The sequence below is a fragment of the Ranitomeya variabilis genome, chromosome 8 (assembly GCF_051348905.1).
Source record: "Ranitomeya variabilis isolate aRanVar5 chromosome 8, aRanVar5.hap1, whole genome shotgun sequence".
Taxonomy (NCBI): domain Eukaryota; kingdom Metazoa; phylum Chordata; class Amphibia; order Anura; family Dendrobatidae; genus Ranitomeya; species Ranitomeya variabilis.
Genome location: NC_135239.1, coordinates 82,384,279 through 82,628,071, shown reverse-complemented (window position 1 = coordinate 82,628,071; position 243,793 = coordinate 82,384,279). Strand labels below are relative to the sequence as shown.

The window sequence follows — 243,793 nt, the reverse complement described above, 5'->3', positions numbered from 1 at the left end:
AAATATAGGTGATGGATCAGCCTGTATTTATTAGGTTCTTTCTTAGGGACCACGCCGAGAGGTGACACCCTCAGATTAGCAAAAGGGGGGTCAACATACGGGCCTGCCATCCTTCCCAGAGCCAATTCCTTCTTCAACTTATCTGAGACTACTTCCGGGAATTGTAACGCTGATTTCAAATTTTTTCTTTTCAAACAAACATCCTGCTCAACAAAAGGAATTTTGAAACCTTCCTTAAAACCGTTGCGCAATAAAGCCGCAGCTGACCTGTTGGGGTATCTACTTAGAAAGGCCTCCATCACGACCCATTACACCGGAGTCACCCCTTTTTTCAGCTGAATCTCCTCCTTTTTGCTTGTTACTTCTGAAACATTTTGCAGCGCTATGCACCCCCCCGCACGATGAGCACTCGTGCCTAAATTTACACTTACTACCGAATCTCCATACTCCATCATTGAAGGCAAAACACAGTCCTTTCTGCAAAGACGCCGAGTGTCCTGACTGTCCTGAACTCCCGGCGCCCCCATGAAAAGGCTGGCTGGTCTGACTTAAACGGGACGGGACCATAACTCTCATCCACAACGCTATGTCCTTGTGATCCCACCGGATATTCGGTCTTAAAGCCTTCAGCTAACGAAACTGTTCGTCATAGAGTAGCCATCCCTGTCCCCCGTAAATCCTGTAAGCCTCCCCTATGGCGTCTAAATAGCAGAATAGCGCCGAACAATTTTCCGGGGCCTTCTCCCCAATTACGCTAGCCAGAATAGCGAAAGCTTGCAGCCAATTTGAAAATGATCTGGGAATCAACCTATATCTCCGTTTCTCCTCATCCTCTATTTTAGAGTCCTCCCCTCTAGGTCTGTCCAAGTTAAATCTCTCCAGGGGTAAAAGAGAAAATATTTCCATGTACTCCCCCTTCCAGATTTTTTCCCTAACTTCTTGCTTTAAGTGCGCCCCTAGCGGGCCCTCAAAGCATACATAAACCTCCCCCCTGGCCGCATCGTCCAGCTGAGGCACATCCTCTTTTTCTTTTTCCCGCGAAGCTCCTTCAACTGACGCGTCTAACCCTGACCCGGACCATACGGACAAAGCTGTAGCAGCTCCGCCACTCTCCCTTGAGGAGCCCCCAGTGTTTGACGTGGGCCCTGCACTGCCGGACACACCCGTAATCTCCGCCAACACTCCAGACCCCTCAAACGACCCCGTATTCCCCAACCAAGCTGTTGACGGCAAAGGCCCCCTGCTAAGGCCGGACCCCCACAAGCCCGCTAGCTCACCTAAACCTCTAAGGATTAATCCTATACCCCCACTAGCGACTCCCAAAGTTACATCGGTACTCCTAGCATCAGGGGAAACTATGCCTGGCATATTAATAAAAGGAAAAACGTTCTCACCTAGCTGCCTGGGTGCTGTGAACCCAGCAGCCGAAGATCCTGCTCCCAGACGAAGGTGTCCTGGTTCAAGTCCGGTCTGATCTGTGATGTTGCCTGATGAACTCCTGGTGGCCGTATCTGGGGACTGCCCTCCTAGCGATGCCGCCGTCTGACCTGCCGTTGCTAGTGAAGAATAGCCCTGGCCAGCGTCCTGCTGCCCGCTGGAAGATGTGTGGCTCCTTGCCGCTGATACATCCCTGGCACTGCCGCCCGAAGCGACCGAATGTCGCCTGCCAGCCTCCGGTAACCCCTGCCCCCTACCAGCAGAGGGTGCTGCTGCACTGTGTCCGCTGGAACTGTGCACTGCTAAGGGCCGCACGTTGCTGACAGAGCCGGCCGACTGCCGCCCGCGTTGTCCCTGGCGCTGAGGGGCCGCGGTACATGACCCCGTCTCCTAGGCTCTCTCTGCCTCCCACGTTGAGCGGTGCCGACAGACGTGCTGGTGCCCGCTGTACCTGCTCCTGCTCCAGCCGCACCTATACCCGCGCTCGTAGATGGAGGGGAGGAAGGCTCCGCCCCCCGGTGTAGGCCCCGCCGCTCTGGAGGATTCCTCCCGGTGCAGCGCTGCAAAGCAGGGGGGCCAGCGCTGCTTACCGGAGGGTCCCCGGAGGGGCTCCTGTTTCGGTGCCGGGCCCTGGGGATCACGTCGGGGCTTAGGCGCGCCAGAGGCCTGGACCTCCGCGGCCGGCGCCTATCGTGCTGCGCCTGCGATGCTGTGTCCGCTATCCCCTGGAGGAGGCTCTTTACGGACGCTTGCAGCCAATCTGTCCCCTGGGAGCTGGCTGCCACCCGGAGACGCTGGAGAATCGCTTCAACCTCCATGTGAGCAGTGCCTGCAGACTCCACAGAGATTCCTGACTTGTCACGCAGGCACCTAAAATGGATGCCTGCGTGAGGAGCGTGCCCCCTTTTATGTTCCCCCTCCCCACAGTCTCTTAGCCCCACCTCCTCACAATTCAAAAAATGCCAATAACCTTCCCCTCACATCACATTTAACCCTCACCTCACTACCTCAACTAAAAATGCTCCAGCTCCCCAGGTCCCACGTAACCCCGTCATGGCGGCCTCCCCTTAAGTGCGTGGGCCCCCCAGTACGGCCTTTCTAGACCCCAATCTGAAAGTCAGAGGCAGCGGAATGAGAATGGAAGACATTCGGAATAGTATTATACACTATAGATGTAACCTCACATTTATTTCTGGGGTGGAGGATTACTTTAAGGGTTACTGAGTGCTCCATGCAAACCTCCATTTACCCTACAATATTAATGTAGTGCATTTTCATCCACTTTCGTATGTTTTGGCCATAAAAGTTGTTTTAATAAGATTAATTATTGCAATGAAATCTTATGAAAATGAGAGCTACTGAGTTTCCTTCAGTGTAACTAACAAATGCAATAACAGCACCACAGTCCGGACCCGCTTGTGCGTACAGGTCAGTGTCTGATTCCTGCAATAAAGGCACAAAATTATCACTTAGAAGGTGAGGCAGACAGTTTAATGTTGCTGCCTTTTAATTTAAGATTCTTTTTAACTGTAAGCAAATGCTATACTATCAACTACAGATCAACACCATGGTTCTTACCTAATGGGGCTGTAATGGCAAAAGGGATGGTCCAGAATAGACAGTAATTTTCATCCTAATTCCCAATCTATTTAAAGGGAACTTATCACCCCCCTAGGGCGTTTTTAAGTAAAAGAGCCACCTTCAGCAGCACTAAGGCTGCATTCTGTGAAGGTGGCTCTTATTTTTCTGATCCCTAGTACCACTGAAATATTGACTTTTATAAATTGTGCCCTATACCTGTATTGAGTCTCAGAGGTATGGTGTCTCCCCCTGTTTCATCCGCCTCCCAGCCGTCCATCATCCAGGTCTTGTGTCTGTGCACTGCCTCCTGTGTTGCTGTTACATGCCCGGCGCCTGCTCTATCTCGCTCCTCTTTCTCTTTCCTCCCTCGGCAGCGTCTGGAACTGCATGTGGGGAGCTCAGCTCATCAGCCCTCACTTGCGGGGGTGGCGCTGCTCTCTGTAAGCCAAACCAGGTATTCATTTTACAATACGCTCTGTTGCCGGCTTGTTACTACTGATCTGAGATGATGAGGAAGTGCGCTGTCATTGTGCACATCACACATTGCACAGCACGCAGGACATATCCCAGCCCCTGAAACAAAATTCTCCAATGATGCTTTGTTCCAGAGAAGGGGCAGAGGCTATGGCAATGACCACAGCCTCTGTCCCCTCATGACCCTTCATTTGACCATACCAGCATGCACTGGGATTCTCAAATGAATCATCATTAAAAAGAAAGTACGAAAAATAACCCAGTTAGAGAGTGTAGTTAGGGAAGGACAGGGAATTTTGAATCAAAGTATACTAGAAAATAGTTTATATTAAAGTATTATGTAGAAAGACATTTACGATGAAAATTAATTAGCATTTCAGACCACCTCTTTAAGGAATTTTTCATGTGATTAATGTACTGAAATGTAAATGATTCCTGAGATGTTCTGGCAGTCTTGAAGATAGAGAAGAATGTTACAATATTAAATGAGTCTCTCCAGTGGTGGTGGCTGAACAATGTTCCACATCTCTACCCGAGACCCTTCTTTCTCCTGTCTGCTTGGGCTGTAGGTTCCTTGACTCGACCTCATTCCAGCAACAGCAATGAAGATACAAAGCCCGGCACACACGGCAAAAAACAATGCCAGGACGGCAGAGGCCACAGCGGTGAATACTCCTGGAGGCAGAAAGTCGGAGAGCTGGAAACATGACAAATAATGTGACATATTAGTATTTATTATTCTGTGAATAAAGAGCAAATACATCAGGCAAACGTGCTAGAAAAAGAAAATAACTTAGGAAATAAAGAATCACAGGTAGTTTTATAACTCGCATATATATAAAAATAATCCGCGCTGGGTTCTACAGTTTTGTGACCCCTAGATACCTCCAAAAAACAATAAGTATTTGCACCTTTTATATGACTTTAAAAACTATTAAAAAATAGGTTTGTGCTGTGTTTTAGAATAGCTCCACCATGGAGCACGAAATTACCATAAGGAAATTTTAAGCGAGATAACAAATTATTTTTTTACCTGGTGCGGTCTAGTCGATAATGTCCACAGTTCCTTTTAGTCAGTCTTTGTAAAAGTCCAAATGTAGAAAAATGCGGCTTCGGTGGAGTTTTTTTCTCTTTTACTTTCACGTGAGCGGGCTCCAGGCAGTGCCCCGGCCTTCCCTGATGAAGGAATACGTCCTATTCCGAAACTAGTAGGAAATTGGTCCACCGTGCTATCTGTAGCAAGTCACGTGAGCAATCACATGACTGTGACATCACGCAAGGTCCTGCAGAGGCAGAGAACCGAGAGCTGCACAACAGCGCATAGTCGCTACTAGCAGTGAGCGAGCATAGGGCTGTTTGCCGCCGGCCGGGGCACTGCCTGGAGCCCGCTCACGTGAAAGTAAAAGAGAAAAAAACTCCACCAAAGCCGCATTTTTCCACATTTGGACTTTTACAAAGACTGACTAAAAGGAACTGTGGACATTATCGACTAGACCGCACCAGGTAAAAAATTAATTTGTTATCTCGCTTAGAATTTCCTTATGGTAATTTCGTGCTCCATGGTGGAGCTATTCTAAAACACAGCACAAACTTATTTTTTAATAGTTTTTTAAAGTCATATAAAAGGTGCAAATACTTATTGTTTTTTGGAGGTATCTAGGGGTCACAAAACTGGAGAACCCAGCGCGGATTATTTTTATATATATACCTGTTTATAGCTACTAATACAGAAGGGTGGCACTGTATTTGTATCCGCTGCAGGATTCACAGTTTCTGAAGCGCTACTGGTGTGCTTAATTTTATCCCTTTCTTTAAGTTTTATAACTCGACTTCTCTGTATGTCACCGATGCGTGAAGCCAGCTTTCCCAATTTGTGTTATTGGTTATTCTGGTTTTATCATCAAATTGATACCTGTTGGCAAGAATCTGGTAATACTCTGCGTGGTATATACTTCTTCCACATGCCTCATCCCTTTCTACTATGTTGCTCTTGACATTGCTTTGAGCTGTATAGCTATATGCATGTAATATATTTATAATTTATTACTTTGCTATCAAAGAAAAACATATTCATTTAAATCACACATGGATACAGCCTGTATTTATCACAAACTTTTAAGTAACATCACATCAATCACTGATGCATTATTGTCACCGTCATTGCATATAACTGGACTGGATGAAAAAAGAACCAACTCCAAGTTGCCTAAATAGTGTAAATCATTTCTGTCCAATTCATTAGAAAAATATTTAGAATTGAGAGCCCTCAGTGGTTGATACCTTTTAATGGCTAACTGAAAAGATGGTAACAAATTGCAAGCTTTCGAGACTACACAGGTCTCTTCATCAGGCAAAGACTAAAAGAAATTCTGAAGAATCACATATCTATTCACAACATAGCACAGAAAAAAAAAAAGGAAAAACCATGGATAAGACAGGTGACATGAAGCAGAATTACCATGAGTGATAAACAGTTATGTCCATAAATGTTGGGCCAATTCTTAGATAAGGAATGTTTTATTGTCCTCTGATTGGGGTCCGGTTCTGTTGTGATGACCCCACATAGTCTGAGGGGCAAGTTCCTTAGTTGATGTAAAAAGACAAATCCGTGTGACACATTCATTCCTGCAGTGAGACTGTCAAAGGTCGTCATCAGTTTATATTCCCATACTCTTCTGTCTCTCTTAGATTTGAAGTTACCTTTTAACACAAGTAATTTCATGTCCATAATGTTATGATTTGGGAGACAAAAATGTTTTGGCCACAGGTAGATCCATTCTTTTTTCTCTTATTGTATGGCGGTGAGAATTAATTCTTGTTCTAAGCTTTTGCCCTGTCTCCCCCACATACAGACCCCCAGTTGGACATTTAGTACAAATAATTAGGTACACCACATTAGAAGTGTCACAGCTGAAAGTACCTGGGATCTTGTAGTCCTGATGTGAGTTGGGGATCTTTATCTTGTCCGTGGTCATTATAAATGGACAGGTTTTACATTTTTTCTGATTGCAGGGAAAGGTACCTGCAGCTGTTGGAGAGGACAGGGAGCTCTTGACAATGATGCTTCTTAAATTTGGGGGCTGCCTAAAACACAGTAGTGGGAGGTCTGGAAAAATGGATTGTAATCGGGCATCTTTTTGTAGTAAAGGTTGTAATTTCCGTGCAGCTCCCCTTAGCGCCTCCAGATTTGGATTGTAGGTGACTACTAGAGGCACCCGGTTATTTTCTTCTTTGGCGTTGTAATGTAGCAGGTGATTCCTTGATATTCTGGTGGCTCTTGTAATCTGGTTTTCAATTGTTCTTGGATGGTAGCCCTGATTCAAAAAGGTCTTTCTGAGGCGACCAAGGTGTTCATCCCTATCCATTGGGTTGGAACATATACGATTGTATCTGATGGCTTGGCTGTAGACAATAGAGTTTTTTATGTGTTTTGGATGGAAACTGTCCCATTTAAAGTATGTTGGATGGTCGATTGGCTTCTGATACAGGGACGTCTCTATTTTATTGTTCTGCAGCTTAATGATGGTGTCCAAAAAGTTAATTTCAGTGCAGGAGTAGTTGAGTGTCAAGTTGATGGTAGGATGAAATTGATTAAACTGTTCATGGAACGTTTTTAGCTGTGGCTCAGACTCCTGTTATGATCCTTAGTGGCTGAGGATCACAGAATGAACTAGCTAAGTTACTGAACATAGAACGAGCTCTAGGGAGGTGGTAACTGGACTGACCGCAAAACCTGATCCTAACCAAACACACTGAAGGTAGCCGGTGAACGTGCCTGAATTCCTGGACGTCTCGACGCAGCCTGAGAAACTTGCTACCCCTATAGAGAAAGTAAGACCTTACTTGCCTCAGAGAAATGACCCCCAAAGATATAGGAAGCCCCCAACAAATAATAACGGTGAGGTAAGGGGAAAATACAAAACGTAGAAATGAAAACAGATTAAGCAAATGAGGCCCACTAATACTAGATAGCAGAAGACAGGCAGGGAACTGTGCGGTCAGTAAAAAACCCAATACAAAATATCCACGCTGAGAATACAAGAACCCCCACACCAACTAACGGTGTGAGGGGAGAAACTCAGCCCCCTAGAGCTACCAGCAAGCAAGGAAATCACATATTAGCAAGCTGGACAAGGACAAATAAATAACCAAGAAACATATTGAACACTGATGAGCAAAAAATAACCAAACAGAAACTTAGCTTCTCACGACGAGACAGATAACGAAGGGATTCAGGAGAGATCAAAATAGCACTGAATACATCGACAGCAGGCAACCACTGAAAGTCCAGGTGAGCTAAATAGGAAACCAGCTAACAGATAACGAGACAGCTGAACCAGCCTCAGACCTGCAGAATGACACAAAGAGCCACCGGAGGGAGCCCAAAGACAGCACTCACACAGTACCACTTGTGACCACAAGAGGGAGCCCAAAAACAGAGTTCACAACAGTACCCCCCCCTTGAGGAGGGGTCACCGAACCCTCATCAAAACCCCCAGGGCGATCAGGATGAGCCACATGGAAGGCACGAACCAAATCGGCCGCATGAACATCAGAGGCGACAACCCAGGAATTATCCTCCTGACCATAGCCCTTCCACTTAACCAAATGCTGAAGCCTCCGTCTAGAAACACGAGAATCCAAGATCTTCTCCACCACGTACTCCAATTCGCCCTCAACCAGCACCGGGGCAGGGGGCTCAACAGAAGGAACCACAGGCACCACATACCTCCGCAACAAAGACCTATGGAACACGTTATGAATGGCAAACGACGCTGGGAGGTCCAAACGAAATGACACCGGGTTAAGGATTTCCAAAATCTTATAAGGACCGATGAAGCGAGGCTTGAATTTAGGAGAGGAGACCTTCATAGGAACATACCGAGAAGACAGCCATACCAAATCCCCAACACGAAGTCGGGGACCCACACCGCGACGGCGGTTGGCAAAGCGCTGAGCCTTCTCCTGTGACAACTTCAAATTGTCCACCACATGGTTCCAAATCTGCTGCAACCTATCCACCACAGAATCCACCCCAGGACAGTCAGAAGGCTCGACCTGACCCGATGAGAAACGAGGATGAAAACCAGAATTGCAGAAAAAAGGCGAAACCAAAGTAGCAGAACTAGCCCGATTATTAAGGGCAAACTCGGCCAATGGCAAAAAAGTCACCCAATCATCCTGATCAGCAGAAACAAAACATCTTAAATAAGTTTCCAAGGTCTGATTAGTTCGCTCGGTTTGGCCATTCGTCTGAGGATGGAAGGCCGACGAAAAAGACAAATCAATGCCCATCTTAGCACAAAAGATCCGCCAAAATCTGGACACAAACTGGGATCCTCTGTCAGACACAATATTTTCAGGGATGCCATGCAAGCGAACCACATTCTGAAAAAATAGAGGAACCAAATCGGAGGAGGAAGGCAACTTAGGCAAGGGCACCAAATGGACCATTTTGGAAAAACGATCACACACCACCCAGATGACAGACATTCTCTGAGAGACTGGAAGATCTGAAATAAAATCCATGGAAATGTGCGTCCAAGGCCTCTTCGGGACAGGCAAAGGCAAAAGCAAACCGCTGGCACGAGAACAGCAAGGCTTAGCCTGAGCACAAATCCCACAGGACTGCACAAAGGAACGCACATCCCGCGACAAGGAAGGCCACCAGAAGGACCTAGCTACCAAATCTCTGATACCAAAAATCCCAGGATGGCCTGCCAACACCGAAGAATGAACCTCGGAAATAACTCTGCTGGTCCATCTATCTGGGACAAACAGTCTCTCTGGTGGGCAACGGTCAGGTCCATCCGCCTGAAATTTCTGCAGCACTCGTCGCAAATCTGGGGAAATGGCAGACAAAATCACTCCCTCTCCGAGGATACCAGTCGGCTCTGAAACTCCCGGAGAGTCAGGCACAAAACTCCTAGAAAGAGCATCAGCCTTCACGTTCTTCGAACCAGGTAGGTACGAGACCACGAAATCGAAACGGGAGAAAAACAACGACCAACGAGCCTGTCTAGGATTCAGCCGCTTGGCAGACTCGAGATAAATCAGATTTTTGTGATCAGTCAAGACCACCACACGATGCTTAGCTCCCTCGAGCCAATGTCGCCACTCCTCAAATGCCCACTTCATAGCCAACAACTCCCGATTACCAACATCATAATTCCGCTCGGCAGGCGAAAACTTTCTTGAAAAGAAAGCACAAGGTTTCATCACAGAGCAATCAGAGCTTCTCTGCGACAAAACAGCCCCTGCTCCAATCTCAGAAGCATCAACCTTGACCTAAAAAGGAAGAGAGACATCAGGCTGACACAAAACTGGAGCCGAAGAAAACCGGCGCTTCAGCTCCTGAAAGGCTTCCACGGCCGCAGGAGACCAATTAGTCACATCAGAACCCTTCTTGGTCAAATCCGTCAAGGGTTTAACCACGCCAGAAAAATTAGCAATGAAGCGACGGTAAAAATTAGCAAAACCCAAGAACTTCTGAAGACTCTTAACAGATGTAGGCTGAGTCCAGTCATGAATAGCCTGGACCTTGACTGGGTCCATCTCAATAGTAGAAGGAGAAAAAATAAAACCCAAAAAGGAAACCTTCTGTACTCCGAAGAGACATTTTGAGCCCTTCACAAATAAGGCATTAGCACGCAGGACCTGAAATACCATCCTGACCTGCTTCACATGGGACTCCCAGTCCTCAGAAAAGACCAAAATGTCATCCAGATACACAATCAGAAATTTATCCAGATATTCTCGGAAGATGTCATGCATGAAGGACTGGAACACAGAAGGAGCATTAGAGAGTCCAAAAGGCATCACCAAGTACTCAAAATGGCCTTCGGGCGTATTAAATGCTGTTTTCCATTCATCCCCCTGCTTAATACGCACAAGGTTATACGCACCGCGAAGATCTATCTTGGTGAACCAACTGGACCCCTTAATCCGAGCAAACAGATCAGATAATAATGGCAAAGGATACTGAAATTTGACCGTGATTTTATTTAGAAGACGATAATCTATACAAGGTCTCAGAGAACCATCCTTCTTGGCCACAAAAAAGAATCCTGCACCAAGAGGGGAGGAGGACGGGCGAATATGTCCCTTCTCTAAAGACTCCTTTATATAACTCCGCATCGTGGCATGTTCTGGTACAGACAAATTAAAAAGTCGTCCCTTAGGGAACTTACTACCAGGAATCAAATTTATAGCACAATCACAATCCCTGTGAGGAGGCAGGGCACAGGATCTGGGCTCATCAAATACATCCTGGTAGTCCGACAAAAACTCAGGGACCTCAGAAGGAGTGGAAGAAGCAATTGACACCAAAGGAGCATCGCCATGAATCCCCTGGCAACCCCAACTTGAAACAGACATAGCTTTCCAATCCAGAACTGGATTATGAGCCTGCAGCCATGGCAGACCCAAAACGACAACATCATGCAAATTATGCAGCACAAGAAAGCGAATCACCTCCTGATGTACAGGAGTCATGCACATGGTCACTTGAGTCCAATACTGAGGCTTATTCTCAGCCAATGGTGTAGCATCAATTCCCCTCAGTGGAATAGGGAATTCCAAAGGCTACAGGACCAAACCACAGCGCCTGGCAAACGACAAATCCATCAGGTTCAGGGCAGCACCTGAATCCACAAAACCCATAACCGAATAGGAAGACAAAGAACAAATTAAAGTAACAGACAAAATGAATTTAGGCTGTATAGTACCAACAGTGACAGATTTAGCAATTTTTTTACGCGCTTAGAGCATGCTGAGATAACATGAGTTGAATCACCACAGTAAAAGCACAACCCATTTTGACGTCTATGATTTTGCCGCTCAGTTCTGGTCAGAATTCGGTCACATTGCATAGACTCACGTCTCTGTTCAGAAAACACCGCCAGATGGTGCGCAGATTTGCGCTCCCGCAAACGCCAATCAATCTGAATGGCCAAAGCCATTGAGTCATTCAGACTTGCAGGCGTGGGGAACCCCACCATAACATTCTTAATGGCTTCAGAAAGACCTTCTCTGAAATTTGCAGCCAGGGCACACTCATTCCATTGAGTAAGCACCGACCATTTCCGAAATTTTTGACAATACACCTCAGCTTCATCCTGGCCCTGAGAGAGAGCCAGCAAGGCCTTTTCTGCCTGGTTCTCAAGATTAGGTTCCTCATAAAGCAATCCAAGCGCCAGAAAAAACGCATCCACATTCAGCAATGCAGGATCTCCTGGCGCCAGGGAGAAAGCCCAATCTTGAGGGTCGCCACGTAACAGGGAGATAACAATTCTAACTTGCTGAGCGGAATCACCAGAGGAACGAGGTCTCAAAGAAAGAAATAATTTACAATTATTCTTAAAATTCAGAAACCTAGATCTATCTCCAGAAAGCAACTCAGGAATAGGTACTTTTGGCTCAGACATAGGACTGTGAACAACAAAATCCTGAATGCTTTGCACCCTTGCAGCAAGACTATCCGCACTAGAAGTCAGACTCTGAATATCCATGTCTGCAGCTGAACTCAAAGCCACCCAGAGATTAAGGGGATGAGAGAAGCTGGACAGACTGCAGCAAAGAGAGAGGAAAAAAAAAAATTGTACTCAGGACTTCTCTTATCCCACTTCTGCGATGCATTAAACACTTTTCAGGCCTGCTGTACTGTTATGATCCTTAGTGGCTGAGGATCACAGAATGAACTAGCTAAGTTACTGAACATAGAACGAGCTCTAGGGAGGTGGTAACTGGATTGACCACAAAACCTGATCCTAACCACACACTGAAGGTAGCCGGTGAACGTGCCTGAATTCCTGGACGTCTCGACGCAGCCTGAGAAACTTGCTACCCCTATAGAGAAAGTAAGACCTCACTTGCCTCAGAGAAATGACCCCAAAGGTATAGGAAGCCCCCAACAAATAATAACGGTGAGGTAAGGGGAAAATACAAAACGTAGAAATGAAAACAGATTAAGCAAATGAGGCCCACTAATACTAGATAGCAGAAGACAGGTAGGGAACTGTGCGGTCAGTAAAAAACCCTATACAAAATATCCACGCTGAGAATACAAGAACCCCCACACCAACTAACGGTGTGAGGGGAGAAACTCAGCCCCCTAGAGCTACCAGCAAGCAAGGAAATCACATATTAGCAAGCTGGACAAGGACAAATAAATAACCAAGAAACATATTGAACACTGATGAGCAAAAAATAACCAAACAGAAACTTAGCTTCTCACGGCGAGACAGATAACGAAGGGATTCAGGAGAGATCAAAATAGCACTGAATACATCGACAGCAGGCAACCACTGAAAGTCCAGGTGAGCTAAATAGGAAACCAGCTAACAGATAACGAGACAGCTGAACCAGCCTCAGACCTGCAGAATGACACAAAGAGCCACCAGAGGGAGCCCAAAGACAGCACTCACACAGTACCACTTGTGACCACAAGAGGGAGCCCAAAAACAGAGTTCACAACAGACTCCGTCCAGATGATTAAAATGTCATCAATGTAGCAGTAGTACGCCAGAGGCCTGATAGGACATGAGGACAAAAAGTCGCTTTCAAGCTTGGCCATGAATAGATTTGCATACTGTGGGGCCATTTTACTTCCCATTGCTGTGCCAGTCTCCTATAGATAGATCTTCTTGTCAAATTCAAAGTAATTGTGGGTGAGGATGAATTTTATAAGTTTCACCACAGAATGTGCATCAGTCCCTGTGTTTTCCAGGAAGAATTTGCAGGCATTTAATCCATCCTGGTGTGGGATATTGGAGTACAAAGATTCCACATCCATGGTGGCCAGGATGTTTCCTTCTGTTAGAGGACCTATTGATGATAGTTTATTCAATAGGTCAGTTGTGTCCTGAATGAAGCTGGGTGTATCCTTTACCAGGGGTTTAAGAATACCCTCTACCCATCCAGATACCTGCTCAGTAAGGGTGCCCACACATGAAATAATTGGTCTTCCTGGGTTTCTAGATTTGTGGATTTTGGGAAGCATGTAGAATGTCCCTGTTCATGGACTTTCTACAGGGACATTCTACATGCTTCCCAAAGTCCACAAATCTGGAAATCCAGGAAGACCAATAATTTCATGTGTGGGCACCCTTACTGAGCAGGTATCTAGATGGGTAGAGGGTATTCTTAAACCCCTGGTAAAGGATACACCCAGCTTCATTCAGGACACAACTGACCTATTGAATAAACTATCAGCAATAGGTCCTCTACCAGAAGGAACCATCCTGGCCACCATGGATGTGGAATCTTTGTACTCCAATATCCCACACCAGGATGGATTAAATGCCTGCAAATTCTTGCTGAAAACACAGGGACTGATGCACATTCTGTGGTGAAACTTATAAAATTCATCCTCACCCGCAATTACTTTGAATTTAACAAGAAGATCTATCTATAGGAGACTGGCACAGCAATGGAAAGTAAAATGGCCCCACAGTATGCAAATCTATTCATGGCCAAGCTTGAAAGCGACTTTTTGTCCTCATGTCCCATCAGGCCTCTGGCGTACTACTGCTACATTGATGACATTTTAATCATCTGGACGGAGTCTGAGCCACAGCTAAAGACGTTCCATGAACAGTTTAATCAATTTCATCCAACCATCAACTTGACACTCAACTACTCCTGCACTGAAATTAACTTTTTGGACACCATCATTAAGCTGCAGAACAATAAAATAGAGACGTCCCTGTAGCAGAAGCCAATCGACCATCCAACATACCTTAAATGGGACAGTTTCCATCCAAAACACATAAAAAACTCCATTGTCAACAGCCAAGCCATCAGATACAATCGTATATGTTCCAACCCAATGGATAGGGATGAACACCTTGGTCGCCACAGAAAGACCTTTTTGAATCAGGGCTACCATCCAAGAACAATTGAAAACCAGATCACAAGAGCCACCAGAATATCAAGGAATCACCTGCTACATTACAAAGCTAAAGAAGAAAATAACCGGGTACCACTAGTAGTTACCTACAATCCATATCTGGAGGTGCTAAGGGGAGCTGCACGGAAATTACAACCTTTACTACAAAAAGATGCCCGCTTACAATCCATTTTTCCAGACCCCCCACTACTGTGTTTTAGGCAGCCCCCAAATCTAAGAAGCATTACTGTCAAGAGCTCCCTGTCCTCTCCAATAGCTGCAGGAACCTTTCCTTGCAATCAGAAAAAATGTAAAACCTGTCCATTTATAATGACCACGGACAAGATAAAGATCCCCAATTCACATCAGGACTACAAGATACCAGGTACTTTCAGCTGCATCACTTCTAATGTGGTGTACCTAATTATTTGTTCTAAATGTCCAACTGGGGGTCTGTATGTGGGGGAGACAGGGCAAAAGCTTAGAACAAGAATGAATTCTTACCGCCACACAATAAGAGAAAAAAGAATGGATATACCTGTGGCAATACATTTTTGTCTCCCAAATCATAACATTATGGACATGAAATTACTTGTGTTAAAAGGTAACTTCAAATCTAAGAGAGACCGAAGAGTCTGGGAATATAAACTGATGACGACCTTTGACTGTCTTAGTGGTGGAATGAATGTGTCGCATGGATTTATGTCTTTTTACATCAACTAAGGAACTTGCCCCTCAGACTATGAGGGGTCATCACAACAGAGACCCCAATCAGAGGACAATAAAACAATCCTTATCTAAGAACTGGCCCAACATTTATGGACATAACTGTTTATCACTCATGGAAATTCTGCTTCATGTCACCTGTCTTATCCATGGTTTTTTTCCTTTTTTTTTTCTGTGCTATATTGTGCATAAATATGTGATTCTTCAGAATTTCTTTTAGTCTTTGCCTGATGAAGAGACCTGTGTAGTCTCGAAAGCTTGCAATTTGTTACCATCTTTTCAGTTAGCCATTAAAAGATATCAACCACTGAGGACTCTCAATTCTAAATATTTTTCTATCTACTGGCTAACACGGTACCAAGATATATATCTTTCCTGTGTCCAATTCATTTTCATTCTGTTGTGCATCAGTTGTAATCTTCCTTTCTACCACTAGAGGTCAGTGAATGATCTCATAACTATTTTTCTCCTTAAATGTTACCATGAAGTAGTGCGGCCTGCAGGTTTGCCTCAGGTTTAGTGATATAATAATCTTCCATTACCAGAACACTGCTGCTATAAAGAAGGTGCAGCAAAAAAATTCTATTCTGCTCCCCTGTCATTTTCATTGATTGTTATCCCTGCAGTAACTGAGTTTGGAGTGTGCAGGGCAGTCTAAGGATATGTGCACACAGAGGCCCCTATTAATCTCAGCTTTTTGGCCAAAAAAGTGTCGTAAAATGTCACAAAATTTGTGCGCAATTCAAAGTTGCGCCAAAATTTTTGCAACAGTTCCTGCCACCTCTGTAAAAATGGGTGTAGCAGGGGTGGGACAGGGTGCAATGGAGGTGTGACACCACAGTTTGTCCAATTACTACCAGTAAAAAGTGCACGTCACTCGTCAGATGCTCCGGATTCATGAAGAGGTGTGCACCCCTTCATGATTCAGGTAAGTCTGACTCCACCACGCCCCTCATCAAGCCTGGTGAAAACACAGCTGGTCTTGATTAATCTGGGCCAAAGTCTTTTAGATAACGGCAAACCTACATTCTGAAGCAGAAGTCTTCTGTTCTTTGTCGTGTTCTTCAGGCTCTTTAGCAGCGGCTTTGCTGCAGACATCCTTTTTCACATTTTACATGCAAGATTGTGGAAGATAGGGGCAACTTGCAAACAGAAGCCAACAGAAGAATGGTCAGGTCAATTCTTTTAGCTGCTTTATGACTTTAGAATCCTGAAGCCGAGACGAAACAAAAGACAGAACATATACACAGCAAGTCGAGTTCACATTGCTGTGCATATGCTCATGACTGCGTATCGCCAAGATTGGTCCTTCTTTTTTAATGACATAATATTCCTACCCAATACCAAATTCCCCCATAAAACTCTGCTTAATACCCATCGAATTAAGACAGGACCATTATTTCTTTGGATAAATTGGCCACAGTGGCCATTTTTATTAACAAAACAAACATAAATAACACCAATTATACAATTGTGTAAAAAACTTGAGGGGAGGGTTCTTGGAGCTAAAAAATCTGGCACCCAATGGGCAAAAGCCCCCCACAAACTTTTAACGAAAACCTTCTTTACCCTCAGCCGTAACCACCAGCTCGAGGGCACCATGTAACCCGTTTTCGGGCAAACAAACCCCAAAGTTCCCGAGATAAACTCCCCGTCCAGAGCCCGTAAACCAAAGCCAGATCAACCCCATAAAACATCAACTCCAAGAACCCCACCCCCCGCCAACCACGAGCAGCCCTGACCTCCTCAAGCTTGCGAGTGCCCCACCAATGCCACTGCTCTCTCAACTCCTTCCTGTATACTTAGCGCCCACAAATCCAAACCGATATCATTTAAATGAACACCGTCGTTCCTCCAAAAATTTCCCACGCCAGCCTCCAATTCAAAATGCCGAACCGCCACGCCCCTGTTCCGGGAGACAAAACTTGCCACGGCCCTGTTCAACTTCACCCGGGCCCTGTTAATACCCTTATGAGAACATACCGCCCTCCACGTCTTCCTAGGCACAATGTCAGACCACACTGTCACCAGCCCTGGAAAGGATACCCACAGTCTCAAAAAGTCAAAACGGATATCGCGAATCAATTCCCTCACCGGCTTAGACCCCAAGTCGTTCCCACCCAAATACACCACAACAATGTCCAGGGACTGACCCAACCAAGCAGCGCGAGCAAATTCAGACAATATCCTGCACCACAACATGCCCCGAAATCCCAACCAACGAACAACCACTGTATCTCTCCTAAAACCCAGTTGCCTACCATCTTGCCTAGCATCGGCCCGAATTGCACCCCAATGAACGAAGGAGTGTCCAAATATCCAAGCCAACAGGGGGGTCCGACCTGCAAGATATAACAACAATTAATACCAACCAAACAAAGGCCCCACCCTCATATCATGGTACTCCCATCAACGCCGAACGTAAGACAAATATCGGTTAGACATCCATCTGCCTATACGCCTTATCACATCCGCCCACAAACCCAAACCATCAGCCTCCGACGCTGCCCCAATTCTAAAGGAGTGTGACCCGAAGGAAACTGGGTCAAGGCCTAGCACCACTGGATCTTTTTTCAACACCGCCGTAAACTGAAACCGTGACAAGAACTCACCTTGTCTGTGCCGTAACAGTGGGCCGGATCTATTAGACCACAATCCCCAATAATCCTCCAATCACCGATGTGGGCACATTAAACCACTGACAACCTTCCCTAACACGACCCGTTTTCCCTTGCCCAGCTGATCAGTCTTCGAACGCCTAATCCAAAAGGCCATACGTCCAGCCCAAAAATCCACATCCTCAGCTAACAAACCCCCGGCCTTATCCTTGTTAGGGGACACCAGCTCTCCAAGTCTCAACGCCCCGAAAAAGGCCAATGAAAAAGCCAACCGAAACAGGACGGCCTCAAAGTGAGAACTACAAATTTCCCCCAACGCCCCCCCCCCAAATGTTCTAACGTCCCAAAAGATATGGGCCTGCGCTTATCACAAGTCGAGGAGCCTTTTCAAAAACCTCTTAATGCCTGCCGTATCAAGAAATCTTTAGTAACATCCACAGAACCTTGAAGCTTGAAACCAAAAGCCAAACCAGCTATAAATTTGTTCAACTTCGACACCGACCAACCCCATTCCTCCGCCGACCCAATCAATAACAAAACCGCCATTGTCTTATCACTGTCAGATTCTACCGTACCCAACTGCTCTAACCACCGTTCCCACATATGCCACGACGATTCATAACCTGACCACGTCCGTCCCGACACCGATGCCTGTATCAACCGACCGCCTCGTCCGCAACAATCTGCCACAAATGTGAAGGGCATCCTGTTCCTGCATCCTCTGCGTCTGGTGCCAACTCCCGGAAACGCTCCCGCTGTAAACGAGACAAAGCATCCGCTATAGAGTTTTGAACGCCGTGTACATGTACAGCTGAAATCCATGCATTCAATTCCAGGCACCGCAACACCAACTCCCGAACCAGTCTGATCACCGGGGGAGAGGAAGAAGAAAGGCTATTAATCACAGCCACCACACTTGAGTTATCGCAATGGAAACGCACCCGCCTATCTTTGAACATGCTGCCCCAGATAAACACTGAGACCACAATTGGAAACAGTTCAAGCAATGCCAAATTTTTTGTAAATCCATTCTTGCACCACCAATCGGGCCACACGCCAACGCTCCATTTTCCTCCACAAAAAGCACCGTAACCAACACTACCCGCCGCATCAGTAAAAATCTCGCAGTCAAAATCATTCAATTCCTCCTGTTGAATCAAAGACCTCCCATTATAATTTTCCAAAAAACGCTGCCACACGATTAAATCCTCCCTATGCTCTTTATTCACCCAAATGCCCCTCCTGCACCCTGACCCGACGCAGGCAACCATGCTCCCACAGGGGATGCCCGTAAACTATCAGCGCCCTCCCATCCAGTCTCCTCAAAATCTGTGACATCCCCGACAAAAGCTCCCTCACACCGGGAACCCCCAAATTGCCAGCCCCTCCTCTCCCTGCCGTTGCTGTGCGACCCCCCCGCACTGGGCCAGGCTGAGGGCCTGGAATCTGCCTGCCCGCCGACCTGCTACTAAATTCACAAGACCTGCCAGGCACCCGCGGGATGTCCAGTCCCGGGTTACCCGCCGCCGTGCTGGCATCCTCGCGCCTCTGCTCCGCCGCCATCCCATCAAGGCTCCGCCTCCTCGCCATCGCCGGAGCCACCGTCCGTGCCACTCCCCGCTGAGTGCTGCCTCTCCTGACGGCCACCGAGGCTCCATCAGGCCCAGAATCCCTGGCCACTCCCGTTGCGGCCCTTGCTTCCGATCAGGCCTGCACTGCCACTGCCCTAGTCCGCTGACCCACGCCAGCAGCGCCGGCCGATGGATTCCTGCCGGAGGACGGGCCAGGCTGCATTGCTGCACTGCGGCCTGCACCCTCCGCAGGGTCCCCGGAGGGGCTCCGTGGCCGGCGTCTGCCGCGCGTACTTGCCTCAGGGGATAACCGCTCTGGGGGATGGGTCCTCCTTGTTCTGGTGCCCTGGCTTCCCTGACCGCCGAGCAGCGTTGCTAGCTGGTCCTCCAGCCAGCCGCCCCATCTGGACCGCGCCATCTCCCGCAGTTGTGCCATCATGGCATCCGCTGTGGCCATGGTATGTGCGTCTTCTCTCACCGCTGGTGTAACGTGTACTGTCCCTTCCCGCACTTTTTTCCCTCAAAACCCGCCCCCCACAACCTAAGCGCATGCCCCCTTTTTTCCCCCCTGAACCAATCCCACTGCCCCCTTTGTTATCTTTCAAATGTTCCCACTCCCCTTGGCAACACAGTCATGGGGGGCTTTCATTTAACTGTGCTTATTACAGCCCCCCCGCTTTAGTTTGAATATTTTAAAGTGCTTTTTTAGGTGGGTTCCTGGTGAAATGCACCTGAAAATGATGCTGTGTGAATATGCCCTCAGGTTATGTTCACAGAGTTTTATAAAGTGAATTTTTTTTCAGCCAGAAAAATCAACATGTAAATACCACTTCTAAAAAGCATGTGGTTTTTCGTGGGATTTTGTAAAGACACACTATTTTTACACATTTTTTATATACTATACATTTTCTTAGTGCTTCTTTTTATGAGTTTTACTTTTGATATGTGACATGGCAATGTAGAGCAGTCAGGGCCCCCATCAGAGCGTTACTACCCTTACTGGTATGAGGTCTGTTGTGTATCCGCTTTTTGGGCTCCCCTGGTGGTTGCTGGTGGTACTGGTGATTTGTTTGCACTTTGCTGCTTCTGTTCACCTGCTTCCATCAGTGTTTGGGAGTTTCCTATTTAGCCTTGCTCTCCAGTCATTTCCTTGCCGGTCATCATTGTAACCAGAGTCTTTTGGTTGCATGTTCCTGCTACTAGTCTGCTGATCAGCTAAGTGGACTCATTGTCCTTATCGTTTTTGTATTTTTGTCCAGTGTACAGTTTTGTCATTTTCTGTTGCTGGAAGCTCTTGTGGTCTGATATTGCCACTCCTGTGTGATGAGTTGACACAGGAGTTTTAAAGTAATTTCAGGATGGTTTTTGAAAGGGTTTTCAGTTGACCGTGAAGTCCTCTTTTGTATCCTTCTGCTATCTAGTAAGTGGACCTCTCTTTGCTAAATCTACTTTCATACTGTGTATGTCTTTTCCCCTGAAATCACCGTCAATATATGTTGGGGGCTGCTATCATCTTTGGGGAATTTCACTAGAGGTAAGCCAGGTCTGTTCCTTCCTCTACCAGGCGTAGTTAGTTCTCCGGCTGGCGCGTGGCATCCAGGAAGCCGTAGGTATGCTCCCTGGCTACTATTAGTTGTGTGGTAGATTTAGCTCACGGTCAACTCGAGTTTCCATCACCCGAGAGCTCGTTCGTTATTTATATGTTTCTTACGTTCCCTTGCCATTGGGAACCATGACAGTACATGATGTTTTGGTGCTTGGATTACCATGGTTACAGTCTCATAACCCAGTCCTTGACTGGAAAGCTATGTCTGTGTTAAGCTGGGGATGTCGGGGGGCTCATGGGGACACTCCTTTGGTGTCCATTTCGTCATCTATTCCATCTGAGATTCCAGCATTTTTGTCTGATTATCGTGATATTTTTGAAGAGCCTAAAATTGGTTCACTCCCTCCTCACAGGGATTGTGATTGCGCCATAGATCTGATTCCTGGCAGTAAATTTCCAAAGGGTCGTTTGTTTAACCTATCTGTACCTGAACATGCTGCTATGCGCGAGTATATTAAGGAGTCCCTGGAAAAGGGACATATTCGTCCTTCTTCATCACCTTTAGGAGCCGGTTTTTTCTTTGTCTCTAAAAAGGATGGCTCTCTGAGGCCTTGTATTGATTATCGACTCCTGAATAAAATTACAGTCAAATATCAGTATCCGTTGCCTTTGCTGACTGATTTGTTTGCTCGCATAAGGGGGGCTAAGTGGTTCTCTAAGATTGATCTTCGTGGGGCGTATAATTTGGTGCGAATTAAGCAGGGGGATGAGTGGAAAACCGCATTTAATATGCCTGAGGGCCATTTTGAGTATTTGGTAATGCCTTTCGGCCTTTCTAATGCACCTTCGGTCTTTCAGTCCTTAATGCATGATATTTTCCGTGAATATTTGGATAAATTTATGATTGTGTACTTGGATGATATTTTGATTTTTTTCTGATGACTGGGAGTCTCATGTTCAGCAGGTCAGGAGGGTTTTTCAGGTTTTGCGGGAGAATTCTTTGTGTGTAAAGGGTTCAAAGTGTGTTTTTGGGGTTCAAAAAATTTCCTTTTTGGGGTACATTTTTTCCCCTTCTTCTATTGAGATGGACCCTGTCAAGGTTCGGGCTATTTACGACTGGACGCAGCCTACTTCTCTGAAGAGTCTTCAGAAATTCTTGGGCTTTGCTAATTTTTATCGTCGATTTATAGCTGGTTTTTCTGGTGTTGCTAAACCTCTGACGGATTTGACTAAAAAGGGTGCTGATGTTGCCAATTGGTCCCCTGCTGCTGTGGAGGCCTTTCGGGAGCTTAAGCGCCGCTTTTTGTCTGCCCCTGTGTTGCGCCAGCCTGATGTTTCTCTTCCCTTTCAGGTTGAGGTCGATGCTTCCGAGATCGGAGCGGGGGCGGTTTTGTCGCAGAAAAGTTCCGACTGCTCAGTGATGAGACCTTGTGCGTTCTTTTCGTGAAAATTTTCGGCCGCCGAGCGAAACTATGATGTTGGTAATCGGGAGCTTTTGGCCATGAAGTGGGCATTTGAGGAGTGGCGTCATTGGCTTGAGGGTGCCAGACATCAGGTGGTAGTTTTGACTGATCACAAGAATTTAATTTATTTGGAGTCTGCCAGGCGCCTGAATCCTAGACAGGCACGTTGGTCGTTGTTCTTTTCCCGGTTTAATTTTGTGGTCTCGTACTTACCGGGTTCTAGGAATGTGAAGGCGGATGCTCTTTCTAGGAGTTTTGAGCCTGACTCTCCTGGGAATTCTGAACCTGCTGGTGTCCTTAAGGATGGGGTGGTTTTGTCTGCTGTCTCTCCAGATCTGCGACGTGCTTTGCAAGAATTTCAGGCGGATAGACCTGATCGTTGTCCGTCTGGTAGACTGTTTGTTCCTGACGATTGGACCACTAGAGTCATCTCGGAAGTTCATTCTTCTACTCTGGCAGGTCATCCGGGAATTTTTGGCACCAGAGATTTGGTGGCTAGATCCTTCTGGTGGCCTTCCCTGTCTCGAGATGTGCGTGTTTTTGTGCAGTCTTGCGATGTGTGTGCTCGGGCCAAGCCTTGTTGTTCTAGGGCTAGTGGGTTGTTGTTGCCCTTGCCTATTCCTAAGAGGCCTTGGACGCACATCTCTATGGACTTTATCTCGGATCTCCCTGTTTCTCAGAAGATGTCTGTCATCTGGGTGGTGTGTGACCGTTTTTCTAAAATGGTTCATTTGGTGCCATTGCCTAAGTTGCCTTCCTCATCTGAGTTGGTCCCTCTGTTTTTTCAAAATGTGTTCGCTTGCATGGTATTCCGGAAAACATCGTTTCTGATAGGGGTACCCAGTTCGTGTCTAGATTTTGGCGGGCAGTCTGTGCCAGGTTGGGCATTGATTTGTCCTTTTCGTCTGCATTCCATCCTCAGACCAATGGCCAGACGGAGCGAACTAATCAAACTTTGGAGACTTATTTGAGGTGTTTTGTGTCTGCGGATCAGGATGATTGGGTTGCCTTTCTGCCGTTGGCGGAGTTTGCTCTTAATAATCGGGCTAGTTCTGCCACTTTGGTTTCTCCTTTCTTTTGCAATTCAGGGTTTCATCCGCGTTTTTCATCTGGTCAGGTTGAATCTTTGGATTGTCCTGGAGTGGATGCGGTAGTGGATCGGTTGCATCGGATTTGGGGACAAGTGGTGGATAATTTGGAATTGTCCCAGGAGAGGACTCAGCAGTTTGCTAACCGTCGTCGTCGTGTTGGTCCCCACCTTCGCGTTGGGGACTTGGTGTGGTTGTCTTCCCGTTTTGTCCCTATGAGGATTTCTTCTCCCAAATTTAAGCCTCGGTTCATCGGTCCTTATAGGATTTTGGAGATTCTTAACCCTGTTTCCTTTCGTTTGGACCTCCCGGCATCTTTCGCTATCCATAATGTGTTCCATCGGTCGTTGTTGCGGAGATATGAGGTACCGGTGGTTCCTTCTACTGAACCTCCTGCTCCTGTGCTGGTGGAGGGTGAATTGGAGTACGTCGTAGAGAAGATCTTGGACTCCCGTATTTCCAGACGGAGACTTCAATCTTTGGTTAAATGGAAAGGCTATGGTCAGGAAGATAATTCTTGGGTAACTGCCTCTGATGTTCATGCCTCGGATTTGGTTCGTGCCTTTCATAGGGCTCATCCAGATCGCCCTGGCGGTTCTTGTGAGGGTTCGGTGCCCCCTCCTTAAGGGGAGGGTACTGTTGTGTATCCGCTTTTTGGGCTCCCCTGGTGGTTGCTGGTGGTACTGGTGACTTGTTTGCACTTTGCTGCTTCTGTTCACCTGCTTCCATCAGTGTTTGGGAGTTTCCTATTTAGCCTTGCTCTCCAGTCATTTCCTTGCCGGTCATCATTGTAACCAGAGTCTTTTGGTTGCATGTTCCTGCTACTAGTCTGCTGATCAGCTAAGTGGACTCATTGTCCTTATCGTTTTTGTATTTTTGTCCAGTGTACAGTTTTGTCATTTTCTGTTGCTGGAAGCTCTTGTGGTCTGATATTGCCACTCCTGTGTGATGAGTTGACACAGGAGTTTTAAAGTAATTTCAGGATGGTTTTTGAAAGGGTTTTCAGTTGACCGTGAAGTCCTCTTTTGTATCCTTCTGCTATCTAGTAAGTGGACCTCTCTTTGCTAAATCTACTTTCATACTGTGTATGTCTTTTCCCCTGAAATCACCGTCAATATATGTTGGGGGCTGCTATCATCTTTGGGGAATTTCACTAGAGGTAAGCCAGGTCTGTTCCTTCCTTTACCAGGCGTAGTTAGTTCTCCGGCTGGCGCGTGGCATCCAGGAAGCCGTAGGTATGCTCCCTGGCTACTATTAGTTGTGTGGTAGATTTAGCTCACGGTCAACTCGAGTTTCCATCACCCGAGAGCTCGTTCGTTATTTATATGTTTCTTACGTTCCCTTGCCATTGGGAACCATGACAGAGGTCCGGTGAGCAGTAGCAAAGAGGGCCCCTTCTCCTCTTTTGCTTCTGCTCACTGGGACCCAAGGTGGGTGGGTTGCTGCACACATCTTGTCAGCAAGGGGAGCTTTCCTGGAGCTCCATGGCCATCAACAGATCAGCAGAGTGCAGAACTTCTCCACCTGTTCTGTGACGTGCTGGTGGCGGCGCCTTACGAAATGATGTCTTCGCTCCGGCATGTAAAAGCATTGGACACCAGAAGTATAAGAGGTAAGCATGAAAAACTGGGACTGGAGGGTGGAGGACAGCAAATGATGAATTGAGACTGGGGGGTGGGGGCAGCAAATGATGATAAATAGAGACTGGGGTATGGGGAACAGCAAGTGATGAACTGAGACTGGGGGATGGGGAACAGCAAATTATGAACTGAGACTGAGGGTTGGGGGCAGCAAATGATTAGAAATTTACACTGGGCATGTGGGGTACCTCAAAGGAAGATGAAATGAGACTGGGGTGGAGGATGGAGTACAACAAAAGATGAACTGAGACTTGCGGTGGGGAGAGTAAATGATTAGGAATTGAGACTGGGTATGTGGGGTACAGCAAAGGATGAATTGAAACTGGGGGTACAGCAAATGATGATGAATTGAGGTGGGGTGGGGAGACTATATGATGAATTGAAATTGGAAGGTGTGGAGAGTAAATGATTATGAATTGAGACTGGGAGATGGGGTACAGCAAATGATGAATTGAGACTGGGGGTGGAGTATAGCAAATGACTATGAATTGAGACTGGGGGTGGCTAACACACAGTGGGTAACACACAGCAAATGATGATGACTTGAGGGAGAGCAAATGATGAGTTGAGAGGTGGTGCAGTTACTGTATAGGGTGGCACTATGTCACTTTTTCTTCATCTGACAGTGTAGAAGTTGGGGAAAAAGTGGAGAGTATGCTCAGAAAGTGGCGATCTAGATAACTGTTATTTTCTGCAAAGACATATCCTGGCTAGAAGAAGTGATGGCGGTCTATGCTGAATGAAGAAAAGTGAAGATGAAGGACTTCAACTAGAGATGTCACTGGTGAGTCAGTGTGTTACATGTACACTGACACTATGCACTATATACTATGTACAGAGCTCCTGTGTATAATGGCACTGGTGATCTCTGCATCTCCTGTATACTGACACTATATACAGAGCTTCTGTGTATGATGGCACTGGTGATCACTGTATTAGGCTGGTTTCACATTTGCGTCTGTGCGTGCAGCGTTTCATCTGCATAGATCCACATGCATCATGCGTACATATATTTAACATGGTGTACTGTTGTGGATTCTGTTTGTGGGCTCCCTCTGGTGGTTACTGCTGGTACTGGGTGACTTTGGTGGGTTGCGGCCTTTGGTTTCCACCTGTCCATCAGAGGCTGGGTGTTTCCTATTTTACCTGGCCTTTCTGTCATTCCCTTGCCGGCTATCAATGTATTCAGATGTGCTCTGTTTGGTTCCTGCCTACCTGCTCCCAGATCTTTCAGGATAAGCTAAGTGCTGATTTTCAGTTGTTTGGTTTTTTGTCCAGCTTGCTTATTATGTCTCTATGCTAGCTGGTAGCTCTAGTGGACTGAGGTTCTCCCCATGTGCCATGAGTTGGCACATGGGTTCTTGTAATCTCAGGATGGTTTTTTGATTAGGGTTTTTTGCTGACCGCTCAGACCCCTTTTGAATCGTTCTGCTTTCTAGTTTACAGCGGGCCTCAATTTGCTAAACCTATATATATCATCTCTATGTGTGTGCCTTCCTCTCATTTCACCGTCAATACATGTGGGGGGGCAACTATACCTTTTGGGGTTCATCCCTCTGGAGGCAAGTGAGGTCTTTATTTTCTCTGCAGTACTAGTTAGCTCTTAGGCTGGTGCGTGGCGTCTAGAACCAACGTAGGCACGCTCCCTGGCTATCTCTAGTTGCGTTTGTCAGGCGTAGGGCAGCGGTCAGCCCAGGTTCCATCACCCTAGAGCTCGTCCGTTATTTATTTGTACCTTGCTTGTCCTGTGCTATCCCTAGCCATTGGGGATTCATGACAGTATAGCCGGCCCACAAAGTGTTAATTGTTTGGGCTGAAGCAGGAGAAAAAGAAGTGTTTAAGGGAAATTTTTTTTTTTTTTTTCCCTTCAGAGTTTTGCTGCCTAGCCCTTAATTGCTGTCTAGCTGCTTCTTACCTCCTCTTAACCCTTGAATGGCTCTGATCTTAGCTGTTTAACATGGATGTCCAGAGTTTGGCTTCCAGCCTGAGTAATTTCGCGGCAAAAGTTCAAAACATACAGGATTTTGTTGTTCACACTCCCATGTCTGAACCTAGAATTCCTATTCCAGAGTTCTTCTCTGGAGATAGATCTACCTTCCTGAATTTCAGGAACAATTGTAAATTGTTTCTTTCTTTAAAATCTCGCTCCTCTGGAGACCCTGCTCAACAGGTCAGGATTGTAATATCTTTCCTGCGGGGCGACCCTCAGAATTGGGCATTTGCATTGGCACCAGGGGATCCTGCATTGCTCAGTGTGGATGCGTTTTTTCTGGCATTGGGATTGCTCTATGAGGAACCTAACCTAGAGATTCAGGCTGAAAAGGCTTTATTAGCCCTCTCTCAGGGGCATGATGAAGCGGAAATATATTGTCAAAAATTTCGGAAATGGTCGGTGCTTACTCAGTGGAATGAGTGCGCCCTGGCTGCAAACTTCAGAAATGGTCTTTCTGAGGCCATTAAGGATATTATGGTGGGGTTCCCTATGCCTACAGGTGTGAATGAGTCTATGGCTATGGCCATTCAGATTGATCGGCGTTTACGGGAGCGCAAACCCGTGCACCAGTTGGCGGTGTCTTCTGAACAGGCACCTGAGACTATGCAATGTGATAGAATTCAGTCCAGAAGTGAACGGCAAAATTATAGGCGGAAAAATGGATTGTGTTTTTATTGTGGTGATTCAGCTCATGTTATATCAGCATGCTCTAAACGCACAAAAAAGCTTGATAAATCTTTTGCCATTGGTACTCTGCAGCCTAAGTTCATTTTGTCTGTGACTCTGATTTTTTCACTGTCTTCCATTTCCGTTGATGCCTATGTGGATTCGGGCGCTGCCCTGAGTCTTATGGATTGGTCATTTGCTAAATGCTGCGGTTTTAGTCTGGAGCCTCTGGAAGTTCCTATTCCTCTGAAGGGAATTGACTCTACACCATTGGCTATGAATAAACCGCAGTATTGGACACAAGTGACCATGCTCATGACTCCCGTTCATCAGGAGGTGATTCGCTTCCTTGTACTGTATAATTTACATGATGTACTAGTGCTGGGTCTGCCATGGTTACAAACTCATAATCCTGTCCTGGACTGGAAAACAATGTCTGTGTTAAGCTGGGGATGTCAGGGGGTTCATGATGACGCACCTCCGATTTCAATCGCTTCATCTACTCCTTCTGAGATCCCTGAGTTTTTGTCTGACTATAGGGATGTTTTTGAGGAGCCTAAGCTCAATTCGCTCCCTCCTCATAGAGATTGTGACTGTGCTATAGAATTGATTCCTGGCAGTAAGTTCCCTAAGGGTCGTTTATTTAATCTGTCACTGCCAGAGCATACTGCTATGCGGAATTATATTAAGGAGTCCTTGGAAAAGGGACATATTCGTCCATCTTCGTCCCCTCTGGGAGCAGGTTTTTTTTTTTCGTGGCAAAAAAAGATGGTTCCCTGAGGCCTTGTATAGATTATCGCCTTCTGAATAAGATTACAGTCAAATATCAGTATCCATTGCCATTATTGACTGATTTGTTTGCTCGCATTAAGGGGGCTAGGTGGTTCACTAAGATAGATCTTCGCGGTGCGTATAATCTGGTGCGGATAAAACAGGGTGATGAGTGGAAAACCGCATTTAATACGCCTGAGGGCCATTTTGAGTATTTGGTAATGCCTTTTGGACTCTCCAATGCTCCGTCAGTCTTTCAGTCCTTTATGCACAATATTTTCCGTGAATATCTGGATAAGTTTATGATTGTGTATTTGGATGATATTTTGGTGTTTTCTGATGACTGGGAGTCTCATGTTCTACAGGTCAGGAAGGTGTTTCAGGTTCTGCGGGCCAATTCTCTGTTTGTGAAGGGCTCAAAGTGTCTCTTCGGAGTCCAGAAGATTTCTTTTTTGGGGTACATTTTTTCTCCTTCTACTATTGAGATGGATCCCGTCAAGGTTCAGGCAATTTGTGACTGGACACAACCTACATCTGTTAAGAGCCTACAGAAGTTCTTGGGGTTTGCTAATTTTTATCGTCGGTTCATTGCTAATTTTTCCAGTATTGTTAAACCTTTGACTGATTTGACTAAAAAGGGTGCTGATGTTGCTGATTGGTCTCCTGCGGCCGTGGGGGCCTTTCAGGAACTTAAGCGCCGGTTTTCTTCTGCTCCTGTGTTGTGTCAACCAGATGTTTCACTTCCTTTCCAGGTTGAGGTTGATGCTTCCGAGATTGGAGCGGGGGCTGTCATGATCTCAATGGCAAGAGAACATAGCATAAGCATATATAGGAACTAGCTCTTGGAAGATGGGAACTGAGCTGACCATGAACTAAACCTAACGCACAACTAGCAGTGGCCGGGTAGCATGCCTACGTTGATTCTAGATGCCCAGCCCAGCCGGAGGACTAAATAAAGCTAGCAGAGGAAAATATTAGTCCTAGCTCACCTCTAGAGAAATACCCCGAAAGGAGACAGAGGCCCCCCACATGTATTGGCGGTGAGTTGAGATGAAATAACAAACGTAGTATGAAAAAAGGTTTAGCAAATTTGAGGTCCACTTACTACATAGCAGAAGACAGAAAGGACACTTTCATGGTCAGCTGAAAACCCTATCAAAAAACACCATCCAGAAATTACTTTAAAACTCTGGCATTAACTCATAACACCAGAGTGGCAATTCCCGTTCACAAGAGCTTTCCAGACACAGTAACGAAACTACAGCTGTGAACTGGAACAAAATGCAAAAACAAACATGGACAAGAGTCCAACTTATCTAGTAGTTGTCTAGGAGCAGGAACAAGCACAGAGAGGCTTCTGATAACATTGTTGACCGGCAAGCAACTAACAGAGCAGCAAGGTTATATAGCGACTCCCACATCTTGATGGGAACAGGTGAACAGAGAAGATGAAGACACCAGTTCAATTCCACCAGTAGCCACCGGGGGAGCCCAGAATCCAAATTCACAACAGTACCCCCCCCTCAAGGAGGGGGCACCGAACCCTCACCAGAACCACCAGGGCGATCAAGATGGGCCCTATGAAAGGCACGAACCAGATCGGAGGCATGAACATCAGATGCATTCACCCAAGAATTATCCTCCTGGCCGTATCCCTTCCACTTGACCAGATACTGGAGTCTCCGTCTGGAAACACGAGAGTCCAAGATTTTCTCCACAACGTACTCCAACTCACCCTCAACCAACACCGGAGCAGGAGGCTCAACGGAAGGCACAACCGGTACCTCATACCTGCGCAATAATGACCGATGAAAAACGTTATGAATAGAAAAGGATGCAGGGAGGTCCAAACGGAAGGAAACAGGGTTAAGAATCTCCAATATCTTATACGGGCCGATAAACCGAGGCTTAAACTTAGGAGAAGAGACCCTCATAGGGACAAAACGAGAAGACAACCACACCAAATCCCCAACAGAAAGCCGAGGACCAACACGACGGTGGCGGTTGGCAAAAAGCTGAGTCTTCTCCTGGGACAACCTCAAATTGTCCACCACCTGCCCCCAGATCTGATGCAATCTCTCCACCACAGCATCCACTCCAGGACAATCCGAAGATTCCACCTGACCAGAGGAAAATCGAGGATGAAACCCCGAATTACAGAAAAACGGGGACACCAAAGTGGCAGAGCTGGCCCGATTATTGAGAGCGAACTCCGCCAATGGCAAAAAAGCAACCCAATCATCCTGGTCAGCAGACACAAAACACCTCAGATATGTCTCCAGGGTCTGATTAATCCGCTCGGTCTGGCCATTCGTCTGAGGATGGAAAGCGGACGAAAAAGATAAATCTATGCCCATCCTAGCACAGAATGCCCGCCAAAATCTAGACACGAATTGGGTCCCTCTGTCAGAAACGATATTCTCAGGAATACCATGCAAACGAACAACATTTTGAAAAAACAGAGGAACCAACTCGGAAGAAGAAGGTAACTTGGGCAGAGGAACCAAATGGACCATCTTAGAAAAACGGTCACACACCACCCAGATGACAGACATCTTCTGAGAAACAGGCAGATCTGAAATAAAATCCATCGAGATGTGCGTCCAAGGCCTCTTAGGAATAGGCAAGGGCAACAATAATCCACTAGCCCGAGAACAACAAGGCTTGGCCCGAGCACAAACGTCACAAGACTGCACAAAGCCTCGCACATCTCGTGACAGGGAAGGCCACCAGAAGGACCTTGCCACCAAATCCCTGGTACCAAAAATGCCAGGATGACCTGCCAACGCAGAAGAATGAACCTCAGAGATGACTCTACTGGTCCAATCATCAGGAACAAACAGTTTATCAGGTGGGCAACGATCAGGTCTCTCCGCCTGAAACTCCTGCAAGGCCCGCCGCAGGTCTGGAGAAACGGCTGACAATACCACTCCATCCTTAAGGATACCTGTGGGCTCAGAGTTACCAGGCGAGTCAGGCTCAAAACTCCTAGAAAGGGCATCCGCCTTAACATTCTTAGAACCCGGTAGGTATGACACCACAAAATTAAACCGAGAGAAAAATAATGACCAGCGCGCCTGTCTAGGATTCAGGCGCCTGGCGGTCTCAAGATACCGTATTTTCCGGCGTATAAGACGACTGGGCGTATAAGACGACCCCCCAACTTTACCAGTTAAAATATAAAATCTTCTTAAAAGTCGGGGGTCTTCTTATACACCCTATGTCGTCTTATAGGGCCGGTGAATATGTGCCTTTTGGGGGGGGGGGAGTGATCCTGATGCCGAGGGGGCGTCTCACAGGAAAGTGAGTATCCCCCATTACCTTATCGTAGCGGTGCAGCGTGGGGGTCTCAGTGCTGGGAGTGGCGGCGGCGGCTGCTGTGCTCTGGTGCGGCGGCTGCTGTGTTCTGGTGCGGCGGCTCCTCTTCTGTGTGGGGCCTCTGTGCTGTGAGGTGGCGGTGGCGGCGGCATATCTTTATCCAGTTGGGGCTCCTCCGGCATCTCCTTAGCCCTGGAGGCCCCGCCGCAACTCCATCGGTGCAATGCAGCGGCCATTTTCCCGGAGGCAGCTCAATAGGTGCGATGCGGTGGCCTCCGGGAAAATGGCCGCTGCTCAGATTCAGATCTCGTCCCGAAATCTCGGGACACGAGATCTGAATCTGAGCAGCGGCCATTTTCCCGGAGGCCACCACATTGCACCGATGGAGTTGCGGCGGGGCCTCCAGGGCTAAGGAGATGCCGGAGGAGCCCCAACTGGATAAAGATACGCCGCTGCCGCCGCCACCTCACAGCACAGAGGCCCCACACAGAAGAGGAGCCGCCGCACCAGAACACAGCAGCCGCCGCCGCTCCCAGCACTGACACCCCCACGCTGCACCGCTAGGATAAGGTAATGGGGATTACTCACTTTCCTGTGAGACGCCCCCTCGGCATCAGGATCACTCCCCCTCCCCACCCACCATATACACCGGCGTACACGACGATTCCCGGCGTATAAGACGACCCCCGACTTTTAAGAAGATTTTCGGGGGTTAAAAAGTCGTCTTATACGCCGGAAAATACGGTAAATCAAATTTTTGTGGTCAGTCAATACCACCACCTGATGTCTGGCCCCCTCAAGCCAATGGCGCCACTCCTCAAAAGCCCACTTCATGGCCAAAAGCTCCCGATTCCCAACATCATAATTCCGCTCAGCGGGCGAAAATTTACGGGAAAAGAAGGCACAAGGCCTCATCACGGAGCAGTCAGAACTTTTCTGCGACAACACTGCCCCAGCTCCGATCTCAGAAGCGTCGACCTCAACCTGAAAAGGTAGAGCAACATCAGGCTGACGCAACACAGGGGCAGAGGAAAAACGGCGCTTAAGCTCCCGAAAGGCCTCCACAGCATCAGGGGACCAATCAGCAACATCAGCACCCTTCTTAGTCAAATCGGTCAATGGCTTAGCAATATCCGAAAAACCAGCAATAAATCGACGATAAAAGTTAGCAAAGCCCAAAAATTTCTGAAGACTCTTAAGAGAAGAGGGCTGCGTCCAATCACAAATAGCTTGAACCTTGACAGGATCCATTTCAATGGAAGAGGGGGAAAAAATATATCCCAAAAAGGAAATCCTCTGTACCCCAAAAACACACTTAGAACCCTTCACACACAAAGAATTAGACCGCAAAACCTGAAAAACCCTCCTGACTTGCTGGACATGAGAGTCCCAGTCATCCGAAAAAATCAGAATATCATCCAGATACACAATCATAAATTTATCCAAATAATCGCGAAAAATATCATGCATAAAGGACTGGAAAACTGACGGAGCATTAGAAAGACCAAAAGGCATCACTAAATACTCAAAGTGGCCCTCGGGCGTATTAAATGCGGTTTTCCACTCATCCCCCTGCCTGATTCGCACCAAATTATACGCCCCACGAAGGTCAATCTTAGAGAACCACTTGGCCCCCTTTATGCGAGCAAACAAATCAGTCAGCAACGGCAATGGGTATTGATATTTAACAGTGATTTTATTCAAAAGCCGATAATCAATACATGGTCTCAAAGAGCCGTCTTTTTTTTGACACAAAGAAAAAACCGGCTCCTAAGGGAGATGACGATGGACGAATATGTCCCTTTTCCAAGGACTCCTTTATATATTCTCGCATAGCAGCATGTTCAGGCACAGACAGATTAAATAAACGACCCTTTGGGTATTTACTACCCGGGATTAAATCTATGGCACAATCGCACTCTCGGTGCGGAGGTAACGAACCAAGCTTGGATTCTTCAAAGACGTCACGATAGTCAGACAGGAACTCAGGAATTTCAGAGGGAATGGATGATGAAATGGAAACCACAGGTACATCCCCATGAGCCCCCTTACATCCCCAGCTCAACACAGACATAGCTCTCCAGTCGAGGACTGGGTTGTGAGATTGCAGCCAAGGCAATCCTAGCACCAAATCATCATGTAGATTATACAGCACCAGAAAGCGAATAATCTCCTGGTGATCCGGATTAATACGCATAGTTACTTGTGTCCAGTATTGTGGTTTATTATTAGCCAATGGGGTGGAGTCAATCCCCTTCAGAGGAATAGGAGTCTCCAAAGGCTCTAAATCATACCCACAGCGTTTGGCAAAGGACCAATCCATAAGACTCAAAGCGGCGCCAGAGTCGACATAGGCGTCCGTGGTAATAGATGACAAAGAACAAATCAGGGTCACAGATAGAATAAATTTAGACGGTAAGGTGCAAATGGAAACAGATTTACCAAGCTTTTTAGTGCGCTTAGAGCATGCTGATATAACATGAGTAGAATCACCACAATAGAAACACAACCCATTTTTCCGTCTAAAATTCTGCCGCTCGCTTCGGGACAGAATTCTATCACACTGCATACTCTCTGGCGACTTCTCAGTGGACACCGCCAGATGGTGCACTGGTTTGCGCTCCCGCAAACGCCTATCGATCTGAATAGCCATTGTCATGGACTCATTCAGACCCGCAGGCACAGGGAACCCCACCATTACATCCTTAATGGCATCAGAGAGACCCTCTCTGAAAGTCGCCGCCAGGGCGCACTCATTCCACTGAGTAAGCACAGACCATTTACGGAATCTTTGGCAGTAAATTTCCGCTTCATCTTGCCCCTGAGATAGGGACATCAAAGTTTTTTCTGCCTGAAGCTCCAAATGAGGTTCGTCATAAAGCAACCCCAAGGCCAGAAAAAACGCATCCACATTGAGCAACGCAGGATCTCCTGGTGTCAATGAAAAAGCCCAGTCTTGAGGGTCGCCCCGGAGCAAGGAAATCACAATCCTGACCTGCTGTGCAGGGTCTCCGGCAGAGCGAGATTTCAGAGACAAAAATAATTTGCAATTATTTTGAAAATTCTGAAACCCGGATCTATTCCCTGAGAAAAATTCCGGCAAAGGAATTCTCGGCTCAGATACAGGTGCATGACAAACAAAATCTTGCAAATTTTGTACCTTCGTGGCGAGATTATTCAAACCTGCAGTTACACTCTGAAGATCCATTACAAACAGGTGGACACAGAGCCATTCAAGGGTTAAGAGGAGGTAAGAAGCAGCTAGACAGCAATTAAGGGCTAGGCAGCAAAACTCTGAGGGGAAAAAAAAAAAAAATTTCCCTTCAACACTTCTTTTTCTCCTGCTTCAGCCCAAACAATTAACACTTTGTTGGCCGGTCAAACTGTCATGATCTCAATGGCAAGAGAACATAGCATAAGCATATATAGGAACTAGCTCTTGGAAGATGGGAACTGAGCTGACCATGAACTAAACCTAACGCACAACTAGCAGTGGCCGGGTAGCATGCCTACGTTGATTCTAGATGCCCAGCCCAGCCGGAGGACTAAATAAAGCTAGCAGAGGAAAATATTAGTCCTAGCTCACCTCTAGAGAAATACCCCGAAAGGAGACAGAGGCCCCCACATGTATTGGCGGTGAGTTGAGATGAAATAACAAACGTAGTATGAAAAAAGGTTTAGCAAATTTGAGGTCCACTTACTACATAGCAGAAGACAGAAAGGACACTTTCATGGTCAGCTGAAAACCCTATCAAAAAACACCATCCAGAAATTACTTTAAAACTCTGGCATTAACTCATAACACCAGAGTGGCAATTCCCGTTCACAAGAGCTTTCCAGACACAGTAACGAAACTACAGCTGTGAACTGGAACAAAATGCAAAAACAAACATGGACAAGAGTCCAACTTATCTAGTAGTTGTCTAGGAGCAGGAACAAGCACAGAGAGGCTTCTGATAACATTGTTGACCGGCAAGCAACTAACAGAGCAGCAAGGTTATATAGCGACTCCCACATCTTGATGGGAACAGGTGAACAGAGAAGATGAAGACACCAGTTCAATTCCACCAGTAGCCACCGGGGGAGCCCAGAATCCAAATTCACAACAGGGGGCGGTTTTGTCACAGAGAAGTTCTAATGGCTCGGTGATGAAGCCATGTGCATTCTTCTCTAGAAAATTCTCGCCCGCCGAGCGCAATTATGATGTGGGTAATCGGGAGCTTTTGGCCATGAAGTGGGCATTTGAGGAGTGGCGTCATTGGCTTGAGGGTGCTAAACATCGTGTGGTGGTCTTGACTGATCACAAGAATCTCATTTACCTTGAGTCTGCCAGGCGTTTGAATCCTAGACAGGCTCGTTGGTCGTTGTTTTTTTCTCGTTTCAATTTTGTGGTTTCATACCTGCCAGGTTCAAAGAATGTGAAGGCAGATGCTCTTTCCAGGAGTTTTGTGCCTGACTCTCCTGGAGACTCTGGGCCTACTGGTATCCTTAGGGATGGGGTAATATTGTCCGCCGTATCCCCAGACTTGCGACGTGCATTGCAGGAGTTTCAGGTGGATAAACCGGATCGTTGTCCACCAGAAAGACTGTTTGTTCCGGATGATTGGACCAGTAGAGTCATCTCCGAGGTCCATTCTTCTGTGTTGGCTGGTCATCCTGGAATATTTGGTACTAGAGACTTGGTGGCCAGGTCTTTTTGGTGGCCTTCCTTGTCTAGGGATGTGCGTACCTTTGTGCAGTCTTGTGAAGTATGTGCTCGAGCTAAGCCTTGCTGTTCTCGGGCCAGTGGGTTGTTGTTATCCTTGCCCATCCCGAAGAGGCCTTGGACGCACATTTCCATGGATTTTATTTCTGATCTCCCGGTTTCACAGAAAATGTCCGTTATCTGGGTTGTGTGTGACCGCTTTTCTAAGATGGTTCATTTGGTGCCCTTGCCTAAGTTGCCTTCCTCCTCTGAGTTGGTCCCTTTATTTTTTCAGAACGTGGTTCGTTTGCATGGGATTCCGGAGAATATCGTTTCTGACAGGGGATCCCAGTTTGTGTCTAGATTTTGGCGGACGTTTTGTGCCAAGATGGGCATTGATTTGTCTTTCTCATCTGCATTCCATCCTCAGACGAATGGCCAGACGGAGCGAACTAATCAGACCTTGGAAACTTATTTGAGGTGTTTTGTTTCTGCTGATCAAGATGACTGGGTTGCTTTTTTGCCACTGGCCGAATTTGCTCTTAATAATCGGGCTAGTTCTGCCACGTTGGTCTCTCCTTTTTTTTGTAATTCGGGGTTTCATCCTCGTTTTTCCTCTGGTCAGGTGGAGTCTTCGGATTGTCCTGGAGTGGACGTGGTGGTGGACAGGCTACATCAGATTTGGAATCAGGTGGTGGACAATTTGAAGTTATCTCAGGAGAAGACTCAGCAGTTTGCTAATCGCCGTCGCCGCGTGGGTCCCCGACTTCTTGTTGGGGATTTGGTGTGGTTGTCTTCTCGTTTTGTCCCTATGAAGGTCTCTTCTCCTAAGTTCAAGCCTCGGTTCATCGGTCCTTATAGGATCTCGGAGATTCTTAACCCTGTATCTTTTCGTTTGGATCTCCCAGCATCGTTTGCTATTCATAATGTGTTCCATCGGTCGTTGTTGCGGAGGTATGAGGTGCCCGTTGTTCCTTCGGTTGAGCCTCCTGCTCCGGTGCTGGTGGAGGGAGAATTGGAGTATGTTGTTGAGAAGATCTTGGATTCTCGTGTTTCCAGACGCAAACTCCAGTATTTGGTTAAGTGGAAGGGTTATGGTCAGGAGGATAATTCCTGGGTGGTCGCCTCCGATGTTCATGCGACTGATTTGGTCCGCGCCTTCCATAGAGCTCACCCTGATCGCCCTGGGGGTTCTCGTGAGGGTTCGGTGACCCGTCCTCAAGGGGGGGGTACTGTTGTGGATTCTGTTTGTGGGCTCCCTCTGGTGGTTACTGCTGGTACTGGGTGACTTTGGTGGGTTACGGCCTTTGGTTTCCACCTGTCCATCAGAGGCTGGGTGTTTCCTATTTTACCTGGCCTTTCTGTCATTCCCTTGCCGGCTATCAATGTATTCAGATGTGCTCTGTTTGGTTCCTGCCTACCTGCTCCCAGATCTTTCAGGATAAGCTAAGTGCTGATTTTCAGTTGTTTGGTTTTTTGTCCAGCTTGCTTATTATGTCTCTATGCTAGCTGGTAGCTCTAGTGGACTGAGGTTCTCCCCATGTGCCATGAGTTGGCACATGGGTTCTTGTAATCTCAGGATGGTTTTTTGATTAGGGTTTTTTGCTGACCGCTCAGACCCCTTTTGTATCGTTCTGCTTTCTAGTTTACAGCGGGCCTCAATTTGCTAAACCTATATATATCATCTCTATGTGTGTGCCTTCCTCTCATTTCACCGTCAATACATGTGGGGGGGCAACTATACCTTTTGGGGTTCATCCCTCTGGAGGCAAGTGAGGTCTTTATTTTCTCTGCAGTACTAGTTAGCTCTTAGGCTGGTGCGTGGCGTCTAGAACCAACGTAGGCACGCTCCCTGGCTATCTCTAGTTGCGTTTGTCAGGCGTAGGGCAGCGGTCAGCCCAGGTTCCATCACCCTAGAGCTCGTCCGTTATTTATTTGTACCTTGCTTGTCCTGTGCTATCCCTAGCCATTGGGGATTCATGACAGTGTACATAAGGACATGCGTTTGCATGCTTTTGCATATGCATGTGTCATTTCGCGGTGTGCGGCGGGCACGGTGAACGCAACATGTTGCATTTTTGGAGGCGTCAAATATTGCGCAAGCATCTGCATGCGGACGATTGCTGATGATTGCGTCAAAAAAGCATTACTGTCTATGGGAACGCATTGGTACGCAAGGACATGTGTACGCATGCGTACTTCACACTAATCAGGAAACTATGTTACCACCTGCAAAATCACTGATGTATAAAAGGTGGTGTGGGGACAGGTAGTCCATTACTCTCAAGACTCTGGATGGAAGCAGAAGACTCTCGACAGAAGCACAAGACTCTGCACGGAAGCACAAGACTCTGCACGGAAGCACAAGACTGCACGGAAGCACAAGACTCTGCATGGAAGCACAAGACTCTGCACGGAAGCACAAGACTGGTTGTCTCCTGGTGCTGCCATCTCTCCTGGTGCTGGTGTAACACCCCAGGTAACCGGTTGTTACAGTGATGTTGCCTTTCTTTTGGGGAGGGCGATATCATGCGTGGAGGCAAAGGGGATTCTCTTCACCAAGTAAGAACACACATGCAACACATTCTGAATCCAGACCAGGAGGGGGAGCTCAGGACCCGGATTCAGGGGAGATTCCCTCAAATATGGATATATGTCCTGGTCTGGAGGAGGAGTTAGCCAGTCTGGGAGAGACAGTGGACAGAGACAGTGAGTCTCCAGGAGGGAGAGATAGAGGAAGTACGTCTGGAACAGACAGAGAGGCCTAGCAGCCATGTGGGAGCTGCAGCCTCTGGAAAGAGAGATAACCTGAAAGGTTGTTGCATGCAGTAGAGCATTGAGGAAAGGAGCACAGGAGTGGAACAGGTCTCAGAGGGGAACTGTGACCGGGCACCCTCAGAGCCAGAGCGCAGAAACCGGGTACCGGGAGCCCGAGGCTTTTGTGGCAGTCTAAGACACGAAGCAGAACCGGAGGGCACTAGACTACACGTTAACCACCCGCACGAAGCCTGAGGTACAGCAGTACTCTAAGAGCCCGGGTCGTGGTAGAGACCCTATAAAAAAGCTCAAACTGCCTACCGTGCAGGCAACTGTCCCAGGACAGGAGAGAGAGGATTCCTGGCCAGCAAGTTACAAGTAGCAGGGACCTCGACATCTTAGCACAAGTAGGAAAGGCTTACGGACCTCAAATGGGAGAGGGATCACCTTTGCCTCCAAGCCAGCTGGACCACATTACCATCCGTGCCTGGTACCCTGGACTGTGGACTACTACCACCAGTAAACCAGGTAAAGACTTTACAACTTGTGTCCTCTACTTATTCGTCAGCATACAACATACTTGCCACACACCTTGGGAGCCCTGGGGACCCCGCTTCACCTGTGGGAAGCGTCACTATCTAGCCGCTATACCATCACCCCAGAGGACCCCTTTAAGTGGCGTCGGTCCCCACTGACCGAACACCACAGGTTGCGTCACGACAGAATTTATCACAATTCCCTTTAAAGACCGTTCCCCTTTAATTGGGCGCCCAGGGCTACGGACCGGGTCGCAGCCACCGTGACATCCCCTTTAAGACCAGACCCGATACCGAGTACCCCACGGCCCTGGAGGGCATCACACTGGCATCTCTCCTGGTGCTGCCATCTGTTTCTGGTGCTGGCATCTCTCCTGGTGCTGCTGTCCTGGTGAGGACAATACTGGCTATGTAAGTATAGAACCTTTGAAAATGTCTGTCTCTCTTAATTTTTCTTTCTGTTCCTTTAGACTGGTTGTCTACTGGTGCTGCCATCTCTCCTGGTGCTGCCATCTGTCTCTGGTGCTGGCGTCTCTCCTGGTGCTACTGTTCTGGTGAGGACAACACTGGCTATGTATGTATAGAACCTTTTAAAATGTCTTTCTCTCTTAATTTTTTTTTCTGTTCCTTTAGACTGGTTGTCTCCTGGTGCTGCCGTCTCTCCAGGTGCTGACGTCTCTACTGGTGCTGCTGTCTGTCTCTGGTGCTCCCATCTCTCCTGGTGCTGGCCTCTCTCCTGGTGCTGCCATCTGTTTCTGGTGCTGGCGTCTCTCCTGGTGCTGCTGTCCTGGTGAGGACAAAACTGGCTATGTAAGTATAGAACCTTTGAAAATGTCTCTCTCTCTTTTTTTTCTGTTCTTTTAGACTGGTTGTCTCCTGGTGCTGCCATCTCTCCTGGTGCTGGCTTCTCTCCTGGTGCTGCCATCTGTCCTGGTGCTGCTGTCTATCCCTATCCTGTGCTGACTGCTGTGCTGTTGGACTACTGCCTGTAATGTAAGTATTGGTGTCCATTTTTTGGGGGGGAGGGGCTACATTTTATTTGGCTCTTAACAAGGTTAAATTTTCTTTTCTTTTTTTTCTGTAGTGTTTAACTTGACTGCTGCCTGCTCTTCAACCATGTCCTCAGGTGAAGAAGTGACTGCTTCCCAGGGTGGACATGACACCGATTATGTAATCACATTTCCTAAACTTATTGGTATGTATTGACTGGCAATACTATACCTGTGTTAAATCATGTAATTTCTTTACAGGTACCTTCCACTGATGAAGAGCAGGAGCAGTCGAGTAGAAATTAATCTTCCCAGGGTCGTCGGGCTCATGTGTCTCAGGAGGAAAGACGTGGTGTAAGCATTCTTTTCATCAGAGTTGTAATTGATTTTTGTTTCATTTTTACTTAAAATTATTTTGTTTTATTGGATCTATAGGTTCCACAATGGGAAGAAGCCCAACAGGACATTGAAAACAAGCAACTAATTCACCTTGTGCAAGAGCGAGTACCGTTGTGGGACACACGTGATCATCAGCACTCCGACGGTGTCATTCGACGACTCTGGGAAGAAGTGGCCAGATCGCTGCTACATGATTGGGACTGTGCCACGCCACGTACCAGAAATGATTTTGGTAAGTATTGCAATGTGGTGTGATGCATCAGTGAAACTGTAAATGTAGGTGCATTGTTTTGCAATTAATTTTTCCCCCTTCACAGTGAAAAGAATAAGAGTGCATTGGCGCTCGATGAAGGATCGCTTCAATAAGGACATGAGACATGAGAACCAGGTTAAAAGTGGTGCTGCTCAAAAGGATACTCAGAAAATACAAATACCACCGGAACCTTGCTTTTCTGAGGCCTCTGCTTGCTACGCGAATGTGAGTATATTTTGTGTTGTCTTTCTATTATTTAACCTTTTTTTTGTGTTTCACTAATATGTTTCTTTTATTTTCACCACAGAACCTGGTGCAGCACCACACAACCTGGATCGTCCTCTGTTGGAGCGGACCCTCATCGACCAGCCAACGAACAGACGTAGTCCTAATCATCCACCAGCGAAGGAACAACCTGGCAAGCCTCACAGGCTGAGGTACAGTCAACCACCAGTCTATCAGGTTTTCCCCTCTCCCATCCCTCTGCCGCTGCTTCGATTGGATCTTCTCGTCAGCAGCAGAGGGCCTGGGAGAGTTTATGCACTTAAGCTTGGCCTTCCAGGATGGGATTAAGGTGCTTGGTGATAGACTGAAGAGTGGGTTCATCCATGTGAACACACTTCTACAAGATGTCAACAATCGCCTTGACAGCCTGGAAGCCGACCTTGAGAGATCGGCGCAACATTTTTATTTTCAATAGAGCGGGAAGTGTCGGAAAACCTTACTCCTCAATTCCAGATCAACATCATGCAGGCCTTCAAGGCTGCTTACAGCCACGCATTGCAGCAGCAGCAGTCCCAAAGCTACAATCCACAGGCCGGAGGATATTACCAGCAGCCAAACATCTACTTTCAAACTCCCACAGCAACGAACTATCCACCACCATGACCGCCTCCAGCTCACAGATACACCACGCTGCCGATTTCATCATCCCTGCAGCCAGCAGCATCTACGACGCTCCCAAGTTCAACACCCCTGCAGCCAACAGCATCCACCACTACTTTACCAAGGTCAGCACCCCTGCAGCCCGCAGCATCCACCACTACTTTCCCAAGTTCAGCACCCCTGCAACCAGCAGCATCCACCAGGCTGCCCAGTCCAGCATCACGCCAGAAGACTGCTACAGATGCCACCACTTCCACTCGCCCAAGAAAGCAAAGGTCCAAAACTAAAAACCTTCCCACCAGGACGCAGACCCGGAGTCAAAAAAACCCTGCTAAAATTGGACCCACCACCTTCACCCTCACCTACCAATGTGTCTCTGTTGTCAAATGTGTCACTAGCTTCCCTTGTGTCTGTCCCTTCCAGTTTGTCTATCTATTCCCATGATTCCACTGTGTTGTCTACTCCCAATGTGTCCAGTCCCGTCCATGATCCAATCCTTCAACTTGTTGCCACTTCCCCTGTAACCCCTTTATAAACTACCACTCAATCCTCACAGCTCCACACCCCCAATGTCCACCACATCTCACCCTCAGATAGACCCCGATCCTAAACCCTGTTATTTTTTTGTTAAAAAAATTTTGATTTTGTTTGCACAATATTTGTATTTTCTTTGTGTCTTTAAGCGTCGCCGCCGCAAACACACACGTGTATATTGTTGAGGGAACGGCCAGAGAGTGATAAAGGGATTACTATCGGCCATGTCTACAGCCCTGGCTCCCCCATACTACACAACCTTGCCACTGGTTTGAAATGTCAATCTTCAGGAGTACAACACCCCCTTCAAAGCAGAAAACCAGGAGCCTGGAAGTGGTGCTCTCCTAAAGCTACATCATGGGATAAATTTACATGGTACTATTGTCTGTCCATGCAGTGCTTTTCCCTGTTCTTATTGAAATGAGCACATTGTAGATTCAGACTGAAGGCATAAAAACCACAAAGTAAAGAACACATGAAAAAAAACAGAATATTTGTTAAATTTTACTTTTCCTTAGTAGTATCTCAAGCATCTTGATCAGGTTATCCACTTGAAAAGCTTTCTGAGAGTCTTGAAGGAGTTCCCTGAGGTGTGCAGCCCTTGTTAGATGTCTCACCTTCACTTTGTGGTAATACTTCTCCCAAACCATATTCGCTATGTGCCTGCTATTTGATGTCTGTTCATCATTTCTAAGGGATGTCAATATGTGATTCATGAGGCTGATAATTCTGATGAACTTATCCTCTGCAGTAAAGGTAATTCTTGGTCTTCCTTTTCTGGGGCAATCCTAATGAGAGTCAGTTTAATCATAATTATGTTTTTCATGACTGCTCTTAAAAGTACCTTCAATGTTCCAGTAAATGTCCTGATTTACAGACCTTCATGTCTTAAAGTTACAATGTGTCTTTACGTTGGTCGAATGAATCCTACAATATTCTGGCTTAGCACAGTTGTGGAATAAAGCTCAGGTCTGTATGGATCTGTGCACTGTACTGTACTGTACACTGCCTCTACAACAAACATTTTCTTAAGACTGATTCTATAAATGGACTCTTGACAAGGTACACCTGTTCATTGTAAGCCATTCCTAGTGACTACATGAAGCTGCTTGAGAGAATGCCAAGGGTGTGTAAAGATGTCATTAGAGCGAAAGGTAGTACTTTGAAGAATCTAAGGTTTAACACATATTCCGGTTTGTTTCCCACATTTCTTTACACCTTTTTTCTATATGTGTTCTTTCGTGGTTTTGCTTCTTTCAGACTGAATCTACAATCCTCACCTTAAAGGGTTTCGCACTAATACAAAAATGTTAATAACTAAAAGAAATGTCATTATTGCCATGTTAAAGAAAGGACTTCTGAGTTGACCCTGAGATATATATACAGTATATGCTATGTATTGTCCTTCAGACTGATACTGTGGACAGCAGTGTTAGCAGCCTCCTCTTACCTCAGCACTCCTGCTATCTCCAGTATTAGATTAGATAGACAGGGAGTGTTAGCAGCCTCATCTTACCTCAGTTCCCCTCCCTTGTATCTCCAGTATTATATCAGAAAGACATAGTGGACAAGAGTGTGAGCAGCCTTTTCTTACCTCAGCACCCCTGATATCTCCATTATTACATCAGGTAGATATGGTGACAACAGTGTGAGCGGCCTCTCCTTACCTGATCATTCTTGGTTTCTCCAGTATTAGATCAAATAGACAAGGTGAACAGCAATGTGAAAATCCTCTTCTTTCCTTAGATCAGGGAAATATGATGGACAGCAGTGTGAGCAGCTTCTTCTTACCTCTAAACTCCTGGTATCTCCAGTATTTGCTAAGAAAACAAGATGAACGGAAGTGCGAGCAGCCTCTTCTTACCTTCTCACTCCTAGTATCTCCAGTATTCAATCAGATAGACAGGGTGCACAGCAGTGTGGACAGTATCTTTTTACCTCAGCACTCCAGGTATCCTTAGTCTTAGGTCAGATATACACGTTGGACAACAGTGTGAGCAGCCTCTTCTTACCTCAGCACTCTAGGTGTCCTTAGTCTTAGGTCAGTTAGACAGGTTGGACAACAGTGTTAGCAGCCTCTTCTTACCTTCTCACTCCTGGTATCTCCTGTACTCGATCAGATAGATGGGATGGACAACAGTGTGAGTTGCCTCTTTTTTCCTCAGCATTCCAGGTATCTTCAGTATTAGGTCAGATAGACAGGATGGACAACAGTGTGAGCAGCCTCTTCTTACCTTATCACTCCTAGTATCTCCTGTACTCGATCAGATAGACAGGGTGGACAACAGTGTGAGCAGCCTCTTCTTACCTCAGCACTCCAGGTATCCTTAGTTTTAGGTCACATAGACAGGGCAAACAACAGTGCGAGTAGCCTCTTCTTACCTCAGCACTCCAGGTATCTTCAGAATTAGGTCAGATAGACAGGGTGGACAACAGTGTGAGCAGTCTCTTCTTATCTCAACACTCCAGGTATCTTCAGTATTAGATCAGACAGATAGTGTGGAGAGCAGTGTGAGCAGGCTCTTCTTACCTTGACACTACTAGTATCTCCAGTATTAGACAAGAATATCCACCGGAAGCACATATTACTACAAATGTTGGGGTAGAGCTTCTTACTGCACATGCTAACAGACAACTGTACTATTAACATGATAGGTTTCTGTCAATGTAACAAAATGTCAATTTTACTCCTATCGTGTTCTCCTCTCTAGACAAATCTATTGTGATTTGCTAATTAAAAATATTTAGAAATTTTATTTAAAATGACTTTTCATTTAGTTATTAATTTTCCACTCTGGAAGAACCCCTTTAATCATGTTGATCTGTATGTGAACAGTACAATATTCAACATATAGATTATAAGTCCTGTCAGGTTCAAACGTCAGACCCAGTGACCCATACTCCAAGCTATCTAACTCTGGGGACAGTTGACGATGATGTGGAGATACAGCACATATGCTAAAAAGGTAGACATTTAGAGATAATATACGATAGATAGATAGATAGCAAAAAATCGGAAGGTGGTTGCAAGATTTGTGGACTTATGTCATGCCAACAGACACTGCAAAGAGATACACACAGCCTCTATGGATAATCCTTTTGTATTTTCCACAATAGGCAATGCCTCTAGGGATGAATGCCTCTACAGGGTGGGCCATTTATATGGATACACCTAAATAAAATGGGAATCGTTGGTGATATGAACTTCCTGTTTGTGGCACATTAGTATATGGGAGGGGACTTTTCAAGATGGATGGTGACTATGGTGGCCATTTTGAAGTTGGCCATTTTGGATCCAACTTTATTTTTTTCAATAGGAAAAAGGGTCATGTGACACATCACACTTATTGTAACATATTTAAAAAAAATGATAGGTATAGTTTACTTTATTATATATTTTGGTGACTACAGAAAAATGAATCAAATTTGTTACTAATTTCCCACCAAAACACCCCTCTCCTTACTCCAGACTGTTTCTTTGGTCCTCTGCACAAATCTCAGGGTTGGTAGAATTGAAGTTCTCACAGAGGACCTGGGAAACTATGGTGGAAATGGCATAAGGGATCAGGTGAGAGCCTAACACAGGTGAGTAGATTGTGTTTTTTTAGCTAGTAACCTCTTCCCACTCCTCTATTTATTATGGTTTGGGTTCTGGAGAGACCTCTGAGCATCTTAAACATCTTTTCACAGTTATCTGGGCACTTTTGATTCAGAACAAATTAAATCTCCCAACCGATTCACGTAATCAGAATTAATTAATGTGTGTTTATTTTAAAACTTACTATGGGGTCAGTAGTCTCATCTCATAGACGCCTTTCCATTACTAACGCTGGTCTTGATGTCAGCTGCCAATTATTATTATTATTACTTATTATAGCGCCATTTATTCCATGGCGCTTTACATGTGAGGAGGGGTATACATAATAAAAACAAGTACAATAATCTTAAACAATACAAGTCACAACTGGTACAGGAGGAGAGACCCTGCCTGCGAGGGCTCACAATCTACAAGGGATGGGTGAGGATACAGTAGGTGAGGGTAGAGCTGGTCGTGCAGCGGTTTGGTCGATCAGCGATTACTGCAGGTTGTTGGGAGAGGTGGGTCTTCAGGTTCTTTTTGAAGGTTTCGATGGTAGGCGAGAGTCTAATATGTTGTGGTAGAGAGTTCCAGAGTATGGGTGATGCACGAGAGAAATCTTGTATGCGATTGTGGGAAGAGGAGATACAGTAAGAGTGGAGTAAAGAAAGAGATCTTGTGAGGATCGAAGGTTGCGTGCAGGAAAGTACCGGGAGACGAGGTCACAGATGTATGGAGGAGACAGGTTGTGGATGGCTTTGTATGTCATGGATAGGGTTTGTACTGGAGTCTCTGGGCAATGGGGAGCCAGTGAAGGGATTGACTGAGGGGACAGGCCGGGGAATAGTGGGGGCACAGGTGGATTAGTCGGGCAGCAGAGTTTAGAATAGATTGGAGGGGTGCGAGAGTGTTCAAGGGGAGGCCACAGAGCAGGAGGTTGCAGTAGTCAAGGCGAGAGATGATGAGGGGATGGACTAGGGTTTTTGCAGATTCTTGGTTTAGGAATGTACGGATCTGTGAAATATTTTTGAGTTGAAGGCGGCAGGAAGTGGAAAGGGCTTGGATATGTGGTTTGAAGGAGAGATCAGTGTCAAGGATTACCTCAAGGCTGCGAGCTTGTGGGACTGGGGAGAGTGGGCAGCCGTTTACTGTAATTGGTAGGTCCATTGGGCGGGTCGCGTGAGATGGGGGAAAGATGATGAATTCTGTTTTGTCCATGTTAGGTTTTAGAAGTCTAGCGGAGAAGAAGGATGAAATAGCGGATAGACATTGAGGGATTCTTGTTAGTAGGGAGGTGATACCTGGTCCAGAGATGTAGATCTGTGTGTCATCAGCATAGAGGTGGTACTGAAAACCGTGATATTCTATGAGCTGTCCCAGGCCAAAAGTGTAAATGGAGAAGAGCAGGGGCCCTAGGACTGAACCTTGCGGGACTCTGACAGATATGGGGCGAGGTGAGGAGGTGGTGTGTGAGTGGGAGAAGCTGAATGTCCGGTCTGTTATGTATGACAAGATCCAGGATAGGGCCAAGTCTGTGATGCCAAAGAATGAGAGGGTCTCTAGTAATAGGGAATGGTCCACTGTGTCAAAGGCAGAGGACAGGTCTAGGAGGAGGAGGAAAGAGTAGTGTTGCTTGCTCTTGGTGGTTAATAGGTCATTAGTGACCTTAGTTTGGGCAGTTTCAGTGGAGTGGTGTGACCGGAAGCCAGATTGTAAGCAGTCGAAGAGAGAGCAGGAAGAGAGATGGGAAGACAGTTCAAGATGGACGTGTTGTTCCAGTAGTTTTGAGGCATTGGGGAGAAGTGATATAGGACAATAGCTAGATACAGTGGATGGGTCAAGAGAGGGTTTTTTGAGGATAGGTGTGATTGAGGCATGTTTAAAGCTTGAGGGGAAAACACCAGTTGTTAGTGATAGGCTGAAGAGATGGGTTAGGGTTGGGATGAAGACTGTGGCGAGGTGTGGGATGAAGTGGGATGGGATTGGGTCAAGTGCACAGGTGGTGAGATGCCATCTTGAGAGTAGAGTGGAGAGTCGATCTTCTGTAATGGTGGAGAAGATGGTTTTGGAGGTGGAGGGCTGGGAAGTTGGGAGGAAAGGCTCTAGGGGTTGTTGACCAAAACCGTCTCTGATGTTATCAATCTTCTGCTTGAAAAATGAGGCAAAGTCTTCAGCTGAGATGAGTGGGGAGGGAGGAGGTGCTGGGGGGACGGAGGAGAGAATTGAAGGTGTTTAATAACTGTTTAGGGTTGTGAGACAGGGAGGATATGAGAGATGCGAAGTAGGTTTGTTTAGCTGTGGCGAGTGTGGTCTTGAAAGTAGTGAGGGACTGTTTGAATGCGATAAAGTGCTCGTTGGAGTGGGATCTTTTCCATCTCCGCTCAGCAGCCCTGGAAGCTCGCCTCAGTTCTTTGGTCAGGCTGGTGTACCAGGGTTGTGTGTTGATTTTGCGAGCTTTGGTATGTGTGAGAGGGGCACCAAATTCCAAAGCTACAGCTATTGTGGTGTTATATAGAGCGGCAGCGGTATCCGCATTTTGTAGGGAACTTATGTCTGTGAGAGGGAGGAGGGATTCAGAGAGTGAGTGTAGATCAAGGTGTTTAAGATTTCTGTGAGGGTATGCAAGTTTGTGGGGTGGGGATGGTAGACAAGGAGTGGAGAGGGAAGAGAATGTGAGTATGTTGTGGTCAGAAAGAACAAGAGGTGAGTTAGAGAGGTTAGATAGGGAGCAGAGGCGAGTGAAGATGAGGTCCAGTGTGTGACCAATACAAAGCTGACATCAACCCCAAACCTATTACCCCACTTCCCACCTCCAGAGTGGGAAAATCGAGGCTAAGCACCAGATTTGGCGCATCTTATGGATGTGCCATTTCTGGGGTGGCTAAGGGCTGATGTTGGTAGTCTGGGAGGGGGTATAATATTCCTGGCCCCTTCCCAGGCTAATAACCCACAGCTATCTGTTTAGTATTTGCTGGTTTGAATTTAAGAGAGGACCCTACGTCATTTTTTTTACTGGTGTCCACCGTAAAATCATCAGTAAAGGCTAAACAAACAACTGTGAGCTGTTATTAATAGTATGGGAACCTTTTGGGATATTGTCTCTTTTCCTCGATTGTTGACATCAGCCCCCCAGCCATGAACTTTCCCTCTGCTGGTTATGAAAATTATGTGAGAACCCATGCTATTTTTTTTTTATTTAATTCTTAATTTTACACAGAGGGTACACAGCAGGTGCTGAATACAACTCCCATCATTGTTGCCTGGTTGCATGCTAATCTCAGAGGGACCTAAAGACAACGATGAGAGGAGCCGTCTTCAGCAGCCGGCGCCTGGGATCAACGCGAACTGTCCCAGATGACATATCATCAGTGTGCTCATGTGTGGCATGCATTTTGTCCATGCTGCTGATAAAAAACTGACATGTCTGTGGATATTTTATGTGGACATACGGTCAGTGTGAAAAAACTGGCATGTGTGTACCAAAATTGAATACAATGGGTGTGCGTGTATCCAAATTTGCGGTTCTTAAAAACTTACATGTGAAGGGGGACAAACTCTGTATGTGTAGGTGAAGATCCCACTTGTGCAGCTAAATCTATTCTCACTCTTTAAGGGCATGGTCTTCAAAAGACGTCTGACGGTGTCTTGTGGCATTAAACAGGCTTGTTTTTCTATCTCATCCCACAAATGCTCAATCTAGTTGAGATTTGTGGAATTTGGAGACCACATCAACACCTTGAAATTCTTTGTCATGTTCCTAAAGCTTTTCCTGAACAATTCTTAAAGTGTGGCAGGATGAATAGGCCCTGGAAATATCATCATAATAAAGCATGTGTATTTGGTTTGTACAATGTATAGATAAGTGGTATTTGTCAAAGCAATATCTACATGAGTAGCGTGCCCCAAAGTTTCCAAGGAGAACATTACCCACAACATTCCACTACCTCTACTCGCTTCCTGTGTTCTCATAGTGCCGATTTGTCTTCTTCCTGGTATTAGTTCCTCCTCAGGTAAGTGAAATATATGCAGCCAGCCAGATAACATAAATCTAAGCATAGTGTATCAGACCAGGCCACCTTCTTCTACGGCTCCATTGTCTGGTTCTGCAGGGGTTAGCATTGGCCCTGCGAGTTATCTGCTTCTCTTTGTCTGTTTTCTAACACGTCTGTATCATTACCGTTTTGTGCAATGTGTGGGATTGGACCAGATGGGGTAACCTTTGTTCCTCAGGTGTATGATTGTGTTTTCAGTGGTTTCGTGCTCTAGCCCTCACCTTATGGTATACTGTGAGTCAAGATTGCACTATTTTTAGTTATTGTGTTGGTTAGAGAGTACTAATACTTCAACAAATAAAAGATATTCAAAACAAGTAGAATGAAACACACAACATACTGAATGTACAAGTATATACAATTTTCCAATATATGGTACTAATTCTTAAAGGGGTTGTCAGGGACTTTTATATTGATGCAGTATTAGGATAGGATAGGTCATCTGTATCTGAACAAAGGGACTGCAACACTCAGCACCCCCATAATTAATTGTTCCCGATCATTGTCCGACTGGGGTGACAAGGGCCCACCAATAACATTGACTTTGGGGGGGGCACTTTCCACCTGCATGCAAATATAACATTACTCTCATTCACAAATTTACCTAAATCTCTATATAATAATAAACTGGGTAGTTTGGTAAATTAATGATGAGATGCTGCTTTTTTCTGTACCTTGTAAATCAAGTGAATTATGCCAAGTACTGCCCATACAAGTCTGGACAGGGGCCCACCGGGGATTCTCCTGTTCCCCTATGGGCCAGTCCGAGCTTGTTCCCGGTGTCGGCGTTGGCTGGATGTGCTGAGTTGCGGAGCTGCAAAACACAGCGTTAGCAACTGAATAGTTGCAGTGGCTGGGGGTTGCACAACAGTCACCTATTGGAAGCCCAGGTGCTTGTTATAAGGTTCTGTTCACATTTTCTGTTTTCTGATGACAGCCTCCCCCAGCCCAATGGACTCTATTATAATTAATGGGGTCTGTTCAGTGTCGTTTGTGTTTGTCATGTAATAGACCCATCCCTGTCAATATTTTCTATTCTTTTAGAAAAGCCTGAGACATGGCTCTAATAACTGCACTGTACCAATATTGAGCAGTAAAACATTGTGATCATCACTTGGGCCAGGAAAGTAATTAAAGGTTCCTGTGTAATGACCAGAAGCAGTGACCTTCCCAATACATTAAAAAATGTTTATAAAACATAAACCTTTTTTTTGCTAAAACCAGTAATAAAAAAGAAATAAAGATACAGCTTAATCTGGAAGAATGATGATGATGACGATGATGTTGAATATATTGGCAACAGACAAATTAAAACAAAAATTAATAAACACATAATGGAAACAAAGTAGAGATTTTAATATGCAGAAAGAACAGAAACATCACAAAAACAACACATAGTACAAAAGGTGATGAGAACACAATGAGATGAGCACAGAAGATTTTGACAAGAAACATAATCAGTTAAGATATTCTTAAGCTCTATCGACACAGGTAGACTTCTGACAGGTGACATAGTAGCTAGCCATATCGCCTTGTTGAAGGGATTTTCAGTAAATGACAGCAAAACTATGGTGTTGTACAATGAGTCATTTGTAAAGCTGTTCAGGCAGCACTCTTATATGTCTGGGCGCACAAAAGAAGTGCCCGAGCCATGAGCTGAAAAACATCCAAATCAATAGAAAAGTTTCCAATGCTGCAGACTAAAAACTTCTTTCTGTGGTGCACAGGCACCGGGGAAGGTCAGACAGATCCAGCCCTGCGCACTGCAGTACTTTACTCTGCCCTCAACAGGACAGATAAGTACGCCTGTGGAGGAGCGCAATGTCGGGGAGCCATGAAGCAAGCAGGAGGGTGGCGGTCATAAGAAGATGGGAGGCGCTGGACCCGGACCTGCAACACCCATCAGACCAGACTGCTCCCCCCCGGTCCGACAGAGTATAGAGAAAAGTATGCCAATGTCGGAAGACACTATGTGGAAAACATAAGACGCGTAATCCACATGAAGCAAGAAGGGGGAGGCACCAGACCAAGACAGCGACGTCCCTAAGGTGAATATTATAAAAGGTCTATTTCTTGTCTTGCAGGCTGGATTGGGGCAGATATTTAGCATTATAGAATGCTGTATATCAGGCCTGAAAGGTGATGGCCGTAACTCATATGGGACAAACCTGGTGACAGGTTCCCATTAAAAAAGAACGTATAAACCAATTTCACTAGTGACATTTAACATTGCATTATACACACGTGATCAAAATTGTTGGTACCCCTTGTTTAATGACACAAAAACCCACAATGGTCACAGAAATAACTTGAATCTGACAAAAGTAATAATAACTAAAAAAAATCTATGATAATGAACAAATGAAAGTCAGACATTGCTTTTCAACCATGATTCCACAGAATTAACCCCTTCCCGACCCATGACGCCACGTAGGCGTCATGAAAGTCGGTGCCAATCCGACCCATGACGCCTATGTGGCGTCATGGAATGATCGCGTCCCTGCAGATCGGGTGAAAGGGTTAACTCCAGTTTCACCCGATCTGCAGGGACAGGGGGAGTGGTACTTCAGCCCGGGGGGGTGGCTTCACCCCCCCGTGGCTACGATCGCTCTGATTGGCTGTTGAAAGTGAAGCAGCCAATCAGAGCGATTTGTAATATTTCACTATGAAAACTGGTGAAATATTACAATCCAGCCATGGCCGATGCTGCAATATCATCGGCCATGGCTGGAAACACTGGTCTGCACCCCCCCACCGCCACCGATCGCCTCCCCAGTCCTCCGATCTGTCCTGTAGTCCCCTCTGTCGTCCTGTCCGCTCCCCCGCCCTCCTGCCCGCTCCCCCGTGCTTTGATCCCACCCCCGTGCTCCGATCACCCCCCCGTGCTCCGATCCCCCCCCCTCATACTTACCGAGCTTCCCGGTGTCCGTCCATCTTCTCCACGGACGCCGCCATCTTCCAAAATGGCGGGCGCATAAAACCTATCACAGTGATCAAAATAAAAAAATAGTAAATAAACCCCCCCCCCCTTTATCACCCCCATAGGTAGGGACAATAATAAAATAAAGAAAATATTTTTTTTTTCCACTAGGGTTAGAACTAGGGTTAGGGTTAGGGGTAGGGTTAGGGGTAGGGTTAGAACTAGCGATAGCGTTAGAATTAGGCTATGTGCACACGGTGCGGATTTGGCTGCGGATCCGCAGCGGATTGGCCGCTGCGGATTCGTAGCATTTTTCCATCAGGTTTACAGTACCATGTAGAGTAAAGAAACTTGGCACTCAACTTGGTTATATTGGTAGCATTGAATTCAATACTACCAATATAACCAAGTTGAGTGCCAAGTTTCTTTACTCTATTTATGTTCACTGGTTTGGGGAACCTATCTTGTGCACCAACACAGTAGTGCCACGATATACTTCACTATTTATCCTCCCTTACGTGAGCACACTGTCCTAGTATGTCATCTTTGACATTTTCGTATAATCTTGATGAAACTAATATTATTCTGTCCAAGTTAAATCTCTCCAGTGATTTCCTCAAAATTCCCCCGAGAGAATCAAGAGGGAGGGATCTGGAGCGCGAACAGCGACGCCAGATCAATTTGGAACTCCATTGTGCCACCCTTACGGAATACCTACGTGTGAAAAGAATACCAAGAGGACTGAGGGTCCCTCTTCGTCCTACTCTATTCAGTGACTGTCAAGAATTCTGTTCAAAATATGAGCAAATATTGAACAAATGCTCATTTGACTTAATGACTCTCACAGTTGAACACCTTCAAGGAGCTATTGCTTCCAGTAATGATACTATCAAAAATATTGAGACTCAATTGACCTCCTCCAGTACATCCGAGGAGTGGGATACTCTGAAAACTAGAATTAAAACAGTCACTGACCAACATAGACGGGACACGGAAAATAGAAAGAGGATCAAATTCCAGAGAGACCTAGATGATTACGACAACAATCGGGTCTACCACTGGCAAGATCGATCCTCTTTCCGTCCCAATACCATTCGGTCAGATTACCATTCCTCTAACGATCCCTCTACTTCAGGTTCCGAATCTGACAGACGCGACCACGCCAGCGGACCCGTCAATTTTTTAGGCCAGAGAAGACGTCGACAACAAAGAAGAAGAGGACCCGCAGGAGCCAACGGAAAAAGAGATACAGACTTTTACAGAGTGACTCGGTCCCAGGTAAATCACCATTAGTTATCAATATATCATCAAGGACTCTTAGTATTGCCGAGCACACTGTATTACAGAAGGGACTCTCCTTTTGTCCCTCATATAAATTGAACACTTTCGACATGGATATGGACTTACACCGGTTCTACCGCCGTTTAAGGCTGCTTGTACACTTTGAAGATTCCGATACATCGATTGTCCCTTCTTCTAGTCCTACAGACCCTATAATTTCCTCTCTGGGTTTGGGCCTACGTAATAAGAGTACATTTAGGCCCCCTAAGGGCTCCCATGCCGTAGAGGCATTTATCGGTTTTGTCGATCAGGCTTTTGCAAGACTTCGCCATGACATCGAGACGCATAAGCTACACACCTCACCTAATCTTAGTGCCCTAGACTTCCAAGCTTTACAGTCACTACATAGTGATAAGGACATTATAATCAAGCCAGCCGACAAAGGCGGGGCAATTGTAGTTATGAATAAAACTGACTACATTAAGGAAGTATATCGACAACTTAACGATAATACAGTTTACCAATTGCTGTCAGCTGACCCCTCTACCATGATTAGAGATCTGATTAGGGATACTCTCATCCCTTATGTAAACAGAGGCGTTATTGATGATAAAACACGGGAATATCTGACCAAAACTCACTCTATCACACCAGTATTTTATATACTGCCTAAAGTTCATAAAAATCTCGAACATCCTCCAGGCCGCCCTATTGTGGCCTCCACGGAATAAATCCTTTCTCCACTTGCTATCTTTCTTGAGAAGATACTTACCCCTTTGATACGCAAACTACCATCCTTTCTACTTGATACAGGCGACTTTTTACATCAACTGCGAGAACTAACCTCCCTTCCGGGGGAGTTGCTATTAGTCTCCCTTGATGTCAAAGATCTCTATACTTCAATCCCACACTCTCAGGGGATCCACAGCGTAAAACATCTACTTACCTCCTCACAACTGAATCCAGACGTTATCAATCTATGTCTGGACCTCCTGACATTGGTTCTAACTAAGAATTTTTTTTATGTTCGAGGACCATTTCTTTTTACAGACAAGGGGCACCGCGATGGGCTCAAATGTAGCCCCGCCATACGCTAATAGCTATATGGCCCTGTTTGAGGAAGAGATTGTATATCCTGACCCATTATTCCAGGCCTACTGCCCCTTCTGGAAACGCTACATCGATGATGTATTCTGTCTATGGACAGGCACACCACAATCCTTAGATCTGTTTTTCCATACCCACAATACAGCATGGCCTGGTTTATCTTTTACCATTACTAGCAGCACACAACAGGTCAACTTCTTAGACACGCTGGTCATGAGAGACGAAATGGGCATCCTCAAAACGGATTTATATACAAAACCAACGGATAAGAATAGCCTGTTACACTATCAGAGTTTACACCCCAGTGCCACCAAGAAGTCCATCCCCCGCTCTCAGTTTAAAAGAGTACAAAGAATAGTTACGGAACCCAACCTCCTAAAAATCAGAACGGATGAGATGTACTCTAAATTTAGAGAACGGGGCTACCCTCCTGACTTACTGACAGACGCCATTAACCCCCCCATGACGGTGCGCCCTCCTGCCAACAAAAGAATTCCTTTTGTCCATGTGTACCACCCGTATGTACACATTTTACATCATACCATAAGACGTCATTGGAGTATGTTACGCACAGCCCACCCGGGCATTCCTGAATTCCAGGAACATTTTCTTCCATGTTACAAACGCCCGGCTAACATTCGGGACTCTTTAGTCAGAGCAGATTTTGGGGGTAAAAGAGATGATTCCACACAACGTTTCCTAAGTAAACCCCATAGAGGCACCTTCCCGTGCTTACACTGTAACCAGTGTAACAACGTCGTTAGGGGAGACCATTTTTATCATCCTTACTCTGGTAAAAGATATGAGATCAAATGTTTCTCAACCTGTGACACTTCCTTTGTCATTTACGCTATCAAATGCCCCTGCGGCCTCCTTTACATCGGGGAAACCACACAGGCCATCAAATCCCGTAAAATTCAATACTACCAATATAACCAAGTTGAGTGCCAAGTTTCTTTACTCTATTTATGTTCACTGGTTTGGGGAACCTATCTTGTGCACCAACACAGTAGTGCCACGATATACTTCACTACAGTACCATGTAAACCTATGGAAAACCAAATCCGCTGTGCCCATGGTGCGGAAAATACAGCGCGGAAATGCTGCGTTGTATTTTCCGCAGCATGTCAATTCTTTGTGCGGATTTCGCAGCGTTTTACACCTGTTCCTCAATAGGAATCCGCAGGTGAAATCCGCATAAAAAACACTGGAAATCTGCGGTAAATCCGCAGGTAAAACGCAGTGCCTTTTACCTGCGGATTTTTCAAAAATGGTGCGGAAAAATCTCACACGAATCCGCAACGTGGGCACATAGCCTTAGGGTTGGAATTAGAGTTAGGGTTGGAATTAGGGCTAGGGTTGGAAATAGGGTTAAGAATAGGCTTGTGGTTAGGGTTATGGTTAGGGTTAGGGGTGTGTTGGGGTTAAAGTTGTGGTTGGGGTTAGGGTTAGGGTTGGGATTAGGGTTAGGGTTGGGATTAGGGTTAGGGTTGTGGTTAGGGGTGTGTTGGGATTAGGGTTGTGATTAGGGTTATGGCTAGAGTTGGGATTAGGGTTAGGGGTGTGTTGGGGTTAGGGTTGTGGTTAGGGTTGGGATTAGGGTTGGGATTAGGGTTAGGGGTGTGTTGGGGTTAGGGTTGTGGTTAGGGGTGTGTTGGGGTTAGGGTTATATCTAGAGTTAGGATGAGGGTTAGGGGTGTGTTTGGGTTAGTGTTGGAGTTAGAATTGAGGGGTTTCCACTGTTTAGGCACATCAGTGGTCTCCAAACGCAACATGGCGCCACCATTGATTCCAGCCAATCTTGCGTTCAAAAAGTCAAATGGTGCTCCCTCCCTTCCGAGCCCCGACGTGCACCCAAACAGTGGTTTACCCCCACATGTGGGGTACCAGCATACTCAAGACAAACTGGGCAACAATTATTGGGGTCCAATTTCTCCTGTTACCCTTGCGAAAATAAAAAATTGCTTGCTAAAACATAATTTTAGAGGAATGAAAAATTATTTTTTATTTTCACAGCTCTGCGTTATAAACTTCTGTGAAGCACTTGGGGGTTCAAAGTGCTCACCACACATCTAGATAAGTTCCTTGGGGGGTCTAGTTTCCAAAATGGGGTCACTTGTGGGGGGTTTCTACTGTTTAGGTACATCAGGGGCTCTGCAAATGGAATGTGACGCCCACAGACCACTCTATCAAAGTCTGCATTTCAAAACGTCACTACTTCCCTTCCGAGCCCCGACTTGTGCCCAAACAGGGGTTTACCCCCACATATGGGGTATCAGTGTACTCAGGACAAACTGAACAACAACTATTGGGGTCCAATTTCTCCTGTTACCCTTGTGAAAATAAAAAATTGCTTGCTAAAACATCATTTTTGAGGAAAGAAAAATGATTTTTTATTTTCACGGCTCTGCGTTGTAAACTTCTCTGAAGCACTTGGGGGTTCAAAGTGCTCACCACATATCTAGATAAGTTCCTTGGGGGGTCTAGTTTCCAAAATGGGGTCACTTGTGGGGGGTTTCTACTGTTTAGGCACATCAGGGGCTCTGCAAACATAACATGATGCCCGCAGACCATTCCATCAAAGTCTGCATTCCAAAACGTCACTACTTCCCTTCCGAGCCCTGGCATGTGCCAAAACAGTAGTTTTCCCCCACATATGGGGTATCAGCATACTCAGGAGAAACTGGACAACAACTCTTGGGGTCAAATTTCTCCTGTTACCCTTGGGAAAATTAAAAAATTCTGGGCTAAAAAAATATTTTTGAGGAAAGAAAACACATTTATTATTTTCACGGCTCTGCGTTATAAACTTCTGTGAAGCACCTGGGGGTTTAAAGTGCTCACTATGCATCTAGATAAGTTCCTTGGGGGGTCTAGTTTCCAAAATGGGGTCACTTGTGGGGAGTTTCTACTGTTTAGGCACATCAGGGGCTCTGCAAACGCAACGTGACGCCCGCAGAGCATTCCATCAAAGTCTGCATTTCAAAACGTCACTACTTCCCTTCCGAACCCCGACGTGTGCCCAAACAGTGGTTTACCCCCACATATGGGGTATCAGCGTACTCAGGAGAAACTGGACAACAACTTTTGGGGTCCAATTTCTCCAGTTACCCTTGGGAAAATAAAAAATTGTGTCACTTTGGGGTATTTTCAGCCATATAGAACCCTCAAACTGACTTCAAATGTGAGGTGGTCCCTAAAAAAAAATGGTTTTGTAAATTTGTTGTAAAAATGAGAAATCACTGGTCAAATTTTAACCCTTATAACTTCCTAGCAAAAAAAAATTTTGTTTCCAAAATTGTGCTGATGTAAAGTAGACATGTGGGAAATGTTATTTATTAACTATTTTGTGTCACATAACTCTCTGGTTTAACAGAATAAAAATTCAAAATGTGAAAATTGCAAAATTTTCAAAATTTTCGCCAAATTTCCATTTTTTTCACAAATAAACTCAGAAATTATCAACCTAAATTTACCACTAACATGAAGCCCAATATGTCTCGAAAAAACAGTCTCAGAACCGCTAGGATCCGTTGAAGCGTTCCTGAGTTATTACCTCATAAAGGGACACTGGTCAGAATTGCAAAAAACGGCCAGGTCATTAAGGTCAAAATAGGCTGGGTCATGAAGGGGTTAAAAAAAAAATTAAACTCATGAAAGAGGCCTGGACAGAAATGATGGTACCCCTGAAAATAATGTGACAAAAGGGACATGTTATATCAAGGTGTATCCACTAATTAACATCACAGGTGTCTATAATCTTGGAATCAGTGAGTGGACCTGTATATAGGGCTACAGATACTCACTGTGCTGTTTGGTGACATGGTGTGTATCACACTCAACATGCACCAGAGGAAGCGAAGGAAAGAGTTGTTTCAGGAGATTAGAAAGAAAATTATAGACAAACATGTGAAAGGTAAGAGTTATAAGACCATCTCCAAGCAGCTTGATGTTCCTATGACTACAGTTGCACATATTATTCAGAAATGTAAGATCCATGGGACTGTAGCCAAGCTCCCTGGACGTGGAGGAAAATTGATGACAAATCAAAGAGACAGATAATACGAATGATAACATAGCAGCCCAGAAAAACTTCTAAACAGACTAAAGGTGAACTTCAAGCTCAAGGAACATCAGTATCAGATCGCACCATCCGTCGTTGCTATGAGCCAAAGTGGACTTCATGGGAGACGACCAAGGAGGACACCATTGTTGAAAAAAAATCATAAAAAGCAAGACTGGAATTTGCCAAACTACATGTTGACAAGCCACAAAGTTTCTGGGAGAATGTCCCAAGGACAGATGAGACAAAAATGAAACTTTTTGGCAAAGGCACAACAGCTCTATGTTCACAGACAGAAAAATGAAGCATATCAAGGAAAGAACACTGTCCCTACTGTGAAACATGGAGGAGGCTCTGTTATGTTCTGGGGCTGCTTTGCTGCATCTGGCACAGGGTGTCTAGAATCTGTGCAGGGTACAATGAAATCTCAAGACTATCAAGGGATTCTAGAGAGAAATGTGCTGCCCAGTGTCAGAAAGCTTGGTCTCAGTCGCAGGTCATAGGTCTTGCAACAGGATAATGACCCAAACACACAGCTAAAAACACCCAAAAATGGCTAAGAAGAAAACGTTGGACTATTCTGAAGTGACCTTCTATGAGCCCTGACCTAAATATATTGAGCATCTTTGGAAAAAGCTGAAACATGCCGTCTGGAAAAGGCAGCCTTCAAACATGAGACAACTGGAGCAGTTTTCTCTTGAGGAGTGGGCCAAAATACCTGTCGAGAGGTGCAGAAGTCTCATTGACAGTTGCAGGAATAGTTTGATTGCAGTGATTGCCTCAAAAGGTTGTGCAACAAAATATTAAAGGGCCACTGTCACCCCCTCCAGCCGTTATAAACTAAAAGAGCCACCTTGTGCATCAGTAATGCTGCAGTCTAACAAGGTGGCTCTTTTAGTTTTTGTTTCTGTTATTCCCACAATAAATGTATTTATAATTTCGCTGAAATACCTCTCTTTGTACCTGGAGGCGGGTCTGAAGCCTCCTCTTAGAAGCGCCCAACTGCCGTCAGTCATCTCTTGTGTAGATTTTCGCCGCCCCCTCAGCGCTGTTATTGTGTGAATTCCGGCGCCTGCGCTCTGCTCTTCTGCCTTGCGCAGGCGCATAGAGCATTTGCCGTCCTAGCGCTGGTGCCGGGTTCCGTTCTGCGCCTGTGCGGGCAGTGCGGCCACACTGTTACTGAATCCCCGCCCCGCACTGTGTTATGCATTATGCACAGTGCGGGGCTGGGATTCCTGGGCATGCGCACTGCGCTTGTTAGATGCTCCACAGGTCCCCCGCCTTTCAGCGTTGCCGGAATATACAGGTATCCTTGCCGGCGTTTTGTTGTGAATTCCATTCTCGGACTCCCTCCTGTGGTCATGAATGGTACTTTGGTTAGTTCTGCTCTTGGACTCCCTCTGGTGGCTTTGAGCGGAACTGCTGGTCACTGAGGTTGGCTTTGTCAGCTGCTCTCGTTTATTGCTGCTGGCTTCCCTATTTAACTCCACTCAGATCGTTACTTCATGCCAGCTGTCAATGTTCAGTATTGGTTCAGATCTCTCTTGGACTTCTCTGAGGACCTGTCTACTCCAGCAGAAGCTAAGTCTTTGCTAGTTCATTTGTTGTTACTGCTTCCTGAATATATTTCTTAGTACTGCTAATTTCCAGTCCAGCTTGCTATCATGATAGTCCCTTGCTAGCTGGAAGCTCTGGGGTGCAGAGTGGCACCTCCACACCGTGAGTCGGTGTGGGGAGTCTTTTTGCTTACTCTGCGTGGTTTTTGTAGTCTTTTGTGCTGACCGCATAGATCCCTTTTCTATCCTCTGACTAAATTAGTGAAGTCTGGCCTCCTTTGCTAAAACCTGTTTCATTCCTGTGTTTGTGACTTTCCTCTTAACTCACAGTCAATACATGTGGGGGGCTGCCTTTACCTTTGGGGAATTTCTCTGAGGCAAGGTTAGGCTTCTATTTCTATCTTTAGGGGTAGTTAGCTCTTAGGCTGTGAAGAGGCGTCTAGGGAGAGTTAGGTACGCTCCACGGCTATTTCTAGTGTGTGTGATAGGAGTAGTGTTTGGGGTCAGCAGAGTTCCCACTTTCCCAGTGCTTGTTCCGATTTCTAGTTTACTCATCAGGTCATTCCGGGTGCCCCTAACCACCAGGTCCATAACAGCGTTTGGAACAGCCGCACAGAACAACGCTGGAAGGCGGGGGACCTGTGGAGCGTCTGACAAGCGCAGTGCGCATGCCCAGGAATCCCAGCCCCGCACTGTGCATAATGCATAACACAGTGCGGGGCGGGGATTCAGTAACAGGGTGGCCGCACTGCTCGCACAGGCGCAGAACGGAACCCGGCACCAGCGCTAGGACGGCAAATGCTCTATGCGCCTGCGCAAGGCAGAAGAGCAGAGCGCAGGCGCCGGAATTCACACAATAACAGCGCTGAGGGGGCGGCGAAAATCTACACAAGAGATGACTGACGGCAGTTGGGCGCTTCTAAGAGGAGGCTTCAGACCCGCCTCCAGGTACAAAGAGAGTTATTTTAGCGAAATTATAAATACATTTATTGTGGGAATAACAGAAACAAAAACTAAAAGAGCCACCTTGTTAGGCCGGCGTCACACTGGCGAGTTTTACGGATGTAAGAGCGCAGAAATTACGTCCGTAAAACTCGCAAAATAAACGGCACAATTATTCTCAATGGGGCTGCTCCTATCAGCCGTATATTACGGTTCAGTATTATACGGCTTTCTACGGCCGTACAAAATCGCAGCATGCTGCATTTGTCAGCGCATTGCGCAAAAAAATCGCCAATGAAAGTCTATGGGGGCGAGAAAAATACGGATTCCACACGGACCAGCAGTGTGACTTGCGAGAAATACGCAGCGGTGTTAGTGAAAAGTTGGTAATTTAATTGCCGGCTTTTCAATTCTCCTGCACAAACCCGACAGGATATGAGACATGGTTTACATATAGTAAACCATCTCATATCCCCTTTTTTTTTGCATATTCCACACTACTAATGTTAGTAGTCTGTATGTGCAAAATTTCAGCGCTGTAGCTGCTAAAATAAAGGGTTAAATGGTGGAAAAAATTGGCGTGGGCTCCCGCGCAATTTTCTCCACCAGAGTGGTAAAGCCAGTGACTGACGGCAGATATTAATAGCCTAGAGAGGGTCCATGGTTATTGGCCCCCCTGGCTAAAACATCTGCCCCCAGCCACCCCAGAAAAGGCACATCTGGAAGATGCGCCTATTCTGGCACTTGGCCACTCTCTTCCCACTCCCGAGTAGCGGTGGGATATGGGGTAATGAAGGGTTAATGTCACCTTGCTATTGTAAGGTGACATTAAGCCAGATTAATAATGGAGAGGATTCAATTATGACACCTATCCATTATTAATCCAATTGTTTGAAAGGGTTAAAAAACACACACACACATGATTTAAAAGTATTTTAATGAAATAAACACAGCGGTTGTTTTAATATTTTATTGCTTTCTCAATCCATTTGCAGGCCCTCGCTTGGCAAAATAATAAACGCACAAGATACATACCCTCAGCTGAACCGTCACGTCCCACGATGTAATCCATCTGAAGGGGTTAAAATAATTTACAGGTAGGAGCCCTGCTAATGCAGCTGTGTGCTCGTGCTTGTAATACCCCGGCGAATGAATGAAATGTAGGTCATTGACCTACATTTCCTTCAGTCGCGGTGATGCGCCCCCTGGTGGATGTCCTCATATGACCTGGAGCGTGGGAAAAAGTTCCCAGGCTGCAGTTCATGAGAACATCCAGCAGGGGCGCATCACCGCGACTCAATGTAAGTACAGATCCAGCTTTCCTTTCAGCACCCGGGGGATTACAGACACGAGCGAGTGGTTTATCGCAGCTCGTGCCTGTAACATTAGTTAACCCCTTCAGATGGATTACCTCGTGGGACGTGATCGGACATCAGAAGGTATGTATCTTGTGCATTTATTGTTTTGCCAAGCGAGGGTCTGCAAATGGATTGAGAGAGCAATAAATTATTAAAACAACCGCTGTGTTTATTGCATTAAAATACTTTTAAATCATGTGTGTGTGTGTTTTTTAACCCTTTCAAACAATTGGATTAATAATGGATAGGTGTCATAATTGACGCCTCTCCATTATTAATCTGGCTTAATGTCACCTTACAATAGCAAGGTGGCATTAACCCTTCATTACCCCATATCCCACCGCTACAGGGAGTGGGAAGAGAGTGGCCAAGTGCCAGAATAGGCGCATCTTCCAGATGTGCCTTTTCTGGGGTGGCTGGGGGCAGATGTTTTTAGCCACGGGGGGGGCCAATAACCATGGTGTTGTGAATTAGACTTTTTGGCTCCCTCTTGTGGTTACTAGTGATATGACTCTGGGATTGTCTTTCCTCAGTTTGGCACCCACCTGGGCCGTTAGTCCAGGGGTGTTGCTATATAAACTTCCTGGATCCTTAGTCCAGTGCCTGGCATCGTTGTTATCAGATCCTTTCTGTTTGCTCCTGTCTGCTGGTCCTGGTTCGTGCAAAATTAAGCTAAGTCCTGCTTCTTTGTTTTTTGGTTATTTGCTTGCTCTCATTTTTGTCCAGCTTGTACTAAATGTGATTCCTGACCTTGCTGGAAGCTCTAGGGGGCTGGTGTTCTCCCCCCGGGCCGTTAGACGGTTCGGGGGTTCTTGAATATCCAGCGTGGATATTTTGATAGGGTTTTTGCTGACCATATAAGTCATCTTACTATATTCTGCTATTAGCTAGTGGGCCTCTCTTTGCTAAATACCTAGCTCATTCTTACGTTTGTCTTTTCCTCTTACCTCACCGTTATTATTTGTTGGGGGCTTGTATCCAACTTTTGGGGTCTTTTCTCTGGAGGCAAGAAAGGTCTTTCTTTTCCCTTCTAGGGTTAGTTAGTTCTCCGGCTGGCGCGAGACGTCTAGAACCAACGTAGGCACGTTCCCCGGCTGCTGCTATTTGTGGTGCTAGGATTAGATATATGGTCAGCTCAGTTACCACTGCCCTATGAGCTGGTTTTTTGTGTTTGCAGACTTAGTAATTATTTCTGAGACCCTCTGCCATTGGGGTCATAACACCATGGACCCTCTCTAGGCAATTAATATCTGCCATCAGTCACTGGCTTTACCACTCTGGCGGAGAAAATTGCGCGGGAGCCCACGCCAATTTTTTCCGCCATTTAACCCTTTATTTTAGCAGCTACAGCGCTGAAATTTTGCACATACACACTACTAACATTAGTAGTGTGGAATATGCAAAAAAAAGGGGATATGAGATGGTTTACTGTATGTAAACCATGTCTCATATCCTGTCGGGTTTGGGAAGGAGAAATGAGAAGCCGGCAATTGAATTACCGGCTTTTCACAGATATCGCGCTGAATGAAATATAAATACAGAATATATATACAGTGGGGCAAAAAAGTATTTAGTCAGTCAGCAATAGTGCAAGTTCCACCACTTAAAAAGATGAGAGGCGTCTGTAATTTACATCATAGGTAGACCTCAACTATGGGAGACAAACTGAGAAAAAAAAATCCAGAAAATCACATTGTCTGTTTTTTTATCATTTTATTTGCATTTTATGGTGGAAAATAAGTATTTGGTCAGAAACAAAATTTCATCTCAATACTTTGTAATATAGCCTTTGTTGGCAATGGCAGAGGTCAAACGTTTTCTGTAAGTCTTCACAAGGTTGCCACACACTGTTGTTGGTATTTTGGCCCATTCCTCCATGCAGATCTCCTCTAGAGCAGTGATGTTTTTGGCTTTTCGCTTGGCAACAAGGACTTTCAACTCCCTCCAAAGGTTTTCTATAGGGTTGAGATCTGGAGACTGGCTAGGCCACTCCAGGACCTTGAAATGCTTCTTACGAAGCCACTCCTTCGTTGCCCTGGCGGTGTGCTTTGGATCATTGTCATGTTGAAAGACCCAGCCACGTTTCAACTTCAATGCCCTTGCTGATGGAAGGAGGTTTGCACTCAAAATCTCACGATACATGGCCCCATTCATTCTTTCATGTACCCGGATCAGTCGTCCTGGCCCCTTTGCAGAGAAACAGCCCCAAAGCATGATGTTTCCACCACCATGCTTTACAGTAGGTATGGTGTTTGATGGATGCAACTCAGTATTCTTTTTCCTCCAAACATGACAAGTTGTGTTTCTACCAAACAGTTCCAGTTTGGTTTCATCAGACCATAGAACATTCTCCCAAAACTCCTCTGGATCATCCAAATGCTCTCTAGCAAACTTCAGACGGGCCCGGACATGTACTGGCTTAAGCAGTGGGACACGTCTGGCACTGCAGGATCTGAGTCCATGGTGGCGTAGTGTGTTACTTATGGTAGGCCTTGTTACATTGGCCCCAGCTCTCTGCAGTTCATTCACTAGGTCCCCCCGCGTGGTTCTGGGATTTTTACTCACCGTTCTTGTGATCATTCTGACCCCACGGGGTGGGATTTTGCGTGGAGCCCCAGATCGAGTGAGATTATCAGTGGTCTTGTATGTCTTCCATTTTCTAATTATTGCTCCCACTGTTGATTTCTTCACTCCAAGCTGGTTGGCTATTGCAGATTCAGTCTTCCCAGCCTGGTGCAGGGCTACAATTTTGTTTCTGGTGTCCTTTGACAGCTCTTTGGTCTTCACCATAGTGGAGTTTGGAGTCAGACTGTTTGAGGGTGTGCACAGGTGTCTTTTTATACTGATAACAAGTTTAAACAGGTGCCATTACTACAGGTAATGAGTGGAGGAAAGAGGAGACTCTTAAAGAAGAAGTTACAGGTCTGTGAGAGCCAGAAATCTTGATTGTTTGTTTCTGACCAAATACTTATTTTCCACCATAAAATGCAAATAAAATGATAAAAAAACAGACAATGTGATTTTCTGGATTTTTTTTTCTCAGTTTGTCTCCGATAGTTGAGGTCTACCTATGATGTAAATTACAGACGCCTCTCATCTTTTTAAGTGGTGGAACTTGCACTATTGCTGACTGACTAAATACTTTTTTGCCCCACTGTATATGTGTCTCAATGACATATATATATATATATATATATATATATATACTGTATATATGTTTTCCCGAACATTTGAGCACATAAATCCATTAGATGTCGGTTTTGCAAGCCTGCGCGAAAATCTCGCAGTACGGATGCCATACGGATTACATACGGAGGATGCCATGCGCAAAATACGCTGACACACCCTGCCTACGGATCAATATTTTGGGAACATTTCTCCGTATTACGGCCGTAGTACGGACGTATAATACGTGGCGTATTGTCTTACGCCAAGTGTGACGCCGGCCTTAGACTGCAGCATTACTGATGCACAAGGTGGTTCTTTTAGTTTATAACGGCTGGAGGGGGTGACAGTGGCCCTTTAAGTTAAGGGTACCATCATTTCTGTCCAGGCCTACTTCATGAGTTCTATTTTTTTTTAAATTCCGTGGAAACATGGTTGAAAAGCAATGTCTGACTTTCATTTGTTCATTATCATAGATTTTTTAGTTATTTCTTTTGTCAGATTCAAGTTATTTCTGTGACCATTGTGTTTTTTTCTGTCATTAAACAAAGGGTACCAAAAATTTTGACCACGTGTGTATGCTTAAAAAGTACCATAACCATCTATTCAATTATATTCATAAATCAATAGTACATGTGAAAATAAGAAACTTTGTAATATATATTATTAAAGAAATCTGCTTCATTCTCCTCCTGGACAAATCTTTCATGCTCAAAATTCTCAGTTCACAGATAAAATTAGTCTTTAGTGAATGCAGATTTTACATATGAATGTAAAAGATCAGTCCATATTACAGTCACTCATTTTCATGTGTAGCAATGATTTATAAAATACATATTAAAACAGTGATTATTCTTTAAAGCTATAAGAAACATGCCCCTTAAAGCTTAATGCACCATATTAAAATACATTTTAGTATGGAAATGGTTTCCATAAAGGATATATCTATGTGCTGTGTTAAAACTAGTTCATTAGTTGTGATCCAACTGCTAGAACATTTATTGATTTGAAGACGTTGTGGCACCCAATCCCACTCGCTGCAATGGAAACTGGGTTGTGTGGCCACTCTCCACCACCACCTTCATGTATAAAGAAGATATGGAAAAGGTATATTTGTGTGCCAGAGACAAAGATTGCGTTGTGGCCCTGACGTCCGTTCTTCCATAGGTGCTGCTCTTTGGAGAGTAATGAATAGCATATTCCAGTTTAGGTCCTGACTGTACTGAAGGTCTTGGTAGACATCTAACTGTGCTTGAATAATAAAACTACTTGCTATTCCTCATAATCCTGCTCTCCCCACTCCACTGCTGGATCATCCTCCATGCGCAGGATCAAGTAGGACAATAATTGGAAAAGATTTTGCCACAACAGCATAGACACATAAAATGACAGGTCGCTTACATCAATCTCGCAGATCTCCCCAGCATAGTTCATATCACAAATGCAATGGAAGTGATTGGGCAGGTTCTGGCAGATGCCCCCATTCAGACAGGGGTTTGAAGCACATTCGTCAATGTCAATCTCACACCTGAAATGCCAATAAGATGTATTACAATTTCATCACATCATTATAAACCCAATGTTATTCATGGTATGAAGCTAAAAAGTATCATTAATCTTCATTGGTGGACACTGGAGCCTCTGTGCAAGAACAATATATGGGACCTTTGCTGCCCAAGAGCTCCTAAAAATTAAAAATTGCACCTGATTTGGAGGTAGAAATGGGCCCCCTTACCTCTTAGGCGCCTGTACGACTGCACCAATGATATGTCCGCCCCTGATTATCTTAGTCTGCATACATCCATAAGACCTCTACAAAGATAATGATACTTTATAGTTCTATTAATCCATTTAAGACCAGGAAATATTCAGTTTTTGAGCTTTAATTGTTTTTACTCCCCTTTTCCAAAAGCCTTAACTTTTTAATTTTTCCATCCACATAGCCATACGAGGGCTTGTTTTATGGCAGGGTAAGGGCACCATGTAAGGTGCTGTAAAACGGAAGGGTGGTAAAATGGTGAAAAAAAAATCACTATTATCTCTTGGGTTTTGCTTTTACAGCATTCATTATTTGGTAAAATGACCTGGCAGCATGATCCTAAAGGTCATTATAAGTACAGTGATATCAAACATACAAGTTGTTTTTTACATTTTAGTGGTCAAAAAACCTCTGAGCTTTGAGAAAAAAAAGTCGTCAGTGTGACGCCCCAGGGTCCTGGTCATCACAGTGGCATTGCTTTCCACTTGGGGAGAGTGATGTCACGCTTGGAGGCGATGAAGGGTATCTTTCACCAGGTAATCACATACACACAACACGTTCATACTCCAGGCCAGAAGGAGGAGCTCTAAACCTGGTTTAGGGTGAACTCCCCTATAAATACATTCTGGACTGGAGGGAAAGGGAGATTTGAGTCAGACTGGCCGAGGACCGAGAAGAGAGCAGACAGACATAGAGTGTCAGAAGGTCTGAAGGGGCCATCTAGTCTGAGGTACTAAAACTCCTGGAGAAAAGAAAACTTAGAAAGAACGAACAAGTTGTGGAAAGTGTGCAGCAGAGAAAAGGCACAGGAGAGTGATACCAGCGAAGCAGAGCAGTGAATTAGCTACCTCCCTGGCTGGCGCAGATACCGGTAGCCGGAAGACCGTGGCCGTGCTGAACTCTAAGTGGCATAGCTGAAACCGACAGGACAGCTGAACTTCAAGTTACCTGTCTGCCTTTACACCCAGGAGACACAGTGATACTTATAGGGCCCGGGTCGTGATAGAGACCCTATAAAAAGGCCTGCTTCACCTGTCATATGGGTTGCGTCCTAACCTTTATGGGGGACAGAGAGGAACTGTGAGAACCTTATCAGAAGCCATAGGCAGTAAGGGACTACAACACCACCGCGCTTTGAGGAAGGCTTTCATCTCCACCTGGTGAAGAGGACTCTGGATTTGCTTCCAGGCCGGCCAAACCCTGCCTGCCCTGTGATCTGGTGCCCTGGACTGCGGTTGCCTGAAGCTTCTGTAAACCAGGTAAAGAGACTGCAAACCTGTGTCCTTGTTCTTTACTGCGCCATTCACCATCTTCACTTACTCACCGGGAGCCCTGGGGACATACTTCACCTGTGGGAAGTTATACCATCTAGCTGCCATACCATCACCCCAGAGGACCTCTTTAAGCAGAGTCAGTCCTTACTGACCGAATACCACAGGTGGCGTCACGAACATAAACTTTAATCAATATTCCTTTTACATGGGCGCTCAGGGCCACGGACTGGGTCGCCGCCGTGAAACGTCCCCTTAAGCACTGGACCCAATACCGAGTGCCCCACGGCCCTGGCGGCCGTTTCATCTGCGTCCCCATTTTCTGAGAGCAGTAATGTTTTATATTTCGGCCCTTGGAGCTGTGTCAGGACTTGTTCCTTGCTTAAACTGTATATACGGTGAGCTTACATTTTTATTGATACCATTTTGTCTTATATCCAATGTATTGATTGTTATTTATTGCATTTTTATGTGGGGAGTGCAGCAATTGGAAAAGAAATATATTTTTTCACGTTGACTCTATTTTTCTTTTCGTTATTTAATGTACGGTTAAAAATATTTTTTTCCTATTTCTTTTTAAATGAGAAGAGGTTGGTAATTTAAACTTTTTTATATATATTTTTATATTTTCTTAAAAACTTTTTTAATATTTTTTCCTTAGTTCTCTTAGCTGACTTGAATGACTGATCACATGACATCACTTTTACTATATACTGAAGCACTGTAGTATATTGTAGTATTGAGCTAAATTGTGGTTTCCCAATGAAGATGCACAGAAGGGGCTTCATATAAGGACCAACATGGCAGCCATGGGGGACTTCAGCAGGCTCACGGCTGCCATCCTGTGATTACGTCATGGGGTGGCCGATGAGCACTGGTGAATTTAGCCTTTTAAATTCCGCTCTCAGTGATTGACAGCGGTATTAAATGGTTAAACAGCAGCAATCAGAGATAGCTCCGGTCACTGCTGTTAAAGGCAGATGCCAGATGTGTAACACAGCTGGCATTTCAGTGTCTGAGACCAATCTAGACACTTGCTGTGACCGCATGACATAATTTTACATGATGATGTTGCAAAGGGGTTAAGGAACGTTCAGGGTGTTGCCACCACTTGCTCCATAGATACACCATCAGTTTACCTCTCACCTAGGACAGATCTCAAGCGATTGTATTAAAGGATTTCCTTTCAGATTGTGTTGGCCATACACATTAAATTATTTTAAGACTGAACCCATCCATATAATGCAGGGCCTGTTCTGATGCTATCACAACAGCAAAAAAGGATCAGGCTGTTGGATTTCAACATGCCCAGTCCTTCTGTTCTCTGGGTAAATTAGAAACCCCCAAAGGTGTTTGGAATCAGCTTTCTCCCCTCTCCCCAGACAGGACACATGCATTCTTGACCAACAGCAATCTAGGAGTGGTCAGATTTACTTTAAAAGGATGTCTTAATATATCATATAAGTAAAAATCCATAATGGGGGGCTATGGTGCAACTTACCGATCTCCTGCATATCCAGATTGGCAAGAACATCCTAGCACCCCTAGTTCCTGAGTGCAGTTACTGTGGTTATAGCAGGTTATGTTTTTCTTTTCATCACCACAGAAAATGGAAGGCATTATATTATAGCTGCAATAATTAGATATAAAGGATATTGAGTTTGGAGGAACAGTTATACTGAACACATAAACAGTGGTAGAAAGAGCCAATGGCTACATGGTGACTTGGACCATAAAACACTAGGTGCAGAAGTGAATTGAGCTACAGAACATTCACAAAATCACGTTGCATAACCTTGTTAGCCAATACAGATCTATAAAACTCTATTACTTCCATCTACTTTTTATCTACAGTGTTCAGACGCTGTGGAGCAATCAGCAAGAACAGGATGTTACATCTACTACAAGATGTGGACGACATGTATATGACACATGCATGGGAGCAGACTAATTCCAGTACATCTCTAAAAACATTGCCATCTCTGTGTGTGGTTCCACCATTACTCCCAAGCAACATGCCCGCTGCCTTGGGGTCATACTTGATGCCGAGCTTTCATTCACCCTCACATCTGATCACTGGCTCGCTCTTGTTATCTGCACCTCAAAAACATTTCTACAATTCGACCTTTTCTTACTTTCAGCTCTGCAAAAACTCTTACTGTTTCTACTTTTCATTCTCGTCTGGACTAATATAACTCTCTACTAATCGGCCTCCCTCTTACCAAACTCTCCCCGCTCCAATCTGTCCTGAATGCTGCAGCCAGGATCATATTCCTCCCCAATCATTATTCCGATGTCTCTACCTTGTGCCAGTCATTACACTGGTTACCCATCCACTCCAGAATCCAGTACAAACTTATTACCCTCATCCACAAAGCACTCCATGGCTCAGCACCACCCTATATCTCTTCCCTCGTCTCAGTTTACCACCCTACATGCGCCCCCCGTTCTGCTAATGACCTGAGGTTAGCATAATCAGAACCTCCCACTCCCGTCTCCAAGACTTCTCACATGCTGCGCCAATTCTTTGGAATGCACTACCCAGGTTAATACGATTAAACCCCAATCCCCACAGTTTTAAGTGTGCCCTAAAAAGGCATTTCTACAGACTGACCTACCGCCTCAAAGCATTAACCTAACTATCCCTGTGTGGCCCATTCAAAAAAACTTAAACCATAATCCTTAATAATTCCTTGCATCATGTTCTCACACACTTTATGCAGTTAATAGACCTCTGTGTCTGTTACATATTTAGGCTGATAACTGGTTCATGCAGCTGCAGCGCCCCAGAGTCCTGGTTGTTGCAGTAATGTCGCTCTTCCACCAGGGGGAGTGATATTACGTCTGATGGTACTAAAGGAGTTCACCTTGCCAGGTATCACAGTCACACACTACACTTCACACTCCAGTCCACCAGGGGGAGCATTGCTTCTATCTATTAGGGCACTCCTCACACACGGGTAAAACTGGTGGGTTGGATAGGAAGTCAGGGAAAAGCAGACTGGGCTTGGACCCGATAACATCGAGATGGAAGCTACTTGGGTTAGACCCAGAGAGGACCTGTCAGGCAGACAGGGGAAGGAGGAGGAACATCTGAGCTGCAGACAGAGGTCAAGCACGAGATAGAACGTTATGGAGCTGCGCCTGCACTCCATTGCGGCAGCATCCTAAGAAAGGACACGAAGCGAAGTATATTGTGGAGAGTGAGCAACGAAGTCACAGCACAAGGAGATAATACCGGGAGGAGTTCTGCCCCGAGATCGGCAGCCTCCTTCTGAGGCGCGTAGCCAGTGGCCGGAACACCGAGGGAGTAACTGACTCTACGCATTACTTCAGAGACCGGCAGGACAGTCGATTCCAAGTTGGCTGCCCGACCTAAATACCTAAGAAGACATGGAGGCAAATTGTGGGAGAGGGGCGTCTCTAGGGTCCCTATAAATAAGCTCCAGGCCTACCCCGTCATACGGGTTGTCCTATGCATACCATCTGGGGGACAGAGAGAGAGAACATCAGAAACATTCACGAAAGTAGTGAGGACTATCCCATGGTGCTCAGCAGGGAGGTACTACAACACACAGGCGCTAGTAGGAAGGCTACTGATTTCCACCTGGACAAGGGAACTCTGGATGTGCCTTCGGACCGGCCGGACTCTGCCTGCCCTGTGAACGGTACTCTGGACTGTGGACGCTGAAGTCTTCAGTAAAAGGTAAAGAGACTGCAACCTTTGTGTCCTCGTTATTCATTGTGCCTTACAACGTCCACCATCACTACCTACACATCAGGGAAGACCTGGGGACATACTTCACCTGTGGGAAGGTACACCATCTAGCTGCCATTCCACCACCCCTAGCAGCGTCGGTCACCCTGACCAAATACCACAGGTGGCGTCACGAACACCCGACAAACTTCACCTTTAATTGGACGCCCCTCAGAAGGGCCACGGACCGGGTCGGGCCACCGTGACATCCCCAGAATCGAGAGAGAGATAGACCCGGTACCGAGTACCCCATTGCCCTTAACGTGGGGGCGCTCCACAGCTTTACAGGAACACCCGATTCTTACACTACGGCTGGTCCGAACAAAGAAAGCAATTGTTACCATCCACCTCTCATGTCTCCCCTTTTTCCTCATAGTTTGTAAGCTTGCGAGCAGGGCCCTCTATTCCTCTTGAAATCTGTTTTGATCTGTGTTTATTGTTATACTGTAATGTCTATTGTCTGTACAAGTCCCCTCTATAATGTAAAGTGCTGCGGAATATGTTGGCGCTATATAATTAAAAATTATTATTATATTATTATTATAAAAACATATAAAGTAACTTCTTGAAGAGGACCTTCCACTATCTGTAGCATGTTAAACTGGTCACTGTATGGAATAGTGTATGCAGAGCTGAATAAAATAGTGTCTGCAGAGTTGTGAAGATAATAGCTTGTAACATTTAGGATATAGTTTTCACTCACCAGCAAAGTTTCTTCTCTGGGAGTGTGTACTTTTTCCCCTGCAGGACATTGACCAATCATTAGCACAATCCCCTGAATGTCAGACTTGACTTTCTCCTTGTGAGACACGTAAAGACACATAGCCCTGCTCTCCTCGCAGATCTCACTGTGTGAGGAAGTGAGGAAACGAGTAGAGCAGTGATGTGTGTCATTACAGCTTTCATTTCATGGCACTGTCAGTGTGCAGGGAAGGGAGTAGAGCAGATATGTGTATCATTACATACAACTCTGCATCTGCCACTCTCATCCCATGGCATTGCTGGTGTGGCAGAGAGGGAGTAGAGCATAGCTGTGTATCATTACAAACATTTCTTGCATATCTAATTTCATGGCACTATCAGTATGGGGGGTAAGGGTATGTGCACACGTTGCGGATTTCTTGCAGAAAATTCCTGAAGAAAACCGGAAATTTTCTGCAAGAAATCCGCATTTTTTTTTTGCGTTTTTTTTCCGTTTTTTTCGCGTTTTTTTAGCATTCTGCAAGCGTAATTAGCTTGCAGAATGCTAAAGTTTTCCCTGCGATCTGTAGCATCGCTTGGAAAACTGACTGACAGGTTGGTCACACTTGTCAAACATAGCGTTTGACAAGTGTGACCAACTTTTTACTATAGATGCTGCCTATGCAGCATCTATAGTAAAAGATAGAATGTTTAAAAATAATAAAAAAAATAAAAAAATGCTTATACTCACCCAGACATCTCACCGGCGTCCGTTCCGTATAGCTGGTCTGTGCGCACAGGACCTCCCGTGACGTCACGGTCACGTGAGCGGTCACATGACCGCTCACGACCAATCACAGGACAGTGACGTCATTCGGCAAGGTCCTTCAGCGCACACCAGGTACAGAAACCGAACGGCAGCGTGCGAGGAGGCGGCAAGACATCGAGGGTGAGTATAGGACTGTTTATTATTTTATTTCTTATTTTTTGACCACTTATATGGTGCTCAGTGCGTGGAGGAGAGTCTCCTCTCCTCCACCCTGGGTACCAACCGCATATAATCTGCTTACTTCCCGCATGGTGTGCACAGCCCCGTGCGGGAAGTAAGCAGATCAATGGACCCCTAGGTGTGCGGAATCCCTGCAATTCCGCATTTTTAATGAACATGTTGCTTTTTTTTCCGCTATGCGATTTTTTCGCGGAAAAAATCGCAACATTTGCACCAAAAATGCGGAATACCCTGTAAATAATAGGAGGCTTATGTAAGCGTTTTTTTTCGCGTTTTTATCACGTTTTTATAGCGAAAAAACGCGAAAAAAACGCTAACAATCCTGAACGTGTGCACATGGCCTAAAGAAAAGCTGTGTGTCATTACAAACACTTCTTGCATATCTAATCTTATGCCATTATCAGTGTGGGGGAGTATAGAAAAGATGTGTGTCATTACAAACATCTCGACATCTGAAGCTCTTGTCCCAGAGCACTGTTATAATGGGGAGAGGGGAAGTAGAGCAGAGCTTGTGTGTCATTACAAACACTTCTTGCAAATCTAATCTCACGCCATTGTCAGTGTGGGGGGAGTAGTGAAAAGATGCATGTCATTACAAACATCCTGGCATCTGTACCTGGGAGGGGCTAAGTGGAAGGGACAGAGACAGTTTCTTGTTAGGACATCAGATAGGGCCTGGAGTGCCTAGAGAAGAGATCAAAGGCCTGGTGTTATCAGTGCCATATTTCTTGGGTGTCCCTAGAAGAACTAAGAACCCCTCAAATGAGGAAAAGTCAATTAATCACAAGTTTCATATCCGCATAATAAATAATCTGCAGGGTCTCAAATTTCATTTCAGGTCATATGGACCCGAACAGAACAGCAGGGTTAAAGGGAATCTGTCACCTCATTTTGGACCTATAAACTGTGGCCATCACCTTTTGTGGGAGGGGACGGCGCAGCAGCTCGGGGACTTCATGGGCCAACTTAATGATAACTTGCTTAACATCAAGCTTACATATAATTGTGACTCGGAGCATATTGACTTCCTGGACGTCAGGCTGGAGGTCGACAGTACCCGTCGGGTCCAGACTGACGTTTTCAGGAAATCTACAGCTGTTAACGCTTTATTGCATGCTGACTCCGCTCACAATCCTACCACCATTGGGGCCGTCCCGGTTGGACAGTTCCTAAGGGTGAGGCAGATCTGTTCAACTGATGAAAAATTCTTTGCACAGGCGGTTGACCTTGAGGGACGCTTTAGAGATCGTGGATATAGCCGTAGAAGTATTAGGCGGGGCTTTGACAGAGCAAGGAGGACACCTCGCAGGGACCTCTTACATTCTGGCAGTAATAATCGGAAGAGGAAGACGGACGGAGAGAAAGTAAGGTTTATTACGACCTATAACCATGAATGGTCCAATATGAGGGAGATATTGAAAAAGCACTGGCCAGTCTTGATGACTGAACCCTCATTGGCCTATGCCGTGGGGGAATTTCCATTGATGACGGCCAAGAGATCCCCTAATTTGAGTAGCCTTCTCGTCCGTAGCCACTATGTACCATCTCTTACTAACCCCTTTAGTACCAGGGGTCCAGTACTTGGCTCTTATCAATGTGGCCATTGTATGGCATGTGCCAATATTACACGGGCCACTACGTTTAAATCCTCTGACGGTACAAAAGAATTTTCCATCAGACAGCGCATTACATGTGGCACATCTAATGTTGTATACTATGCCACATGTGGGTGCTCCCTAATTTACATTGGGTTGACATCCAGGGAGTTGCGTATACGTGTCCGTGAGCACGTCAGGGACATATGCGCCGCCAAAACTATAGACGATGCCTCTGACCTGAAAACAATCCCGCGTCACTTCAAGATGTTTCATGGATGTGACGCCAGGACGCTTCAGGTCAGGGGCATCGAAAGTATACACCTTGGGGCACGTGGCGGCAATTATAAAAAGGTCCTCGCCCAGCGTGAAGCGGGCTGGATTGTTCGCGTAGACACTATGGTACCAAAGGGACTTAACGAGTATCTAAGTTTTCCCCTTTTCTCTAAAAAACCTTGTTATATGGATGTGTAACGTAGTGCTATATAGCACTGGTTAGGTGTTCTGTATATTCTTGTCCCATTTCATGTATAATCTTACTATCTTTTATTAAAAACAAAATAAATCCCCGTATATTGTAGGTTTTGGGTTTTTGTCCCCCTTCACCTCCTGCCCTCCATGTTGTAACATCTCCCCCATGTGAGTGGATACCCATTGGGGGTCCTTTTAGCATGTTTTTATTTTATTTTAAGTATGTTTTTTCTTTATGTCTTTTAGTCACATCATGGTATTTGAAGTACTGAGGTCCTTTTTTCGGCACAATATTACTCTGCCCGAGTTGGATTTAATGCCGACAGTGACTACACGGCTGATACAACCAACCTTCAATGGATCAGTTTACCCTCTGCAATTTATGCCTTGTATAGATTTATTTTTTATCTTTGGGGCTCACTTTATTTACATATGCTTGTTGCCCTTGTATGTACTAAGGCATTTTGTATTAATTATGTATATTTCAGCGGTCAAACTCTCCAAACACCTCCTTTTGTGTATTCTGTCACCTTATTTCTGTGGTGTGTTGCCGGCAGACAGACGTTACAACAGGGCATCTCTATTGCGGTGGTGCGCATGCGTCGCGCGCTTCATCTCGCCGGCGCCCCAGCGGCGTCTTTTGTGCCTTGCGCGTGCGCCCTTGGATCATACCTCGGGCGCTCCCGCGATGCATGACGCCGGCTGTGACGTCTGGCGTGGGTGGCGATGCGCGCATGCGCCCGTTTAATCTGCAACTCTGATCTGTTGTCCTCCTGGTGAGCGGTAGTGCGCTTGCGTCGCGCATTTTGCCTTGCCTGCTGTCCCAGTGGCGTCTTGTTTGCACGGCGCGTGCATCCTATTTCCCTTGGGCGCGCCCGCCCTGCATGACGCGTTCTGTGACGCCGGGCCGGCATTCTGCGCGCGCATGCGCCGTTCCAACCCGCGGCCATTGGTGGATTCAGACCAGGTGCCTGGTCACATGTACCTTTAATGGTGCTATTTAAGGACGTCAGATATACTTATTAGTACCTTCCCTTGATAAAGCCGTCTCTTTGCGGGCGAAACGCGCGTCGGGGGTCGCGTTTTGTGGATCCCAACCGGTGTGCTCTGCCTGGTACCTCCTGCTGGTAAGCGCTGCCCTTTTAACCGTTTATTTTTCTTATGATTTATTATACTACTTGTCTATCGCTACTATAGCGATATAGGTTTGTGCAGCAGCTGGCCTTACTTTATGGAGCTATGCATGATGGTTCTTTGCAAGTGCACACCGGGGGCTACCCACTCTCCTTTTAAATCATCCTTATAAATGCACATTTCTGTATGTTTCGGTGCTTTTTTGTATTTTGGCTATTTAGCTTGTTACCTGTATGTTATTTAATAAAGCATTTTTCTACTATTCAAACATCCTTATGCTCCCGCGTCTCTCCTTGTTCTAATGACTTGTATGGAGTTGGTTTTTCTTTCTGGTGGGGGGTTATAGTGCACTATGTAGTGCCTGTCGCTCTCTCCTTCTCCCCCCACTGTTGATATATAATATGTTGCCTGATTTTGCTATCATAATAAATAATCTGCAGGGTCTCAAATTTCATTTCAGGTCATATGGACCCGAACAGAACAGCAGGGTTAAAGGGAATCTGTCACCTCATTTTGGACCTATAAACTGTGGCCATCACCATCAGGGGCTTATCTACAGTATTCTGTAATGCTGTAGATAAGCCCCCGATGTAGCCTGAAAGAGGAGAAAAAGAGGTTAGATTATACTCACCCAGGGGCGATCACGGTGAGGTCCGGACCGATGGGCATCGCAGGTCCGGTTCCGACACCTCCCATCTTAATGCGATGATGTCCTCTTCTTTGCTTCCTGTTACGGCTCCTGCGCAGGCGTACTGATTTGCCCTGTTGAGGGCAGCACAAAGTACTGCAGTGCGCAGGCGCCGGGCCTCTCTGACCTTTCCCGGCACCTGCGCACTGCAGTACTTTGCTCTGCCCTCAACGGGGCAGATAAAGTACCCCTGTGCAGGAGCCGCAACAGAAAGCAAAGAAGAGAACGTCATTGCATGAAGATAGGAGGTTCCAGACCCAGACCTGCGACACCCATCGGACCGGACCGCCCCTGGGTGAGTATAATCTAACTTGTTTTTCTTATCTTTCAGGTTACATCTGCGGCTTATCTACAGCATTACAGAATGCTGTAGATAAGCCCTGATGGCGGTGGCCGCAATTTATAGGGCCAAAATGAGGTGACAGATTCTCTTTAACTGGGTAGAAAGATAAAATAAGCAATTGTAAGTACACAGTGCTATATAATATGTTGACAGCTATATATTAAGAGGGCAAACATGTTGATGTTAGTGCGTCTTTAAAGTGGAACTGCTCCAAATAGGTCTTCAAAAACTATGTTTGCACATAACCGAAAGGTCCCCATAAACATAAGACTGATTCAGTGACAACTACCTCTCCTAACCCCGCAAGAAAACTGAAAATGGTGACTTCATCTGACTGTAATCTAATTTGTCTAGGCGCCATGGTTCACCGGTGAAGCAGCTAAGGGAGCTACATCACATACACACATCTATTAGCGTTAGATGATACATACATTCTTACCAAACTCAGAGATGTTTTTGCAGATGATGAGGACAAACTGTGAAGGACATAAAAATGAAGGTGCAGTTATGGAATGACATGTAGATGGACAGACTTTAGATTCTACGACTACCCATTTCACAACACAGAATGGACAGCATATACTGTCCCTAAATGCAGAACATACGTCATGATGAGATTGGCTTAGTCCTCACCTGCAGTGCTTCCCTGTGACATTAGCTGGGCAGAGGCAAAAGAATCCGTCTGATCTCATAACACAGGTGGCACCTTTAGGACAAGGACGACCGTGACAGCTAAAGAAGTCACAATTACGTCCAGTGTAGCCTGGTTTACACTCACATTTATAACCATCTGATTTGATAGTACAGTTGCCATGTGCACAGGGGTTAGGCAGGCACACGGTGGTTTTATTTTCACAGATATCTCCACTTCTTCCTTCCGGACAAATGCAGACTGGGTGGGTGAATACATCGCGACAGATGCCTCCAAACAAACATGGGTTAGAGGCACAGGGATCAGACACTAAACATCTGAGGTCAACAATCTCAAGAGACGTTTTTACAAATTGTTCTACTTGTGGTTTGACCACTGGATAATCCCTATCGGCAAAATATGGCAAGTGTATTCCTTCAATGAGCACCGTGCCAAGACATCCCGTAAAGTTCCTGTTCATTCCATCAATGTCTACACCCAAGTAAATATCTGTGTCTTCCTTGAGAAAATTTAGGTTTCCTGTTGCGAGTGAACTGACGGTTTTCTCTGGCTTTCCATCTATTTCCATCTGCCATGTTGAGGAGTGGGATCCAGGAGCAGTCATTGATACTGTGACAGTGTGCCACTGGCTGTCACTCACTGATTCTTTACTCAATAGATTCACTGCATTGAGGTCGTTCCCACTTTGCAGATGAAAATGTAGAAATTTATTCTGGATGTTAACCCTAATGATTTCTGGTTCTCGTTGGGCATGCAGGAGCACAGATACAGAGTCTACCGTCCGGAAGCCAATTGTTAGGTTGGTGAGGTCCCTCATTATTTTCCCATTACTTCTGAAACTGATGGCTTGTCCATTACCACTGAACAGTGCATTGGAAATACCTGTTATACAAAATGAAAATATAAGCAGAAATTATCATAGGTCAATGTCTTACTGCTGGGCGTAATAATTATCAGATGGACGCAAAAGTAGCTTTAGTCAGTCAGTTTAGGATTTAACAGTTCAGCATCAATCAAGTCAGATCTGTTTATATATTTGATTTATGTGAATAGACAGGAGAACAAACATAAGTGTTATTGACAGCAAGTAAATCAAAGAAAGCTAAACAGTGACAAACTATTTGGCTCTTCTACTCTCTTCTCGGACATGTACACTTTGTATAGCATCTTACCCTTCATGTAAAATACCAACTTTCATGACAGGTTACTTTCATATCCACATTAACTCGACATTCCTCAACTCACTAACTCTTCTGTAAGGAAGTGGACAAGAGGGAAGACTACAGTTAAACTTGATGCCCAGCTGAGTAATTGCAAGTGAACACCGCCATCTGCTGGTCAAAGGCGAAAGTAAAAGTAAAGAAAGAATTACAGTTGTAGGAACCTATTTTCCAACAGCAACAGTTTAAAAGACGACACCAGGTCAGGACATACCTGTGTCGCAGTTACTAATTGTAAGAGGCCTGGCAAGGCTGAGAAGGGGAGATGGTGCCAGAATCAGTACCAGGGCAGGTCGTGTGGCTCAAAGGCGGACACAGATAGAAAAGAGCCCCTGTGCAAGAACAATATATAGGCCGTTTGCAGCCCAAGAGCTCCTAAAAATGCAAAATTGCACCTGCTTTAGCGGTTGAAATGGGCCCCCTTACCCCTTCGGCCCCTGTGCGGCTGCACAGGTTGCACCAATGATATGTCCGCCCCTGGTGTGGCTGTTAGGCGGGCTTACAGCCACCATCACCACAGACTCGTCCGAGAGCAATCAGATGCCAGATAAGGTCTGAGCTATGAGGAAGATCCATACCCACTGCCAATAGAAGATCTGCACCCCGCTCCAGTAGAAGATCCGTACCCAGCACCAGTAGAAAATCCATATCCAACGCTAGTAGAAGATCCGTACCCAACCCAAGTGGAAGATCTGTAAGCAGCATCAGTAGGAGACCATGACCAGATCTGAACCAGGCTCGGGAGACAATCTGGCTGTAGCAGAGGACCATTCCTGTGGGCTGTTACTTCCATTGCAGGTGTACGGTACGTGGTGTGGGCTTGGGCCGTGCTTCAGGGAACAGAGATGGCCAGTGCGACAAGCACACTGTATACCCAGTGACTCGCATATCTAGGACTTGCAGCCTAGCTGGAAATACCAGTGACCTCCGCTAGGGCTAATGTAACAATTACAGGTGTTTATAGAGACTACAACGAGTCCTGAGAGTGACACCCGTGAAGCTGAGACATAAAGGCATTAACAGTATTTTAATTGGCAGATACCTTTCTTGTTATGTGTAATAGAACGTTGTATAGATATTGTATTTATTCGTATTGCTTTGTCATAACCCTGTTACTGTTACCTTCAATATAGTGCTTACTTCTACATATACTTATCAATAGATTTTCCTTTTTGCGTTAGTTAAATAAATAGTGTTGGCTAAGTACCACTGTCTCCTCATTGTCTGCACTGGTGCATCCGAATAACCTGCTTTCACTTCTACACCAGAATACAGATTTGACTTCATCTGGACTACTTTGTTTGGGTTATAACTTAATTAACTGATCTCTGAAAACAACCTACTTTCAAACTTACCTAAAAAGATTTGCTCTCGTCAGAACACAACTGCTTATTGCACATAGCAAAATCTACAATCTTTTAGCAATCAGCAATATATAGACTTTACAATCAGACATGCCCGAATGACTCCCAACTATCAGTCGGCCGACTCTCTCATACACACTGTTGGCCGAGCCTTTCAATATCAGTGACTTCAGGCGATATTAGTCTAAAGTGTATGGGGGACCTTTACTCCTAAAATGCAGGCTCTTTATACCTTACAGAAATTGCTCTCTACTCCTTCATATCTCATGACAGTTAAATGTAAAGGTAACTAAAAGTGTTTGACACTAGCCTATGCAAATTGCCTCTTCAGAGAGGAAGAGGACTAGGACTCTAGTGCCACCTATAGGAAATAGCAATCCTAACAGTCAATGTTAACCCTTTAACGAGCCTTTCCATATGATATAATAATAATAATTATTATTATTATTTTTATTTCTACAGTGGGTACGTAAAGTATTCAGATCCCTTGATCCCTTTACATTTTTCACTATTTGTTTCATTGCAGCCATTTGGCAAATTCAAAAAAGTTAATTTTTTTCACATTAATGTACACTCTGCACCCCATCTTGACTGAAAAAAAAAAACCCGGAACTGTAGACATTTTTGCAAATTTAATAAAAAAGAAAAACTGAAATATCACATGGTCATAAGTATTCAGACCCTTTGCTCAGACACTCGTATTTAAGTCACATGCTGTCCATTCCCTTGTGATCCTCCTTGAGATGGTTCTACTCCTTCATTGGAGTCTAGCTGTGTTTAATTAAACTGATAGGACTTGATTTGGAAAGGTGCACACCTGTCTATATAAGATCTCACAGCTCACAGTGTATGACAGAGCAAATGAGAATCATGAGGTCAAAGGAACTGGCCAAGGAGCTCAGAGACAGAATTGTGGCAAGGCACATATCTGGCCAAGGTTACAACAGAATTTCTGCAGTACTCAAGGTTCCTAAGAGCACAGTGGCCTCCCTTATCCTTTTATGGAAGATAATCCTTAAATAGAAGAAGTTTGGGACCACCAGACGTCTTCCTAGACCTGGCCGTCCAGCCAAACTGAGCAATCGTGGGAGAAGAGCCTTGGTGAGAAAGGTAAAGAAGAACCCCAAGATCACTGTGGCTGAGCTCCAGAGATGTAGTAGGCAGATGGGAGAAAGTTCCACAAAGTCAACTATCACTGCAGCCCTCCACCAGTCGGGCCTTTATGGCAGAGTGGCCCGACAGAAGCCTCTCCTCAGTGCAAGACATATGAAAGCCTGCATAGAGTTTAAAAAAACACATGAAGGACTCCCAGACTATGACTATTAGATTCTCTGGTCTGATTAGATGAAGATAGACCTTTTTGGTGATAATTCCAAGTGGTATGTGAGGAGAATACCAGGCACTGCTCATCACCTGCTCAATACAATCCCAACAGTGAAAAATGGTGGTGACAGCATCATGCTATGGGGCTGTTTTTCAGGTGCAGGGACAGGACGACTGGTTGTCATTGAAGGAAACATGAATGCAGCCAAGTACAGAGATATCCTGGACGAAAATCTCTTCCAGAGTGCTGTGGACCTCAGACTTGGCCTAATGTTCACCTTCCAATAAGACAATGACCCTAAGCACACAGCTAAAATAACAAAAGAGTGGCTTCAGAATAACTCTGTGACCATTCTTGACTGGCCCAGCCAGAGCCCTAATCTAAACCCAATTGAGCATCTCTGGAGACACCTGAAAATGGCTGTACACCAACGTTCACCATCCAACCTGATGGAACTGGAGAGGATCTGCAAGAAGAATGGCAGAGGATCCCCAAGTCCAGGTGTGAAAAATGTGTTGCATCATTCCCAAGAAGACTCATGGCTGTACTAGCTCAAAAGGGAGCTTCTACTCAATACTGAGCAAAGGGTCTGAATACTTATGACCATGTAATATTTCTGTTTTTCTTTTTTAATAAATTTGCAAAAATTTCTACATTTCTGCTTTTTTTCAGTCAAAATGGTATGCAGCGTGTACATTAAGGAGAAAAAAAAGAACTTTTTGAATTTACCAAATGGCTGCAATGAAAGAGTGAAAAATGTAAAGGGGTCTGAATACTTTCTGGACCCACTATATATTTCCATTGTGCCAATATATTCCGCAGCACTTTACACTTCACAGGGGACTTGTACAGACAATAAAAGACTTAACAGAGTAAACACATAATTCAACAGATACCAAGAGGAGTGAGGTCCCTGGTCTGAGATTACAATCTATGAGGAAATAGGGGAGGCACGAAAGGTAAATGGTAAAGATACAAAAGTACAGATACAATATATTATTAAGTGCATGAAGGGTGTGTAAACAGATGCTATGAAGGTCCAGATTTTGAAAAAAAATTTGGTAGGGCAAAACTGGAATAGTTACATAAGTGAGGTAATAGGCCAGTCTAAAGAAGTGTATTGTAGGGCATGCTTAAAACTGTGGTTTTTGGGAATTAATCCAATTGTTCTGGGTAGTGCATTCTAGAGAAGTGGCGCTGCTTGAAAGAAGTCTTGGAGACTGGAGTGAGAGGTTCAGATTATTGAGGATGTTAGTCTTAGGTCATTAGTGGAACGGAAGGCATGGGTAAGGTGATAGACAGAGATGAGGGAGGAGATGTAGGGTGATGCAGAACTGTGGAGAGCTTTGTGGGTGAGAGTGATAAAGTTATATTGGACTCTGTAGCGGATGTGCAACCAGTGCAATGGCTGGCACAGGATAGAGGCATCCATGTAACCCTTGGAGAGAGGAATATGATCCTGGCTTCTGTATTCAGAACAGATTGGAGAGGGAAGAGCTTAGTAAGAGGGAGACCGATTAATAAAGAGTTGCAGTAGTCCAGTTTTTGCAGAGTAAAAGCTAAGAAAAGGTTTAATTCTAGATATGGTTTGAGGTATAGCTAGTATATAGGTAAAATAGTAGTGGACCTAGACCTCAACCCTGAGGAACTCCAACAGTAAGGGGAAGAGGGGAGGAAGACGAGCCAGTAAAAGATACAGTGAAGGAGCATTCAGAGAGGTAGGAGGAGAACCAAGAGAGCAGTATTCTTGAGCCCGATAGAGCAAAGCATAGTGAGGAGGAGCTGGTGATCCACAATGTTGAATGGTGCCGAGAGATCCAGGGGAATCAACATGGAATAGTGAATATTACATTTTGTAACATCCCTGCATCACCGCATGGCTTTCCATCTCCCATCAGGCAGATACACATCTCACTTACCCGTCCAGGTCATGCGGTGAGTTCTGCCCTCTGCCTGCTCCATGCTGTGAACCTCATGTCTCCTGCCTGCTGTTTGCATACTTCATGGCTGTGTGCTTAGGGGGGGCGACGCCGGCACTCCCTGATTCTTATAGAGACAGTGTGCACCTTCCTAAGTTGTCCCCAGCCAATTGCCAAGAGGCATCAGGTACTTAAGGCATCTCCACCCATAGAGAGAGGCCTGAGCAAACTGTAACGCTCGCGTCCTGACTGGGTGGCGCGAGCGAGGATTGTGGCCTCACTGTGAAACAAACCAGACTACCTTGGAGTGGCTTGACTAAGCAGCTACCTTGGTGTTCACTGGAGCCTCTAGTGGTGAGGTCAGGCTTGTGTGTCAGGTAGCTACCAGGTACCACTCTAGGGCGGTGTCTGGCTGTAGCAGCTGATCTCACTGGGGGACATAACATTAGGGACAGGTGGGGGCAAATTCAGACGAGCACGACTGGTACTCTGGCGGGCACGGCTGGCACTCTGACAGACAGGCGGGTACGGCTGGTACTCTGGCAGGCAGGTGGGCATGGCTGCCACTCTGGCAGGCATGCGGGCACGGCTGGCACTCTGTCAGGCTGGAGGGCACAGCTGGCACTCTGGCAGGCAGGCGGGCACAGCTGGCACTCTGGCAGGCAGGCGGGCACAACTCGCACTCTGGTAGGCATGGCTGGCACTCTGGCAGGCGGCCACGACTGGCACTCTGGCAGGCGGGCACAGCTGGCACTCTGGCAGGGAGGCGGGCATGGAACAGACTGGAGGAGATAGGACTGTAACTGGTAGGGCAGGAACACAGGCAGGTATGAGTAGGAAAAGGGAACAGATAGGAACCAGTTCAGACTGGAGGACAGGAACTGCTTCAGGAGGAACGGGAACGCAGGCAGATACAAGTGGGAAATGGGAATGGGTAGTAACCAATACAGACTGGAGGGACAAAGAGCCACGGGGTGCGGGGCAAGAGCAGAGCCACAGGACGTGGGAATCAGAGCAGAGCCGGAGGACGTGGAGAGGAGAGCAGAGATGTGGAGAGCAGAGCAGAGCTGCAGGATGCAGAGAGCAGAGCAGAAACCGCAGGATGCGGAGAGCAGAGCTGAACCACAGAACGCGGAGAGCAGAGCAGAACTGCAGGACGCAGAGCCGAACCGCAGGATGTGGAGAGCAGAGCAGAACCACATGCCGCGGAGAGCAGAGCAGAGCTGCAGGACGTGGAGAGTAGAGCCGCAGGATGTGGAGAGAAGAGCAGAGCCAGAGGATGCAGGATGGGAGCAGACATAAGGATACACACAGCTGAGTAGGGAAGGAAACAGACAAAGATACAAACACGTATAGGAAACGAACTTAGTACAGACTAGGATGGACATGGGAACAAGCTCAGAATAAAGGATTCAGGCCTGAGTATCCAGCCCCCAGGGTGACAGGAGCAAAAGTAGTAACAGGACAGGACCTAGCAATTCAGTAGCAGAAAGCAGACTGAGAGAGTTTGTTGCTCAGGCCTCTCCCTATGGGTGGAGATGCCTTAAGTACCTGATGCCTCTTGGCAATTGGGTGGGGACTCCTTAGGAAGGTGCACACTGTCTCTATAAGAATCAGGGAGTGCTGGCGCCGCCCCCCTAAGCACACAGCCAGGAAGTATGCAAACAGCAGACAGGAGACATGAGGTTCACAGCATGGAGCAGGCAGAGGGCAGAACTCACAGCATGGCCTGGAGGGGTAAGTAAGATGGTGTATCTGCCTGATGGGGAATGAAAAGTCATGCGGTGATGCCGGCAGGGATGTTACACATTTAGCTGTTAGTAGATCATTAGAGACTTTAGTAAGGGCAATTTCAGCTGAGTGTAAACAGCAAAAAACGGATTATAAAAAGTCAAGAAACGAGCTATCTGATTAATAGTGGAGTAGACAGGAGTGTCATGAATCCCCAATGGCTAGGGATAGCACAGGACAAGCAAAGTACAAATAGATAACGGACGAGCTCTAGGGTGATGGAACCTGGGCTGACCGCTGCCCTACGCCTGACAAACGCAACTAGAGATAGCCAGGGAGCGTGCCTACGTTGGTTCTAGACGCCACGCACCAGCCTAAGAGCTAACTAGTACTGCAGAGAAAATAAAGACCTCACTTGCCTCCAGAGGAATGAACCCCAAAAGATATAGTTGCCCCCTCACATGTATTGACGGTGAAATGAGAGGAAGGCACACACATAGAGATGATATATATAGTTTTAGCAAATTGAGGCCCGCTGTAAACTAGAAAGCAGAACGATACAAAAGGGGACTGAGCGGTCAGCAAAAAACCCTAATCAAAAAAACCATCCTGAGATTACAAGAACCCATGTGCCAACTCATGGCACATGGGGAGAACCTCAGTCCACTAGAGCTACCAGCTAGCATAGAGACATAATAAGCAAGCTGGACAAAAAACCAAACAACTGAAAATCAGCACTTAGCTTATCCTGAAAGATCTGGGAGCAGGTAGGCAGGAACCAAACAGAGCACATCTGAATACATTGATAGCCGGCAAGGGAATGACAGAAAGGCCAGGTAAAATAGGAAACACCCAGCCTCTGATGGACAGGTGGAAACCAAAGGCCGCAACCCACCAAAGTCACCCAGTACCAGCAGTAACCACCAGAGGGAGCCCACAAACAGAATCCACAACAGTACCCCCCCCCTGAGGAGGGGTCACCGAACCCTCACGAGAACCCCCAGGGCGATCAGGGTGAGCTCTATGGAAGGCGCGGACCAAATCAGTCGCATGAACATCGGAGGCGACCACCCAGGAATTATCCTCCTGACCATAACCCTTCCACTTAACCAAATACTGGAGTTTGCGTCTGGAAACACGAGAATCCAAGATCTTCTCAACAACATACTCCAATTCTCCCTCCACCAGCACCGGAGCAGGAGGCTCAACCAAAGGAACAACGGGCACCTCATACCTCCGCAACAATGACCGATGGAACACATTATGAATAGCAAACGATGCTGGGAGATCCAAACGAAAAGATACAGGGTTAAGAATCTCCGAGATCCTATAAGGACCGATGAACCGAGGCTTGAACTTAGGAGAAGAGACCTTCATAGGGACAAAACGAGAAGACAACCACACCAAATCCCCAACAAGAAGTCGGGGACCCACGCGGCGACGGCGATTAGCAAACTGCTGAGTCTTTTCCTGAGATAACTTCAAATTGTCCACCACCTGATTCCAAATCTGATGTAGCCTGTCCACCACCACGTCCACTCCAGGACAATCCGAAGACTCCACCTGACCAGAGGAAAAACGAGGATGAAACCCCGAATTACAAAAAAAAGGAGAGACCAACGTGGCAGAACTAGCCCGATTATTAAGAGCAAATTCAGCCAGTGGCAAAAAAGCAACCCAGTCATCTTGATCAGCAGAAACAAAACACCTCAAATAAGTTTCCAAGGTCTGATTAGTTCGCTCCGTCTGGCCATTCGTCTGAGGATGGAATGCAGACGAGAAAGACAAATCAATGCCCATCTTGGCACAAAACGTCCGCCAAAATCTAGACACAAACTGGGATCCCCTGTCAGAAACGATATTCTCCGGAATCCCATGCAAACGGACCACGTTCTGAAAAAATAAAGGGACCAACTCAGAGGAGGAGGGCAACTTAGGCAAGGGCACCAAATGAACCATCTTAGAAAAGCGGTCACACACAACCCAGATAACGGACATTTTCTGTGAAACCGGAAGATCAGAAATAAAATCCATGGAAATGTGCGTCCAAGGCCTCTTCGGGATGGGCAAGGACAACAACAACCCACTGGCCCGAGAACAGCAAGGCTTAGCTCGAGCACACACTTCACAAGACTGCACAAAGGTACGCACATCCCTAGGCAAGGAAGGCCACCAAAAAGACCTGGCCACCAAGTCTCTAGTACCAAATATTCCAGGATGACCAGCCAACACAGAAGAATGGACCTCGGAGATGACTCTACTGGTCCAATCATCCAGAACAAACAGTCTTTCTGGTGGACAACGATCCGGTTTATCCACCTGAAACTCCTGCAATGCACGTCGCAAGTCTGGGGATACGGCGGACAATATTACCCCATCCCTAAGGATACCAGTAGGCCCAGAGTCTCCAGGAGAGTCAGGCACAAAACTCCTGGAAAGAGCATCTGCCTTCACATTCTTTGAACCTGGCAGGTATGAAACCACGAAATTGAAACGAGAAAAAAACAACGACCAATGAGCCTGTCTAGGATTCAAACGTCTGGCAGACTCAAGGTAAATGAGATTCTTGTGATCAGTCAAGACCACCACACGATGTTTAGCACCCTCAAGCCAATGACGCCACTCCTCAAATGCCCACTTCATGGCCAAAAGCTCCCGATTACCCACATCATAATTGCGCTCGGCGGGCGAGAATTTTCTAGAGAAGAATGCACATGGCTTCATCACCGAGCCATTAGAACTTCTCTGTGACAAAACCGCCCCCGCTCCAATCTCGGAAGCATCAACCTCAACCTGAAAAGGAAGTGAAACATCTGGTTGACACAACACAGGAGCAGAAGAAAACCGGCGCTTAAGTTCCTGAAAGGCCTCCACGGCCGCAGGAGACCAATCAGCAACATCAGCACCCTTTTTAGTCAAATCAGTCAAAGGTTTGACAATACTGGAAAAATTAGCAATGAACCGACGATAAAAATTAGCAAACCCCAAGAACTTCTGAAGGCTCTTAACAGATGTAGGTTGTGTCCAGTCACAAATAGCCTGAACCTTGACGGGATCCATCTCAATAGTAGAAGGAGAAAAAATGTACCCCAAAAAAGAAATCTTCTGGACTCCGAAGAGACACTTTGAACCCTTCACAAACAGAGAATTGGCCCGCAGAACCTGAAACACCTTCCTGACCTGTAGAACATGAGACTCCCAGTCATCAGAAAACACCAAAATATCATCCAAATACACAATCATAAACCTATCCAGATATTCACGGAAAATATTGTGCATAAAGGACTGAAAGACTGACGGAGCATTGGAGAGTCCAAAAGGCATTACCAAATACTCAAAATGGCCCTCAGGCGTATTAAATGCGGTTTTCCACTCATCACCCTGTTTTATCCGCACCAGATTATACGCACCGCGAAGATCTATCTTAGTGAACCACCTAGCCCCCTTAATGCGAGCAAACAAATCAGTTAATAATGGCAATGGATACTGGTATTTGACTGTAATCTTATTCAGAAGGCGATAATCTATACAAGGCCTCAGGGAACCATCTTTTTTAGCCACGAAAAAGAAACCTGCTCCCAGAGGGGACGAAGATGGACGAATATGTCCCTTTTCCAAGGACTCCTTAATATAATTCCGCATAGCAGTATGCTCTGGCAGTGACAGATTAAATAAACGACCCTTAGGGAACTTACTGCCAGGAATCAATTCTATAGCACAGTCACACTCTCTATGAGGAGGGAGCGAATTGAGCTTAGGCTCCTCAAAAACATCCCTATAGTCAGACAAAAACGCAGGGATCTCAGAAGGAGTAGATGAAGCGATTGAAACCGGAGGTGCATCATCATGAACCCCCTGACATCCCCAGCTTAACACAGACATTGTTTTCCAGTCCAGGACAGGATTATGAGTTTGTAACCATGGCAGACCAAGCACTAGTACATCATGTAAATTATACAGTACAAGGAAGCGAATCACCTCCTGATGAACGGGAGTCATGCGCATGGTCACTTGTGTCCAATACTGCGGTTTATTCATAGCCAATGGTGTAGAGTCAATTCCCTTCAGAGGAATAGGAACTTCCAGAGGCTCCAGACTAAAACCGCAGCGTTAAGCAAATGACCAATCCATAAGACTCAGGGCAGCGCCCGAATCCACATAGGCATCGACGGAAATGGAAGACAGTGAAAAAATCAGAGTCACAGACAAAATGAACTTAGGCTGCAGAGTACCAATGGCAAAAGATTTATCAACCCTTTTTGTGCGTTTAGAGCATGCTGATATAACATGAGCTGAATCACCACAATAAAAACACAATCCATTTTTCCGCCTATAATTTTGCCGTTCACTTCTGGACTGAATTCTATCACACTGCATAGTCTCAGGTGCCTGCTCAGAAGACACCGCCAACTGGTGCACGGGTTTGCGCTCCCGTAAACGCCGATCAATCTGAATGGCCATAGCCATAGACTCATTCAGACCTGTAGGCGTAGGGAACCCCACCATAATATCCTTAATGGCCTCAGAAAGACCATTTCTGAAGTTTGCAGCCAGGGCGCACTCATTTCACTGAGTAAGCACCGACCATTTCCGAAATTTTTGACAATATATTTCCGCTTCATCATGCCCCTGAGAGAGGGCTAATAAAGCCTTTTCAGCCTGAATCTCTAGGTTAGGTTCCTCATAGAGCAATCCCAATGCCAGAAAAAACGCATCCACACTGAGCAATGCAGGATCCCCTGGTGCCAATGCAAATGCCCAATTCTGAGGGTCGCCCCGCAGGAAAGATAGTACAATCTTGACCTGTTGAGCAGGGTCTCCAGAGGAGCGAGATTTTAAAGAAAGAAACAATTTACAATTGTTCCTGAAATTCAGGAAGGTAGATCTATCTCCAGAAAAGAACTCTGGAATAGGAATTCTAGGTTCAGACATGGGAGTGTGAACAACAAAATCCTGTATGTTTTGAACTTTTGCCGCGAGATTACTCAGGCTGGAAGCCAAACTCTGGACATCCATGTTAAACAGCTAAGATCAGAGCCATTCAAGGGTTAAGAGGAGGTAAGAAGCAGCTAGACAGCAATTAAGGGCTAGGCAGCAAAACTCTAAAGGGAAGAAAAAAAAAAAAAAAATTTCCCTTAAACACTTCTTTTTCTCCTGCTTCAGCCCAAACAATTAACACTTTGTGGGCCGGCTATACTGTCATGAATCCCCAATGGCTAGGGATAGCACAGGACAAGCAAAGTACAAATAGATAACGGACGAGCTCTAGGGTGATGGAACCTGGGCTGACCGCTGCCCTACGCCTGACAAACGCAACTAGAGATAGCCAGGGAGCGTGCCTACGTTGGTTCTAGACGCCACGCACCAGCCTAAGAGCTAACTAGTACTGCAGAGAAAATAAAGACCTCACTTGCCTCCAGAGGAATGAACCCCAAAAGATATAGTTGCCCCCTCACATGTATTGACGGTGAAATGAGAGGAAGGCACACACATAGAGATGATATATATAGTTTTAGCAAATTGAGGCCCGCTGTAAACTAGAAAGCAGAACGATACAAAAGGGGACTGAGCGGTCAGCAAAAAACCCTAATCAAAAAAAAAATCCTGAGATTACAAGAACCCATGTGCCAACTCATGGCACATGGGGAGAACCTCAGTCCACTAGAGCTACCAGCTAGCATAGAGACATAATAAGCAAGCTGGACAAAAAACCAAACAACTGAAAATCAGCACTTAGCTTATCCTGAAAGATCTGGGAGCAGGTAGGCAGGAACCAAACAGAGCACATCTGAATACAAGGGAATGACAGAAAGGCCAGGTAAAATAGGAAACACCCAGCCTCTGATGGACAGGTGGAAACTAAAGGCCGCAACCCACCAAAGTCACCCAGTACCAGCAGTAACCACCAGAGGGAGCCCACAAACAGAATCCACAACACAGGAGTAGTCCAAACATTCCAGAAATTTAGAAATAAAGGCGATATCATAGGCAGGTCTATAGCTAGCAGCACAGTTCTAGTCAAGGAGTGTTTTTTTAAGTAATGGGTGTATGTTGTGAACTCTATTTTTGGGCTCCCTCTAGTGGTTACAAGCGGTACTGTGTAGTGTTGTCTTTCTGCAGGTTGCAGCATCAGCTGGTTCGTTATCCTTGGTTGGTTTCCTATTTAGCCCACCTGGATACTCAGTTCCTTGCCTGCTATCAATGTATTCAGTGCTCTTCAGATTCCTTGTGTCTACCTTGCTCCCAGTCTCTCCAAGACAAGCTAAGTTTTTGTTTGATAATTTTTTGATTATCAGCGTTCATTATGTTTTCAGTCCAGCTCGCTAAAATGTGATTTCCTCGCTTGCTGGTTGCTCTAGGGGACTGAGTTTCTCCCCCCACACCGTTAGTTGGTGTGGGGGTTCTTGAAATCTCAGAGTGGATATTTTGTAAGGGTTTTTTACTGACCGCATAGATTCCCTTTTCTATTTTCTGCTATCTAGTATTAGTGGGCCTCATTTGCTGAATCTGCTTTCACCCCTGTGTATGTGCCTTCCTCTTACCTCACCGTTATTATTTGTTGGGGGCTTCTATATCTTTGGGGATTATTTCTCTGGAGGCAAGAGAGGTCTTTCTTTCTCTCTAGGGGTAGTTAGTTCCTCAGGCTGGCTCGAGACGTCTAGGATTTTTAGGCACGTTCACCGGCTACTTCTAGTGTGTTTGGATAGGTTCAGATTTGTGGTCAGTCCAGTTTGCCACCTCCCTAGAGCTTGTCCTATGTTTGTTACTTAGCTGGAGTAATTTGTGATCCTCAACCACTAAGGATCATAACAGTATAGCAGGCCAAAAAGTGTTTAATGCATCGCAGAAGTGGGATAAAAAGAAGACCTGAGTACATTTTTTTTTTTTTTCCCTCCCGCTTTTCCTTTGCTGCTGTCTGTTTAGCTTCTTTCATACCCTTGAACTCTGGGTGGTTTTGAGCAGCTCAGCTGCAGACATGAATGTTCAGACTCTGACTTCTAGTGTGGATCATCTTACTGCACGGGTGCAAAGTATTCAGGATTTTGTTATTCATAGCCCTATGTCAGAACCAAAGATACCCATTCCTGAGTTGTTTTCTGGAGATAGATCTAGGTTTCTAAATTTTAAGAATAATTGTAAGTTATTTCTATCTCTGAGACCTCGTTCCTCTGGTGATTCCGCTCAGCAAGTTAAAATTGTTATCTCCTTGTTGCGTGGCGACCCTCAAGATTGGGCTTTCTCTCTGGCGCCAGGAGATCCTGCATTGCTTAATGTAGATGCATTTTTTCTGGCTCTTGGACTGCTTTATGAGGAGCCTAATCTTGAGAATCAGGCAGAAAAAGCGTTGCTGGCTATCTCTCAAGGTCAGGATGAAGCAGAGGTGTATTGTCAAAAATTTTGGAAATGGTCGGTGCTTACTCAATGGAATGAGTGTGCCCTGGCTGCAAATTTCAGAGAAGGTCTTTCTGAGGCCGTTAAGAATGTTATGGTGGGGTTTCCCACCCCTACAAGTCTGAGTGATTCTATGGCTTTAGCCATTCAGGTTGATCGGCGTTTGCGGGAGCGCAAATCTGCTCGTCCTTTGGCGGTATTTTCTGGACAGAGACCTGAGTCTATGCAATGTGACCGAACTCTGACCAGAATTGAGCGACAAAGTCATAGCCGTCAAAATGGGTTGTGCTTTTACTGTGGTGATTCTACTCATGTTATCTCAGCATGCTCTAAACGCTTAAAAAAAAAATCACTAAACCTGTCACCGTTGGTACTATACAGCCTAAATTTATTTTATCTGTTACTTTGATTTGTTCTTTGTCGTCCTACCCGGTTATGGCTTTTGTGGATTCGGGTGCTGCCCTGAATCTGATGGATTTGTCGTTTGCCAGGCGCTGTGGTTTTGTCCTGGAGCCTTTGGAATTTCCTATTCCTCTGAGGGGAATTGATGCTACGCCATTGGCTGAGAATAAGCCTCAGTATTGGACGCAAATGACCATGTGCATGACTCCCGTACATCAGGAGGTGATTCGCTTTCTTGTTCTGCATAATTTGCATGATGTTGTCGTTTTGGGTCTGCCATGGCTGCAAGCTCATAATCCAGTTTTAGATTGGAGAGCTATGTCTGTGTCGAGTTGGGGTTGTCAGGGAATTCATGGCGATACTCCGTTGGTGTCTATTGCTTCTTCCACTCCTTCTGAGGTCCCTGAGTTTTTGTCTGACTTCCAGGATGTATTTGATGAGCCCAGGTCCAGTGCCCTGCCCCCTCATAGGGATTGTGACTGTGCTATAAATTTAATTCCTGGTAGTAAATTCCCTAAGGGACGACTTTTTAATTTGTCTATACCAGAGCATGCCGCGATGCGGAGTTATATAAAGGAGTCTTTGGAGAAGGGACATATTCGCCCATCCTCTTCCCCTCTTGGTGCAGGATTTTTTTTTGTGGCCAAGAAGGACGGTTCTTTGAGACCTTGTATAGATTATCGTCTTCTGAATAAAATCACAGTCAAATTTCAGTGTCCTTTGCCACTATTGTCTGATTTGTTTGCTCGGATTAAGGGTGCCAGTTGGTTCACCAAGATAGATCTCCGTGGTGCGTATAACCTTGTGCGCATTAAGCAGGGAGATGAATGGAAAACAGCATTTAATACGCCCGAAGGCCATTTTGAGTACTTGGTGATGCCTTTTGGACTCTCTAATGCTCCTTCTGTGTTTAAATCCTTCATGCATGACATCTTCCGAGAATATCTGGATAAATTTATGATTGTTTATCTGGATGACATTTTGGTCTTTTCTGATGATTGGGAGTCCCATGTGAAGCAGGTCAGGATGGTGTTTCAGGTCCTGCGTGCTAATGCTTTATTTGTGAAGGGCTCAAAATGCCTCTTCGGAGTACAGAAGGTCTCCTTTTTGGGTTTTATTTTTTCTCCTTCTACTGTGGAGATGGACCCAGTCAAGGTCCAGGCTATTCATGACTGGACTCAGCCCACGTCTGTTAAGAGTCTTCAGAAGTTCTTGGGTTTTGCTAATTTTTACCGTCGTTTCATCGCTAATTTTTCTAGCGTGGTTAAACCTTTGACGGATTTGACCAAGAAGGGTTCTGATGTGACTAATTGGTCTCCTGCGGCCGTGGAGGCCTTTCGGGAGCTGAAGCACCGGTTTTCTTCAGCTCCAGTCTTATGTCAGCCAGATGTCTCTCTCCCCTTCCAGGTCGAGGTTGATGCTTCTGAGATTGGAGCAGGGGCTGTTTTGTCGCAGAGAAGCTCTGATGGCTCTGTGATGAAGCCATGTGCTTTCTTTTCAAGAAAGTTTTCGCCTGCCGAGCGGAATTATGATGTTGGTAATCGGGAGTTTTTGGCTATGAAGTGGGCATTTGAGGAGTGGCGACATTGGCTCGAAGGAGCTAAACATCGTGTGGTGGTCTTGACAGATCACAAAAATCTGATTTACCTTGAATCTGCCAAGCGCCTGAATCCTAGACAGGCTCGTTGGTCGTTGTTTTTCTCCCGTTTCAACTTTGTGGTCTCATACCTGCCCGGTTCGAAGAACGTGAAAGCTGATGCACTTTCTAGGAGTTTTGTGCCTGACTCTCCGGGAGTTTCTGAGCCGGCTGGTATTCTCGGAGAGGGAGTTATTTTGTCTGCCATTTCCCCAGATTTGCGATGAGTGCTGCAGAAATTTCAGGCGGATAGACCTGACCGTTGTCCACCAGAGAGACTGTTTGTCCCGGATAGATGGACCAGCAGAGTTATTTCCGAGGTTCATTCTTCGGTGTTGGCGGGTCATCCTGGGATTTTTGGTACCAGAGATTTGGTGGCTAGGTCCTTCTGGTGGCCTTCCTTGTCGCGGGATGTGCGTTCCTTTGTGCAGTCTTGTGGGATTTGTGCTCGGGCTAAGCCTTGCTGTTCTCGTGCCAGCGGTTTGCTTTTGCCTTTGCCTGTTCCGAAAAGGCCTTGGACGCACATTTCCATGGATTTTATTTCGGATCTTCCAGTATCTCAGAAAATGTCTGTCATCTGGGTGGTGTGTGATCATTTTTCCAAGATGGTCCATTTGGTGCCCTTGCCTAAGTTGCCTTCTTCCTCCGATTTGGTTCCTCTATTTTTTTCAGAATGTGGTTCGCTTGCACGGCATTCCTGAAAATATTGTGTCTGATAGAGGATCCCAGTTTGTGTCCAGGTTTTGGCGGACTTTTTGTGCTAAGATGGGCATTGATTTGTCTTTTTCGTCAGCCTTCCATCCTCAGACTAATGGCCAAACCGAGCGAACTAATCAGACGTTGGAAACTTATTTGAGATGTTTTGTTTCTGCTGATCAGGATGATTGGGTGACTTTTTTGCCTTTGGCCGAGTTTGCCCTTAATAATCGGGCTAGTTCTGCTACTTTGGTTTCGCCTTTTTTCTGCAATTCTGGTTTCCATCCTCGTTTTTCCTCGGGTCAGGTTGAGCCTTCTGACTGTCCTGGGGTGGATTCTGTGGTGGATAGGTTGCAGCAGATTTGGAACCATGTGGTGGACAATTTGAGGTTGTCACAGGAGAAGGCTCAGCGCTTTGCCAACCGCCGCCGCGGTGTGGGTCCCCGACTACGTGTTGGGGATTTGGTGTGGCTGTCTTCTCGGTAATGTTCCTATGAAGGTCTCCTCTCCTAAATTCAAGCCTCGCTTCATCGGTCCTTATAAGATCTTGGAAATCCTTAACCCAGTGTCTTTTCGTTTGGATCTCCCAGCATCGTTTGCCATTCATAATGTGTTCCATAGGTCTTTGTTGCGGAGGTATGTGGTACCTGTGGTTCCTTCTGTTGAGCCTCCTGCTCCGGTGCTGGTCGAGGGCGAATTGGAGTACGTGGTGGAGAAGATTTTGGATTCTCGTATCTCTAGACGGAGGCTGCAGTATTTGGTTAAGTGGAAGGGCTATGGTCAGGAGGATAATTCCTGGGTTGTCGCCTCTGATGTTCATGCGGCCGATTTGGTTCGTGCCTTCCACGTGGCTCATCCTAATCGCCCTGGGGGTCTTGATGAGGGTTCGGTGACCCCTCCTCAAGGGGGGGTACTGTTGTGAACTCTATTTTTGGGCTCCCTCTATTGGTCACAAGCGGTACTGTGTAGTGTTGTCTTTCTGCAGGTTGCAGCATCAGCTGGTTCGTTATCCTTGGTTGGTTTCCTATTTAGCCCACCTGGATACTCAGTTCCTTGCCTGCTATCAATGTATTCAGTGCTCTTCAGATTCCTTGTGTCTACCTTGCTCCCAGTCTCTCCAAGACAAGCTAAGTTTTTGTTTGATCATTTTTTGATTATCAGTGTTCATTATGTTTTTAGTCCAGCTCGCTAAAATGTGATTTCCTCGCTTGCTGGTTGCTCTAGGGGACTGAGTTTCTCCCCCCACACCGTTAGTTGGTGTGGGGGTTCTTGAAATCTCAGAGTGGATATTTTGTAAGGGTTTTTTACTGACCGCATAGATTCCCTTTTCTATTTTCTGCTATCTAGTATTAGTGGGCCTCATTTGCTGAATCTGCTTTCACCCCTGTGTATGTGCCTTCCTCTTACCTCACCGTTATTATTTGTTGGGGGCTTCTATATCTTTGGGGATTATTTCTCTGGAGGCAAGAGAGGTCTTTCTTTCTCTCTAGGGGTAGTTAGTTCCTCAGGCTGGCTCGAGACATCTAGGATTTTTAGGCACGTTCACCGGCTACTTCTAGTGTGTTTGGATAGGTTCAGATTTGCGGTCAGTCCAGTTTGCCACCTCCCTAGAGCTTGTCCTATGTTTGTTACTTAGCTGGAGTAATTTGTGATCCTCAACCACTAAGGATCATAACAGGTGTATGCTGGAACGCTTAAATGAAGAGGGAAATGTACAAGATGAGAGCTAGAGGTTAAATATTTTAGTTTGGTGAGTGGTGACAACCAGGGAAAGGGACTGAAGGAGATGTGAGGGAATAGGGTCACTGGTGAAGGTAGTAGGGAGAGAAGATGCGAGCCGGGTAACCTCTTCCTATATGTGACTGGTTCAAAGACAAAAAGTCAGCTAGATGAAGTGCAGGAGGGAAAAGAATGCATGATATTAGAGGATTGAGAGAAAATTTCCTGTTGGATATGGTCATTGTTTTCATTATTTGCCAGGACTGTCAGCCAGATTGTCAGTGCTGTCAGTAAAGTGTCAAAGAGTTGTTTTAGAGAGAGAGTTTCCTTCAGATCTTTTCTTTATCCCCCATATCTACTCATTAACATCTGCAGAATGTATCCTTTTCTCTTTATGGAAATTGCCAAAAACATATGGGGCCTCATTCAACATAGCTTTTTTGCCAGTTTTGGCCTGAAAACTTCTCAATTAAAGAGTAAAATCAGTAAAACATTTCTGCCATTTCCCGATATCCTTTGTAGTACTACGGCACTTCATAGCACAGAAAATTCGTATCTGCTCTGAGCAGCCTGGTCTCACTACTGAGAGCCAATACCATGTTCAGTGTTCTGGAGTGAATGTGTTGCGCTGATCCCACAAACATACTGCTACTTTATTAGAAAATTTTTCCCTGCTGCTATTCAACTTCATGATCTATCATTGTCACACTGATCTGTGCTCTGGTCAAAGTTAAAACCATTCAATTGGAGCAAAGACCAGTGTGATATTGATGTAGTGAAGCAGCAGGTCAGCAGGGAGAACTGTAATGATATGTTTAACGCTGGTGGAGTGACGGTGAGCCATCAAATCAATGCCCCCGGAGCCATGAGTATTATAACACTTCTTAGACCAGCTCCTCTGTGAGACAGTGAGAGGAACCATATGCGAGGGCCATTATGTATCCCTCAGAATGTGCTTAGAAGCATACATTTCTTGCGAAAGTATTCGGCCCCTTGGTACTTTTCAACCTTTTCCCACATATCATGCTTCAAACATAAAGATACCAAATGTAAATTTTTGGTGAAGAATCAACAAGTGGAACACAATTGTGAAGTTGAATGAAATTTATTGGTTATTTTAAATTTTTGTGGAAATTCAAAAACTGAAAAGTGGGGTGTGCAATATTATTCTGCCCCTTTAACTTAATACTTTGTTGCGCCACCTTTTGCTGTGATTACAGCTGCAAGTCGCTTGGGGTATGTCTCTATCAGTTTTGTACATCGAGAGACTGAAATTCTTGCCCATTCTTCCTTGGCAAACAGCTGGAGCTCAGTGAGGTTTGATGGAGATCATTTGTGAACTGCAGTTTTCAGCTCTTTCCACAGATTCTTGATTGGATTGAGGTCTGAACTTTTACTTGGCCATTCTAACACCTGGATACGTTTATTTGTGAACCATTCCATTGTAGATTTTGCTTTATGTTTGGGATCATTGTCTTGTTGGAAGACAAATCTCCGTCCCAGTCTCAGGTCTTTTGTAGACTCCAACAGGTTTTCTTCAAGAATGATCCTGTGTTTGGCTCCATCCATCTTCCCATCAATTTTAACCATCTTCCCTGTCCCTGCTGAAGAAAAGCAGGCCCAAACCATGATGCTGCCACCACCATGTTTGACAGTGGGGATGGTGTGTTCAGGGTGATGATCTGTGTTGCCTTTATGCCAAGCATATCGTTTGGCATTGTTGCCAAAAAGTTTGATTTTGGTTTCATCTGACCAGAGCACCTTCTTCCACGTGTTTGATATGTCTCCCAGGTGGCTTGTTGCAAACTTTAAAAGACACTTTTTGTGGATATCTTTGAGAAATGGCTTTCTTCTTGCCACTCTTCCATAAAGGCCAGATTTGTGCAGTGTATAACTGATTGTTGTCCTATGGACAGACCGTCCCACCTCAGCTGTAGATCTCTGCAGTTCATCCAGAGTGATCATGGGCCTCTTGGCTGCATCTCTGATCAGTCTTCTCCTTGTTTGAGATTAAAGTTTAGAGGGACGGCTGGGTCTTGGTAGATTTGCAGTTGTATGATACTCCTTCCATTTCAATATGATCACTTGCACAGTGCTCCTTGGGATGTTTAAAGTTTTTGAAATAATTTTGTATCCAAATCCAGCTTTAAACTTCTCCACAACAGTATCACAGACCTGCCTGTTGTGTTCCTTGGTCTCCATGATGCTCTCTGTGCTTCAAACAGAACCCTGTGACTATCACAGAGCAGGTGCGTTTATATGGAGGCTTGATTACACACAGGTGGATTATATTTATCATCATTAGGCATTTAGGACAACATTGGATCATTCAGAGATCCACAATGAACTTCTGGAGTGAGTTTGCTGCACTGAAAGTAAAGGGGCCGAATAATATTGCACGCCCCACTTTTCAGTTCTTGAATTTCTATAAAAATTTAAAATAACCAATAAATTTCATTCAACTTCACAATTGTGTTCCACTTGTTGTTGATTCCTCACCAAAAATTTACATTTGGTATCTTTCACAAAGTACTGTATTAAACCCACTGTAGTGCATTGTAATTTCAGCTACAGCTGTGGTTACCATGCAAAATTAAAGCAAGTGTTGACTGGGTCAAGTGATTTGACCAAGTCAGTTTAGGAAGACCTGTCTTGAGCTTTTATTTTTGGATCTGTAGTATGGCAGTGGGACGGATTTCTCCCTCCAGTTCAGGTCTTACAAGTGGCCCATGGCCACGGTTTTCATTTAAACCTGCAAATAAGGTTTGTGTGTGTTAATATTGTGTGTGTTTGGATTTTCACAAGTAGCAGAGTTGAAGGCCCTATGGATGTATTCCTGTCTGGGTGAAGCTAACACAGACCAGAGCCAGCGACATGGACAACCACGATAGCAAGTGACACTGAACTTTATTGCGTATTCCTGGTTGCGGTTCCTGGTGAGCAATTTCACGCGTGTAGTGTTTGGACAATATAGGATGTTTTATTTAACTTGCCTGGGTCACTGTCACTAAATTCACTGGCCTTACACCTCACAAAAAGTGTAATCTCGTAAGCTATCATGAGATCTCTGTTGAGTGAGAAGAGAGACTAGGAAGTGTTACCATGTATGTGGCTCCTAGGGACATCCCTCTACTATATTAGAAGACTGCTCACTGCGCTCCACCGCCCTTCACCAGCGGTAAGTACATTACAATTTTCCCTACCGCTCTGCAGTTTTCATATCAATAACACTATTGCACTGTTCTGTCCTCTGATGAGAGCGTTTTCACTGTGATCAGTGCACAGAGCAGTGTGACAATGATGGAAAGCGACTAGTGATGAGTGAACGGACTCGGATAAGGTGTTACCTGCGCACGCTCATGTCATAATCGAGTATTTCAGGCATGCTCGTAAAAAATGCTCATGTTGTTGCGGATGTTCGACAGCCACAACACACGCAAGGATTGCCTAACAAACATTGAGCCTTTTTTTTAGCACCCCGAAAATACTTGATTAGGACACAAGCGTGCTCGGATGACAACTTAACGGAGCATGCTCGCTCATCACTATTAGCGACACTAACGAGCACCAGAAAAAATCTTCTAATAAAGCAGCACTGTCCTAAGGAGCAGTGCAATTCTGGTCTCTCTTCCTGCGCATGTGAACTGAAAATATGCACCGTGCAGAGGGATCAGTGAGAAGCCATGACATCCCTAAGATGGAGCGCGCTTCCATAGAAAAACAGTTAGATAAAGCAAAGGTTTCTAGAAAGATACGGATTAAAAGTTTATTACTATGTAACGTCGGAGTTTGCTGTATATGAAACCTCTGAATTATTGCTATGCAAAAAAATATTACTATTATATTATATTATTACATTATTTTGAGAAATAAAAAGCAGATCATTTATTTAAAGTGTCTTTTAAGTCCATATTTTCTAGCTGGGTCAAGTAACCTTGAATGTGCTTATGTGTAAAGACATTGTACTTACATTCATATCCTCCAGGTACGAGTTGGCAGACAGACCCAGGAGGACACTGAGTGAGCTGGCACCACTTATGGCTGTCACATGAAGAACACAAGCAATCATTGCCAGCTCTGCCATCACAAGTACTTCCATTCTCACAAAGGCTGGGCTAACAACAAGAGATAGGTTGTTAGGTATTTTCTTCATGTATACACATTAGAAACAAGCACATTGATCACTACTGTACACTGATTTTCTAAAATGATGAGCATCCTGATTTGTTACACATTTGACACGCAGAGAATTTATTCTGCAATATCTAGCCCGTATTTAAACTTATTATTTTCTGGGACTGGCTATGAACAGTTCATTTTAGTAAAATGTCTAGTTTAGTAAATAATTGTATTTTTCATGAAATAATTCTGGAACATCTTTTATGAGAACTCTACTTCTGCCATTCCTCTCTAATTACTCCTAGATTATTATTATTTTTTACATGACAACTAGTGTCACCTGTTGGCAGGGCCGGACTGGCCATAGGGCAGTTCTGGCAAATGCCAGAAGGGCCGGTGGCAGTAGTGGGCCGCTCGATCCGTTATTGGTGTCAGGGAAGTCGGTACTATAAATAGTTACAACTTGCGATAAAGGTAAAGGACCTTCGGTGATGTCACTACTCACGAGCATGTGATCAGTCACATGCATGAGTAGGCGGGATTAGAATACCAGCAGCCGGAGGTCACATGATCAATTCCTGACAGAGAAGAGAACGATGTGATGCACTCTGCACTCACTGCAGTGTCTTCCGGGATGAGGCACCGCAGGACAGTGAAAATGTGTGCGGGTGCTGCGGGGTAGAACTCATTAACAGAAGAAAAAAAATGTGACAAAACCAGCTCACCTACTAGGCATTTGTTGTGGGGAAGCCCGGATAACGTGCAGTCTTCACGTAAAGTAATAGAACAAATAGAAGAAAAAATCCAGCTTCCAAAAATATCAAAATTTATTGAAGATAAAATCCAAGATCCAAAAACATGGTTCACAGGAGAAGAAATGGCAGCATGCTACATGTTTCGAACAATAAGTTCTTTTTCAAAGCTTTGAAACATGTAGCATGCTGCCATTTCTTCTCCTGTGAACCATGTTTTTGGATCTTGGATTTTATCTTCAATAAATTTTGATATTTTTGGAAGCTGGATTTTTCTTCTATTTGTTCTAGAACTCATTAACCCCTGCAGCGCCAGACAGGAGTGTAAAGGTGTCGCAATAGTGGCTGCTGCAAGACCTAATAGGAGCCACTGAGCCAGCATCGGTTGTGCAGTGCGAGGAGCTGTGGTGGTGAACTACAGCCAGGTACGTACCACGGTACCAGGGACAGGGAGGGAGCCTCTGCATGCCAAGCACAAGCACATTCTATGGGGGCTGCCTGCATTACATTCTATGGGGACTGCCTGCATTACATTCTATGGGGGCTGCCTGCATTACATTCTATGGGGCTGGCTGCATTCCATTCCATTGGCCTGTGCTGCATTACATTCTATGGGGCTGGCTGCATTCCACTCTATGGGAGCTGTGCTGCATTATATTCTATGGGGCTGGCTGCATTCCATTCTGTGGGCCTGTGCTACATTATATTCTATGGGGCTGGCTGCATTCCATTCCATGGGCCTGTGCTGCATTATATTCTGTGGGGCTGGCTGCATTCCATTCCATGGGCCTGTGCTGCATTATATTCTATGGGGGCTGGCTGCATTCCATTCCATGGGCCTGTGCTGCATTATATTCTATGGGGCTGGCTGCATTCCTTTCCATGGGCCTGTGCTGCATTATATTCTATGGGGCTGGCTGCATTCCATTCCATGGGCCTGTGCTGCATTATATTCTATGAAGCTGGCTGCATTCCATTCTATGGGGCTGCCTGCATTACATTCTATGGGGCTGGCTGCATTCCATTCCATTGGCCTGTGCTGCATTATATTCTATGGGGCTGGCTGCATTCCATTCCATGGGCCTGTGCTGCATTATATTCTATGGGGCTGTGCTGCATTATATTCTATGGGGGCTGTGCTGCATTACATTCTATGGGGGCTGCCTGCATTACATTCTATGGGGGCTGTGCTGCATTATATTGTATGGTGGCTGCCTGCATTACATTCTATGGGGCTGGCTGCATTCCATTCCATTGGCCTGTGCTGCATTACATTCTATGGGGCTGGCTGCATTCCATTCCATGGGCCTGTGCTGCATTTTATTCTATGGGGCTGGCTGCATTCCATTCTATGGGAGCTGTGCTGCATTATATTCTATGGGGCTGGCTGCATTCCATTCTATGGGGGCTGCCTGCATTACATTCTATGGGGCTGGCTGCATTCCATTCCATTGGCCTGTGCTGCATTATATTCTATGGGGCTGGCTGCATTCCATTCCATGGGCCTGTGCTGCATTATATTCTATGGGGGCTGTGCTGCATTACATTCTATGGGGGCTGTGCTGCATTACATTCTATGGGGGCTGGCTGTATTACATTCTATGGGGGCTGTGCTGCATTACATTCTATGGGGGCTGTGCTGCATTACATTCTATGGGGGCTGGCTGTATTACATTCTATGGGGGCTGTGCTGCATTACATTCTATGGGGGCTGTGCTGCATTAAATTCTATGGGGCTGGCTGCATTACATTCTATGGGGGCTGTGCTGTATTACATTCTATGGGGCTGGCTGCATTACATTCTATGGGGGCTGTGCTGCATTACATTCTATGGGGGCTGGCTGTATTACATTCTATGGGGGGCTGTGCTGCATTACATTCTATGGGGGCTGTGCTGCATTACATTCTATGGGGGCTGGCTGTATTACATTCTATGGGGGCTGTGCTGCATTACATTCTATGGGGGCTGTGCTGCATTAAATTCTATGGGGCTGGCTGCATTACATTCTATGGGGGCTGTGCTGTATTACATTCTATGGGGCTGGCTGCATTACATTCTATGGGGCCTGTGCAGCATTACATTCTATGGGGGCTGTGCTGTATTACATTCTATGGGGACTGAGCTGTAATGCTGGATACAGCTGTAATTATATGTTATATAGTCCTGTTACACTCCCCTCGGTTCTTGTAACCTACAAGTGTACAAAGATATTATACAGTCACCATGCGACAAGTGGGCCTGTGTGACTGCAAATGCCAGGGCTGAATTTTAGTCCCAGTCCGGCCCTGCCTGTTGGGAGTGTGTTCCTGCACACCATGACCATGTGCAACCAGTGCTCCCAGTGCTGACTCTGTAGGGATGCACCACTTAACATGAGGAATGGTACTACCCAGTTGTCAATTTATTCACAACTATTAAGTGGGAAGAACAGAGGAAGGTAAGAACAGAGAGCTTTAATAAAATATACTGCAGAATTGTTATTTCATTGAGAGTCCCTGGATTCTGTAAAACAAAAATATCATTAGGAGAGACACGTCGTTTTAAACTCACTTGCTCTATATTTGCTCTATATTTATAGCGGTTCAACAGGAATAAAAAAAACTAAAGGAAATGTAATAATACATAATTTACTATAATTGCCTTTTATTTGCAAATTATTTATTTGTTTTTTCTAAGGAGGTAATCAGTCTAGAATAAAATGGCAGATGACTTGACACACTCACAGAAACCTGCCTACCTGAGCTAATACTAGACATACAAGGAATGCTGATGTAAGAAGAGGCTTCTCACACTGCTTTCCACTATGTCTATCTGATCTAATACCTGGAGCACTGAGGTAAAAATAAGCTACTCACAATACTGTTAATCTTATCTTTCTGATCTAATACTGGATATACCTGGAATACTGAGGTAAGAAGAGGCTGCTCACACTGCTGTCCACCCTGTTATTCTGATGTATTGCTTGGGAAACCAGGAGTAATGACGTAAGAAGAGGCTGCTCACACTGCTGTCTGAACTCGGTAATTATAGGCCAGTAAGCTTAACCTCTACTGTGGGTAAAATCCTGGAGGGCATTCTAAGGGATGCTATACTGGAGTATCTGAAGAGGAATAACCTCATGACCCAGTATCAGCACGGGTTTACTAGGGACCGTTCCTGTCAGACAAATCTGATCAATTTCTATCAAGAGGTAAGTTCCGGACTGGACCAAAGGAAAGCAGTGGACATAGTGTATATGGACTTTTCAAAAGCTTTTGATATGGTGCCACACAAAAGGTTGATACATAAAATGAGAATAATGGGGATAGGGGAAAATATGTGTAAGTGGGTTAAGAGCTGGGTCAGGGATAGGAAACAAAGGGTGGTTATTAATGGAGCACACACGGACTGGGCCCCGGTTAGCAGTGGGGTACCACAGGGGTCAGTATTGGGCCCTCTTCTTTTTAACATATTTATTAATGACCTTGTAGGGGGCATACAGAGCAGAATTTCAATATTTGCAGATGACACTAAACTCTGCAGGGTAATCAATGCAGAGAAGGACAATTTTATATTTTATATTTTATATAGGATGATTTATGTAAACTAGAAGCTTGGGCTGACAAATGGCAAATGAGCTTTAATGGGGATAAATGTAAGGTCATGCACTTGGGTAGAAGTAATAAGATGTATAACGATGTGCTTAATTCTAAAACTCTGGGCAAAACCGTTAATGAAAAAGACCTGGGTGTATGGGTGGATGACACATTTAGAGGCCAGTGTCAGGCAGCTGCTACAAAGGCAAATAAAATAATGGGATGCATTAAAAGAGGCATAGATGCTCATGAGGGGAACATAATTTTACATCTATACAAGTCACTAGTGCGACCACACTTAGGCCACGTTCACACGCTGCGGGTTCCTCTGCGGGTTAATCCCGCAGCGGAATTGAAAATCTGCAGGGCAAAACCGCTGCGGTTATCCCTGCAGATTTATCGCGGTTTGTTCCGCGGTTTCCGCTGCGGGATTACTGCTGTACTATTGATGCTGCATATGCAGCAATATGCAGCATCAATAGTAATGTAAAAAATAATAAAAATTGGCTATACTCACCCTCTGACGTCGCGATCTCCCCGATGCTGCAAGCAGCTGTGCCGACAAGGACCTTCGTGACGTCACGGTCATGTGACCACGGCGTCATCACGGTCATGTGACCGCGACGTCACCACAGGTCCTGTTCGGCACAGCAACTGAGACCGGACGCCGCGGGCAGCGCAGAGAGGTGAGTATAGCATGATTTTTTATTTTAATTCTTTTTTTTTACACCCAAATATGGTTCCCAGGGCCTGGAGGAGAGTCTCCTCTCCTCCACCCCGGGTACCACCCGCACATTATCCGCTTAACTTCCCGCAACGTGGGCACAGCCCCATGCGGGAAGTTAGCGGTTCAATGCATTTCTATGGGTGCAGAATCGCTGCGATTCTGCACCAAGAAGTGACATGGTCCTTCTTTTTTTCTGCAGAAAATCCGCGCGGATTTTCCACAGAAAAAAAGGATCGTCGGCACAGCGGGTTTTGTTTTCCATTAGGTTACATTGTACTGTAACCTACATGGAAAAAAGATGCGGACCCGCAGCTGCAAAACAGCTGCGGGTCCGCAGCAAAACCCGCAGCGTGTGAACATAGCCTTAGAATACTATGCACAGTTCTGGTCTCCGGTGTATAAGAAAGACATAGCTGAACTAGAGCGGGTGCAGATAAGAGCGACCAAGGTTATTAGAGGACTGGGGGGTCTGCAATACCAAGATAGGTTATTACACTTGGGGCTATTTAGTTTGGAAAAATGAAGGCTAAGGGGTGATCTTATCTTAATGTATAAGTACAGTGGGGCAAAAAAGTATTTAGTCAGTCAGCAATAGTGCAAGTTCCACCACTTAAAAAGATGAGAGGCGTCTGTAATTTACATCATAGGTAGACCTCAACTATGGGAGACAAACTGAGAAAAAAAAATCCAGAAAATCACATTGTCTGTTTTTTTATCATTTTATTTGCATATTATGGTAGAAAATAAGTATTTGGTCAGAAACAAACAATCAAGATTTCTGGCTCTCACAGACCTGTAACTTCTTCTTTAAGAGTCTCCTCTTTCCTCCACTCATTACTAGTGTTGAGCATTCCGATACCGCAAGTATCGGGTATCGGCCGATACTTGCGGTATCGGAATTCCGATACCGGGATTCCGATACTTGCCGCGTATCGGATACCGGAATCGGAAGTTCTAAGATTCAAAAAGCAGAAATTCAGCCAATGAGATTGATTCCAAGTGTGGGCACATCCTGTTTAGCATGGAGGGCATGAAACTACTGGCAAGGCTGTGATTGGCTGGTGTAATGATGTCATGATGCAGTTTAAAAGTCGCTGGCGCCATTTTGCGATCACTCTGCTGTGAATTCAGTTAGTGACAGGACGCTGTTTGCTGACTGAGGGACAGTTTAGAGATAGCGATTTGCTTCTTTGTGCTTTCCAAAGGCTAATTTAGCAACCGCTGTGTTCACCTACTATTCACCTTGCTTTTGCCTTGTAGCGCTGTTTTCACAGCGATCTGCAGGGTCTGTGTGTGTGTGTGTGTGAGTGCAGCCCAGTCTCCAGTCTGAGTGCAGCCACATAGGCCATCCATAGTTGGTTGTATTCAGTTCAGGGAGGGTGGTTCATTGCCTCATACTGTTCCTTTTTTTTTTTTTTTTCCCAAGTAGTGTAGTCTGCTGCTAATTTATTCAAAAAAATCCTATTAGTGTCTTTCCACCCGTCTCCAGCTAATTTGTGGAAAAACACTACATAGGATAAAGTAGAGGAGGGTTTTTGGGCCTTGCAGCGCCGTTTACGGCTGTCTGCACGGTCTCCGTGTGACTGCAGCTCGCCCTGTAATCTGTGAGCAGCTGTAGCCTGGTTGTCTCCAGCTCAGGGTTTTTCACTGCGTCATACCGCCAAATCAATTTTCTTTTTTTTCAAAGTAGTGTAGTCTGCTGCTAATTAATTTTAAAAAATCCTATTAGTGTCTTTCCACCCGTCTCCAGCTAATTTGTGGAAAAACACTACATAGGATAAAGTAGAGGAGGGTTTTTGGGCCTTGCAGCGCCGTTTACGGCTGTCTGCACGGTCTCCGTGTGACTGCAGCTCGCCCTGTAATCTGTGAGCAGCTGTAGCCTGGTTGTCTCCAGCTCAGGGTTTTTCACTGCGTCATACCGCCAAATCAATTTTCTTTTTTTTCAAAGTAGTGTAGTCTGCTGCTAATTAATTTAAAAAAATCCTATTAGTGTCTTTCCACCCGTCTCCAGCTAATTTGTGGAAAAACACTACATAGGATAAAGTAGAGGAGGGTTTTTGGGCCTTGTAGCGCCGTTTACGTCTGTCTGCACGGTCTCCGTGTGACTGCAGCTCTATCTGTTGTCAGTTCAGCCCCCAAAAAATAAATAAATAATAAAGTTCACCAAACACACCAGTTACACCACTTTACATTTCTGTAGGCCACATTAGCTCATATTAAAGTCTAGTCCACACTTTAGATAATTAGTGCTTCTTATACCTGTTAGGAGGAGTTGCTCAGGAATAAGCACACAAATCCGTTAGTACTTTTCTGCTTATCTTTATCAGTCAACCAAGATGAAGAAGGCAGTGAGTAAGGCACGGGGGCGTGGGAGCCGTCGCGGAGCAGGGAGGGGACGTGGGGATTCTGTGCCTGCTGCGGGCACCGGTGACTCATCAGCACCCACTTTCACCAGGCAACAGTCGTTCATGCGAAGCTTTGTGTCCGAGCGCCGTACACCGCTGCTGCGTGAAGAACAAATTGAAGCTGTTGTCGGATGGATGGCAGCTAATGCATCAACTTCCATTAGTGCCACATCCTCTCAGACACAGAGCACTGGAGAGCAGCCATCTGTCTCTTCACCACCTGCCAAATTGCCCAGGCAGACAGAGAGCCCAGGACAGGAGCCGTCTCTACTTCTGTTCTCTGAATCTCTTGGCTTGGAAACAGGGGGCCAGCCAAGCAGCATTGGAGAAATGGAAGAAGAGGCAGGGTGCAGTGATGCCCAACAGCTTTTTCTGTCTTCCTCTGAAGAGGCGGGTGGGCCAGTGGCTCCGGTCACCACATCGCAGGCCGCATCAGCTGATGATGACACTCAGGTGCCACTTACTGGTGCGTGCTCTGCTGCTGAGACTACCCAGGAGGAGCAGTTGGGGGCAGAGGGTAGTGTAGATGATGAGGTCCTCGACCCATCTTGGCGTGAGGGACAGGAAGGTGGTGGGAGCAGCTCTGAGGAAGAGATTCCCCGTACGGCCCAAAGAGGGAGAGGGAGGGGGAAGACTGCGGATCCTGCAGCCTCCGCTTTGGCACCCGTTAGGAGCATGTCTCTTCCAAAAGCCAAAAAGGGCGCTCCCAAGACTTGCAGTGCCTGGTCCTTTTTTGACACAGTTGCAGATGACATTTGCTATGTCAGATGCAACGTGTGTCATCAAAAAGTCAAAAGAGGGAAAAATGTCAGCAACCTCAATACCTCCAACATGTGGAAACATGTGCGCAACAGGCACCCGGCGGAGTTAGAAAAACACACTGAAGAGGTAGGCCAACCAACAGCGGCAGCTACCACCTCTTCAGCTCGTGTTGCCTCTTCCTCTACCTCACACGCAGCTGGTTCGGCGTCCTCCCAGGATCGCCGTGGAAGAACCTCTGCCCCTGTTGTCCAGAGACCCGCTGTAATTCCACCCGCAGCGCCACTTTCCCAGTCATCCACACACTCCCAGCCCAGTCTACAGCCATCGGTAGTACAGGCATGGGAGAAAAGGCGGCCTTTCTCGTCAAACCACCCACGAGCACAGGCTCTGACTGCAGGCATTGCCAAACTTCTGTCACTGGAAATGCTGTCATTCAGGCTGGTGGAGACTGACAGCTTCCGTGACTTGATGTCATTGGCAGTCCCACAGTACAATGTGCCCAGCCGCTTTTACTTCAGCAGGCAAGCCGTCCCTGCCCTGCAGAAGCATGTGGAGGGACACATAAAACACGCGCTACTGAACGCCGTCAGTAGCAAGGTCCACCTCACCACCGATGCGTGGACCAGTCAACATGGACAGGGGCGATACCTTTCCCTCACTGCCCATTGGGTTAATGTCGTTGAGCCGGGTACAGACCGTGCGAGTGGCGCAGGACGTGTCCTGCCCACTCCAAGGATTGCAGGAATCCATTCTGTACGCATTGACTCCTCCTCTTACACCAGTTCCTCAGAATCATCGCTGCAGGAGCCGTCACAGTCCACCTCCACATGGACCCGTGATGAACGTGTACCTGTTACGACCGACATGAGCACAGCCGTGGCCAAACGTCAACAGGCCGTCTTGAAATTAATTTTCTTGGGGAATCGTAGCCACACAGCGCAGGAGCTCTGGAATGCCATCAAGCAGGAGAGCGATGTGTGGTTTGTGCCAGCGAATCTCCAGCCAGGCATGGTAGTGTGTGATAATGGCCGAAATCTGGTGGCAGCTCTGGGCCTCGGCAACCTCACTCACATCCCATGTCTGGCACATGTGCTCAATTTGGTCGTGCAGAGCTTTTTGAGGGACTATCCGGATCTTGATGCACTGCTGCACAAGGTCCGCCTAGAGTGTGCTCACTTGCGGCGTTCCAGCACGGCAAAAGCGCGCATTGCGGCTCTGCAGCGCCGACACCGCCTGCCGGAACATCGCATCATATGTGACCTACCTACCAGGTGGAATTCCACGTTACATATGTTGGAGCGGTTGTGTGAGCAGCAGCAAGCTGTAATGGAGTACCAGCTGCTTCAGGCGCAAAAAAGTCGCAGTCAGCGCCGTACAGACTTCACAACCACAGAGTGGGCCACTATGAATGACGTCTGCCAGGTTTTGCGTCCCTTTGATTATTCCACGCGGATGGCGAGTGCAGATGATGCACTAGTCAGCATGACTGTCCCCCTTATCTGCCTGCTTGAAAAATCACTGCAAGCGCTAAGGGATGATGTTGTGGAAGAGGTGGAGGATGAGGATTCACCATTTCCATCATCTTCTGGACAGTCAGCGCCACGTGGTTCCTCACAAACGCGTAGGCAGGGGACCGTTTGTGAGGAGGATGAGGAGGAGTCAATGGAGGAGGAAGACATCCGTCCAGAGGAGGGAGTTACACAATTGTCCAGTACTCAGTGTGTACAGCGAGGGTGGGGTGATGACGAGCGGGCAGAGATCACGCCTCCAGCAGTGGACAGCGTTTCTTGGGCAGTTGGCAGTCTGCAGCACATGGTGGATTACATGCTGCAGTGCCTGAGAAACGACCGCCGCATCGCCCACATTCTCAACATGTCTGATTATTGGGTGTTCACCCTCCTCGATCCTCGCTACCGGGACAACGTAGAAAGCCTCATCACACCGTTGAACCGGGAGCGAAAAATGCGGGAGTACCAAGACACACTGGTCAATTCCATCATCTTCTCCATTCCAACTGAGAGAAGTGCTGCTAGTGCATTCCAAAGCAGCTCAGTGCGTCCAGGCCGTGGTGGAGGCTCTGCACAAAGAGGGAGCAGAAGCAGTGCCTCTGCCCAAGGCAAGACCAGTATGGCCGAACTGTGGCACAGTTTTCTGTGCCCGCCACAAAAGTCTACACCATCACAGACGGCTCCAGTCAGCAGGAGGCAACGGTTCCGTCAGATGGTGACAGACTACATGTCTTGCCCTCTTGCTGTACTCCCAGACGGCTCTTCCCCTTTCAAGTTTTGGGTCTCAAAGCTGGATACATGGCCAGAGCTAAGCCAGTATGCATTGGAGGTGCTGTCTTGCCCTGCGGCCAGTGTATTATCGGAACGTGTCTTTAGTGCTGCAGGTGGTGTACTAACTGACCGTCGCATGCGACTATCCTCCGATAACGTTGACCGGCTTACTTTCCTGAAAATGAACAAGGCCTGGATCTCGCCGGAATTTGCCACTCCTCCTCCTGATTGAATAATTAGGTCACTGTATACGTTATCCAGGTCTCCTGTTGTGTTCATCTTTCTACCACCTGAACTTAAATTCCTGGGCTCCAACACCGCCAGTTGAGGCTCAGACGTGCCGTCTGCACAGTCAAAACATACGACCCAGTGTTATTGGGTTTCAGTAACGTCAGCTGATCCCCAGCTGTGTAGCCGGCAATGTGTCATGCGACCGCCACGCTGACACAACAACTGAAATGTAAGGGAATCTGTCCCCCCCCCCCCCAAGGCGTTTGTTACTGAAAGAGCCACCTTGTGCAGCAGTAATGCTGCCCAAGGAAAAGGTAGCTATTTTTGTTTAGCTCCTTGCACACGCAGAACTTAACACTTATAAAATGTGTCCACTGATACCGTAAAACCGTCCCGGAGGTGGGACTTTCCTTCGTAATGTGACGCAGCCCAGCCGTCATTCCTACCCCCCCGGCGCCGCGCACCGGCTCCTCAGCGTTGTTTTATTCCGTCCAGGAGCCTGCGCTGTTATGTTATCCCGTGGCCAGGCACACTTAGCGCTGCCCGTCTTCTGGCATCATTTGGTGTCTGGATGGCTGCGCCTGTGCGGCCGCGCTGGCAGAGAGCCCGCCTCGCAGTGTCTTCTGATTTAATCCCACTGGGGGCCTGGGATCCATGGACATGCGCAGTGCATATCTGAACCTCCACCTCTCACTCATTTCCCTATGGCTTCTTCAGACTGTTCGGTGTCAGCTGGTCCCTAACAGCATGCCACGGCCGTGACACCGCACAGTCTGAAGAAGCCATAGGGAGATGAGTGAGAGGTGGAGGTTCAGATATGCACTGCGCATGTCCATGGATCCCAGGCCCCCAGTGGGATTAAATCAGAAGACACTGCGAGGCGGGCTCTCTGCCAGCGCGGCCGCACAGGCGCAGCCATCCAGACACCAAATGATGCCAGAAGACGGGCAGCGCTAAGTGTGCCTGGCCACGGGATAACATAACAGCGCAGGCTCCTGGACGGAATAAAACAACGCTGAGGAGCCGGTGCGCGGCGCCGGGGGGGTAGGAATGACGGCTGGGCTGCGTCACATTACGAAGGAAAGTCCCACCTCCGGGACGGTTTTACGGTTGCAGGGGACACATTTTATAAGTGTTTAGTTCTGTGTTTGCAAGGAGCATGATGAAAAGAGCCACCTTTTCCTTTTGCATCTTTTGTGCTGCACAAGCTGGCTCTTTCAGCTACAAACGCCTTGGGGGGGGGTTAAAGGTTCCCTTTCGACTTTCTCAGGCTTCGGCCTACATTGTGTTCCTCTGCTTTTCCACCTGTCCCTGGGCTCCAACACCGCTAGTTGTTGCCTGGTAGTGCTGTACGCACAGTCCCAACAGTCGCTCCTCTGTTATTGGGGTTCAGTAACGTCAGCTGTTCCCCTGCTGTGTGTGTGGCAATCCCTCCTACCTCCTCCAACCTCCTCCTCCTCCACCTGTCCCTGGGCTCCAACACCGCCAGTTGCCGTCCAGAGGTGCTGTACGCACAGTCAACAGTCGCTCCTCTGTATTTGGGGTTCAGTAACGTCAGCTGTTCCCCTGCTGTGTGTGTGGCAATCCCTCCTACCTCCTCCAACCTCCTCCTCCTCCACCTGTCCCTGGGCTCCAACACCGCCAGTTGCCGTCCAGAAGTGCTGTACGCACAGTCAACAGTCGCTCCTCTGTTATTGGGGTTCAGTAACGTCAGCTGTTCCCCTGCTGTGTGTGTGGCAATCCCTCCTACCTCCTCCAACCTCCTCCTCCTCCACCTGTCCCTGGGCTCCAACACCGCCAGTTGCCGTCCAGAAGTGCTGTACGCACAGTCAACAGTCCCTCCTCTGTTATTGGGGTTCAGTAACGTCAGCTGTTCCCCTGCTGTGTGTGTGGCAATCCCTCCTACCTCCTCCTACCTCCTCCTCCTCCACCTGTCCCTGGGCTCCAACACCGCCAGTTGCCGTCCAGAAGTGCTGTACGCACAGTCAACAGTCCCTCCTCTGTTATTGGGGTTCAGTAACGTCAGCTGTTCCCCTGCTGTGTGTGTGGCAATCCCTCCTACCTCCTCCTACCTCCTCCAACCTCCTCCTCCTCCACCTGTCCCTGGGCTCCAACACCGCCAGTTGCCGTCCAGAAGTGCTGTACACACAGTCAACAGTCGCTCCTCTGTTATTGGGGTTCAGTAACGTCAGCTGTTCCCCTGCTGTGTGTGTGGCAATCCCTCCTACCTCCTCCAACCTCCTCCTCCTCCACCTGTCCCTGGGCTCCAACACCGCCAGTTGCCGTCCAGAAGTGCTGTACGCACAGTCAACAGTCGCTCCTCTGTTATTGGGGTTCAGTAACGTCAGCTGTTCCCCTGCTGTGTGTGTGGCAATCCCTCCTACCTCCTCCAACCTCCTCCTCCTCCACCTGTCCCTGGGCTCCAACACCGCCAGTTGCCGTCCAGAAGTGCTGTACGCACAGTCAACAGTCCCTCCTCTGTTATTGGGGTTCAGTAACGTCAGCTGTTCCCCTGCTGTGTGTGTGGCAATCCCTCCTACCTCCTCCTACCTCCTCCTCCTCCACCTGCCCCTGGGCTCCAACACCGCCAGTTGCCGTCCAGAAGTGCTGTACGCACAGTCAACAGTCCCTCCTCTGTTATTGGGGTTCAGTAACGTCAGCTGTTCCCCTGCTGTGTGTGTGGCAATCCCTCCTACCTCCTCCTACCTCCTCCAACCTCCTCCTCCTCCACCTGTCCCTGGGCTCCAACACCGCCAGTTGCCGTCCAGAAGTGCTGTACGCACAGTCAACAGTCGCTCCTCTGTTATTGGGGTTCAGTAACGTCAGCTGTTCCCCTGCTGTGTGTGTGGCAATCCCTCCTACCTCCTCCAACCTCCTCCTCCTCCACCTGTCCCTGGGCTCCAACACCGCCAGTTGCCGTCCAGAAGTGCTGTACGCACAGTCAACAGTCCCTCCTCTGTTATTGGGGTTCAGTAACGTCAGCTGTTCCCCTGCTGTGTGTGTGGCAATCCCTCCTACCTCCTCCTACCTCCTCCAACCTCCTCCTCCTCCACCTGTCCCTGGGCTCCAACACCGCCAGTTGCCGTCCAGAAGTGCTGTACGCACAGTCAACAGTCGCTCCTCTGTTATTGGGGTTCAGTAACGTCAGCTGTTCCCCTGCTGTGTGTGTGGCAATCCCTCCTACCTCCTCCAACCTCCTCCTCCTCCACCTGTCCCTGGGCTCCAACACCGCCAGTTGCCGTCCAGAAGTGCTGTACGCACAGTCAACAGTCCCTCCTCTGTTATTGGGGTTCAGTAACGTCAGCTGTTCCCCTGCTGTGTGTGTGGCAATCCCTCCTACCTCCTCCAACCTCCTCCTCCTCCACCTGTCCCTGGGCTCCAACACCGCCAGTTGCCGTCCAGAAGTGCTGTACGCACAGTCAACAGTCCCTCCTCTGTTATTGGGGTTCAGTAACGTCAGCTGTTCCCCTGCTGTGTGTGTGGCAATCCCTCCTACCTCCTCCTACCTCCTCCTCCTCCACCTGTCCCTGGGCTCCAACACCGCCAGTTGCCGTCCAGAAGTGCTGTACGCACAGTCAACAGTCCCTCCTCTGTTATTGGGGTTCAGTAACGTCAGCTGTTCCCCTGCTGTGTGTGTGGCAATCCCTCCTACCTCCTCCTACCTCCTCCTCCTCCACCTGTCCCTGGGCTCCAACACCGCCAGTTGCCGTCCAGAAGTGCTGTACGCACAGTCAACAGTCCCTCCTCTGTTATTGGGGTTCAGTAACGTCAGCTGTTCCCCTGCTGTGTGTGTGGCAATCCCTCCTACCTCCTCCTACCTCCTCCAACCTCCTCCTCCTCCACCTGTCCCTGGGCTCCAACACCGCCAGTTGCCGTCCAGAAGTGCTGTACGCACAGTCAACAGTCGCTCCTCTGTTATTGGGGTTCAGTAACGTCAGCTGTTCCCCTGCTGTGTGTGTGGCAATCCCTCCTACCTCCTCCAACCTCCTCCTCCTCCACCTGTCCCTGGGCTCCAACACCGCCAGTTGCCGTCCAGAAGTGCTGTACGCACAGTCAACAGTCCCTCCTCTGTTATTGGGGTTCAGTAACGTCAGCTGTTCCCCTGCTGTGTATACGGCAACGTGTACTGCGACCGCCACGCAGGCACAACAAGTTAAATGTAAGGGAACCTGACCCCCCCCCCCCCAGGCGTTTGTTACTGAAGGAGCCACCTTGTGCAGCAGTAATGATGCAAAGGGAAAAAGTGCCTCTTTTCGTGATGCTCCTTGCACATGCTGAACCAAACACTTATGAAATGTGTCCCCACACAGCGTTACACCGTCCGGTAGGTGGAACTTTCCTTTGTCGTGTGACGCAGCACAGCCATCATTTTTACCCCCTTGGCGCCGTGCGCCCCCTCCTCAGCGTTGTTTGAATCTGTCCCGGAGCCTGCGCTGTTAGGTTAGCCCTTGGCCATGCACACATGTTGCGCTGTCCGTCTTCTGACCTCATTTGGTGTCAGGCTGGCTGCGCCTGTGCGGGTGCGCTGGCCGAGATCCCGCCTCGCAGTGTCGTCTAATGTAATCCCACCGCGGGCCTGTGATCCGTGCCCGTGCGCAGTGCATATCCTCTCCTCTCACTCCCCTCCCTATGGCTTCTTCAGACTGTGCGATGTCAGCTGGTCCCTAATAGCATGCCACGGCCGTGACACCGCACAGTCTGAAAAAGCCGTAGGGAGGGGAGTGAGAGGAGAGGATATGCACTGCGCACGGGCACGGATCACAGGCCCGCGGTGGGATTACATGAGACGACACTGCGAGGCGGGATCTCGGCCAGCGCACCCGCACAGGCGCAGCCAGCCTGACATCAAATGAGGTCAGAAGACGGGCAGCGCAACATGTGTGCATGGCCATGGGCTAACCTAACAGCGCAGGCTCCGGGACAGATTCAAACAACGCTGAGGAGGGGGCGAACGGCGACAAGGGGGTAAAAATGATGGCTGTGCTGCGTCACACGACAAAGGAAAGTTCCACCTACCGGACGGTTTAACGCTGTGTGGGGACACATTTCATAAATGTTAGGTTCCGCATGTACAAGGACCATAATTAAAAGAGCTAAGTTTACCTTTTCCAGCATTAGTGCTGTACACAATGGCTCTTTCAGCTACAAACGCCTGGGGGGGGGGGGGGGTTAAAGGTTTCCTTTCAACTTGCTCGAGTGCAGGCTTCGGCCTACACTCCGCTCCCCCTGCTCCTCCTGCTGACCCTGGGCTCTAACACCGCCAGTTTTTGCCCAGATGTGCTAGCTGCACAGAGAAAAACACCAGCCAATGTGTCAGTGGGGTCCAGCACCGCCAGCTGTTCCCCTGCTGTGTAGCCGGCAACGTGTCCTGCGACCGCCACGCAGACACAAGAACTGAAATTGAAGGGAACCTGTCCCCCCTCCCCCAGGTGTTTCTATGTTTTACAGCTACCTTGAACAGCAGTAATGCTGCATGTGTTCAAGGTGGCTCAGAAACTTATTCTCCTTGCCCATGTTGAAGTGAACACGTCTAAAATGTGTCCTCTGTGACCATTAAAACGTCCCTCAGGTGTGATTTGACTTTGTATTGACACACGCAACAAGCTCCTTGGTAACGCTGTCCGTCTTCTGGCATCATTGTTTGGCTGGCTGCGCTTCTGCGGCCGCCCTGACCCACACAACAGCCCTCGTTGTCTTATTTAATGGGACTGCGAGGGTGTGATTGATGGGCAGGATCAGTGCATCAGTTCGCCTGTCCCTCCTCTCCTTCCGCCTTCTTCGGACTGTGCGGCTTCATGGCCGTGGCATGCGATAAGGGATCAGATGACGCCGCACAGTCTGAAGCGGGTGTAAGGACCCGAGTGTGAGAGGCGAACATATGTGCTGCGCCAGGCCCTGAATCCCAGCCCCGCAGTGTTTTAACAATGTTAAGACACTGCGGGGCTGGGATTCATGGTCATCGCGAACCGCACCGGCCGACATTACATGATGCCAGAAGATGGGCAGCGCTAACGGCGCTAGGCCAGGGGATAACACGACAGCGCAGACTCCTGTACAGCAAATAACAACGCTCGGGAGGCTGCACCCAGCACCAAGGTGGGATTCTTGACACCTGTGCTGCGTCTCATTACAAAGGGAACTCTCGCCTCCATTACACAGTTTGACTGTATAAAGGGCTAAATGTTATACGTGTTCCATTCAGCGTGTGCAAGGAGAAAAATTACAAGAGCAACCTTTGACTTGCGCAGCACTGCTGCTGCATAAGCTGTGGCTCTTCTACTTTGTAACCCCTGAGGGGGGGTTAAAGGTGACTTTTGAAATCGGTTCAATTAGGCTTCGGCCTACACTCTGCTCCACCTGCAGAGCCCGGGCTCCAACAACGCTAGTTGCTGTCCGGAAGTGCTGGCTGCACAGAGCCAAACACCTCGCCAATGTGTCAGTGGGGTCCAGCACCGCCAGCTGTTCCCCTGCTGTGTAGCCGGCAACGTGTCCTGCAAAAGCCACGCAGACACAACACACCCAAAGCTGCCGCCTGTGCAGGCTTCGGCCTACACTCCCCTCCCCCTGCTCCTCCTCCTCCTGCTCCTCCTCCTGCTGTCCCTGGGCTCTAACACACCGCCAGTTTTTGCCCAGATGTGCTAGCTGCACAGAGAAAAACACCAGCCAATGTGTCAGTGGGGTCCAGCACCGCCAGCTGTTCCCCTGCTGTGCAGCCGGCAACGTGTCCTGCAAAAGCCACGCAGACACAAGAACTGAAATTGAAGGGAACCTGTCCCCCCTCCCCCAGGCGTTTTTACGTTATCCAGCCACCTTGTACAGCGGTAATGCTGCATGTGTGCAAGGTGGCTCAGAAACGTATTCTCCTCGCACATGTGGAACTGAAAACACGTCTGCAATGTGTCCTCTGTGTGACCATTTAACCGTCCCGGTGGTGTGACTTTCCTTTGTAATGACACGCTGCAACCCCCTTGGTAGCGCTGCCCGTCTTCTGGCATCATTGTTTGGCTGCCTGCGCCTCTGCGGCCGCCCTGACCCACACAACGCCCCTCGGTGTCTTATTTATTGGGACTGCGAGGGTGTGATTGATGGGCAGGATCAGTGCATCAGTTCGCCTGTCCCTCCTCTCCTTCCGCCTTCTTCGGACTGTGCGGCTTCATGGCCGTGGCATGCGATAAGGGATCAGATGACGCCGCACAGTCTGAAGTGGGTGTAAGGACCCGAGTGTGAGAGGCGAACATATGTGCTGCGCCAGGCCCTGAATCCCAGCCCCGCAGTGTTTTAACAATGTTAAGACACTGCGGGGCTGGGATTCATGGTCATCGCGAACCGCACCGGCCGACATTACATGATGCCAGAAGATGGGCAGCGCTAACGGCGCTAGGCCAGGGGATAACACGACAGCGCAGACTCCTGTACAGCAAATAACAACGCTCGGGAGGCTGCACCCAGCACCAAGGTGGGATTCTTGACACCTGTGCTGCGTCTCATTACAAAGGGAACTCTCGCCTCCATTACACAGTTTGACTGTATAAAGGGCTAAATGTTATACGTGTTCCATTCAGCGTGTGCAAGGAGAAAAATTACAAGAGCAACCTTTGACTTGCGCAGCACTGCTGCTGCATAAGCTGTGGCTCTTCTACTTTGTAACCCCTGAGGGGGGGTTAAAGGTGACTTTTGAAATCGGTTCAATTAGGCTTCGGCCTACACTCTGCTCCACCTGCAGAGCCCGGGCTCCAACAACGCTAGTTGCTGTCCGGAAGTGCTGGCTGCACAGAGCCAAACACCTCGCCAATGTGTCAGTGGGGTCCAGCACCGCCAGCTGTTCCCCTGCTGTGTAGCCGGCAACGTGTCCTGCAAAAGCCACGCAGACACAACACACCCAAAGCTGCCGCCTGTGCAGGCTTCGGCCTACACTCCCCTCCCCCTGCTCCTCCTCCTCCTGCTCCTCCTCCTGCTGTCCCTGGGCTCTAACACACCGCCAGTTTTTGCCCAGATGTGCTAGCTGCACAGAGAAAAACACCAGCCAATGTGTCAGTGGGGTCCAGCACCGCCAGCTGTTCCCCTGCTGTGCAGCCGGCAACGTGTCCTGCAAAAGCCACGCAGACACAAGAACTGAAATTGAAGGGAACCTGTCCCCCCTCCCCCAGGCGTTTTTACGTTATCCAGCCACCTTGTACAGCGGTAATGCTGCATGTGTGCAAGGTGGCTCAGAAACGTATTCTCCTCGCACATGTGGAACTGAAAACACGTCTGCAATGTGTCCTCTGTGTGACCATTTAACCGTCCCGGTGGTGTGACTTTCCTTTGTAATGACACGCTGCAACCCCCTTGGTAGCGCTGCCCGTCTTCTGGCATCATTGTTTGGCTGCCTGCGCCTCTGCGGCCGCCCTGACCCACACAACGCCCCTCGGTGTCTTATTTATTGGGACTGCGAGGGTGTGATTGATGGGCAGGATCAGTGCATCAGTTCGCCTGTCCCTCCTCTCCTTCCGCCTTCTTCGGACTGTGCGGCTTCATGGCCGTGGCATGCGATAAGGGATCAGATGACGCCGCACAGTCTGAAGCGGGTGTAAGGACCCGAGTGTGAGAGGCGAACATATGTGCTGCGCCAGGCCCTGAATCCCAGCCCCGCAGTGTTTTAACAATGTTAAGACACTGCGGGGCTGGGATTCATGGTCATCGCGAACCGCACCGGCCGACATTACATGATGCCAGAAGATGGGCAGCGCTAACGGCGCTAGGCCAGGGGATAACACGACAGCGCAGACTCCTGTACAGCAAATAACAACGCTCGGGAGGCTGCACCCAGCACCAAGGTGGGATTCTTGACACCTGTGCTGCGTCTCATTACAAAGGGAACTCTCGCCTCCATTACACAGTTTGACTGTATAAAGGGCTAAATGTTATACGTGTTCCATTCAGCGTGTGCAAGGAGAAAAATTACAAGAGCAACCTTTGACTTGCGCAGCACTGCTGCTGCATAAGCTGTGGCTCTTCTACTTTGTAACCCCTGAGGGGGGGTTAAAGGTGACTTTTGAAATCGGTTCAATTAGGCTTCGGCCTACACTCTGCTCCACCTGCAGAGCCCGGGCTCCAACAACGCTAGTTGCTGTCCGGAAGTGCTGGCTGCAGAGAGCCAAACACCTCGCCAATGTGTCAGTGGGGTCCAGCACCGCCAGCTGTTCCCCTGCTGTGTAGCCGGCAACGTGTCCTGCAAAAGCCACGCAGACACAACACACCCAAAGCTGCCGCCTGTGCAGGCTTCGGCCTACACTCCCCTCCCCCTGCTCCTCCTCCTCCTGCTCCTCCTCCTGCTGTCCCTGGGCTCTAACACACCGCCAGTTTTTGCCCAGATGTGCTAGCTGCACAGAGAAAAACACCAGCCAATGTGTCAGTGGGGTCCAGCACCGCCAGCTGTTCCCCTGCTGTGCAGCCGGCAACGTGTCCTGCAAAAGCCACGCAGACACAAGAACTGAAATTGAAGGGAACCTGTCCCCCCTCCCCCAGGCGTTTTTACGTTATCCAGCCACCTTGTACAGCGGTAATGCTGCATGTGTGCAAGGTGGCTCAGAAACGTATTCTCCTCGCACATGTGGAACTGAAAACACGTCTGCAATGTGTCCTCTGTGTGACCATTTAACCGTCCCGGTGGTGTGACTTTCCTTTGTAATGACACGCTGCAACCCCCTTGGTAGCGCTGCCCGTCTTCTGGCATCATTGTTTGGCTGCCTGCGCCTCTGCGGCCGCCCTGACCCACACAACGCCCCTCGGTGTCTTATTTATTGGGACTGCGAGGGTGTGATTGATGGGCAGGATCAGTGCATCAGTTCGCCTGTCCCTCCTCTCCTTCCGCCTTCTTCGGACTGTGCGGCTTCATGGCCGTGGCATGCGATAAGGGATCAGATGACGCCACATAGTCTGAAGCAGGTGTAAGAACCCAAGCGAGAGGCGAACATATGTACTGCGCCAGGCCATGAATCCCAGCCCCGCAGTGTTTAAACTATGTCAATACACTGCGGGGCTGTGATTCATGGGCATCGCGAACCGCACCGGCCAACATTAAATGAGGTCAGAAGATGGGCAGCGCTAACAGCGCTAGGCCAGGGGATAACACGACAGCGCAGACTCCTGTACAGCAAATAACAACGCTCAGGAGGCTGCACCCAGCACCAAGGTGGGATTCTTGACATCTGTGCTGCGTCTCATTACAAAGGGAACTCGCGCCTCCAACACAGTTTGACTGTATAAAGGGCTAAATGTTATACGTGTTTCATTCAGCGTGTGCAAGGAGCGAAATTAAAAGAGCAACCTTTGACTTGTGCAGCACTACTGCTGCATAAGCTGTGGCTCTTCTACTTTCTAACCCCTGAGGGGGGGTTAAAGGTTACCTTTGAAATTGGTTCAAGTAGGCTTCGGCCTACACTCTGCTCCCCCTGCAGAGCCCGGGCTACAACACCGCTCGTTGCTGTCCGGAAGTGCTGGCTGCACAGAGCCAAACACCTCGCCAATGTGTCAGTGGGGTCCAGCACCGCCAGCTGTTCCCCTGCTGTGCAGCCGGCAACGTGTCCTGCAAAAGCCACGCAGACACTTGCTCTTGTACCTTCTGCTCCACATCCTGGTTCCAGTACCGTCAGCTGGTTCCGGGCAGAGCCTTTGGCTTAGGTGCCTCCCTCTGGGTATCCGAGTTCCACCAACGTCAGGTGGTCCTTGGTAGTGCTTTCAGGCACGGGTACCTCCTGCTTAGTAACCGGGTTCCAGTAACGTCAGCTGGTCCTCGGTAGTTCCATTGGCTCTTGGACCTTCGGCTACCCATCCGGGTTCCAGCACCGTCAGCTGGTTCTCGGCAGTGTCTTTTGCTCTTGTACCTTCTGCTCCCCATCCTGGTTCCAGTACCGTCAGCTGGTTCCGGGCAGAGCCTTTGGCTTAGGTGCCTCCCTCTGGGTATCCGAGTTCCACCAACGTCAGGTGGTCCTTGGTAGTGCTTTCAGGCACGGGTACCTCCTGCTTAGTAACCGGGTTCCAGTAACGTCAGCTGGTCCTCGGTAGTTCCATTGGCTCTTGGACCTTCGGGTAGCCATCCGAGTTCCAGTTCCATCAGCTGGTTCTCGGCATTTTCTCAGCCTTCTTGTACCTTCTGCTACATTTCCAAGTTCAAGAGACTAAACACGATGACCCGGAAGAACACCCCTAAGATGACGACGACACCAGAGACGACAACCACCGTGATGACGACGACCCTGGAGACGATGACCCTGAAGACCACCCCGATGACGACGACCCCGGAGACCACCCCGATGACGACGACCCCGGAGACGACGACCCTGGAGACGACGACGACCTGGAAGACCGAGAAGCAGAAGAACAAGAGGCTGCAGAACAAAGAGCAGAAGGACATTAAGCATAACACAAAATATCAGAGCAAAAAAATATTATGTAAATTATAAGCAGAAGAAGACTAAGCAGTGTATGGGGGTGAGTCCGTTCCTCCTCGTGGTGCCCCTGGATAAAGCCTGATGCTGCAGGCCAAACTGAACGCGGACAAATGTAACTGGTTTGTGACAGGCAGAACGGAAGGTGTAATCTTCAAACTTTTATAGATAACAACTACGGGAATGCCTGTCACAAATAAGAATATGATGAAGAAGTTGAATATGATGAAGATAATAGTAAAATAAAAAGAATATGAACAATGTAACCCAAAAAATAATAGGTAGAAGATGAAGAAGAAGATGAATAAGGTGAAGAAGTTGATGTCAAAGAAGCTGATGATGAGGATAATTAAGAAGAAAGCGTGGGAGAAGTAAAAAAGAAGGTGAAGGGCGTGGAAGTAGTGAAACATCAATATCTGACATAAAAAAAAAAAAAAATAACATAGTCAAATTCTTTCTAACGCCGAACTTCATAAAAAAAAATTAAAAATCCTGCTATTCTATTACATTGGGCTAAACCTCTGTCCCTTTAATATCTCCGCCACGTCCCCCAATACATCCTACATTATTCTTAGTTGTTTTCCTTCATGTAGAATGAACCTACAAGTTTATAAAGGGTTTATTTTAATTCCGATATTTTCGTCCCATTGACTTGCATTGGGATCGGGTATCGGTATCGGATTGGATCCGATATTTTGACGGTATCGGCCGATACTTTCCGATACCGATACTTTCCGATATCGGAAAGTATCGCTCAACAGTCAACACTACTCATTACCTGTAGTAATGGCACCTGTTTAAACTTGTTATCAGTATAAAAAGACACCTGTGCACACCCTCAAACAGTCTGACTCCAAACTCCACTATGGTGAAGACCAAAGAGCTGTCAAAGGACACCAGAAACAAAATTGTAGCCCTGCACCAGGCTGGGAAGACTGAATCTGCAATAGCCAACCAGCTTGGAGTGAAGAAATCAACAGTGGGAGCAATAATTAGAAAATGGAAGACATTCAAGACCACTGATAATCTCCCTCGATCTGGGGCTCCACGCAAAATCCCACCCCGTGGGGTCAGAATGATCACAAGAACGGTGGGCAAAAATCCCAGAACCTTGCGGGGGGACCTAGTGAATGAACTGCAGAGAGCTGGGACCAATGTAACAAGGCCTACCATAAGTAACACACTACGCCACCATGGACTCAGATCCTGCAGTGCCAGACGTGTCCCACTGCTTAAGCCAGTACATGTCCGGGCCCGTCTGAAGTTTGCTAGAGAGCATTTGGATGATCCAGAGGAGTTTTGGGAGAATGTCCTATGGTCTGATGAAACCAAACTGGAACTGTTTGGTAGAAACACAACTTGTCGTGTTTGGAGGAAAAAGAATACTGAGTTGCATCCATCAAACACCATACCTACTGTAAAGCATGGTGGTGGAAACATCATGCTTTGGGGCTGTTTCTCTGCAAAGGGGCCAGGACGACTGATCCGGGCACATGAAAGAATGAATGGGGCCATGTATCGTGAGATTTTGAGTGCAAACCTCCTTCCATCAGCAAGGGCATTGAAGATGAAACGTGGCTGGGTCTTTCAACATGACAATGATCCAAAGCACACCACCAGCGCAATGAAGGAGTGGCTTCGTAAGAAGCATTTCAAGGTCCTGGAGTGGCCTAGCCAGTCTCCAGATCTCAACCCTATAGAAAACCTTTGGAGGGAGTTGAAAGTCCGTGTTGCCAAGCGAAAAGCCAAAAACATCACTGCTCTAGAGATCTGCATGGAGGAATGGGCCAACATACCAACAACAGTGTGTGGCAACCTTGTGAAGACTTACAGAAAACGTTTGACCTCTGTCACTGCCAACAAAGGATATATTACAAAGTATTGAGATGAAATTTTGTTTCTGACCAAATACTTATTTTCCACCATAATATGCAAATAAAATGATTAAAAAAACAGACAATGTGATTTTCTGGATTTTTTTTTCTCAGTTTGTCTCCCATAGTTGAGGTCTACCTATGATGTAAATTACAGACGCCTCTCATCTTTTTAAGTGGTGGAACTTGCACTATTGCTGACTGACTAAATACTTTTTTGCCCCACTGTATATGAGGGGACAGTACAAAGACCTTTCTGATGATCTTTTTAATCATAGACCTGATACAGGGACAAGGGGGCATCCTCTACGTCTGGAGGAAAAAAGGTTTAAGCATAATAACAGACGCGGATTCTTTACTGTAAGGGCAGTGAGACTATGGAACTCTCTGCCGTATGATGTTGTAATGAGTGATTCATTACTTAAATTTAAGAGGGGACTGGATGCCTTTCTGGAAAAGTGTAATGTTACAGGGTATATACACTAGATTCCTTGATAGGGCGTTGATCCAGGGAACTAGTCTGATTGCCGTATGTGGAGTCGGAAAGGATTTTTTTTCCCCAATGTGGAGCTTACTCTTTGCCACATGATTTTTTTTGCCTTCCTCTGGATCAACATGTTAGGGCATGTTAGGTTAGGCTATGGGTTGAACTAGATGGACTTAAAATCTTCCTTCAACCTTAATAACTATGTTACTATGTTACTATGTCTACTATGTCTATCTGATCTAATACTGGAGATACCAGGGGTACTGAGGTAAGAATAAGCTGCTCACACTGCTATCTACTATGTCTTTCTGATCTAATACTGGATATACCAGGGGTATTGAGATAAGAAGAGCCTGCTCACACTGCTGTCAATCTTATCTTTCTGATCTAATACTGGAGATACCTGGAGTACTGAGATAAGAAGAGGCTGCTCACACTGCTGTCCACCCTGTCTATCTATTCTAATACTGGAGATACCAGAGATGCTGAGGTAAGAAGTAGCTGCTCACACTGCTGTCCACCCTGTTATCCTGATGTATTGCTTGGGAAACCAGGAGTAATGATGTAAGAAGAGGCTGCTCACACTGCTGTCTACTATGTCTATCTGATCTAATACTGGAGATACCAGGGGTACTGAGATAAGAATAATCTGCTCAAACTGCTGTCAATCTTTTCTTTATGATCTAATACTGGAGATACCTGGAGTACTGAGATAAGAAGAGGCTGCTCACACTGCTGTCCAACCTGTCTATCTAATCTAATACTGGAGATACCAGAGATGCTGAGGTAAGAAGAGGCTGCTCACACTGCTGTCCACCTGTCTGTCTGATCTAATACTGGAGATACCAGAGATGCTGAGGTAAGAAGTAGCTGCTCACACTGCTGTCCACCCTGTTATCCTGATGTATTGCTTGGGAAACCAGGAGTAATGATGTAAGAAGAGGCTGCTCACACTGCTGTCTACTATGTCTATCTGATCTAATACTGGAGATACCAGGGGTACTGAGATAAGAATAATCTGCTCAAACTGCTGTCAATCTTTTCTTTATGATCTAATACTGGAGATACCTGGAGTACTGAGATAAGAAGAGGCTGCTCACACTGCTGTCCACCCTGTCTATCTAATCTAATACTGGAGATACCAGAGATGCTGAGGTAAGAAGAGGCTGCTCACACTGCTGTCCACCTGTCTGTCTGATCTAATACTGGAGATACCAGAGATGCTGAGGTAAGAAGTAGCTGCTCACACTGCTGTCCACCCTGTTATCCTGATGTATTGCTTGGGAAACCAGGAGTAATGATGTAAGAAGAGGCTGCTCACACTGCTGTCTACTATGTCTATCTGATCTAATACTGGAGATACCAGGGGTACTGAGATAAGAATAATCTGCTCAAACTGCTGTCAATCTTTTCTTTATGATCTAATACTGGAGATACCTGGAGTACTGAGATAAGAAGAGGCTGCTCACACTGCTGTCCACCCTGTCTATCTAATCTAATACTGGAGATACCAGAGATGCTGAGGTAAGAAGAGGCTGCTCACACTGCTGTCCACACATCGCGCTGTTTTCACTCCCCTGTGCAGTGGATTCGGGACCTTGGGCATGCGCAAACCACTACGCCACCAACGGAAAACTAAGCAAGATCTGGGGGAAGACACCACGCCCTTTTGACCAGACCAGCCTGATTGACAGGCGAAAACAGCTACTTTGGTAACGTATTTTGGCAGCATAGGTGGGGAATCGGGGTCCACAAAATACACTGTTGTAATGCACAGCTCAGGCCCTATTTAACAGTATTTTTATCTCATACGGAAAAAACGGGGTGACAGGTGCCCTTTAATAATTAAAGGTATTTAGGAAATTATTTATAACTGCATTTCATTTAGTTATTTTTTTCTATTCCTGCAGAACACCTTTTAATCAAACCATGCAATCCATCTTTGTGTTCTCCATTTTTTTGCTTACCTTGCAGATTATGTTATTTAAGCAGCCTCTCGATAAATTAACCAAAGTTGAATTTTCTGAATGTTCTACATCCGAACTTGGGAAGAACTCAAGAGCAGTGTCATCAATCCTTAGATCTTGGACACAACCATTAAAATACCCTCCTCCCTTAATAGACTCCAAATGATCACCCAATCCTCCAACATAGAGAGAACCTATATGTTTCCTCTTGATATCCAAAGATATGACATCCAATGGTTGTGAAGAGGTGAACAGATCCAGTTTGTCTTGTGTCAGTTTTATAGTAACCAGATGAGCTTGGCCATCATTAATATTATGTCCTCCCTTAGCCGTAATGTTTTTTCCAGTTCTTGCTGTCAATTTACCAGATTCCAGGGATATTATAATATGATAGTGAGTTATGTTTCCCATAGCAAACAAAATCCCTGAACCATGCTTCGTTCTGACAAATGCAGACAAAACCACGTCATCGTTGCGTTGAATCCTCGTTTGGAACACAGCATATGATGATACATTTCCATAACCAAATCCAGCAGCTTCATATTCTAATGGGAAGAAAACCGGAAATCATTGACATCAGGGTTAAAATAATGGAACACTCAGCAGGAATATAGAGCATACATTTACATTCAGTTCATGAACATGTTTTTTAAAATCTACAGGACTGGCAAAATAGAAAACACATGTTTATATAGTTTAGAAATTGGAGGTGTAGGATTGCTATGGTTTTGTGAATATTCTTAAGACAAGGCTGAACGGTTCAAATTGACCACTTCCAATATTCCTCCTAGGAGTAAGAGGTATACGGATATATCCAAAACATTTATTCTCCACTATTTTTTGGCTAACTGGTCTAGATGCAATCAATGTGCAAATGGATCTCAATTCGCAATAGGTCAAAATTTGAAAAATTTGATGCAAAAAGTGTTTGTGTAGCCATGATCTTCTTGTGCAAATGTGCTCATAAGTTAGTCAATGGAAACCTTTACACGTACTACAATTTACATTTGCATACTATGGTATATATATTGTATGTTTATAAAGTAGCTCACATCCAACGGTGTAAAGTTATCGTGTACTTACCTCAAGACGGTAACTGATCTAATCAAAGTAAAATAAAAAAATACAATGAATAAATAGTGAAATATGTATACTCTTAAAGTCATAGGTGTTTGCCATCAAGAAATGAGGAGTCAAGCATCAAAAGTGAAGTTTCTGCAAGTTTCATCTATGAAGCTTCCGAATAAACACCAAAAATATAAAAATGTCATGGAACATAAACTAAATGTGTGTAGTTATTTCCATCTTCTTTTTGATATCAGAGCACTTCTGCACAATGTTCTACTTCTGTAGAAATGAATACTGCTTAGCTCTTTTACAGCTGTCTGGTATCTTGGTATCTGACTTAGAAAAATTGGACAAATGTGTTAACAAATCTGGACAACAAACCGTCGGCCATATTTTTGGATGAATCTACTCCATTTTGATGTTAGAAATTAAATACTAATATCAAAGGGGTTTTTCTCTGCTGAACAACTCATTTTTAACCATTTAATGGCCAGGCAATTTTTCATTTTTTACTCTTTCGTTTTATCCCTCCTTTTATCAAGAGACAAAAATGCTTTATTTTTTCATTGACATAGACACATGAGGGCTTGTTTTTTTTGCAGCACAAGCTATTATTTTCAATGACACAATTTGGTTTGCCATAGAATGTACTGAAAAACAGCAAAATGAATCTAAGAGGGATGAATGATGAAAAAAATAGCAATTCTAGCAATTCTACCATTCTTATTTGTGCTTTGTTTTTACAACAAAAGATCCAGTAAAAATGATCTGGATTGTTTGGAAACATGATTGTCTAGGTACGTGCAATTATGGCAATTCCCAACGTGCCTAGTTTTTTTTATATCTAAGTGGTGAAAAAAAATTATCATTTTGTTAAAACAAAGTTTTGCTTTGTGTCTCCATTGTCCAAAACATTTTTATCTTTCCGTTGATGGACCTGAGCGAGGGCTTGTTTTTTGATTGGTAATCTGACATTTTTATTGATACCAATTTGGGGTACATACGACATTTTAATAGATTTTATTGCATTTTTTTCAGAAGATGAGGTGACCGAAAAAAAAAATTCTAGCATTTAGATTTTTTTCTCATCACAGTCTTTACCATATGGGTTAACTAATTTTATATTTTGGTAGGTAGGGTATTTACAGATTTGACAATACTAAATATGTTTGGTTTTTGTACATATTTATATATATTTTAAACCCCTTTTTTTTACTTTTTACATAATTTTTTTAGCCCCTTTTTGGGAACCTGAACCTGAAATTGTTTGATCAATTGTACAGTATACTGTAATACCAAAGTATATAAGAAAAATATGTTTTTATGCTTCCTTTGGGGCTTAGCCTGTGGTGGGGCTTAGTCTATGGTTGAACTATGGAGTGTCAAGATGACAGCAATGATAACCTATCAGTAACCTACGATCGCATTGCAGGGGGGGCCAATGCCAGCCGTTGCGTGCACACACTAACAAATGCTCTATTTAAGTGCTGCTATTAGTGGTTAGCAGCCAGGGTCAGCTCAGCTTCTGTAACATAACCGGCATCTATCACATGAGGAGAGAGCTCAAATCCTGAGCTCCCTCCCCACTTTCGAACCCTTGCCCAGGACATTTATTCATATCCTTATGTGTGAAAGGGTTAAAAGGCTTCGGGAGGTGAAAAAAAAATGATACTGGCCGCATAGACTGGAGATGACCCTCTGTAATCAGCACTGCATCCCTGGCCTCAACATCCAGTGAGGGCATCACGTAGACGCTCAATTAGTGGCTGCAATGTTCACATCTCATCCAGGCTGAAGAAACAATGATTTTTCCACTGGACCCATAATAAAGCCAACAATATAACAACTTACATTTAGGGCAAAATTTGAAGCTGTAGACCATGATTTGTTTCTATTTCTATAATGATTTAGTTGTAATAGTATTACCTGTGGAGCAGATGTGTCCTCTGTAAGGCCGATGACAATCACAGTAGTAGCTCAGCCATAAATTAACACATTCACCTTTGTTTCCACATGGCTGACTCTCACAGTGGTCGTATCTCTGACAACCAACTTCAACGTTAACTAATATCCCATCTTCCTCTGTAATAACAATGGAGCCCACTGTAATATCGCGTATACAGCCTACAAAGCCTGTCTGAAATTCAACTATTCCAGTGCGGGTTTCTTGCTTCCTCTGTGCTGATGGTTCACCTCCAATTAGTGTGTTCTGGAATGCAATGATTGATGCATTTTCTAGGTGAGACTGGATCACACATGAACTTCCACAAGTGGCGTCAAGCAGTTTGAAACAAATATCGTCTTGGATGATGATTTCAACTGTATGCCAAAGATCATCACTCACATTGTGAGGCAAATGTAAGACAGTGCTCAACTGACTGCTGCGGTGTAAAGACAAGAACAAGAAGCCATTTTGAAGATATAGCCTCCAGGCTGCTGCTTGGTCTCCGAGGTGTAATACAGAAGCAGATGTCTGCACGGTTCGGAAGCTGAAAGATACATTGAGTGGTTCCCCTCTTTGAGGCTGTAATGTGAAAGGGAGGACAGTTCTACCGTTAAATGAGAATGTAGTCTGTTTCTCACAGTAATGGCCTGCATATCCTGCCAAACACAAGCAGGTATAGTAATGAGTACCGTTCAATAAATAAGGTATGCAGGAGCCACCATGTTTGCATATGTGCTCCTCACAGCCAGTAAGAACCTGCTTACAATCTGTACCCCCATAGTAGTGTCCTTCCAAATTGTATGTAGGACAGTGACAGATGTAACTTCCAAGAAGATTCTCACAAGTGCCTTCATTTTGACAAGGATTTGATTCGCACTCATTGATGTCTTGTTCACAGTGGACACCTAAGGTGAGGAGACAAAATAACACATTGTCTACATTTAATGAGTAAATTGAATCCTTTACTAGAAGAAAAGATGAGTAGTTGACAAATGAGATGAGAATAATACAGAATGAGACGAGTATAGATGGATGACATCTTGGTTGATGTGCCGTCATTTAGGGAACACAATACTTACCGTACTTGAATATTGAATTAAAGTGAATAGCTCAAAACGAGCCAATGCAGATGAGAGAGACCTTACCCAAATGGAGGAGGACTGATGAGACCGAGATCCATATTACTGAATGGAGCATTCTCAGAGATGTCCCTTGTACTGATCATTAACTGCGCATCTTGATTCTGTCCCTGGATTAAGTTTCTGCACAGACTGTTTTTTCAATCTCTTAAAACCAGCTTAGTCTAATTCTTCTTATTAGCGTTTATGCAATAAGTAGGGTGAGAAAACTCTATGGGAATCTACTGTTAACGTCATTATTAGCCCTAATAAAGAATGGTTAGGGATGTCAAGCTGCGGTATAGAAAAAATAGTGATGAATAAGATGAATAGTCATCAATTCTGATTTATTGGTATCCAATGCAAGCCTGCCAAATGATGACGCCTTCAAGATATAAGTTGTGAAGCAATTTATACGGAGGATATTCGCTACTATTGGAGAAGTACTTCTCAATAGAAAGTCCTTGCTTACACATGTACTAGATGGTTTCTTCTACAAACACCCTATAGCAGAAGTAAAATCATTGCAGATTGAAAATTTTTAGATTATTTTGCTGCCACTAACAGTTTAGCTATATGGCAACTTTTTTAAAGACTGGAAAAAAAGTTGTATGCCTCACTGACAGAGAAGGAAGTTGGTTAAGAAAATGCAAATAAGTGAAAAGTTTTAATCAAGTTAAGTGGACTGGTTACCATTTACTACTATACAGTATATCGTATTTCTAGTAGGCAGATGAGGGAAGGGGAAATGTTGAAAATTTTTTGTAATTAAATGCTGGATTTGTTTTGATGAGTATGGAGCAGACGGCTCACATTCTCTACCCTACCCTTTTAGTAATAGGTATTTTGTAAAAAATGGAAAAGTATGCAGGCATACATTACCAGATTCTTATATTATCAATATAATCAGCATGTTATATACAGATGCAGTAAAAAACTGTTAACAAATCCTGAATCTGGCATTAATGGTATTAATAAAGCGTGTCAGATTATCAAATATTCTTAAAGCTCATTTGGCGAACGCTTACGTAAGTGTGCCCAAAATGAAATGATATTACAGAATATGGCATTTTCTTTTTCAAAGGAAAAAAGTGTAGGTACTTTTGAATTTTAATTTTGATTTTCGTAAATTCAACTTCATCATATGGTTCTAAGCTGTAAACAAGTGCTGATATATACAATCTGGGCAGTTATTATTCAAGTGAATACTTTGACCATATCACCATTGTTATGCAGATTTTACAACTCTAAGCTGTGTAAACTTGAATGTGCATTGGATGAAGCTGGCCAGGTGATGTGTATTTGTGTAATGAGGGAGGGGGCAGCCTAAGGATGCAACAGAATTATTAGGCAGCGTGTATTTTTCAGGCAAAAAGGAGACATAACTGACTGTGAAGTCAAAAATTGTTACAAGTCTTACAGGGGGTAGCAAGTAAGCACCCAGTCTGGGACATGTGAAATACAGGCTTTCCACATTCATCAATCTACCCAAGGATATCTCATGAACTATACCTTCAAGATTTAACAAATCGCACCTCCAGGGAAGAAAAATCCCTGTCTAGAAGAGAATACCTGCTGAGTGCAACTGTGGTGAAAAAGGCTGAGTTGGCCGAAACGCGTTGACATTCAAAGGTTGCTCTTATTTTTCACCTTTAATGACAGAAATCTTGTTTGCATTCAAAAGGAGTGTGCAATTGTTATTTATTCTACATTACCCTATAAAGTGATACCGGTCGGATTTCTAAAATTTGGGAATAAAATCAAAATTACCTTGCATCTAAGCGGTTATTCTGCTCTGTATTATCTTTTTATTTTTATATTGGGAGTATGTTTTACAATTGATGTTTACATTTGTTTAGTGCAATTTTTCCAACCACATCTGCATATGTTACTCTTTCACTAAAATTACATTTTATGTCATCATTAAATAGGCTTAGATACATGCTAATTACCGTAATACATACCAATGAGTCCACTCCGACATTTACAGATGTAGCTTTTAGATTTATCTTGAGTGTTACCTTCTCCTTGAGACATATTGAACCACGTCAGTTCTATGCACTCGGCACCATACATACAAGGCTGGCTTTTGCACATTGGGACATGGATCTCACATAAAGCGCCAGTATAGCCTGTAATAATAGTAACGTAATTTGAGAATCTCATAAAGTAAATGATAGGGTCTGTGGACCCTGCCTATTATTAGAGAGAATAGCCACGAATCCCGTCTTAAGGATTTCTGGGCCCTCTGCGCGCATCAGTAGGTGCCTTCATGATACAACATGCAAAGGAGATGTATCAACTAATCAATTAGAAATCAGGAGAACACAGAAGTATGGACTCATAGCCGGTTATAGACCTTAGCATGGAGTCTCATTATATCCATATACATATCTGTCCTCCCTTTATATTTTTTTTAAATTACATTATGTCATACAATTTTTTTAAACCAGTTCTAGACCATTTCTTGGCATTCAGTAATAACATTTTCATTAGGCAATGACCTATAAGTGACAGACATCTCTTGCCATACATACATCTATGGATATGTCCAGTTTATAGGCTAGCTGAGCAATGATACAATTGTACAAGTATTGGGGAATTCACCGCAATGGGTAGGCCAAAAAGAGGCAGCAACAAAGAGAAGATTTAAGAAAGCCACATTGTAACATGTAGAATATTTTTATATTTTGCCATTTATACTGTTGGGCAATAGTTATGATAAGTATTAAGCCCCTATGAAAATGAAGAACATGGCATTTGTGACTACCGGAATTTACAGAATAGAGTCAAATGGTTTAGTATTCAGTTCACTGATACACTATGCCTTAATATTTCACTTTAGAAAATTCCAAAAGTGCATTTAATAAAAAAAAGTGATCCCACACAATTCTAAAAGTCACGGCTTTAGTTTGTAGCTGCTTCCAAATAAAAAGGTACCTGGCCAGCAGAGACATCGGAAGCCCTCAGAATCCTCCGAGCAGCTGGCACTGTTCTGGCATGGCTGTGACGAGCACAGGGGGGCAGGGGTCTCACAGTTCAGACCAGTAAATCCCACCATACTGCAGTCACAGATATACCTGCAAAGCGGCAAAACAAAAACATAAAACTCTGATGACATCAAATTATAAAGAAGGGTCATGTACTGTGAGCCACTACTCACCGACCAATCTTATCTTCACAATGACCACCATTAAGGCATGGAGCGCTGGCACATTCATCTATGGTCACATCACAAAGGTCCCCATAGAATCCTTCAGCACATTCACAAGAGAACGATACCGAAGTGTTGAGGCATGTGGCACCGTTCAGACAAGGCTCTGATGTGCACCCATTATACTCCATCTCACAATCTCTGCCTAGAATAAAATGTAATTTAAAACATTTGTAGGGGAAACTTCATAATTGCTGATTATCAGTCTTAAAGGGGTTGTCAGGGACTTTAACATTTAGGATAGGTCATAAATGTTTGATTGGTGGAACATACACTCCCTTTGATAATATGCTTCTGGTGGCGGTGGTGGCCGGACCTGCTCAGTTACAAAGCTGCACAGCACAGGAGTGGCCGAGGTCGGGTACTTCACTTCCACTCCCTATTGATTTGAATATGGAGCAGATTTGCCTTGCCCGGCTGTGGCCACTATACAGTTGACAGAGCTGGGCAGCTCCACAAATGAGCAGTCCCGGACGCCAACACTGGTAACACCTGATCAAGATGGAGGAGGGAGTGTCGCACCCCCACCGATCAGACTTTGATGACCTATCCTAAGGATAGGCTATCAGTGTTAAGATCCTGGACAACCCCTTTAGCAATGACTGCCATTGAAGCATACAAACAATTAACTCTTTCTGTATTTTTAGACAAATTGACAAAATTTGACACATAGTAGATCTGCAAATCTATTTAATTAAAAATTCTATTGTTAGAACTCCAAAAAATACTCCTAAGGATAAGTTCCCATAGTCAGTAAACGCTGCGGGTTGGATGCTGCGTACATCCGCAGGGTCAAACCCGCAGTGGCCATATGTTACAGCATAGTGGATGGGATTTCAAGAAATCCTTTCTCCACTATGCGTGCACCGGCGCCCACGGCTTCCCTGCGGAGATGGACATGCGGCATGTCTTTCCAGACTGCAGCATGTCTATTTATCTTGCAGAGACGCTGAGTCTCCGCAAGATAAATTTCACCCGTACAATGTATTGGACGAGGTGATTTCGCACGGTTCATTGACCACATGCGGAATCACCCGCATTAAAAAAAACAGCAGCGCTTTGGATGGAGTGGACATGTGCTGCATCTAAAGCGCTGCCGATTACTGACCGTGGGGACATAGCCTAAGTGGCGACCACTGGATGTCTCCTGTAATCTGTTTCTGGCAGCAAGAATGGGAGATGGGTTACAAGAAGTGGGGCAAGTATTTGTCTCTTACTTCTGCTCTCCTTTATGTCAATCTACGTGCAAGTAACAACAGAGAGGTGGACTTTCAGTTTGGGGCAGACAAGCTATTGGACAATGGCAAGTCCAGTGGATGAAGAGTGCAGGAAAAGGCATTACAGCACCTTTAGTGCTGATAGTATATTGATGAAGCAATGACCAATTAAAAAGAGATGTTGCCAAGTTACAGAGTATGAGAATTGGGACAGGTCCTGGATTTATTAGACTAGAATGGTCATCAAAAGCATCTTTATTTGTTGTAGGGTTACAATAGGGAATGAGGCTATAAATTCATGCTTTTCCATAGGTTTTAAGTGAAAGGACAGGCATGTTTATTAATCTGCTAGAATAGTGTCACCTTTTTCTTGTGGCACGTGTTGTCATGAATCCCCAATGGCTAGGGATAGCACAGGACAAGCAAAGTACAAATAGATAACGGACGAGCTCTAGGGTGATGGAACCTGGGCTGACCGCTGCCCTACGCCTGACAAACGCAACTAGAGATAGCCAGGGAGTGTGCCTACGTTGGTTCTAGATGCCACGCACCAGCCTAAGAGCTAACTAGTACTGCAGAGAAAATAAAGACCTCACTTGCCTCCAGAGGAATGAACCCCAAAAGATATAGTTGCCCCCTCACATGTATTGACGGTGAAATGAGAGGAAGGCACACACATAGAGATGATATATATAGTTTTAGCAAATTGAGGCCCGCTGTAAACTAGAAAGCAGAACGATACAAAAGGGGACTGAGCGGTCAGCAAAAAACCCTAATCAAAAAAACCATCCTGAGATTACAAGAACCCATGTGCCAACTCATGGCACATGGGGAGAACCTCAGTCCACTAGAGCTACCAGCTAGCATAGAGACATAATAAGCAAGCTGGACAAAAAACCAAGCAACTGAAAATCAGCACTTAGCTTATCCTGAAAGATCTGGGAGCAGGTAGGCAGGAACCAAACAGAGCACATCTGAATACATTGATAGCCGGCAAGGGAATGACAGAAAGGCCAGGTAAAATAGGAAACACCCAGCCTCTGATGGACAGGTGGAAACCAAAGGCCGCAACCCACCAAAGTCACCCAGTACCAGCAGTAACCACCAGAGGGAGCCCACAAACAGAATCCACAACAGTACCCCCCCCTTGAGGAGGGGTCACCGAACCCTCACGAGAACCCCCAGGGCGATCAGGGTGAGCTCTATGGAAGGCGCGGACCAAATCAGTCGCATGAACATCGGAGGCGACCACCCAGGAATTATCCTCCTGACCATAACCCTTCCACTTAACCAAATACTGGAGTTTGCGTCTGGAAACACGAGAATCCAAGATCTTCTCAACAACATACTCCAATTCTCCCTCCACCAGCACCGGAGCAGGAGGCTCAACCGAAGGAACAACGGGCACCTCATACCTCCGCAACAATGACCGATGGAACACATTATGAATAGCAAACGATGCTGGGAGATCCAAACGAAAAGATACAGGGTTAAGAATCTCCGAGATCCTATAAGGACCGATGAACCGAGGCTTGAACTTAGGAGAAGAGACCTTCATAGGGACAAAACGAGAAGACAACCACACCAAATCCCCAACAAGAAGTCGGGGACCCACGCGGCGATGGCGATTAGCAAACTGCTGAGTCTTCTCCTGAGATAACTTCAAATTGTTCACCACCTGATTCCAAATCTGATGTAGCCTGTCCACCACCACGTCCACTCCAGGACAATCCGAAGACTCCACCTGACCAGAGGAAAAATGAGGATGAAACCCCGAATTACAAAAAAAAGGAGAGACCAACGTGGCAGAACTAGCCCGATTATTAAGAGCAAATTCGGCCAGTGGCAAAAAAGCAACCCAGTCATCTTGATCAGCAGAAACAAAACACCTCAAATAAGTTTCCAAGGTCTGATTAGTTCGCTCCGTCTGGCCATTCGTCTGAGGATGGAATGCAGACGAGAAAGACAAATCAATGCCCATCTTGGCACAAAACGTCCGCCAAAATCTAGACACAAACTGGGATCCCCTGTCAGAAACGATATTCTCCGGAATCCCATGCAAACGGACCACGTTCTGAAAAAATAAAGGGACCAACTCAGAGGAGGAGGGCAACTTAGGCAAGGGCACCAAATGAACCATCTTAGAAAAGCGGTCACACACAACCCAGATAACGGACATTTTCTGTGAAACCGGAAGATCAGAAATAAAATCCATGGAAATGTGCGTCCAAGGCCTCTTCGGGATGGGCAAGGACAACAACAACTCACTGGCCCGAGAACAGCAAGGCTTAGCTCGAGCACACACTTCACAAGACTGCACAAAGGTACGCACATCCCTAGACAAGGAAGGCCACCAAAAAGACCTGGCCACCAAGTCTCTAGTACCAAATATTCCAGGATGACCAGCCAACACAGAAGAATGGACCTCGGAGATGACTCTACTGGTCCAATCATCCGGAACAAACAGTCTTTCTGGTGGACAACGATCCGGTTTATCCACCTGAAACTCCTGCAATGAACGTCGCAAGTCTGGGGATACGGCGGACAATATTACCCCATCCCTAAGGATACCAGTAGGCCCAGAGTCTCCAGGAGAGTCAGGCACAAAACTCCTGGAAAGAGCATCTGCCTTCACATTCTTTGAACCTGGCAGGTATGAAACCACGAAATTGAAACGAGAAAAAAACAACGACCAACGAGCCTGTCTAGGATTCAAACGCCTGGCAGACTCAAGGTAAATGAGATTCTTGTGATCAGTCAAGACCACCACACGATGTTTAGCACCCTCAAGCCAATGACGCCACTCCTCAAATGCCCACTTCATGGCCAAAAGCTCCCGATTACCCACATCATAATTGCGCTCGGCGGGCGAGAATTTTCTAGAGAAGAATGCACATGGCTTCATCACCGAGCCATCAGAACTTCTCTGTGACAAAACCGCCCCCGCTCCAATCTCGGAAGCATCAACCTCAACCTGAAAAGGAAGTGAAACATCTGGTTGACACAACACAGGAGCAGAAGAAAACCGGCGCTTAAGTTCCTGAAAGGCCTCCACGGCCGCGGGAGACCAATCAGCAACATCAGCACCCTTTTTAGTCAAATCAGTCAATGGTTTGACAATACTGGAAAAATTAGCAATGAACCGACGATAAAAATTAGCAAACCCCAAGAACTTCTGAAGGCTCTTAACAGATGTAGGTTGTGTCCAGTCACAAATAGCCTGAACCTTGACGGGATCCATCTCAATAGTAGAAGGAGAAAAAATGTACCCCAAAAAAGAAATCTTCTGGACTCCGTAGAGACACTTTGAACCCTTCACAAACAGAGAATTGGCCCGCAGAACCTGAAACACCTTCCTGACCTGTAGAACATGAGACTCCCAGTCATCAGAAAACACCAAAATATCATCCAAATACACAATCATAAACTTATCCAGATATTCACGGAAAATATTGTGCATAAAGGACTGAAAGACTGACGGAGCATTGGAGAGTCCAAAAGGCATTACCAAATACTCAAAATGGCCCTCAGGCGTATTAAATGCGGTTTTCCACTCATCACCCTGTTTTATCCGCACCAGATTATACGCACCGCGAAGATCTATCTTAGTGAACCACCTAGCCCCCTTAATGCGAGCAAACAAATCAGTTAATAATGGCAATGGATACTGGTATTTGACCGTAATCTTATTCAGAAGGCGATAATCTATACAAGGCCTCAGGGAACCATCTTTTTTAGCCACGAAAAAGAAACCTGCTCCCAGAGGGGACGAAGATGGACGAATATGTCCCTTTTCCAAGGACTCCTTAATATAATTCCGCATAGCAGTATGCTCTGGCAGTGACAGATTAAATAAACGACCCTTAGGGAACTTACTGTCAGGAATCAATTCTATAGCACAGTCACACTCTCTATGAGGAGGGAGCGAATTGAGCTTAGGCTCCTCAAAAACATCCCTATAGTCAGACAAAAACGCAGGGATCTCAGAAGGAGTAGATGAAGCGATTGAAATCAGAGGTGCATAATCATGAACCCCCTGACATCCCCAGCTTAACACAGACATTGTTTTCCAGTCCAGGACAGGATTATGAGTTTGTAACCATGGCAGACCAAGCACTAGTACATCATGTAAATTATACAGTACAAGGAAGCGAATCACCTCCTGATGAACGGGAGTCATGCGCATGGTCACTTGTGTCCAATACTGCGGTTTATTCATAGCCAATGGTGTAGAGTCAATTCCCTTCAGAGGAATAGGAACTTCCAGAGGCTCCAGACTAAAACCGCAGCGTTTAGCAAATGACCAATCCATAAGACTCAGGGCAGCGCCCGAATCCACATAGGCATCGACGGAAATGGAAGACAGGGAAAAAATCAGAGTCACAGACAAAATGAACTTAGGCTGCAGAGTACCAATGGCAAAAGATTTATCAACCCTTTTAGTGCGTTTAGAGCATGCTGATATAACATGAGCTGAATCACCACAATAAAAACACAATCCATTTTTCCGCCTATAATTTTGCCGTTCACTTCTGGACTGAATTCTATCACATTGCATAGTCTCAGGTGCCTGTTCAGAAGACACTGCCAACTGGTGCACGGGTTTGCGCTCCCGTAAACGCCGATCAATCTGAATGGCCATAGCCATAGACTAATTCAGACCTGTAGGCGTAGGGAACCCCACCATAATATCCTTAATGGCCTCAGAAAGACCATTTCTGAAGTTTGCAGCCAGGGCGCACTCATTCCACTGAGTAAGCACCGACCATTTCCGAAATTTTTGACAATATATTTCCGCTTCATCATGCCCCTGAGAGAGGGCTAATAAAGCCTTTTCAGCCTGAATCTCTAGGTTAGGTTCCTCATAGAGCAATCCCAATGCCAGAAAAAACGCATCCACACTGAGCAATGCAGGATCCCCTGGTGCCAATGCAAATGCCCAATTCTGAGGGTCGCCCCGCAGGAAAGATATTACAATCTTGACCTGTTGAGCAGGGTCTCCAGAGGAGCGAGATTTTAAAGAAAGAAACAATTTACAATTGTTCCTGAAATTCAGGAAGGTAGATCTATCTCCAGAAAAGAACTCTGGAATAGGAATTCTAGGTTCAGACATGGGAGTGTGAACAACAAAATCCTGTATGTTTTGAACTTTTGCCGCGAGATTACTCAGGCTGGAAGCCAAACTCTGGACATCCATGTTAAACAGCTAAGATCAGAGCCATTCAAGGGTTAAGAGGAGGTAAGAAGCAGCTAGACAGCAATTAAGGGCTAGGCAGCAAAACTCTGAAGGGAAAAAAAAAAAAAAATTCCCTTAAACACTTCTTTTTCTCCTGCTTCAGCCCAAACAATTAACACTTTGTGGGCCGGCTATACTGTCATGAATCCCCAATGGCTAGGGATAGCACAGGACAAGCAAAGTACAAATAGATAACGGACGAGCTCTAGGGTGATGGAACCTGGGCTGACCGCTGCCCTACGCCTGACAAACGCAACTAGAGATAGCCAGGGAGCGTGCCTACGTTGGTTCTAGACGCCACGCACCAGCCTAAGAGCTAACTAGTACTGCAGAGAAAATAAAGACCTCACTTGCCTCCAGAGGAATGAACCCCAAAAGATATAGTTGCCCCCTCACATGTATTGACGGTGAAATGAGAGGAAGGCACACACATAGAGATGATATATATAGTTTTAGCAAATTGAGGCCCGCTGTAAACTAGAAAGCAGAACGATACAAAAGGGGACTGAGCGGTCAGCAAAAAACCCTAATCAAAAAAACCATCCTGAGATTACAAGAACCCATGTGCCAACTCATGGCACATGGGGAGAACCTCAGTCCACTAGAGCTACCAGCTAGCATAGAGACATAATAAGCAAGCTGGACAAAAAACCAAACAACTGAAAATCAGCTTATCCTGAAAGATCTGGGAGCAGGTAGGCAGGAACCAAACAGAGCATATCTGAATACATTGATAGCCGGCAAGGGAATGACAGAAAGGCCAGGTAAAATAGGAAACACCCAGCCTCTGATGGACAGGTGGAAACCAAAGGCCGCAACCCACCAAAGTCACCCAGTACCAGCAGTAACCACCAGAGGGAGCCCACAAACAGAATCCACAACAACGTGTGTCATTTTCCAACAGATCCTCATTTACTGGAGTAGTGCTGTTTCCAGAAAAATGCAAACATGTTTTTCTTATGTCATATCTCATCTAAAGTCTATAAAGAGAACCTTTCACAAAATGTCTCAGGTTGAACTGGACACATGAATAGTGACTGCAGAGCAAAATAAAAGATTAGCAACCAAAAATTTGATTTTCCTGAGGGGCAAGTTGCAATAGTGCAACGTGATAAACCCAACAAAGGAGTAAAGAAAAACAACAAAGGGGCAAGCAAAACAGTAAACTAGCTACGGTATATAAAATGTATTAATAATAAATTATAGTACTAGAAAAATATACAGAAAAATGATAGAGGGGGGAAAGGCTAAAAACCATATAGAGGGAATAAGTTGAAAAAAGATCCATAATAAGGATCATATAATCCCTATGAGAGAAGGCTAGGAAAAGTCCCCTATAACTGTCCTAAATGCCATTAATAGCTGTATGCAACAGAAAAATTAAAAATAAAAGTAAATAGAATCCATCCAGCATAAAACATATTGAATAAGAGGTAGCATATAAAATATAAACAGATGACTAAGCAAGATAGGTATAAAGGGATATTAGCATAGAACAATGAGATTCACTGATCCATGTGTATAAAAGTAGCACTGCGCCTATTATTCAGATATTATTTTTTGTGAAAATATGAAGATGATGACATACGGTCATCATGCCTAAACCTTTGCACATAAATTTGATCAGGTTGGTTGGTTAGTGAAGTCGATGATTGATTTGAGTACAATATTTAACACAAGAGTACTAGAAGCAAGAGTTAATACCTGTATACTCGGGTGGACACACACAGCTGTAACTCCCAATCTGGTTTAGACAAGTACTTCCGTGTTGGCAAGGCTCAGAAATACATTCATTGACTTCAATATCGCATAAAGCACCCTGAAACCCAGGAACGCAGTAACATGCTTGTCCATTCCCCCTTTCCCTACAGACAGCACCATTTTGGCATGGGTTCCAAAGGCACTCATCTTCTGAAGTCTCGCAAAATTTCCCCTTGTAGCCTACAGCACAAAAGCACGTGGATCCTCTATCAGTTATGTAACACTGTCCTCCATGTCTACACAGGTTTCTGAAGCATCTTTTCATTGGTATTTCACAGCTTCTTCCCTTGAATCCTGCAGGACAGCGACACTCGTAAGTTTCTGTATCGAGAGTAACCTGGCACGTGGCATTCAGAGGGCATGGATTTGACAGACATGGATCAGATAAGCTCCCACAGGCTTTTGAGTCAAAACATGGTAAATTTTCCTTGCAAAGATGAGGGGAACAATGTGTTGTGTTTCTGGAGCAAATAGTACCTGGAAAACACAACACAAGTTAAATAGTATACTGCACAAATTCACATAGTAATAAAATATTATGGTTCTTAATGGTACACAGTACACACCATGATTGGGTCTCAGTTAATTGTGTGGTACCACAGGGGTCAGTATTGGGCCATCTTCTTTTTAATATATTAATGACCTTTGTGGGGGGCATACAGAGTAAAATTTCAATATTTGCAGATGATACTAAACTCACATAGAAAGATTCTAAACACAAAGGAAGATAGTTTATTACTACAGAGGGGCTTGTGGAAACTGGAGGATTTAGCCAAGAAATAACAATTCATTATTAACGGTCATAAATGTAAAGTCATGCATTTAGGCCATGAAACAAAATGTATAATAATTTTCTAAATAGTAAAATAGTGATCAAAACTGTTTATAAAAAAGGCTCGGGTATATTGGTGGACAGCAAACTCAACTTTAGTGACCAGTGCCAGGCAACTACTGCCAAAGTAAATAAAGTCATAAAATTATTCTTATGATAGAAGCATTATTCCCCTTTCCTCCCGCCACCATTTTAGACTTAGCGCAAAGTTCACATTACATTAGGTTTGAAAAATAATTCTATTGTATCTCTTATATACAGGTCCTTCTCAAAAAATTAGCATATAGTGTTAAATTTCATTATTTACGATAATGTAATGATTACAATTAAACTTTCATATATTATAGATTCATTATCCACCAACTGAAATTTGTCAGGTCTTTTATTGTTTTAATACTGATGATTTTGGCATACAACTCCTGATAACCCAAAAAACCTGTCTCAATAAATTAGCATATCAAGAAAAGGTTCTCTAAATGACCTATTACCCTAATCTTCTGAATCAACTAATTAACTCTAAACACATGCAAAAGATACCTGAGGCTTTTAAAAACTCCCTGCCTGGTTCATTACTCAAAACCCCCATCATGGGTAAGACTAGCGACCTGACAGATGTCAAGAAGGCCATCATTGACACCCTCAAGCAAGAGGGTAAGACCCAGAAAGAAATTTCTCAACAAATAGGCTGTTCCCAGAGTGCTGTATCAAGGCACCTCAATGGTAAGTCTGTTGGAAGGAAACAATGTGGCAGAAAACGCTGTACAACGAGAAGCAGTGGACTGAGTCTGGTGTGGAAACATCCAGAGCCACCGTGCACAGGCGTGTGCAGGAAATGGGCTACAGGTGCCGCATTCCCCAGGTAAAGCCACTTTTGAACCATAAACAGCGGCAGAAGCACCTGACCTGGGCTACAGAGAAGCAGCACTGGACTGTTGCTAAGTGGTCCCAAGTACTTTTTTCTGATGAAAGCAAATTTTGCATGTCATTCGGAAATCAAGGTGCCAGAGTCTGGAGGAAGACTGGGGAGAAGGAAATGCCAAAATGCCTGAAGTCCAGTGTCAAGTACCCACAGTCAGTGATGGTGTGGGGTGCCATGTCAGCTGCTGGTGTTGGTCCACTGTGTTTCATCAAGGGCAGGGTCAATGCAGCTAGCTATCAGGAGATTTTGGAGCACTTCATGCTTCCATCGGCTGAAATGCTTTATGGAGATGAAGATTTCATTTTTCAGCACGACCTGGCACCTGCTCACAGTGCCAAAACCACTGGTAAATGGTTTACTGACCATGGTATTACTGTGCTCAATTGGCCTGCCAACTCTCCTGACCTGAACCCCATAGAGAATCTGTGGGATATTGTGAAGAGAAAGTTGAGAGACGCAAGACCCAACACTCTGGATGAGATTAAGGCCGCTATTGAAGCATCCTGGGCCTCCATAACATCTCAGCAGTGTCACAGGCTGATTGCCTCCATGCCACGCCGCATTGAAGCAGTCATTTCTGCCAAAGGATTCCCGACCAAGTATTGAGTGCATAACTGAACATTATTATTTGATGGGTTTTTTGTTTGTTATTAAAAAACACTTTTATTTGATTGGACGGGTGAAATATGCTAATTTATTGAGACAGGTTTTTTGGGTTATCAGGAGTTGTATGCCAAAATCATCAGTATTAAAACAATAAAAGACCGGACAAATTTCAGTTGGTGGATAATGAATCTATAATATATGAAAGTTTAATTGTAATCATTACATTATGGTAAATAATGAAATTTAACACTATATGCTAATTTTTTGAGAAGGACCTGTACAGTACTTTAAATCTGGAAATATTAGCAATATGACAAAATTGTATAATTCACAAGATGAAACAAGATGTAATATTGGATGCTTTCTTTAACAAAAAAAAATTACCTGCCACTAGATTTTAGGTGATTAAGCCAACAAAATGTTGTTATATTAGTATCTTGGGTAAAAAAAACACAAATTATATAACAAGATGTGCACTGTATGTACAGTGGCTTGCAAAAGTATTCACCTCCTTCAGTTTTGTGGGGGGTTTTAACCTATTTTGTTACATTACAGCCTGTGTTTAAATATGTTTGTAATCTGATTTGTGAGTGATGCATCAGCTCTAAATAGTCTAAGGGTACTGTCACACAGTGGCATTTTTATCGCTACGACGGCACGATTCGTGACGTTGTAGCGATATCGTTACGATCTCGCAGTGTCTGACACGCTACTGCGATCAGGCACCCAGCTGAGAATCGTACGTCGTAGCACATCGTTTCAAACTTTCTTTCGTCGCTTGATCACCCGCTGACATCGCTGGATCGTTGTGTGTGACAGCGATCCAGCGATGTGTGACAGCGATCCAGCGATGTGTTCGCTGGTAACCAGGGTAAACATCGGGTAACTAAGCGCAGGGCCGCGCTTAGTAACCCGATGTTTACCGTGGTTACCAGCGTAAAAGTAAAAAAAAAACAAACCGTACATACTCACCATCTGATGCCCGTCAGGTCCCTTGCCGTCTGCTTCCTGCTCTGACTGAATCCGGCCGTACAGTGAGAGCAGATCACAGCGGCGACGTCACCGCTGTGATCTGCTCTTACTTTCCGGCCGGCAGACAGTCAGAGAGGAAAGCAGACGGCAAGGGACCGGACGGACATCAGATAGTGAGTATGTACGGTTTTTTTTTTTTTACTTTTACGCTGGTAACCACGGTAAACATCGGGTTACTAAGCGCGGCCCTGCGCCTAGTTACCCGATGTTTACCCTGGTTACCCGGGGACTTCGGCATCGCTCCAGCGCCGTGATTGCACAGTGTGACCGCAGTCTACGACGCTGGAGCGATGATCATACGATCGCTGCGACGTCACGGATCGTGCCGTCGTAGCGATGTAAATGGTACTGTGTGACGGTACCCTAAGTTGCTCAAACAAATAACTAAACATTGGCATGTGCATATGTATTCATCCCTTTTCAATAAAGCCCCTAAAAATTTCTATTGCAAGCAATTACCTCCATAAGTCCCATGCTTAGTGAAAGGAAGTCCACCTGTGTGCAATCTAAGTGCCACTTGGCTTGTCAGTATATACACTCACGTTTTCTGAAAGGCCACAGAGATTGCAACACCATTAAGTAAGAGGCACCACTAACCAAACACCATGAAGACCAAGGAGATCTCCAAACAAGTCAGGGACAAAGTTGTTGAGAAGTACAAGTCAGAGTTGAGTTATAAAAAAATTCCCAATCTGAGGATCCCTCTGAGCACCATCAAATCCATTATCATCAAATGGAAAGAACATGGTACCACAACAAACCTGCCAAGAGAGGGCCATCCACCAAAACTCTCAGCCTGGGCAAGGAAGGCATTAATCAGAGAGTCATCACATAGATGAAAGGTAACCCTGAAAGAGCTGCAGTGTTCCAATGCAGAGAGTGGAGTGTCTGTCCATATGACCACAATAATCCATATACTCCATAGATGTGGCCTTTATGGAAGAGTGGACAGAAAAAAAGCCTTTACTTACACACTAAAAATGTAAGGCTCGTTTTGAGTTTGCCAAAAGACATATAGGAGACTCCCGAAATGTATGAAGGAGGGTGCTGTGGTCAGAGGAGACCAAAATTGAACATTTTGGCCACCATGGTAAATGGTGGTACAGCATGCTGAGAAAAGGCTTCTATGTGAACAATTAGGGTTTGAGCCAGTCTACTGCAGCTAATGACCATGCGCCCAACATTAAGTAGAAGTCTAATATAAGCCTAGTGGCCAGTGTGAAACTTGCTAGATTGTCTTTTTAACCACTTCAGAATCAGGACATTTACCCCCATTCCTGACCAGGTTTTTTTCATAAATATGGATTAAAGGGCTATACATTTTTTTCTCATTTGGATATTCAAATAATTTTTGCATCTCTGTTTGGGATACATGTTGCTTACGTTTTATGTTATTTTAATACTTTAATTTTCTATTTTATCTTTGTTGCTGATATTAAGTGATATCAGTTATCCCCAAGTACCCTCACTTGTTTTCCCTTCCTTTGAAGTCCATGCTCTCAGACTCTACATCCCCTTCTCCATGCGAGTGGCGGTGGTGTATCTCCTCCCGACCCCTCTCATCAGTTCCTGGATCACTTTGCCACCTGGCTTCCACACTTTCTCTCCTGTGACATCCCCACCCTCATCATGGGTAATTTCAACATCCCCATTGCTACTCCCCTCTCCCCATCTGCTTCTCACCTTTTATCTCTAACCTCCTCTTTCAGCCTCTCGCAGCATACTAACTCTCCAATGCATGAAGATCGAAACTCCCTCGACTTGGTCTTCTCCCGGCTTTGCTCAGTGGATGATTTCACAAACTCCCATCTCCCACTCTCTGACCACAACCTTCTTTCATTCTCTATCAAGAACTGCCATCCCGCTCAGGTCACCCCCACTTTCCACACTTATAGAAACATACAGGCCATTAACACCCAGAAACTTATGAAGAACTTGCAGTCCTCATTGGCCCCAATCTCCTCCATCTCATGTCCTGATTCTGCTCTGAAGCATTACAATGAAACCCTGCAAAGTGCCCTGGATGAAGCTGCACCTCCTATACATAGAACAACTCGGCACAGACGGCGACAACCGTGGCACAAGCTGCAAACATATTTCCTGCAGCGGTGCTCCAGGTGCACTGAACTTCTGTGGAGAAAATCTAATCTACCCGAAGATTTCATCTATTATAAGTTCATGCTAAAAACTCTGCCCTTCATCTCTCCAAACAAACCTATTTCAACACCCTCATCACCTCACTATCCAATAACCCTAAACGTCTCTTTGACACTTTCCAGTCCCTACTCAACCCAAGAGTGCAGGCCCCAACCACGGATCTCCGCGCTGACGATCTGGCCAATTACTTCAAAGAAAAAATTGACCACATTCGACAGGAAATTGTCTCCCAATCCCTTCATACCATGCACTGTTCTCCCTCCCCCAATGCATCTAGTTCCCTCTCTGACTTTGAACCAGTTACATAAGAAGTAATCAGGCTCCTTGCATCTTCTCGCCCAACCACTTGCACCAGTGACCCCATTCCTTCACATCTCCTCCAGTCCCTTTCCCCGGGTGTGACCTCTCACCTAACAAAAATATTCAACCTTTCTCTCTCTTCCGGTATTTTTCCCTCCTCATTTAAGCATGCCATCATACATCCATTACTTAAAAAACCATCCCTCGATCAAAACTGTGCCGCTAATTATAGACCTGTTTCTAATCTTCCCTTCATCTCTAAACTCCTCGAACGCCTGGTCCACTCCCGTCTTACCCGCTATCTCTCAGATAACTCTCTTCTTGACCCTCTTCAATCTGGTTTCCGCTCTTTACACTCTACTGAAACGGCCCTCACTAAAGTCTCTAATGATCTACTAACAGCTAAATCTAATGGTCACTACTCCATGCTAATTCTCTTGGATCTCTCCGCAGCATTCAACACTGTGGATCATCAGCTCCTCCTCACTATGCTCCGCTCCATCGGCCTCAAGAACACCGTTCTCTCCTGGTTCTTCTCCTATCTCTCTGATCGCTTCTTCACTGTATCTTTTGCTGGTTCCTCCTCCTTTCACCTTCCCCTTACTGTAGGGGTTCCTCAAGGATCAGTCCTAGGCCCCCTCCTCTTCTCTTTGTATACTGCCCCTATTGGACAATCAATCAGATTTGGTTTCCAGTACCATCTCTATGCTGATGACACCCAATTATACACTTCTTCTCCTGATATCACGCCGGCCTTTTTAGAAAACACCAGTGATTGTCTTACCGCTGTCTCTAACATCATGTCTTCCCTCTATCTGAAACTGAACCTGTCAAAAACTGAACTCCTCGTGTTCTCTCCCTCTACTAACCTACCTTTGCCTGACATTGCCATCTCCGTGTGCGGTTCGTTCCACCATTACTCCCAAGCAACATGCCCGCTGCCTTGGGGTCATACTTGATTCCGAGCTTTCATTCACCCCCCACATCCGATCATTGGCTTGCTCTTCTTATCTGCATCTCACTAACATTTCTAGAATTCGCCCTTTTCTTACTTTCCACTCTGCAAAAACTCTTACTGTTTTACTTATTCATTCTCGTCTGGACTATTGTAACTCTCTACTAAAGGGCCTCCCTCTTACCAAACTCTCCCCGCTCCAATCTGTCCTGAATGCGGCTGCCAGGATTATATTCCTCACCAACCGTTACACCGATGCCTCTACCTTGTGCCAGTCATTACACTGGTTACCCATCCACTCCAGAATCCAGTACAAAACTACTACCCTCATCCACAAAGCTCTCCACCCTACATCTCCTCTCTGGTCTTAGTCTACCACCCTATCCGTGCCCTCCGTTCTGCTAATGACCTGAGGTTAGCATCGTCAATAATCAGAACCTCCCACTCCCGTCTCCAAGACTTTACACGTGCTGCGCCGATTCTTTGGAATGCACTACCCTGGTTAATACGATTAATCCCCAATCCCCACAGTTTTAGGGGTGCCCTAAAAACTCATTTGTTCAGATTGGCCTACCGCCTCAACGCATTAACCTAACTATCCCTCTGTGGCCCATTAAAAAAAAAAAAACTTAAACCATAATCAGGTTTCTCGCATCATGTTCTCATACACTTTATGCAGTTAATAGCACTCTGTGTCTGTACTGCTACATACTTAGGCAGTGAACTGGTTCATGCAGCTTTACATGAACACCCGAGCCTTACACTATGGCTGGTCCGAATAACTAAAGCAATTGTTACAATCAACCTCTCGTGTCTCCCCCTTTTCCTCATAGTTTGTAACCTTGCGAGCAGGGCCCTCACTCCTCTTGGTATCTATTTTGAACTGTGATTTCTGTTATGCTGTAATGTCTATTGTCTGTACAAGTCCCCTCTATAGACAAAGCGCTGCGGAATATGTTGGCGCTATATAAATAAAATTATTATTATTATTATTAGTGAGGAAACATGTATCTGCTTTTCTTATTTTTCAAATAATTTTTTTTATAAAACCACAAAGGGCCAATAAAATAGAATTTCAATTTTGTTAATCAATTATTTTGATACACTGGACACGAGCATTTTTTGTTTCAACAAACGATTAGGATTGGCAGTGGCATTTTTTATTTTTCACTCACTTTTATTTATTTATTTTTTATCATATTGTGCCCCCCATGCGACCATAAATGACCTTTGGGAGGTATTTTAACATTTAAATACTTTTTTTTTAATCTGATTTCCCCTGTAACTTGGGCTGGTATATTAGTCCAAGTTACAGTGGAAATTCAGGCTCCTGGCAGCTCCTGCTCCCTCCTTACATCTAATGATCACATAACTGCTGGATACAGAGAAGGAAGTGCAGTTAGCGCTTCCTATATACTGCATACACAGCACTTCTTTAGCGCTATGTATATAGTGATAGAGATGGGACACATGGTAATATATCGTCTGTGCCTTCTCTATGGGGACCTTGGCTATGTTTATCGATCGCGTGTAGCTTTTCTACTATGCAGTGATGTTTTAGAACGTCACTGCAAAGTAGAATGTGGACCGCCTGTACGTTAAAAGTCTATGGGTGGTCTGGAAGTATTTAACATAGTCAGTGATAGGGAAAATAATATACAAAAATGGAAAAAAAATCCAAATACAGACCTGTTTAAACAATAGATCGTTTTATTTTGACAAATTCCCATTAAAAGCCACAAAAATATATCACATCTGTTATTTTGTGCTTCCAAAACATAAACATGTTACAAAAACCTGTAATGTTCCAGCATCAAAGATATAATGTTGTTAGTGAATTCTGCGTTCAATTAGTTGCCATAGGAACCTGTTGATACCCATCAAAACGTCGTCATGACAACTAAAGACACAAAAGAAGGACATCAGCCTGTTTTATCTTTGGGTACCAATTCTGTGTCTCTTGCATCTAAACACCCAAAGAGAACAAAGCTTTGCCACTTCTATATACGAGGGATTCAGGTCACACACGAGACACAAGACAGACAATAAATAACAGCGGCTCCCGGAGGGGAAAATGTAAGGATGAAGTGCAGCTCATAGAATAAAAGGCACAACACCGAGCGTTACTCAGCCTGCTTACTGCAGTAATAGAAGGCTGATAATATTGTAAAATCAGTGTTCTGCCCAGAGCTGCACCTTGTGCCAGACATGCGGGGAACGCCAGGGATTAATCCTCGGCATCCTGGGAATCTCCTCCCAGCGGGCGCTGACAACATTTAAAGAATAGAAATCACAATTTGAACTGATGTGGCAGAAAATCCAGTTGCTCAAGCAGAAGATAAGAAGCCGAACAAATTAGTAGAAATTATAGTGAATGCAGTCATTAATTTGAAGCATTAAGCATAACTCTAGCACATATTCAGCTTCTGGAATCAGACGCTCAGACAGAATAGATCTTATTTCCAACAGAAAGTAACAACAAATGTACAACATTCAAAAAGTGGCAACTTCCATCCTCAGCAAACAAGTCTTAAAGTACAAACATCAGGCATGACTTAGTTCCCTCAGGTTTGGACTCTCCCACATCACTGTGTCCTTTTCTGCTGTATTATCACATCAGTATGTATATTATTCCTGTACTGTGACATCACTGTGACCATTATTCCTGTACTGCGACATCACTGTGACCATTATTCCTATACTGTGACATCACTGTGTCTGTTATTCCTGCACTGTGACATCACTGTGACCATTATTCCTGTACTGTGACATCACTGTGTGTTATTCCTGTACTGTGACATCACTGTGACCATTATTCCTGTACTGTGACATCACTGTGATCATTATTCCTGTACTGTGACATCACTGTGTCCATTATTCCTGTACTGTGGCATCACTGTGACCATTATTCCTATACTGTGACATCACTGTGTCTGTTATTCCTGCACTGTGACATCACTGTGACCATTATTCCTGTACTGTGACATCACTGTGACCATTATTCCTGTACTGTGACATCACTGTGACCATTATTCCTGTACAATGACATCACTGTGTCTGTTATTCCTGTACTGTGACATCACTGGGCCCGTTTAACCTGTACTGTGACATCACTGTGTCCATTATTCCTGTACTGTGACATCACTGTGTCCATTATTCCTGTACTGTGACATCACTGTGTCTGTTATTCCTGTACTGTGACATCACTGTGTCCATTATTCCTGTACTGTGACATCACTGTGTCCATTATTCCTGTACTGTGACATCACTGTGACCATTATTCCTGTACTGTGACATCACTGTGACCATTATTCCTGTACTGTGACATCACTGTGATCATTATTCCTGTACTGTGACATCACTGTGAGCATTATTCCTGTACTGTGACATCACTGTGTCTGTTATTCCTGTACTGTGACATCACTGTGACCATTATTCCTGTACTGTGACATCACTGTGAGCATTATTCCTGTACTGCGACATCACTGTGTGTTATTCCTGTACTGTGACATCACTGTGACCATTATTCCTGTACTGTGACATCACTGTGTCTGTTATTCCTGTACTGTGACATCACTGTGTGTTATTCCTGTACTGTGACATCACTGTGACCATTATTCCTGTACTGTGACATCACTGTGACCATTATTCCTATACTGCGACATCACTGTGTGTTATTCCTGTACTGTGACATCACTGTGACCATTATTCCTGTACTGCGACATCACTGTGTGTTATTCCTGTACTGTGACATCACTGTGACCATTATTCCTGTACTGTGACATCACTGTGTCTGTTATTCCTGTACTGTGACATCACTGTGTGTTATTCCTGTACTGTGACATCACTGTGACCATTATTCCTGTACTGTGACATCACTGTGACCATTATTCCTGTACTGTGACATCACTGTGACCATTATTCCTATACTGCAACATCACTGTGTGTTATTCCTGTACTGTGACATCACTGTGACCATTATTCCTGTACTGTGACATCACTGTGACCATTATTCCTGTACTGTGACATCACTGTGACCATTATTCCTGTACTGTGACATCACTGTGTCTGTTATTCCTGTCCTGTGACATCACTGTGACCGTTATTCCTGTCCTGTGACATCACTGTGACCATTATTCCTGTACTGTGACATCACTGTGTTGATTATTCCTGTACTGTGACATCACTGTGTCCATTATTCCTGTACTGTGACATCACTGTGTCCATTATTCCTGTACTGTGACATCACTGTGATCATTATTCCTGTATTGTGACATCACTGTGTCCATTATTCCTGTACTGTGACATCACTGTGACCATTATTCCTGTACTGTGACATCACTGTGTCTGTTATTCCTGTACTGTGACATCACTGTGACCATTATTCCTGTACTGTGACATCACTGTGATCATTATTCCTGTATTGTGACATCACTGTGTCCATTATTCCTGTACTGTGACATCACTGTGACCATTATTCCTATACTGTGACATCACTGTGTCTGTTATTCCTGCACTGTGACATCACTGTGACCATTATTCCTGTACTGTGACATCACTGTGTCTGTTATTCCTGTACTGTGACATCACTGTGACCATTATTCCTGTACTGTGACATCACTGTGATCATTATTCCTGTATTGTGACATCACTGTGTCCATTATTCCTGTACTGTGGCATCACTGTGACCATTATTCCTATACTGTGACATCACTGTGTCTGTTATTCCTGCACTGTGACATCACTGTGACCATTATTCCTGTACTGTGACATCACTGTGACCATTATTCCTGTACTGTGACATCACTGTGACCATTATTCCTGTACTGTGACATCACTGGGCCCGTTATTCCTGTACTGTGACATCACTGTGTCCATTATTCCTGTACTGTGACATCACTGTGTCCATTATTCCTGTACTGTGACATCACTGTGTCTGTTATTCCTGTACTGTGACATCACTGTGTCCATTATTCCTGTACTGTGACATCACTATGTCCATTATTCCTGTACTGTGACATTACTGTGTCTGTTATTCCTGTACTGTGACATCACTGTGTCTGTTATTCCTGTACTGTGACATCACTGTGTCCATTATTCCTGTACTGTGACATTACTGTGTCTGTTATTCCTGTACTGTGACATCACTGTGTCTGTTATTCCTGTACTGTGACATTACTGTGTCCATTATTCCTGTACTGTGACATCACTGTGTCCATTATTCCTGTACTGTGACATCACTGTGTCTGTTATTCCTGTACTGTGACATCACTGTGTCCATTATTCCTGTACTGTGACATCACTATGTCCGTTATTCCTGTACTGTGACATTACTGTGACCATTATTCCTGTACAATGACATCACTGTGTCTGTTATTCCTGTACTGTGACATCACTGTGTCTGTTATTCCTGTACTGTGACATCACTGGGTCCATTATTCCTGTACTGTGACATCACTGGGTCCATTATTCCTGTACTGTGACATCACTGTGACCATTATTCCTGTACTGTGACATCACTGTGTCTGTTATTCCTGTACTGTGACATCACTGTGTCTGTTATTCCTGTACTGTGACATCACTGTGTCTGTTATTCCTGTACTGTGACATCACTGGGTCCATTATTCCTGTACTGTGACATCACTGTGTCCGTTATTCCTGTACTGTGACATCACTGTGTCTGTTATTCCTGTACTGCGACATCACTGTGACCATTATTCCTTTACTGTGACATCACTGTGACCATTATTCCTGTACTGTGACATCACTGTGTCTGTTATTCCTGTACTGTGACATCACTGTGTCTGTTATTCCTGTACTGTGACATCACTGTGTCTGTTATTCCTGTACTGTGACATCACTTGGTCCATTATTCCTGTACTGTGACATCACTGTGCCTGTTATTCCTGTATTGTGACATCACTGTGCCTGTTATTCCTGTATTGTGACATCACTGTGACCATTATTCCTGTACAATGACATCACTGTGTCTGTTATTCCTGTACTGTGACATCACTGTGACCATTATTCCTGTATTGTGACATCACTGTGTCTGTTATTCCTGTACTGTGACATCCCTATGTCCGTTATTCCTGTAGTGTGACATCACTGTGTCTGTTATTCCTGTACTGTGACATCCCTATGTCCGTTATTCCTGTACTGTGACATCACTGTGTCTGTTATTCCTGTACTGTGACATCACTTGGTCCATTATTCCTGTACTGTGACATCACTGTGCCTGTTATTCCTGTATTGTGACATCACTGTGCCTGTTATTCCTGTACTGTGACATCACTGTGACCATTATTCCTGTATTGTGACATCACTGTGTCTGTTATTCCTGTACTGTGACATCCCTATGTCCGTTATTCCTGTACTGTGACATCACTGTGTCTGTTATTCCTGTACTGTGACATCCCTATGTCCGTTATTCCTGTACTGTGACATCACTATGTCCGTTATTCCTGTACTGTGACATCACTGTGTCTGTTATTCCTGTACTGTGACATCACTGTGTCTGTTATTCCTGTACTGTGACATCACTGGGTCCATTATTCCTGTACTGTGACATCACTGTGTCCATTATTCCTGTACTGTGACATCACTATGTCCGTTATTCCTGTACTGTGACATTACTGTGTCTGTTATTCCTGTACTGTGACATCACTGGGTCCATTATTCCTGTACTGTGACATCACTGTGACCATTATTCCTGTACTGTGACATCACTGTGTCTGTTATTCCTGTACTGTGACATCACTGTGTCCATTATTCCTGTACTGTGACATCACTATGTCCGTTATTCCTGTACTGTGACATCACTGTGTCTGTTATTCCTGTACTGTGACATCACTGTGTCTGTTATTCCTGTACTGTGACATCACTGGGTCCATTATTCCTGTACTGTGACATCACTGTGACCATTATTCCTGTACTGTGACATCACTGTGTCCGCTATTCCTGTACTGTGACATCACCTTGTGTGTTCTTGTACTATGACATTAGAGTTCATTATTTATATGCTGGGAAATTCCTAAGTCAATTATTGCTGAATGGGGACATTTTCATCTTTATAAAACACCATATTTTTGCATGTAAGAGATTCTTAGGTGCTAGCCGTCTGTTTTGTACAGCCATCATCATGACATGTATGATTACACAGGTCAACAAAAAAAATTTTTTTTTCTGGTGTCCAAAATATTTTAATGAATTTGGGGTATTTTTGGGGTGCTGATTCTGAATATGCTATCAGTTTTGCCAGATTGGCTCAAGTTTTTGACATTTTTTGGTATCTTATTTATAGCACTTGTTGGTAAATGCGACGCATCATCTCATTAATTTCTTTGGATTAGTACTTGAACTGAGCAGTTTTCAATATAGTTTTGTGTTAATTAGTGTTCTAAAAGTTTGTTCATAGCTTGATTTTTGCACTAACTTTATGTTGTTGTCTGTTTTCCAGTGAAAAGCATGAACTCATCAAGAAGAAGTTGTCTTAACGATCCAGACTCATTCTGTTACATTTGTGGTGAATACACACTGCCAAAACATAGAAGAAACATAACAGACTTCGTAAAAAAAGTGTATTTTGCCTATTTTGGGGTTATGCTTGGGGACCAAGACAAGTTTTGGGCACCACACATAGTGTGCAAAGCATGTATTGAATTATTACGAAAATGGAGCAAAGGACAAAGAAAAAGCTTCAAATTTGGTGTTCCAATGGTGTGGAGAGAGCCAAAAAATCATCATGATGACTGTTATTTCTGTGCAGTGCAAGTGCAAGGATTCAATAAGCATAAGAAACGAAAATGGGAGTAACATGGAATCTGCAAGAAGGCCTGTCCCTCATTGTGAAGATGTGCCTGTACCTGTGTTTACCATAAATAACAGTCATCATGATGATTTTTTGGCTCTCTCCACACCATTGGAACACCAAATTTGAAGCTTTTTCTTTGTCCTTTGCTCCATTTTCGTAATAATTCGATACATGCTTTGCACACTATGTGTGGTGCCCAAAACTTGTCTTGGTCCCCAAGCATAACCCCAAAATAGGCAAAATACACTTTTTTTTACGAAGTCTGTTATGTTTCTTCTATGTTTTGGCAGTGTGTATTCACCACAAATGTAACAGAATGAGTCTGGATCGTTAAGACAACTTCTTCTTGATGAGTTAATGCTTTTCACTGGAAAACAGACAACAACATAAAGTTAGTGCAAAAATCAAGCTATGAACAAACTTTTAGAACACTAATTAACACAAAACTATATTGAGAACTGCTCAGTTCAAGTACTAATCCAAAGAAATTAATGAGATGATGCGTCGCATTTACCAACAAGTGCTATAAATAAGATACCAAAAATCTCAAAAACTTGAGCCAATCTGGCAAAACTGATGACATATTCAGAATCAGCACCCCAAAAATACCCTAAATTCGATGAAATATCTTTGGCACCAAAAATGCTGTTGACCAGTGTTATCAATACAAAAGATAAACAGGCTGCAGTTCTGTAGTTAATCATCTCAGATACAGTATTACAATACTAAGCTATAATGAGACACAAAACTAGGCAAAGCTCTGTAAAATGGAATGGCAGTAAAAAGGGATTTACATCGGAAATCACTGAAGGATTACTATATACTCTGCTACTGCTCCTTCTTTTCTGTTGTCTCAATCAGCCCTGTATCTGGTGACTACAGAGCGCTGCTTGGGTATTACCGTATGTATTTCTGCAAAGTACATTTTTTTGTTAATAAATTAATGTGTTTTGTAAGAATATTTGGTAAATATATCAATTCTAACAGGTATAAAATGTGAAATGATTGTAGCTTAAGTAACAGTGACAGACGGTGACCTAGATTATATGAGCCCTTTTAGAGTTTCTTTGTCCTGGATTTAACTCTATGATTGCCTGGGAATAATGCAATAAGGCTCATGTCTGGTTTCATTCAATCAGAAGACTTTTATACTGAAGGTTATGAAGTGTGCGAGATCTTTAGTTTTCTTTGATGAATTTGTCATTAGCTTGTAAGTGACAGAGAAACTTAGAGATGATTATATTGACAAGATGTTCACAACAGTACAAAGTTGTTTTTAAGAAGTCTATCATATTTTGGGATCACAAATAGAAGATGAGCCACAGTAGAAAGGTTAGGACCTCCCAAAAAGACCGACCCAGTAGGATTATGTACAGTAGGTTCTGGAACATTATTGTTGGGTAAAGTGATTACAATATTAGCAGTGATTGTGACGTATTGATACATATTTTAGAAGCCTTGTTAATTTAAAGAAGATCCTGTTTAAAACAATCTTTTGGCTATATTCAGATGCAGCGAATTGAATGCAAATACAGTTTTATCACACAGAGTTGAAAAAAACCCAGATTTTGGAGCATACACAAGGTCTTCAAATCTGGTTAAATCCCCCAGAAAAAGGCTTCAAACGCCGAAACGTACGTCGGGGCCTGACTCCACACTCTACAGGGGGTAATTTAAATATACTTTCTCCCTTTCGTTTTTTCCTTTTTGTTGCTTCCATGTGTAAATTGCATTATTTGTGGCAGCCATTCGATAACAATTTACTTATATTTAAAGACTACTATTACGACCATTATAACTAAATATTTTCAATATGATTGATTATTCTACTATGACTGCCGAGTTTTTTTGAACTATGTAGATACATGTATAATAAGGAACAGACCAATGTTTTGTCTTTACGGTGGTGATGTACGCTGTGATTACCCCTGTCATATAATTAGAGTGTGTTGCCAATTGCTGGTTTTCTCACTTTATAAGTATTACATTTTTTAATGCTTGGTTTTTTTTGTATATTTAGTAAAATGTCATGTTTTATATTACTATGGTTCATTGTTTACAATTTCCTCTCCTTGGATTTCATTTATTTGTAGTACTGAACATTGATCCCTCCATGTGTTACTTTGGGCACATACACTTTAAGCTGACATTGATATTGGTGATCCTTGTGTCTGCGCCATTTGGTTTTCAGATGAAGAATTGACTAGAGAATCATAGTGAGTAGCTTTATAATCTAGTCTATTACTCTGAAAAAATAAGTTATTTGGTGAATTTCCGCGATGAGTTTTTGACTCTGCATAAAAAATCATAGAGTCCCGCAATGTTTATGAGATTTATAGAAATCTTACGCCCACTGTGCTTTTCTCACGCTGCATAAACTGACCTGCGGTTTGGTTCTGCAACATGTCAATTTCTCTTGTAAAAGTACGCTGAGTTTTATATTAGGATTTTCCTTTTAGAATTGCATTAGATGCGTAAAATCCACAAGTAAAAAAAAAAGTGTTTTTAGTGCATTTCCACTGCAGAAACGCACTAAAAACCTATGTACTGTATGCCACACATGACTGTATCAATAAGGTTTTGTCAAAGCTGAATACCAGGATGTATCAAAAACAAAGCAGCTTATTTAAAACTTGCAAACCAAAAGAGACAAAAAGACAAGGCATCAAACATGATGACAATACATGTAAAGAAAAACGCACTAAAACCACAAATAAAAATTCCGGAAGTAACCTAATTAACATAAGGTGCAGAAATGCTGGCTAAAATATGTAATATAAAAAACTCACCAAAAACTGATCATGGAAGCAAACGTTAAAGAGCAAGGGGCCCACACACTATGTAGAGAAGCCTGGCTGCCAACTCTCTATGGTTTTGTTTTTGCTTTTTTAACAATGGAAGAAAGTAGCATTGGACACAAAGAATATTGGTGCAAGACCAAGGCTCCGGTCCTCTGGTCCAAATGACAAATTAAAAAATGGCTATTGATGCAGCATTTCAAGAAAGATCAAACCTTTGTTTATTATCCATGCAATATTCCAGCTGTATTAGGCTTTTCAAGATTGATAAAAGATCATGCAGCTGAAAAGTTGCATGGGTAATAAATGAAGGTTTGATCTTTTGTGAAGAGCTGCATCCTTCTTCATTTTATGTTTTACTTTTATTTTAGTTATGTAAACAGAACAACCATATCCTCACTAATTTATTCCAAGTCTAACGAGGTGCAAAGCGGAAGATGGCGTTAGTCAACGTTCCACTGCACTCTCAACCAAATGCTAACTTCTGCTGGTTGAACCGAACAGACGGGAACTAAAAGATGGGGAGAGTATACCCAGAGGGAAGAGCTTGAAGGGGACGCCAGGTCAGGTGACAACTGTAGTGCAGTTGCTAAATATAAAAAGTCCAGAATGACGAAATGGGAACTTGGCGAGAAGGGGAGGATGCATGAGCAGCGCAAAAAGCTTTTGGTCATCCCCGGAGTGAAGCTACATGCGGGTGACTGCAGCATACCAGAGGAGGTGAGATGTCGTTGGTCAAGTACCGAAGTCCAGACTTTGCCGGTCAAGACCTAATGTCCAGACTTTGCTTGTCAAGATCCAATGTCTATACTCCGCCAGTGAAGCACCAAAGGTCGGACACTAATCTTTGGACAAGACAGAACGCATGCCATGCTGACGAGAAGTCGGGGGTGAAGTGCGCCTTTACTTCCAGTCCTGACATATGGTACAGAGTGTGGGCCAGGGTCATGCTTCAGGGAAGAAAGACGACCAGTGCGACAAACATACTGGGTACCAAGTGACTCCCATGTTGGGGACTTAAGGCTTAGTGGGAAATACTGGTGACTCCTGATAGGGCCAGTGTAATAATTACGAGGGTAACAGGTCTAATACTGAGATTGTCGTCTGTTAAGCTGAGATATACAGGTTCTATTAGTCGTTCCGCTGCCGGATAGTAAGGATACATAAATAGAGCGTTGAATAAAGGTATCACATTGAATGTAGTATGTTTCATAACATACTGTATTACTCTTATTATTGCCCATTATATATTGTGTACATGTGTGTGTATATCAAGATTTCTGTGTTAGACAAATAAATGGTGCTGCTGACTAGCACTGCATTCTCATGGTCTGGCTAGGTAGAACAGATCTTGCTACTGGAACATAATTGCAGACTTGCCCATATTTGATAATATAAATGAGGGAAACCATTGAATGATAGTAGTTGTAGTAGTGGAAATGATCAGCTCTGTACTACATAGTAAGCAATTATTCATCTTAAATGTAGAAACAGTCCTTTAATGTTGCACTAATATCTCATCTCCGTCAATTACTGCCTTTTGCGCCTCCGTCAGGGCAGCATCTTGGAACCTTGAGCCTAACGGGTTGTGCAGAAATCCATTTCTAGAGGATGTTATTCAGACACAACACTAAGTCAGATGTTTGATTTATGCAGCGCTTGTTCATTTCATTGGAGAGTGGCCAAGACTCATCTATGTACATTCACAACCAAATGGAAATCAGGATGGGAATGGGGACAGTTTTGTATGTGATGGAAAGTACTAGCTGCTAAACCCTAGCTTCAGGGTAGGTTTATGCTGAGTTTTTTCATGAGAATTTCTCTAACAGAAAAATCTGCCACAGAAAACTGAAGAGTTTTTATTTTGATGCTTTTGTTTCTGCTGTTTTGTTTTTCGGGTGTTTTCTGCATTTAATTAATACATTTTACAAATTTAGCACTTATTTATGCAAAAATAATTGAAATGTTGCTTTTTTAAAGGCTGAGAAAAAAAAAATGTAAAAAGAAGCACCTTGGGTACCATTAAAATCAATAACACAAATATTTTAAGCTTTTTGTGATATGCCCCAGTCCCCCCAGCAGTCATGCAGTCCTGGCATTACTGTCCAGCTCCAGTAGCTTTGGGCATAGGCACAATGTATAGGTGAAGCCCAGGTCATTACGTTCCCTGCACATCCTGTACACCAGAGACCACTGGAGCTTCATTGTTATGCCAGGACTCCATGACTCCAGACCGGGACCACCCTATTGACTCCGTTTTACAGGAAGTACACACTATATACCAAATTCTTTCATCTATTATCAGTCATTTTTCCGAGACCTGCATCTTTAGACAAAGCTGTTACCGTGCGGTATGAGGCTATGCTTGTGATTTAGGCAATGTATACTTTAATGACACAATCCCTTTAATTGGTTTTCTAACAAACCAGTTTGTAAATGAGGTAGATATAATTTTGGAATTCTAAACTCAACATTTCAGCACGGTGGCTCAGTGGTTAGCACTGCAGTGCTGGGGTCTGGGTTCAAATCCCACATTCTTAAAGGGAATCCGGCACCAGAATTTTGATATCTTTCTGAGTACAATAAGATTTAGGGGCAGAGGCCTGATTCCAGTGATGTATTATTTCTTTACTTGCTGCCATTTTGATAAAATCTCTGTTTTCTCTGCTGCAGATCTCCCTGCTCTCTGACTGCTGAGCTCTGTATAACCCTGCCCGTCAACACCACTGATTGGCAGCCTTCGCTGTACACAGTGCATAGGCAGAAAGCTGCCAATCGGTGGTGGAGGCGGGGTTACACAGAGCTCATGACTATGGAGGACTATATGACAGCAGGTTTAGTAGTCTAGTAATAATCTCCTGCAGATAAACTGTGATTTTATCAAAACTGCAGCAAGCAGCTCAGTACGTGAATCAGAGTCTCTGTCTCTGCATTCTGCTGCTGTCAGATTAGATTACACTATACTGCTTTTAGTTGGCAAAAACCTGGTGACTGATTCCTTTTAATAAATGTGAATTAATAATGGATATGTTTGTCTTATATCATATGAAATGTAGTTCAGTATGACAACCGATCCCTTCTATGTCTCTATTGACCAGAATATTATTTAGTAACTTTTCTAACACAGCCATGTACAGACTATGAGTGGAGAATGCACCCTGGACTTGATTGCATGGTAGCAGATGATATTTGCACCTAATTCTTCAGTCTGCTGCCAGAAAATTATTCATGCAGAGAGAAAATTGTCCTAAAAAAGGCCTTTCATATCTAATGATGCATACAAAATAAGTCCGGAATTGTCATTATTGTACAGTTATAAAATAACAATAAAGAAAAACAACAGAAAAAAAAGTATAAGATAACTTCTGCACGTCTGCGTAGAAATATGTCACAAATCCGTTCATCGGAGGTAATATATATTATTATATATAATATTAATATATAAGCAATTATGGGAACATGTATTGTTAATGGAGCGTGATGAGGAATAAATATAACTCACATGTGACTCGTAGATACATCAGTACAGCTAACCAGAGACTGTGACAGCACCAGGACCCCCGTGGCTGATCCATCGTCCGGCTCGGCTCTATGGCTCTGTCCACATCGGTCCATTCAGAGGCAGGATGCTCGGAGCCATGCCTCATCCATGAGCACCAAGCATCAGCCCTGTATCATGTACGCAGCAGCACCGCCAAAGTCTGCTCTCACTGACAGCGAAGATGCTGAACAAGTGGCATGGGCGATGGGGAAAGCCTGGTGCAGATCATTGCACAATCATGGAGTGGATGGAGGGAGGGAGTCCTGCAGCCTGCACACACCAGGAGCTCTGTAGCCACCTGGATTATCGGCTTCTAAATCTGAAATATAGTCTGCAGTCCAATATTGTCACTGACGGTGATATCTGAAGAGGTCGTTCTAGCATACAAAATGAAATGTTTCCAAGCCATCTCTGACATATCCGATTTTCCCATGCAGAAACGATGAGATCACACATAGTTAGACCCACGTGGCACACAAACGGGTATTCTGCCCCATGATTTCTGTGCTGGTTGACGTACATTTCAGATGTTGTTTCGTCTTTGTGCCAGTAGTACAGAAGTATAAGCCATGGACAATATATGGCCGCGCTCAGTGATTCCCCCCGCTACTTCTGAGATCTCGGCTTTCTGTCATGAACTAGGACTGTTTCTAATCAGCAGTTAAAGGTCCAAATTTTGAGAGATAGACAACCGGGTGACGCACTTCTAAGGAGAGATGGGGTATTGCTCATCTGCAATAGCTGCTACTTACCAAAACAGTCAAGCAGCACCCAAGACTCTATTGATTAAAATGAATTTTAGTTCTTGGGAAACCCCCTTTAAATCAATACTTATTCCAGTGTTAAAGGGAACCTGTCACCCCGAAAATGGCTGGTGAGGTAAGCTCACCGTCATCAGGGGCTTATCTACAGCATTCTGTAATGCTGTAGATAAGCCTCCGATGTTACCTGAAAGAGGAGAAAAAGACGTTAGATTATACTCACCCAGGGGCGGTCCCGGGTGCGGTCAGGTCGGATGGGTGTCTCCGGTCCGCTCCGGCGCCTCCCATGTTCATTCCATGACGTCCTCTTCGGGTCTTTACGCCGCGGCTCCGGCGCAGGCGTACTTTGTCTGCCCTGTTGAGGGCAGAGCAAAGTACTACAGTGCGCAGGCACCGGGCCTCTCTGACCTTTCCGGCGCCTGCGCACTGCAGTACTTTGCTCTGCCCTGAACAGGGCAGACAAAGTACGCCTGCGCCGGAGCCGCAGCGTGAAGACCCGAAGAGGACGTCATGGAATGAACATGGGAGGCGCCAGAGCGGACCTGAGACGCCCATTTGACCAGACCTCAACGGGACCGCCCCTGGGTGAGTATAATCTAATGTCTTTTTCTCCTCTTTCAGGTAACATCGGGGGCTTATCCACAGCATTACAGAATGCTGTAGATAAGCCCCTGATGACGGTGAGCTTACCTCACCAGCCATTTTGGGGGTGACAGGTTCCCTTTAAGTGCCCAGTGACTGGTCCTGGGTGATTGGTAGCTAACGCAGCACCACTGGCGGACACAGGCAACAGAAGGCCTCTGTGCTCAGAGAGGATATGGGCCCTTTGCAATCCAATAGCTCATCATAATGCACAATTCCACCTGTTTTAGAAGTAGAATTGGTCCAATTACCTCTTGGGCCCTTTTGCGGCTGCACATGTTGCACCGATGGTAAGTCTGCTCCTGCTCTGCACATATTCATACATGGAAGACTGTCAATCACTGAGTTATTGCTGACCAGTGAAGTCTATCCATTCATTAATCACTTGGTTTTCCCAGCAGTGTCATGTTCCTTACAGCGGACTGCATATGGAAGTATTGAACAGATCGATCCAGCCAATTAATCAGCCTGCTTTCAAGCCTACTGCTGTTATTTAAAGGCCCATTGATTTTGAGTTAAACACATAAGTGACGAGTGAATATAAAATATTAAAGGGATTATAAGGTCAAATACCGATGAGTAGAGGGGGATCTAGGTTTTTCACCACCAGGGGCAAGAATTCAGTTTGGTGCCCACCCCCACAGCCACATCTCTGCAGACTTCCATCTTCTCCGGTCTTCTGCAGCACATCCCCACATGATTCCCTTAAAAATAGCGATGTCATTATAATGCTCCAGAATAAAAATATCTACCCTAAACTGAGTCTCTGAATAAATAATTGCCCTTCACTATATTCCCTGCACTAAATATGACCCACACACTGGCACTCTTATGTTACATGCCCTCCACACTGTCCCATCCTTTCCATACTTGGCCACTTCTTCACACTGTCCATTCACACTGTGTCCCCCTATAGGGCCCAGTCCCTATACTGTGCACACTCACCCTCCTTGCTATGCTGTGCCCTTACACTGCTGCACCATGCTAACTTCCCCACTACACTCAGTCTTTATTCTTTGCTTACTCACACTTTTTTCCCTACATACTGTCTCCTTGCACTATTCTCAATAGTCTCCTCACACATTTCCCCATCCTCATATGGTTTCCTCTCAGATTCCCCTGCTAACCATACTGTCTCCTCATATATTTACCCTCTCAACCTCCATTCTGCCTCCTCACAACTCCCCATATTGTGTCTGCACCCATCCCATCACCCTTGCTCTCCATACCGTGCCTGCATACATTTTTCCCTCACTAGTCATAGTGTGTCCGCACCCATTTCTCCACTCACCAAACTATGTCTGCACCAAGTAATTACTAATTAGGATTCAATTTAACATTTGCTTTTTTTAAGTCACTTTTATTTTTTTATCTGGTGGTATTTGTTGACCTTTTTTCTGCCAGATTATTCAAAATGGGCCAAATTTTTCACCGATTCGTAAATGCTCATTGTTTTTGTGTTTAACCTTTTTGTTACTTTTTTAACACAAATAATGACATACTCAAATTGCAAAATTTGGGCAAAAATTTCAGACTTACATAAATTCACTCCCCCAGTCAGAGCTGGAATACATTTATTAAAAAAATGAGGAATCAGCAGAAAATATCTGGAAATCCCAGACCCCGCTCACAATGACAAACATTAAAAAAGCTGGTGAACACAAAATAAACTTTAAAAAAGAAGCAAATTAAAAATAAGATTAAGATACAAATGAAAAACAGGTGAAAAACACCAAAAACTAGACAAGAAGAACAGCACAAAGGCAATAATGAATCAGGCCCTTAGTGTTAATGTTTTCTATATATTCTAGTGGCACAACACAGGGTTAAAAAAATTAAACTGGCTTGGGCATTGTGGGTGCTGACAACAGAATTGGGACATACGAGATTAACATGTTAACGCTATTAAATACATCCTGCTTTGTCTGGCAATGAATGGATTAATATATTGCTCGGCAGTGTAACCATAGAGATGTCCCTCTTTCTGTGATTGCGCTTCTGCCACTTGAATTTTGAATTATCTCAAGATCTTATGAGAAATGGTCTTCAGATGCTTTGTCCTCGCAAGACGAAATCCTCTTATTTAGTGCTATAGGTGAATAGGCAAGCTATGGTGAAGGAAATATTTGTATTTTTTTATACATTAGGTTTTGTTTATTACAGAATTACTTTTTAAGCCAACATACCATGTGTATTTTTACATGTTATCAGTATTTTTTTAATATTAGTACCTAAACCTAAATAGCAGTAGCAGCTTAAAAGTACTATACTTTTAAGGGCATATATTTCTATAAAATCTGCAAGTAGAGGAGGCTAGCATAGAAGCTTCAAATTCACTGCAGTTTCAGGCTTTAAAAGAAAAAAGGAGTGGATTGAAAAACTAAGATAAAGGACATATAATATATGCATTTCCCCCCTGCTAGCTCCCGTGGGTAGCACGGCGGATCAGTGGTTAGCACTGCAGCCTTGCAGCTCTGTGGTGCTGGGTTCCAATCCCATGGTACTTCCAGGGCCCTATACTGGCAAAAATTTCAGGCCCCCCTGAGACTCCGACAAGGCTCCTTGAACCTTCCACGATCCCACCACCGGCTCTTGGAAAAACTCCACTTATGCACCACATCCTCACCAATCACACATTAACAGTTCCCATCACCATATCACATACATAGTCAACAGCTTTTGTTTTGACCAAAAGATTTTTTAAGCCGCCACCATGACAAGGAAACTCTTTTAGCTGGGCCCTACCCTACTCTAACCTATTAAACATTTCTTAAAATAACCAATACTCTTTTTAGGTATATTTGTATTTATTTTTCTTTAAGGGAATGAGCCACATACATTTTTAAAAATGACCATTAATACCACATACAATGGACAAATATCGTCACTCCGTGTCCAGAACATATATTACCACCACATAGTGACCGAATAATACCACATAAATGGACAAATACTGCCACACAATGACCAGACCATATATTACCATCACATAGTAACCGAATAATACCACATGCAAGGAACAAATTCGGCCACACCATGACCCAACCACATATTACCACCACATAGTGACTGAATAATACCACATAAAAGGAACAAATACCGTTACTCCGTGACCAGACCACATATTACCACCACATAGTGACCGAATAATACCACATACAAATGACAAATACCACCTCACCATAACTAGATCACATATTACCACTACATAGTAACTGAATAATACCACATACAAGGAACAAATACCACCACACCATGACCAGCTCACATATTACCATCACATAGTGACCGATTACTACAATACTAATTAATAAAAAAAACCACAGTACTAAGAGCCATTATATATAAGAGCTCTGTATATCCTGTCAGTGTACAGGTAATACAGAGATCACTGGTGACATTATACACAGAATCTCTGTATATAGTGTCAGTGTACAGGTAATACAGTTACCACCAGTGGCATTACATACAGGAACTCTGTATATAGTGTTAGTGTACAGGTAATATACTGACTCACCAGTGACATTATACATAGGAGCTCTGTATATAGTGTCAGTGTACAGGTAATAGTGATCACCAGTGACATTATACACAGGAGCTCTGTATATAGTGTCAGTGCACAAGTAATACAGGGATCTCCAGTGACATTATACACAGGAGCTCTGTATATAGTGTCTGTGTACAGGTAATACAGTGATAATCAGTGATATTATACACAGGAGCTCTGTATATAGTGTCAGTGTACAGGTAATACAGTGATCACCAGTGACATTATACACAGGAGCTCTGTATATAGTGTCAGTGTACAGATAATACGTGATCACCAGGGACATACACAGGAGCTCTGTATATAGTGTCAGTGTACAAGTAATACAGTGATCACCAGTGACATTATACACAGGAGCTCTGTCTATAGTGTCTGCATGCAGGTAATACAGTGATTATCAGTGACATTATACACAGGAGCTCTGTATAGTGTCAGTATACAGATAATACAGTGAACACCGGTGACATTATACACAGGAGCTCTGTATATAGTGTCAATGTATAGGTAATATAGTGACTCACCGGTGACATTATACACAGGAGCTCTGTATATAGTGTACAGATAATAGTGACTCACCAGTGACATTATACACAGGACCTCTGTATATAGTGTCAGTGTACAAGTAATACAGGGATCCCCAGTGACATTATACACAGGAACTCTGTATATAGTGTCAGTGTACAGGTAATACAGGGATCCTTGTTGAGGGAGGATCTGAAGTGACCCTTCACGGCTGACTCAGTGATTTTCAAATTGATCCACAGAGCGTTGCCGGCAACTGAAAATGACCAGACTGAGACGTGTGTCTCTGGGGGGATCGAGTAGATCTCTGAGCCCCATTTATTGTGTCGCACTTTTCATAATCTTAACAAGTTACACTTCAACCAATCAACATAAGAACACGCTCACAGTTCTTACCCTATAAGAATGCAGGAACAGCCTGTACGTCAAGGTCCTGTAGAACAATACACCTTCAGTGTCATATCTTGTTCGGGCTGAAACAATCAAGGTCTCATAACAACTATGAACTTTAACCTAGTAACAAAAATTTAGCTCAAAACAGCAAGGTGGAGTCGAAAAGCACAAAATGAAGCCTGCTTTAATTTTTCTTAGTTTAGCCCTTCACATTCCCCCCTAGATAATTTTTGTAAACTAATATGCAGCATCAGAGGTACTATCCCGAGCTATAAGCTCGAGGGGTACGGTCTTCACATGACTGGTGCCATGTTACCAGCCATGGCTGTTGCGGCGCACCCATCCCCCTGTATGCTACAATTTACGGATAACAATTTTTGATGATGGTGGTGGGGATCTTTTGAAGGTTGCCATGCGCTTGGCTTCAGCATCTTCATCAGGTAACTTTGTGAAATCGGTGTAGAGAAGAGCAGGGGTGGCAAAGCTTTTGGTATCATTATTAGTTGTCCTAGTGCAGAATTTCCTAATACATATAGAAATACACCAAAGAACAAGTTTTAGTATTACATACATGACAAGGATAAAGGCAGCGATGTGTAACAAACTTTGCAAGATTCCAGCTATCCAGCCCCCAATTCCTTTGAACCAATTAGCTGGATTGAGAAAAGAGAAGGTGTCTGCCCACCAACTGTCCTTATTACGGTCATTGTCTTTATCATATTGATCTCTGAGTCTTTGAATGTCCTCTAACTTTAACTTAATAGCTCTATTGGGATCTATATAATGACAGCAAGCGGGTCCAATAACCTGACACATACCACCCTGTGCTGCTGTTAAGTAATCCAGTACTACAGTATGTTGATTAGTGACTATGATAAGTTGGTTTTGGACAGCAACAGTAGTATTAAGTATATCCAATATATCCCAAATTTGATCATCTAGATAGTCTGTAGCCCTAACCAATTTATCCCACATTTGTGTAATCATAGGGTAAATGAAAATAGAACTGACAATTTTATTGGCTATACCCATCTGTACTACATGTGGTCTCCCCAAAGGGAAAAACCAAAACATTATATCCCCTTAATTGCTACTAGTCTGTTTAACCAGCTTGCAGTGCGATGCGTGGATCCTCGTCGGTCTTCCTTCCAGTTTCACTGACGTAGGAGTAATAAGGAGGACCTGATAGGGACCGTCATACAAGAGTTCTAGTCCGTGTTTTCTGACATGCATTTTCACGACCACAAAATCACCAGGCTTGAAGTTGTGACAAGTGTCGGTTTCTGCTGAATCTGAATCTGAAAGCAAGATTTCTGGAGAGGGGCTATAGTCGAAGAAGTATAAAAAGAGCATACAATCATGCTAGAAATATGGACCGTCATCATCTTCTTTACTCCTCTGCTAAAGAAAAAAAGCTACAACCAATCATGTAAGGCTTGTGACAACTTATAACTCCCAATGGGGTAAACTTTTTGAAAGTGTGGCAAAACATTGGCCGATTTTGTTGGCGGACTCAGTGCTCAAACAGTATTTGTCGCAGAAACCCTCGCTCACTGCACAAAGATCTAAAAATGTAAGGGATATTTTGGTCAGGAGTAGTGTTGAGCATTCCGATACCGCAAGTATCGGGTATCGGCCGATACTTGCGGGTATCGGAATTCCGATACCGAGATCCGATACTTTTGTGGTATCGGGTATCGGTATCGAAACAACATTAATGTAATAATGTGTAAAAGAGAGAATTAAAATAAAAAATATTGCTATACTCACCTCTCCGACGCAGCCTGGACCTCAGCGAGGGAACCGGCAGCGTTGTTTGCTTAAAATTCGCGCGTTTATTTCCTTACTTGAAGTCCCGGCTTGTGATTGGTCGCGTTCCGCCCATGTGGCCACGACGCGACCAATCACAGCAAGCCGTGACATAATTTTAGGTCCTTCAGGATTTTAAAATTACGTTCTGGCTTGTGATTGGTCGCGTCGCGGTCACATGGGCGACGCGACCAATCACAAGCCGTGACGTCACGGGAGGCTGGACACGCGCGCATTTTAAAATGTGCGCTTGTCCTGCCTCCCGTGACGTCCCGGCTTGTGATTGGTCGCGTCGCCCATGTGGCCGCGACGCGACCAATCACAGCAAGCCGTGACGTAATTTTAGGTCCTTCAGGATTTTAAAATTACGTTCTGGCTTGTGATTGGTCGCGACGCGATGCGACCAATCACAAGCCGTGACGTCACGGGAGGCAGGACAAGCGCGCATTTTAAAATGCGCGCGTGTCCAGCCTCCCGTGACGTCACGGCTTGTGATTGGTCGCGTCGCCCATGTGACCGCGACGCGACCAATCACAAGCCAGAACGTAATTTTAAAATCCTGAAGGACCTAAAATTACGTCACGGCTTGCTGTGATTGGTCGCGTCGCGGCCACATGGGTGGCACGCGACCAATCACAAGCCGGGACTTCACGTAAGGAAGTAAATGCGCGAATTTTAAGCAAACAACGCTGCCGGTTCCCTCGCTGAGGTCCAGGCTGCGTCGGAGAGGTGAGTATAGCAATATTTTTTATTTTAATTCTTTATTTTACACATTAATATGGTTCCCAGGGCCTGAAGGAGAGTTTCCTCTCCCTCAGACCCTGGGAACCATCAGGAATACCGTCCGATACATGAGTCCCATTGACTTGTATTGGTATCGGTATCGGATTAGATCCGATACTTTGCCGGTATCGGCCGATACTTTCCGATACCGATACTTTCAAGTATCGGACGGTATCGCTCAACACTAGTCAGGAGTCTATATGTCCCAAACGAGCGCCCACTATTTGCGTCACAAGGGCAACAATCGAGGTCTCCATGGGGCTGCAAACCATGTGGGAAGTGTGTGGCGTGACCCAACATGGATACAGCAACTGAATTTGTATCTTCCGATGGTCGTAATTTTAAAATTACGCATACAATAACGTGTACTACTACTGCAGTGGTCTACTACGCGTATGGTACATGTACGAAAATTTACGTGGGGTTGACCACAAGAGCCTTGAAGATACGAATTAGAGAACACGTTAGAGACATTCTTGCTGGTAAGGAGGAAAAAAATCTAGACGTATTAAAAAGTATCCCTAGGCACTTTAAGCAGTTTCATGCTAGTGATCCCTCCTTTCTGCGGGTTAAGGGTATTGATTGTATCCCTCTAAATCCACGGGGGGGGGGGGGGAATGTGAGTAGAATCTTGGCTCAAAAAGAATCCCGCTGGATCTGGGAACTCCGGACTTTGAAACCTGACGGTCTAAATGAGACTCTGAGCTTCGCACCTTTTCTTTAATGTAGTTGCTTTTTTAATGTGTGTGTTTTCATGGATTTTATGTTTGTTTTAAGTTGATTTTAACTTTATTTTGTTATTTTTCAGCCTCCATTATGTTCTTTCCCTTCTATCAGTATTGAATGAAGTCGGACAATTATGGGAAGATTTTTCTACTTTATGCACTTTATATATATTATAACACATGTTTAGGTTTATAGGTGCTTATTATGCACTTTATATATATTATAACATATGTATAGGTTTATAGGTGCCTATTATGCACTTTATATATACTATAACACATGTATAGGTTGATAGGTGCTTTTTATGTAACAGAATGTATGAATTTTTATTATATAATCTTTTCTTTTTATTATTACATTAAGTGTTTGGTTGTTTTTTTTTAATTTGCACTATATAATAGCCTATTTTTTGTTGTATTTTATATTCATGTATATTATTGCATCTTTTGTGTATTATGATTATGTTTATAATTATTGTGGGGTTTATATACAATTTGGTTGTATAATATGACATTAGTGGGATTTATCGCTGTCCGGTTTCAATATTAATGCCTGGGTTAGAAATAGAATTTATTATCTATAGTATTTATGGTGGCTTTGTCCCGTATGTGGTCTCCTCCTGTGCACGTGCGCGTTCTCCGTCACGGGGCTGTGCGTTGTTCACAAGCGTCTCTATCGGGTCCTGTGCTCATGTGACTGCCCAGATGGGCGTTCACGTAAGTGTGGTTATCTGATGACGCTGTGGATGACTCGGGCCCCTTGGCGGCGGTCGGCGCATGCACTGCAACAAGGTGGCGGCTATATTACATGGTGTATTTTTATTTGTTTGTGATTGGATGGAAGTACTATTTAGTCAAGCACGTGATCTGATGATGCCACTCCCCCAGAAGAAGGCTCACGCGGCCGAAACGCGTGTAGGGGTTCTGGCACCATTAGACCTGAGTTAATGTAGTGCGTGACTTTATTACTATTTATGTTTTACTTTGCCACCTTTGTGATAGAAAACTATGGGACATAGTGTTATCATGCCACTTGGCGTAATGGGTTGCTAGTCCATGGGAGGTTTATACAATGTGGCAGTAAGGATATTTGTAACAAGCGTGCCTCTGGTCTATGGTGCCTTACTATTGGTACATATCACTATCATTGTTGTCTTTTTACTGTTTTTTAACCCTAATAAAGTTTTGGATTATTTGTATTTTGAGGTTTGACTCGTGCAATTTATTATAGGTTATATATATATATATATTTGTTTGTACGGGACCGTTATGGTATAATCATCTCCTGACGGACACAGGTGAAATTTTTTTTGTTTGTCCAATTGGTAATTGAATCTGGAAGGGAAGAAGAAACTAGAGCATGGGTGTTAGCAAGATTTTTACTAAGCTGAATAACATATTTAACAGTACAGTCAGTTTCCTCTGACAACTGCTGAGGCTGGAAATTTGCAACTGGGGGCCTAGCACCAAACAATATCTCATATGGGGACAGGCCATGTTTTTCAATAGGGGTAGTACGAATGTGGTACAGTACAATGGGTAGGAGCTCTGGCCATGGAGCCGTAGTCTCCTGCATCATTTTGGTCAATTGTCCCTTCAGTGTGCCGTTCAGCCTCTCAACTTTCCCACTGGACTGTGGATGGTACGGAGTATGGAGGGCTACAGTGGATCCAAGCATTGTCAGAACCTCCTGATACACATGAGAAGAAAAGGCCGGGCCTTGATCACTTTCAACGACTTCTGGAACACCATATCTGCATATGACTTCCATCACCAGTTTCTTTGCTGTAGTTTTTGCAGTCATATTGGTAACGGGAAATGCTGTCGGCCAACTGGAGAACATGTCGACAACCACCAGACAATATTCATACCTTCCAGACTTAGGCAACGTGATGTGGTCCACCTGGAGCCTTTGGAAAGGATAGTTGGGCTTAGCAAGGTGCTTCAGGGGTACACGTTGAAGTTGACCGGGATTGCAGGTCTGACAGATGTTACATGCACCGTTGAGTGCTGTCAGGACTGTAGAAATACCTGGAGCCCAGTAGAATTTTTGTACCAGGGCTAGGGCCTGTTTTTTTCCTCAATGTGTGGGCCCATGTGCCCACGTGGCAATAGCAGGGTACATATGCTTAGGGAGACACACAAGTTGGTCCTTTTTCCAGAGACCATTGTCCATACGTGCTCCATCAGCCTTCCACTGCTTCACTTCTTCCTTTGGGGACATTCTCTGCATTGTCATTAAGCGGTCTTGCGGGGTCCGGCAGAAAACCTCAGTATGGCGTAGATCATCAGGTTCCTGTAGAGTCAGTGTTTCTTGTAACTGTTTAAGCTGAGAGCGTGTGGTCACCATAGTTGGTATGGTTAGTCCAACGGGTAGGAGAGCAGCAGCTTTTGCTTGCATATCCGCAAAGGCGTTACCAACAGTCTGTGGACTATTCCTAGGACCGTGCGCCTTGACCTTGATAATGGCCACCTGGGTAGGTAATTTGATTGAGTCCATGACGGTTTTAACAGCTTCAGCATTCTTCACTGGAGTCCCGGCGGTAGTAATAAACCCTCGATTGGCCCGTAGAGCTCCGAAATCATGAGCAATACCAAATGCATACAGTGAGTCCGTGTATATATTAGCCCGCCTGTCTTTGGCCAGAACACATGCAGTAGACAGAGCCTGAAGTTCTGCTTCTTGTGCTGACTGTGAGGGAGGGAGTGCAGCTGCGTGCACTACAGTGTCTTCCGTAGTAACAGCGTATCCTGTGTGGAATCTGCCAAACTCATCAGCATATCTTGAACCATCTGTGTTTAACACCAGATCAGGATTTGGAAGTGGATTTTCAGTGACATTTGATGGAGTAGCTGTCTCTTCAGTCAGGAGTTGGGAACAGTCATGTTGGAGGTAATCCTCATCACTGCCATCCAGTGATTTTCAAATTGATCCACAGAGCATTGCTGGCAACTGAAAATGACCAGACGGAGACGTGTGTCTCTGTTTGGGGGGATCGAGCAGATCTCTGAGCCCCCGTTTATTGTGTAGCACTTTTCATAATCTTAACAAGTTACACTTCAACCAATCAACATAACAACACGATCACAGTTCTTAACCTATAAGAATGCAGGAACAGCCTGTACGTTAAGGTCCCATAGAACAATACACCTTCAGTGTCATACCTTGTTCGGGCTGAAACAATCAAGGTCTCATAACAACTATGAACTTTAACCTAGTAACAAAAATGTATCTCAAAACAGCAAGATGGAGTTGAAAAGCACAAAATGAAGCCTGCTTTAATTTTTCTTAGTTTAACAATTCACATCTCCAGTGACTATACACAGGAGCTCTGTATATAGTGTTTGTGTACAGGTAATACAGAGATCATCAGTGACATTATACACAGGAGCTCTCTATATAGTGTCAGTGTACAGGTAATACAGTGATCACCAGTGATATTATACACAGGAGCTCTGTATATAGTGTCAGTGTACAGATAATACAGTGATCACTGGTGACATTGTCAAGGTGAAAATATACTTTCTTATATACTTTTTGTACTTTTATATCTTATACTGTGAAACAATAAGTTTTTCCTATCTGCTAGCTAATGCAAATGTAACTGTATTAAAGATGGCTGCCAGTGTTCATTCTTCATTTTAGTTTAGAGTCTGAAGGGTTAAGTTTCATTTCTTCTGAAATCGAAACTCAGGAATGTGAAGGAAGGAGAAATCACCGGGAGATGTCCGAACGAATCAGAAGGACTGAGCACTAGACGTATACTGCTTAAACCCCGCCTATTGCATTCCTTTTTAGTACCGTGTATTTGGAAAATAAAGTTCAGTTGCTGTGACCGTGGCTGACACATATAGTCACACGAGCATGCACTGAGATTGAACCAGCTACCTGTCTGACTCATTCTTACCCGGTACCACATGCTTATAGTTTAATTTGGAATGACTGGTGAATGAAGGTTATTATTGTTGTTACGACCCCGACAACATTATACACAGGAGCTCTGTATATAGTGTCAGTGTACATTAATACAGTGATCACCAGTGACATTATACACAGGAGCTCTGTACATAGTATACAGTGTATAGTGTCAGTGTACTGGTAACACACTGACTCACTGGTGAAGTCTCTAGCTGAAGTCCTTCCTCCTCTTTGCTTTTCTTTTTCATCCAGAGCAGACCGCCATCACTTCTTCCAGCCAAGACTCGTCGCTGCATAAAATAACACATAGTTATCTAGAGTGCCACTTCCAGAGCACTTTACCGACTTTTTCCCTTTCTTCTACACTACACAGCTGAATACAGATGTGCACTCACCATTAATACATAAATAGTTATTATGCAACCCACTGTATATACAAATAAAAATTGTAATCCATCGCTGTGTACCCACCAACTATAAATAGCCACTTTCCCTACCTATAAATATGTAAATTAATTAGCACTTGTACTCTTTCCCCCAATTCAGAACCAGTCACTGCATCCTCAACACCCTCCACATTTTACCCCCTCCCGATTCATTATATTTAGATGCCCCTTTCGCCCAATATGTCATGTCTTCTCTCTCTCCCACCCTCAATTCATTATTAACTGATCTCCTCCACATTCAATACATCCTTTACTCTCCCCCACACTCAATATATCCTTATTTGCTGCCCTCGTCATCTTTTGTTGTCCCCTATTCTCAATTCATCATTTACTGTCTCCATTCCCCAATGTCAATGCATCCTCATTTACTCCCACCACCCTCAAAATTCATTATTTGCTTTCCCCATGTCATAATTTGCTCTCACCACCCCCATCTTCAATTCATCATTTGCTCTCCCCACCTCCACTATCAATTCAATTGATTTTCCCCATCCCCACCCTCAATTCATCATTTGCAGTCACCCATCCTCCACCTTCAAATCATCATTTGCAGTCCTCCACCCTCAATTCATCATTTGCAGTCCTCCACCCTCAATTCATCATTTGCAGAAATGCTCAGTCAAGCTGATATTTTCCAGGGGTTGTCAAAATAGATAGGTTTCCTTTGTCTAGATGCCTTATGCAGCAAGGGATACTGATATCCATGTGCCTTATTCATTAGGGTCGAAGCTCATGTACTAATCATGCTCCATCGGCCCCTCCATTGCGGTGATGGTTGCACGGTGTCCCCCACTTACTTCATCATTTGTAGTCCCCCCTCACTTCATCATTTGCAATCCCCTATTCCCCCTCACTTTATCATTTGCAGCCCCCACTCACTTCATCATTTGCAGTCCCCCTCCCCTAACTTCATCATTTGCAGTCCCCCTCCCTCACTTCATCATTTGCAGTCCCCCTCCCCTGTCTTCATCATTTGCAGTCCCCCTCCCCTCTCTTCATTTGCAGTCCCCCTCCCCTCACTTCATCATTTGCAGTCCCCCTCCCCTCACTTCATCATTTGCAGTCCCCCACTCACTTCATCATTTGCAGTCCCCCTCCCTCACTTCATCATTTGCAGTCCCCCTCCCCTCACTTCATCATTTGCATTCCCCTGTTCCCCCTCCTTTATAATTTGCAGCCCCCACTCACTTCATCATTTGCAGTCCCCCTCCCCTAACTTCATCATTTGCAGTCCCCCTCCCTCACTTCATCATTTGCAGTCCCCCTCCCCTCTCTTCATCATTTGCAGTCCCCCTCCCCTCACTTCATCATTTGCAGTCCCCCTACCCTCACTTCATCATTTGCAATCCCCCTCACTTCATCACTTACAGTCCTCCACTCACTTCATCATTTGCAGTCCCCCTCCCTCACTTTATCATTTGCAGTCCCCCTCCCCTCATTTCATCATTTGCAGTCACCCTGCCCCCTCACTTCAACATTTGTAGTCCTCTGTCCCCCCTCACTTGATCATTTGCAGTCCCCCCTCACTTCATCATTTGCAGTCCCCCTTCCCTGCGTAGCGTCCAGGTTATATGGCGTTGATCTTCAGGAAGCACTTTATTGCACGATGGGGCCCAGTGAGCAAAAGCACAAGAAAGGGTCCGGGACTGGATCAGGGCCCCCACTCTGTACTACTGCTCACCAGGTCTCATACAGCAGTAAGGGCAATCATGCCCTGATGGTGGCTGTGTCCCATCCCATGAAGGACAACATCTGCAAGGAGCTTCTATGTTCTCTCCATGTTTGCATGGGTTTCCTCCAGGTTCTCTGGTTACCTCCCACACTACAAAGACATACTGATAGGGAATGTAGATTGTGAGCCCCATTGTGGATAGCGATGATATCTGTAAAGGGCTGTGGAATATGAAGGTGCTATGTAAGCAAAGTACAATAAATTTCTATAAACATGTACAAAAGCACTTTCTCCACCAAACAATTGCTTGGAAAAAGTCTCTATGCTTTGGTCTACTGATCTGTTCATGGCACAAATTATTTAGCTCTAATAGTGTCCATCTGAATGAAGCCTTAAAGGGGTTGTACTTCTTTCTCCCCACACATGGGCCTAGAGTAATTTAAAAATAAAAATTAAACTCACCAGGCAGTGTCGGACTGGGGTGACAAGGGCCCACCAATAACATAGACTTTGGGGTGGTCCCACTTTTCACCTGCATGCAAATATTATACTACCCTCGTTCACAAATTTACCTATATCTCTATATAATAATAAACTGGGTAGCGTGGTTAATGAATGATGAGATGTTGCTTTTTCTGTACAGAGTGAATCCAGTGAATTATGCCAAGTACTGCTCACACAGTGGGGTTGGGGGCCCAGATCTGCACAGGGGCCCACCGAGGGATTCCCCTGCTCCCCTGTGGGCCAGTCCGAGCCTCTTTGTTACACGTGGAAGAAAGACAATTATGGCAGCTAAATAGGAAAGGGTTCTTTACAGTAAGAGCAATCAGACTGGAATGCCGACCACAAAAGCTAGTAAATTAGAGAGATAAAAAAGCGCAAATAGAGTCTTATCCTTCTGATTAATTGTAGATTTTAAGAAGGAGCTGTTCACCTGATGGCATAAGGCAAAAGCATGTATGTATCGGCTGCTGCAGATCCACGGGCCGCCCACGCCACCTTCTCAAAGACATTGTAAAGGATAATTTGTGGATTAAATACGCGCTGCCGCAATGATACAAATTCAGATATAATTAAGAACTCTGGTGGTTTATTCAACGTGTTTCAAGGTCTATCTGACCCCTTCATCAGGAAAAATTGTCTTTGTGGTAATTTTCCTGATGAAGGGGTCAGATAGACCTTGAAACGCGTTGAATAAACCACCAGAGTTCTTCATTATATCTGTATTTGTATCATTGTGGCAACGTGGATTTAATCCACAAATTATCCTTTACAACGACCACAAGAGCTAGTAATGGCAGTTACTATAACAACATTTAAAAAAGGTCTGGATGTTTTTTTAGCAAAACGTGACATTGTGAGTTATAAATAATCTAGCAATATAAAATATATAACTTTGAAGATAGGTTGAACTTGATGGTCCTAGGTCTTTTTTCAACCTATGTAATTATGTGAACTGTACATTAGGAAAATGCTTGAAATGTAATTCCCTATAATATTATTTTACAAGTAATTTCCCCTTATTTTTTTCTGCATAAAGTGCTAGGTATAAATCCAAGCTCTGGATTTAAAAAGTGCAAAACACTCCTGAAACACTTGCACGTTTAATCTGTTTTTCTTATGGTGCCTAAAGGAAGCCATAATGATAGGTGCCTGCTTGGTAACAAGTGCAGTTATTTGCCTCTATAATGAAGTGAATTACCAATGATGAAAGGGTTAATACTTGAGTCCTGCATCAGTAATAGCCCCTGCAGTAACCATGACAACTGTTATGAGGTCATAAACAAGCGTGATAAAGATTCCATAATAGAAGGCCACGCTGCCACGATCAGCGCCATTACTGATGCGCCTGAGGATGTTGAGCTTGACCACCCCACGTAATGTGCCGGCCTTGGTGAAATTTGGAGGTTCTAGCAGGGAAAGGGTTTGTCTGCTTTAGACACCTCCAGGGCATGGGAAGGTAACAGAGGGGGGTCCCCAGCACAGGATCCCCTTCTGTTACCATCTACAAAGAGCTGCTCTCCTTTGGGAGTTCATGGAAACACCTATGACTTTAATGGGTGATATATTGGGATGGGAGAAGGGGGAAGGGGGTATTTCTCCTATTAGGGGTTATCCATTATGAACAATCCCTGTAACCAAAAGTCTAAATTTATGAGAGGTGGACCTGGATCTGTAAGAAAGAAAATGGTTCATCCATCTGGGAAATCAGATAAACTAAATTGGGTGTAACAACCAATGTGGTGACCGATATCGCAGCCAGATCTCTCCCACATCCAGTTTATCACATTTATAGTCTATATTTGTTATGTCATTCTCTGTAAATCTGGTAAAATGTACAAATGTTAAAACTTGTTACATCTGTTATATATCAGCACTAACTCTCTAAGCCCAAGGGAAGGGCAATCCTCCAGCCATAGTTTCCTAGAGGTTTCCACCACAGGGGTTTTTTCCTCTCCTGAGTGTTGGACGGTGACTCTTCGTGAGTCGGGGGTTGTGCCATTTTTGGTGTCATGTGAATGTAAATAAAATTGAGAATGTTTGACACCAAATTACAATGATTCATGTATTTATTTTGTGTTCGCCTGTGTGATTCATTTTGTTTGGGAGTCGGGGTCCATCACATGTCACTGTGTCACAGGGCTGGACATCTGCCGGCCACAGATTTGCCCCAGGTGTTGCTGCTGCTCTGCTGAATATCATGGAGCAGAGAAGACAAGCAAGTGTGCACTCATCATTGGAATAAGGACTTATATTACAGCAGGATTACAAGCAGCTTCCTCGCCTCATTCACACAGTGAGTATTTTGGCCAGTATTTTACATCAGTATTTGTCAGCTAAAAAAACAGACAGGAGAAAACACTGAGAAAAATAATAACTGAATGACTTTCACCTCTTCTGTGTTTTGGATCCACTTCTGGAGTCTGTTAACAAATACTGATGAAAAATATCGCCATGTAAAAGTGCTGTAAATCCTTACTGACTTCATCATTACATCGATGACAACGCTGCAGTCAGTAACTTAGCTCAGTGACTCTGCTTGAGTTGACATCATAAGCTGCTGAGCTCACTAATTGTCTGCAGCGCTGTCGATGTGAAGTCAGCGCTGCAGACAATAACAGATACCATGGGTGGCACCAGAGATTCAGCCCTGGAGCAAGGGAGAGTGTGTAAAGTACAAGGGAACAGAGATTTCATTTTCTGAATACCCTTCATAAAAACCAACGCATTTCAAACCAGGACTAAGAACGTTGTAACGTTTGAAACGCGTTGGTTCTTATAGAAAGTGTTCACTTCCAGCTTTTGCAAAGTTTGTATATTTTTTTCACTTTTTTAATGGATTAAATTAAAAAATTATATTCTGAAAGCTGGATCCTTTACCGTTCTTGGACTTGTGTTTACTTTTTTAATACTACAAAAATTGAGGTGTGTTGAATTTTTGAAATCTTGCAAATCATATGTGTTATATTTGAGGGATTTCCCCATGCACTTTAATGAGATGACGAATTTTCGCATATAAAAAATTCATATGGGTTTTTATTACATTTCAGCAGCAAAAAAATGGATGTAATCCACATGCACACATAACATTATCAATAAAGCATTGTCAAAGCTCACAGCAAACAGGAAGTTTACAAAACAAAGTAATTTTAATTATAAAATTATATTCAAAAAGAAGCAAGAGCGAAACTGAAAAAAAATGCAATAAAAACATGTAAAAAACACTCAAAAGGCAACGAAGAACCTAATCTGGCAAGTTGAAGAATTAAATTCTGCAGGAAATCTACAGCGTCAAAATCTCACCAAATATTCATCGCAGAAACATAGCCTTATAGAGGGTAATTTCACTGATTATGAGATGGGAGATGAGAGACAAGTCTGCTGCCAATGGGAGAGAATTTGTGGTCTAAATTATGAGATTGTCCAGCTAAGAAAAAAGTGCACAAAAACACCCAAAACAAAACATGATATGGTATCTTGAAGAATACTAAGGAATATAGTGGTGTCCTTGTCCGTGATCCTCGTGGTCAGTGTGGTTACAGAGAACATGTCTTGCTGTTGCCTCCGGACGGCTGTTGTACCCTGCAGTAACTGACAATCCACGGATATGAATAAGAGCTGCATTGTGAGCGGCAGCCAGGGCCGTATTCATGGCCCACATAGGTGTCTGCTTTAGCGTGCCCTGACCACCCGCATCACATATATACAGTCCCACTGTCTCATTTGCCTGGTTCTCAGAGGCCTCGCTTAGATGCAGGGACACTTCTTCACATAAAGAGACAGAGTCCAATTCCAACTTAAAACATAGAACTTTGCTTGTTTCCAATCTCAGCACGTCCACATCAGTTACAGCATCAACACAGAGTTCTGCACAGTTCACATGCTTCGCTTTCCCTGTGCTCTTCCCTATGTCCTTTAGGTTGTACTCAGTTTGTCCTGTCTCAACCTGTTCAGCTTTGCTACGTTAAAGAGTTCCCTTGTCCGTTTTGCACCAGACATAAGGGCATCTGCCCAAGTAGAAAGCTGCCACATTTTGGAGCGACCTGCGTTTCTGTTCTGTGGTGACTTCTGCTCTCACTTCTGCCATCCTGCTGCTCTCACTTCTGCTGTCCTGCCGCTCTCCCTTCTGCTGTTCTGCTGCTCTCACGTCTGCTGTCCTGCCACTCCCCCTTCTGCTGTTCTGCTGCTCTCACGCCTGCTGTCCTGCTGCTCTCACTTCTGCTGTCCTGCTGCTCTCACGCCTGCTGTCCTGCTGCTCTCACTTTTGCTGTCCTGCTGCTCTCACTTCTGCTGTCCTGCTGCTTTCACATCTGCTGTCCTGCTGCTCTCACTTCTGCTGTCCTGCTGCTTTCACATCTGCTGTCCTGCTGCTCTCACTTCTGCTGTCCTGCTGCTTTCACATCTGCTGCCCTGCCGCTCCCCCTTCTGCTGTTCTGCTGCTCTCACGCCTGCTGTCCTGCTGCTCTCACTTCTGCTGTCCTGCTGCTCTCACTTCTGCTGTCCTGCTGCTCTCACGCCTGCTGTCCTGCTGCTCTCACTTCTGCTGTCCTGCTGCTCTCACTTCTGCTGTCCTGCTGCTCTCCCGCCTGCTGTCCTGCTGCTTTCACATCTGCTGTCCTGGACGACTGGGCTTCACACTTAAAGTTACGTGGCCCACTGCTTAGCTGGGGGCCCCCAGGACCAGCTGACCTGCCTGGGCTCCCTAGCCTGACTGACCTAAAACCAGGAAATCCTCCTGTCTTACCTGCAGTTGGCCCCTCCAAAGTTAACTGTTACTGTTCCTGCATTCTTATCTCTAATCTCAGTGTGCTATAATGCCCCCTCTAGTGGCTAACCCAGAGTCTTAGAGCTGCTTAAAATTTCAGAAACTGGCCAATAGCACATCACCATTTTTTTTCAAACAAAATTTTGAAAATTTAAGGGAAGTGACAGTTTAATAAAGAGACACAAGTCTCCTTTGGGAGCCTCTAAAAGCCAGCAATGGTCTTTGTCCAGCATTGGACAATGTAAAGTGCTAATGAATATATATGCCCTATCTAACTAACAATTTGTGAACAGACATACAGTTAGGTCCATATATATTTGGACAGAGACAACATTTTTCTAGTTTTGGTTATAGACAATACCACAATGAATTTTAAACAAAACAATTCAGATGCAGTTGAAGTTCAGACTTTCAGCTTTCATTTGAGGGTATCCACATTAAAATCGGATGAAGGGTTTAAGAGTTTCAGCTCCTTAACATGTGCCACCCTGTTTTTAAAAGGACCAAAAGTAATTGGACAGATTCAATAATTTTAAATAAAATGTTCATTTTTAGTACTTGGTTGAAAACCCTTTGTTGGCAATGACTGCCTGAAGTCTTGAACTCATGGACATCACCAGACGCTGTGTTTCCTCCTTTTTGATGCTCTGCCAGGCCTTCACTGCGGTGGTTTTCAGTTGCTGTTTGTTTGTGGGCCTTTCTGTCTGAAGTTTAGTCTTTAACAAGTGAAATGCATGCTCAATTTGGTTGAGATCAGGTGACTGACTTGGCCATTCAAGAATATTCCACTTCTTTGATTTAATTAACTCCTGGGTTGCTTTGGCTTCATGTTTTGGGTCATTGTCCATCTGTAGTATGAAACGACAACCAACCAGTTTGGCTGCATTTGGCTGGATCTGAGCACACAGTATGGCTCTGAATACCTCAGAATTCATTCGGCTGCTTCTGTCCTGTGTCACATCATCAATAAACACTAGTGACCCAGTGCCACTGGCAGCCATGCATGCCCAAGCCATCACACTGCCTCCGCAGTGTTTTACAGATGATGTGGTATGCTTTGGATCATTAGCTGTACCACGCCTTCGCCATACTTTTCTCTTTCCATCATTCTGGTAGAGGTTGATCATGGTTTCATCTGTCCAAAGAATGTTCTTCCAGAACTGTGCTGGCTTTTTTAGATGTTTTATAGCAAAGTCCAGTCTAGCCTTTTTATTCTTGATGCTTATGAGTGGCTTGCACCGTGCAGTGAACCCTCTGTATTTACTTTCATGCAGTCTTCTCTTTATGGTAGATTTGGATATTGATACGCCGACCTCCTGGAGAGTGGTGGTCACTTGGTTGGCTGTTGTGAAGAGGTTTCTCTTCACCATGGAGATTATTCTTCTATCCTCCACCACTGTTGTCTTCCGTGGGCGCCCAGGTCTTTTTGCATTGATGAGTTCACCAGTGCTTTCTTTCTTTCTCAGGATGTACCAAACTGTAGATTTTGCCACTCCTAATATTGTAGCAATTTCTCGGCTTGTTTTTTTCTGTTTTCGCAGCTTAAGGATGGCTTGTTTCACTTGCATGGAGAGCTCCTTTGACCGCATGTTTACTTCACAGCAAAACCTTCCAAATGCAAGCACCACATCTCAAATCAACTCCAGGCCTTTTATCTGCTTAATTTAGAATGGCATAACGAAGGGACTGCCCACACCTGACCATGAAATAGCCTTGGAGTCAATTGTCCAATTACTTTTGGTCCCTTTAAAAACAGGGTCGCACATGTTAAGGAGCTGAAACTCCTAAACCCTTCATCCAATTTTATTGTGGATACCCTCAAATGAAAGCTGAAAGTCTGAACTTCAACTGCATCTGAATTGTTTTGTTTAAAATTCATTGTGGTAATGTCTATAACCAAAATTAGAAAAATGTCTCTGTCCAAATATATATGGACCTAACTGTATATGCTGACAGGGACAACTGAACGCTGGACTGGACGTGGTTGCTGTTATGTCTGTGCAACTGCAGTTGTGGGCAAGAGGCATCAGCGCCTCCTTCCTGGACAGCAAATTTGGAAAGGTGTAACACAGGGGAATTGAATTACTCCATGCATTTAAATCAGGTACATAAAGCACCCATCCGGAGTTACTTCATTGATGCAAGAAATGCAATTTATAAAACAGTAACAGACCTACATAGTGTCCTGATGGCATCGAAAAATGCTATGTTGACACGATGGAATCTCATTTATTCAGGAAGCTTTTTTGAAAGTTTTTTTCCTCTTAATACAGTATATTGCAATCATCATATTGTATGTCACTGTGTACTTACAATTGCTCATTTTGCTTTTCTACCCAGCTAATTCTTCTCTTTTCTATTAGTTCTATATCACAGGATGTAAAATTGCAGTTCTAATGATGACTCATGTAGGGAAGAGAGGCTTCCTGTTTCTACACAGAGCTTAGAAGGATTCAGCTAGTCTGTTTTTACTGGTGTGATGTCATAGACCTAATAGAAAAGAAAATAATTAACTGGGAACAAGGGAAAAATGAAGGGCAGAAGGGGAAAATGTGCAATTGTAAGTACACAGTGCCGTATAATATACTGATTGCAATATATTAAGAGGAGTGCGTTTTAAAGTTTAGTTTCCTTCAGTTGACACATTTTGTGATGCCGTCAGATATTATAGCTTTTCTTCTAGAGTTTATTTAGGTGTCTGGTTCATGTAGGAAACTGGGCTCATAAGATGTGTTTCTCTTCAAGAACTGCAATGAGAAATCATATCTATCCCCTTATATGGATACATTTTGGTCAATGATTTTTAAACGAATTTTGTCATTTTTTGGTCACGAATGATGTTCATTTTTTCCATAAGTGTGTTTTTTGTTTGAAAGGATTGAAAAAGATCAACATTTTCCAACTTCTACCTATTTGACAGTGAAAAATGGCAGCATTATGATGCCTCAGAGATAGCGTCAATTTATCTATAAAAAAGCTGGACATGTGAGCATGCCAATAGACTATAATGAGTACTTGTTTATAATGGATAGAACACTATGAGAATATTGGATGAGTGAAAATGATCAAATATTTCTTTACTCTATCTTATACTCATCATCGATTACAGGCTAATAGCCAACAGCTGCATTCACAATTTTACAGAATAAATAGCAGTAATCTGCCAGCAGTCATTTCTGACTCAGTGCCTTGAGGTTTAGGTTATTGATACTTAGAATAGGCCAGTATTATCAGATCAGTGGGACTCTTCACACCCCATAAAGATCAGCACAAGTTCTGTTAGAATGAGTCACATCACTTGTTCAAGCACCAGGTATTGTCTTTTATTTATCCTCTGCTGCTCCTCTATAGCACTGCCTGGGTCCCTTGCCGGTCTCCGTGCCTTCTTTTCCACAGGATGGCATGTGATCGCGCTGATGCCACTGATTGGCTACAATGACCACATGTCCATAGAATCACAAAAAATTGTTAAAGGGAACCTGTAACCCCCAAAATCGAAGATGAGCTAAGCCCACCAGCATCAGGGGCTTATCTACAGCATTCTGGAATGCTGTAGATAGTTCCCCGATGTATCCTGAAAGATGAGAAAAAGAGGTTAGATTATACTCACCTGGGCGGGCGCTCCGATCCGATTGACGTTGCAATCCGGGGCCTCCCATCTTCATAGGATGGCGTCCTCTTCTGGTCTTCACGCTGCGGCTCTGGCGCAGGCGTACTTTGTCTGCCCTGTTAAGGGCAGAGCAAAGTACTGCAGTGCGCAGGCGCCGGGCCTCTCTGACCTTTCCCGGCGCCTGCGCACTGCAGTACTTTGCTCTGCCCTCAACAGGGCAGACAAAGTACGCCTGCGCTGGAGCTGCAGCATGAATACAAGAAGAAGACATCATCGTAAGAAGATGGGAGGCCCCGGACCGGACCGCAACACCCATCGGACCGGACCGCAGTAGGACTGCCCCTGGGTGAGTATAATCTAACCTCTTTTTCTCATCTTTCAGGTAACATCGGGGGCTTATCTACAGCATTACAGAATGCTGTAGAAAAGCCCCTGATGCTGGTGGGCTTAGCTCATCTTCGATTTTGGGGGTGAAAGGTTCCCTTTAAGAGACTAAGTCTAGGTGGAAGCCCTTTTCTCAAATATGTCCATAGTATAGTTTTTATTGACATTGGCTGTATGTTTTGAGTCATTGCCATGCTGCAGAATATATTTGGAGCCAGAATATATTTGGAGCCAGTCAGATGCCTATCTGATGGTATTGCATGATGGATAAGTATCTACCAATATTTCTTAGCCAAATTTGAGGAACACAGATGCAGTAGTTGGCCAAACAAACAGTGCGACAGATGAAAGACATATCATGCTTAATACATTTCAAAATTTGAAAATGTCCAGCAGTGCCATCAGCTCAGAACTAGCTGAAACTAGTTGGCTCCAAATTTATTCTGCAGCAGGACAACAACCCAAAACATACAACCAATGTTATTGAGAACTATCTTTAGTGTAAAGAAGAACAAAGAGTCCTGGAAGTGATGGTACGACCCGCAGAGCCCTAAGCTCAACATCATCAAGTCTGGGATGACATGAAGAGACAGAAGGACTTACACAAGCCTATATTCATAGAAGATCTGTGGTTAGTTCTCCAAGATGTTTGGAACAACCTACAGGTGTTTCTCATAAAATTAGAATATCATCAAAAAGTTAATTTATTTCAGTTCTTCAATACAAAAAGTGAAACTCAAATATAATACAGATAGTTATTACAAACAGAGTGATCTATTTCAAGTGTTTATTTCTGTCAATGTTGGTGATTATGGCTTACAGCAAATGAAAACCCAAAAGTCATTATCTCAGTAAATTAGAATACTTTAAATCACCAGTTTGAAAAATGATTTTAAAATCTGAAATGTTGGCCATCTGAAATGTACTGTAGGTTCAGTGAATGCACTCAATACTTAGTTGGGGCTCCTTTTGCATCAATTACTGCATCAATGTGGCGTGGTATGTAGGTGATGAGCCTGTGGCACTGCTGAGGTGTTATGGAAGCCCAGGTTGCTTTGGTAGCAGCCTTCAGCTCGTCTGCATTGTTGGGTCTGGTGTCGCTCATCTTCCTCTTGACAATACCCCATAGATTCTCTATGGGGTTAAGGTCAGGAGAGTTTGCTGCCAATCAAGCACAGTGATACTGTTGTTTTTAAGCCAGGTATTGGTACTTTTGGCAGTGTGGACAGGTGCCAAGTCCTGCTGGAGTATGAAATTTCCATCTCCAAAAAGCTTGTCGGCAGAGAGAAGCATGAAGTGCTCTAAAATTTCCTGGTAGATGACTGCGCTGACTTTGGTCTTGATGAAGCACAGTGCACCTACATCAGCAGATGACATTGCTCCCGAAACCATCACTGATTGTGGAAACTTCACACTAGACCTCAAGCAGTTTGGATTGTGGCCTCTCCATTCTTCCTCCAGACTCTGGGACCTTGATTTCCAAATGAAATGCAAAATTTACACTGCTCAAAAAAATAAAGGGGACACTTAAATCCCACATCCTAGATATCACTGAATTAAATATTTCAGTTGCAAATCTTTATTCATTACATAGTGGCAGGGCCGCCATCAGGGCATTACTACCCTTATATGTGTAAGGGGCCCGGTGATCAGAGGCAAGGAGGGAGGGCCCGGGCTGACAGGCTGGCAGCATGTCTCACACACTTCGGGCCCCACCTCTTTTCCTTCTACTCACCAGGCTGCAATATCAGGGGTGGCACTGTCCTGCTGGTCTGGAGGCATTATGAGCTGACTGCATCGCTCCTGTCTGATGTCACCGCACTCTTTGCAGCAGACGTGATGCACAAGGTCCTGGGCACTAGTTCTGTGAATCTGTGCAGAGCTCGGTGCCGCCTCCGTCTTCTCTCACCCTCACCTACTCCTGAACATGACAGCAGCAGTGACCGGAGCTCTGCAGGAAGAGATTGCAGGAGCCAGAAAAGGTCAGCAATTCTGCGATGCTGCCTCCTAGTGGCTCCAGAACTAGGGCTTCTCACTGGGCTGCAGGAGGGACCCCCGGGCCCTACTATTCCTGTGGGAACAACCTGCCAGCACTGCACTATGCTACACTACACTGTCCCTCCATAACACTAGTACTGGTGAGGAAACTGCTGTGTAGGGAGTCTCCCTGTACTCACATCACCTGCTGCAGTCGGGACCGGAGGAGTGGGATGACAAAGTGTCTGTACTGGAAGAGGAAGCAGCTGCTCATAATCTCCTGCTGTGTCGGGGCTCCTCAAATTGATGTCTGCCCTGGCTGTCTTCTGTCCTGGGATGATGGGGCAGGTGGTGAAGGCCCTGCAGCAGCATAGGTAAGTATATATAACTAGATGGTGGCCCGATTCTAACGCATCAGGTATTCTAGAATATGTATGTATATAGCAGCCACATAGTACATAGCACAGGCCACGTAGTATATAGGAGCCATGTAGTATATAGCAGACAAATAGTACGTGGCCTGTGCTATATAGTATGTGGCTGCTATATACATACATATTGTAGAACACCCGATGCGTTAATACAGGCCATGCAATATATAACACAGCCCAATCAGTATGTAACATAGCCCACGTACTATATAACACAGGCCACGCAGTATATAGCAGCCACATAGTATATAACACAGGCAACGTTGTATATAACACAGGCTACGCACTATATAACACAGGGCACGTAGTATATAACACAGCCAACGCAGTATATAACACAGGCCACGCAGTATATAACACAGTCCACGCAGTATATAACACAGGCGACGTAGTATATAACACAGGCCATGCAGTATATAATACCGGCCACGCAGTATATAGCACAGCCCACGCAGTACAAAACACAGGCCACATAGTATGTAACACTGGCCACGTAGTATATAGCAGCCATGTAGTATATAACGCAGCCCACGCAGTATCTAACACTGCCCACGTAGTATATAGCATGTTATGAACTGGTGGTTTAGGAGCAACATGGACGTGCTCTGGAGGAGGTGGTACCTGTACTGACCGCAGTTCCTGAGCTTAACACAACACTAGAAGTAGCAGTGGGATGTTCCTGTCACTCCCTAGACATCTCGTCACAGCCGGAGGACTAACTGCCCCTAAAGATAGAAACAGGAAAGCTATCTTGCCTCAGAGAAAATCCCCAAAGGATAGGACAGCCCCCCACAAATATTGACTGTGAGTGGAGAGGGAAATGACATACGCAGAATGAAAACAGAGTGTAGCAAAGGAGGCCAGTCTAGCCAGATAGATAGAACAGGACAGAATACTGTGCGGTCAGTATTAAAAACTAGAAAAATCCACCACAGAGTTTACAAAAATCTCCACACCTGACTAAAGGTGTGGAGGGTGTTGTGTATCTGCTTTTTGGGCTCCCCTGGTGGTTGCTGGTGGTACTGGTGACTTGTTTGCACTTTGCTGTTTCTTTTCACCTGCTTCCATCAGTGTTTGGGAGTTTCCTATTTAGCCTTGCTCTCCAGTCATTTCCTTGCCGGTCATCATTGTAACCAGAGCCTTCGGTTGCATGTTCCTGCTACTAGTCTGCTGATCAGCTAAGTGGACTTTGTCCTTTTGTTTTGTATCTTTGGTCCAGTTTGCAGTTTTTGTTATTCTCTGTAGCTGGAAGCTCTTGCGGGCTGAAATTGCCACTCCTGTGTCATGAGTTGACACAGGAGTCTTAAAGTAATTTCAGGATGGTTTTTGAAAGGGTTTTCAGTTGACCGTGAAGTCCTCTTTTGTATCCTTCTGCTATCTAGTAAGTGGACCTCTCTTTGCTAAATCTACTTTCATACTGTGTATGTCTTTTCCTCTTAACTCACCGTTATTACATGTGGGGGGCTGCTATCATCTTTTGGGGTATTTCCCTAGAGGTAAGCCAGGTCTGTTCCTTCCTCTACCAGGCGTAGTTAGTCCTCCGGCTGGCGCGTGGCATCTAGGAAGTCGTAGGTATGCTCCCTGGCTACTATTAGTTGTGTGGTAGATTTAGCTCACGGTCAGCTCAAGATTCCATCACCCAGAGCTCGTCCGTTATTTTTGTGTTCTGATGTTTCCCTGCCATTGGGAACCATGACAGTATGACCGGCCAGGGTTAAACTTATTGGCAGAAGAAAGGAGAGAAAAAAGAAGTCTGTAAATTTTTTTTTTTTTTTTTTTCCCTATGCTTGCTCCATAGTTGGATCAGTTGTATTTCAGCTCTAATTACAGCCTTTGCCTTTCTCTCCTTATAATCCTTGAATGGCTCTGAGCTCACCTGTTTAAAGATGGATCCTCAGAGTTTGGTTGCAGGTTTAAATAATCTTGCTACGAAGGTTCAAAATTTACAAGATTTTGTTATACATGCTCCTATTTCTGAACCTAAAATCCCTACACCAGAGGTGTTTTCCGGAGATAGATCTCGGTTTTTGAATTTCAAATATAATTGTAAATTATTCCTTTCTCTCAGACCTCACTCCTCAGGAGATCCTGTCCAGCAGGTTAAGATTGTAATCTCTTTGCTGCGAGGTGACCCTCAAAATTGGGCATTTTCATTGGCACCAGGGGATCCTGCATTGCTCAATGTGGATGCGTTTTTCCTGGCTTTAGGGTTGCTTTATGAGGAACCTAATTTGGAGATTCAAGCTGAAAAAGCTTTGATAGCCCTATCTCAAGGGCAAGATGAAGCTGAGATATACTGCCAAAAATTTCGTAAATGGTCTGTGCTTACTCAGTGGAATGAGTGCGCCCTAGCGGCAAATTTCAGAGAGGGCCTTTCTGATGCCGTTAAAGATGTTATGGTCGGGTTCCCTGCGCCTACAGGTCTGAATGAGTCCATGACAATGGCTATTCAGATTGATCGGCGTTTGCGGGAGCGCAAACCCGTGCACCATTTGGCGGTATCTTCTGATGAGACGCCAGAGAAAATGCAATGTGACAGAATTATGTCCAGAAGCGAGCGGCAGAATTATAGGCGTAAAAATGGGTTGTGCTTTTATTGTGGTGATTCTGCTCATGTTATATCAGCATGCTCCAAGCGTACTAGGAAGGTTGACAAGTCTATTTCAATTGGCACTTTGCAGTCCAAATTTATTTTGTCTGTAACCTTGATTTGTTCATTATCAGTTATTACCGTGGATGCCTATGTGGACTCTGGCGCCGCTCTGAGTCTTATGGACTGGTCCTTTGCCAGGCGCTGTGGGTTTGATTTAGAGCCTCTGGAAGTCCCTATACCTCTGAAGGGTATTGATTCTACACCTTTGGCTTGTAATAAACCACAGTTCTGGACGCAAGTGACTATGCGTATGACTCCAGACCATCAGGAGGTGATTCGCTTCCTTGTGTTGTACAATTTACATGATGTTTTGGTGATTGGATTACCATGGTTACAATCTCATAACCCAGTCCTTGACTGGAAAGCTATGTCTGTGTTAAGCTGGGGATGTCGGGGGGTTCATGGGGACATACCTTTGGTGTCCATTTCGTCATCTATTCCCTCTGAGATTCCGGCATTTTTGTCTGATTATCGCGATATTTTTGAAGAGCCTAAAATTGGTTCACTCCCTCCCCACAGGGATTGTGATTGCGCCATAGATCTGATTCCTGGCAGTAAATTTCCAAAGGGTCGTTTGTTTAACCTATCTGTACCTGAACATGCTGCTATGCGCGAATATATTAAGGAGTCCCTGGAAAAGGGACATATTCGTCCTTCGTCATCACCTTTAGGAGCCGGGTTTTTCTTTGTCTCTAAAAAGGATGGCTCTCTGAGGCCTTGTATTGATTATCGACTCCTGAATAAAATTACAGTCAAATATCAGTATCCGTTGCCTTTGCTGACTGATTTGTTTGCTCGCATAAGGGGGGCTAAGTGGTTCTCTAAGATTGATCTTCGTGGGGCGTATAATTTGGTGCGAATTAAGCAGGGGGATGAGTGGAAAACCGCATTTAATATGCCTGAGGGCCATTTTGAGTATTTAGTAATGCCTTTCGGCCTTTCTAATGCACCTTCGTTCTTTCAGTCCTTAATGCATGATATTTTCCGTGAATATTTGGATAAATTTATGATTGTGTATTTGGATGATATTTTGATTTTTTCTGATGACTGGGAGTCTCATGTTCAGCAGGTCAGGAGGGTTTTTCAGGTTTTGCGGGAGAATTCTTTGTGTGTAAAGGGTTCAAAGTGTGTTTTTGGGGTTCAAAAAATTTCCTTTTTGGGGTACATTTTTTCCCCTTCTTCTATTGAGATGGACCCTGTCAAGGTTCGGGCTATTTATGACTGGACGCAGCCTACTTCTCTGAAGAGTCTTCAGAAATTCTTGGGCTTTGCTAATTTTTATCTTCGATTTATAGCTGGTTTTTCTGGCGTTGCTAAACCTCTGACGGATTTGACTAAGAAGGGTGCTGATGTTGCCAATTGGTCCCCTGCTGCTGTGGAGGCCTTTCGGGAGCTTAAGCGCCGCTTTTTGTCTGCCCCTGTGTTGCGCCAGCCTGATGTTTCTCTTCCCTTTCAGGTTGAGGTCGATGCTTCCGAGATCGGAGCGGGGGCGGTCTTGTCGCAGAAAAGTTCCGACTGCTCGGTGCTGAGACCTTGCGCGTTCTTTTCTCGAAAATTTTCGGCCGCCGAGCGAAACTATGATGTTGGTAATCGGGAGCTTTTGGCCATGAAGTGGGCATTTGAGGAGTGGCGTCATTGGCTTGAGGGTGCCAGACATCAGGTGGTAGTTTTGACTGATCACAAGAATCTTATTTATTTAGAGTCTGCCAGGAGCCTGAATCCTAGACAGGCACGTTGGTCGTTGTTCTTTTCTCGGTTTAATTTTGTGGTCTCGTACTTACCTGGTTCTAGGAATGTGAAGGCAGATGCTCTTTCTAGGAGTTTTGAGCCTGACTCTCCTGGGAATTCTGAACCTGCTGGTGTCCTTAAGGATGGGGTAGTTTTGTCTGCTGTCTCCCCAGATCTGCGACGTGCTTTGCAAGAATTTCAGGCGGATAGACCTGATCATTGTCCGTCTGGTAGACTGTTTGTTCCTGACGATTGGACCAGTAGAGTCATCTCGGAAGTTCATTCTTCTGCCCTGGCAGGTCATGCGGGAATTTTTGGCACCAGAGATTTGGTGGCTAGATCCTTCTGGTGGCCTTCTCTGTCTCGAGATGTGCGTGTTTTTGTGCAGTCTTGCGATGTGTGTGCTCGGGCCAAGCCTTGTTGTTCTAGGGCTAGTGGGTTATTGTTGCCCTTGCCTATTCCGAAGAGGCCTTGGACGCACATCTCTATGGACTTTATCTCGGATCTCCCTGTTTCTCAGAAGATGTTTGTCATCTGGGTGGTGTGTGACCGTTTTTCTAAAATGGTTCATTTGGTGCCATTGCCTAAGTTGCCTTCCTCATCTGAGTTGGTCCCTCTGTTTTTTCAAAATGTGGTTCGCTTGCATGGTATTCCGGAAAACATCGTTTCTGACAGGGGTACCCAGTTCGTGTCTAGATTTTGGCGGGCAGTCTGTGCCAGGTTGGGCATTGATTTGTCTTTTTCGTCTGCATTCCATCCTCAGACCAATGGCCAGACGGAGTGAACTAATCAAACTTTGGAGACTTATTTGAGGTGTTTTGTGTCTGCGGATCAGGATGATTGGGTTGCCTTTCTGCCGTTGGCAGAGTTTGCGCTTAATAATCGGGCTAGTTCTGCCACTTTGGTTTCTCCTTTCTTTTGCAATTCAGGGTTTCATCCGCGTTTTTCATCTGGTCAGGTTGAGTCTTCGGATTGTCCTGGAGTGGATGCGGTAATGGATCGGTTGCATCGGATTTGGGGACAATTGGTGGATAATTTGGAATTGTCCCAGGAGAGGACTCAGCAGTTTGCTAACCGCCGTCGTCGTGTTGGTCCTCACCTTCGTGTTGGGGACTTGGTGTGGTTGTCTTCCCGTTTTGTCCCTATGAGGGTTTCTTCTCCTAAATTTAAGCCTCGGTTCATCGGTCCTTATAGGATTTTGGAGATTCTTAACCCTGTTTCCTTTCGTTTGGACCTCCCGGCATCTTTCGCTATCCATAATGTGTTCCATCGGTCGTTGTTGCGGAGATATGAGGTACCGGTGGTTCCTTCTACTGAACCTCCTGCTCCTGTGCTGGTGGAGGGTGAATTGGAGTACGTGGTAGAGAAGATCTTGGACTCCCGTATTTCCAGACGGAGACTTCAATATCTGGTTAAATGGAAGGACTATGGTCAGGAAGATAATTCTTGGGTAACTGCCTCTGATGTTCATGCCTCGGATTTGGTTCGTGCCTTTCATAGGGCTCATCCAGATCGCCCTGGCGGTTCTTGTGAGGGTTCGGTGCCCCCTCCTTAAGGGGAGGGTACTGTTGTGTATCTGCTTTTTGGGCTCCCCTGGTGGTTGCTGGTGGTACTGGTGACTTGTTTGCACTTTGCTGTTTCTTTTCACCTGCTTCCATCAGTGTTTGGGAGTTTCCTATTTAGCCTTGCTCTCCAGTCATTTCCTTGCCGGTCATCATTGTAACCAGAGCCTTCGGTTGCATGTTCCTGCTACTAGTCTGCTGATCAGCTAAGTGGACTTTGTCCTTTTGTTTTGTATCTTTGGTCCAGTTTGCAGTTTTTGTTATTCTCTGTAGCTGGAAGCTCTTGCGGGCTGAAATTGCCACTCCTGTGTCATGAGTTGACACAGGAGTCTTAAAGTAATTTCAGGATGGTTTTTGAAAGGGTTTTCAGTTGACCGTGAAGTCCTCTTTTGTATCCTTCTGCTATCTAGTAAGTGGACCTCTCTTTGCTAAATCTACTTTCATACTGTGTATGTCTTTTCCTCTTAACTCACCGTTATTACATGTGGGGGGCTGCTATCATCTTTTGGGGTATTTCCCTAGAGGTAAGCCAGGTCTGTTCCTTCCTCTACCAGGCGTAGTTAGTCCTCCGGCTGGCGCGTGGCATCTAGGAAGTCGTAGGTATGCTCCCTGGCTACTATTAGTTGTGTGGTAGATTTAGCTCACGGTCAGCTCAAGATTCCATCACCCAGAGCTCGTCCGTTATTTTTGTGTTCTGATGTTTCCCTGCCATTGGGAACCATGACAGGAGGGTAAATCTGCTTCCCAGAGCTTCCAGCTTAACTGAATAAATCCATAGAGACAAGCTGGACTAGAAAAAACATAGAAAGTGCAGAAAGATAAAGTCCACAACAAGTGGACTGCAAAAGAACAAAGCAAGGACTTATCTTTGCTGAACTGGTCAGAATATCAGGGAAATCCAAGCAGAGATGTGAATCCAACCAGGAACATTGACAACTGGCACTGGCTGAAGGATAGAGCCAGGATAAATAGCCGAGCCAGAATAAACGATCAGTGGAAGGAGCTGCTGACTGCTAAATCCAAGGAGCAGCAGTACCACTTAAATCCACCGGAGGGAGCCCAAGAGCAGAACTCACAAAAGTGCCACTTACAACTACCGGAGGGAGCCCAAGAGTGGAATTCACAACAGTACCCCCCCTTGAGGAGGGGTCACCGAACCCTCACCAGAGCCCCCAGGCCGATCAGGACGAGCCAAGTGAAAGGCACGAACCAAATCGGCGGCATGGACATCGGAGGCAACAACCCAAGAATTATCCTCCTGGCCATAACCCTTCCACTTGACGAGATACTGAAGCCTCCGCCTCGAAAAACGAGAATCCAAAATTTTCTCCACCACATATTCCAACTCCCCATCAACCAACACCGGGGCAGGAGGATCAACAGAGGGAACAACGGGCACCACATATCTCCGCAACAAAGATCTATGGAAAACATTATGGATGGCAAAAGAGGCAGGAAGGGCCAAACGAAAAGATACCGGATTGATAATCTCAGAAATCTAATAAGGACCAATAAACCGAGGTTTGAACTTAGGGGAAGAAACCTTCATAGGAACATGACGAGAAGATAACCAGACTAAATCCCCCACCCGAAGCCGGGGACCAACACACCGACGGCGGTTAGCAAAACGTTGAGCCTTTTCCTGAGACAACGTCAAATTGTCTACCACATGAGTCCAAATCTGCTGTAACCTGTCCACCACAGAATCCACACCAGGACAATCAGAAGGTTCAACCTGCCCCGAAGAAAAACGAGGATGAAAACCAAAATTACAAAAGAAAGGCGAAACCAAAGTAGCCGAACTAGCCCGATAATTAAGGGCAAACTCGGCCAACGGCAAGAAAGCCACCCAATCATCCTGATCAGCAGACACAAAGCATCTCAAATAGGTTTCCAAGGTCTGATTAGTTCGCTCAGTTTGGCCATTTGTCTGAGGATGGAACGCCGAAGAAAAACACAAATCAATGCCCATCCTAGCACAAAAGGCCAGCCAAAACCTAGAAACAAACTGGGAACCTCTGTCAGACACAATATTCTCCGGAATGCCATGCAAACGAACCACATGCTGAAAAAACAATGGAACCAAATCAGAGGAGGAAGGCAATTTAGGCAAAGGTACCAAATGGACCATTTTAGAGAACCGGTCACAAACCACCCAGATAACAGACATCTTCTGGGAAACAGGAAGATCTGAAATAAAATCCATGGAAATATGCGTCCAGGGCCTCTCAGGGACCAGCAAAGGCAAAAGCAACCCACTAGCGCGGGAACAGCAAGGCTTGGCCCGGGCACAAGCCCCACAGGACTGCACAAAAGAACGCACATCCCGCGACAAGGAAGGCCACCAAAAGGACCTAGCAACCAAATCTCTGGTACCAAAAATCCCAGGATGACCAGCCAACACTGAACAATGAACCTCAGAAATTACCTTACTAGTCCATCTATCAGGAACAAACAGCTTCCCCACAGGACAGCGGTCAGGTTTATCAGCCTGAAATTCCTGAAGCACCCGCCGCAAATCAGGGGAGATGGCAGAAAGAATTACCCCTTCTTTAAGATTGCCAACCGACTCAAAGACTCCAGGAGAATCAGGCAAAAAACTCTAGAGAGGGCATCAGCCTTAACATTCTTAGATCCCGGAAGATACGAGACCACAAAATCAAAACGGGAGAAAAACAGGGACCATCGAGCCTGTCTAGGGTTCAGCCGCTTGGCCGACTCAAGGTAAATCAGATTCTTATGATCGGTCAAGACCACAACGCGGTGCTTGGCTCCCTCAAGCCAATGTCGCCACTCCTCAAATGCCCACTTCATAGCCAACAATTCCCGATTACCAATGTCATAATTGTGCTCCGCAGGCGAAAACTTTCTGGAAAAAAAAGCACACGGTTTCATCAAAAAACCATCAGAATTCCTCTGAGACAAAACGGCCCCTGCCCCAATCTCAGAAGCATCAACCTCAACCTGAAAAGGAAGAGAAACATCTGGCTGACGCAACACAGGGGCAGAAGTAAATCGGCGTTTAAGCTCCTGAAAGGCCTCAACAGCCGCAGAGGACCAATTCGTCACATCAGCGCCTTTCTTCGTCAAATCGGTCAGGGGCTTAACCACACTGGAAAAGTTGGCAATGAAACGGCGATAAAAATTAGCAAAGCCCAAAAATTTCTGAAGGCTCTTCACCGATGTGGGTTGAATCCAGTCATGAATGGCTTGGACCTTGACAGGATCCATTTCTATAGATGAGGGAGAAAAAATAAAACCCAAAAAAGAGACCTTCTGAACTCCAAATAGGCACTTAGACCCCTTCACAAATAAAGCATTATCACGAAGGATCTGGAATACTGAAGGTCTGAAGGCCTGAAGGCGGTCTGAAGGCAAATCCTGAGCTCTCTTATCCAGGTGGAAATCAGTAGCCTTCCTACTAGCGCCTGTGTGTTGTAGTCCCTCCCTGCTGAGCAACTCGGTAAGGTCCTCACAACTCTTGTAGATGTTCTAGATGTTATTTCTTCCTCTCTGTCCCTCAGATGGTACGGATAGGACAAACCCGTATGACTGATGGCCTGAGGCTTGTTTATAGGGACCCTAGAGACGCCCCGACCCCACAATTTGCCACTGTGTCTTCTTAGGTATTAAGATTGGGCAGCCAACTTGGAATTGACTGTCCTGCCGGTCTCTGAAGTAAAGCGTAGAGTCAATTACTCCCTCGGTGTTCCAGCCACCGGCTACGCGCCTCAGAAGGAGGCTGCCTATTTCAGGGCAGAACTCCTCCCGGTATTTTCTCCTTGTGCTGTGACTTCGTTTCTCACCCTCTACAATACAATTCTCTTCATGTCCTTTCTTAGGATGCTGCCGCACGTGGGGCAGGCAAAGCTCCGTAGCTTTCTGTCTCGCTAGGCCTCTGTCAGGATCCCACCCCTGACAGGGACCCTCTGTCTGCAACTCAGATGTTCCTCCTTTCCCCCCTGTCTGCCTGACAGGTGTTGCCTGGGCAAAGCCCAGTCAGCGTCTCTCCAACTTTCTATCCAGCCCACCAGTTTTACCTGTCATGGTTCCCAATGGCAAGGGAACGTAAGAAACATATAAGTAACGAACGAGCTCTCGGGTGATGGAAACTCGAGTTGACCGTGAGCTAAATCTACCACACAACTAACAGTAGCCAGGGAGCATACCTACGGCTTCCTATATGCCACGCGCCAGCCGGAGGACTAACTACGCCTGGTAGAGGAAGAAACAGACCTGGCTTACCTCTAGGGAAATACCCCAAAAAGATGATAGCAGCCCCCCACATGAAATAACGGTGAATTAAGAGGAAAAGATATACACAGTATGAAAGTAGATTTAGCAAAGAGAGGTCCACTTACTAGATAGCAGAAGGATACAAAAGAGGACTTCACGGTCAACTGAAAACCCTTTCAAAAACCATCCTGAAATTACTTTAAGACTCCTGTGTCAACTCATGACACAGGAGTGGCAATTTCAGCCCGCAAGAGCTTCCAGCTACAGAGAATTACAAAAACTGCAAACTGGACAAAAGGTACAAAACAAAAGGACAAAGTCCACTTAGCTGATCAGCAGACTAGTAGCAGGAACATGCAACCGAAGGCTCTGGTTACAATGATGACCGGCAAGGAAATGACTGGAGAGCAAGGCTAAATAGGAAACTCCCAAACACTGATGGAAGCAGGTGAACAGAAGCAGCAAAGTGCAAACAAGTCACCAGTACCACCAGCAACCACCAGGGGAGCCCAAAAAGCGGATACACAACAGTACCCTCCCCTTAAGGAGGGGGCACCGAACCCTCACAAGAACCGCCAGGGCGATCTGGATGAGCCCTATGAAAGGCACGAACCAAATCCGAGGCATGAACATCAGAGGCAGTTACCCAAGAATTATCTTCCTGACCATAGCCTTTCCATTTAACCAGATATTGAAGTCTCCGTCTGGAAATACGGGAGTCCAAGATCTTCTCTACGACGTACTCCAATTCACCCTCCACCAGCACAGGAGCAGGAGGTTCAGTAGAAGGAACCACCGGTACCTCATATCTCCGCAACAACGACCGATGGAACACATTATGGATAGCGAAAGATGCCGGGAGGTCCAAACGAAAGGAAACAGGGTTAAGAATCTCCAAAATCCTATAAGGACCGATGAACCGAGGCTTAAATTTGGGAGAAGAAACCCTCATAGGGACAAAACGGGAAGACAACCACACCAAGTCCCCAACGCGAAGGTGGGGACCAACACGACGACGACGGTTAGCAAACTGCTGAGTCCTCTCCTGGGACAATTCCAAATTATCCACCACTTGTCCCCAAATCCGATGCAACCGATCCACCACCGCATCCACTCCAGGACAATCCGAAGACTCAACCTGACCAGATGAAAAACGCGGATGAAACCCTGAATTGCAAAAGAAAGGAGAAACCAAAGTAGCAGAACTAGCCCGATTATTAAGAGCAAACTCCGCCAACGGCAGAAAGGCAACCCAATCATCCTGATCCGCAGACACAAAACACCTCAAATAAGTCTCCAAAGTTTGATTAGTTCGCTCCGTCTGGCCATTGGTCTGAGGATGGAATGCAGACGAAAAGGACAAATCAATGCCCAACCTGGCACAGACTGCCCGCCAAAATCTAGACACGAACTGGGTACCCCTGTCAGAAACGATGTTTTCCGGAATACCATGCAAGCGAACCACATTTTGAAAAAACAGAGGGACCAACTCAGATGAGGAAGGCAACTTAGGCAATGGCACCAAATGAACCATTTTAGAAAAACGGTCACACACCACCCAGATGACAGACATCTTCTGAGAAACAGGGAGATCCGAGATAAAGTCCATAGAGATGTGCGTCCAAGGCCTCTTCGGAATAGGCAAGGGCAACAACAACCCACTAGCCCTAGAACAACAAGGCTTGGCCCGAGCACACACATCGCAAGACTGCACAAAAACACGCACATCTCGAGACAGGGAAGGCCACCAGAAGGATCTAGCCACCAAATCTCTGGTGCCAAAAATTCCCGGATGACCTGCCAGAGTAGAAGAATGAACTTCCGAGATGACTCTAGTGGTCCACTCGTCAGGAACAAACAGTCTACCAGACGGACAATGATCAGGTCTATCCGCCTGAAATTCTTGCAAAGCACGTCGCAAATCTGGAGAGACAGCAGACAAAACCACTCCATCCTTAAGGACACCAGCAGGTTCAGAATTCCCAGGAGAGTCAGGCTCAAAACTCCTAGAAAGAGCATCTGCTTTCACATTCCTAGAACCCGGTAAGTACGAGACCACAAAATTAAACCGGGAAAAGAACAACGACCAACGTGCCTGTCTAGGATTCAGGCGCCTGGCAGACTCCAAATAAATTAAATTCTTGTGATCAGTCAAAACTACCACCTGATGTCTGGCACCCTCAAGCCAATGACGCCACTCCTCAAATGCCCACTTCATGGCCAAAAGCTCCCGATTACCAACATCATAGTTTCGCTCGGCGGCCGAAAATTTTCGCGAAAAGAACGCACAAGGTCTCATCACTGAGCAGTCGGAACTTTTCTGCGACAAAACCGCCCCCGCTCCGATCTCGGAAGCATCGACCTCAACCTGAAAGGGAAGAGAAACATCAGGCTGGCGCAACACAGGGGCAGACAAAAAGCGGCGCTTAAGCTCCCGAAAGGCCTCCACGGCAGCAGGGGACCAATTGGCAACATCAGCACCCTTTTTAGTCAAATCCGTCAGAGGTTTAGCAACGCCAGAAAAACCAGCTATAAATCGACGATAAAAATTAGCAAAGCCCAAGAATTTCTGGAGACTCTTCAGAGAAGTAGGCTGCGTCCAGTCGTAAATAGCCCGAACCTTGACAGGGTCCATCTCAATAGAAGAAGGGGAAAAAATATACCCCAAAAATGAAATTTTTTGAACCCCAAAAACACACTTTGAACCCTTTACACACAAAGAATTCTCCCGCAAAACCTGAAAAACCCTCCTGACCTGCTGAACATGAGACTCCCAGTCATCAGAAAAAATCAAAATATCATCCAAGTACACAATCATAAATTTATCCAAATATTCACGGAAAATATCATGCATTAAGGACTGAAAGACAGAAGGTGCATTAGAAAGGCCGAAAGGCATTACCAAATACTCAAAATGGCCCTCAGGCGTATTAAATGCGGTCTTCCACTCATCCCCCTGCTTAATTCGCACCAAATTATACGCCCCACGAAGATCAATCTTAGAGAACCACTTAGCCCCCCTTATGCGAGCAAACAAATCAGTCAGCAAAGGCAACGGATACTGATATTTGACTGTAATTTTATTCAGGAGACGATAATCAATACAAGGCCTCAGAGAGCCATCCTTTTTAGAGACAAAGAAAAAACCGGCTCCTAAAGGTGATGAAGAAGGACGAATATGTCCCTTTTCCAGGGACTCCTTAATATACTCGCGCATAGCAGCATGTTCAGGTACAGATAGGTTAAACAAACGACCCTTTGGAAATTTACTGCCAGGAATCAGATCTATGGCGCAATCACAATCCCTGTGAGGAGGGAGTGAACCAATCTTAGGCTCTTCAAAAATATCACGATAATCAGACAAAAATGCCAGAATCTCAGATGGAATAGATGATGAAATGGACACCATAGGAGTGTCCCCATGAGCCCCCCGACATCCCCAGCTTAACACAGACATAGCCTTCCAGTCAAGGACTGGGTTATGAGACTGTAACCATGGTAATCCAAGCACCAAAACATCATGTAAATTGTACAACACAAGGAAGCGAATCACCTCCTGATGGTCTGGAGTCATACGCATAGTCACTTGCGTCCAGAACTGTGGTTTATTACAAGCCAAAGGTGTAGAATAAATACCCTTCAGAGGTATAGGGACTTCCAGAGGCTCTAAATCAAACCCACAGCGCCTGGCAAAGGACCAGTCCATAAGACTCAGAGCGGCGCCAGAGTCCACATAGGCATCCACGGTAATAACTGATAATGAACAAATCAAGGTTACAGACAAAATAAATTTGGACTGTAAAGTGCCAATTGAAATGGACTTGTCAACCTTCCTAGTACGCTTAGAGCATGCCGATATAACATGAGCAGAATCACCACAATAGAAGCATAACCCATTTTTACGCCTATAATTCTGCCGCTCGCTTCTGGACATAACTCTGTCACATTGCATTTTCTCTGGCGTCTCTTCAGAAGATACCGCCAAATGGTGCACGGGTTTGCGCTCCCGCAAACGCCGATCAATCTGAATTGCCATTGTCATGGACTCATTCAGACCTGTAGGCGCAGGGAACCCGACCATACCATCTTTAACGGCATCAGAAAGGCCTTCTCTGAAATTTGCCGCTAAGGCGCACTCATTCCACTGAGTAAGCACAGACCACCTACGAAACTTTTGGCAGTATATCTCCGCTTCATCTTGCCCTTGAGATAGGGCTATCAAAGCTTTTTCAGCTTGAATCTCCAAATTAGGTTCCTCATAAAGCAACCCTAAAGCCAGGAAAAACGCATCCACATTGAGCAACGCAGGATCCCCTGGTGCCAATGAAAATGCCCAATTTTGAGGGTCACCTCGCAGCAAAGAGATTACAATCTTAACCTGCTGGACAGGATCTCCTGAGGAGTGAGGTCTGAGAGAAAGGAATAATTTACAATTATATTTGAAATTCAAAAACCGAGATCTATCTCCGGAAAACACCTCTGGTGTAGGGATTTTAGGTTCAGAAATAGGAGCATGTATAACAAAATCTTGTAAATTTTGAACCTTCGTAGCAAGATTATTTAAACCTGCAGCCAAACTCTGAGGATCCATCTTTAAACAGGTGAGCTCAGAGCCATTCAAGGATTATAAGGAGAGAAAGGCAAAGGCTGTAATAAAAGCTGAAATACAACTGATCCAACTATGGAGCAAGCATAGAGGAAAAAGGGAAAAAAAAAAAAATTTACAGACTTCTTTTTTCTCTCCTTTCTTCTGCCAATAAGTTTAACACAGGCCGGTCATACTGTCATGGTTCCCAATGGCAAGGGAACGTAAGAAACATATAAGTAACGAACGAGCTCTCGGGTGATGGAAACTCGAGTTGACCGTGAGCTAAATCTACCACACAACTAACAGTAGCCATGGAGCATACCTACGGCTTCCTATATGCCACGCGCCAGCCGGAGGACTAACTACGCCTGGTAGAGGAAGAAACAGACCTGGCTTACCTCTAGGGAAATACCCCAAAAAGATGATAGCAGCCCCCCACATGTAATAACGGTGAATTAAGAGGAAAAGACATACACAGTATGAAAGTAGATTTAGCAAAGAGAGGTCCACTTACTAGATAGCAGAAGGATACAAAAGAGGACTTCACGGTCAACTGAAAACCCTTTCAAAAACCATCCTGAAATTACTTTAAGACTCCTGTGTCAACTCATGACACAGGAGTGGCAATTTCAGCCCGCAAGAGCTTCCAGCTACAGAGAATTACAAAAACTGCAAACTGGACAAAAGGTACAAAACAAAAGGACAAAGTCCACTTAGCTGATCAGCAGACTAGTAGCAGGAACATGCAACCGAAGGCTCTGGTTACAATGATGACCGGCAAGGAAATGACTGGAGAGCAAGGCTAAATAGGAAACTCCCAAACACTGATGGAAGCAGGTGAACAGAAGCAGCAAAGTGCAAACAAGTCACCAGTACCACCAGCAACCACCAGGGGAGCCCAAAAAGCGGATACACAACATTTACCCTTCTGTGAGGAGTGCCCTAATAGATAGGAGCAAGGCTCCCCCTGGTGGTCTGGAGTGTGAACTGTAGTGTATGGTTTGTGATACCTGGTAGGTAGATCTCCTTTATTGCCATCAGACGTGATATCACTCCCCCTGGTGGAAGAATGACATCACTGCAACGACCAGGACTCTGGGGCGCTGCACGGGCACCATATCCCTGTTAAAAAAAATGATTAAAATAAAAAATAGTTATATACTCACCCTCCGACAGCCCCTGGATCCAGCCCAGGCCTTTCCCACTCCTCGCGCGCTGCTCCGGTCCCAAGCAGCAATAACACGTGATGATGTAGCGGTCTCGCGAGACCGCTACATCATCTCCGGTCATTGCTGCAATGCATTCTGGGGACCGAAGCGGCGCGCGAGGAGCGGGAAAGGCCTGGGCTGGATCCAGGGGCCGTCGGAGGGTGAGTATATAATGATTTTTTTATTTTTAACATTATATGTTTTTACTATTGATGCTGCATAGGCAGCATCAATAGTAAAAAGTTGGTCACACAGAGGGTTAATGGCAGCGTTAACGGACTGCCTTACACCGCGTTATGCCGCGGTGTAAGGCAGTCCAGTTAATGCTATGTGGGCACTGACTGGAGGGGAGTAGGGAGGGGGCACTGACTGGGGGGGGAGTAGGGAGGGGGCGCTGACTGGGGGGGAGTAGGGAGGGGGCACTGACAGCAGGGGAGGAGGGAGGGGCCAATTTGCGGCCGGACTGTGCCCGTCACTGATTGGTCGCGGCCTCAGGCTGCGCCAATCAGCGATGCGGGATTTCCGTGACAGACATACAGACAGACGGAAGAGACCCTTAGACAATTATATAGTAGATTATGGTCGTTATATAATGGATGGAATAGTCCACGCGTAAAACAGCAGTTATTTCACTATATGTAGGTTTAGAGATGAGTGCGGTCACGGTCCTCGCTGATTATCATGTTGGATTTATGTGGTCGCTGAAGTCTCTTTTTATATTTTCACAAACTATTACATGTGTGACACAGCACTGCACGGGAGCCCCGGGGAGAGCAACTGCCAACACCTAGGGAACGCCGCCGCACGGGAGGTGAGTATAGGCTTTATTATTTTATCGGGGCTCAACATTTACATCAAGAAGGGGTTGTCCTAGTATTGGACAACCCCTTTAATATATAATGCCTGTGGACCCTTTGTTGTGCAGTTCTTCTGTTGCTACTCCTGGAAATGTGCGTATAGCGCCTGGCCTAAGCACACACAACTACCTGAGCAATTTACTGAATGCCATGCAGTTCGCAGAACTGCAGCTGTCACTTGATGGGTTAAATCAATCAGTCACGTTGCAAAATCTATACCCCAGGCCTAACTGACAACTAGGGATCACCGTTCCCCTCCTAAATAAGATGCGTCCATACAGTCTCATACTGTCGGCAGTGATCAGCCAAGTTTAGACTGGATAGGGACACACAAATGAATGGTGTCAACCATTTGTCAGTTTATTCATAGATTTTCAGGAGAAATAACAGAGGAATTACACAATGCAAAAAAACCCTCCATAATGGTTTCCAAGTACCGTATCCAGTAAAAAAGACAAGTGAAGATGGCAGAAAGGTCCTCGTTACATCTCCCAAGAACTGTCCGATCAGTGCTGTAGACTCTTATAAAGTCCGGAGCTTAATAATCCTCTGCTAACTGCCTGCACAGACCTGCTATCTGAGCACAATATGGCCTCTTTATGGGGGTATTATTATTATTATATTAGCGTATACTTATCTCTGACTAAAGTACAGGTGTATATCTGTATATCTTGACCATGTAATTAGTTCCCTGTCCCCTCAGGGATATTTATGGGATATTGATATATCCTCTATGTTACATACATAAAGGTCCCACCAGGGTCATTCAGAAATTTTTGGAGTTCCTATAGAAATGAATGCAGAGCGCGGCACATGCGCTGTCATCGTTCCTTTTCTGGAAGCCACCGCTGGGTCCCAATTTTTTCCGTTTAACAGTGGAACATTCGGACATACACTATATGGCAGATCCTTTCAGTTCATCATTATATCTGTTCACTATATGGTGGTAATATTTTTTCTGATCATGGTGTGCTGGTATTTGTCCCTTGATGTGGTATTATTCAGTCACTATGTGATAGTAATATGTGGACTTGTCATGGTGTGACGGTATTTCTCCCTTGTATATGGTGTTATTGGTCATTTAACAAAATGTATGTGACTCATTCCCTTGAAGAAAAATAAATAAAAATGGACCTAAAAGAGTGTTGGATATTTAAATACATTTTTAAGAGGTTAGAGTATTACCGTCCCAAACAAGTCTGCCTTGTTGTCGTGGCGGATGAAAAAAATCTTTTGGCCAAAGCAAAAGCTGTTGGCTGTGTATGTGATATGGTATTCGATGGGAACTGATAATGTGTGATTGGGGAGGATGGGGTGCAGAAGTGGAGTTTTTCCAAGAGTGGACAGTGGGATTGTGGAAGGTTCGATGGGTGGAGGCAGAGCTTTGGTGGAGTCTGGGCGGAATCTCAAGGCGGCCCCAAAAATTTTGCCAGTATGGGGCTCTGAATTCTCTGGTGGCAGCCCTGCATAGTGGAATGTGTTGAGAATAAAATATAAAAATGATCAATGTAATCAAAATGAATATCCCATGGAGGTCTGGATTTGGAATGATACTCAAAATCACAGTGGAAAATCAAATTACAGGCTGATCCAACTTCAGTGGAAATGCCTCAAGACAAGGAAATGATGTTCACTTGTGTGTGTTGCCTCCATATGTCTGTATGACCTCCCTACAACACCTGGGCATGCTCCTGCTGAGGCGGCGGATGGTCTCCTGAGAGATCTCCTCCCAGACCTGGACAAAAGCATCTGCCAACTCCTGAACAGTCTGTGGTGCAACGTAACATTGGTGGATGGTGCGACACATGATGTCCCAGATGTGTTCAATCAGATTCAGGTCTGGGGAACAGGTGGGCCAGTCCATAGCTTCAATGCCTTCATCTTGCAGGAACTGCTGACACACTCCAGCCACATGAGGTCTGGCATTATCCTGCATTAGGGGGAACCCAGGGCCAACCGCACCCGCATATGGTCTCACAAGGGGTCTGAGGATCTCATCTCGGTACCTAATGGCAGTCAGGCTTCCTCTGGTGAGCACCTGGAGGGCTGTGCCGCCCTCCAAAGAAATGCCACTCCACACCATTACTGACCCACTGCCAAACTGGTCATGCTGAAGGATGTTGCAGTCAGCAGATCTGTGAAGAGTACAGGGCGCCAGTGGCGAATTTGCCAATCCTGGTGTTCTGTGGCAAATGCCAGGCGTCCTGCACAGTGTTGGGCTGTGAGCAGAACCCCCATCTGTGGACGTCGGGCACTCAGACCATCCTCATGAAGTCGGTTTCTAACCATTTGTGCAGACACATGCACATCTGTGGCCTGCTGGAGGTCATTTTGCAGGGCTCTGGCAGTGCTCCTCCTGTTCCTCCTTGCACAAAGGCTGAGGTAGTGGTCCTGCTGCTGGGTTGTTGACCTCCTATGGCCTCCTCCACATCTCCTGGTGTACTTGCCTGTCTCCTGGCAGCGCCTCCAGCCTCTGGACACTACGCTGACAGAGACAGCAAACCTTCTTGCCACAGCTCGCATTGATGTGCCATCCTGGATGAGCTGCACTACCTGAGCCACTTGTATGGGTTGTAGAGTCCGTCTTATGCTACCACGAGTGTGAAAGCACAACCAACATTCAAAAGTGACCAAAACATCAGCCAGAAAGCATTGGTACTGAGATGTGGTCTGTGGTCCCCACCTGCAGAACCACTCCTTTATTGAGGGTGTCTTGATAATTGCCAATAGTTTCCATCTGTTGTCTATTCCATTTGCACAACAGCATGTGAAACTGATTGTCAAACAGTGTTGCTTCCTAAGTGGACAGTTTGATTTCACAGAAGTTTGATTTACTTGGAGTTACTGTATATTCTGTTAAGTGTAACCTTTATTTTTTTGAGCAGTGTACTTTCATCTGAAAACAACATCTTGGACAACTGAGCAACAGTCCAGTTATTTTTCTCCTTGGTCCAGGTAAGACTCTTCTGGAGTTGTCTATTGGTCATGAGTGGCTTGACACAAGGAGTGCGACACTTGTAGCCCATGTCCTGGATATGTCTGTGTGTGGTGGCTCTTGAAGCAATGACTCCAGCAGTAGTCCTCTCCTTGTGAATCTTCCCCAGATTTTTGAATGACCTTTCCTTAACAATCCTTTCAAGGCTGCGTTATCCCAGTTGCTTCTGCACCTTTTTCTACCACACTTTTTCCTTCCACTCAACTTTCCATTAATATGCTTGGATACAGCACTCTGTGAACAGCCAGCTTCTTTAGCAATGACCTTTTGTGGCTTACCCTGTGGACTGTGTCAATGACCCTTTTGGACATCTATCAAGTCAGCAGTCTTCCCCATGATTGTGGAGTCTACTGAAACAGACTAAGGGAACTTTTTAAATGCTTAGGAAGCCTTAGGAAGGTGTTTTTTTATTATTTTTTCAAATTTACTGAGATAATGACTTTTGAGTTTTTATTGGTTGTAAGCCATAATCATCAACATTAACAGAAAGAAACACTTGAAATAAATCACTGTGTTTGCAATGACTCTGTATAATATATGAGTTTCACTTTTTTTTATTGAAGAACTGAAATAAATTAACTTTTTGATGATACTCTAATTTTGTAAGAAGCGCCTGAACCTGCAGATTTCTTTAAAAAACAGTGTGCAAGAATTGATACTTTGATGCTGTTTTGAATGCAAAGGGTGGTCACAAATATTGTTTTTATTTGGATATTGTTAATTGATATAATGAACTATTAGAACTTCTATTTTTAAAGCATTTTTATTTTTTTGCATTTTTTCCACAGCTTAAAACTTTTCCACAACATTGTGCATGAAACAAAGTGTGCTAGTATTTAAGTTTAGGGATGTTTGACTTTCTACTCCAAACTTTAATTTATTTTACTATGCTTGTCAACTCCATGAACTGCTGGGTTAGGAACAGATTGCAAGAAATAATAATATACTATCTAAGGTAGAAAACTATAGGATTAACAATGTATTTGTGTCATATTTTTACTTATCCATGCTCCACCCCTGTTATTTTTGCCAGTTAGATTGACTGGCGGTATCATTCGCCAATCACAAGATCGGTGTGACCACACAATCAGCGGACCAACCATTTACTTGTAATAACCCTTAGATGTCTACTCTGATTTTATCCAAGATTCCTTGATCTCCTCCAGCATTCTCTGGCTGCTTATTTAGATCTGATTCTTTCGTTGTTCCGAGCTCTCTGGATCTGACCAGACTTGGTAGTTTCCATCAGCTTGCTCCACCAGTCAGCAGCTACCTTACAGATGTAGCCTCAGGCACTGCTTTGGAAACTCCATCCATGTATATGGGAAAAAAAGTGAAAACCAGGGAACCATTACAAACAATTTAAGGCAAGGCTATTGTTTTAATATAATAATTTTCAGTAAACTCTACACTAATTGTGCAAACAAAAATAGTTTATTTTTTTGCCTTATATACGATGTTAAATTGCATATATAAATGTATATATACACTACATGGACAAAATGTATTTGGACACAGCTCTTAATCATTAAATTCAGGCTTTATCATTAGCCCCATTGCCACAGGTGTATAAAATCCACCCCCTAGCCATTCAGTCGGCTAATGACTAGCTCTAAAGAGCTCACTGTATTCCAGCATGGTCTTGAAAAGGATGCCACCACTGTAATAAGTCAAATACAAAATCTCAGACACAGAAACCATAATGTAGTAGTCCTGCGGAGACCATCCAAGGCTACTTGGGATAATACCCTGTGAAGCTTCCCATTAGCATAAGATACATGAACTGAAGCATATAAATCACAAAAATTGTGTACTAGAAAAAAGGGGGTATATTTTATTTACAATAGAAAATTATCATAAAATACAGTCAATGACAATTATTTGAATATATGGTACAGGTGCACCCATGAGAAAATGCGTTGCACCACAGATACAGGGCATGGGCACAGAAGTAACAGCAAAGGGGGTTAGTATAGCCACCTATTATAGAACAATAAAGTGCCAATGCATACATTAATATCAAGGCGGTTATACCCCCCTACTTTTATATGTGTATAGGAAGATGCATATCCCTCATTTCAAAAACCGGTCAGTGTGCACACAATAAGAAACCCATATAAAGAGAACCAGTGTTCCAATTATATGTTCTTACCCATATCCTTCTCCATAAGTGCACACACGTACCCCGACGCGCGTTTCGCTTTCGGCTTCCTCGGGGGACCAATAATATATTTTTTTTTCACTGTAACAAGTCAGTTAGAAAAATGTCTATCCTCCTAAATATTTCAACTATGAATGGCATTATTAAATGGTGGAAGCATTTGGGAAACACAGAAACTCATCCATGAAGTGCCAAACCACGTCAAGTTACAGAGCAGAGTTGCCAACTGCTGAAAGCACATAATGCATAAAAGTCCCCAAGGCCCTGTAATCACCAAAGCACTGCAAAGCCCCAAACCTCTTATGGCATCAACAGCAAGAGCTTCAGCCATGGCAGCTACTGCAAGTCTTCCCTTGCCACGCATCATATGGAGTGGTGTAAAGCACACCTCCACTGGACTCTAGAGCACTGGAAATGTGTTCTGAAATGTTACATTTTCAGAATTTAAAATAAATCATAGCTTATGTAGGTAGTGGAATCCAGAAAATGTTGTGAGTCCAAACAACGCAGCTTTTTGCTGATCTATTAGGGAATGTATTCATGTATTCATACTGGTTCTGGTGATGTATTCATGTACTAACGATGGTTCCGGTGCTGTATTCTGCTGTATTCCCTCATTAAAAATAAAGAAACGAAAAAACATTTTACATATTTGATATGGCCACATCCATAAATGTTCTGTCTATCAAAATGAACAAAATATAAAACTAATTAACCCTTATGGAAAGGAAAATACATTTTGTCATGCGGTCAAAAGAGATCAAAATGTCAAATGTACCCCAAATTGGTTTAAATAAAAAAGTCAGTTCACCACAAAAAAGCAAGCCCTCCCACAGCTCCATGGATGGAACAATAAAAATGTAATATTTCTTTAAAAAAGGCAACACAAATCAAACATTTTTTTTTTCACACAAAGAAAAACCTTTGAAAGTTTGGTGTCGCTGCAATTGCACTGACCTAGAAAATCATATTCACAGGTCACTTTTACAAGACAACAACTTAAAAGCAAAACCCCAAAAACAATGACAGAATTGTGTTTCGTCACTGCAGGTCTACATTATACTGTGTGGAGGGGCACCATTTCAGTGTTCACCTGAGGCAGCAAAAAACTAGAATTGGCATGGACTCTAAACATACATGAACAAATATATACATTAATATTTTAATGTATTTTTTTCTGTATATTAGTTTATTATTCTGGAATCCTTAAGTTAATTGTTTTTCTGTAAATCATGCTCAAAAATGCTGCAAACCAGATTCGGTGCTGCAGCTTTTACAATTTTAGGCTTAGTGGAGGAACCAGTGGTTAGAACATCATTTTATAACGTGTGAGAACAACTGTAAGACCCTATTTCAGATATTTGTTTGTTCCTGTGGTGTTAACATTTGTGAAACAGGCACCAGCTCTAGGCCAGCCTTCTTACACTGCGCATGTATTCTAACTCATTTACCGAATAATTCATGTACAAGTCATAGCTGGGATCTTCATGGCTTTGTAAAGGGTAAAGACAAGCTGTGCTGGACTGTTGTACAAGATATTGTGTTGTCTCAGCATGTAATGAGGAACAGCATGGGTACTTCTAACAACGACATGCTGGGCTCATTCTAAGCATCAAAATGACACATCACATGCTCCTGGTGAGAAGAAAAACACATGATTTCCCCTATTACAGTGAATGGATGCCACAAAGAATAAAATAGATTTTAGCAAAACTAAAGGTACCTTCACACGAAGCGACGCTGCAGCGATAGCGACAACGATGCCGATCGCTGCAGCGTCGCTGTTTGATCGCTGGAGAGCTGTCACACGGACCGCTCTCCAGCGACCAACGATGCCGAGGTCCCCGGGTAACCAGGGTAAACATCGGGTTGCTAAGCGCAGGGCCGCGCTTAGTAACCCGATGTTTACCCTGGTTACCAGCGTAAAAGTAAAAAAAACAAACAGTACATGCTCACCTGCGCGTCCCCCGGCGTCTGCTTCCTAACACTGACTGAGCTCCGGCCCTAACAGCACAGCGGTGACGTCACCGCTGTGCTTTCACTTTCACTTTAGGGCCGGCGCTCAGTAAGTGTCAGGAAGCAGACGCTGGGGGACGCGCAGGTGAGCATGTACTGTTTGTTTTTTTTACTTTTACGCTGGTAACCAGGGTAAACATCGGGTTACTAAGCGCGGCCCTGCGCTTAGTAACCCGATGTTTACCCTGGTTACCAGTGTAAAACATCGCTGGTATCGTTGCTTTTGCTTTGAAACACAACGATACACGGCGATCGGACGACCAAATAAAGTTCTGGACTTTATTCAGCGACCAGCGACATCACAGCAGGATCCTGATCGCTGCTGCGTGTCAAACGAAACGATATCGCTAGCGAGGATGCTGCAACGTCACGGATCGCTAGCGATATCGTTACAAAGTCGTTTCGTGTGAAGGTACCTTAACATCTTATCAATCAAGGTTGCTGGTCAGTGAGCTAGGTCTGCTGTGTTTTTTTTTAAGGAAAAAGAACCCCTTAACCCTCAAAGGTGGTTTGCACGTTAATGACCGGGCCAATTTTTACAATTCTGACCACTGTCCCTTTATGAGGTTATAACTCTGGAACGCTTCAACGAATCCTGATGATTCTGACAGTGTTCTCTCATGACATATTGTACTTCATGATAGTGATAACATTTATTTGATATTACATGCGTTTATTTGTGAAAAAACAGAAATTTGGCGAAAATTTAGAAAATTTTGCAATTTTCCAACTGTGGATTTTTATGCCCTTAAATCACAGAGATGTCACACAAAATACTTAATAAGTAACATTTCCCACATGTCTACTTTACATCAGCACAATTTTGGAACCAACATTTTTTTTGTTAGGGAGTTATAAGGGTTAAAAGTTGACCAGCAATTTCTCATTTTCACAACACCATTTTTTTTTTAGGGACCACATCACATTTGAAGTCCTTTTGAGGGGTCTGTATGCTAGAAAATAACCGAGTGCGACACCATTCTAAAAACTGCACCCATCAAGGTGCTCAAAACCACATTCAAGAAGTTTATTTACCCTTCAGGTGTTTCACAGGAATTTTTTGAATGTTTAAAAAAAAACAAAAAAACGAACATTTAACTTTTTTCCCAAAAAATTTACTTCAGCTCCAATTTGTTTTATTTTACCAAGGGTAACAGGAGAAAATGGACCCCAAAAGTTATTGTACAATTTGTCCTGAGTACCCCGATACCCCATATGTGGGGGTAAACCACTGTTTGGGCGCATGGCAGAGCTCGGAAGGGAAGGAGCGCCGTTTGACTTTTCAATGCAAAATTGACTGGAATTGAGATGGGACGCCATGTTGCGTTTGGAGAGCTGATATGCCTAAACATTAAAACCCCCCACAAGTGACATTTTGGAAAGTAGACCCCCTAAGGAACTTATCTAGCTGTATGGTGCGCACTTTGACCCGCCAAGTGCTTCACAGAAGTTTATAATGTAGAGCCGTAAAAATAAAAAAAAATCATATTTTTTTCACAAAAATGATCTTTTTGCCCCCAATTTTTTATTTTCCCAAAGGTAACAGGAGAAATTGGACCCCAAAAGTTGTTGTCCAATTTGTCCCGAGTATGCTGATACCCCATGTGTGTGGGGGAACCACTGTTTGGGCGCATGGCAGAGCTCGGAAGGGAAGAAGCGCCGTTTGGAATACCAGACTTAGATGGATTGGTCTGCAGGCGTCACATTGCATTTGCAGAGCCCCTGATGTACCTAAACAGTAGAAACCCCCCACAAGTGACCCCATATTGGAACCTAGACCCCCCAAGGAACTTATCTAGATGTGTTGTGAGAACTTTGAACCCCCAATTGTTTCATTACAGTTTATAACACAGAGCCGTGAAAATAAAAATAATTTTTTTCCCACAAAAATGTTTTTTTTAGCCTTCCAAATTTTTATTTTCCCAAGGGTAACAAGAGAAATTGGACCCCAAAAGTTACCCCATATATTAGGGTAAACCCCTGTTTGGGCGCACGGGAGAGCTCGAAAAGGAAGGAGCACTGTTTTACTTTTTCAATGCAGAATTGGCTGGAATTGAGATCGGACGCATGTCGCGTTTGGAGAGCCCTTGATGTGCCTAAACAGTGGAAACCCCCCAATTCTAACTCCAACCCTAACCCAAACACACCCCTAACCCTAATCGCAACTCTACCCATAACCCTAACCACACCCCTAAGCCGAACATGCCCCTAACCACACCCCTAACCCCAACACTCCCCTAACCCTAACCACACCCCTAACCCTAATCCTAACCATAATCCTAACCACACCCCTAACCCTGACACACCCATAACCCTAATCCAAACCATAAACCCTAGCCCCAACTCTAACTTTAGCCCCAACTCTAACCCTAGCCCCAACCCTAACTGTAGCCCTAACTCCAGCCCCCAACCCTAACCCTAGCTCCAACCCTAACCTTAACCCTAGTCCCAGCCCCAACCCTAGCCCCAACCCTAATGGGAAAATGGAAATACTTTTTTTAATTTTATTATTTTTCCATAAATAAGGGGGTGATGAAGGGGGGTTTGATTTACTATTTATAGCTGGTTTTTTACCGGATTTTTATGTTTGGCTGCTGTCACACACTAAAAGACGCTTTTTATTGCAAAAAATAGTTTTTGCGTCTCCACATTTTGAGAGCTATAATTTTTCCATATTTTGGTCCACAGAGTCATGTGAGGTCTCGTTTTTTGCGGGACGAGTTGACGTTTTTATTGCTACCATTTTCGGGCATGTGACATTTTTTGATAGCTTTTTATTCTGATTTTTGTGAGGCAGAATTAGCAAAAACCAGCTATTCATGAATGTCTTTTTGGGGGGCGTCTATATCATTCCACGTTTGAAAAAATTGATAAAGTAGTTTCATTCTTCGTGTCAGTACGATTACAGCGATACCTCATTTATATCATTTTTTTATGTTTTGTCGCTTTTATATGATAAAAACTATTTTATAGAAAAAATAATTATTTTTGCATCGCTTTATTCTGAGGACTATAACTTTTATTTTTTCGCTGATGATGCTGTATGGCGGGTTGTTTTTTGTGGGACAAGATGACATTTTCAGCTTTACCCTGGTTATTTATATCCGTCTTTTTGATCGAGTATTATTCCACTTTGTTTGACGGTATGATAATAGAGCGGCGTTTTTTGCCTCTTTTTTAATTTTTACAGTGATCACTGAAGGGGTTAACTAGTGGGACAGTTTTATAGGTCGGGCCGTTACAAACGCGGCGATACTAAATATGTGTACTTTTATTGTTTCTTTGGGGGTTTTTTTGATAAAGAAATGTATTTATGGGAACAAAAAGCCGGATTACTCACCGGTAATGCTCTTTTAATGAGTCCACGACAGCACCCCACATGAGAGAGAGGGATCCGCCCCATAGGAACAGGAAACCTACAGAATAAAAGGAGGCGGTCCCCTCTCCTCCTCAGTTTAGTTTACAGAGTACAAAAAGGGAACCGCAAAAGCTTTAGTATTAATTCTTTTTCAGCAACATAAATATCTTAAACTCTATACAACCATTATTTGTGAATTTAAAAGGAAGAGCTGTGCATAACTTAGGGAGGGTAGTAAATGGGTGCTGTCGTGGACTCAATAAAAGAGCATTACCGGTGAGTAATCCGGCTTTTTACCCTTCGCCACGACAGCACCCCACATGAGAGATTTTCAGAGAGTCATTATTTGGGTGGGACTACTGTATTAAGAACAGCTCTACCAAAGGTTAGATCAGAAGATGTAGATAGATCAAGTCTATAATGGTTGTAAAAGGTAGAAGATGTAGACCAAGTTGCGGCCTTACATATTAAATGGATCGGTACATCTGCTTGTTCCGCCCAGGAGGAAGCCATGGCTCGTGTTGAGTGCGCTTTAATACCCGCTGGAGGAATCTCGCCTCTTGACGTATAGGCCAAGCAGATAGCATCTCTGATCCATCGAGAAATGGTAGCTCTCGTGACCCCATGTCCTTTCTTGTGGCCCTGAAAGGAGATAAACAGAGCCCTACTCTCCCTCCATGTCTGACACCTTTCTATATAAGTCAGGATGGCTCTTCTGACATCTAAGGTGTGGAACTTATGCTGTTCTGGAGTCACAGGTGAATCAAAAAAGGAAGGGAGAAATATCTCTTGTGACCTGTGGTAGGTGGACGCTACCTTAGGGAGGTATGAGGGGTCTGGTTTTAGGACTATCAGATCATGGAATATCAGTAAGAAGGGTGGGTCTACTGATAGGGCCTGGATGTCGCTAACCCGTCTAGCTGAGGTTAGGGCTACCAAGAGGGCTACTTTATATGTCAGGACTTTTAAAGGTATTGAATCTAGTGGCTCAAATGGGGAGCTGGTTAAAGCCTCTAGCACTAGATTTAAATCCCACGGAGGTAGACGGGGAATATGGACCGGTTTACTACGTTCACAAGATTTTATGAATCTGGAGATCCACCTATTAGCTGCTATATTGCATCCATATAGGGCTCCTAATGCCGAGACATGAACTCTTAAGGTATTTACAGATAACCCCAACTCTCGGCCTTTTTGCAAGAACTCTAGAATAGGTGTGACTGGAACTTGCTTAGTGAACGGTACCTTGTAAAAGTCTAAAAATGTATTCCATACCCTACTATAGATTAGGGTGGTAGATCTTTTCCTGCTCAATAAGAGGGTGTTTACTAGTTCTGCTGAGAACCCTCTTGAACTTAATAGTTGCCTCTCAAATTCCACGCCGTCAAGTGAAGACCTTTCACTTGCGGGTGGAAAAAGGGGCCCTGGGACAGCAGATTCTTGTCTGATGGGAGAATCCATGGATCGCATAGGCACATGGTCTGGAGACAAGAGAACCATGGTCTTTTCAGCCAGAATGGTGCAATGAGGATCACTCTTGCTTGTTCCCTCCTGATTTTTCTGATCACTAGAGGAATCAGAGACATTGGAGGAAAGGCGTATGCCAGCTGGAACCTCCAAGGATGGTGGAGAGAGTCCAACATATCTGGGTGATCCATGGCGTTCAGGGAAGCGAATCTTTCTACTTGCCGGTTGTCTCTTGTGGCAAATAGGTCAATTTGTGGTATTCCCCATAATTCTGTTATCATTTGGAATATGGATTTGCTTAAGGTCCATTCCCCTTGAGGTAACTCGTTTCGGCTGAGGTAGTCTGCCCTGATGTTCTCTACACCTCTGATCTACAGGGCTGTTAGGGATGTTAGATGAGTCTCTGCCAGCTGGAAGATGTCTGCCGCTATGGTCATTAGACTTCCTGACCTTGTACCACCCTGACGGTTCACATATGCCACTGTGGTGGAATTGTCCGAGTAAATTCTTACATTTGCTCCTTGAATCTGCGGAAGAAAATGATCTAAGGCATATTCTACCTCTTTTAACTCCTTCCAATTGGAGGAACACGACAATTCTGCCTGGTCCCAAGTATCTTGGGCCAGACTGTCTTCCATATGTGCTCCCCACCCAATAGGGCTGGCGTCGGTGGTAATTATTTTAGATGGGTCTATTATCCATGGCACACCCTCTGAGAGGTGGTCCATGTCTAGCCACCAGGATAGTGATTCTAAGACATCTTTGGAAAGAGTTATTCTGCTTTCTAGATGTCCGTCTTTTCCCTGAGCTGACAATACCTCATACTGTAATTGACGAGTATGAAATTGTGCCCATGGTACAGCAGGGATACATGATGATAATGACCCCAGTAAAGACATGCCCTTCCTTAGTGTCATGTAGGGGTTGCGTATTGCGTCTGATACCCTTGATTGTATAGTCAGTTTTTTTGACTGGGGGAGGAAGCATCTCTGACTTACGGAGTCTAGCTGGATTCCTAGAAATGTCTGAACGGTTTCTGGATTCAGCCGGGATTTTTCGAAGTTGACGATCCAACCTAACTCCTGTAGGGACGAGATCGTATTAGATAGACGAGTTTTACACTGAAACATAGAGTTTCCCACCACTAGAAAGTCATCTAGGTAGGGTATTATCAAGGTATCTCGTTGGCGTAGATGAGCCATCACTTGTAATATCACTTTAGTGAAGATGCGGGGAGCCATAGAAAGCCCAAATGGCATTGCAACATACTGAAAGTGACGAACCTGTCCTTCCAGGGTGACTGCAACCCTTAGGTACTTCTGATGTTCGGCATGTATGGGAAGATGATAATAGGCATCCTTTAAGTCTATTACGGCCATGACACACCTAGGAAATAAGAGTTTTATGGTTGAACTAATGGATTCCATTTTGAAGGTATGATTACGCAAGAAGGCGTTTAATCTCTTGAGATTTATGATGGTTCTAAATGAACCATCAGGCTTATTGATCAAGAATAAAGGGGAATAGAACCCTTTCCCTTCTTGATCCTGGGGAACTTCTATCAGGACTTTTTTAGACAGAAGAGATAGGATCTCTGATTCCAGAGCCCTTTGTTGGTCTTGACCTTTTGGAGATGTTACTATAAAGGAATCCCAAGGGATTCGGTCAAATTCCGATTTTAGGCCGTATTGCACAATGTCCAGAATCCACTGGCTGGATGTTATTTGTTCCCATCTGGGGAAGAAGAATTTTAATCTGCTGCCCACTTCCTGGTTAGCGGTATTTGCGTTTCGGGTTATGGGACCCGCTAAAAAAGGCACCTTTTTGCTTCGGGTCCTTCGACTCCCATCGCTCCCTTTGTTCGAACGGCTTGTTCCTGGTAAAGGGGCATCTTCTGAAGGCTCTCCTGTAAGATGGAAGATACTGGTTAGGGAAGCCTTTTTTCCTTTCTCCTGCTTTACTCAGGAGTTCATCCAGCGCTTTTCCGAAAAGGAACTCACCCTGGCAGGGGATCGCACAAAGTTTTGCTTTGGCCTGTGCGTCCCCTTTCCAGTTTTTTCGCCAGAGTGCTCGCCGGGCTGTGTTCACTAGGCCGGCTGACCTGGCTGCTAGGCGTAGCGAATCCACGGAGGCATCAGCCAGGAATGCTACTGCTTCTTTAATTAGAGGGAATTTCGAAGTTCTACCTCTAATCTGTTCCTCCAGTTGCTCCATCCATACTAGTAGTGACCTCGCAGTGCAGGTACTAGATATGGCGGGCCTGAACGCCCCCGTATTGGCTTCCCATGACCTTTTTAGTAAAGCTTCTGCTTTACGGTCCAGCGGGTCTGTCAGGACTCCTGAATCCTCCACCGGTAAGACCGACTGTTTGGTTGTGGAGGCTACAGCGGCATCAACCTTCGGCACCTTTGACCAGGTATTTAGCTCCTCGTCGCTGAAGGGATAGCGTCTTTTAGAGGATGATGGTAGGAAACCTCTATTTTGCTTATCCCACTCTTTTTTAACGATTTCTTTAATAGTTTTTATGACGGGGAAGGACTTACGTTTCCTCTGTCCTAACCCCGCGAACATGATGTCCTGAGCCGATTTACTTTCCTTCTCATCTGAGCACCCCATCGTGCTTCTGACAGATTTTATTAAATTGTCCACACTGCTGTTGGGAAGACAAAGTCCCCCTTCAGTCTCGGATGAGCTCGGCTGGGATTCCGCTTCGCCTGAGGATATACGTACATCCTCTGACTCTGAACTGACTGGAGATTTGGACCTACTAAGCTGACGGGTATTGGTGCTACTTGTCTGCGCCAACCCCTGCATTTCTTCCCGGATTATAGCTCTGACATCTGATGGAGTCATTATATTTTCCTGCCGTAAGGTTTGCATGATACACTCCGAACACAGTTTTTTAACGTAATCATCCGGGAGGGGCTGCGTACATAAAGCACATTCCTTGTGCTTGGACTTGTGTGTCCTTTTCTTAGTCTAGAGGAAGGATACAGGAGGAACATATATCAGCATATAGGAAGAGACTCTTTCAAAAACTCACCCAGTGAAGCTGACAGGTACCAGTTCTGGAGGCGGATTTCGTTTGGTGGTAGAACCCTTCTCTGGAGGTCGACCACCACTCTTTGTGCTGCTCCTAGCGCTTCTCTCCTTGCTGGGAGAACGCTGTTGCACTGCGGGCAAGTGCGCATCGTCGGCCGGTGAAGCCATGTTACACACACCGGCCTGACGCTAGCGCTGCATTTTTAAATCTGCCGCCCATTCTCCTGCCTCCCCGGACCAACCCGGAAGTGCTCCAGCGACATCCGGGTTAGACACGCCGCTCTCAGTAACCATGCGGCGGCCAGGGATATTAAGCCGGCCGCTGCTGCGCGCGCGTCCTCACGGTGCCGGGTGGACCCACGGTGACCGGACCCGGACCGTGGATGCTTGGCCAGACGAGGGGGGAGGCTGCAAGCAGGGGCTCCCCCGCCGCTGCTTCTGGAACCGCAGCCCCTGCCGTTCCCTCAGATACCGACGCAGGCGGATGCATGGCCCAGGGATCATCTGTAGGTAAGCCAGGTCCCTGTAGGAACAGGAAACCTAAACTGAGGAGGAGAGGGGACCGCCTCCTTTTATTCTGTAAGTTTCCTGTTCCTATGGGGCGGATCCCTCTCTCTCATGTGGGGTGCTGTCGTGGCGAAGGGTAAAATTTTTTTCTTTATTTAGGAATTTTTTTTTTTTTTACATATGTGAATATTTTTTTTTTACTTTATAACATTGATCGCAGTGTGCCGGAGGTTAATGTGCCAGGAGCGGTCCGTGAGCTCCTCTCCCACCAACTGACTCCTCCTCCCTCCTGTTTCCATAACACCTCACTCCCAACTGTCACTCTACCTTTATCTACTTCCTTGTTGTGAATTCTGCTCTTGGGTTCCCTCCGGTGGTTGTTGGCGGTAATACAGTTGTCCCTGGGTTGCAATCCTGAGCAGGTGTCCCTGCTGATTGCAGGTCTCTCTGGGTATTTAGGTTTGCAGGATCCATTAGCCCTTGCCAGTTGTCCATTGTTCTTGGAGGTCTTACATCTCTGTCTGGTTCCTCCTGCCCTGCTGCCAAATCAGCCAAGATAAGTGTCTTGGTTTTGTTTCTGCAGCACACATGCTGTGTGCTTTACTATTCAGTACTATTCATTGTTTTTTCTTGTCCAGCTTAGACTGTGTTTGGATTTTTTCAGTCATGTTGGATTCTCAGGAGATGCAGATATACATTCCATGTCTTTAGTTAGATGTGGAAGTTTTGTATTATCTGCTGTGGATATTTTTAGGGTTTTAATACTGACCGCTTAGTATTCTATCCTATCCTTTTCTATTTAGCTAGAGTGACCTCTTTTGCTAAATCCTGTTTTCTGCCTGCGTGTGTCTTTCCTCTAATACTCACAGTCAATATTTGTGGGGGGCTACCTATCCTTTGGGGTTCTGCTCTGAGGCAAGATAGAATTCCCATTTCCATCTATAGGGGTATTTAGTCCTCCGGCTGTGTCGAGGTGTCTAGGATGTGTTAGGTACACCCCACGGCTACTTCTAGTTGCGGTGTCAGTTTAGGGTTTGCGGTCAGTACAGGTTCCATCTACTCCAGAGAAAGTCTCATGCGGCTCCAAGGTCACCGGATCATAACACTTCCTCCACCCACACCCTCTACCTAGTTCCCCCTCAAGCCTGAGATGGGGCCCTCCCTAAATAGGTAAATAGGGTCCATCCAGATCCCCTGGCCTGGAGTGGTGTTGGATGCTACTGTGCGGGTACTGGGTAGTGCTCCCCTCCTTACCCAAGAGTGGGGTACCACACGTCTGGCTGAGGTGCAGTACCTCTGTGGCGACTGGAACCTCAGGGGTGCCACACTTATGTTAGCAGACCCGAGGGCTCCATGAAAATGGCAGCAAAACACTTCCACTTCTGTGAATTGTGCAGCCCACAGAGGTGTGCCCAGTTCACAGCAGTGACAGCTCCGTTATAATAGATAGGGTCGGAGTCCGTCTGTTATGGCTATGTGCACATGTTGCGGATCAGGCTTAGGAATTTCTGGTGCGGATTCTGCCTCTCCTGGCAGAAAATGCACCTGCGTTTTTTTGTGCGGTTCTGCAGCGTTTTTTTGTGCGTTTTTGCTGCGTTTTTACCCCTGCGGTTTTCTATAATGGAATGGGTACAAAAACGCTGCAGATTCACAAAAAAGAAGTGACATGCTACTTCTTTTAAACCGCAGCGTTTCCGCAGCGGATTTTCCGCAAAGTGTGCACAGCATTTTTTTTTCTCATTGATTTACATTGTACTGTAAATCAGTTGTGGATCTGCAGCGTTTCTGGACCTCAAAAAACGCTGCGGATTCTAAGCAAATCCGCAACGTGTGCACATACCCTATCTCCTATGACCATGGGGTGCCGTATTATGACACTGAAAGTGTTGTGCTGCTAAAAGCAAGATGTCAGCCCCCAGTGCCTTCTTTAAACTCCTATAACACATGAAATATGTTTCAATTGCATTCAAAACTTGGTTCTAACAGCATGTTATGCTACATTACATTGATTTATCAATAATCTATAGACGTGGTACCTTCCCTTTAAGGATCCTTTAGCAATGTTATACTTAGCAATAAGGCACTTTAATATCTGTTACAGGTGGATAACTCAATTAAAAGGAGTCTAAGAGTACAAAATGATTGTTCATACCAAACAGGCGCTCAGTATACCCATGTAGTGGACTATTAGTCTTTCTTGCACTTTTCCACCTACTTGTTTTCCATCAGTCTCCCTTCTTCTCCGACTCCTGTAAAGAAACCACTGGAGCAGTAAGCCTTAGAGGACATGACTTTAGGAGGGGTTGGACCTTTTATCTCCTGCAGTTTTGTTTATATAGTAGTGTAGAATTTAAGCAAGAGTGATGTTCCTTTAAGACAAAGGAGCACAGTATTTCTGTATGTGCCTGGTGTATTATGTGAAGAGGGTGGGGCTTATATAGGGGAGGTAACTGTCTCTCAGAGGATGGTGGGGGCTTGTCTCTCTCTGTGATGGGGTGGGGGCTTATTTAGAGGAAGTTAAACTGTCTCTTTCTTTTACCGGATGAAAAGGAGAAAACATGTCTGCAGTTTCAGGGAAGTATAATGCAGCGTCCCAGGGTCCTGGTCGTTGCCGTAATATCATTCTCCTCTAGGGGAGGGTGGTGTTACATTTGGAGGCAAAGAAGGACAACTGCATCCAGGTATCACAAACATGCAGCGCATTTCACACTCCAGGCCACCAGGGGGAGCTCTGCTCCTATTTATTAGGTCACTCCCCACACTTATGTAAAACTGGTGACCTGTAGGGAAAGTTAGGGAGTTGCTGGCTGAGCTTCGCTCAGGTAGTTGGTAGACATGGAGCTGTGCATGCCCTCAGAGCTGCAGCTCCTAGAAAGAGACATTGAAGGCAGAACTGTATTGCAGCGAGCGTGCGAAGAAGTCGTAGCAAAAGAGGATACCAGAAGGGGCGCAGTCCAACACTGGCTGCCTCCTTCTGAGGCGCAGAATCCCGGTAGCCAGAACACCGAGGGAGTAATGACCCTTTATGCCTTGCTCCAGAGACCGGCAGGGCAGCTAATTTCACGTTACCTCTCCGCCCTACACCCAGGAGGCACGGTGGCACCCCTTAGAGGCTGGGGCATGATAGAGTCCCTATAAACCGCCTCAAGCCACCAGTCATACAGGTTTGTCCTATCCTATCCAAGGGACAGAGAGAGACATAACATCTACAACAGTTGTGAGGACCTTATGAGAAGTTTAGCAGTAAGGGACTACAACACTGCAGCGCTAGAGGAAGGCTACTGATTTCCACCTGGACAAGGGGACTCTGGACTTGCCTCCAAATCGGCCGGACTCTGCCTGCCCTGTGGTCTGGTGCTCTGGACTGTGGATGCTGAAGTCTTCAGTAAAAGGTATAGAGACTGCAACCTTGTGTCATCATTCTTCTATGCGCCTCTCACCATCCACCGTCTACACATTGGGAAGCCCTGGGGATATACTTCACCTGTGGGAAGGTATACCATCTAGCTGCCATAACATCACCCCAGTGGACCCCTTACAGCAGCGTCGGTCACCCTGACCGAATACCACAGGTGGCGTCACAAACACTCCCCTTAAAGACCTTTCCCTTTTACACGGACGTCCCAGGGCCATGGACCGGGTCAGCCACCGTGACATCCCCCTGTGAACCGCAGGACCCGGTACCGAGTACCCCACGGCCCCATGGGGGCGATCCATATAATACTGGGGTTATCGCTTCACATTACAGGTGATAGAACATTCACCTCAGACATCGTGCATTAGTGTAGTATCAGCTCCTACATCATATATGGGATTAATATTACCGCAGAAATTCATGTAGCCACCATGTTCCCTCATGTCTGCAGTGTCAGGGAGTGTAATACTGGGGTCATCACCTCACATTATAGATGATAGGAGCACATTCATCTCAGACATCGTGTAGTATCAGCTCCTACATCATGTATTTGATCAATATTACCTCAGAATTCATGTATCCGCCATGTTCCCTCATGTCTGCAGTGTCAGGGAGTGTAATACCGGGGTTATCACCTCACATTACAGATGATAGGAGCACATTCACCTCAGACATTGTGCAGACATGTCAGTGGTTTGCTGCCTACATTGGAGTCACTCCTGTGAGTTCCTGCCGACATCAGAGATGATGTAGAGAAGCGCTGAACAGAGCAGCTCTCCTCTGGCCGCCTCCTCCAGCACTGACAGGAGCTGCTCTCCTCCGGCCGCCTCCTCCTGCACTGACAGGAGCTGCTCTCCTCCGGCCGCCTCCTCCAGCACTGACAGGTGCAGCTCTCCTCCGGCCGCCTCCTCCAGCACTGACAGGTGCAGCTCTCCTCCGGCCGCCTCCTCCTGCACTGACAGGTGCAGCTCTCCTCCGGCCGCCTCCTCCTGCACTGACAGGTGCAGCTCTCCTCCAGCCGCCTCCTCCAGCACTGACAGGTATATAACACAAAGCACCAAAAATTGCAGTCAAGCAAAGTCCAAGTAATGCAAAAATAGAAAAAACTTTATTGAATAAAAACACACATAGGTGCACAGTAATGGCAGGCAGCAGATTCCCCTAGTCAAGTCCGCACCCACAGAGACCACAACCCAGGACTAGACCACAGTGCACTAATATTTATTGCAGCATTATAACACACATAGGCAATCAGTCCAAGTACATTACAATATTAACAGCGTTATAGAAATATTGACTGATTACCTATGTGGCCCCATAGACTCGTGTCATAGATATGGTACATACCGCACTATTCGATCAGGGAAAATGTGCACCGTAGTCGCGTCCTCCCCGACGCGCGTTTCGGCCAGGTGGCCTTCCTCAGGGGGATGCCCCATGATGCCAGGGGCACTGTTTAAATAGTGAATAGTCCGGGAATACCGGCGCACACCTGCGCGGCCGCGCCGCACCACCCACATCCGGCCAGCGCCGGCCACGGGGCCGGAAACACATGGGCCCATGTGATCCGCCCACAGAGCACAGCGAGGACAGAGGAGGAGTGCGGCGCGACCGCGCATGCGCGAACCGCAACCGCGGCCATATTGAAAGAGGGCACATTAACTGGCATATATGCAAGCATAAAAATGAAGACAATAGTGAAGCTAAAAGCCGCATATAGTTGTGACCAACTCATGTGAACTGGGAAACAGAGAAATACAGGTCCACATATACAGGCAGCTCGTACAAAGCCCATATTATATAAATAGATAGATATATATATATATAGTAAATTTATAATGAATCTACAATAAACAACAAATAGCAAAAACAACCATCATATAACCCATCTTCAGACGTGATAACCCCTCAAAGTACGCATAAATACGTGTATGGAGAATAAAACAGCAATAAATCCAAAAAGAATATATTAGATAAAGCTGCAGAGTCATACAGTCCAAACACGAAGCAGGAGTTTAGCTTAATATAGTCCATAGTATATGTATCAACAAAATGATGAGAACATAAATGAGGGCTGTCCTTCCATATACGAAGTGCTGCAGATGTATATTGACGGCCACCGAAATGATTGTCCCATACACCAGTCACAACCCGGACAAAACTGTAAAAGGATAAAATTAGATTAAAAACAAGTAGAAACAGCAGATGCGGAAAAGAAAAAGGGAAATGATGCACGGCATCCCGGATATTATAGAAACGGGGCAAACGACAGACACTCATTCAGTCCATAGGGCTGAACAGTCTTTAGACGCCAGATCCAGCGTGTCTCCAGCATACCAAGTCTCTTAGAGAGACGACCACCTCTAATATTTATTTTGAGGGCATCAATTCCCCTTACTTTCAGCATTGTAGCATCACAGTTGTGAAATGCTTTAAAATGCCTAGGTAATGTTTTTAGGGTGGCTGTGTCCTCGTGGCCGGCGGCTGCCTGAATCCCCAACACATGCTCCCTTACGCGGACTTTCAACTGACGAGTGGTAAGGCCGACATATATAAGTCCGCAGGGGCATGTGGCATAGTAAATAACAAATCTAGTGGTACAGGTAATCCGTTGACGAATGGAGAACCTCCTAGTACCACTAGAGTTGAAAAAATGATCACTTCTCTCTATGTTGGGGCAGGCACACATCGGCCACAAGGAACACAACCCACCCTTGATGTAAACCTGTCAAGGAAAGTAGTAGGTGGCCGTCCCTCATAGTGACTATGGACCAATTGATCCTTCAAATTAGGGGCACGCCTGAATGTAATAGATGGCTTATCTGGGATGAATTTCTTAACTATCGGGTCCACCTGGAGAATCGGCCAGGCTTTATCTAGGGCTCTCCTAACTTGGTCGGCCTTAGAATTAAAGGTGGTAATAAACCTGATGTTGTTGGTATTGTTAGCCCTCCTTAGTTGACCACCCTGACCACCGTAAAGCAAATTATGGCGTGTCGAGTGTTTTGCCCTCTGATATGCCCTCTTGATGGATCTCCCGCTATATCCTCTTGCCAAAAAACGCATCCTCAGTTCACCAGCTCTTTTCTCGAAATCACTATCAGAGGAGCAGATGCGGCGAAGCCGGAGAAACTGCCCCACCGGAATTGAGCGTATCATGTGATGAGGGTGACCTGAGGATGCATGTAGCAGGGTGTTAGTAGAGGTTGGTTTACGGAAAATATCCGTACATAAATTACCATTAGGGTCCTTCTTTACTGTCACATCTAGGAAATCGATGGATATATCACTCCATACAAATGTTAGGTGAATGTTCATGTCGTTGCTGTTCAAGGAGGACATGTACTGCTGAAGGTCGACGGACGTGCCCTGCCAGACGAAGAAGATATCATCGATATAACGTGTCCAAAAAGGAACACGGTCAATCGATCCCTGTTCGCCAGACAGGAGGAGGTCCCTCTCCCACAGCCCCAGGAAAAGACCGGCATAGGAGGGCGCAAAGGCCGCCCCCATGGCAGTCCCCTGGAGCTGTAGGTAGAAGGACCCCTTAAAAACAAAAAAGTTATGTGTGAGGGTGAACTCTAGAAGCTCCAGCAGAAGCGATCTCACACCAATGGAAAGAGTGGATGACTCCAAGAAATATCTGACGGCACCAATTCCGTCTTTATGTCGAATATTGGTATAAAGAGATTCGACATCCGCCGAAACTAATAGAGAATCACCCTCCAAACACAATCCATCGACCCTGCGCAGCACATCTCCTGTATCCTTGAGGAAAGAGGGAAGGCTGGTAACTAGCAGTTGTAGATGGAAATCAATCCACCTATTGACATGCTCCAGCAGATTTCCCCGTCCAGAGATGATGGGTCGTCCGGGGGGTGACGAGACATTTTTGTGGATTTTAGGGAGAAGGTACAGAGTCGGTACCGTTGGTTCCGTTACTATCAAAGCCGTAGCCAGATCTTTGGTGATAACGTCGTCCCGTAGGGCCCGCTGGATAATGGAGTCAAGCTGGGCACTATAGGCAGATAGAGGGTTGTATGTAAGTTTTTTATAACAGATGTTATTGTTCAACTGCCTATACGCCTCCCTTTCGTACATGTCCATGGGCCACAGGACGACGTTACCACCCTTATCGGCTGGTTTAATGACTATATCTGGAAGATTTTTAATATATATCAATCTCTCCCTCTCCTGTGGGGAAAGATTATCACCTCCCCCAAATTTATGAATTTTAGACAAATCCTCAGTCACCACCCGGACGAATAAATCAATGCTGGAGCATGATGTCAGAGGGGGAAATCTGCTGGAGCGTGGACGAATAGATGGAGGAACCTTACCTCCTGGATGAATATGTTCAACCGCCAACTCTTCCAGGATTAATAGCGCATTCTGTTCCTCTTCTGTAGGAAATAATAGATGTAATTCGTTATTGTAGTAATACCTCTTGAACAGCAACGATCTGGCGAACAAATGGAGATCTTTAATGGTGTTAAATAAATTGAACCCAGATGTGGGAGAGAAAGAAAGACCCTTCTCCAAAAGTTGAAGATCCACCTCAGACAGTATATATTTACTTAGGTTAATTACCTTATTGTCTTTTTTAGATGTCATAGATGTTAGATTATTTCTCCTATATGGATGATATGAATGGTCTCGTAGTCTACTATTATCAGTCACATTCGTATTAGATCCTGATACAGATGATAAATCCGACCGTCCACTCAGAGACGAAAGTGACAAATTTGACCCAGTTCGATGTAGGTGTTGATTATCACTATTTCTCCATAGATAGACTCTCTTTGATTGATAATCCTTAGTATCTCTCCCAAACTTACTCAGCTGATTTTCTTGAATTTTCTTAGCTAATATATCCATGGACTTATCCAAATCAATCTCAAAGGATTGGAGTTTGTCTGGGGGACATCCAGCCCGTACCTCTATCTGTACCGCATCTATCTTTTTATCCAGGTCGGTAATCCCTGTAGTGTTGAGGTTGATGAGTAATTGCATCAGTGTGAGGGAACACACTGTGCATGCATCCTCCCATTGTGTTATAAAATTCATATCATCCACTACAAATGAGGGTATCACCCTTACTCTGAGACCCCTTGGGATCATTTTGTTCCTAACATATTTTTCAAGGAACAATCTATTCCACCAGAGACGAGAACGTTTAACTAGCATAGTCTTAATAGATTGAAGTCTGTCATCCCATCCCGTATCACCGGGCTGCCGTGCATCCGCCCCACCATCACCAAACGCCTGATCAACCTGATTCAGCCAAATTTTCTCCTTGGCCCGATAGTCCATGGTGTAAACCACGAAACCTGTGCATAACACAGCAATAATTAGACAATATTCAGTGGCATACATAGTCTGTCCTAATGAATAAACCCATAAGGCATTAAATGACCCATGTAGAATAAGACAGACCAAGGACCACAGAGGACAACTGCATATATCTGTATATAACACAAAGCACCAAAAATTGCAGTCAAGCAAAGTCCAAGTAATGCAAAAATAGAAAAAACTTTATTGAATAAAAACACACATAGGTGCACAGTAATGGCAGGCAGCAGATTCCCCTAGTCAAGTCCGCACCCACAGAGACCACAACCCAGGACTAGACCACAGTGCACTAATATTTATTGCAGCATTATAACACACATAGGCAATCAGTCCAAGTACATTACAATATTAACAGCGTTATAGAAATATTGACTGATTACCTATGTGGCCCCATAGACTCGTGTCATAGATATGGTACATACCGCACTATTCGATCAGGGAAAATGTGCACCGTAGTCGCGTCCTCCCCGACGCGCGTTTCGGCCAGGTGGCCTTCCTCAGGGGGATGCCCCATGATGCCAGGGGCACTGTTTAAATAGTGAATAGTCCGGGAATACCGGCGCACACCTGCGCGGCCGCGCCGCACCACCCACATCCGGCCAGCGCCGGCCACGGGGCCGGAAACACATGGGCCCATGTGATCCGCCCACAGAGCACAGCGAGGACAGAGGAGGAGTGCGGCGCGACCGCGCATGCGCGAACCGCAACCGCGGCCATATTGAAAGAGGGCACATTAACTGGCATATATGCAAGCATAAAAATGAAGACAATAGTGAAGCTAAAAGCCGCATATAGTTGTGACCAACTCATGTGAACTGGGAAACAGAGAAATACAGGTCCACATATACAGGCAGCTCGTACAAAGCCCATATTATATAAATAGATAGATATATATATATATATATAGTAAATTTATAATGAATCTACAATAAACAACAAATAGCAAAAACAACCATCATATAACCCATCTTCAGACGTGATAACCCCTCAAAGTACGCATAAATACGTGTATGGAGAATAAAACAGCAATAAATCCAAAAAGAATATATTAGATAAAGCTGCAGAGTCATACAGTCCAAACACGAAGCAGGAGTTTAGCTTAATATAGTCCATAGTATATGTATCAACAAAATGATGAGAACATAAATGAGGGCTGTCCTTCCATATACGAAGTGCTGCAGATGTATATTGACGGCCACCGAAATGATTGTCCCATACACCAGTCACAACCCGGACAAAACTGTAAAAGGATAAAATTAGATTAAAAACAAGTAGAAACAGCAGATGCGGAAAAGAAAAAGGGAAATGATGCACGGCATCCCGGAGATTATAGAAACGGGGCAAACGACAGACACTCATTCAGTCCATAGGGCTGAACAGTCTTTAGACACCAGATCCAGCGTGTCTCCAGCATACCAAGTCTCTTAGAGAGACGACCACCTCTAATATTTATTTTGAGGGCATCAATTCCCCTTACTTTCAGCATTGTAGCATCACAGTTGTGAAATGCTTTAAAATGCCTAGGTAATGTTTTTAGGGTGGCTGTGTCCTCGTGGCCGGCGGCTGCCTGAATCCCCAACACATGCTCCCTTACGCGGACTTTCAACTGACGAGTGGTAAGGCCGACATATATAAGTCCGCAGGGGCATGTGGCATAGTAAATAACAAATCTAGTGGTACAGGTAATCCGTTGACGAATGGAGAACCTCCTAGTACCACTAGAGTTGAAAAAATGATCACTTCTCTCTATGTTGGGGCAGGCAACACATCGGCCACAAGGAACACAACCCACCCTTGATGTAAACCTGTCAAGGAAAGTAGTAGGTGGCCGTCCCTCATAGTGACTATGGACCAATTGATCCTTCAAATTAGGGGCACGCCTGAATGTAATAGATGGCTTAGGCTACGTTCACATTTGCGGCCAGCGCCGCAGCGTCGGGCGCCGCAGCGGCGCCGCATGCGTCATGCGCCCCTATATTTAACATGGGGGCGCATGGACATGCGGCGCACTTGCGTTTTGCGCCGCATGCGTCGCTGCGGTGCCCGCGTCGGGGCGCAGAGGACGCAGCAAGTTGCATTTTTGCTGCGTCCAGATTCAATGAAAAAAACGACGCATGCGGCGCAAAACGCAGCGTTGTGCATGCGTTTTGCTGCGTTTTTGTTTGCGTTGTGCGCTGCGGCGCCGACGCTGCGGCGCACAACGCAAATGTGAACGTAGCCTTATCTGGGATGAATTTCTTAACTATCGGGTCCACCTGGAGAATCGGCCAGGCTTTATCTAGGGCTCTCCTAACTTGGTCGGCCTTAGAATTAAAGGTGGTAATTAGGGTTGAGCGACTTTCATTTTTTTAAGATCGAGTAGGGTTTTGGGAAACCCGATTTTGTCCAGAGTCGAGTCGAGTGCAGTCGGCCGATTATCGCTAAAAGTCGGGGATCGACCGAAACACGAAACCCAATGCAAGTCAATGGGGAAGCATAGTCGGCAGTGAGTGGAGGCCAGGAAAACACCTACAGTGCCCATTTTAATGCCAAAAACATCCATTCTTGTTTCTGAAGCTTGCCAATCTTAATTAACTGTATAATAATAGTTGGGCATAGGGAATTGGGGGAAAGCTGTGGGGGGAGTAGGGCTGGCTCAAGTTTTTCGTGGGCCCAGGAAATGCGGACTACGTCACGGCGGTGTTGCAGGGAAAGGTAAGTATTTAAACGTTGCAAGTGCTGTGATCCTGAGCAAGCAGGGGGGGGCCCACTCGTTCGCATTGGCACTGGCACAGGGCCCCTCAAAGTACGGCGGTGTGTTTGCATGGCGGGGGCGCCTCCCACCAGCAGCGACACTTTTGCGTACTCTGAGGGGCCCTGTGCCAGTGACGTCGCCAACGAGTATGCCCCCCCACCTGATGAAGGAACCTGCACTTTCATCTGCACCTTCCTCTTTGTCCCTGTGTAAGGTGGTATAACATGCGGGAAGGGGAACCTTACTTTCAGCAGGGTCAGATTCTGGCTGTGTAGAGTACAAGGGGAATGTAGTGGTCTAGGTCAATGTACCAGCAGACTCATTTAGCAGTGGCTGGGCAATGGGCAGGATGAGGAGGAAACAGATATAGGGCCAAAGAATAAAGTAGGCTAAATGCAGTTCAAAATTGGTAACAGGACTAAACAGGCGGCATTGCTTTGTTCAGTGGAGTAGCAAACCCAAGAGCAGCAGACACTGTTTCAAGGGCCTAACCACACTAGTAGGCCAAATGCAGTTTAATATCTGATAGTATAGGGCGAAAGCCAGAATGTGGAAGCTCAGCTTTGTTCAGTTGAGGACAACACCAGGGAGGGGCAGAAGCCGTTAGTAGGCCCTAACCACCATTTTTTTTTTTAAAAACCACTTAATGAGAGCCGGAAGGTTGAAGCTCAGCTTTATTTAGTTGAGGACAACACCAGGCAGGGGCACACAGACAGACACCTTTAGTAGGCCGGAAAAGCCTATTGCATTTTTTAAAATGGTAATTTGGAGCAGAAGGTTGAAGCTCAGCTTTATTTAGTTGAGGGCAACACCAGGCAGGGGCACACAGACAGACACCTTTAGTAGGCCGGAAAAGCCTATTGCATTTTTTAAAATGGTAATTTGGAGCAGAAGGTTGAAGCTCAGCTTTATTTAGTTGAGGGCAACACCAGGGAGGGGCAGAAGCCGTTAGTAGGCCCTAACCACCATTTTTTTTTTTAAAAACCACTTAATGAGAGCCGGAAGGTTGAAGCTCAGCTTTATTTAGTTGAGGACAACACCAGGCAGGGGCACACAGACAGACACCTTTAGTAGGCCGGAAAAGCCTATTGCATTTTTTAAAATGGTAATTTGGAGCAGAAGGTTGAAGCTCAGCTTTATTTAGTTGAGGACAACACCAGGCAGGGGCACACAGACAGACACCTTTAGTAGGCCGGAAAAGCCTATTGCATTTTTTAAAATGGTAATTTGGAGCAGAAGGTTGAAGCTCAGCTTTATTTAGTTGAGGGCAACACCAGGCAGGGGCACACAGACAGACACCTTTAGTAGGCCGGAAAAGCCTATTGCATTTTTTAAAATGGTAATTTGGAGCAGAAGGTTGAAGCTCAGCTTTATTTAGTTGAGGACAACACCAGGCAGGGGCACACAGACAGACACCTTTAGTAGGCCGGAAAAGCCTATTGCATTTTTTAAAATGGTAATTTGGAGCAGAAGGTTGAAGCTCAGCTTTATTTAGTTGAGGGCAACACCAGGGAGGGGCAGAAGCCGTTAGTAGGCCCTAACCACCATTTTATTTTTTAAAAACCACTTAATGAGAGCCGGAAGGTTGAAGCTCAGCTTTATTTAGTTGAGGACAACACCAGGCAGGGGCACACAGACAGACACCTTTAGTAGGCCGGAAAAGCCTATTGCATTTTTTAAAATGGTAATTTGGAGCAGAAGGTTGAAGCTCAGCTTTATTTAGTTGAGGACAACACCAGGCAGGGGCACACAGACAGACACCTTTAGTAGGCCGGAAAAGCCTATTGCATTTTTTAAAATGGTAATTTGGAGCAGAAGGTTGAAGCTCAGCTTTATTTAGTTGAGGACAACACCAGGCAGGGGCACACAGACAGACACCTTTAGTAGGCCGGAAAAGCCTATTGCATTTTTTAAAATGGTAATTTGGAGCAGAAGGTTGAAGCTCAGCTTTATTTAGTTGAGGGCAACACCAGGCAGGGGCACACAGACAGACACCTTTAGTAGGCCGGAAAAGCCTATTGCATTTTTTAAAATGGTAATTTGGAGCAGAAGGTTGAAGCTCAGCTTTATTTAGTTGAGGACAACACCAGGCAGGGGCACACAGACAGACACCTTTAGTAGGCCGGAAAAGCCTATTGCATTTTTTAAAATGGTAATTTGGAGCAGAAGGTTGAAGCTCAGCTTTATTTAGTTGAGGGCAACACCAGGGAGGGGCAGAAGCCGTTAGTAGGCCCTAACCACCATTTTTTTTTTTAAAAACCACTTAATGAGAGCCGGAAGGTTGAAGCTCAGCTTTATTTAGTTGAGGACAACACCAGGCAGGGGCACACAGACAGACACCTTTAGTAGGCCGGAAAAGCCTATTGCATTTTTTAAAATGGTAATTTGGAGCAGAAGGTTGAAGCTCAGCTTTATTTAGTTGAGGACAACACCAGGCAGGGGCACACAGACAGACACCTTTAGTAGGCCGGAAAAGCCTATTGCATTTTTTAAAATGGTAATTTGGAGCAGAAGGTTGAAGCTCAGCTTTATTTAGTTGAGGGCAACACCAGGCAGGGGCACACAGACAGACACCTTTAGTAGGCCGGAAAAGCCTATTGCATTTTTTAAAATGGTAATTTGGAGCAGAAGGTTGAAGCTCAGCTTTATTTAGTTGAGGACAACACCAGGCAGGGGAACACAGACAGACACATTTAGTAGGCCGGAAAAGCCTATTGCATTTTTTAAAATGGTAATTTGGAGCAGAAGGTTGAAGCTCAGCTTTATTTAGTTGAGGACAACACCAGGCAGGGGAACACAGACAGACACCTTTAGTAGGCCGGAAAAGCCTATTGCATTTTTTAAAATGGTAATTTGGAGCAGAAGGTTGAAGCTCAGCTTTATTTAGTTGAGGACAACACCAGGCAGGGGCACACAGACAGACACCTTTAGTAGGCCGGAAAAGCCTATTGCATTTTTTAAAATGGTAATTTGGAGCAGAAGGTTGAAGCTCAGCTTTATTTAGTTGAGGACAACACCAGGCAGGGGCACACAGACAGACACCTTTAGTAGGCCGGAAAAGCCTATTGCATTTTTTAAAATGGTAATTTGGAGCAGAAGGTTGAAGCTCAGCTTTATTTAGTTGAGGGCAACACCAGGCAGGGGCACACAGACAGACACCTTTAGTAGGCCGGAAAAGCCTATTGCATTTTTTAAAATGGTAATTTGGAGCAGAAGGTTGAAGCTCAGCTTTATTTAGTTGAGGACAACACCAGGCAGGGGAACACAGACAGACACCTTTAGTAGGCCGGAAAAGCCTATTGCATTTTTTAAAATGGTAATTTGGAGCAGAAGGTTGAAGCTCAGCTTTATTTAGTTGAGGACAACACCAGGCAGGGGAACACAGACAGACACCTTTAGTAGGCCGGAAAAGCCTATTGCATTTTTTAAAATGGTAATTTGGAGCAGAAGGTTGAAGCTCAGCTTTATTTAGTTGAGGACAACACCAGGCAGGGGCACACAGACAGACACCTTTAGTAGGCCGGAAAAGCCTATTGCATTTTTTAAAATGGTAATTTGGAGCAGAAGGTTGAAGCTCAGCTTTATTTAGTTGAGGGCAACACCAGGCAGGGGCACACAGACAGACACCTTTAGTAGGCCGGAAAAGCCTATTGCATTTTTTAAAATGGTAATTTGGAGCAGAAGGTTGAAGCTCAGCTTTATTTAGTTGAGGACAACACCAGGCAGGGGAACACAGACAGACACCTTTAGTAGGCCGGAAAAGCCTATTGCATTTTTTAAAATGGTAATTTGGAGCAGAAGGTTGAAGCTCAGCTTTATTTAGTTGAGGACAACACCAGGCAGGGGAACACAGACAGACACCTTTAGTAGGCCGGAAAAGCCTATTGCATTTTTTAAAATGGTAATTTGGAGCAGAAGGTTGAAGCTCAGCTTTATTTAGTTGAGGACAACACCAGGCAGGGGCACACAGACAGACACCTTTAGTAGGCCGGAAAAGCCTATTGCATTTTTTAAAATGGTAATTTGGAGCAGAAGGTTGAAGCTCAGCTTTATTTAGTTGAGGACAACACCAGGGAGGGGCAGAAGCCGTTAGTAGGCCCTAACCACCATTTTTTTTTTTAAAAACCACTTAATGAGAGCCGGAAGGTTGAAGCTCAGCTTTATTTAGTTGAGGACAACACCAGGCAGGGGCACACAGACAGACACCTTTAGTAGGCCGGAAAAGCCTATTGCATTTTTTAAAATGGTAATTTGGAGCAGAAGGTTGAAGCTCAGCTTTATTTAGTTGAGGGCAACACCAGGCAGGGGCACACAGACAGACACCTTTAGTAGGCCGGAAAAGCCTATTGCATTTTTTAAAATGGTAATTTGGAGCAGAAGGTTGAAGCTCAGCTTTATTTAGTTGAGGACAACACCAGGCAGGGGCACACAGACAGACACCTTTAGTAGGCCGGAAAAGCCTATTGCATTTTTTAAAATGGTAATTTGGAGCAGAAGGTTGAAGCTCAGCTTTATTTAGTTGAGGGCAACACCAGGCAGGGGCACACAGACAGACACCTTTAGTAGGCCGGAAAAGCCTATTGCATTTTTTAAAATGGTAATTTGGAGCAGAAGGTTGAAGCTCAGCTTTATTTAGTTGAGGACAACACCAGGCAGGGGAACACAGACAGACACCTTTAGTAGGCCGGAAAAGCCTATTGCATTTTTTAAAATGGTAATTTGGAGCAGAAGGTTGAAGCTCAGCTTTATTTAGTTGAGGACAACACCAGGCAGGGGAACACAGACAGACACCTTTAGTAGGCCGGAAAAGCCTATTGCATTTTTTAAAATGGTAATTTAGAGCAGAAGGTTGAAGCTCAGCTTTATTTAGTTGAGGACAACACCAGGCAGGGGCACACAGACAGACACCTTTAGTAGGCCGGAAAAGCCTATTGCATTTTTTAAAATGGTAATTTGGAGCAGAAGGTTGAAGCTCAGCTTTATTTAGTTGAGGGCAACACCAGGCAGGGGCACACAGACAGACACCTTTAGTAGGCCGGAAAAGCCTATTGCATTTTTTAAAATGGTAATTTGGAGCAGAAGGTTGAAGCTCAGCTTTATTTAGTTGAGGACAACACCAGGCAGGGGAACACAGACAGACACCTTTAGTAGGCCGGAAAAGCCTATTGCATTTTTTAAAATGGTAATTTGGAGCAGAAGGTTGAAGCTCAGCTTTATTTAGTTGAGGACAACACCAGGGAGGGGCAGAAGCCGTTAGTAGGCCCTAACCACCATTTTTTTTTTTAAAAACCACTTAATGAGAGCCGGAAGGTTGAAGCTCAGCTTTATTTAGTTGAGGACAACACCAGGCAGGGGCACACAGACAGACACCTTTAGTAGGCCGGAAAAGCCTATTGCATTTTTTAAAATGGTAATTTGGAGCAGAAGGTTGAAGCTCAGCTTTATTTAGTTGAGGGCAACACCAGGCAGGGGCACACAGACAGGCACCTTTAGTAGGCCGGAAAAGCCTATTGCATTTTTTAAAATGGTAATTTGGAGCAGAAGGTTGAAGCTCAGCTTTATTTAGTTGAGGACAACACCAGGCAGGGGCACACAGACAGACACCTTTAGTAGGCCGGAAAAGCCTATTGCATTTTTTAAAATGGTAATTTGGAGCAGAAGGTTGAAGCTCAGCTTTATTTAGTTGAGGGCAACACCAGGCAGGGGCACACAGACAGACACCTTTAGTAGGCCGGAAAAGCCTATTGCATTTTTTAAAATGGTAATTTGGAGCAGAAGGTTGAAGCTCAGCTTTATTTAGTTGAGGACAACACCAGGCAGGGGCACACAGACAGACACCTTTAGTAAGCCGGAAAAGCCTATTGCATTTTTTAAAATGGTAATTTGGAGCAGAAGGTTGAAGCTCAGCTTTATTTAGTTGAGGGCAACACCAGGGAGGGGCAGAAGCCGTTAGTAGGCCCTAACCACCATTTTTTTTTTTAAAAACCACTTAATGAGAGCCGGAAGGTTGAAGCTCAGCTTTATTTAGTTGAGGACAACACCAGGCAGGGGCACACAGACAGACACCTTTAGTAGGCCGGAAAAGCCTATTGCATTTTTTAAAATGGTAATTTGGAGCAGAAGGTTGAAGCTCAGCTTTATTTAGTTGAGGACAACACCAGGCAGGGGCACACAGACAGACACCTTTAGTAGGCCGGAAAAGCCTATTGCATTTTTTAAAATGGTAATTTGGAGCAGAAGGTTGAAGCTCAGCTTTATTTAGTTGAGGGCAACACCAGGCAGGGGCACACAGACAGACACCTTTAG

At 45.1% G+C, this 243,793-nt stretch overlaps 1 protein-coding gene across 1 annotated transcript; it reads right to left on the bottom strand.

The window, feature by feature from the left end:
* Positions 1–3,800: 3,800 nt before the first annotated feature.
* On the bottom strand, positions 3,801–166,935 carry CRB1 (crumbs cell polarity complex component 1). The gene is made up of 12 exons (XM_077278086.1): positions 166,683–166,935; positions 145,712–146,245; positions 137,504–137,699; positions 137,281–137,420; positions 136,305–136,472; positions 133,204–134,127; positions 130,210–130,754; positions 103,572–103,716; positions 80,180–81,080; positions 71,370–71,498; positions 68,240–68,366; positions 3,801–4,189 (listed from the first exon to the last, which is right to left on the bottom strand). Exons 1-12 carry the CDS (start codon positions 166,825–166,827, stop codon positions 3,974–3,976), a joined length of 4,170 nt encoding a protein of 1,389 aa, XP_077134201.1. The 5' UTR covers positions 166,828–166,935; the 3' UTR covers positions 3,801–3,973.
* Between the last annotated feature and the right edge of the window lie 76,858 nt (positions 166,936–243,793).

Excerpts from the sequence above, each read along its gene's own strand:
- CRB1 (XM_077278086.1), bottom strand. The coding sequence starts at position 166,827 with ATGAGGCATGGCTCCGAGCATCCTGCCTCTGAATGGACCGATGTGGAC. Across the intron at positions 103,717-130,209 it reads TAAATAACATAATCTGCAAG|CCCAGCCTTTGTGAGAATGG; the intron begins GTAAGCAAAAAA and ends TCTTGTTGTTAG. Across the intron at positions 71,499-80,179 it reads GTCACAGGGAAGCACTGCAG|CTATAATATAATGCCTTCCA; the intron begins GTGAGGACTAAG and ends TAATTATTGCAG.